Source organism: Ranitomeya variabilis, chromosome 6 (genome assembly GCF_051348905.1).
Source record: "Ranitomeya variabilis isolate aRanVar5 chromosome 6, aRanVar5.hap1, whole genome shotgun sequence".
Classification (NCBI taxonomy): domain Eukaryota; kingdom Metazoa; phylum Chordata; class Amphibia; order Anura; family Dendrobatidae; genus Ranitomeya; species Ranitomeya variabilis.
This window is the reverse complement of record NC_135237.1, coordinates 168,478,411-168,766,768: the sequence shown is the minus strand read 5'-3', so window position 1 is coordinate 168,766,768 and position 288,358 is coordinate 168,478,411. Positions and strand designations below refer to the sequence as shown.

General features: G+C 45.2%; 3 protein-coding genes and 1 long non-coding RNA gene across 8 annotated transcripts; 2 read left to right on the top strand and 2 right to left on the bottom strand.

Moving 5' to 3' along the window:
• Positions 1-116,177: 116,177 nt before the first annotated feature.
• Positions 116,178-118,804, bottom strand: LOC143783238 (uncharacterized). The gene is made up of 2 exons (XM_077271656.1): positions 118,263-118,804; positions 116,178-116,232 (listed from the first exon to the last, which is right to left on the bottom strand). Exons 1-2 carry the CDS (start codon positions 118,802-118,804, stop codon positions 116,178-116,180), a joined length of 597 nt encoding a protein of 198 aa, XP_077127771.1.
• Positions 118,805-130,762: 11,958 nt separating this feature from the next.
• On the bottom strand, positions 130,763-194,249 carry LOC143782106 (uncharacterized). 2 transcript variants are annotated; one of them, XR_013216871.1, is made up of 4 exons: positions 194,165-194,249; positions 186,070-186,240; positions 180,437-180,582; positions 177,522-178,383 (listed from the first exon to the last, which is right to left on the bottom strand). It is a non-coding gene; the product is annotated as an uncharacterized LOC143782106 (long non-coding RNA). The 2 variants fall into 2 exon arrangements; XR_013216870.1 differs by lacking the exons at positions 177,522-178,383; positions 194,165-194,249 and adding an exon at positions 130,763-132,945 and having other exon boundaries at positions 186,070-186,730.
• An 88-nt stretch (positions 194,250-194,337) lies between these two features.
• On the top strand, positions 194,338-265,107 carry HERPUD2 (HERPUD family member 2). 4 transcript variants are annotated; one of them, XM_077269220.1, is made up of 9 exons: positions 194,338-194,479; positions 201,818-202,170; positions 213,946-214,023; positions 215,250-215,360; positions 215,785-215,945; positions 221,236-221,355; positions 223,584-223,895; positions 233,691-233,802; positions 264,658-265,107. In XM_077269220.1, exons 2-9 carry the CDS (start codon positions 202,024-202,026, stop codon positions 264,817-264,819), a joined length of 1,203 nt encoding a protein of 400 aa, XP_077125335.1. In that variant the 5' UTR covers positions 194,338-194,479; positions 201,818-202,023; the 3' UTR covers positions 264,820-265,107. The 4 variants fall into 4 exon arrangements, with proteins under 4 accessions (XP_077125335.1, XP_077125336.1, XP_077125334.1 ...); XM_077269219.1 differs by having other exon boundaries at positions 194,339-194,479; positions 215,247-215,360; XM_077269221.1 differs by lacking the exon at positions 213,946-214,023 and having other exon boundaries at positions 215,247-215,360.
• Positions 265,108-276,975: 11,868 nt separating this feature from the next.
• LOC143783237 (uncharacterized) lies at positions 276,976-287,439 on the top strand. The gene is made up of 3 exons (XM_077271655.1): positions 276,976-278,401; positions 278,496-278,948; positions 287,297-287,439. Exons 1-3 carry the CDS (start codon positions 277,504-277,506, stop codon positions 287,437-287,439), a joined length of 1,494 nt encoding a protein of 497 aa, XP_077127770.1. The 5' UTR covers positions 276,976-277,503.
• The last annotated feature ends 919 nt before the right edge of the window (positions 287,440-288,358 follow it).

Sequence of the window (288,358 nt, the reverse complement as noted above, 5' to 3'; positions counted from 1 at the left end):
CGTTATAATTTGTGGAGGGTTGTGATGGGGCTATTATACTGCATGGAGGGCTGTGTTGGAGTTACAGTTAGAGCATCTTGCTGTGTTGGGGGTCACCATACTTTGCCTTGGGAGTGGTATACACAGTAGGGTCATTATACTATGTGTGGAGGAATTGACTGTGGGGGTATCATACTGTGTTTGGGAGTATTTTTGTTGGCATCATACTTTATGGGAACAATGAACTTATGAACCTCAATAGTAGGAAAATTACTTTGTAAGGGCTACAAAGTTGTGAGGTATGCTCTTCTGGGACCCCGACAAATATTTTTTTTTTTTGGGGGGTGGGCCAATTAGAACTTTTGCTATGGGGCCCATTATTTCTATGTATACCCCTGCCTGTGCTGCATGTTAACAGGCATTGTCCTGATCAATGGGTGTGTCCGGAGAGTGGTCAGTGCCTTCTCTGTACCTGCAATCGATGTGGCTAATGTCATACCCACAGTCTGTTCCCTAGTACAGCGATTTTCAACCTTTTTTGAGCCGCGGCACACTTTTTATACTTAAAGAATCCCGGGGCACACCACCAACCAAAATGGCACAAAATGACTCTAAAACAGTACATATTCTACATATAGTTAATAATATAGATTCTAAATGTATTTATACTCACTCAGTGTGAAACCTGGGCCTGTTTCGATAAACACAAAAGGGATATCCTGGCAGGAATGGTGGAAAGACACACACGAAGCTCTTCCTCAACAGTTCTCAGTCTTTCCCTGTTTTTAGGTTTTTTTTGTGCACATGCCCTAACCCTAACCCTACCCCTAACCCTAGTTCTAACCCTAACCCTAGTGGAAAAAGAAAAAAAAATATTTTCTTTTTTTTATTATTGTCCCTACCTATGGGGGTGATAAGGGGGGGGGGGTCATTTACTATTTTTTTTATTTTGATCACTGTGATATATTTTGATCACTGAGATATAACCTACCTGGAACGAATCTGCCAGCCGGCAGATTCGGCGGGCGCACTGTGCATGCGCCCGCCATTTTGGAAGATGGCGGCGCCCATGTAGAAGACGGACGGACACCGGGAGGCCCGGTAAGTAGGGGGGGGTCTGAGCATGGGGGGTGGATCGGAGGACAGGGGGTGGCATCGGAGCACGGGGGGAGCGGGCAGGAGGATGGGGGAGCGGAGCACTGGACCGGAGAGGAGATCGGTGGTGGTGGGGGGAGGGTACATAAGTGTTTCCAGCCATGGCCGATGATATTGCAGCATCGGCCATGGCTGGATTGTAATATTTCACCAGTTTTTTAGGTGAAATATTACAAATCGCTCTGATTGGCAGTTTCACTTTCAACAGCCAATCAGAGCGATCGTAGCCACAAGGGGGTGAAGCCACCCCCCCTTGGGTGAAGTACCACTCCCCCTGTCCCTGCAGATCGGGTGAAATTGGAGTTAACCCTTTCACCCGATCTGCAGGGACGCGATCATTCCATGACACCACATAGGCGTCATGGGTCGGATTGGCACCGACTTTCATGACGCCTACGTGGCGTCAAAGGTTGGGAAGAGGTTAATGAGCTGTTGCTGACTTAATGATTATACACAGCATTGGCGGGCATTACCTTGGCGGCGGGCAAATGCGAGAGTCTCCGCTCTCAGGATGACGCGCCGGCCTCGGTGACGTCATTAAGTCGTGCGAGCGTTCAAAGCTCGCGCATGTGTTATTCCGTGACTGCGCATCGCTGCGCATTGCCGGGGAACAAAACAAAGGGGGCACCATAGTTTGGGGAACTTTCCCCGCGGCACACCCGACCATGTGTCGCGGAACACTGGTTGAAAATCACTGCCCTAGTATTCTGATGTGAGAGTTGACCAGACCACGTGGCTGATGTAGGAGCGAGGACAGAGGAAGAACTCAGCACGGTTGGGAGACACCCATTTGACCAGATGGCGCTGATTTGTATGTAATGCAGGACTATTATAAAAGATATTTTCTTAGGTATGCGGGGGGTGGGGAGGGTAGCTAGACTCTCAGAAAGCTGTTGCAACAGTTCTTTTATAAATGACTAAAAGGTAGTGAATATCGTTAGTATAGGAAAAACATGGTGACATGTTCTCTTTTAGGCCGGCATCACACTCAGCATAGGGAAATACGGTATGTATTTTACAGCCGTAATACGCAGTAATTTTCCCAAAACACTGTTCCGTATTCAATGCGAGGATGCGATTTTTACAGACAAATGTATCCGTGTGTCATCAGTATGGCATCCGTATGGCTTCCGTACGGTGATTTTTTTGCGCAGGCTTGCAAAATGGACAAATCATGGATCCATCGGCTAAAATATTCCTAAAAACATATATACAGTCTATATATATATATATATGTCAGTGAGACACATATATATATATATATATATATATATATATATATATATATATATATATATATATATATATATATATATATATATTATATATATATATATTTAATTCAGCGCAAGATAGCATAAAAGCCGGTAATTCAATTGCCGGCTTTTGCTATCTCCTTCCCAAACCTGACATGATATGAGACATGGTTTACATGCAGTAAACCATCTCATATCCCTTTTTTTATGACATATTCCTCTTTAGTAATGTAACAAGTGTGTGTGTAAAATTTTGAAGCTCTAGCTATTAAATTAAAGGGTTAAATCCCAGAAAAAATTGGCGTGGGCTCCCGCGCCATTTTCTCCGCCAGAGTGGGAAAGCCAGTGACTGAGGGCAGATATTAATAGCCTAGGGAGGTACCATGGTTATAGGAACCCCCCGGCTACAAATATCTGCCCCCAGCCACCCCAGAAAAGGCACATCTGGAAGATGCGCCTATTCTGGCACTTAGCCTCTCTCTTCCCACTCCCCTGTAGCGGTGGGATATGGGGTAATGAAGGGTTAATGTCACCTTGCTATTGTAAGGTGACATTAAGCCAGGTTAATAATGGAGAGGTGTCAATTATGACACCTATCCATTATTAATCCAATAGTATGAAATGGTTAATAAAACACACACACATTATTAAAAAGTATTTTAATGAAATAAAGACACGGTGTTTTAATATTTTATTATACTCTCAATCCACCTGAAGACCCATGTCATCTGAAATAAAGTTAAACAAAACAAACAACAATATTCCATACCTTCCGTCGATCAGTCTTGTCCCACGCTGTAAATCCATCTGAAGAGGTTAAATCATTTTACACCCAGGAGCTGTGCTAATGCAGCTGTGCTCCTGTCTGTAAAATTTGGTGAATGAATGGAATGCAGGGGAATGTCCTATAGTTACCTCGAGTCGTGGTGATGCGCCCTCTACTGGATGAACTCATATGAACTCGACCGTGGGAACTTTTCTGAAAATGGCAGAGAATCCCCAAATCCAGGTGTGAAAAACTTGTTGCATCATTCCCAAGAAGACTCATGCGTCTACTCAATACTGAGCAAAGGATCTACATTTCTGTTTTTTTTTCAGTCAAGATGCGGTGCGGAGTGTACATTGCTGAGAAAAAAAATCACTTTTTTGAATTTACCATATGGCTGCAATGAAATAACGAGTGAAAAATTTAACCCCTTCCCGACCTTTGACGCCATGTAGGCGTCATGAAAGTCAGTGCCAATCCGACCCATGACGCCTATGTGGCGTCATGGAATGATCGCGTCCCTGCAGATCGGGTGAAAGGGTTAACTCCTATTTCACCCGATCTGCAGGGAGAGGGGGAGTTGTACTTCAGCCCAGGGGGGGTGGCTTTGCCCCCACGTGGCTACGATCGCTCTGATTGGCTGTTGAAAGTGCAACAGCCAATCAGCAATTTGCAATATTTCACCTATGAAAATGGTGAAATATTGCAATCCAGCCATGGCCGATGCTGCAATAGCATCTGCCATGGCTGGAAATCATGTTCTGCCCCCCCCCCCACCACCCCCGATCTCCTCCCCAGTCGTCCGTTCTGTCCGGTACCCCCCTCCGTCCCCCTGTCCGCTCCCCCGTGCTCCGATCCCCCTCCCTGTGCTCCGATCCACCCCCCCACCACCCCCTCATACTTACCGAGCCTCCCGAAGTCGGTCCGTCTTCTCCCTGGGCGCCGCCATCTTCCAAAATGGCGGGCGCATGCGCAGTGCGCCCGCCGAATCTGCCGGCCGGCAGATTCATTACAAAGTACATTTTGATCGCTGTGGTACGTTCTATCACAGCGATCAAAATAAAAAAATAATAAATAAACCCCCCCCTTTATCACCCCCATAGGTAGGGACAATAATAAAATAAAGCAAATATTTTTTTTTTCTTTTTCCACTAGGGTTAGGGTTAGAACTAGGGTTAGAACTAGGGGTAGGGGTAGGGTTAGGGGTAGGGTTAGGGTAGGGTTAGGGTTATGGCATGTGCACACAGTGCGGATTTGGCCGCGGATCCGCAGCGGATTGGCCGCGGATCCGCAGCGGATTGGCCGCGGATCCGCAGCGGATTGGCCGCTGCGAATTCGTAGCAGTTTTCCATCAGGTTTACAGTACCATGTACACCTATGGAAAACCAAATCCACTGTGCCCGTGGTGCGGAAAATTCCATGCAGAAACGCTGCGTTGTATTTTCCGCAGCATGTCAATTCTTTGTGAGGATTCCGCAGTGTTTTACACCTGTTCCTCAATAGGAATCCGCAGGTGAAATCCGCACAAAAAAATACTGGAAATCTGCTGTAAATCCGCAGGTAAAACGCAGTGCCTTTTACCTGCAGATTTTTCTAAAATCGTGCGGAAAAATCTCACACGAATCCGCAACGTGGGCACATAGCCTTAGGGCTAGGGTTGGAATTAGAGTTAGGGTTGGAATTAGGGCTAGGGTTGGAAATAGGGTTAAGATTAGGCTTGTGGTTAGGGTTACGGATAGGGTTAGGGGTGTGTTGGGGTTACAGTTGTGGTTAGGGTTGGGATTAGCGTTAGGGTTGGGATTAGGGTTAGGATTAGGGTTAGGGTTGGAATTAGGGTTATGGGTGTGTTGGGGTTAGGGTTGTGGTTAGGGGTGTGTTGGGGTTAGGGTTGTGATTAGGGTTATGGCTACAGTTGGGATTAGGAGTGTGTTGGGGTTAGTGTTGAAGTTAGAATTGAGGGGTTTCCACTGTTTAGGCACATCAGGGGTCTCCAAACGCAACATGGCACCACCATTGATTCCAGCCAATCTTGCGTTCAAAAAGTCAAATGGTGCTCCCTCCCTTCCAAGCCCCGACGTGCGCCCAAACAGTGGTGTACTCCCACATTTGGGGTACCAGCGTACTCAGGACAAACTGGGCAACAACTATTGGGGTCCAATTTCTCCTGTTACCCTTGCAAAAATAAAAAATTACTTGCTAAAACATAATTTTTGAGGAAAGAACAATTATTTTTTATTTTCACGGCTCTGCGTTATTAACTTCTGTGAAGCACTTGGGGGTTGAAAGTGCTCACCACACATCTAGATAAGTTCCTTCGGGGGTCTAGTTTCCAAAATGCGGTCACTTGTGGGGTGTTTCTACTATTTAGGCACATCAGGGGCTCTGCAAATGCAACGTGATGCCCGCAGACCATTCCATCAAAGTCTGCATTTCAAATGTCACTACTTCCCTTCCGAGTCCTGACGTGCGCCCAAACAGTGGTTTACCCCCACATATGGGGTACCAGCATACTCACAACAAATATTGGGGCCCAATTTCTCCTGTTACCCTTGTGAAAATAAAAAATTGCTTGCTAAAACATAATTTTTGAGGAAAGAAAAATGATTTTTTATTTTCACGGCTCTGCGTTGTAAACTTCTGTGAAGCACTTGGGGGTTGAATGTGCTCATCACACATCTAGGTAAGTTCCTTGGGGGGTCTAGTTTCCAAAATGGGGTCACTTGTGGGGTGTTTCTACTGTTTAGGCACATCAGGGGCTCTGCAAATGCAATGTGACGCCCGCAGACCATTCCATCAAAGTCTGCATTTCAAATGTCACTACTTCCCTTCCGAGCCCTGACGTGTGCCCAAACAGTGGTTTACCCCCACATATGGGGTATCAGCGTACTCACAACAAACTGGGCAACAAATACTGGGGTCCAATTTCTCCTGTTACCCTTGTGAAAATAAAAAATTGCTTGCTAAAACATCTTTTTTGAGGAAAGAAAAATGATTTTTTATTTTCACGGCTCTGCGTTGTAAACTTCTGTGAAGCTCTTGGGGGTTGATCGTGCTCACCACACATCTAGATAAGTTCCTTGGGGGGTCTAGTTTCCAAAATGGGGTCACTTTTGGGGGGTTTCTACTGTTTAAGCATATCAGGGGCTCTGCAAACGTAACATGATGCCCGCAGACCATTCCATCAAAGTCTGCATTCCAAAACGTCACTACTTCCCTTCCGAGCCCCGGCATGTGCCCAAACAGTGGTTTACCCCCACATATGGGGTATCAGCGTACTCAGGAGAAACTGGACAACAATTTTTGGGGTCAAATTTCTCCTGTTACCCTTGCAAAAATAAAAAATTCTGGGCTAAAAAAATATTTTTGAGGAAAGGAAACACATTTATTATTTTCACGGCTCTGCGTTATAAACTTCTGTGAAGCACTTGTGGGTTCAAAGTGCTCACCACACATCTAGATAAGTTCCCTTGGGGGTCTAGTTTCCAAAATGGAGTCACTTGTGGGGAGTTCCTACTGTTTAGGCACATCAGGGGCTCTGCAAACGTAACCTGACAAGCGCAGAGCATTCCATCAAAGTCTGCATTACAAAACGTCACTACTTCCCTTCCAAACCCCGACGTGTGCCAAAACAGTGGTTTACCCCCACATTTGGGGTATCAGCGTACTCAGGAGAAACTGGACAACAACTTTTGGGGTCCAATTTCTCCTGTTACCCTTGGGAAAATAAAAAATTGTGGGCTAAAAAAATCATTTTTGAGAAAAGAAAAATTATTTTTTATTTTCATGGCTCTGCGTTATAAACGTCTGTGAAGCACTTGGGGGTTCAAAGTGCTCACCACACATCTAGATTAGTTCCTTGGGAGGTCTAGTTTCCAAAATGGGGTCACTTGTGTGGGAGCTCCAATGTTTAGGCACACAGGGGCTCTCCAAACGCGACATGGTGTCCGCTAATGATTGGAGCTAATTTTCCATTCAAAAAGCCAAATGGCGTGCCTTCCCTTCCGAGCCCTGCGGCAGGGCCGGCGTTAGGGGCAGGCAGACCAGGCAGCTGCCTGGGGCCCCCACTCCCCCAGGGGCCCCCCACTCCCTCAGGGGCCCCCAGCTAGCGGCAAATCACGCAGCCGCTATGGGGCCCCTGTGAGGCAGGGGGCCCGCCTGCCGCCAGCGCTGACTCCCCCGCCGCATTGAACTGTACCGGCGTCTGCCGGTACAGTTCAAAGCAATGATGGAGGAGAGAGCGTCACCTGACGCCCCCTCTCCCATCATTCCCCGCTCTGCCTCTGACACAGCGGGTGCGCGCGCACTCACTGTGTCCCAGGCAGAGCAGCTGCAGCCGCCGACACAGGAGCAGCGCGGGCACGTGTGGAGAGGTGAGGAGCTTGTGTTTTTTTTTTTTTCTTTTCTTTTTACTGGACGGGGAGAGGAGAGGGGAGGGGAGGAGAGGAGAGGAGAGGGGGGGATGTGAGCTGTGGTGTACACCACTGGGGGCTGTGCTGTATTCTACTGGGGGCTCTGCTGTATACCCCTGGGGGCACTGCTGTACACCACTGGGGGCTGTGCTGTATACTACTGGGGGCTCTGCTGTATATCCCTGGGGGCACTGCTGTACACCACTGGGGGCTGTGCTGTATACTACTGGGGGCTCTGCTGTATACCCCTGGGGGCACTGCTGTACACCACTGGGGGCTGTGCTGTATACTACTGGGGGCTCTGCTGTATATCCCTGGGGGCACTGCTGTACACCACTGGGGGCTGTGCTGTATACTACTGGGGGCTCTGCTGTATACCCCTGGGGGCACTGCTGTACACCACTGGGGGCTGTGCTGTATACTACTGGGGGCTCTGCTGTATACCCCTGGGGGCACTGCTGTACACCACTGGGGGCTGTGCTGTATACTACTGGGGGCTCTGCTGTATATCCCTGGGGGCTCTGCTGTATACCCCTGGGGGCTCTGCTGTATACCCCTGGGGGCTGTGCTGTATACCCCTGGGGGCTGTGCTGTATATTACTGGGGGCTGTGCTGTATACCCCTGGGGGCTGTGCTGTATATTACTGGGGGCTGTGCTGTATATTACTGGGCGCTGTGCTGTATACTACTGGGGGCTCTGCTGTATACCCCTGGGGGCACTGCTGTACACCACTGGGGGCTCTGCTGTATATCCCTGGGGGCACTGCTGTACACCACTGGGGGCTGTGCTGTATACTACTGGGGGCTCTGCTGTATATCCCTGGGGGCACTGCTGTATACCACTGGGGGCTGTGCTGTATACTACTGGGGGCTCTGCTGTATACCCCTGGGGGCTCTGCTGTATACCCCTGGGGGCTCTGCTGTATACCCCTGGGGGCTGTGCTGTATACCCCTGGGGGCTCTGCTGTATACCCCTGGGGGCTCTGCTGTATACCCCTGGGGGCTCTGCTGTATACCCCTGGGGGCTCTGCTGTATACCCCTGGGGGCTCTGCTGTATATTACTGGGGGCTGTGCTGTATATTACTGGGGGCTGTGCTGTATACCCCTGGGGGCTCTGCTGTATACCCCTGTGGGCTCTGCTGTATACCACTGTGGGCTCTGCTGTATACCACTGTGGGCTCTGCTGTATACCACTGTGGGCTCTGCTGTATACTACTGGGGGCTCTGCTGTATATTACTGGGGGCTCTGCTGTATACCCCTGGGGGCTCTGCTGTATACCCCTGGGGGCTCTGCTGTATACCCCTGGGGGCTCTGCTGTATACCACTGGGGGCTCTGCTGTATACCACTGGGGGCTCTGCTGTATACCACTGGGGGCTCTGCTGTATACTACTGTGGGCTCTGCTGTATACTATATGGAGGACTATGGCGTGTGCATTTTACAATATGGAGGACTGTGGTGCACATTATAATATATGGAGGACTATGGGGTGTATTATACTAAACAAGCAAAATGCTGCATATTCATTGGGTGATTGGATTGTTTATGCCGGAATAAAAATCATTGTTCTCAGCAGCACATCGCCGATGTAAACTGTAGATGTGCTGCTGATAACATGATACTGTATGGTGATCTGTTAGTGATCTATTAGTGATGGTTCTGTCCCATCATTCTTTCTCAGATGGTGGAAAGAGGCCGGGAAACAAGCGTCCAACGACTTCAGTATTGTCGATCACACTCGTTTAGCGGCCTGAGATCAGCGCAGGTAAATACAACCGAAATGCTTCCGTGTGATGTGCAATATGTTAGCATTTGGGGCCCCATTTTAAACTTTGCCTAGGGCCCCACTTTGCCTAAAACCGGCCCTGCCCTGCGGTGCGCCCAAACAGTGGTTTACCCCCACATATGGGGTATCATCGTACTCAGGACAAACTGGACAACAACATTTGGGGTCCAATTTCTCCTATTACCCTTGGGAAAATAAAAAATTCTGGGCTAAAAATCATTTTTGAGGAAAGAAAAATAATTTTTTATTTTGACGGCTCTGCGTTATAAACTTCTGTGAAGCACCTGGGGGTTATAAGTGCTCACTATGCATCTAGATAAGTTCCTTGGGGGGTCTAGTTTCCAAAATGGGGTCACTTGTAGGGGAGCTCCAATGTTTAGGCACACAGGGGCTCTCCAAACGCGACATGGTGTCCGCTAACGATTGGAGCTAATTTTCCATTCAAAAAGTCAAATGGCACGCCTCCCCTTCCGAGCCTTGCCGTGCACCCAAACAGTGGTTTACCCCCACATATGAGGTATCGGCGTACTCAGGAGAAATTGCCCAACAAATTTTAGGATCCATTTTATCCTGTTGCCCATGTGAAAATGAAAAAATTGAGGCTAAAAGAAATTTTATGTGAAAAAAAGTACTTTTTCATTTTTACGGATCAATTTGTGAAGCACCTGAGAGTTTAAATTGCTCACTATGCTTCTAGATAAGTTCCTTGGGGGGTCTAGTTTCCAAAATGGGGTCACTTGTGGGGGAGCTCCAATGTTTAGGCACACAGGGGCTCTCCAAACGTGACATGGTGTCTGCTAGCGATGGAGATAATTTTTCATTCAAAAAGTCAAATGGCGCTCCTTCCCTTCCGAGCCTTACCATGTGCACAAACAGTGGTTTACCCCCACATGTGAGGTATCGGTGTACTCAGGAGAAATTGTCCAACAAACTTTAGGATCCATTTTATCCTGTTGCCCATGTGAAAATAAAAAAACTGAGGCTAAAATAATTTTTTTGTGAAAAAAAAGTACTGTTTCATTTTTACGGATCAATTTGTGAAGCACCTGGGGGTTTAAAGTGCTCACTATGCTTCTAGATAAGTTCCTTGGGGGGTCTAGTTTCCAAAATGGGGTCACTTGTGGGGGAGCTCCAATGTTTAGGCACACGGGGGCTCTCCAAACGCGACATGGTGTCCGCTAAAGATTGGAGCCAATTTTTCATTGAAAAAGTCAAATGGCGCTCCTTCCCTTCCGAGCTCTGCCGTGCGCCCAAACAGTGGTTTACCCCCACATATGAGGTATCAGCGTACTCAGGACAAATTGGACAACAACGATCGTGGTCCAGTTTCTCCTTTTACCCTTGGGAAAATAAAAAAAATTTCGCTAAAAGATCATTTTTGTGACTAAAAAGTTAAATGTTCATTTTTTACTTCCATGTTGCTTCTGCTGCTGTGAAACACCTGAAGGGTTAATAAACTTCTTGAATGTGGTTTTGAGCACCTTGAGGGGTGCAGTTTTTAGAATGGTGTCACTTTTGAGTATTTTCAGCCATATAGAACCCTCAAACTGACTTCAAATGTGAGGTGGTCCCTAAAAAAAATGGTTTTGTAAATTTTGTTGTAAAAATGAGAAATCACTGGTCAAATTTTAACCCTTATAACTTCCTAGCAAAAAACAAATTTGTTTCCAAAACTGTGCTGATGTAAAGTAGACATGTGGGAAATGTTATTTATTAACTATTTTGTGTCACATAACTCTCTGGTTTAACAGAATAAAAATTCAAAATGTGAAAATTGCGAAATTTTCAAAATTTTTGCCAAATTTCCGTTTTTTTCACAAATAAACTCAGAAATGATCGACCTAAATTTACCACTAACATGAAGCCCAATACGTCACGAAAAAACAATCTCAGAATCGCTAGGATCTGTTGAAGCGTTCCTGAGTTATTACCTCATAAAGGGACACTGGTCAGAATTGCAAAAAACGGCAAGGTCATTAAGGCCAAAATAGGCTGGGTCATGAAGGGGTTAAAGGGGTCTGAATACTTTCCATACCCACTGTATAGTGCTATCTTTTTCTGCAGCGCTTTACATACATTATCATCACTGTCCCCAATGGGGCTCACAATCTAAATTCCCTATCAGTATGTCTCTGTAGTGTTGTGGGAAACCGGAGGAAACTCACACAATCATGGGGAGATCATACAAACTCCTTGAAGATGTTGTTGTCCTTGGTGGGATTTGAACCCAGGACCCCAGCGCTGCAATACTACAATGCTCAAAGGAAATAGATTTCCTTTCAAATCCAAGCTGCTTCTGATGTCATAATTTGTCATTGGGTAGGAAGGGGTTAAGTGCTGAATACAGTTTGGTTGGCATTGATTTGGTCAGGTACTTGTACCTAGGTTTTGATATAGTATTGCAAATAAAGTTTGTTTCTAGTTTTTAATATGGGGTCTTTTTTCTTAGTACATGGCAACTATTGCAATACAAATAAAGTGCATATGAGGTTGTCCAGCCCTTAGGAGAAGGTCAGCAAGCACTGCAGCTTGTGATGTAAGCACTGGTAGGATTTGGCTCTGCTTACCGGTTTGAGTGTGCATCACTTGACTGCCCACATGTATGCAGTTTGTTAACTTGCAGTCACCTGACATAGGGTTTGTCCATCACTTTTTTCATTTTAAAAACGGGCCCAGCCTGCTGTTGATTCTGCACTGCTCTTATTCTTCTGGCATAGATGGTGCATGATTGCTGCTGCCAATCACTGGTCACAGGAGTGATGGAGGGGTAATCCCTCTTGCCATTGTTTGGCTGCAGAAGAGATGCACCAACTCCATGGTGAGAGAAAGCGAGAAGTCGATGAGGGACCCAGGCAGCATACTAAATGGACGATGGAGCAGTAGGTGAGTATATATTTTTTATTTATTTTTTATTTATTTTATTTATTTTCAAACTACAGTGGGCCTGTTTGTAATATGAAGGGATTGACAACCCTTCTAAACTTTTCATCAAGGACAATGCATTATATATTTCATGTGGCACTCTCGTCACACATGTGGAAAAGTATGGAAATTCACAACATAACAAAAGTCCAATAACTCATTGTGGGAACATATCCTTAGGGTAAATCCACACCCTGAAGATTTTTTTTATTCATCTGAAATACAATTCCAATAAATGGAATGGATTTTCAGGGACAGAAATTTCTGCAACAAAATCTACAGCATGTGATTTCAGCCTTACAGTGCAGTTTTATTTATTGATGATTTTTGTTCTGTCATGCTGGTTTATCTCTCTGAAAGATAACTTTGCATGTGCAGTCAATATTTATTTACTTATTATGCTTTGCTTATATAGCGCTGTTTTACTCTGCAGCGATTTACATACATTGTCCCCAATGGAGTTCACAATCTAAATTCCCTATCAGTATGTCTTTGGACCGAGGGAGGAAACTGGAGAGCCTGGAGGAAACCCATGCAAACATGGGGAGAACATACAAATTCCTCAGACAAATCAGATCATAAATATACTTAGATATATCATATCCGAAGCTCCAGGGGACAACAGTGTACAGGAATTCTGTTAATAACAACTTGTAGTGGATTACACACCAGATAAAAGCAGGTATTCTTTACTTGCCCCAGACTCTTGAATACATTTACTGAAATTTTAGCAAATATGTGTAAACATTTACATGCAGGAAATACATTCAGTTTAAGTATTGAAACCAACAAACATTCAAGTTCTAATATTTAAATCATTAAAGGATAATTCTCATCTTAGTCTTTCATGTCTGAGATGGGGATAATAGTACCCAAATGCCAATCACGGGAGGTACAATCTTGTAATTGATAAAATGGTCAATAAACATGTTCTAAATAGTGACTTTTGTAAAAATTTTAGGAAAATTATGCTCTTACAGACTGCTGCCCTCCTGGATTTTTGCGCAGGTGGCATATTTGCTATCCTTTTCTTCAGGGCAGAAGCACACATTTTCTACTAGCTGGACAGTGTGGTGTTCACTATACTGTGAAATATTAAAACCTACATTATACATATAAGAAAAAGGAAAAACATATTTTTGACAAAAAATAAAAGACTTTTATGTTAGCCAGTGCAGAAATGGTATTGAAGAGTCAAGCTATCTACACTATGTTCCAAATTATTATGCAAATTACATTTTTATCAGATTTTCCTAAATGGTTGGTGCAAATGACAGTCAGTCTAATAAAAGTCATCACCTGTTAGGTTATACATCGAATTTTATTGAAGAAACCTCCCAATGATAACAGTATAATCTCCAAAATCAATAAAAACTCAAAATGCACTGTTCCAAATTAGGCACAGTAGAATGTTTATACATTTGATATGTTTTAAAGAACTGAAAATGCTCATTTGTGGAATTTGCAGCATTAGGAGGTCACATTCACTGAACAAAAAAGCTATTTAACGCCAAAACATCCCAACAGGCCAAGTTACATGTTAACATAGGACCCTTCTTTGATGTCACCTTTACAATTCTTGCATCCATTGAACTTGTGAGTTTTTGGAGAGTTTCTGCTTGTATTTCTTTGCATGAAGTTGGAATAGCCTCCCAGAGCTGTTGTTTGGTTGTGAACTGCCCCCCACCCTCATAGATCTTTTGCTTGATGATCCTCTAAAGGTTCTCTATAGGGTTGAGGTCAGGGGAAGATGGTGGCCACACCATGAGTTTATCTCCTTTTCTGCCCATAGCAGCCAATGACTCAGAGGTATTCTTTGCAGCATGAGATGGTGCATTGTCATGCATGAAGATGATTTTGCTCCTGAAGGCACGTTTCTGCTTTTTAGACCATAGAAGAAAGTTGTCAGTCAGAAACTCTATATACTTTGCAGAGGTCATTTTCACACCTTCAGGAACCTTAAAGGGCCTTACCAGCTGTTTCCCATGATTCTGGCCCAAAACATGACTCCTTCACCTCCTTGCTGACGTTGCAGCCTTGTTGGGACATGGTGGCCATCCACCAACCATCCACTGCTCCATCCATCTGGACCATCCAGGGTTGCTCAATGCTTATCAGTAAACAAGACTGTTTGGAAATTAGTCTTCATGTATGTGGGGGCCCAATACAACCATTTCTGCTTGTGATCACTGTTTAAGGGTGGCCGAATAGTAGGTTTATGCACCACAGCAAGCCTTTGAAGGAGCCTACACCTTGAGGTTCGAGGGACTCCAAAGGCACCAGCAGCTTCAAATATCGGTTTGCTGCTTTGTAATGGCTTTTTAGCAGCTGCTCTCTTAATCCGATGAACTTGCCTGGCAGAAATCTTCCTCATTATGCCTTTATCAGCACAAACACATTTGTGCTCAGATACAGCCACAAATCTCTTAACAGTACGATGATCACGCTTATGTTTATGGAAAATTTCGAATGTTTTCATCCCTTCACCAAGGCATTGCACTATTTGATGCTTTTCAGCAGCAGAGAGATCCTTTTTCTTTCCCATGTTACTTGAAAACTGTGACCTGCTTAATAATGTGGAACATCATTTACAAGTAGTTTTCCTTTAATTAGAATCACCTGGAAAACCAATTATCACATGTGTTTAAGATTGATTTCAGTGATCCATTGAGCCCTGAGACACAATACCATCCACGAGTTTATTTGAAAAACAAAACAATTAAATCTTTATGACACTTAAATCCAATTTGCATAATAATTTGGAACACAGTGTATAGTTCATGCAATTATTTAATCTATGGCTGTGTCCATTTTAGCATTGTTATTTCTATATTTCTCTTCATATTAGGATCCAGCTCCTGCATCATTTTTCCGCCTGGTTTCCAAACTTTCTATCCTGTGACATCCCCACTCATCATGGGCACTTTAACATCCCCATTGGTGATCCCCACTCCCCATCTGCCTCCCTCCATTTTTCAACTTCCTCCTTTGGCCTTTCATAGCTTACTAATTCTTTTACGCATTAAGATGGAAATACGCTGGGCCTGGTCTGCCGGCTCTGCACAGTGTATAACTTTACTAACTCCCTTCTTCCACTCTCTGACCATAACCTTTCATTATCTGTCAGTAACTGTCACCAAGCTCAGGACACCACCACTTTCACACATAGGCTGGGATCACACTTGCGAGTGCAATGTGAGAAACTCGCGCGAGTCTCTCGCATCAATACCCAGCACTGCCACCATCACTCGGGACCGGAGTGTGCGGCTGCATGTATTTCTAGGCAGCCACATGCTCCTGTCCTGAGTGCCGGGTATTGATGCAAGAGACTCGCTCGAGTTTCTCGCATTGCACTCGCAAGTGTGACCCTGGCCATTTAGAAATATACGTGCTATTAACACCTAGAAACTTATGAAGAATTTGCAGTCATCATTGGCACCAATCTCTTCCCTTTCATGTCTGACTCTGCACTGAAACAATATAATTAAACACTTCAATGTTCCCTGGATGAAGCTGTGCCTCCTACATTTAGTACACTTCAACATTGACACCAACAACCCGGGTACAAGCTGCAAATACATTTTCTCCAGCAGTGCTCCATGTGCACCAAACGTCTGTGGAGAAAATCCAATCTGGTCAAAGATTTCATCCATTATAAGTTAATGCTTAAACATATAACTCCGCCCTTCACTTCCCCAAACAAGCCTACTTCAACACCCTAATCACCTCACTAACCTATATGACTATTTGATACTTTTCACGCTCTCCTCAATTCAAGAGTGCAGACCCCATCACAGACCTCAGCTCTGATGATCTGGCCAATTATTTCAAAGAAAAAATTGGCTATATTCGACAGGAAATTTTCTCCCAATCCCCTAATGTTATGCATTTTCCTCCTCCCGCATGGCATCTAGCTCACTTTCTGTCTTTGAACCAGTCACGGAAGAAGTGGCCAGGCTCCTTGCATCTCCCCATCCTACTCCAGTGACCCTATTCCCTCACATCTCCTCTAGTACCTTTCCCCAGCTGTCACCACTCACATAACTAAATATTTAATCCTTCCTTCTCATCTGGTATTTTTCCCTCATTTAAATACGCCAGCATACATCCATAACTTTAAAAAAATCCTTCTATCAGAACTGCACTGCTAACTACAGACCTGTCTCCAATCTTCTCTTCATCTCTGAACTCCTGGAATGCTTGTTCCACTCCTGTCCAATCTGCTATTTCTCAGATTACTCTCTTCTTGACTCTTTACAATCTGGTTTCCGCTCTTTTCACTCTACTGAAACTGCCCTGACTTAAGGCCCCGTCTCACATAGCGAGATCGCAAGCGAGATCGCTGCTGAGTCACAAGTTTTGTGACGCAACAGCGACCTCCATAGCGATCTCGCTATGTGTGACACGTACCAGCGATCAGGCCCCTGCTGCGAGATCGCTGGTCGTGTCGGAATGGCCTGGACCTTTTTTTGGTCGTTGAGGCCCCGCTGACATCACTGAATCGGTGTGTGTGACACCGATCCAGCGATGTCTTCACTGGTAACCAGGGTAAACATCGGGTTACTAAGCGCAGGGCCGCGCTTAGTAACCCGATGTTTACCCTGGTTACCAGCGTAAATGTAAAAAAAAACAAACAATACATACTCGCCTTCTGATGTCCGTCAGGTCCCTTGCCGTCTGCTTCCTGCTTTCACTGACTGCCGGCCGTACAGTGAGAAGTGAGAGCACAGCAGTGACGTCACCGCTGCGCTCTGCTCTCGCTGTACGGCGGCACTCAGTCAGAGCAGGAAGCAGACGGCAAGGGACCTGGACACCGAAAGGCGAGTATGTACTGTTTGTTTTTTTTTACATTTACGCTGGTAACCAGGGTAAACATCGGGTTACTAAGCGCGGCCCTGCGCTTAGTAACCCGATGTTTACCCTGGTTACCCGGGTGCTGCAGGGGGACTTCGGCATCGTTGAAGACAGTTTCAACGATGCCGAAGTCGTTCCCCTGATCGTTGGTCGCTGGAGAGAGCTGTCTGTGTGACAGCTCCCCAGCGACCACACAGCGACTTACCAACGATCACGGCCAGGTCATATCGCTGGTCGTGATCGTTGGTAAATCGCTTAGTGAGACGGGGCCTTAAAGTTTCTAATGATCTACAAACACTACTCCCTGCTGATTCTTTTAGCTCTCTCCACAGGATTTGACACTGTGGATCACCAGGTCCTCCTTACTATGCTCCACTCAATGGGGCTCAAAGGCACTGGTCTCTCCTGTTTCTCCTATCTCTCCAACAGCTCCTTCACTGTATTCTTTACTGGCTCCTCTTCCTCTCCTCTTCCCCTTACTGTCGGGTTCCTCAAGGATCGGTCCTAGGCCCACTCCTCTTCTCCTTATACACTACTCCTTTTGGACAAACCATCAGTACCATCTCTATGCTGATGACACTCAATTATACATATCGTCTACTGACATCACCCTTGCATTACTACAATATACCTGTGATTGTCTTTCTGCTGTCTCTAGCATTATGTCTTTCCTCTATCTAAAACTATATCTGTCTAAAACTGAACTCCTTGTGTTTCCTTCCTCCACTAACCAACCTACCTATGCCTGATATTGCCATTTCCATGTGTGGTTCCATCATTACTCCCCAGCAACATGCCGGCTGTCTTGGCGTCATACTTGATTCAGATCTTTCCTTTACTCCCCACATCACTCGCCCACTCATGTCATCTACACCTCAAAAACATCTCTAGAATTCAACCTTTTCTTACCTTTGACTCTGCAAAAACTGTTACTGTTACTTATTCATTCTGGTTTGAACTATTGCAACTATTTACTAATCGGTCTCCCTCTTAAGAAACCCTCGCCTCTCCAATCCGTCCTGAATTCAGAAGCCAGGATCCTATCCCTTTCCAACCGCTACACTGATACCTCTGCTCTGTGCCAGTCATTGCACTGGTTACCAATCTAATACAGAGTTCAATATAAATGTTTCACTCTCACCGACAAAGTGATCCACGATTCAGCACCCTCTTACATCTCCTCCCTCTTCTCAGTCTATCACCGTAACCGTGCCCTCCGTTCTTCTAATGACTTCAAACTAAAATCCTCAATAATATGAACCTCTCATTTCTGTCTCCAAGACTACCTGCATGCTGCGCCAATTCTATGGAATGCACTACCCAGGACAATTCAAATAATTCCCAATACCCACAGTTTTAAGTGTGACTTAAAAATGCATTTCTTTAGACTCGCCCATCATCCCACCTCACTTACCTAACTATCCCCACTTTTTTGCCCATACAAAATTTTCTTCAAAATCATGACCCTCATAGCATCTGTTCACACACCATATATGTACTTAATAGCCCTCTGTGTCTGTACTGCACACATACTGGCTGGTGACCGGTTCATGCAACGTTATGTGCAGACCCCATTTATTATATTGATGGCTGAACCATATAATACAAGCACTTTTTACCATTTACCTTTTGTGTCACCCCTAATTTCCTTATAAATTTTAAGCTTGCAAGCAGGGCCCTCACTATTTTTGGTATCTGAGTTATGTTTGTTCTCTACTGTTTGTATTGTCTATACAAGTCCCATCTAAAATTGTCAAGAGCTGTGGAATATGTTGGTGCTATAAAAATAAAAACATATTATTATTACAAATGTAGGACCTCCACACTGATAATAGGAATAAGTTACATTACGATTATAGGGCTACAATAAAATATTTTGGTATTAAATCCTGCTTTTCCTGCTCTTCCCTTAAAATACCTCACACTCCTGCTTAGAGTGTTAAAGGGAACCTGTCACCACGTTTTTGGAAGATGGGATAAAAATAGCGTTAAATAGGGGCAGAGGTGGGCGTTACATTAGTGTGTGTGTTATGCGTTTATTACCCACCTAAGTTGCCGAAATAACTTTGCAAAGTCTCCGTTTTCGCCTGTCAATCAGGCTGGTCAGGTCGCATGGGCGTTGTCTTCCCCCAGATTTGGCGTAGTTTTCCGTTGGTGGCGTAGTGGTGTGCGCATGCCCAAAGTCCGGAATCCTCTTCCAGGGGATTTAAAATAGCGCGGTGTTCGTTATTGCATTGGTGATCGGTGGGCGCGGCCATCTTCCTTTGGCCGCGCGTGCGCAGAAGCGGCGCTCTGCTGGCCGCGGCTTCAGGAAAATGGCCGCCGCGATCTCCATCTGCGCACGCGCGGCATCCCGCGGCCATTTTCCTGAAGCCGCGGCCAGCAGAGCGCCGCTTCTGCGCATGCGCGGCCAAAGGAAGATGGCCGCGCCCACCGATCACCAATGCAATAACGAACACCGCGCTATTTTAAATCCCCTGGAAGAGGATTCCGGACTTTGGGCATGCGCACACCACTACGCCACCAACGGAAAACTACGCCAAATCTGGGTGAAGACACCACGCCCATGTGACCTGACCAGCCTGATTGACAGGCGAAAACGGAGACTTTGCAAAGTTATTTCGGCAACTTAGGTGGGTAATAAACGCATAACACACACACTAATGTAACGCCCACCTCTGCCCCTATTTAACGCTATTTTTATCCCATCTTCCAAAAACGTGGTGACAGGTTCCCTTTAAGAGCTATGAGCATCAGATGTTATGTCCAATTACTCACCATCTGGACATTGAAGTCCTGAAATTGTACAGACAAAGAAGGGTCTGAAAAACAACCACATTTACATATCAATAGCAGCTTCAGTTAACGGTCATGATTTCGTTTTTCATTGTAAGGAAAGAATATACCGTAATAAAGAAGACAGTCTAATTAACCAGAAGACCAAGTAAAATGAACGCCCCTTAAAAATATAAAAAAGAAGTGTCTTCATTTGTTAACAGTGGTATAGCCTTAGATTTATAGACACAGATGCCAAATCTAGAACTGGGACCGTTGATATAACATACAGTTTAAAGAATTGATCTCCACCTATGAAGCAAATATACAGTCTGGCCATCTGAGACACCAGATCCCATGTGCAACTGCAACTTATGTACTGTACATACCGCCGTAGAGGTTCACAATGACATCGGTGCACAAAATCATTATTAAAGTCATGTCAATATACAATAAAATGGATTTAGAAATTCAATGCTGTCAAAGTTCAGGTATAACAAATTAAATTATGTCACAATGCTGACATAATGATCAGTAATGTATCTGCACAGAGAATATTAAAATAGTAACATGGCGGCATAATGAGAACCAAATAAGTAACAGTGCAAAAATAGTTACGGTACAATTGTAACAAACACATTCATGTGCCAATAAATGGAAAATAAACTGTAAATGAAAACACTGCTAAAAAAAATTAAGGGAACACTTAAATCACACATCAGATCTCAATGAACAAAAGAATTAAGTTGAAAATCTGTACTGATATAAATTGTGTAGTTTGTTGAGAGCAAAATGAAATGAATATCAAAGTAAAAACTTGAAATTACAAGTGGATCCAATATGTGTCAATCACATCATGACAATATCACGTTACTCGTTCGTGTGGATATGGCGCCCACATGTCCTTATGAGGTTCCAATAACATCTGGGCGTGCTCCTGACGGCACTGTGGATTATGTTCTGCGTGATAACCTCCTACACCTGTATCAGGGCAGCAGTGACCTCTCGGGCAGCCTGTGGTGTTACTTCGTGGCATTAGATGCTCTGATGCATAATGTCCCTGATATTCTCAATTGGATTTAAGTCTGGGGAACTTGAAAGCCAGTAAAAAGCATCAATGCATCCATCATCCAGGAAATGCCTAGACATTCTGCCCAAATGCAGCCAAGCATTGTCTTGCACCAGAGGAAAATCATGGTTCGCTTTACTAGCATGAGATTTGACACTGGCTCTGAAGATTTAATCCTAGTAATTAACAGTAGGGTACTGTTGACTACATATTGAGGTTTGTGTGACCCTGACTATCCCCGACCCACTGCCAAACTGCTCATGCTGAATAATGGTGTGGACAGCTTAACATTCATCACAGCCTCTCCACACTTTTCATGTTTGTCACGTGCTCAATGTGAACCTGTTCTCATCTGTGAAGTACGAGTGGTGCCAATGGCTCACCTGCCAATTCTGGTGTTTTCTTGTGAACTCCAAATACACACTGATAGGGAATTTAGATTGTGAGCCCAAATGGGGACAGTGTAAATAATGTCTGCAAAGCACTGTGGAATTAATGGCACTATATAAGTGAGTAAAATAAATCAATTAATAGAATGCGAAAGAAGCTGCACCGTGCTGGGCTGTGAGCTCAGGTCCTACTACTGGATGCCAGGCCTTCAAGCCATCCTCATCCTTGGAGTCTGCTTCTGGCAGTTTGGTCAGAAAAATGCATGCCAATTGTCCACTGGAGGCCATTTTGTATGGCTCTGGTAGTGCTCCTCCTGTTCATTTTTGAAAACAGCAGATATCAGTCCTTATGCTAGGTTGATGCTCTTCTATGGCCCTATCTAGTTCTTTATGTCTCTGTAGTCTATGGTTACCATTAATAGTCCATTTTGGATGGTAATCTAGATGTTGCCTCTAAACAGTTGTCATGCTCACGCCCTGACTGATGGGCCTGAGCCAAGGAGGTTTGTGGCCCCACTGTGCAACAAACCAGACTACCCTGGAAGGGGCGTGACTATGACAGCTGCCTGGGTTTTTGCTGGAGGCTCTGATGGTGAGGTCAGGCTTGTGCAGCAGGCAGCTGACAGGTGCTACTCCAGGGTGGTGTCTGGCTGTGGCTGCTGATCCCACTTGAAAGACAGGAACACTAGGATTGGTGCGGGCATCAGGCAGGACTAGCAAATGAGCATGGATGAGATTCAGACGAGTAGGTTGGCATGGCTGAGACACAGAGCTGGCAGAGACACAGGACTGGCAGGAACGACAGAGACACAGGGCTGGCACGTACCGCAGAGACACAGGGCTGGCAGGTACGGCAGAGACACAGGGCTGGCAGGTATGGCAGAGACACAGGGCTGGCAGGTACAGCAGAGACACAAGGCTGGCAGGCACGGCAGAGAACACAGGGCTGGCAGGCACGGCAGAGAACACAGGGCTGGCAGGCATGGCAGAGAACACAGGGCGGGCAGACACAGCAGAGAACACAGGGCTGGTAGGCATGGCAGAGAACACAGGGCGGGCAGACACGGCAGAGAACACAGGGCTGGTAGGCATGGCAGAGAACACAGGGCTGGCAGGCATGGCAGAGAACTCAGGGCTGGCAGGAACGGCGTATGAAGGTGTGGTGTATGAAAGAACAGGTAGGGACCTGTTCACACAGGAGGTTCAGGTAAGGAGACAAGCAGAAAGGAATGAAGTATGAAGGAACAGGTTGGGACCTGTTCATACAGGAGATGCAGGTACAGCAACAAGCAGGAAGCAATGGAGTGTGAAGAAACAGGTTAAGACCTGTTCACACAGGAAGAGAAGTGCAAGGCTGTGTATAGGAATGGTAGAGCAGCAGGAGATGGAGCAGCAACAGAAGCTAAGCAGAGCGGAACCGCAAGGAATGCAAAGCGGAGCTGCAGCAAGAGGTTTCTGCAGCAGCAAAGCAGAGAAGAACCACAAGGAATGCGGAGAGGAGCTGCAGCAAGAGATTACTGCAGCAGCAGAAGCTAAGCAGAGCGGAACCACAAGGAATGCGGAGAGGAGCTGCAGCAAGAGGTTTCTACAGCAGCAAAGCAGAGCAGAACCGCAAGGAATGTGGAGAGGAGCTGCAGCAAGAGATTACTGCAGCAGAAGCTAAGCAGAGCGGAAAAACAAGGAATGTGGAGAGGAGCTGCAGCAAGAGATTCCTGCAGCAACAGGAGCAGAGCAGAGTGGAACAGAGCAGAACCGCAGGAGTGCGGAGCAGAGGTAAAGCCACAAAGGTACAGAGCAGGCAGAGCCGCAAGAGTGCGGAGCATAAGCAGACTGAGAACACAAGGAAAGACACAACAGGGAAGGAAGCCACAGACAAGGAGACCGAGATAAGACTAAGTTCAAAAAAGGAACAAGAACAAAAACACAGGGACCAGGATATTCTGCCTCCTGGACGGCGGACAACAAGATCAAGGCAAGAACACTGAGAAAAGCCTCTAGAGAGGGAGAAACACGGAGCAAGGTGTGACAAACTCATAAGCTAAACACAAACTGAGCTAACACATTGCACAGGCCCAGTCCACTGGGTGGAGCTGCACTAAATACTGGAGGCCTCTTGGTAATTGGTCAGGAACAGATTAGACAGGTGCACCTGATTCCCATAAGAACCAGAGAGTTCAGGCGCCGCCCCCCTGTGCACACAGCCAGGAAGCATGCAGAGAGCAGAGGCACAGAATATGGAGCTGGCAAGAAACAGAAACCGCAACATGACCTGGAGCAGTGGGTAACATAGTCTGAGAGATGAGAGGCCATGTCGTGGTGCCAGCAGAGTTGTTATAGTACCCCCCTTTACGGCCCCTCTTCTTCAAGCCCGCCAGAATAACTTGAAGAAGAAGGATAGGAGCACACATAGTCAGAACCATCACAACATTCCTCTGGTAGAATGAGGTAGATGAGACATTAGAGATCTCAGGTTGCCCAGTCTCTTTGAGTCCAGCAAGATCAGCTTCCCACACAGAAGATACAAGGGGCAGGACTTTCACCTGGTTGACTGAAAGCAGGGACTTGGAAGCTTCTGATTTAACCTCAGTATAATCCGATTCTTTGGAAACTGAAGACACCTTCACTGGATCCAACTTAAGCCCATCATCACAAGAAAATTGAACCTCCTTCTTTGACTGGTGGAAAGCAGAGATGAGAACACTTCTGTCTTGGGATCTTGACCCAATAGCCAGATGGAAGCTGGAGGCATACATACAGGAAACATTTTCAGCCTGGAACCTTGAAAAAACTGGACCTCCTCTTCCGGATTAGAGGATGAGTAAGTCTCTGTTTAAGTATCAAGTAGCCACTTGGAAGCAGAAGCATAAATTCAGGAAGCCCCATCAGCCTGTTACTCTGACAAAACTGGACCATCTCTTCCTCCAGATTGGTGAAGAACAGAGATACAAGAGCTTCTGCTTCAACATCTTCATCTACCTGCCACATGGTGTCTGAAGGCGTCTTTACAGGAAGCATTTTCTGCCCATAGTTCAGAGAAAAAATTTTAAGCAACAGGGATGTTCCTGGGAACTGGTCACTGGTATTGTCACTGGAGGTGTGCGGAGAGGGCGCAACTGCTTCCTTTACTTCAGTAAGGTCAGCACACTATGACTCAATAGCCAACTGATTAGGTTGAGAGAATGTCAAAACTGTAGATTGACCTTGCAGTTCAGGAACAAGAAAACTCTGGAGACTTGACAGTTCCAAAAGCAGAACCACGCTGGGTCTTCGGACTGGAATGGGCAGCAGAGTATCCGGCTCAGAACGACCGACGGGGGGGGGGCTGGTCAACAAGTGGAAAAGAAATTTCTTCGAGTATAATGCTCCAATTTGAAGCTGTAGTTGTCCCTTCGACACTGGACTGTTCATAAGTAGGGCTCGGCAATCACCAAACACCTTCACAGGATTCTGGAGCAGTGGAACAGGAACCACACTTAGACTCTGTCTGGTTAGCAGCTTGAATACATCTGCAGGGCTGAAGCTCCCACAAGGCACCGGAACAGACACAGACTTGAACGGAAGGGAGTTATTCTCACCAAAGGCAGCCACTCCTACTGACCCAAGGTTTTGGAGCTTTAGATCCCCTGGACAGAGGCCGTCCAGGTGTTCCTCACAAATGCAGCAACACCATATGCCCTTCTTATGGCTGATTTCAGGCTGCTGCTTTGCCAGCCCACTCTCATGAACCTTTTTAGGCTTCACTCGGGTAGCTGCTTTAACGAGTCGAGGAACTGGAGGATCACAGACGATTATGGCTTGACATGGAGGTTTCTTCACTGGTTTTGCCTGTCTGGAGCACCTCTCGGATCTAGATGGGGAAGACTTCACAGGAGCAGCAGGACCAGGTATGTCAAAGACTCTACGGAAGGCCACCAGGAAGGCCCCTAGGTTTATGACGATAGGATCCCCTGCTTCCTAGAGGGGAGTGATCCATATTAAAGCATCTTCGGCCAGGTAGGACATGATGTAACCCTCCTTGACCCAGTCAAAGGGGAAACAAGCTGCATTCTGCAGGATGTAGTGCCAGCACTGTTTCAGGAACCCTTGACATTCTTCAGGACTCCCATAGAACATAGGTGGGTCAGCTGGGTCGTGCTCCTCCACATAGGCCTGAAGTTGCTTGAAAAGAGCATTAGAGACAATGATTGGGTCAGAAGTCTCCACAATCTGAACCACCCTTGGTGGAACAAATTTTTCAGGTTGTTCATACGGGTAGAGAGAAAGTTCATCATGCTGTGCGAGCGGTAGGACATGGGATACAGCGGAGGCCATGGCATGTGCAAACTGTCATGCTCACGCCCTGACTGATGGGCTTGAGCCAAGGGGGTTTGTGGCCCCACTGTGCCACAAACCAGACTACCCTGGAAGGGGTGTGACTATGACAGCTGCCTGGGTTTTCGCTGGTGCCTCTGATGGTGAGGTCAGGCTTGTGCAGCAGGCAGCTGCCAGGTGCTACTCCAGGGTGGTGTCTGGCTGTGGCTGCTGATCCCACTTGGGAAACAGGTTTCTGCAGCAGCAAAGCAGAGCAGAACCGCAAGGAATGTGGAGAGGAGCTTCAGCAAGAGGTTTCTGCAGCAGCAAAGCAGCGCAGAACCGCAAGGAATGCGGAGAGAAGCTGCAGCAAGAGATTACTGCAGTAGCAGAAGATAAGCAGAGCGGAACCACAAGGAATGCAGAGAGGAGCTGCAGCAAGAGGTTTCTACAGCAGCAAAGCAGAGCAGAACCGCAAGGAATGCGGAGAGGAGCTGCAGCAAGAGATTACTGCGCAGCAGAAACTAAGCAGAGCAGAACCACAAGAAATGCGGAGAGGAGCTGCAGCAAGAGGTTTCTGCAGCAGCAAAGCAGAGCAGAACCGCAAGGAATGTGGAGAGGAGCTGCAGCAAGAGATTACTGCAGCAGCAGAAACTAAGCATAGCGGAAATACAAGGATTGCAGAGAGGATTTGCAGCAAGAGATTCCTGCAGCAACAGGAGCGGAGCAGAGTAGAACGGAGCAGAACCGCAGGAGTGCGGAGCAGAGGTAAAGCCACAAAGGTACAGAGCAGGCAGAACCGCAAGAGTGAGGAGCATAGGCAGACTGAGAACACAAGGAAAGACAAAACAGGGAAGGAAGCCACAGACAATGAGACCGAGATAAGACTAAGTTCAAACAAGGAGCAAGAACAAAGACACAGGGACCAGGATATTCTGCCTCCTGGAGGGCGGACAACAAGATCAAGGCAAGAACACCGAGAAAAGCCTCTAGAGAGGGAGAAACACAGAGCAAGGCCTGGCAAACTCATAAGCTAAAAAACAAACTGAGCTAACACATTGTACAGGCCCAGTCCACTGGGTGGAGCTTCACTAAATACTGGAGGCCTCTTAGTAATTGGTCAGGAACAGATTAGACAGGTGCACCTGATTCATATAAGAACCAGAGAGTTCAGGCGCCGCCACCCTATGCACACAGCCAGGAGGCATGCAGAGAGCAGAGGCACAGAATATTGAGCTGGCACGAAGCAGAAACCACATCATGACCTGGAGCAGTGTGTAAGATAGTGTGAGAGATGAGAGGCCATGTCGTGATGCCAGCAGAGTTGTTACAACAGTATTTTGCTTCCTTAAATAAAACTAGTTTTTGAACAGCTTGTGAAAAAGCTATTGCTTTTTTTCATTTATCAAAGAAAAAGGGTCTTGATACTCCCTAAACAGGAATAGTTTTTGATCTAGTGTGTGTGAAAATGATACAGCATCTCTCCTTTGCATTGCCTCTGTAAGGCATGTAGCTGCACCCACAAAGGGATGATTTTTGGAGTGTTTAAAAAAATGTAAGTATCCTAAAGAGTCTGAATCTATAATATTTGGTTAAATAGGCTGTTGGTTACCACCGCTTTCCATCCGCTTACATATACAGTGCGTATGGAAAGTGTTCAGACCTCTTTACATTTTTCACACTTTGTTTCACTGCAGCCATTTGGTAAATTAAAAAAAGTTCATTTTTTTCTCATTAAAGTACAATCTGCACCCCATCTTGACTGAAAAAAATGGAAATGTAGACATTTTTGTAAATTTACAAAAAAAAAAAAAGGAAAAATTTCATGGTCATAAGTATTCAGATCCTTTGCTCAGACACTCATATTTACAGTGGGGCAAAAAAGTATTTAGTCAGTCAGCAATAGTGCAAGTTCCACAACTTAAAAAGATGAGAGGCGTCTGTAATTTACATCATAGGTAGACCTCAACTATGGGAGACAAACTGAGAAAAAAAAATCCAGAAAATCACATTGTCTGTTTTTTTATCATTTTATTTGCATATTATGGTGGAAAATAAGTATTTGGTCAGAAACAAACAATCAAGATTTCTGGCTCTCACAGACCTGTAACTTCTTCTTTAAGAGTCTCCTCTTTCCTCCACTCATTACCTGTAGTAATGGCACCTGTTTAAACTTGTTATCAGTATAAAAAGACACCTGTGCACACCCTCAAACAGTCTGACTCCAAACTCCACTATGGTGAAGACCAAAGAGCTGTCAAAGGACACCAGAAACAAAATTGTAGCCCTGCACCAGGCTGGGAAGACTGAATCTGCAATAGCCAACCAGCTTGGAGTGAAGAAATCAACAGTGGGAGCAATAATTAGAAAATGGAAGACATTCAAGACCACTGATAATCTCCCTCGATCTGGGGCTCCACGCAAAATCCCACCCGGTGGGGTCAGAATGATCACAAGAACGGTGAGCAAAAATCCCAGAACCACGCGGGGGGACCTAGTGAATGAACTGCAGAGAGCTGGGACCAATGTAACAAGGCCTACCATAAGTAACACACTACGCCACCATGGACTCAGATCCTGCAGTGCCAGACATGTCCCACTGCTTAAGCCAGTACATGTCCGGGCCTGTCTGAAGTTTGCTAGAGAGCATTTGGATGATCCAGAGGAGTTTTGGGAGAATGTCCTATGGTCTGATGAAACCAAACTGGAACTGTTTGGTAGAAACACAACTTGTCGTGTTTGGAGGAAAAAGAATACTGAGTTGCATCCATCCAACACCATACCTACTGTAAAGCATGGTGGTGGAAACATCATACTTTGGGGCTGTTTCTCTGCAAAGGGGCCAGGACGACTGATCCGGGTACATGAAAGAATGAATGGGGCCATGTATCGTGAGATTTTGAGTGCAAACCTCCTTCCATCAGCAAGGGCATTGAAGATGAAACGTGGCTGGGTCTTTCAACATGACAATGATCCAAAGCACACCGCCAGGGCAACGAAGGAGTGGCTTCGTAAGAAGCATTTCAAGGTCCTGGAGTGGCCTAGCCAGTCTCCAGATCTCAACCCTATAGAAAACCTTTGGAGGGAGTTGAAAGTCCGTGTTACCAAGCGAAAAGCCAAAAACATCACTGCTCTAGAGGAGATCTGCATGGAGGAATGGGCCAACATACCAACAACAGTGTGTGGCAACCTTGTGAAGACTTACAGAAAACGTTTGACCTCTGTCATTGCCAACAAAGGATATATTACAAAGTATTGAGATGAAATTTTGTTTCTGACCAAATACTTATTTTCCACCATAATATGCAAATAAAATGATAAAAAAACAGACAATGTGATTTTCTGGATTTTTTTTTCTCAGTTTGTCTCCCATAGTTGAGGTCTACCTATGATGTAAATTACAGACGCCTCTCATCTTTTTAAGTGGTGGAACTTGCACTATTGCTGACTGACTAAATACTTTTTTGCCCCACTGTAAGTCATACGCTGTCCATTTCCTTGTGATCCTGCTTGAGATGGTTCTACTCCTTCATTGGAGTCCAGCTGTGTTTAATTAAACTGATAGGACTTGATTTGGAAGGGCACACACCTGTCTATATAAGACCTCACAGTGCATGTCAGACCAAATGAATCGTGAATCGTGAGGTAAAAGGAACTGGCCAAGGAGCTCAGAGACAGAATTGTGGCAAGGCACAGATCTGGCCAAGGTTACAACAGAATTTCTGCAGTACTCAAGGTTCCTAAGAGCACAGTGGCCTCCATAATCCTTAAATGGAAGAAGTTTGGGACCACCAGAAGTTTTCCTAGACCTGGCCTTCCAGCCAAACTGAGGAATCGTGGGAGAAGAGCCTTGGTGAGAGAGCTAAAGAAGAACCCCAAGATCACTGTGGCTGAGCTCCAGAGATTCAGTAGGGAGATGGGAAGAAGTTCCACAAAGTCAACTATCACTGCAGCCCTCCACCAGCCAGGCATTTATGGCAGAGTGGCCCGACAGAAGCCTCTCATCAGTGCAAGACATATGAAAGCCTGCAAATAGATTGCTAAAAAACACATGAAGGACTCCCAGACTATGAGAAATAAGATTCTCTGGTCTGATGAGACAAAGATAAACCTTTTTGGAGATAATTCTAAGCGGTATGTGTGGAGAAAACCAGGCATTGCTCATCACCTGCCCAATACAATCCCAACAGTGAAACATGGTGGTGGCAGCATCATGCTATGGGGGTGTTTTTCAGCTTCAGGGACAGGATGACTGGTTGTCATTGAAGGAAACATGAATGCGGCCAAGTACAGAGATATCCTGGATGAAAACCTCTTCCAGAGTGCTCTGGACCTCAGACTTAGCCGAAAGTTCACCTTCCAACAAGACAATGACCCTAAGCACACAGCTAAAATAACAAAGGAGTAGATTCAGAACAACTCTGTGACCACTCTTGACTGGCCCAGCCAGAGCCCTGACCTAAACCCAATTGAGCATCTCTGGAGAGACCTGAAAATGGCTGTCCACCAACGTTCACCATCCAACCTCATGGAACTGGAGAGGATCTGCAAGGAAGAATAGCAGAGGATCCCCAAATCCAGGTGTGAAAAACTTGTTGCATCATTCCCAGGAAGACTCATGGCTGTACTAGTTCAAAAGGGTGCTTCTACTCAATACTGAGCAAAGGGTCTGAAAACTTATGACCATGTGATATTTCAGTTTTTCTTTTTTAATAAATTTGCAAAAATTACTACATTCCTGATTTTTTCAGTCAAGATGGGGTGCAGAGTGTACATAAAAAGATGAACTTTTTTGAGTTGGGGACCCATTGGGGGGGGGGGGGGTTTGGGGACCCATTGGGGGGGGGGGGTTTGGGGACCCATTAGCACACGCACTTGGTCCAGTGGTCATTAAAGGAGTACTCACGGTGGCAGCGACCCGGTCCGTGGCCCTGGACGTCCAAGCTAAAGGGAAGGTCTCTAAAGGGGTTGTTTTGAATAAAGAATGTTCGTGACGCCACCTGTGGTATTTGGTCAGAGATGACCACTGCTGCATAAAGGGGTCCACTGGGAATGATGGCACTGCAGCAGGGTTGGAATGGCTTCCCACAGGTGAAGCTTGATCCCCAGGGCTCCCGGTGTAGTGGGTAAAGATTAAACAATAATCAATAGCCCCAAAGTACATACGGAGGACCGCATGTGAATCAACAAGACGTAAGAGCTAACAAAATCCTCCAACACCAATAATCTCAAATATAAAATAATTTTATTCAAGCACAACATTTTAAGAACAATTAAAAAGTTAGGAAATCCAAGTACACTGTACAAGTGATGGCAAAACACAAACACTGGACGTGAAATTTATGAGTTTAAACCATAGACAGGGTAATATAGAATATGACACATCCTAAGGTAATCATTGGTGTGCACATTACTATTGTTTCTATTTCCCTTTGAAGGTTATATACCATAATGACTTCATTGTGTTATGTTTTTTTGCTGTTTCTTACCTTCAGCGTTTTGCCACTTGTACGGTCTACTTGCATTTCCTAACTTTTTAATTGTTCTTAAAGTTTTGTATTTGAATAAAATTATTTTATATTTGAGATTATTGGTGTTGGAGGATTTTGTTAGCTCTTTCACCTTGTAGTGGGTAAAGATGACAGATGGTGTAGTGCCAGAAAGAATTAGAGGACATTAGGTTGCAGTCTCTTTACCTTTTACTGGTGGTATACAGCCACAGTCCAGGTACGGAGCACAGGTGATGGTGAGGTCCAGGCAGCCTGGAAACGATTAGGAATCCTCTTAGCCAGGTGGGATTTGGAGCCTTCCTTATTGCGCTGTAATGTGTGTCCCTTGTTGCCTAAGGCTTCTCACAAGGTCCTCTCTCTCTCTCTGTCCTAGGACAGTACCCGCATGGCAGGTAGCACAAGCCTTTTTACAGGTGCCCATTTTACAGGTGACTCTGGGCTCTGTATGCTGCTGTGCCTTCGGATGTAGTTGTGGACTAGCGACTTTTAATCTCCTGCCCTCCGGTTTCTCCTGTGGGGCATACAGTCCCACACAGCCTCGGATTCCCGGTGTCCAGTTCCTGCGCTTCAGCATGGAGGGAGCTCAGTCGCAGCTCCCCTCTAGCTCCTCACTTCTCCTGTGCTCCTTCCTCCTTCACACTCTCTACAGACTAAACTCACTCCTCCAAGCCAGAACATATATAGGGAAGTTCCCCTAAAACCAGGTCTAGAGCTCCCCCTTCTGGCCTGGAGTAAGAACATGTTGCACACTGTCTCTTTAAGTTCCCACACATGCGCCCTAAGCATGCAGCCAGGAAACATGTACAGCCAGCAGAGAACAAGAGCTCACTGCATGTCCTGGGGTGGTGAGTACGTTAGTGTCCCTGCATAGTGGGGGATTGGAAGCAATGCAAGGATGCTGGCAGTGGTATTGCAAAGACCAAGTCCAGTGTTTTTTTCTCTTCATGTGTAGGATTGTTAGCAAGCTGTGAAGATACTAGAGAGGAAGTTAAAGACAGCAGATGAGTGGCAGATTGGGAGAGTGGCTTATCAATGGGGATGTTAAAGTTCCCTATGATGAGAGTGGGAATGTCACAGGATAGAAAGCATGAAATCCAGGTTGCAAGTGATTCAGGAAATTGTGGGGTTGGTTCGGATTGTGGTACGCTATCACCACTCACAGGCAGAAGGGATGGAAAAGTTTGACAATATGAATCTCAAAAGAGAGACACGTAAGTGAGGGTAATGGGGTGATGGCCTGAAAAACACATTTTGGTGAAAGAATCAAACCAATGCCTCCACCCTCTGTTCTCAGGTGTGAGGGTATGAGAAAAATGTAGGCCACAATACAAGAAAGCTACAGTGGAGGCAATGTCAGACTGCTGCACCAGGTTTCAGTGAGAGCCAGAAGGTTAATGGAATTTGAAATGAAGATTTTATGAAAGTAAAAGAGTTTGCTACATTCTGACTAGGAATTCCGGATTGTGCAGTTGAAGGAAAGAGGAGGCTTGCATTGAATGTTAATGAGATTAGCAGGGGTTCTGTGTAATTCATTCATCAATCAATCAACTGACTTAAAAGGGTTGTCCAGTCTAAACTGATAAGTCTGAAGTCACTCTGTGAATTCAGACTTATGAATCCCACCAGCACACTCATTCCGTGGACTCGCTGGTTTCTGAGCCGGGAATGGCAGTGATGTATGTGTAAGCAGCAGGACTGGGCTGGGGGTACCTTTTTTGCTTCGGGTCCAGAACTGTCGGGGCTGTCTCCTCTGTTGTCCGGGGGAAAGCTTAAGCAACCGGACCGACTTTTGCACTCAACAGCAGGGGGTGTAGTTAGCTCAGGAAGAGCGGCGTGTGTGCAAAAGCGATCAGACTTGGCGGGAAGGGACAGCGCGCAGCAGTCAGGGGTGAGCTCTCCTGCCCTCGAGTACCAGGACTACCCAGGTCTTCACCAGAACTTCCCCTCTGCTGCCAGCAGAACTTGTAAGAAAAGACGTGCAGTGCTACATGGTGATACATGGACTAAGGGTTCAGTGGAAGGTACCGGAGACCAACCGCTGCCGCCAGAAGACGGTCCACCATTATTTTCAGGACCTCTGTGGACAAGTGTCGCATCAGCCGTTGTTGGCGCCATCACCACTTCACAACACCCTCGGCCTGTGGATCAGCGGAAAGGATAAGTTGACCCCACAAGAACTGTCCTTACTGTCTTTCCTGTTCTTTAACCCTACCCACAATTTCACCATTGAACTGTTGTATTCCTTGTTTAACCCTTTACCTCCTTGCATGGAGTATCCCACTGTTGATTAAAACCCAGTTAACCCTTGCTCTGTTTCCTGCCTGTCACTGCATCCCGCAACCTGCTCACATATGCATGATGCATACTCCCAGACAGAACCTGACTAGTGGGTACAGCCTCGCTGCATACACTGGAATTGAGCCAGGCCGCACCGTCTAGTCATGCAGCTGTTCAGTGGGCTCGGCCCTCTAGTAGTCGTGGCCCCATTCTCTACAAGTGAATGGAACGAGGCCACGCCCTCTAGACAGGTTCTGCCCTGGAGTATGCATAACACATTACATCACCGCCATTCTTGGCTGAGAAACCGGCGAACACCCGTAGCGCATAGTGCAGGCCAGCTCGTACCATAAAATTTTGTGTTGAATTAGATTTACTATCTACTGGCTAACACAGTACAAAGATATATTTTTCCTGTATCACAGTGATATCTGAGCACTTTGGTAGTTGTCATTTCTACTGTACTAGATACATGCTTTCCCTTAAAAAAAATGGTCTTCTTATCTTGCACACCATTAAGGTACCTTCACACGAAACGACTTTGTAACGATATCGCTAGCGATCCGTGACGTTGCAGCATCCTCGCTAGCGATATCGTTTAGTTTGACACGCAGCAGCGATCAGGATCCTACTGTGATGTCGCTGGTCGCTGAATAAAGTCCAGAACTTTATTTGGTCGTCCGATCGCCGTGTATCGTTGTGTTTGAAAGCAAAAGCAACGATACCAGTGATGTTTTACACTGGTAACCAGGGTAAACATCGGGTTACCAAGCGCAGGGCCGCGCTTAGTAACCCGATGTTTACCCTGGTTACCAGCGTAAAAGTAAAAATAACAAACAGTACATGCTCACCTGCGCGTCCCCCAGCGTCTGCTTCCTGACACTTACTGAGCGCCGGCCCTAAAGTGAAAGTGAAAGCAGAGCGGTGACGTCACCGCTGTGCTGTTAGGGCCGGAGCTCAGTCAGTGTCAGGAAGCAGACGCTGGGGGACGCGCAGGTGAGCATGTACTGTTTGTTATTTTTACTTTTATGCTGGTAACCAGGGTAAACATCGGGTTACTAAGCGCGGCCCTGCGCTTAGCAACCCGATGTTTACCCTGGTTACCCGGGGACCTCGGCATCGTTGGTCGCTGGAGAGCGGTCTGTGTGACAGCTCCCCAGCGATCAAACGGTGACGCTGCAGCGATCGACATCGTTGTCGCTATCGCTGCAGCGTCGCTTCGTGTGAAGGTACCTTTAGTTTTTCTGAAATAGACTTATTCTTGTTTTAGCATGTCATTACTGAACTATTCCTGTGTGTTTTAAGCAGATCAATGACCTTAGCAGGAAATAGATAAAGGAGGAGATTAATTGGCATGTTAAACTTAATAATGTAAACATTCAAAAGGAAATGGGTCAGTGTGAAGAAGGAAATACAGCATGGCTTACAAAGGAAATGACTTATATGAGCCAGACAACATTTCACTGACAATACACTGGGCATTGATCACATGAAGGGATGAATTTGGGACATCACTGCAGAAGAAAAATCAGGACGAAATACGGGAAATTAACTAAATTGAAGCGTACAAATTTAAATGTTGCTCAACTCTGACATACTCTTCATATAAAGTAAAAAAACTACACAATGCAAATCAAATAGATTTTGGCCGTTTAATTATATTCTATATTTTGGAAGGTTATTTTATGTATGTTTTAAATAACTGTAAAAGAACGTTGATTTCAAATATCAATAATAATTGTGCTTAATTATACAGAATCATGTTATATTATATTGTAATGGGCCACAGAGTGGCGCTCATAGATATCTGGCAATGACAACCACAGGGGTCTCCTGCAGACCCTAGGTTGTCATGCCAACCCATCGGCGACCCCAGGTCATGTGACATGGGTGCCTATGGGCGGGATTAGTGACACGCTTCCGGGGCCTGCATGTTAAATGCTGCTGTCAGAGACAGGATCATTTAACATGTTAACAGCCATGGGTGGAACGTGATTCCACCTGTGGCTGTTAGGGGCACATGTCAGCTGATGTGACAATTATAGCAGTCATGAGTTCACACTCCTGTCATCACGGCTCACTGCAGACACTGAACACTTGTAGAGAAAGAGGTGTATATCTCATTTGGTCCATCCCGTACATTTCAGCAGCACAATGCTGCCACTACAGTGAGCAAACTAAAAACTAGATATACAGCAAGTACTGACTTCATTGACATAGTAATCACAAATACCCCGGTGATGGCGGGGTCCTTTGCTCCTCCAATTGGTCGAAATAGCTGCGGGCTTTCTCCCCCTCCTCCGGGTGACCTCCACTCGCCATCTTGCCAACCAGGGTTGCTTTGGCGCCTTCCTGTTCTGGGCGGTCTCTGTTCCGTCCCCCTCCATCCCAGACTAGGAGGCGAATATCTTTTGTTGATGGGCATATCTTGCGGATCCGACTCGTCTTGCCCACATTGTGACTACAGCCTGTGTCTTTTGTATGTGCACCATTCTGGACCTTGTTTTGTTAGTCTGTATTTATTCAGTTATATATAATAAAATGTATTGTTACTATTTTTACACGTTTGTATGGGACTATTTACTCCATTTCCTGCTGTAGGATAGGAATTTTGCATAGTGTCCTTGTGACAGTGATATTGTCCAGATGTATAGGATATTATATCCTGGTACTTATTTTTAGGAGATGCATCAATGGTATTTGTTCTCCATATCTTGTGGACATGACAGTATCTGTGGGGGGCAGCTACTACTTTTGCACCGTTTTTCCAAGCTCCGCCCATGACAACACGCCCCACTCCTCCTGCTCGCCACATGGTGCTGTAATGGCGGCAATTTTGGAGGCAATTTTTGGTGGCAAATCACAGTAAACAGTCTCTCAATAAAGCACGGTTCAGGCACAGTCTTTTAGGCGCACATGACCCGATTTGGGATAGTCCATCCTGTTCGTGACGCCAAGAATGAGTCACCCCGCCAGGGCCGTGGGGTACTCGGTATCGGGTCCTGCTGTTTCACAGGGGGATGTCATGGTGGCGACCCAGTCCGTGGCCCTGGGTGCCCATGTAAAAGGGAAAGGTCTTTAAAGTGAATAAAGTTTATGTTCGTGATGCCACCTGTGGTATTTGGTCAGTGGGGCCCAACGCTGCTTTAAGGGGTCCTCTGGGGTGATGTTATGGCAGCTAGATGGTATACCTTCCCACAGATGAAGTATATACCCAGGGCTCCCGGTGTGTGGATGGTAGATGGTGAATGGCGCAGTAAAGAATGAGGACACCAGGTTGCAGTCTCTTTACCTTGTTTACTGTCGAGTTCAGGCAGCCACAGTCCAGGGCACCAGATCACAGGGCAGGCAGGGTCCGGCTGGCTTGGAGGCAAGTTAGGAGTCCCCTTATCCAGGTGGAAATCAAAGCCTTCCTCTAGCGCCGTGGTGGTGTAGTCCCTTACTGCCTATGGCTTCACATAAGGTCCTCACAGATGTTATCTCCCTCTCTGTCCCCTGGATAGGATAGGACATAACCCATATGACTGGTGACTTGAGGCGGTTTATAGGGACTCTAGCACGCCCCAGCCTCTAAGGGTGTCACTGTGCCTCCTGGGTATTAGGTCGAACAGGTAACTTGGAGTTCAGCTGTCCTGCCGGTCTCTGATGTAAGTCATAGAGGTCCTTACAACCTCGGTATTCCAGCTACCGGTCTCTGCGCCTCAGAAGGAGGCAGCCTGCCCAGGGCTGGTCTCCCCCTGATATCCTCACCTGTGCTTTGCTCTCCTGCACGTTCACTTCAATCGATTCGGCTTTCTGTATAATCTCTTTCCTGGAACTACTGCACTGCGACTACACAGACTGATCCAGTCTGTCTCCTGGCAAAAACTGACTAACTTTCCCTACAGACTACTATATATATATATATATATATATATATATATATATATATATATACAGTCACCTAGTAAATAGGATCAAAAGCTCCCCCTGGTGGCCTGGAGTGTGAATGTGTTGCATGTTTGTGGTACCTGGTTACAGTTATCCCTTCTTGCCCTCAAGCGTAACATCACTCTCCCCATGAGGAAAGCAGTGCTACTGTGATGACCAGGACTTTGGGGCGCCACACCAGACACTGCCGCCGACACTCTGACTGGAGCATTCAGCTGCATAGAAATACATGCAGCCAGAAACTACGGTCCAGAGTGCTGGTGGCAGTGCCGGGTATTGATGCGAGAGACTCGCTCGAGTTTCTCACCTCACACTCGCAAGTGTGACCCAGGCCTTATTAACATTTTCTTCATTAGCTTCCTCGAGATGACTAGGGCCTTCCATGTCCTACATGACTAAATTTGCATCAGGGTTTTGCTTCTTGCATTGTTAATTTTTTCAGGACCATTTTTTTTTTACTAACTTCCATTTTTAAAGGTCTCTCTTGGTAGCCATGGATGCGGACGAACAACAGAGCACTCATTTTTATGCATAGCTTGCTGCCTATGGTTGATGAGGCATCTGGTGCTTCTGGCTGATGTTTGGCTTTGGCAGCCTATTTAATGGGGAACCAACTTCGGCATCTTGCTTGTTGATTGAGGTACATTGTTGTGGTTCTTATTCTTGAATGCAATATCTAAGCCTCATCCTGATGTAAATTGGCCTTATTTCTTTGACTATTCTCCCGTTTTCCCCTTTGGAATGGTTGATTGGTACTTGTAGTTATCATCATCTTCTTTCACCTGTCTTCAAGTTCTGACTATGATTTTCTCTTGCTGCCTCCTTCCTGGTGGCTGCATTCCTGCCTACAAGCTTTTTGCTACAGTAGAGCCTGCGTTTCCTACTGTATATAGACGTGTTATCTTGGATTGTAATTTTTTTTGTTCTATAAGGAGGAAGACCAGGCTGCAGGTGCCTGCATCATGCTGGGTCTGGAATTGCTGAGGCTGCGTTCCATGTTGCCTGGGGGAAAGAATAGGGGACAGAACAGGCCCCATGACCCAGGAAGAGAGGGTGTGACTAAGCCAGGCAGACAGGAGAAAGCGTGCGAAGAAAGAGTGAGTTCCCCGCCGGCAGTGAGAGCGGACGCAGTTGTGCCGCGGGCTCCGCAGCGAGAGAGGCAGCGCGGAGCCGTGCTCCAGCAGAACTTCAGCAGGCACTCTGGTCAGACAGTGTGTGCAGAGCACCGTGTGCCCGGCTGTGCAGAGTGCGGTGCTCGCATGGAGGAATGGAGGCCGGGTGCAGGATCCTGAGGTGTGCTCCCCAAGGCTGATAGATGTGCAGTGGCACCCGTGTTGGTTAGAGTACTCCAAGCGAGACTTGGTTGGGAAAAGCTCCTGGCCACAGAGCAGAGATTTGGGACAGCTGTATGAGAGACTTACTGTGTGAGAGATTTACTGGTATCGGTGGACGTGCAGAGCAGCACAAACCGGGCAGAGCCGTGCAGAGCAGCCATTCAGGTGACGGCAGCTGCTCAGAGAGAGACACGTGCACTCCATGACTGTGAGTACAGCGCACGTGCTGCATAGAGAACACCGAGTACTGGACAGACATTTGCGGCCTACCTTGCCAGTTGACACTTGCCAGTCCACGTTGGACTCTGTCAGTGCTGTGACCCTGTTTGCTTTGGCCGCACCAACTTATGGACTAGGGGCTCAGCGGAAGGTGCCGGAGACTGACCGCTGCGGCTAGAAGACGGACCGTTGTTTGCAGGACCCCACTGGAACAGCATGGCACCAGCCGTTGTTGGCGCCACTGCCTTCAAAGCTCCAGTTGTGAACTGGGAAGCCTCTGACACGATAAGTGATTTGAAGAACTGCCGTTATCTTGTTTATTGCTCGTTAACTTTGCCTATTGCTTGCCATTGAACTGTGTAACCTCATTTAACCATTTATCTCACTGCGAGGATTTAACCCCCTGTTAAATTAAAACTGTCAAATTTGTTAACCCTTGCTCTGCCTTCTGTCTGTCACTGCATCCCGCAACCTGCTTACACTATCACTTCACATCTCATAGACACTAATGTTTTTCATTAACATTTTGTTACAAAACATTAGTAAAAAAAATACTTATTGTCCACATGGTCAAATAATGATAATTTATGCCTGTTTTATACATACGGAATAACGGTTGGATGAGATACACAGTGCTGTGGTAGTTTTACATTTTAGAATTTTGTCTTATACAATAAAGCTGAGCAATCTGTCAAAATAGAACTTTCAATTCTTTGCACTTTCTATTTTTGCTAAAGTCGTTTTCCATTTTAATTAGTGACAGCTCCAGAATCTTAAAATCTAGTCCTTGGAGTCTTAAAACGCATTAAAGTACTACAAATAGTTACATGTCTAGATGCTAATAATGAAGTTGTAATATCATAAAATCCTTAGGCTAGGTTCACATTGCGTTAATGGGTTAACGCTAACGGACTGCATTGCATGACGAAATTGTCGCAATTAACGCCATGCAACGGGTCCGTTAGCGCACCCATTGACGGCAATGTGATTCTGATCTCTAGCGCATCGCTAGCACATGCCATTTTCGGCACGCGCTAGCGATGTGCCGTTATTTTCTGACGGACCTCGGACGCTGCTTGCTAAGGCTATAGATACATTGTGTTAGCGCAATCTGCTAGCGCTATGCGCTTAACGGATTGCCCTAACGCAATGTGAACCTAGCCTTAGTAATATGATATTTAAAGGGAATATGTCACCAGGTTTTTGCCACCTAATCTTGGAGCAGGATAATGGAGCAATGGAGACTCGGATTCCTGCGATGTATCAATTACTGGGCTGCTTACTGTAGTTTTGGTAAAATCACTTTTATTAGCAGAAGTTTACAGTGGGGCAAATAAGTATTTGATTTCTTGCTGATTTTGTAAGTTTGCCCATTGACAAAGACATGAACATGAGCAGTCTATAATTTTAAAGGGAGGTTAATTTTAACATTGAGAGATAGAATATCAAAAATAAAATCCAGAAAATCACATTGTATAAATTATACAAATTTATTTGCATTTATTTGCGTTTTGCAGTGAAAAATGAGTATTTGATCCCCTACCAACCATTAATAGTTCTGGCTCCTACAGACCAGCTAGACGCTCCTAATCAACTCGTTACCTGCTCTAAAGACAGCTATCTTACATAGTCACCTTTATAAAAGACTCCTGTCCACAGACTCAATTAATCAGTCAGACTTTAACCTCTACAGCATGGGCAAGACCAAAGAGCTTTATAAGGATGTCACGGAAAAGATCATAGACCTGCACAAAGCTGGAATGAGCTACAAAACCATAAGTAAGACGCTTGGTGAGAATGAGTCAACTGTTGGTGCAATAGATAATGAAATAAATTAAAGAACATGGAGCACAAGAACACTAACAAATTTCAAAAATAAAAGGAATAATTTTATTGATACATTATAAAATATACAAAATACAAAGACAGCCCAAACAATGGGCAATCTACAAGTAAGAGGAAAAGGTAAGGAACCTGCTAGCACAGCAGGCAAAAACGGACCAAAAAGGTAAATATTGCAAGGGCTAGTCTGGCAGAACCAAAAGAGGGGGGAGGGGAAAATAAATTCCCAATGAGTCCTAAGTAAGACCACGGACCAGGCTCTGTACATAAGGCCCTGTGGATATCACCACCAATGAAACCCCTCAAAACCCCCTACACATATCAATAGGTTGCCAACACTCACCCATAGTTACAGATATCCTCAGTCACGCCTGCTGTGACCCCTTGACGCGCGTTTCGCGTAAGTGCTTCTTCAAGAAGGGGAGTAGCGTGTGTTGTGTCCCCTTAGTTTAAATAGAAATACCTCATATTGCCAAACAGGTGCGGCGCATGAGCCCCGAGGAGCGCAAACCGGAAGTGTCCATCTCATACTGTGGCCGTCAGTACGGTGCGCGGCTGCAGGCAAAAAAGCTTGCCGAGTGACGTCATGGAGCAGGCGCACATCGTATGAGGAGATAGCCACAGGAATGGCTTAGTAATGCGCTGATCGAATGGCGCATGCGCACTAGGGCATAAAGGGATATATGGGTTTAAGTCAAGGACAAAGCATAAATAGAAGCAGAGTATTAGTGTCCGAATAGGTGCGCCCACTGAAAGAAAAAGGGGGGAAAGGGGAACTGTGAAGGAATGTGCACAACTCTAAATAAATCACCCCATACCACAATTGGATAAATAAGTAAATAATGTGCAGATTAAGCTGCGCGTGCGCGCCTTGGTATCCATATTAGTGAAGCCCTAGACAACAGTCGTGTTGTTAGAGTGCTAGGGAGTGATGACAAGAAAAAAGGGGGGGGGGAAAAAATTTTTAAAAGGTGAAACGGACACTTTCATGGTGCAAAATTACATAAGTGAAACCTAAAACCCTCTGTACGAAAAACCTTTATAAAAGGTATAAGATAACAACACATACATCGTGGACAATATACCACTGATCAAAATCGATAAAAACTATGATCCTATATAGCATAAAGTGCAAAGCCAGTGAACAAACACCTATATATATCATGGGCATAATACTCCATATTGCCCGCCTAACGACTCATTTTACTCATAAAGTGACACCATGCATAATAAGGTTACAATAAATGATACATAATGATAACATCAACCATGTTTATATAACACAGGTCAACAAAAAAAATTTTTTTTTCTGGTGTCCAAAATATTTTAATGAATTTGGGGTATTTTTGGGGTGTAGATTCTGAATATGCTATCAGTTTTGCCAGATTGGCTCAAGTTTTTGACATTTTTGGTATCTTATTTATAGCACTTGTTGGTAAATGCGACGCATCATCTCATTAATTTCTTTGGATTAGTACTTGAACTGAGCAGTTCTCAATATAGTTTTGTGTTAATTAGTGCTCCCACGTCTCCTTCCCAGCGCCCCGACGCGCGTTTCGCCCTGGCTTCTTCCGGGGGCGTGTCTCTCCACACCATTGGAACACCAAATTTGAAGCTTTTTCTTTGTCCTTTGCTCCATTTTCGTAATAATTCGATACATGCTTTGCACACTATGTGTGGTGCCCAAAACTTGCCTTGGTCCCCAAGCATAACCCCAAAATAGGCAAAATACACTTTTTTTTACGAAGTCTGTTATGTTTCTTCTATGTTTTGGCAGTGTGTATTCACCACAAATGTAACAGAATGAGTCTGGATCGTTAAGACAACTTCTTCTTGATGAGTTCATGCTTTTCACTGGAAAACAGACAACAACATAAAGTTAGTGCAAAAATCAAGCTATGAACAAACTTTTAGAACACTAATTAACACAAAACTATATTGAGAACTGCTCAGTTCAAGTACTAATCCAAAGAAATTAATGAGATGATGCGTCGCATTTACCAACAAGTGCTATAAATAAGATACCAAAAATCTCAAAAACTTGAGCCAATCTGGCAAAACTGATGACATATTCAGAATCAGCACCCCAAAAATACCCTAAATTCGATGAAATATCTTTGGCATTAAAAATGCTGTTGACCAGTGTAATCATAGTAAACATAATATACATATAATCTAAAATGGTCCCCCTGCGGTCTGATCATCCAAGATGCCCAATCAGTCTCTGATAGAATCAAATACAAAATCCCCATATATAAAAGAAGTCCTAGGCAGCATATCTTCATCCAGGAAAATACATCCAGCACGCAAGTTTGAAGGGTAAGTGGGCATTCAGGCATTTCCAGTATCCTGCTCTTGTAAGAAGTCCTTCAAGGTATTGAAGATTTTTCGTTCCACTGGACCCATAAAATTCATACCGGACCTCATTTCTTGGTGTAATCCATTAAGGACAAATTTGCAACAAAGGAAGTGCGGATCACAATGTGCAGGAAATCTGGAATAGTCCCGCTAAGATGTAAAGCGTGGGCGTAATACAGAATGCACACTCAATCCCCATTAGGATCAGATGCCACTGTACGATCACCATGTGCAGAAACCGTGGACAGCACAAGTTCACCGGGGAGCATGCGTATAGCACCTGAGGCAAAAAGGTAGATGAACACTAAAAACTAAAAACAAAAATAGAAATAGAAATAGACACAACGTTAATAAGACGCTAATTTAAAAATAGGGTGGAAAAAACATCTACATGAGATATATATGTATATATGCACAATAAGGCATCTGCGGCACAGTAAACAGAGACAAAGGTGGATACAGGTATCGCTAAAGGTCAGTGGAAAAAGGTGGTAACAATTATGAAGATTATAAAAAGGAAGCAAAGGACAACGTCTCGTTAAGTCCCTTTGGAGCCATGGTGTCCAAAGTGGCTATCAAACGACACTCATGTTGTGCTAAGATTTGACTTAGATTACCACCTCTAATCCCACCATGGATCCGGTCAATACCCCGCACCTTCAGGCCGCTGGGGTCAGATCCATGAAAAGATCTGAAATGTTTGGGAAGTGTTTTAAGAGACGCTAAAGCCTCAGCGTCTACTATATCTCGTGCTGCCCTAATGTCCCGCACATGCTCACGTGTTCTGACTTTCAACTCCCTTGAAGTCAGACCGATGTAAATAAGGGAGCAGGGGCAGGTAGCATAATAGATCACATGGGTTGTGCTACAAGATATGTATTCACGAATTTTATGCTCCCTGCTCCCATCGGATGATTTAAACGTGCCACAGCGCAGGACATTAGGGCAGGCAACGCAGGACCCACATGGGAAACAACCAACTCTCCTGGTGCCAGAGCCACAAACTGAGGGTTGTTTGGTGATATAGTGACTATGAACAAGATAGTCACGTAGATTTTTCCCCCTACGCTGTGTCATCTGTGGACCAGACGATAGATGTGCCGCAAGAGCACTATCGGTACACAAAACGGATCAATGTTTAGATAGAATGCCGCGGATCTGCTCCCACCGGCAATTTGAGGTGGAAATAAATCTAGTCTTACCTAAGTTCTCACGGGGCATCACTCTCGGAATCAGAAGGTCCTCTCTATTCGTATGTTTAGCTCGTCTGTACCCTCTCCTGATACTGCGACCGCTATATCCCCTGTCCTTGAATCGATCACTTAATATGGCTGATTGTTGTTTGAAGCGTGTCTCCGTGGAGCACACCCGCCTGTTCCTCAGGAATTGACCAACTGGGATGGCCTTGATGGTAGAATAACTATGTGCGGAGGAGGCATGTAGCAAAGAATTAACCGCGGTATCCTTGCGGTATAAATCCGTCTCGATGCTCCCATCCTCCCCCACAAACAAAGTAATATCAAGAAAATCAATATGACGTGCATGGAATTTATACGTAAATTTCAAATTAAATGGGTTATCATTAAGAAACCGCATAAATTGAGAAAGGCTGGTTTCGTCACCCCTCCAAATCATGAGAACATCATCTATGTAACGAAACCAGCCTTCCACTGGGTCTGCGGCGTGCGCTCCGTCTACCTGGAATACCTGGCGCTCCCAGTACCCAAGAAATAGATTAGCATAGGACGGAGCGCACGCCGCACCTATGGCCGTACCCTGAGTTTGTAAATAAAAACGATCTTTGAAAACGAAAAAATTGTGTGTCAAAATAAACTCAAGTAAATCCAAAATAAATTCCAAAAAATGGCCATCCCAGTTAGTAGTCCCGAGGAAGAAGCGGGCCGCCCGGAGACCATCGCTATGCCTGATGGACGTGTAGAGTGACTCGATGTCAATCGTAACTAGAAGTGTCCCAGGCTCAAGAGAAAGGCCATTCACCCGGGTCAATACATCCGTCGTGTCTCTGACATAGGAGGGCAGCGTTTCCACTAAGGGTTTCAAATGATGGTCTATATATTTACACACATTATCGCATAGCCCTCCTATGCCAGAGACAATGGGTCGACCCGGGGGATTCCGGAGGTCCTTATGTACTTTCGGTAACATATAAAAAGTTGGTACCTTAGGATATTTAGGCAATAAACCATTCAAAACTTTCCTCGGGGCCAGGCCTATCTCATCGGCATTGGAGATAATAATTGTTGGTGCAATAGTAAGAAAATGGAAGAAATTCAAAATAACTGTCAATCGACATCGATCTGGGGCACCATGCAAAATCTCACCTCGTGGGGTATCCTTGATCATGAGGAACTTGTTAGTGAGCTCAAGGCAGCTGGGACCACAGTCACAAAGAAAACCATTGGTAACACATTACACCTTAAAGGTTTAAAATCCTTCAGTGCCCGCAAGGTCCCCCTGCTCAAGAAGGCACATGTGCAGACCTGTCTAAGGTTTGCCAATGAACGCCTGGATGATTCTGTGAGTGATTGGGTGAAGGTGCTGTGGTCAGATGAGACAAAAATTGAGGTATTTGGAATTAACTCAACTTAAAGTATTTGGAGGAATAGAAATGCTGCCTATGACCCAAAGAACATCATCCCCACTGTCAAGCATGGAGTTGGAAACATTATGTTTTGGGGATGTTTCTCTGCTAAGGGCACAGGACTACTTCACTGCATCAATGGGAGAATAGATGGAGCCATGTACCATAAAATCCTGAGTGACAACCTCCTTCCCTCCACCAGGACATTAAAAATGGGTCGTGACTGGGTCTTCCAGCGAGACAATGACCTAAAACATACAGCCAAGGCAACAAAGGAGTGGCTCAAAAAGAAGCACATTAACGTCATGGAGTGGCCAAGCCAGTCTCCAGACCTTAAACCTCATAATCATCTACAAAAAACGTCTGACTGCTGAGCTTGCCAACAAGGGTTTTGCCACCAAGTATTAAGTCTTGTTTGCCAGAGGGATCAAGTACTTATATCTCACTGCAAAATGCAAATAAATGTATATAATTTATTCAATGTGATTTTCTGGATTGTATTTTTGATATTCTATCTCTCTATGTTAAAATGAACCTACCCTTTTAATTATAGACTGTTCATGTATTTGTCAGTGGGCAAACTTACAAAATCAGCAAGGGTTCAAATACTTATTTCCCAAACTGTATCAGTAGAGGTCTAGTAAACCTAGAGGTCTAGTAAACCTGCTGCCATGTGGTCCTCCATATTCACGAGCTCTGTATAACGCCGCCCCACCACTGACTGGCAGCTTTCTGCCTATGTATAGTATACACAGAAAGCAGCCAATCAGAGGTGTAGGCGGGGTTATACAGAGCTCAGCATTTAGAGAGCTGGTAGATCTGCAACAGATAAAACTGATTCGATCAAATCTGCAGCAAGAAGCCCAGTAAGTGATACATTGTTGGAATCAGGGTCTCTGCCATTATATCATGCTGCACTGAGATGGGGGTAGAAAAAAGCTGGTGGCAGATTCCCTTTAAAAGGCTATTTTTTTTATTTATTTATGGAACACTTGGGAAATACTGGAAATCTGGTTTATATCTAGTGCTGTACTAGCGGAGACTGGATCAGACAGGAATTAATACAAATTGTAAAGTGAGAGCACCAGTGCCATTCATCACCCCATAGGCTCTCCACCAGCCATAACATCGTATATTAGTTTTGCCCAAAGAGTTCTTAATGCACCACTCTAGCCTCTCTTTTTATTTCTCTGCTATAATGGTGTCACTTAGGTAGGTTCCCTGGCCCTGGTGATATACTTACCAGCTGCTGTCTTCTGCACCTCTCAGCGCCACTTTTGTGACCACAGCTTCTGTCTGACCGGAAGTCAGAGGTAACGGTCACAAGCTCTCAATGTAAGTCTATGAACGCCTCGTTCTGGCCTCGTTCTGGCTGTCTTAGGCTAGTTTCACATTTGCGTTAGAATCCGCAGCGTTTAAACCGCATCCGCAAGTGCAGGAAAAACGCATATAAACACGTACAAACGCTGCATTTTTTAGACGCATGCGGGAACGCATGCGGTTAAAAAAACGCCGTGTTTGCACGCTTTTCCATGCGTTTTTTCCTGCGTTTGCGTTTTTGGTGCGCATGGTGACAAATTTTACAGGAGAAAAATCTAGATAACCAGACACCGCCAATGTGACTACAGAGGGCGTGTATTATGGGATCTCTATATATAGACCCTAGGACTGCTGAAATCTTAACAGTGTGCTACTGTATACTGTGTCATGATGGATCTTCGCATGGAGAGCTTTTATTTCAACCTGGATTTAAGCATCAAGCTGTTTCTTGCCTGTGCGTTTGCTTGAAAGCAAGACAGAAATCGCGAAAGATGGAAAAGGAGACGGCGTAGGCGTTTTTGGAGACACTCCATTATCGAACTACGTGAGAGTCGTGGAGCCTATCACACGCTGTATGGCGAGCTTAATGCCAACCCGGACAAATTCCCGGAATATACAAGGATGTCACAAGACTCGTTCCGGGATTTGCTTGCTCGTGTCCAAGGAGCCATCCGGAGACAGGACACCCAGCTCCGTAGAGCGATTCCAGCAAAGGAACGTCTGCTGGTTATATTAAGGTACGTAACAAATCTAAACAAATGCCAGTGCTAATTTTGGGTGTTCTGACATGTATTTTTTTGTATTTTCCTTTATGTCTTTAGCATAACAACACCATAAATAGAATTGATTGTAATTTTTTATTTTTTTTTCTTCCAGATTTCTGGCAACCGGAGATAGTTTATCATCCCTCCACTTCCAATATCGGCTTGGAATTTCCACCCTGTCTGGAATAGTTGCGGACACCTGCCGGGCTTTGTGGAATGTTCTCCGGGATGAGTTTATAACCCTACCCACCCCGTACATGTGGATGGCAATTGCTGAAAAATTCTTGAGTGTGTGTGATTTCCCCAACTGTTTGGGAGCAGTGGATGGAAAGCACATCCACATTATCAAACCAGCCAGAACAGGATCGGAGTACTTCAATTATAAAAAATATTTTTCTGTTGTGCTCATGGCAATAGCCGATGCGGACTGTCGCATCATCGCCGTGGACATTGGAGCTTTTGGTCGTGGCAACGATTCCCAGACTTTTAAAAACTCAGATATGGGCCGCCGTTTGTGTGGCAAAAATTTTAATTTTCCACGGCCACGACCTCTCCCCAACACACAAGGTCCACCGATGCCATTTGTTATGGTTGGGGATGAGGCCTTTCAGATGTGTGAAAACCTACTGAAGCCATATTCCAGTCAGGACTTGAACCACACTAAAAGGATCTTTAACTACAGACTGACCAGGGCCCGAAGAACTGTAGAGTGTAAGTTTGGGATTCTAGTCTCAAAATGGCGCATTCTTGCATCAGCCATTAATCTAAAAATAGAGACAGTCGACGAGGTGGTCAAAGCCTGTGTGGTTCTGCACAATTACATTATGGCTAAGGAGCGACCCAACATTGAACTGGATGAACCAGTTGCACACCCACTGCCCGATTATCAGCATCACCCGCTGCGGTCAACTGCCGAAGTTGGCCACATGCGGAACCAATTTGCTGCCTTTTTTTAATCAGATATTGGACGTGTGTCATGGCAGGACAATGTTGTGTAAATGTCCTGTTGGGATTTTGTCTGTACCAGTTATTTTCTTAAATGTTACTAATATTTCTTGTTAATAAACTTTATTTTTTGGTATCTTGACCGTGTCTCCTATGTATTTCCTCTACAAACCAAGGCTGCCCTCACACTAGCAGTATTTGGTCAGTATTTTATATCAGTATTTGTAAGCCAAAACCAGGAGTGGGTGATAAATGCTGAGGTGCTAAATATGTTAATATTATACTTTTCCTCTAATTGTTCCACTCCTGGTTTAGGTTTACAAATACTGATGTAAAATACTGACCACATACTGCTAGTGTGACGGCAGCCATGTTGTTTTAGTGGTAAGGTTGTTGACGTCATTGCGTCCTGATTCTGTTCTGCAGTATCCATTGGACGCAGACTGAAGAGACAATGGCTGTAATACAAAACAGATCTATACTCATCAAGTCAGGTGTGAGAAATAATGAATTTATGATGCACATATAACAGCCTCATGAATTCACTATTTCTGACACATGTCCAGGTGAGCATAGATATGCCTTTTATGACTGCTATTGTCCCTTCACTTTGTGTGAAATAGATTATGTACAAAAAAAAAAAAGAAAAAGGAGGTTATACAAAGCACTTCTCTACTCACCAGGTCAGGTGTCCTAACTAATGAGTTTTTGGACACATGACCTGTTGAGTATAGTTCTGCATTGTATTGCCGCCATTTTCTCTTCAGTCTGCAACACTAGTCACAGACTAAGCAGAAGGAAGAGATTATGGATAAAATACAAGTATAAATTTTTGGCCCACCTCATATCTCTATACTAAAGACACACAAAACTGCAGTGTTGTACTTGCTAACAACTGGAGCTATGAAGTGGGCCAAAAAATACAGTGTGCGGCACTGTTTTTTATTTGGCGCACGGTGTGTGTTGCCGGTAGCGAAATACACAATGAACCAAACCTTTTGGGGGGCAAAAAACATTATTATTTATTTTTTTAACAAATAAAAGAAAAATTAACTGCGCCGGCTTGGGGTAGAGTGCTGGAAACAGGGGGTATGTAGCTGTGAAGCTTGACTGACTGTGGACGACGCAGGGGTGGCAGGAGAAGGGGCAATTAAATTACTGGGGTCTGGCAGATCGGGGATGGGGCTCGACGCATGAGAGGGCTGAGATACACTGGAAAGGTGAGACAAACCTGACATTACAGATACATTGGGAGGTGAGGGGGGAAGAATTGAAATAGTCCGCTGTTTTTTTTCCCTTTTTGGGATCGGCGCTGCGGTCTGGGGAGCCTCGGCGGGCTCATTTCTTGCGGCCTGGTCGTGGTGGCCGACCTGTCAGGGTCCGTGTGCCGCTGCATCATTGTGGTGGTGGGGAAGGCCATGCCAGGGTCCGGATGCTGCTGCTGCATCCTGGTGGTGGTGAAAGCCATTCCAGGGTCCGGGTGCTGCTGCATGCTGGTGCTGAAAAGCATGCCAGCATCCGGGTGCTGCTGCTGCTGCATGCTGGTGCTGAAAAGCATTCCAGGATCCGGGTGCTGCTGCTGCTGCTGCAGCTGGGACCTGGTGATGGTGGCCGACCTGTCCTGATCTGGGGGCTGCTGCTGCATGGTGGTGGCAGTGGAGGAGGTCCAAGCAGGAGCAGCGGTTGTCATGGTGGTGGCGGTGGGCTGTCCTACAGCACTCAGCATGGTGGTGGTGCTGTACTGGTGTCCGGCAGTGCTAGGAATGGAGGAGGCCGTGCAGTGGTATGCAGCAGAGGTCGGCATTGAGGTCAATCGTGACAGTGTAGGCACTGGTGGATTTGCCGCCATTGTCTACTGAAAATACAGACTCTGCTGCATAGCCTGCACGTAAGCAGCATTGCAGGCCTGCATGACACTAAGCTGGAGATCAGGAGTAAGGTGTTCCGACATGCCCTGTTCAATTTGGTTAAAAAAATGATGTGCTGGCCTCTGGAGGTCGGCTTTTACTTGGTCAAGGCTTTTGGTGACCTCCTGGATACGTGTATTCATATGGCTAATGGCAGTATCCAGTCGATCACCCAAAGCCTTGAGTCCATCATGAAAAACTGAGCTCAAGTGCAAAAATTCAGGCATGAGTGACCTGTCCGATTCCCTCTGCCGCTACCGGGAGGAGCCCCAAAAAATGGGGCAGAGGCAGAGGACTGGGAAAGGGGAACACCTGATGGACCAGCTTCCTGGTCTCCAGTTAGTGTGGCAGGCCCACTTGCTGCAGCGCTGCTGGATGGCTGGGACGGGTCCGTGGCTGTCTGATGAAGGACCGCTCCAGAACCTGGGTCAACAGTGCTGCTCCATGTGCTGTGAACAAAGGAAAAAAAAATAATACCAAAAACTGAATAAACGCCAACTCCTGTTGAATAGAAACATACAGATTATAGCAATGCAACACAACCTAATGCAGAGGAGAAATACTTACGTTCTCTGGGCAAGGACCAGTCTTAAAAATGCCAGAATGCGATGGTATTTATACTTTCGGATCCTTGCTCCAGAACCACTGGGAACACGGCTCTCTTGACGCAGGTCCTTGTTGAAGCGGTCCTTCATCGAACGCCAATGTGTTTTGACTTTGAGCACTGTTGAAAAAAAAAAACATAATGGTTAGACAATGTACTTTTGGCCGTGCTCACACAACTGTGTGTGATGAGAAACTCCTGAGAGTTTCTCTCATCACAAACAGTTGTGTGAGCATGGCCAAGGTCTCTGCTGCTTCACACTGCATTGCAATACTTACAAAATGCAGTTCGGACCCGAGTCGGGGCATTGTCCCAGCCATCCCACATCGCTTTGGCCACCTCATTCCATAGGCGCCGGATCGTCACGTTGTCCGATTGCTGTGGAACCCGGGTGTCCCACAACGGGACTCGCTCATGGACCAGGGAGATGAGGATATCGTTGTCAATGAGGTCCTCATCCCGTTCTGGAACCTAAAACATAAATGAAGACGTTAAATGTTGCATACATTAACATAAGGAAAAGAAAGAAAACAGAGGCTGAGAAATGGCATGAATAAGGAAAGTCAAGATAAAAAAGGAGTCCAGAAGAAAAATGTAAAGAAAGAGGAAAGTAAAGAAAGGAAGATTCAAGAATACTAAAGTGAGGATACAGTAAACAGTCAGCCAGGTATACTTACACGCTGCTGCCTTGACACTCGACCATGACCCCGCTGCTCCTGTTCAGCCTCTGCCGCAGTAGAAGAAGTGCTCTAAAAAAATGAAAAACAAAAAATTGTCATACGTGTAGATGTGACAGTGAATACTTACCAATCTGTGGAGGTGAGTACTCACTTCACTGACATGTTCTACTTCAGAAGGCCCAGGATGTTGCTCCTCATCAGAAGAAGAAGACATTCTGATGCATGCAGAAAGAAAGAAATGGCAGAAATTAGGACATGTAGAGACACAAAATAGAAAATAAAGGCATTGGCTAGGATATACTCACATTGTTCAGACTCTTGTTTCCTCCAAGGTGCTTTTGTCTGTCTGCTCTGCTTCTCTGTCTGCTGAGTAGTGACCTGCAACTGTCCACTCCCTCCCTTTATCACCTTGTATGTGGGGGGTGGCTAATCAGTGTCTAGACATTGTAAGATTGCTTTTACTGAGTGTATTGGGGGACACTCGCTTGGCAGCGATATGACACACACGGGCACGGTTTCTTCAAACAAAGCAGTCCATATGGTTTATTAAGCCTCATAAACCATATCATGAACAGTCCATTTACACACTGAACCAGGACATCCCATTAAGTTTCAGATCCTTAGTCTGTGGCAACTAAACACGCTGGTCCTCTCTGACCAGTTGCCGTGGGTTACCACACAGTTCATATTACCAGCACCAACAGTTTATGGAGGTACCTTACGGGAGCTCCTGCTCCACCTTCTGACTCCTTGTCAGTCGTCTTTTTCCGGGTAAGCTGCCTCACGGGGATCACCAACTTGCCTGGGCGGCATATCTTAGTCAGTCCAGACCCACCGGAGGACTGTAGCTTCCCCACACAGTAGCTGTGCGCTGCTAAGGGATCCGGTCCTATCCCAGGACCTCCCACGCTGCTCAGGGATCCAGTCCTACTCCCAGGACCTCCCAACACCAGCATGTGCTTTCAGGAAGCCTCCTCCCAGGTCTTCCAACACAGGAACTTACGCAGGGCCATGTGACCCACACCCTGGTCACATTATGTACCTTAACCACACCCCATAGGTGAGGTACATCACATGGGCTGATCACGTGATCATGAAATCACTGCAGGTCCTCATACTCCTACAGGGAAAAAGGTACAGTGAGTGCCCTCACCCAGTGGTGAGGTATGTGGGTAGCCAGACCCTCCCATCTCTCATAGCTACCCGCAACACGGACCCAGGTGCACTAAATGACATCTTCAGTGCTTACGTGCTCTAATGACAAGATACTTCGGGTTGCATCGCAGGGAGCATCCATCCCTGTGACACATACCTCCCATTAACCACAATGCCGGACACTGTCTCACTACCACATCCATGCATACCCATGGCCTCAATATGCCTCCGTGCGTATACTGGAGAGACCATGCAGCGCCCCCTACCTGTTACAGGGGTCACTGCATCACAACATGTTTTTCTCTGGTGCAACGCATGCGTTCACGAAAGCAAGCAAACGCATGTGCTTGCAGCCGCATGCGTTCACATAGACAGCAATGCGTTTTTTTGTCGCATTTCTTCCGCTAACAACCACATACGTTTCTAGGCGGCAAATTGACGCCTCTAAAATTACTACATGTAGCGTTTACTGCGCCAAACCGCAGACGACGAAACGATGCATGCGTCGTCAAACGCAGCAAACCGCAATCAAACGCATACACTTTCGTCCCTAATGTTAAATATAGAAATACACAACGCATGCGGAGTATTGCGGAAGAAACGCTGCAGACACAACCGCAAATGTGAAACCGGCCTTAGACTTAGGCCAGGGACACACACAACGTATAAAAAAACGGTCCGTTTTTCACGGACGAGAATCGCACAAATGTTTCCTAAACAGTGATCCGTGTGCAGTGCGAGTATGCGATTTCCTCGCATCAAATGATCCTTTTGACATCCGTGTGACATCCGTATGGCATCCGTACTGCGATATTTTGTCGCAGGCTTGCAAAACCGACATCTAATGACTTTATGTGCTCAAATGTTCGTTAAAACATATATACAGTATGTATATATATATATATATATATATATATCATTGAGACACACACATATATATATATATACTGTATTTATATTTAATTCAGCGCGAGATATGTGAAAAGCCGGTAATTCAATTGCCGGCTTTTCAATTCTCCTTCCGAAACCCGACATGATATGAGACATGGTTTACATACAGTAAACCATCTCATATCTTTTTTTTTTTGCATATTCCACACTACTAATGTTAGTAGTGTGTATGTGCAAAATTTGGGCGCTGTAGCTTGTAAAATAAAGGGTTAAATGGCAGAAAAAATTGGCGTGGGCTCCCGTACAATTTTCTCCGCCAGAGTGGTAAAGCCAGTGACTGAGGGCAGATATTAATAGCCTAGGCTACAAACATCTGCCCCCAGCCACCCCAGAAAAGGCACATCTGGAAGATGTGCCTATTCTGGCACTTGGCCACTCTCTTCCCACTCCCGTGTAGCGGTGGGATATGGGGTAATGAAGGGTTAATGTCACCTTGCTATTGTAAGGTGACATTAAGCCAGATTAATAATGGAGAGGCGTCAATTATGACACCTATCCATTATTAATCCAATAGTACGAAATGGTTAATAAAACACACACATTTTTAAAAAGTATTTTAATTAAATAAAGACACAGGGTGTTGTAATATTTTAATAGACTCTTAATCCACCTGAAGACCCTTGTCACCTGAAACAAAGTTTAAAAAAAACAAACAACAATATTCCATACCTTCCGTCGTTCTGTCCCACGTTGTAAATCCATCTGAAAGGGTTAACTAATTTTACAAGCAGAAGCCTGTTAATGCAGCCGTTTCTGCCTGTAAAACCCCGGGGAATGAATGGAAAGCAGGGTGACCTGTAGTTACCTTGAGTTGCGGTGATGCATCCTCTGCTGGATGTCCTCATGAACTGGAGCCTTGGAATTTTTCCCACGCTCAAGTTCATATGAGGACATCCAGCAGGGGGCGCATCACTGCAACTCAAGGTAACTACAGGTCATTCCCCTGCAATCCATTAATTCCCCGGGGGTTTTACAGGCACGAGCACTGCTTTAGCAGAGCTCCTGGCTGTAAAATGATTTAACCCCTTCAGATGGATATACTTCGTGGGGCTTGACCTGAGCAACGGAAGGTATGAGATATTGTTGTTTTTTTATTTTTCCTTTGTTACAGAACGAGGGTCTTCAGGTGGATTACCAGTATAATAAAAAACTATACACAATAGTACGAAATGATTAATAAAACACACACACATTATTAAAAAGTATTTTAATGAAATAAAGACACAGGGTGTTGTAATAATAAAATATTACAACACCCTGTGTCTTTATTTCATTAAAATACTTTTTAATATGTGTGTGTTTTATATACTATTGGATTAATAATGGATAGGTGTCATAATTGACGCCTCTCCATTATTAATCTGGCTTAATGTCACCGTACAATAGCAAGGTGACATTAACCCTTCATTACCCCATATCCCACCGCTACACGGAAGTGGGAAGACAGTGGCCAAGTGCCAGAATAGGCGCATCTTCCAGATGTGCCTTTTCTGGGGTGGCTGGGGGCAGATGTTTGTAGCCAGGGGGGGCCAATAACCCTCTCTAGGCTATTAATATCTGCCCTCAGTCACTGGCTTTACCACTCTGGCGGAGAAAATTGCGCGGGAACCCATGCCATTTTTTTCCGCCATTTAACCCTTTATTTTACAAGCTACAGCGCCCAAATTTTGCACATACACACTACTAACATTAGTAGTGTGGAATATGCAAAAAAAAAAGGGATATGAGATGGTTTACTGTATGTAAACCATGTCTCATATCATGTCGGGTTTCGGAAGGAGAAATGAAAAGCCGGCAATTGAATTACCGGCTTTTCTCTAACACCGGTGCGTATTTCTCGCAATGCACACGCATGGTCCGTGTGTAATCCGATTTTTTCTCGCACCGATAGACTTGCATTGGCGAGTCTCAGCTGAGATATGCTGACAATCGCAGCATGCTGCGATTTTACTCGGATCCTGAATACGGCGGAGAAAATATCGGATGATGGGAGCTGCACCATAGATTAACATTGGGCCTAGTGCTGTGCGATTTTTTATCGCATAGAACTCGTCCGTATTATGGTCTAGTGTGACCCCGGCCTTACACTGAGAAGTGACCTCTGGCTCACCCACCAAACACTGGTGCTATCCGCAAGTCACAAGCTGCAGAAGACGGTTGGACCAGCACTGAATATTAGAACAGAAGAAGACGGCGGCTTGTAAGTATAATACTAGGGTCGGGGAACTTAGATTCGTGACACCACTCCAGTGCAATAAAAAAAAAACGCTGAAGTTGTGCTTTAAGGTATAACTTTGTAGAGAATTATTTCATTCAGGCCTACAACAGTACCTAATTACTCATAGGTCTGCAAATGTACGTTATGATAAGGGCCTTTATTATATACACTTGCAGTAATTAGAGCTGTTTATTTTAGGCCAGCATGAATGAAAAATAGTACCAAAGACTATATTATTATGGAATTTCATAATGTTCAGGATTTCTTATTTAAGCTGTAAAGATCACTGAGTTTCAAAAACAAACAATCAGTTGAAAACTTACTCATTGAGTACCATCTGTTGCGTGAGAGTGTAGTTTCCCAAAATGCTGCATGTTCGATGTTTTCTGTGATATATAGGGCTTTGTGTTCAATGGAATTGGTTCCATCCTTTACACCTTGAGAGCGGTCTAATATCATTAAATTTAGATATTTAAAACCTTCTAGCCTTTTTCAGATAGATAAATGAAATAACATAAGTTAGTGATTAGAGACACATTAACTGAGGGACTGGGGTTAAAGAGGCTTATATACTTTATATAATCAATGTGACAAAGTCACTGGTAAAGGGCTGGAGGGGAGATATGTTTCACTGTGCCTAATGGCGTCAGTGATCTAAAACCCAGAGTTTTTCCTCCAAGACACTAAAGGCCCCGTCACACACAGCGACGCTGCAGCGATACAGACAACGATGCTGATCGCTGCAGCGTCGCTGTTTTGTCGCTGGGGAGCTGTCACACAGACAGCTCTCTCCAGCGACCAACGATCAGGGGAACGACTTCGGCATCGTTGAAACTGTCTTCAACGATGCCGAAGTCCCCCTGCAGCACCCGGGTAACCAGGGTAAACATCGGGTTACTAAGTGCAGGGCCGCGCTTAGTAACCCGATGTTTACCCTGGTTACCAAAAAAAACAAACAGTACATACTGACCATCTGATGTCCGTCAGGTCCCTTGCCGTCTGCTTCCTGCTCTGACTGAGATCCGGCCGTACAGTGAGAGCAGAGCGCAGCGGTGACGTCACTGCTGTGCTGTACTTTCACTTTCACTTTGCGGCGCTCAGTCAGTGTGGGTAACCACACTGCGCTTAGTAACCCGATGTTTACCCTGGTTACCAGTGAAGACATCGCTGGATCGGTGTCACACACACCGATTCAGCGATGTCAGCGGGACCTCAACGATCAAAAAACGGCCCAGGCCATTCCGACACGACCAGCGATCTCGCAGCAGGGGCCTGATCGCTGGTACGTGTCACACATAGCGAGATCGCTACTGAGGTCGCTGTTGCGTCACAAAACTTGTGACTCAGCAGCGATCTCGCTAGCGATCTCGCTATGTGAGACGGGGCCTTAAGTGCGGTAAGGGGTTAAGCTAATTTGTACCCATTGGCTGGCTTTTGTGTGGACATCCATAGAGCAGGTGGGAGGATATCCACCTTATCTTCACCCCAGGGTGTAGTCTGGGGCTTAAATAGGTGGCTTCCCGAGCCAGTCAGAGTTCGAAAGGCCTGAAGAGTGGAGCTCCAGTGCGTTGTGTCGTGTGAAGGAAAGCTGAACCTTTGGATGCTGATTTCTATTGAGCAGACAGATTTTCCGCACATGAATTGACTGTGTTATACTATTTTTGTTTTATTTTCCTGTTTCGTCCTGAGAAACCAGTGAAAGAACTTAAAGAGACAGTGTTCGTATGCCTACATCTGTGTCAGCTGAATGAGCCACTCTTCCACAAGTGTTCAAGAATACAGGCAATGTTCCAGGAGCACAGGTAGCAGCAGTGGACAAATCATATGTTCTGAGTGAAGGCGGCTACAGGGATGCAACAATGGTCAGTCAAAATGGAGGAGCTAATCAAGCATCTGATCCTGAGCCAACAACAAGAACAACCACAACATCAAAAGCAGCAGCGCCAGGAGCAACAGCAACAGACAGAGCAGGAGACAAATAAACTCCTGATGTAACAGATACCGCAGCAGAAAAAGTACCCCTCCTCCATATCATGGTGATGACTCGTACATCCCGAAAGCGGTAAGATGAGCCATGCAAAAGATGACCCCAGGTGATGATATAGAGGCATTTTTAACTGTTTTTGAGTGGGTCACAAAGTAGGAGAGACTGCCCCCGGGGCAGTGGGCAGAGATGCTGGCCCACAATCTGACTAACGAACCCCAGAAAGCTTATTTTGAATTGGCCTTGCAGGATGCACGGGAATATGCCAATTTAAAAACGGAGATATTGGCACGCTCAGGGGTCACTATGTTTGTAAGAGGCCAAAGGGTTCATCACTGGGTGTACTATGGTGACAAAACTCCCTGCTCTTAGATGTTTCACTTTTTGCATTTAGTCCAGAAATGGTTGCAGCCGGAGTCCTCCACTGCAGCCCAGATGGTCGAGTGGGTGGTCATGGACAGATTTATTCACTCCCTCCCCAGGCAGGTGTAAACCTGGTTGTCAATGATGTCCCCTGGAATGCCGACGACCAGGTGGGCCTCATAGAAAGGTACCAGCTGGTCGAGAAGTCCCTAAGGAAGTCAGGGACAGGGGCATCTCTATACTAAGGTACTCAGCGGGAGCGCAAGTCCCAAAAGAAGGGTAGTAGAGCCACCACTGGGGGGAAGTCCGAGTTCCCAAAGAGTCGCTAAGAGGTTTCCAAAGGCTGCTGGTAAAAAGATCTGATCTGCTGGAGATGCTACGGGCCTAGACACATAGCCGCCCGTTGTCCTATGTCCTCTGAGTAGATTATTATTATTATTTATTTATATTTATAGCACCATTAATTCCATGGTGCTGTACATGTGAAAAGGGGTTACATACAGGGTTATAGATATCGTTAACAGTAAACAAATTTACAATGACAGACTGGTACAGAGGGGAGAGGACCCAGTCCTTGAGATGGACTGCAGCCTAGAGAGGTGCTCTTCACACTATGCCTATTCCGCCTGCAGTGTGGTCTATCAGCCCGGAGAGGGGCTGCAGTCATGTCTCGTCACAATAAATGGAATCCTAATGTCAGGACTCTTGGGTTCAGGGAGGTTGGTGACCATGATAAGAGTCACACTCCCCCACCAATTTATCCCAGGGAAACATGTGGGTGTCCGCTGTATCCACGGGGACGCCAAGTGTTATGACCTGGTGGTTAGGAGCACCCGAAGTGACCTGATGGTTAAAATAGAAAATCTGGGACAAGCTCTGAGGAAGTGGTAACTCTACTGACCGCAATCCCTAATCCTATCACACACACTAGAAATAGCCGTGGAGCGTACCTAACTCTCCCTAGACGCCTCTTCACAGCCTAAGAGCTAACTACCCCTAAAGATAGAAATAGTAGCCTACCTTGCCTCAGAGAAATTCCCCAAAGTAAAGGTAGCCCCCCACAAATATTAACTGTGAGTTAAGAGGGAAGTGACAAACACAGGAATGAAACAGATTTTAGCAAAGGAGGCCGAATCTTCTCTAGAAAGACAGAGGATAGGAAAGGGAACTATGCGGTCAGTATAAAAAACTACAAAAACCACGCAGAGTGTGCAAAAAGACCTCCACACCGACTCACGGTGTGGAGGTGCAGCTCTGCACCCCCAGAGCTTCCAGCTAGCAAGGAAATATCATAATAGCAGGCTGGACTGAAACATAGCATGTACTGAAAAATATATTCAAAAACCAATGAACAGCAAATGACTAGCAAGGACTTAGCTTCTGCTGGAGTAGTCAGGTCATCTGAGAATTCCAAGAGAGATCTGTTGTAAATTGGATTTTGGGCTTCCCCGGTGGCCACTGGTGGAATTGAACTTGTGTGCATCATCCCCTCTGTTCACCTGTTCCCATCAGGATGTGGGAGTCGCTATTTAACCTTGCTCCTCTGTCACTTCCATGCCGGTCAACATTGTAATCAGAAGCCTTTCTGTGCATGTTCCTGCTACCAGACAACTTCCAGCTAAGTCGGACTTTTGTCCTTGTTTGTTTTTTGCATTTTGTTCCAGTTCACAGCTGCAGTTTCGTTTCTGTGTCTGGAAAGCTCTTGTGATCTGAAATTGCCACTCTGATGTTATGAGTTAATACTAGAGTCTTAAAGTAATTTCAGGATGGTGTATTGATAGGGTTTTCAGCTGACCATGAAAGTACCCTTTCTGTCTTCCCGCTATCTAGTAAGCGGACCTCGATTTTGCTAAACCTATTTTCATACTACGTTTGTCATTTTCATCTTAAATCACCGCCAATATATGTGGGGGCCTCTGTCTGCCTTTCGGGGAAATTTCTCTAGAGGTGAGCCAGGACTATATTTTCCTCTGCCAGGATTAGTTAGTCCTCCGGCCGGCGCTGGGCGTCTAGGGATAAAACGCAGGCTACGCTACCCGGCTACTGTTAGTTGTGCGGCAGGTTTAGTTCATGGTCAGTTTAAGTTTCCATCCTTCCAAGAGCTAGTTCCTATGTATGCTGGGCTATGTTCTCTTGCCATTGAGAACCATAACAGTTTGACCGGCCCACAAAGGGTTAAATTAATTGGCAGAGAAAGGAGAGAAAAAAGAAGTCTGCTGAAAATTTTTTTTTTTTTTTTTTTTCCCTTCAGTTCTGAGTGTGCTTTCAATTGAATCACTTGCAAGTCTGCCTATATTGCAGCCTTCCTCTCTCTCTCTCCTTCTAATCCTGGAATGGCTCTGTGTTCACCTGTTTAAAATGGATATTCAGAGTTTAGCTGCAGGTTTGAATAATCTCACCACGAAAGTTCAAAACTTACAAGATTTTGTTGTTCATGTTCCTATATCTGAACCTAGAATTCCTTTGCCTGAATTTTTCTCGGGGAATAGATCTTGCTTTCAAAATTTCAAAAATAATTGCAAGTTGTTTTTGTCCCTGAAATCTCGCTCTGCTGGAGATCCTGCTCAGCAGGTCAGGATTGTGATTTCCTTGCTCTGGGGCGACCCTCAAGATTGGGCTTTTGCATTGGCTCCAGGGGATCCTGCGTTGCTCAATGTGGATGCGTTTTTTCTGGCCTTGGGGTTGCTTTATGAGGAACCTCATTTAGAGCTTCAGGCGGAAAAAGCCTTGATGTCCCTATCTCAGGGGCAAGATGAAGTTGAAATATACTGCCAAAAATTCCGTAAATGGTCTGTGCTTACTCAGTGGAATGAGTGCGCCCTGGCGGCGAATTTCAGAGAGGGTCTCTCTGATGCCGTTAAGGATGTTATGGTGGGGTTCCCTGTGCCTGCGGGTCTGAATGAGTCCATGACAATGGCTATCCAGATCGATAGACGTCTGCGGGAGCGCAAACCTGTGCACCATTTGGCGGTGTCTACTGAGAAGACGCCAGAGAATATGCAATGTGATAGAATTCTGTCCAGAAGCGAACGGCAGAATTTTAGACGAAAAAATGGGTTGTGCTTTTATTGTGGTGATTCAACTCATGTTATATCAGCATGCTCTAAGCGTACTAAGAAGCTTGATAAGTCAGTTTCAATTGGCACTTTTCAGTCTAAGTTTATTCTATCTGTGACCCTGATTTGTTCTTTATCATCTATTACCGCGGATGCCTATGTCGACTCTGGCGCCGCTTTGAGTCTTATGGATTGGTCCTTTGCCAAACGCTGTGGGTATGATTTAGAGCCTCTTGAAACTCCTATACCTCTGAAGGGGATTGACTCCACCCCATTGGCTAGTAATAAACCACAATACTGGACACAAGTAACTATGCGAATTAATCCGGATCATCAGGAGATTATTCGCTTTCTTGTGCTGTATAATCTACATGATGTGTTGGTGCTTGGATTGCCATGGCTGCAATCTCATAACCCAGTCCTCGACTGGAACGCTATGTCTGTGTTAAGCTGGGGATGTAAGGGGATGCATGGGGACGTACCTTTGGTTTCCATTTCGTCATCTATTCCCTCTGAGATTCCTGAATTCTTGTCTGACTATCGTGACGTTTTTGAAGAACCTAAGCTTGGTTCATTACCTCCGCACCGGGAGTGCGATTGTGCCATAGATTTGATTCCGGGTAGTAAATACCCTAAGGGTCGTTTATTTAATCTGTCTGTGCCTGAACATGCTGCTATGCGAGAATATATAAAGGAGTCCTTGGAAAAGGGACATATTCGTCCTTCGTCATCTCCCTTAGGAGCCGGTTTTTTCTTTGTGTCTAAGAAAGATGGCTCTTTGAGGCCGTGTATTGATTATCGGCTTTTGAATAAAATCACGGTTAAATATCAATATCCGTTGCCACTGCTGACTGATTTGTTTGCTCGCATAAAGGGGGCCAAGTGGTTCTCTAAGATAGATCTCCGTGGGGCGTATAATTTGGTGCGAATTAAGCAGGGGGATGAGTGGAAAACCGCATTTAATACGCCCGAGGGCCACTTTGAGTATTTGGTGATGCCTTTTGGCCTTTCAAATGCCCCTTCAGTCTTTCAGTCCTTTATGCATGACATTTTCCGTGATTATTTGGATAAATTTATGATCGTGTATCTGGATGATATTCTGATTTTTTCGGATGACTGGGACTCTCATGTCCAGCAGGTCAGGAGGGTTTTTCAGGTTTTGCGGTCTAATTCCTTGTGTGTGAAGGGTTCTAAGTGCGTTTTTGGGGTTCAAAAGATTTCCTTCTTGGGATACATTTTTTCCCCCTCTTCCATCGAGATGGATCCTGTCAAGGTTCGGGCTATTTGTGATTGGACGCAACCCTCTTCTCTTAAGAGTCTTCAGAAATTTTTGGGCTTTGCTAACTTTTATCGTCGATTTATTGCTGGTTTTTCTGATGTTGTTAAACCATTGACTGATTTGACTAAGAAGGGTGCTGATGTTGCTGATTGGTCCCCTCCTGCTGTGGAGGCCTTTCGGGAGCTTAAGCGCCGCTTTTCTTCCGCCCCTGTGTTGCGTCAGCCTGATGTTGCTCTTCCTTTTCAGGTTGAGGTCGACGCTTCTGAAATCGGAGCTGGGGCGGTTTTGTCGCAAAGAAGTTCCGACTGCTCCGTGATGAAACCTTGTGCTTTTTTTTCTCGTAAATTTTCGCCCGCCGAGCGGAATTATGATATTGGGAATCGAGAGCTTTTGGCCATGAAGTGGGCTTTTGAGGAGTGGCGTCATTGGCTTGAGGGGGCTAGACATCAGGTGGTGGTATTGACCGACCACAAAAATTTAATTTATCTTGAGTCCGCCAGACGCCTGAATCCTAGACAGGCGCGCTGGTCGTTGTTTTTCTCTCGGTTTAATTTTGTGGTGTCATACCTACCGGGTTCTAAGAATGTTAAGGCGGATGCCCTTTCTAGGAGTTTTGAGCCTGACTCCCCTGGTAATTCTGAACCTACAGGTATCCTTAAGGATGGAGTGATATTGTCTGCCGTTTCTCCAGACCTGCGGCGGGCCTTGCAGGATTTTCAGGCGGATAGACCTGATCGTTGCCCACCTGGTAGACTGTTTGTTCCTGATGATTGGACCAGTAAAGTCATTTCTGAGGTTCATTCTTCTGCGTTGGCAGGTCATCCTGGAATCTTTGGTACCAGGGATTTGGTGGCAAGGTCCTTCTGGTGGCCTTCCCTGTCACGAGATGTACGAGGCTTTGTGCAGTCTTGTGACGTTTGTGCTCGGGCCAAGCCTTGTTGTTCTCGGGCTAGTGGATTGTTTTTGCCCTTGCCTATCCCGAAGAGGCCTTGGATGCACATCTCGATGGATTTTATTTCGGATCTTCCTGTTTCTCAGAAGATGTCTGTCATCTGGGTGGTGTGTGACCGTTTCTCTAAGATGGTCCATTTGGTTCCCCTGCCTAAGTTGCCTTCTTCTTCCGAGTTGGTTCCTCTGTTTTTTCAAAATGTGGTTCGTTTGCATGGTATTCCGGAGAATATCGTTTCTGACAGAGGAACCCAATTCGTGTCTAGATTTTGGCGGGCATTCTGTGCTAGGATGGGCATAGATTTGTCTTTCTCGTCTGCTTTCCATCCTCAGACTAATGGCCAGACCGAGCGGACGAATCAGACTTTGGAGACATATTTGAGGTGTTTTGTGTCTGCAGATCAGGATGATTGGGTTGCTTTTTTGCCTTTAGCGGAGTTTGCCCTCAATAATCGGGCCAGCTCTGCCACCTTGGTGTCTCCTTTTTTCTGTAATTCGGGGTTTCATCCTCGATTTTCCTCCGGTCAGGTGGAATCTTCGGATTGTCCTGGAGTGGATGCTGTGGTGGAGAGGTTGCATCAGATTTGGGGGCAGGTGGTGGACAATTTGAAGTTGTCCCAGGAGAAGACTCAGCTTTTTGCCAACCGCCGGCGTCGGGTTGGTCCTCGGCTTTGTGTCGGGGACTTGGTGTGGTTGTCTTCTCGTTTTGTCCCTATGAGGGTTTCTTCTCCTAAGTTTAAGCCTCGGTTCATCGGCCCGTACAAGATATTGGAGATTCTTAACCCTGTGTCCTTCCATTTGGACCTCCCTGCATCTTTTTCTATTCATAATGTTTTTCATCGGTCATTGTTGCGCAGGTATGAGGTACCGGTTGTGCCTTCCGTTGAGCCTCCTGCTCCGGTGTTGGTTGAGGGCGAGTTGGAGTACGTTGTGGAAAAAATCTTGGACTCCCGTGTTTCCAGACGGAAACTCCAGTATCTGGTCAAATGGAAGGGATACGGTCAGGAGGATAATTCTTGGGTGACTGCCTCTGATGTTCATGCCTCCGATCTGGTCCGTGCCTTTCATAGGGCTCATCCTGATCGCCCTGGTGGTTCTGGTGAGGGTTCGGTGCCCCCTCCTTGAGGGGGGGGTACTGTTGTAAATTGGATTTTGGGCTTCCCCGGTGGCCACTGGTGGAATTGAACTTGTGTGCATCATCCCCTCTGTTCACCTGTTCCCATCAGGATGTGGGAGTCGCTATTTAACCTTGCTCCTCTGTCACTTCCATGCCGGTCAACATTGTAATCAGAAGCCTTTCTGTGCATGTTCCTGCTACCAGACAACTTCCAGCTAAGTCGGACTTTTGTCCTTGTTTGTTTTTTGCATTTTGTTCCAGTTCACAGCTGCAGTTTCGTTTCTGTGTCTGGAAAGCTCTTGTGATCTGAAATTGCCACTCTAATGTTATGAGTTAATACTAGAGTCTTAAAGTAATTTCAGGATGGTGTATTGATAGGGTTTTCAGCTGACCATGAAAGTACCCTTTCTGTCTTCCCGCTATCTAGTAAGCGGACCTCGATTTTGCTAAACCTATTTTCATACTACGTTTGTCATTTTCATCTTAAATCACCGCCAATATATGTGGGGGCCTCTGTCTGCCTTTCGGGGAAATTTCTCTAGAGGTGAGCCAGGACTATATTTTCCTCTGCCAGGATTAGTTAGTCCTCCGGCCGGCGCTGGGCGTCTAGGGATAAAACGCAGGCTACGCTACCCGGCTACTGTTAGTTGTGCGGCAGGTTTAGTTCATGGTCAGTTTAAGTTTCCATCCTTCCAAGAGCTAGTTCCTATGTATGCTGGGCTATGTTCTCTTGCCATTGAGAACCATAACAGAGATCTGAACCAGTACTGAGACATTGACAGCTGGCATGAACTAACGACCTGGGCAGAGTTAAATAGGGAAGCGAGCAGAAGCAATAAACGAGGGCAGCTCAGAAAGCCAACCTCAAAGATCAGCAGTTCCACTCAAAGCCACCAGAGGGTGTCCAAGGACAGAACTCACCAAAGTACCATTCACGACCACAGGAGGGAGCCCGAGAACGGAATTCACAACAGTACCCCCCCCTTGAGGAGGGGTCACCGAACCCTCACCAGAGCCCCCAGGCCGATCAGGACGAGCCAAATGAAAGGCACGAACCAAATCAGCAGCATGGACATCGGAGGCAACAACCCAGGAATTATCCTCCTGACCATAGCCCTTCCATTTAACCAGGTACTGAAGCTTCCGTCTCGAAATACGAGAATCTAAAATCTTCTCCACCACATACTCCAACTCCCCCTCAACCAACACCGGAGCAGGAGGATCAACGGAAGGAACCATAGGCGCCACATATCTCCGCAACAACGACCTATGGAACACATTATGGATGGCAAAAGAAGTTGGAAGGGCCAAACGAAACGACACAGGATTGATAATTTCAGAAATCTTATAAGGACCAATGAAACGAGGCTTGAACTTAGGAGAAGAAACCTTCATAGGAACATAACGAGAAGACAACCAAACCAAATCCCCAACACGAAGTCGGGGACCAACACAGCGACGGCGGTTAGCCAAACGTTGCGCCTTCTCCTGAGACAACGTCAAATTGTCCACCACGTGAGCCCAAATTTGTTGCAACCTGTCCACCACAGAATCCACACCAGGACAGTCAGAAGACTCAACCTGCCCTGAAGAAAAACGAGGATGAAAACCAGAATTACAAAAAAAGGCGAAACCAAAGTAGCAGAACTAGCCCGATTATTAAGGGCGAACTCGGCCAATGGCAAGAAGGTCACCCAATCATCCTGATCAGCAGAAACAAAGCATCTCAGATAGGTTTCCAAGGTCTGATTGGTTTGTTCGGTTTGGCCATTTGTCTGAGGATGGAACGCTGAAGAAAAAGACAAATCAATGCCCATCTTAGCACAAAAGGACCGCCAAAACCTAGAAACAAATTGGGAACCTCTGTCCGACACAATGTTCTCTGGAATGCCATGCAAACGAAACACATGCTGAAAAAATAATGGAACCAAATCAGAGGAGGAAGGCAATTTAGGCAAGGGTACCAAATGGACCATCTTAGAAAACCGATCACAAACCACCCAGATGATAGACATCCTTTGAGAGACAGGAAGATCAGAAATAAAATCCATGGAAATATGTGTCCAGGGCCTCTTCGGGACAGGCAAAGGCAAAAGCAACCCACTAGCACGAGAATAGCAAGGTTTGGCCCGAGCACAAGTCCCACAGGACTGCACAAAAGAACGCACATCGCGTGACAAGGAAGGCCACCAAAAGGACCTGGCAACCAAATCTCTGGTACCAAAAATCCCAGGATGACCAGCCAACACTGAACAATGAACCTCAGAAACAACCCTACTAGTCCATCTATCAGGGACAAACAGTTTCTCCACTGGGCAGCGGTCAGGTCTATCAGCCTGAAACTCCTGCAGCACCCGCCGCAAATCAGGGGAGATGGCAGACAGAATCACCCCCTCTTTAAGAATACCAGCCGGCTCAGGAACTCCCGGAGAATCAGGCAAAAAACTCCTAGAAAGGGCATCAGCCTTCACATTCTTAGATCCCGGAAGGTATGAGACCACAAAATCGAAACGGGAGAAAAACAGTGACCATCGAGCCTGTCTAGGGTTCAACCGCTTGGCGGACTCGAGGTAAGTCAGATTCTTGTGATCAGTCAGGACCACCATGCGATGTTTGGCTCCCTCAAGCCAATGTCGCAACTCCTCAAATGCCCACTTCATAGCCAACAACTCCCGATTGCCGACATCATAATTACGCTTGGCAGGCAAAAACTTTCTAGAAAAGAAAGCACACGGCTTCATCAAGGAGCCATCAGAACTTCTCTGAGACAAAACAGCCCCTGCCCCAATCTCAGAAGCATCAACCTCGACCTGAAAAGGGAGCAAAACATCTGGCTGACGCAACACAGGGGCCGAAGTAAAATGACGTTTAAGCTCCTGAAAGGCCTCAACGGCCGCAGGGGACCAATTCACCACATCAGCACCTTTCTTCGTCAAATCAGTCAAAGGTTTAACCACACTAGAAAAATTAGCGATGAAGCGACGGTAAAAATTAGCAAAGCCCAGGAACTTCTGAAGACTCTTCACAGATGTAGGTTGAGTCCAATCATAAATGGCCTGAACTTTGACAGGATCCATCTCGATAGTGGAAGGGGAAAAAATGAAGCCCAAAATGGAAACCTTCTGAACTCCAGAGAGGCATTTAGAGCCCTTCACAAACAACGCATTAGCACGAAGGACCTGGAACACCATCCTGACCTGCCTTACATGAGACTCCCAATCATCCGAAAAGACCAAAATATCATCCAAATATACGATCATGAACCTATCCAGATACTTCCGGAAGATGTCGTGCATAAAGGACTGAAACACAGATGGAGCATTAGAAAGCCCGAATGGCATCACCAGGTACTCAAAATGGCCCTCGGGTGTATTAAATGCTGTTTTCCATTCATCGCCCTGTTTAATACGCACAAGATTATACGCCCCTCGAAGGTCAATCTTGGTGAACCAACTAGCCCCCTTAATCCGAGCAAACAAATCTGACAACAGAAGCAAAGGGTACTGAAATTTGACCGTGATTTTATTGAGAAGGCGGTAATCTATACAGGGTCTCAGAGAGCCATCCTTCTTGGCCACAAAAAAGAACCCTGCTCCCAACGGCGACGAAGACTGGCGAATATGCCCTTTCTCCAAGGACTCCTTTACATAACTCCGCATAGCGGCATGTTCTGGCACAGATAAATTGAACAGTCGGCCCTTAGGGAACTTACTACCAGGAATCAAGTAGGGCACTGGACTTGGGCTCATCAAATACATCCTGGTAATCCAACAAAAACTCAGGGACTTCAGAAGGAGTGGAAGAAGAAATTGACATCAAAGGAACATCACCATGTATCCCTTGACAACCCCAACTAGACACAGACATTGATTTCCAATCCAGTACTGGATTATGAACCTGTAACCATGGCAAACCCAACACGACAACATCATGCAAATTATGCAACACCAAAAAGCGGATATTTTCCTGATGTGCGGGAGCCATGTACATGGTCAGCTGAGTCCAGTACTGAGGTTTATTCTTGGCCAATGGCGTAGCATCAATCCCCCTTAAGGGAATAGGACTCTGCAAAGGCTCCAAGGAAAAACCACAGCGCCTGGCAAACTCCAAGTCCATCAAGTTCAGGGCAGCGCCTGAATCCACAAATGCCATAACAGAGTAGGACGACAGTGAGCAAATCAGAGTAACAGATAACAGAAATTTAGGCTTCAAAGTACTAATGGTGACAGACCTAGCGAACCTCTTAGTGCGCTTAGGACAATCAGAGATAGCATGAGAGGCGTCACCACAGTAAAAACACAGCCCATTCTGACGTCTGTGTTCTTGCCGTTCAGCTCTGGTCAAAGTCCTATCACATTGCATAGGCTCAGGCCTCCGCTCAGAGGACACCGCCAAATGGTGCACAACTTTGCGCTCGCGCAAACGCCGATCAATCTGAATGGCCAAAGACATTGACTCATTCAGACCAGCAGGCGTGGGGAACCCCACCATAACATCCTTAAGGGCTTCAGAAAGACCCTTTCTGAAAATTGCTGCCAGGGCACACTCATTCCATTGAGTAAGCACAGACCACTTTCTAAACTTCTGGCAATATACTTCTGCCTCATCCTGACCCTGACATAGAGTCAGCAAGATCTTTTCTGCCTGATCCACAGAATTAGGTTCGTCATAAAGCAATCCAAGCGCTAGAAAAAATGCATCCACATTAAGCAATGCAGGATTTCCTGGCTCAAGGGAGAATGCCCAGTCTTGCGGGTCACCACGCAACAAAGAAATAATAATCTTTACTTGCTGAATGGGATCACCAGAGGAGCGGTGTTTCAGAGCAAGAAACAGTCTGCAATTATTTTTGAAATTCAAAAACTTAGATCTATCCCCAGAAAACAAATCAGGAATTGGAATTCTAGGCTCTAACATCGGATTCTGAACTACATAATCTTGAATACTCTGTACCCTAGCAGTGAGTTGATCCACACAAGAGGACAAACCTTGAATATCCATATCTACACCTGAGTCCTGAACCACCCAGAGGTTAAGGGGAAAAGAAAGACAAAACAAGCTGCAAAGAAAAAAAAATTGACTCAGAACTTCTCTTATCCCTCTTTTGAGATGCATCAACACTTTGTAGGCCAGCTGTACTGTTATGACCTGGTGGTTAGGAGCACCCAAAGTGACCTGATGGTTAAAATAGAAAACCTGGGACAAGCTCTGAGGAAGTGGTAACTCTACTGACCGCAATCCCTAATCCTATCACACACACTAGAAATAGCCGTGGAGCGTACCTAACTCTCCCTAGACGCCTCTTCACAGCCTAAGAGCTAACTACCCCTAAAGATAGAAATAGTAGCCTACCTTGCCTCAGAGAAATTCCCCAAAGTAAAGGTAGCCCCCCACAAATATTAACTGTGAGTTAAGAGGGAAGTGACAAACACAGGAATGAAACAGATTTTAGCAAAGGAGGCCGAATCTTCTCTAGAAAGACAGAGGATAGGAAAGGGAACTATGCGGTCAGTATAAAAAACTACAAAAACCACGCAGAGTGTGCAAAAAGACCTCCACACCGACTCACGGTGTGGAGGTGCAGCTCTGCACCCCCAGAGCTTCCAGCTAGCAAGGAAATATCATAATAGCAGGCTGGACTGAAACATAGCATGTACTGAAAAATATATTCAAAAACCAATGAACAGCAAATGACTAGCAAGGACCTAAGTCTTCTGCTGGAGTAGTCAGGTCATCTGAGAATTCCAAGAGAGATCTGAACCAGTACTGAGACATTGACAGCTGGCATGAACTAACGACCTGGGCAGAGTTAAATAGGGAAGCGAGCAGAAGCAAAAAACGAGGGCAGCTGAGAAAGCCAACCTCAAAGATCAGCAGTTCCACTCAAAGCCACCAGAGGGTGTCCAAGGACAGAACTCACCAAAGTACCATTCACGACCACAGGAGGGAGCCCGAGAATGGAATTCACAACAGCCAAGGACTATTCTGTTGTTAGAGTGACTATAAACCTAACTGTTGGGTTGAATCGCATGAGGTCGGGGTGGTTAAGGACTTGCTATACCTGATGATGATCGGGCTGGACTTTAACCTGTTCTGAGACTTATGGGGGAAGGCTGGGATACTAAGTGCCTCAGACAGCAGACAGCTCAACCCTGATGATACCACATCGCAGTCAGAGGTGGACGAGTTCCCCTTGTGTGTCCGGGCTGGTGACAATTACGAGACTTTGACCAGTGAGGCTGAGATTCCTGAACTGGGGGTTTCTGGTGGAAATTTGGGGACTGCTCAAATGTGGGATCTTACCCTAAAAGGGGCATTGGAAAATGTGACTGTGATAAATGGGGTTGCCTAAGAGTTTGGTGGCTGACACCAGGTTTACACATTTTGCTTTAAATGGAGAACTGCTGTATCGGGTCACTAAGCTGAGAAAGGAAGTGGTAGAGCAGTTGTTAACACCGGATCCCTGTAGTTGTAGGGTATTAGACCTGGCCCATTCTCATGTCTTGGGTGGACATCTGGGAGTAGACAAACCACAAGAACGGGTCCTGATAAGGTTCTACTGGCCTGGGTGTCATAGAGAGGTTGTTAACTACTGCTGGTCTTGTCCTACTTGTCAGCTTACTGCTCCAGTGTCCCATTTCCAAAGTCCCCTAGTGCAATTGCCCATTATAGATGTCCCATTTTACCAGATTGACATGCACCTTGTAGGACCCCTGATTAAGTCCACCAGAGGGCACCAATACATTCTAGTCATGATGGACTATGCAACACAATACCCCCAAGTAACTCCTCCGCAAGGAGCATAGCCCAAGAGTTAGTCCATATTTATTCTCGGACGGCCTGCCAAAGGAAATTCTGATGGACCAAGGCACACTGTTTATGTCCAAAGTGATGAGGGAGCTGTGTAAGACTTTCCAGGTTACACAACTCCACATGTCGGTGTACCATCCGAAGTCGGATGGCCTGGTGGAGAGATTCCACAAATATTGAAGTCCATACTTAAAAAGGTCATGGAGAGGGATGGCCAAGAATGGGATTGTCTACTGTCATACCTGTTGTTCTCTATCATGGAAATCCCCCAGGCCTCTACGGCGTTCTCACAGTTCAAGCTGTTATATAGACGACACCCTGGGTTACTTCTAAATGTTTCAAAGGAGACCTGGGAAGCAGAAGTTACACACCCACCGGAGCATCATTGAGCATGTGGTCCCAATGCAGGACTGGATCACAAGGATGATGCCAATTGTGAAGAAGAGCCTCCTTCATGCACAAGAATGCCAGGTTAAGGTCTACAATCGAGCCACGAGTCTAAAACAGTTTAGCCCTGGAGACTGGGTGTTGGTATTGATCCCCACAGTGGAAAGTAAGTTCCTGGTCATGTGGCAAGGGCCATACGAAGTGGTCAAAAAGTTGAATGACATCAGCTACCAGGGAGAAGGATGCCATACCAAGTGCACCACATCAACCTGCTCAAACTTTGGCGAGATTGGGAACCGGTAGAAGCTACATGCCTGGGAGCCAGTCCAGAAGCCAAGGTCAAGGATGTCACAGTGACATAGACACTGTCACTGGCCCAGAAAAAACAGTACCGTGAGCTGCTTCAGCGAAACCGGGACTTATTTACAGGGTTACCAAGTTGTACGCAGATTGTGGAGCATGAAATCCTGACAAAACCGCATGTAAGAGTGAATCAAAAGCCATATCGTTTTCCTGAGGTGATCTCCAAGGAGGTGAAGAGAATGTTGAGTCTGGTCATCATTGAGGAGTCAAAGAGCGGTTGGTCCAGCCCTACTGTCCTTGTGCCAATGCCAGATGCAGAGTAGCGCTTCTGTAACGATTACAGAAAGCTAAATGAAGTGGCCAAGTTTGACGCATATCCAATGCCCCGGGTTGATGAGCTCATTGAGAGGCTACGGTGAGCCAGATATATCACCACCTTGGGCGTAACGAAAGGGTTCTGGCAGATTCTCCTGTCCCGAAGTGCCAAGGAGATGATGGCTTTCTCTACACCTGATGGATGCTTCCAGTATAGCAGAATGCTGTTCAGATTACAAGGAGCCCCAGCTACCTTCCAGAGGGCCGTGGACCGAATCATAGCCTCTCACAAAAAGTATTCCACCGCTTATTTGGATGACATCGTGATCTTCAGCGCGAATTGGGTGAAGTCACCTGCAGAAGGTTCAGGCGGTACTGGATGTACTGAGGAAGACAGGGCTTACTATAAACCCAAAGAAGTGTGCCCTCGGGAAAGAAGAGGCAAAATACTTCGGCTATGTCATCGGAAGGGACGAGATAAAGCCACAAATAGACAAGGTGGAGGCAATCCAAAAGTGGCCTCAGTCGGTCTCCAAAAAGCAGGTTAGGGCATTTCTGGGAATTGTGGGATATTATCAGCGATTTGCCCTGAATTTAGCCATGATAGCCATCCCCATAACTGATCTTCTCAACGGCACAAGGATGTCGATGGCCAAATGATTCTCTAAAGCAGAGATGACATTCCAGGAGTTGAAGCTTACCCTGTGCAGACAGCTAGTTTTGGTTGCACCGGATTACTCTAAGGAGTTTGTGCTCCAGACGGACGCCTCCAATGTCGGAGTGGGAGCCGTGTTATAGATGGGAGATAGATGGGTATGAACATCCAGTCCTATTCCTAAGTAGGAAGTTCTCTTCCTATGAGAAAAACTATGTTATTTGTTGTGGATTCTGTTTTTGGGCTCCCTCTGGTGGTTACAACTGGTACTGGGTGACTTTGGTGGGTTGCGGTCTCTGGTTTCCACCTGTCCATCAGAGGCTGGGTGTTTCCTATTTAACCTGGCTTTCCTGTCATTCCCTTGCCGGCTATCAATGTATCAGTGTGTCTCTGTTACCTTTGCTACCTGCTCCTAGGCCTTCAAGACAAGCTAAGTCTGGATTTCCCTGTTTCATGTTTGCTTTCATGTTTTTAGTCCAGCTTGCAGATATGTAATTCTCTGCTGCTGGTTGCTCTAGTGGGCTGAAATTACCACTCATGTACCATGAGTTGGCACATGAGTTCAAGTAATTTCAGGATGGTATTTTGAAGGGTTTTAAGCTGACCGCGCAGTTCACCTTTTGTATCCTCTGCTATCTAGCTTAAGCGGGCCTCATTTTGCTGAATCTGTTTTCATAACTACGTTTGTGCCTTCCTCTCATTTCACCGTCATTATATGTGGGGGGGCTGCTATTTCTGTGGGAATATTTCTCTGGAGGCAAGATAGGTCTGTGATTCTTCTGATAGGGGTAGCTAGATCTCCGGCTGGCGCGAGACGTCTAGAGTCCCCCCAGGAACGTTCCCCGGCTGCTGTTAGTTGAGTGTTGAGGTTCAGGATCGCGGTCAGCTCAGGTTCCATCACCCTAGAGCTCGTCCTGTTTTTGCCCGTGTTATGTGTTTAATTCCCTGCCATTGGGAACATGACAGTATAGCCGGCCCACAAAGTGTTAATTGTTTGGGCTGAAGCAGGAGAAAAAGAAGTGTTGAAGGGAATTTTTTTTTTTTTTTTTTCCCCTCAGTTTTGCTGCCTAGCCCTTAATTGCTGTCTAGCTGCTTCTTACCTCCTCTTAACCCTTGAATGGCTCTGACCTTGGCTGTTTAACATGGATGTCCAGAGTTTGGCTTCCAGCCTGAATAATCTTGCTGCAAAAGTTCAAAACATACAGGATTTTGTTGTTCACACTCCTATGTCTGAACCTAGAATTCCTATTCCAGAGTTTTTTTCTGGAGATAGATCTACCTTCCTGAATTTCAGGAACAATTGCAAATTGTTTCTTTCTTTGAAATCTCGCTCCTCTGGAGACCCTGTTCAGCAGGTCAAGATTGTAATATCTTTCCTGCGGGGCGACCCTCAGAATTGGGCATTTGCATTGGCACCAGGGGATCCTGCATTGCTCAGTGTGGATGCGTTTTTTCTGGCACTGGGATTGCTCTATGAGGAACCTAACCTGGAGATTCAGGCTGAAAAGGCTTTATTAGCCCTCTCTCAGGGGCATGATGAAGCGGAAGTATATTGTCAAAAATTTCGGAAATGGTCGATGCTTACTCAGTGGAATGAGTGCGCCCTGGCTGCAAACTTCAGAGATGGTCTTTCTGAGGCCATTAAGGATATTATGGTGGGGTTCCCTGCGCCTACAGGTCTGAATGAGTCTATGGCTATGGCCATTCAGATTGATCGGCGTTTATGGGAGCGCAAACCTGTGCACCAGTTGGCGGTGTCTTCTGAACAGGCACCTGAGACTATGCAATGTGATAGAATTCAGTCCAGAAGTGAACGGCAAAATTATAGGCGGAAAAATGGATTGTGTTTTTATTGTGGTGATTCAGCTCATGTTATATCAGCATGCTCTAAACGCACAAAAAAGGTTGATAAATCTTTTGCCATTAGTACTCTGCAGTCTAAGTTCATTTTGTCTGTAACTCTGATTTGTTCACTGTCATCCATTTCCGTCGATGCCTATGTGGATTCGGGCGCTGCCCTGAGTCTTATGGATTGGTCATTTGCCAAACGCTGCGGTTTTAGTCTGGAGCCTCTGGAAGTTCCTATTCCTTTGAAGGGAATTGACTCTACACCATTGGCTATGAATAAACCGCAGTACTGGACACAAGTGACCATGCGCATGACTCCCGTTCATCAGGAGGTGATTCGCTTCCTTGTACTGTATAATTTACATGATGTACTAGTGCTTGGTCTGCCATGGTTACAAACTCATAATCCAGTCCTGGATTGGAAAACAATGTCTGTGTTAAGCTGGGGATGTCAGGGGGTTCATGATGATGCACCTCTGATTTCAATCGCTTCATCTACTCCTTCTGAGGTCCCTGCGTTTTTGTCTGACTATCGAGATGTTTTTGAGGAGCCTAAGCTCAATTCGCTCCCTCCTCATAGGGATTGTGACTGTGCTATAGAATTAATTCCTGGCAGTAAGTTCCCTAAGGGTCGTTTATTTAATCTGTCAGTGCCAGAGCATACTGCTATGCGGAATTATATTAAGGAGTCCTTGGAAAAGGGACATATTCGTCCATCTTCGTCCCCTCTGGGAGCAGGTTTTTTTTTCGTGGCAAAAAAAGATGGTTCCCTGAGGCCTTGTATAGATTATCGCCTTCTGAATAAGATTACAGTCAAATATCAGTATCCATTGCCATTATTGACTGATTTGTTTGCTCGCATTAAGGGGGCTAGGTGGTTCACTAAGATAGATCTTCGCGGTGCGTATAATCTTGTGCGGATAAAGCAGGGTGATGAGTGGAAAACTGCATTTAATACGCCTGAGGGCCATTTTGAGTATTTGGTAATGCCTTTTGGACTTTCTAATGCTCCTTCAGTCTTTCAGTCCTTTATGCACAATATTTTCCGTGAATATCTGGATAAGTTTATGATTGTCTATTTGGATGATATTTTGGTGTTTTCTGATGACTGGGAGTCTCATGTTCTACAGGTCAGGAAGGTGTTTCAAGTCCTGCGGGCCAATTCTCTGTTTGTGAAGGGCTCAAAATGTCTCTTCGGAGTCCAGAAGATTTCTTTTTTGGGGTACATTTTTTCTCCTTCTACTATTGAGATGGATCCCGTCAAGGTTCAGGCGATTTGTGACTGGACACAACCTACATCTGTTAAGAGTCTTCAGAAGTTCTTGGGTTTTGCTAATTTTTATCGTCGGTTCATTACTAATTTTTCCAGTGTTGTTAAACCTTTGACTGATTTGACTAAAAAGGGTGCTGATGTTGGTAATTGGTCTCCTACGGCTGTGGAGGCCTTTCAGGAACTTAAGCGCCGGTTTTCTTCTGCTCCTGTGTTATGTCAACCAGATGTTTCACTTCCTTTTCAGGTTGAGGTTGATGCTTCCGAGATTGGAGCGGGGGCGGTTTTGTCACAGAGAAGTTCCGATGGCTCGGTGATGAAGCCATGTGCGTTCTTTTCTAGAAAATTCTCGCCCGCCGAGCGCAATTATGATGTGGGTAATCGGGAGCTTTTGGCCATGAAGTGGGCATTTGAGGAGTGGCGTCATTGGCTTGAGGGTGCTAGACATCGTGTGGTGGTCTTGACTGATCACAAAAATCTGATTTACCTTGAGTCTGCCAGGCGTCTGAATCCTAGACAGGCTCGTTGGTCGTTGTTTTTTTCTCGTTTCAATTTTGTGGTTTCATACCTGCCAGGTTCAAAGAATGTGAAGGCAGATGCTCTTTCCAGGAGTTTTGTGCCTGACTCTCCTGGAGACTCTGGGCCTACTGGTATCCTTAGGGATGGGGTAATATTGTCCGCCGTCTCCCCAGACTTGCGACGTGCATTGCAGGAGTTTCAGGCGGATAAACCTGATCGTTGTCCACCAGAAAGACTGTTTGTTCCGGATGATTGGACCAGTAGAGTCATCTCCGAGGTCCATTCTTCTGTGTTGGCTGGTCATCCTGGAATATTTGGTACTAGAGACTTGGTGGCCAGGTCTTTTTGGTGGCCTTCCTTGTCAAGGGATGTGCGCACCTTTGTGCAGTCTTGTGAAGTGTGTGCTCAGGCTAAGCCTTGCTGTTCTCGGGCCAGTGGGTTGTTGTTATCCTTGCCTATCCCGAAGAGGCCTTGGACGCACATTTCCATGGATTTTATTTCAGATCTCCCTGTCTCACAGAAAATGTCCGTTATCTGGGTTGTGTGTGACCGCTTTTCTAAGATGGTTCATTTGGTACCCTTGCCTAAGTTGCCTTCCTCCTCTGAGTTGGTCCCTTTATTTTTTCAGAACGTGGTTCGTTTGCATGGGATTCCGGAGAATATCGTTTCTGACAGGGGATCCCAGTTTGTGTCTAGATTTTGGCGGACGTTTTGTGCTAAGATGGGCATTGATTTGTCTTTCTCGTCTGCATTCCATCCTCAGACGAATGGCCAGACGGAGCGAACTAATCAGACCTTGGAAACTTATTTAAGGTGTTTTGTTTCTGCTGATCAAGATGACTGGGTTGCCTTTTTGCCACTGGCCGAATTTGCCCTTAATAATCGGGCTAGTTCTGCTACTTTGGTTTCTCCTTTCTTTTGTAATTCGGGGGTTTCATCCTCGTTTTTCCTCTGGTCAGGTGGAGCCTTCGGATTGTCCTGGAGTGGACGTGGTGGTGGACAGGCTACATCAGATTTGGAATCAGGTGGTGGACAATTTGAAGTTGTCTCAGGAGAAGACTCAGCAGTTTGCTAATCGCCGTTGCCGCGTGGGTCCCCGACTTCTTGTTGGGGACTTGGTGTGGTTGTCTTCTCGTTTGGCCCTATGAAGGTCTCTTCTCCTAAGTTCAAGCCTCGGTTCATCGGTCCTTATAAGATCTTGGAGATTCTTAACCCTGTATCTTTTCGTTTGGATCTCCCAGCATCGTTTGCTATTCATAATGTGTTCCATCGGTCGTTATTGCGGAGGTATGAGGTGCCCGTTGTTCCTTCGGTTGAGCCTCCTGCTCCGGTGCTGGTGGAGGGAGAATTGGAGTATGTTGTTGAGAAGATCTTGGATTCTCGTGTTTCCAGACGTAAACTCCAGTATTTGGTTAAGTGGAAGGGTTATGGTCAGGAGGATAATTCCTTGGTGGTCGCCTCTGATGTTCATGCGACTGATTTGGTCCGCGCCTTTCATAGAGCTCATCCTGATCGCCCTGGGGGTTCTCGTGAGGGTTCGGTGACCCCTTCTCAAGGGGGGGGTACTGTTGTGGATTCTGTTTTTGGGCTCCCTCTGGTGGTTACAACTGGTACTGGGTGACTTTGGTGGGTTGCGGTCTCTGGTTTCCACCTGTCCATCAGAGGCTGGGTGTTTCCTATTTAACCTGGCTTTCCTGTCATTCCCTTGCCGGCTATCAATGTATCAGTGTGTCTCTGTTACCTTTGCTACCTGCTCCTAGGCCTTCAAGACAAGCTAAGTCTGGATTTCCCTGTTTCATGTTTGCTTTCATGTTTTTAGTCCAGCTTGCAGATATGTAATTCTCTGCTGCTGGTTGCTCTAGTGGGCTGAAATTACCACTCATGTACCATGAGTTGGCACATGAGTTCAAGTAATTTCAGGATGGTATTTTGAAGGGTTTTAAGCTGACCGCGCAGTTCACCTTTTGTATCCTCTGCTATCTAGCTTAAGCGGGCCTCATTTTGCTGAATCTGTTTTCATAACTACGTTTGTGCCTTCCTCTCATTTCACCGTCATTATATGTGGGGGGCTGCTATTTCTGTGGGAATATTTCTCTGGAGGCAAGATAGGTCTGTGATTCTTCTGATAGGGGTAGCTAGATCTCCGGCTGGCGCGAGACGTCTAGAGTCCCCCCAGGAACGTTCCCCGGCTGCTGTTAGTTGAGTGTTGAGGTTCAGGATCGCGGTCAGCTCAGGTTCCATCACCCTAGAGCTCGTCCTGTTTTTGCCCGTGTTATGTGTTTAATTCCTTGCCATTGGGAACATGACAGTTATTGTAGAAAGAGTGCTTGGCCATCAAATGGGCAATTGACACCATGAAATACTACCTGCAAGGCCGTAAGTTCAAGCTAGTGTCAGATCATGCGTCCCTGAGATGGATGAGGGAAAGGAATGGGAATAATGCCCGGGTGACTGGATGGTTTTTAGTGCTCCAGGATTTAAATTTTTATGTTGAGCACAGGCCATGGAGGTTGCATGGGAGCGCAGATGCTTTGTCTAGATTCCCCGCTTAGTGAGTGAAGGTGCCAAAACCCCCATCTTTGGGCAAAGGAGGGGAATATGTGACAAAGTCACTGGTAATGTGCTGGAGGGGAGATACGTTTCACTATGCCTAGTAGCATCAGTAATATAAAACCCAGAGTTTTTCCTCGAGAACACTAAGTGCGGTGGGGGGTTAAGCTAATTTGTATAATGGGCTGGCTGTTATGTGGACATCCATAGAGCGGGTGGGAGGATATCCACCTTATCTTCACCCCAGGGTGTGGTCTGGGGCTTAAATAATTCCACCATGGACAACATCTGCAAGGCGTTTGTATGTTCTCCCTGTGTTTGCGTGGGTTTCCTCCGGGTACTCCGATTTCCTCCCACATTCCAAAGACATACTGATAGAGAATTTAGATTGTGAGCCCCAATGTCTGTAAAGCGCTGTGGAATATGTTAGCGCTATATAGGCCCCTAAAGTGCAGAGTGGAGCTCGAGTGCGTTGTTTTCTGTGAAGAAAAGCTGAACCTTTGGATGCTTTCTGCTGAGCGTGTGGATTTCCCGCACATAAATGGACTGTGTTATATTATTTTTGTTTTATTTTCCTGTTTTGCTCTGAGGGGCCGTGTTTACTTTGTCCTCATCGTTGTTTATGCCGTATATACAGCTCTGGCAAAAATTAAGAGACCACCACATCAAAACCCTGTCATGGGCAACCCAATCTCCAGGCTTGAACCCCATTGAAAACCTCTGGAATGTAATCAAGAGGATGATGGATAGTTACAAGCCATCAAACAAAGAACTGCTTACATTTTTGCACCAGAAGCAGTGTGAAAGACTGGTGGAAAGCATGCCAAGACGCATGAAAGCTGTGATTAAAAATCATGGTTATTCCACAAAATATTGATTTCGATTTCTGAACTCTTCCTGAGTAGGGTTGGACGACTTTTACTTTTTCAGGATCGAGTCGGGTTTCGCGAAACCCGACTTTGTCAAAAGTTGGGTCGGGTGAAATCGGACGATCATTGCGAAAAGTCGGGGGCCGACTGAAACACGAAACCCAATGCAAGTGTTATGGTTCTCAATGGCAAGAGAACATAGCCCAGCAAACATACGAACTAGCTCTTGGAAGGATGGAAACTAAACTGACCATGAACTAAACCTGCCGCACAACTAACAGTAGCCGGGTAGCGTAGCCTGCGTTTTATCATTAGACGCCCAGCGCCGGCCGGAGGACTAACTAATCCTGGCAGAGGAAAATATAGTCCTGGCTCACCTCTAGAGAAATTTCCCCGAAAGGCAGACAGAGGCCCCCACAAATATTGGCGGTGATTTTAGATGAAATGACAAACGTAGTATGAAAATAGGTTTAGCAAAATTGAGGTCCGCTTACTAGATAGCAGGAAGACAGAAAGGGCACTTTCATGGTCAGCTGAAAACCCTATAAAAATACCATCCTGAAATTACTTTAAGACTCTAGTATTAACTCATAACATCAGAGTGGCAATTTCAGATCACAAGAGCTTTCCAGACACAGAAACGAAACTACAGCTGTGAACTGGAACAAAATGCAAAAACAAACAAGGACTAAGTCCAACTTAGCTGGGAGTTGTCTAGCAGCAGGAACATGCACAGAAAGGCTTCTGATTACAATGTTGACCGGCATGGAAGTGACAGAGGAGCAAGGCTAAATAGCGACTCCCACATCCTGATGGAAACAGGTGAACAGAGAGGATGATGCACACCAGTTCAATTCCACCAGTGGCAACCGGGGGAGCCCAAAATCCAATTTCACAACAGTACCCCCCCCTCAAGGAGGGGGCACCGAACCCTCACCAGAACCACCAGGGCGATCAGGATGAGCCCTATGAAAGGCACGGACCAAATCGGAGGCATGAACATCAGAGGCAGTCACCCAAGAATTATCCTCCTGACCGTATCCCTTCCATTTGACCAGATACTGGAGTTTCCGTCTGGAAACACGGGAGTCCAAGATTTTTTCCACAACGTACTCCAACTCGCCCTCAACCAACACCGGAGCAGGAGGCTCAACGGAAGGCACAACCGGTACCTCATACCTGCGCAATAATGACCGATGAAAAACATTATGAATAGAAAAAGATGCAGGGAGGTCCAAACGGAAGGACACAGGGTTAAGAATCTCCAATATCTTGTACGGGCCGATGAACCGAGGCTTAAACTTGGGAGAAGAAACCCTCATAGGGACAAAACGAGAAGACAACCACACCAAGTCCCCAACACAAAGCCGAGGACCAACCCGACGCCGGCGGTTGGCAAAAAGCTGAGTCTTCTCCTGGGACAACTTCAAATTGTCCACTACCTGCCCCCAAATCTGATGCAACCTCTCCACCACAGCATCCACTCCAGGACAATCCGAAGATTCCACCTGACCAGAAGAAAATCGAGGATGAAACCCCGAATTACAGAAAAAGGGAGACACCAAGGTGGCAGAACTGGCCCGATTATTGAGGGCAAAGTCCGCTAAAGGCAAAAAAGCAACCCAATCATCCTGATCTGCAGACACAAAACACCTCAAATATGTCTCCAAGGTCTGATTCGTCCGCTCGGTCTGGCCATTAGTTTGAGGATGGAAAGCAGACGAAAAAGACAAATCTATGCCCATCCTAGCACAGAATGCTCGCCAAAATCTAGACACGAATTGGGTACCTCTGTCAGAAACGATATTCTCCGGAATACCATGCAAACGGACCACATTTTGAAAAAACAGAGGAACCAACTCGGAAGAAGAAGGCAACTTAGGCAGGGGAACCAAATGGACCATCTTAGAGAAACGATCACACACCACCCAGATGACAGACATCTTCTGAGAAACAGGAAGATCCGAAATAAAATCCATCGAGATGTGCGTCCAGGGTCTCTTCGGGATAGGCAAGGGCAACAACAATCCACTAGCCCGAGAACAACATGGCTTGGCCCGAGCACAAACGTCACAAGACTGCACGAAGCCTCGCACATCTCGAGACAGGGAAGGCCACCAGAAGGACCTTGCCACCAAATCCCTGGTACCAAAGATTCCAGGATGACCTGCCAACGCAGAAGAATGAACCTCAGAAATGACTCTACTGGTCCAATCATCAGGAACAAACAGTCTACCAGGTGGGCAACGATCAGGTCTATCCGCCTGAAACTCCTGCAAGGCCCGCCGCAGGTCTGGAGAAACGGCAGACAATATCACTCCATCCTTAAGGATACCTGTAGGTTCAGAATTACCAGGGGAGTCAGGCTCAAAACTCCTAGAAAGGGCATCCGCCTTAACATTCTTAGAACCCGGCAGGTAGGACACCACAAAATTAAACCGAGAGAAAAACAACGACCAGCGCGCCTGTCTAGGATTCAGGCGTCTGGCGGACTCAAGATAAATTAGATTTTTGTGGTCAGTCAATACCACCACCTGATGTCTAGCCCCCTCAAGCCAATGACGCCACTCCTCAAAAGCCCACTTCATGGCCAAAAGCTCCCGATTCCCAACATCATAATTCCGCTCGGCGGGCGAAAATTTACGCGAGAAAAAAGCACAAGGTCTCATCACGGAGCAATCGGAACTTCTCTGCGACAAAACCGCCCCAGCTCCGATTTCAGAAGCGTCGACCTCAACCTGAAAAGGAAGAGCAACATCAGGCTGACGCAACACAGGGGCGGAAGAAAAGCGGCGCTTAAGCTCCCGAAAGGCCTCCACAGCAGCAGGGGACCAATCAGCAACATCAGCACCCTTCTTAGTCAAATCAGTCAATGGTTTAACAACATCAGAAAAACCAGCAATAAATCGACGATAAAAGTTAGCAAAGCCCAAAAATTTCTGAAGACTCTTAAGAGAAGAGGGTTGCGTCCAATCACAAATAGCCTGAACCTTGACAGGATCCATCTCGATGGAAGAGGGGGAAAAAATATATCCCAAAAAGGAAATCTTTTGAACCCCAAAAACGCACTTAGAACCCTTCACACACAAGGAATTAGACCGCAAAACCTGAAAAACCCTCCTGACCTGCTGGACATGAGAGTCCCAGTCATCCGAAAAAATCAAAATATCATCCAGATACACAATCATAAATTTATCCAAATAATCACGGAAAATGTCATGCATAAAGGACTGAAAGACTGAAGGGGCATTTGAAAGACCAAAAGGCATCACCAAATACTCAAAGTGGCCCTCGGGCGTATTAAATGCGGTTTTCCACTCATCCCCCTGCTTAATTCGCACCAAATTATACGCCCCACGAAGATCTATCTTAGAGAACCACTTGGCCCCCTTTATGTGAGCAAACAAATCAGTCAGCAGTGGCAACGGATACTGATATTTAACCGTGATTTTATTCAAAAGCCGATAATCAATGCACGGCCTCAAAGAGCCATCTTTCTTAGCCACAAAGAAAAAACCGGCTCCTAAGGGAGATGACGAAGGACGAATATGTCCCTTTTCCAAGGACTCCTTTATATATTCTCGCATAGCAGCATGTTCAGGCACAGACAGATTAAATAAACGACCCTTAGGGTATTTACTACCCGGAATCAAATCTATGGCACAATCGCACTCCCGGTGCGGAGGTAATGAACCAAGCTTAGGTTCTTCAAAAACGTCACGATATTCAGTCAAGAATTCAGGAATCTCAGAGGGAATAGATGATAAAATGGAAACCACAGGTACGTCCCCATGCGTCCCCTTACATCCCCAGCTTAACACAGACATAGCTTTCCAGTCAAGGACTGGGTTATGAGATTGCAGCCATGGTAATCCAAGCACCAACACATCATGTAGTTTATACAGCACAAGAAAGCGAATAATCTCCTGGTGATCCGGATTAATCCGCATAGTTACTTGTGTCCAGTATTGTGGTTTATTGCTAGCCAATGGGGTGGAGTCAATCCCCTTCAGGGGTATAGGAGTTTCAAGAGGCTCCAAATCATACCCACAGCGTTTGGCAAAGGACCAATCCATAAGACTCAAAGCGGCACCAGAGTCGACATAGGCATCCGCGGTAATAGATGATAAAGAACAAATCAGGGTCACAGATAGAATAAACTTAGACTGTAAAGTGCCAATTGAAACAGACTTATCAAGCTTCTTAGTACGCTTAGAGCATGCTGATATAACATGAGTTGAATCACCGCAATAGAAGCACAACCCATTTTTTCGTCTAAAATTCTGCCGTTCACTTCTGGACAGAACTCTATCACATTGCATATTCTCTGGCGTCTTCTCAGTAGACACCGCCAAATGGTGCACAGGTTTGCGCTCCCGCAGACGCCTATCGATCTGGATAGCCATTGTCATGGACTCATTCAGACCCGCAGGCACAGGGAACCCCACCATAACATCCTTAATGGCATCAGAGAGACCCTCTCTGAAATTCGCCGCCAGGGCGCACTCATTCCACTGAGTAAGCACAGCCCATTTACGGAATTTCTGGCAGTATATTTCAGCTTCGTCTTGCCCCTGAGATAGGGACATCAAGGCCTTTTCCGCCTGAAGTTCTAACTGAGGTTCCTCATAAAGCAACCCCAAGTCCAGAAAAAACGCATCCACATTGAGCAACGCAGGATCCCCTGGAGCCAACGCAAAAGCCCAATCCTGAGGGTCGCCCCGGAGCAAAGAAATCACAATCCTGACCTGCTGAGCAGGATCTCCAGCAGAGCGAGATTTCAGGGACAAAAACAACTTGCAATTATTTTTGAAATTTTGAAAGCAAGATCTATTCCCCGAGAAAAATTCAGGCAAAGGAATTCTAGGTTCAGATATAGGAACATGAACAACAAAATCTTGTAAGTTTTGAACTTTCGTGGTGAGATTATTCAAACCTGCAGCTAAACTCTGAATATCCATTTTAAACAGGTGAACACAGAGCCATTCCAGGATTAGAAGGAGAGAGAGAAAGGCTGCAACATAGGCAGACTTGCAAGAGATTCAATTACAAGCACACTCAGAACTGAGAAAAAAAAAAAATCTTCAGCAGACTTCTCTTTTCTCTCCTTTCTCTGTCAATTAATTGAACCCTTTTTGTCCGGTCAAACTGTTATGGTTCTCAATGGCAAGAGAACATAGCCCAGCAAACATACGAACTAGCTCTTGGAAGGATGGAAACTAAACTGACCATGAACTAAACCTGCCGCACAACTAACAGTAGCCGGGTAGCGTAGCCTGCGTTTTATCCCTAGACGCCCAGCGCCGGCCGGAGGACTAACTAATCCTGGCAGAGGAAAATATAGTCCTGGCTCACCTCTAGAGAAATTTCCCCGAAAGGCAGACAGAGGCCCCCACAAATATTGGCGGTGATTTTAGATGAAATGACAAACGTAGTATGAAAATAGGTTTAGCAAAATTGAGGTCCGCTTACTAGATAGCAGGAAGACAGAAAGGGCACTTTCATGGTCAGCTGAAAACCCTATCAAAATACCATCCTGAAATTACTTTAAGACTCTAGTATTAACTCATAACATCAGAGTGGCAATTTCAGATCACAAGAGCTTTCCAGACACAGAAACGAAACTACAGCTGTGAACTGGAACAAAATGCAAAAACAAACAAGGACTAAGTCCAACTTAGCTGGGAGTTGTCTAGCAGCAGGAACATGCACAGAAAGGCTTCTGATTACAATGTTGACCGGCATGGAAGTGACAGAGGAGCAAGGCTAAATAGCGACTCCCACATCCTGATGGAAACAGGTGAACAGAGAGGATGATGCACACCAGTTCAATTCCACCAGTGGCCACCGGGGGAGCCCAAAATCCAATTTCACAACAGCAAGTCAATGGGGAATAAAAGTCGGCAGTGAGTGGAGGACAGGAAAACACCTACCGAGCCCATTTTAATGTCAAAAACATCAATTATTGTTACTTAAGCTTGTCAATCTTAATTTACCTTATAATAATAGTTAGCCATTGAAAATTTGGGGGTAATTTGGCAACAGTTGTGGGGGGAGTAGGGCTGGCTCAAGTTTTTCGTGGGCCCAGGAAACGCGGACTACGTCACGGCGGTGGAGCAGGGAGAGGTAAGTATTTCAAGTTTGCAAGTGCTGTGATCATGAGCAAGCAGGGGGGGGCACACTCGTTCGCATTGCCACTGGCACAGGGCCCCTCAAAGTACGGCGTTGTGTTTGACGGCGGGGGCGCCTCCCACCGGCAGTGACACTTTTGCGTACTATGACGGGCCCTGTGACAGTGACGTCGCCAACGAGTATGCCCCCGACACCTCATGAAGGAACCTGCACTTTCATATGCACCTTCCTCTTTGTCCCCGTGTAAGGTGGTATAGTAGCGGGAAGGGGGACCTGACTTTCAGCAGGGTCAGATTCTGGCTGTGTAGAGTGCAAGGGGAATGTAGTGGTCTGGGTCAATGTACCAGCAGACCCATCAAGCAGTGGCTGGGTAATAGGCAGGATGAGGAGGAAACACAGATATAGGCCCAAAATAAAAAAGGAGGCTAAAAGCTGGAAAAAATTGGTTACAGAAGTAAACAGGCAGCATTGCTTTGTTCAGTGGAGGACAACAACAAGCAGCAGCAGACACCGTTAGTAGAGCCCAACCAAACTAGTAGGCCAAATACAGTTTCAAATTCTAAATATAGGCCGAAAGCCTGTAGATTGAAACTCAGTTTTGTTTCTTTGAGGAAAACAAGAGGCAGCAGCAGACATAACTAGACCCAAACCAAGAACCAGGCCAAATGCAGTTTCATATTGTTGATAGAGGCTGAAAGCCTGTAGATTCAAACGCAGCTTTGTTTCTTTGAGGAAACCAAGAGGCAGCAGCAGACATAACTAGGCCCAAACCAAGCACCAGGGCAAATGCAGTTTCATATTGTTGATAGAGGCCGAAAGCCTGTAGATTCAAACTCAGCTTTGTTTCTTTGAGGAAAGCAAGAGGCAGCAGCAGATGTAACTAGGCCCAAACCAAGCACCAGGGCAAATGCAGTTTCATATTGTTGATAGAGGCTGAAAGCCTGTAGATTCAAATGCAGCTTTGTTTCTTTGAGGAAACCAAGAGGCAGCAGCAGACATAACTAGGCCCAAACCAAGAACCAGGCCAAATGCAGTTTCATATTGTTGATAGAGGCTGAAAGCCTGTAGATTCAAACGCAGCTTTGTTTCTTTGAGGAAACCAAGAGGCAGCAGCAGACATAACTAGGCCCAAACCAAGCACCAGGGCAAATGCAGTTTCATATTGTTGATAGAGGCCGAAAGCCTGTAGATTCAAACTCAGCTTTGTTTCTTTGAGGAAAGCAAGAGGCAGCAGCAGATGTAACTAGGCCCAAACCAAGAACCAGGCCAAATGCAGTTTCATATTGTTGATAGAGGCTGAAAGCCTGTAGATTCAAACGCAGCTTTGTTTCTTTGAGGAAACCAAGAGGCAGCAGCAGACATAACTAGGCCCAAACCAAGCACCAGGGCTAATGCAGTTTCATATTGTTGATAGAGGCCGAAAGCCTGTAGATTCAAACGCTTTGTTTAGTAAAGGTAGAGTGGGCGCACCCACCTGTCCAGGCAAACGGCACTTGCACGGGTGCTTGCGCCAAGTGGTGACCACGGTCCTGTGGGGGGAATCAGCCCATTTAGGGAGGTATAAAAATGGCCTATGATTGACATTCAGCAGCTGCAAATGGAGGAATTGGCAAAGTCAGTAAGAGGTGGGCAAAAGCGAGTCATTTATCACCCAAGCTAGGTGTCAGCAGGGGAAGGTGGGGCAAAAGAATTGCCAATCCATGATTGGTTCATTTTAATGAAGGTTAGATCATCTACATTTTGGGTAGCCAAACGTGTCCTTTTTTCGGTCAGTATTGAACCAGCAGCACTGAAGACTCTTTCTGAAAGCACACTGGCAGCAGGGCAAGCGAGCTCCTGTAAAGCATATTCTGCCAATTCGGGCCAGGTGTCTAGTTTAGATGCCCAGTAATCAAAGAGGAATGAGCTGTGAGGGAGAACATCGATAAGGGATGAAAAATAGTTTGTAACCATATTGGACAAATGCTGTCTCCTGTCACTTTGAATAGATGCAGCAGTCCCTGTTGTGTAAGCGGTCATTGAAAAATCACTCCACAACCTTGTCAGAAAACCCCTCTGTCCAACGCCAATTCGGATTTCGGCACCTCTAGCACCTCTGTCATGTTGCCCCCTATGGCAAGTGTGAGGACCATCACCGCCTCTGTGTGCTGGGAATGCCTGAACCAAATGGTCTACAAGAGTGGCTTGTGTGGTAGCCAATATTTGCTCAAGGTTCTCATGTGGCATGATGTTTTGCATTTTCCCTTTATAGCGTGGATCCAGGAGGCAGGCCAACCAGTAATCGTCATCGGTCATCATTTTGACAATGTGGGGGTCCCTTTTTAAAATACGCAAGGCATACTCAGCCATGTGGGCCAATGTTCCTGGTGTCAATTCACTGGTCCTGCTGGGTTGAGGAGCACTTTCTTGGAAATCCACATCACAAGTGTCCCGCAAGAAACCTGTACCTGACCTTGCAACGCCACCAGTTTCAAGTGGCCCCTGAGAAGCATCCTCCTCCCATACATACTCATCCCCATCATCCTCCTCCTCATCCTCTTCGACCGCCACCTCGTCCTGGACAGTTCCCTGACCAGACAATGGCTGACTGTCATCAAGGATTCCCTCCTCCTCGGCTGCAGATGCCAGCTCCTTGATGTGCGTCAAACTTTGCATCAGCAGACGCATAAGTAGGATGCTCATGCTTATGATGGCGTTGTCTGCACTTGCCAGCTGTGTGCATTGCTCGAAACACTGAAGGACTTGACAGAGGTCTTGTAGCTTGGACCACTGCACACCAGACAACTCCATGTCAGCCATCCAACTGCCTGCCCGTGTATGCGTATCCTCCCACAAATACATGACAGCACGCCTCTGTTCACACAGCTTCTGAACCATGTGCAGTGTGGAGTTCCACCTTGTTGCAACGTCGATAATTAGGCGGTGCTGTGGAAGATTGAGCGATCGCTGATGGTTCAGCATACGGCTGGAGTGTACGGGCGACCGGCGGATGTGCGAGCAAAGTCTTCGCACCTTCAAGAGCAGGGCTGGTAACTCCGGATAATTTTTAAGAAAGCACTGCACCACCAGGTTCAAAGTGTGAGCCAAGCAAGGTATGTGTTTGAGTTGTGAAAAGGCTATGGCAGCCATAAAATTCCTTCCATTATCACTGACTACCTTGCCTGCCTCAAGATGTACACTGCCCAGCCATGACTGAGTTTCTTGCTGCAAGAACTCGGCCAGAACTTCCGCGGTGTGTCTGTTGTCGCCCAAACACTTCATTTCAAACACAGCCTGCTGACGCTTCCCACTAGCTGTTCCGTAATGGGACACCTCATGTGCAACACTGGCAGCTGCAGATGGAGTGGTTGTGTGACAGCGCTCTGTTGACGAGCTTTCGCTTCTGGAGGAGGAGGAGGTGGGGTGGTGAACATCTACAGCCAACTGTTTCCTAGATCGTGGGCTAGGCAGAACTGTCCCACTATTGCTGTCCCCTGTGGACCCTGCATCCACGACATTAACCCAGTGCGCCGTGATGGACACGTAACGTCCCTGGCCATGCCTACTGGTCCATGCATCTGTTGTGAGGTACACCTTCCCACTGACAGACTGCCTCAGTGCATGGACAATGCGGTCTTTGACATGCTGGTGGAGGGCTGGGATGGCTTTTCTCGCAAAGAAGTGGCGACTGGGTAGGTCATAGCGTGGTACTGCGTAGGCCATTAGGGCTTCGAAAGCTTCGCTTTCAACCAACCGGTAGGGCATCATCTCTAACGAGATAAGTCTGGCAATGTGGGCGTTCAAACCCTGTGTACGCGGATGACAGGATGAGTACTTTCATTTCCTAACAAGAGTCTCTTCTAGGGTGAGCTGGACTGGAGAGCTGCCTATGGTGGAACTAGCGGTGGTGGTGGTTGTGGACATGGCAGATTGAGAGTGAGTTGGTGATGTTGGCCTACATACGGTGCTTCCTACCAATAACCTTCTGACTCCCTGACTGCTTTGGCCTAGCGACGATCCCTCCACATTTGCTGCTGCTGGTGTCCTAATCGGTGGGCTTACAGTGAGGGAAGCAATGTTGCGGTGCTGACTACCTTCATTCAGACCTGGTGCACCAACGGTACGGGACGTTACGTAGTTAGTCCAGGCTTGCAAGTGCATGCTGTTTAAATGTCTACGCATGCACGTTGTATTTAAATTGTTAAGAATCTTCCCTCTGCTAAAGGTTTTTGAGCATTTTTTACAGATCACTTTTGACTGATCATTGGGATCTTGGTCAAAAAAATGCCACACTGCACTCTTCCTACTATGGAATTCCTTTTCAGGCATTGCACGCTGTGCAACTTTCACAGGATGGCCACGCTGTCCTAAAACTGGTTTTGTCAATTGTTTTTTGCCTGATACGGGCCTGCCAGATGACAGCTGTTGCGATGTAGATTGGTGCTGCTGCAGATAACCCTCCTCCGCTTCTGAGCTACTGGCAGCGCCACCCTCTTCCCCCAATGGCTGCCAATCTGGGTCAACAACTGTGTCATCTATCACCTCCTCTTCCTCAATGTCATGTGCACCTTCCTCAGTGTCACCGTGTAAGGTGCTAAATGTTCGGGACAGGGCACCATAGTCTCATCAGGGTCAGATTGTGGCTCAGCAAACTGTGAGGGCAATGTAGTGATCTGACTCAATGGAACAGCATCATAATCTAGCTGTGGCTGTGCATCAGTGCACTCCATGTCCGATTCTTCTTGTAATGAGCAGGGTACAATTTCCCTTTCTAACCCAGGCACGGTATGTTTAAAGAGTTCCATGGAGTAACCTGTTGTGTCGCCTGACGCATCCTTCACTTTTGGTTTGGGAGAAGGACACAAGGAAACGTCTTGTTCCTGACCGGGAGCATCCACTGACGACTGGATGCTGTTACATTTCGAACTTTGGGAAGAGGAGGCCAAAGAGCTAGAGGCTGAGTCAGCAAGGAAAGCCAAAACTTTTTCCTGCTGCTCTGGCTTTAAAAGCTGTTGTAACAACTCTGCTGGCATCACGGCATGGCCTCACATCTCTCACACTATCTTACCCACTGCTCCAGGCCATGATGTGGTTTCTGTTTTATGCCAGCTCCATGTTCTGTGTCTCTGCTCTCTGCATGCTTCATGGCTTTGTGTATAGGGGGGCGGCGCCTGAACTCTCTGGTTCTTATAGCAATCAGGTGCATCTGTCTAATCTGTTCCTGACCAATTACCAAGAGGCCTCCAGTATATAGTGCAGCTCCACCCAGTGTTCTGGGCCTGTGCAATGTGTTAGCTCAGTTAGTGTTTAGCTTCTGAGTTTGCCAGGCCTTGCTGTGAGTTACTCCCTCTCTGGAGGCTTTTCTCTGTATTTTTGCCTTGGTCTTGTTGTCCGCCCTCCAGGAGGCAGAATATCCTGGTCCCTGTGTCTTTGTCCTTGTGTCTTGTTCCATTGCCTTGTCTGTACTTAGTCTTATCTCTGTCTCCTTGTCTGTGGCTTCCTTCCCTGCTGTGTCTTTCCTTGTGTTCTCAGTCTGCTTACACTCTGCACTCTTGCAGCTCTGCCTGCTCTGTACCTTTGTGGCTTTTACCTCTGATCCGCACTCCTGCGGTTCTGCTCCGTTCTTCTCTGCTCCGCTCCCGTTGCTGTAAGAATCTCTTTCTGCAGCTCCCCTCCGCATTCCTTGCGGTTCTGCTCCGTTCATCTCTGCTCCTCTCCCGTTGCTGTAAGAATCTCTTTCTGCAGCTCCTCTCCGCATTCCTTGCGGTTCTGCTCCGTTCATCTCTGCTCCGCTCCCGTTGCTGTAAGAATCTCTTTCTGCAGCTCCTCTCCGCATTCCTTGCGGTTCTGCTCCGTTCATCTCTGCTCCGCTCCCGTTGCTGTAAGAAGCTCTTGCTGCAGCTCTTCTCCACATTCCTTGTGGTTCTGCTCTCCTTTGCTTTTATTGCTGCGCTATCTCTTGCTGCTCTACCTTTCCTATCCGCAGCCTTGCGGTTCTCTTCCTGTGTGAACAGGTCTCAACCTGTTCCTTCATTCTCCCTTCCTTCTGGTTTATTTCTATACCTACATCTCCTGTGTGAACAGGTCCTACCTGTTCCTCCTAACTACATATCCGTACCTGCACCTCTAGTGTGAACAGGTCCTTACCTGTTCCTTCTTACACCACATCAACCAGTCCTGTGTTCTCTGCCGTGCCTGCCAATCCAGTGTTCCTGCCAATCCCGTGTTCCTGCCAGTCCTATCGTTCCTGCCGTGCCTTCCAGTCCTGTGTTTCCTGCCGTCCTAGCCAGTCCGGTGTTTCCTGCCGTCCCTGCCAGTCCTGTGTTCCTGCCAGCCCTGTGTTCTCTGCCGTGTCTCTGCCAGCCCTGTGTTCTCTGCCGTGTCTCTGCCAGCCCTGTGATCTCTGCTGTGTCTCTGCCAGCCCTGTCTCAGCCGTGCCAGCCTACTCGTCTGAGTTTCAGCCGTGCTCTTCTGCCAGTCCTGCCTGATGCCTGCACCAATCCTGGTATTCCTGTCTCCCAAGTGGGATCAGCAGCCACAGCCAGACACCGCCCTGGAGTAGCACCTGGCAGCTGCCTGCTGCACAAGCCTGACCTCACCATCAGGGGCTCCAGTGAAAACCCAGGCAGCTGTCATAGTCACGCCCCTTCCAGGGTAGTCTGGTTTGTGGCACAGTGGGGCCACAAACCCCCCGAGCTCACGCCTACCAGTCAGGGCGTGAGCGTGACAGCTGTTTTCCTACTCCCAGGTAAGGGAGCCTTCGAGGCCTTGTGTAGCCAGATGATGACACAGGCTCAACACCTCCAGCCTTAGGTGCTACTGTGCTTTTGCCACTACCACCAGATGCAGCACCACCATCAGTACCAGCTGACAACCCCCGCCCACGGCCTCTTCCACCAGACTCCCTCATTTTTTGGGGGGAGACACAGAACCACAACTGTGGCCCACCGGTATAACTGTAAACTATGAACGTGGCAGAAAGTGGCTGCCTGATATATACGACACACTAGCAGTACAGCAGAATATACACTGTGCAAATTTTAATCTCCCTTTTTTTGGGGGGGAGACACAGAACCACAACTCTGGCCCAGTGGTATAACAGTAAACTATGAACGTGGCAGAAAGTGGCTGCCTGATATATACGACACACTAGCAGTACAGCAGAATATACACTGTGTGCGATTTTTAATCTCCCTTTTTTTTGGGGGGAGACACAGAACCACAACTCTGGCCCAGTGGTATAACTGTAAACTATGAACGTGGCAGAAAGTGGCTGCCTGATATATACGACACACTAGCAGGACAGCAGAATATACACTGTGTGCGAATTTTAATCTCCCTTTTTTTTGGGGGGGAGACACAGAACCACAACTCTGGCCCAGTGGTATAACTGTAAACTATGAACGTGGCAGAAAGTAGCTGCCTGATATATACGACACACTAGCAGTACAGCAGAATATACACTGTGTGCGAATTTTAATCTCCCTTTTTTTGGGGGGGAGACACAGAACCACAACTGTGGCCCAGTGGTATAACTGTAAACTATGAACGTGGCAGAAAGTGGCTGCCTGATACATACGACACACTAGCAGTACAGCAGAATATATACTGTGTGCGAATTTTAATCTCCCTTTTTTTCGGGGGGAGACACAGAACCACAACTGTGGCCCAGTGGTATAACTGTAAACTATGAACGTGGCAGAAAGTGGCTGCCTGATATATACGACACACTAGCAGTACAGCAGAATATACACTGTGTGCGAATTTTAATCTCCCTTTTTTTTGGGGGGAGACACAGAACCACAACTCTGGCCCAGTGGTATAACACAACACTATGAACGTGCCAGAAAGTGGCTGGAATTATTGTTTAATACAAAAAAAAAAAAAAAAAAAAAGGAAGCTCCCTACAATGAGCTCAGGACAAGTATGGCAGCAATAAAAAGGACTGCTGAACACAAAAATGTGGACAAATAAACAAGATAGGTAACTGCAGAAAGGAGCAACAGGAATTTTGCTTTTACAAAAGCAGTTGCTTTGCACAGCACCGTGCACACAGCTATGCAGCTGCTGCACTAAAATATGACCTCCACTGTCCCTGCACAAAAAGGTGGTGTGGGACAGTGAAAATCGCTCCAGCACAAGCGGTTTTGGGGTTAATGTTCCCTCCCTAACTCTGTCCCTGCTTCTGACTAACTGCAGCAACACCTCTCCCTATGCTCAGATCGGCAGAAGTAAGATGGCGGTCGGCGGGAACGCCCCTTTATAGCCCCTGTGACGCCGCAGAAAGCAAGCCAATCACTGCCATGCCCTTCTCTAAGATGGTGGGGACCGAGACCTATGTCATCACGCTGCCCACACTCTGCGTCCTCCTTCATTGGATGAAAAACGGCGGTGACAGCGTCATATGAAACGCGACTTTGGCGCTCTGATCGTGTACCGCATGGCCGATCCCACACTAGGATCGGTTCGGGTTTCATGAAACCCGACTTTGCCTAAAAGTCGTCGATTTCTGAAAATGACCGATCCGTTTCGCTCAACCCTATTCCTGAGTTAAAACATTAGTATTATTGTTTCTAAATGATTCTGAACTTGTTTTCTTTGCATTATTTGAGGTCTGAAAGCACTGTCTTTTTCTCCTTTTCAAAAAAAAAATATACAAAATGTATTGCTTGGAAATTCTGTGACATGTCAGAAGTTTATAGACTAAATGAACAATTTACATTTTACTCAAAAATATACCTATAAAGAGAAAAATCAGACAAACTGAACATTTTGCAGTGGTCTCTTAATTTTTGCCAGAGCTGTATACAGAAGTTTCTCACAAAATTAGAATATCATCAACAAGTTAATTTATTTCAGTACTTCAATACAAAAATATAAACTCATATATTAGATAGTCATTATAAACAGAACGATCTATTTCAAGTGTTTATTTCTATTAATGTTGATGATTATGGCTTACAGCTAGTGATGGGTGAGCACTAAAATGCTCGGGTGCTCGTTGCTTGGGTCGAGCACCGAGCCCAATGTGGGTCTATGGGAAACACAAGCATTTTTACCGCCATCCCCCCCGGGGGTCCTTTTAAGGTTTAAAAAGTCTGAAAATGATGGAAACACTGCTCAAATGACACAGAAACATCATGGGGATCGCCCCTGGAAGCATTCCTGACTCCTAGGTCACAGCTGTAAACAATGTTGTCAGAGTTTGACGCCATTTTTACAGGTGCACCAAAAACATACAAAAGCGAAAGCAAAATGGATTTAGCTGGGAAATATTATAAGGAACATCTTTTCCAGGGTAATGAATTATATAAGGCAAAATAACTAACCCCAACCAAATTGTTCCTCCACCACTTGGGCTATGTTCAAACGCAGCATTTTTGATGCGTTTTTCAACTTTAGCATTGCTTTCAACCAATAGAAATGCATTTGCGGCGCCCCAGTGTCCTGGTCGTCGCAGTGATGTCATTATCCTTTCAGGGGAGAAGTGATGTCATGTCTGAAGGCAATGAAAGACAACCACATTCAGGTATCACACACATGCAACATGTTCACACTCCAGACCAGAAGGGGGAGCTCGAAGCCTGTTTAGGGTGAACTCCCCTATTTGCATCCTGATTTGGAGAAAAAGAGTTCAGTTCCTGTCAGGCAGAGAGAAGGAGAGGAGCTCTGCTGGCACGATGTGCTGCAACTCCTGGGAAAAGACACTACAAGGTGGACGTACAGCGGAGAGTGTGCAGGAAAGCAGAGCACAGGAGAGGAATATCAGAGGGAGATCAGCCAGGAACAAGCTGCTCCTTTCTGAGGTGCAGAAGCCGGTAGCCAGGAACACCGAGGCAGCAACTGTCTCTAAGCCTTGCTCCAGAGACCGGCAGGACAGTCAATTCCAAGTTGGCTGTCCGACCTTAATACCTAAGAAGACTCAGTGGCAACTGTGGGGGCCGGGGCGTCTCTAGGGTCCCTACAAAAAGCCTCAGGCCATCAGTCATACGAGTTTGTCCTATCCACACCATCTGGGGGACAGAGAGAGGAAGACATACCACTAAGAACATCTACAAGAGTTGTGAGGACCTTACCGGGAAGCTCAGCAGGGAGGTACTACAACACCCAGGCGCTAGTAGGAAGGCTACTGATTTCCACCTGGATAGGGGGGCTCTGGAATTGCCTTCAGACCGACCGGACTCTGCCTGCCCTGTCATCTGGCGCTCCGGGCTGAGGATACCATCTGAAGTCTTCAGTAAACAAGGTAAAAGACTGCAAACCTGTCTCCTCGTTCTTTACTGAACGCCCCTGAGGGCCACGGACCGGGTCAGCCACCGTGATACCCCCCGAATCACAGGACCCGGTACCGAGTACCCCATTGCCCTACTCTGGGGGCGATCCATTTTGGCGTCACGAACAGGATCTACTTAAGCCTGAAAAAACAGGTCATGTGCGCCTAAGAACTGTGCCAGAACTGTATGTGAACTGCGCTTTGCTTAAAGACTGTGTATTGCAAATTGCCACCAAAATCCGCCATTGCCGCGCCGTGTGGAGCGCGAGGGGAGGAGCCATAGCCTCGTGGGCGGAGCCAGCCAAAAGGAGCGCGAAGCAAGAAGACAGGTACCGTGCTGCTGCCTGGGAAAGCCGGAAGTGGAGACGCCGTGCAGCAGAGCCGCTAGAAGAGACACTGCAAAGTGCCGATTCCGGAGAGGAGCCCCGACTTCTACCAGGTTAGCAGAGGGGAGGAGCGGCCATGTCCGATCCAGAGAGGGAAGTAGCGGCGGTCGCAGCCGCAGACCTGGAAGCGCCTCCAGACCCCGCAATAGGCGCAGCCGCAGGCCTTGTACTGCCACCGGGTTCCGCAGAGCTTACCGCTTCCATCAGCCAGCCGGACCCGCCATGGCTACAGCGGCTATAATGCCCTTCTCCATGCCATACATACCTGGAGCAGCCTGGCTCCCACGATGCTCTGGAGAATCGTATACATTAACTGACTTTAAAGAAGGGATCTGCAGCCTGCTCGAGTTTTATCCCTTGACAGAGCCTCAGAAAGTTCACATGGTAACTGGCCAACTGTTTGGAGTGGCTCTGAGAGAAGTGAAGTCCTGGCCCGCTGCAGATAAGAGAACTGCGCAGCAGGTCTTTGCAAAGCTTAAAACCACCTTTGACACCCGCACCGCTACAGAAATTAAATTGACGTTCTATGGGTGCAAGCAGAGGCCGCAGGATAGCTTACGGGACTATGCCCTTAATCTCCAGGAGGCACTGCGGGCAATCAAGCAGGATGATCCAAACAGCATGCAAGATGAGGATAAACTCTTAAAGGAGCGGTTCATCGAGGGGCTCCTGTGCAGTCACTAAAGGGCCCAACTGCACCTCCTGGCCATGCAGAATCCTGACCTGACCTTTGCGCAATTTAAAGACAAGGCCATCCAAGTGCTACAGGAGCGACTGCCCAGCTGTGCAGTACCTCCCAGGCGTCAAGCCCTCACGTACCCCCAGGAGGTGGCGCCAGATGCTCAAGTTTCTGCCGAGGCCGATGCCCAGATCCTGGAAGACGATTCCCCTGCAGGACTACGCCTCCAGATGCAGATTGGGATACAGAAAGGCAGCAAAGGTACCGCAAAGTACAGGAATGTGTAGAAAGAAGTCTAGCCCAAGCCAGACAAAAACAAGAAAGGGACTACAACCAGCATGCTCCTGCAATTCCCTTGTCGCCAGGTGAACAAGTACTCAAACGGAAGAGGAGACTACACAAACTTGACGACCAATGGGAAGCGGAACCATATACCATCCTGCCATCCGACTTTGACAATACGAAGGTCTGTCTCATCAGCAAAGATGGAGGATAAACTTCGACAGCCGTATCCAGAGACCACCTCAAAATATGCCCTGATAAGTTGAGAGATAGGGAAACAGATCCAGGAACATCTCCACCCGTAGAAGAGGAGAAGATGATACACACTGTTCTTGGCGATTTTCCCCAGTCTTGGACTCAAATAAATCAGGCCATCGTGGTACCTGTTTTAACGTTTCGTCAGCCGAAGCCGCTGGAACCAAATGTGATGCCAGATCATCTGGAGCCAAAAGAGACTCTGCACCAACAGGCTCCCATAGGCAACGCGATCCCGACTTTTACTCAACCACAGCAGACTCCAACAGAGGATGCCATGCCAACAGTTGAATCGGCAAGTCCTCCCTCTGCTGTCGGTGAATCTGCCATGCCCACAATTAGTAGCAGCAGTCCTGTGAGTTCCAGCATGCCAGTGCTACCTAGACTCACTAGAAGTGTGGCCAGAAGACAGTGCACCACACCAGCGATAGCGAGCACAGTGGACCCTGTTAGGTCACTAGCAACCCCTGCATTGCGGAGGTCTACATGTAGCACTAAAAATCAGACCCCAATTCGCTACAAAACATGGAAATATTAACGGGTGCTGCTGTTTGGTTGGAAATGTTTGTATATATATCTTTGTTACAGATTTAAAATGGACAATGGAGTAATGGACAGTGAATTGCTCCAAAACGTTCATTATACTTTTAAAAGGGATCCCTTTGTTTACCCGGGGTCCCTGCTGTTTCAAGTTTGCACTTACTGAACTGGGAGTCATGAACTGTGCATGACCGAGACTTTCGCAACGTTCAAGTGTCCTCACCTCCCATAAAGGGAAGCACTACTTTTGTATAAGTTGTTCATAGCATTTCAAAATTGTATGTCTTTTGCTAATATGTATTGTTGTTCTTCTTTTCCCAGTCCGGAGTACTGGATTTAACAGGGGGGGAGTGCGGCGCCCCAGTGTCCTGGTCGTCGCAGTGATGTCATTATCCTTTCAGGGGAGAAGTGATGTCATGTCTGAAGGCAATGAAAGACAACCACATTCAGGTATCACACACATGCAACATGTTCACACTCCAGACCAGAAGGGGGAGCTCTAAGCCTGTTTAGGGTGAGCTCCCCTAATTACATCCTGATTTGGAGGGAAAAGAGTTCAGTTCCTGTCAGGCAGAGAGAAGGAGAGGAGCTCTGCTGGCATGATGTGCTGCAACTCCTGGGAAAAGACACTAAAAGGTGGACGTACAGCGGAGAGTGTGCAGGAAAGCAGAGCACAGGAGAGGAATATCAGAGGGAGATCAGCCAGGAACAAGCTGCTCCTTTCTGAGGCGCAGAAGCCGGTAGCCAGGAACACCGAGGGAGCAACTGTCTCTAAGCCTTGCTCCAGAGACCGTCAGGACAGTTGTGAGGAGTTGTGAGGACCTTACCGGGAAGCTCAGCAGGGAGGTACTACAACACCCAGGCGCTAGTAGGAAGGCTACTGATTTCCACCTGGATAGGGGGGCTATGGAATTGCCTTCAGACCGACCGGACTCTGCCTGCCCTGTCATCTGGCGCTCCGGGCTGAGGATACCATCTGAAGTCTTCAGGTAAACAAGGTAAAAGACTGCAAACCTGTCTCCTCATTCTTTACTGGACGCCCCTGAGGGCCACGGACCGGGTCAGCCACCGTGATACCCCCCGAATCGCAGGACCCGGTACCGAGTACCCCATTGCCCTACTCTGGGGGCGATCCACATTCACTGGGAAATGTCATTGTAACATTTAACAACCCTAGCTGGCAATGTGGTGTGTGACACATAAGCAGACACATTTTGTTTCATTTATGAAGGAGGGACTCTTAAAGTCACAGAGACTATTTTTCAAGGGGCATCAGATAGCATTAATGTTCTTAAAGGGCCATTAAACAGTGGGTCTCCTATACTGTTATTGCCTATGCAGCGAGTGGATGGGCTGCCAAAAATTATGACGCACTCCAATACCCCTTTCACAAGACGTACAGGAGGACCTCCGGAAAAAATGTTGCACTGAATGCAAGGCCTGGCCTGCCCCAAAGTTACATGCAGTTCAATAACTGTTTCAGCAGACGTACTTGAGTGCCTCATGGCAAAATTGTTCCCATTAGAAGAAAGTGTGTTTCCCATATTGTTTTCTTTTTTTTTTTTAAACTGTTTATTTTTGAAAGATTTTCCTTTTTCTCGTACAAATAACATCATAAACATAAATATAAATATAGTTGTAGCAAAATTATGCAAAACATTTTAGATGTTTCTTCCAGTGGCACAGTGCGCAGCACTGCTGCTCCTACTAAAATTAGGGCAAACATCTAATGCATCCCATACTGTTTTCTTATGCATTGAATTCAAGGCCTGGCCTGGCCTGTCCCAAAGTTACATGCACCCCAATAACCCTTTCAGAAGACGCACTTTACGGCCTTATGAAAAAATTGTTCCCATTAGAAGAAAGTTTGTCTCCCATACTGTTTTCTTATGCATTGAATGCAAGGCCTGACCTGTCACAAAGTTACATGCACCCCAATAAGTCTTTCAGCAGATGTACTTTACCGCCTCATGACAAAATTGTTCCCATCGGAAGAAAGTGTGTCTCCCATACTGTTTTCTTATGCATTGAATGCAAGGCCTGGCCAGTCCCAAAGTTACATGCACCCCAATAAGCCTTTCAGCAGACGTACTTTACCACCTCATGACAAAATTGTTCCCATTAGATAGTGTGTCTCCCATACTGTTTTCTCATGCATTGAATGCAAGGCCTTCCCTGCACCAATGTTACATGCACCCCAATAACCGTTTCAGCAGACGTACTTTACCACCTCATGACAAAATTTTCCTATTAGAAGAAAGTGTGTCTCTCATACTGTTTTCTTATGCACTGAATGCGAGGCCTAGCCTGCCCCAAAGTTACATGCACCCCAATAAGCCTTTCAGCAGACATACTTTACCGCATCATGACCAAATTGTTCCCATTAGAAGAAAGTATGTCACCCATACTGTTTTCTTATGCATTGAATGCAAGGCTTGGCCTGTCCCAAAGTTACATGCACCGCAATAAGCCTTTCAGCAGACGTACATTACGGCCTCATGACAAAATTGTTCCTATTAGAAGAAAGTGTGTCTCCCATACTGTTTACTTATGCACCGAATGCAAGGCCTGCCCTGCACCAATGTTACATGCATGCCAATAACCCTTTGAAACCACGTACTAGATGGCCACATGAAAGAAAAGTTCACATTATTATTATTTTTTTTTAAAAACCATACATTTTGTCCATGAAGTGAATGCAATGCCTGACCATAATTTGCATGCACCACAATCCCCCTTGGAAGAAACCTGGAGGAGGGTTTCATAAAAAATTTGTCACATTAAAAAGGAGTGCTTCACCTATACTTGGAATGCCCATACACTAAGTGAATGGGCTAAAATACATTTCCCCCTGGGGAGTACACCTTTTTTTTTGTTTTAATTATTTACGGGCATTATAAACACCCTTTCCAAAAAATAGAGTGACTGTTGCATCACGGAATCCGTTCATCCTCATGTTCTAGTGGTGGTACCTAAAGAGACGTGGAGGATGTCCTCATATGTCTCTATTCCCAATTTAAAGGAGCGGGTCTCCTACATTTTGAATGCCCATACACTAAGTGTATGGGCTGACAAACATTTCCCCCTGGGGGGTACAGATTTTTTTTTTGTAAGTATTTATGGGCATCATAACAACACCCTTGCCTAAAAATTGAGTGACTGTTGCATCACGGAATACCTTCACCCTTGTGTTCTAGTGGTGGTGCCTGAAGAGACGAGGAGGATGTCCTCATATGTTTCTATTCCCAATTTAAAGGAACGGGTCTCCAACATTTTGAATGCCCATACGCTAAGTATATGGGCTTATAAACATTTCCCCCTGGGGGAGTAAAATTTTTTTGGTTCCAAATTAGTAACGGGCATCATAAAAACACCCTTGCACAAATATTGAGTGACTTTTGCATCACGAATACATTCAATCTGGTGATATAGTGGTTGTGGATGATGAGGATGAGGATAAGGAGGAGGATAACACCAAATAGACAAAATCAGGAAGCGTATACCCATGTGTAGTTGTGAAGAGGTGCATGAGAATACACTTCCCCAAAAAAGACAATGTATTTTAGGTTATGTTTCGCTGTTTTCATTCGGTGGTGTATAGAAGTCTTGCCCAATCCAGCCCTTGTTCATTTTTATAAGAGTCAGCCTGTCAGCATTTTCAGTTGACAGGCGGATGCGCTTATCAGTTATAATTCCACCAGCGGCACTAAAAACCCACTCTGACAGAACGCTAGCAGCAATGCAGGCCAGAACCTCCAAGGTGTAGAGAGCCAGTTCATGCCATGTGTCCAGCTTGGACACCCAATAATTAAAAGGCACAGAGGAATCACAGAGGATGTTTGTACAATCAGCAAGGTGCTCCGTCAGCATCTTCCGAAACATTGCACTTCTTGTGACAGCACCCCTTGCCTCTGTGCCGGCGGAATGGGAGGGTCTGAGAAAACTGTCCCAGAACTTTGCCATTGTTCCCCTGCCTGTGCTGGATTGTACTTCTGTCTCTCTCGCCTGTACTCCTTGATTGTAAAACAAACTCTGACGTCTGCTGCCAGCGTTCTCACATGGGAATTTTTTTAGTAATTCTGCTACAAGGGCCCTCTGGTACTGCACCATTTTAGTACACCTGTCTGCCTCTGGAAGAAGAGATTGAAAGTTCTCCTTGTAGCATGGGTCTAGAAGTGTCACCAACCAGTAATGAGTGTCACCAAAAATGTTAATAATGCGAGGGTCACGGGAAATGCAGCGCAACATAAAGTCAGCCATGCGTGCCAGACCACTAACAGGCAAGACTTCTGTGTCCTCACGAACAGGAAAACTGACCATGCTGTCCTCTTCCTCATCCTCCTCCTCCCTGTCCTCAGGCCATCCACGCTTAATGGACGGTATGACAGTTGTGTTTGTAGTACGGTCTATAGCACATGAAAGTAGCTCCTGTTTTTCCTCCTCCTCTTCCTTCCTCATTGTCTACCAATCCACGTTGGGACGACATGAGGCTGGGCTGTGTGTAATCACCCTTTATGGTTCCTGCTCCATGTCCTCGTGCTTTGCCTGCAATGCATCCTCTTTAATTGTGAGCAGAGCGGTTTTCAGAATGCAGAGAAATGGGATGGTGACATTAATTATGGCATCATCGCTCACCATCTTGGTGCAGTCCTCAAAGTTTTGGAGGATGATACACATGTCTGACATCCATGTCCACTCCTGAGGTCTTATGTGTGGAGTCTGAACTGAATAACAACAGCCTTGTTGATGCTGGTAGTCAACAACTGCCCTCTTCTGCTCACAAATCCTTTCCAACATATGCAATGTAGAGTTCCAACGCGTGAGGACATCACACACCAGTCAGTGAGCCGGAAGCTGCAAACTCTGCTGAAGCACGGCAAGGGCAGCGGAAGCTGTAGCTGACTTTCTAAAATGGGCAGACAGGCGGCATCCTTTCACTAGCAGATCCGGCAGCTCCGGGTAGAGCTTTTGATAAAAAGTTGAATGACGAGGTTAAGCACATGGGCCAGGCAAGGTACGTGTGTGAGCTCACCTTGCCTCAGAGCCGCCACCAGGTTCCGGCCATTGTCACACACGACCATGCCTAGCTGTAGGTTAAGCGTTAAGAGTTGTGGACTGCTCTTTCAGCGCTGTCCACAACTCTTCAGCATTGTGCGGTTTGCCACCTAAGCAGATTAGCTTCAGCACAGCCTGTTGCCACTTGGCTGGCGCATTGCTGCAGTGCTTCCAGCTTCTTACTGATATGCTCATTTCAGAGATGGAGGCTGAAGAGGAGGAGGTGCAGGAGCTGTAGACTGGAGGCAACCCTGATTGACGTAGGGCCCCCAATCCTCTGCGTCAGGAGGATATGTTCCATCCCAAGGTCTGACTGGATCCTGGCTTTCACTATGTTAACCCATTGTGCCATCAGTGAGATGTACCGTCCCTGCCCACAAGCACTTGTCCACGTGTCCATGGTTAGGTGGACTTTCCCAGTAACAGCATTGTTGAGGGCACGGTTTTTGTTGGGGGACATGTGCTGTTGTAATGCCGCTATGGCATACCAGGAGAAATAGTGGCGACTAGGGACCAAGAACCTTGTGATGGCCGCCATCATCCGGTTGCGGAAAGCTCCTGTCTCAACGAGCCTAAAAGGCAACATTTCGAGTGAAAGCAGATGAGATATGGGAGAATTTAGTACTGTGGCCTGTGGGGCATTGGCTGCGTATTTCCGCTTGCGTTCCAATGACTGGGGTATAGAAAACAGAAGGCTGCGCTGGGACAAGGATTTGGACGGGCTTGATGATGGTGCTAGTTGACTGTGAGCAACAACAGGTGCAGGGCACGAGGCATCTTCGCATGCACCGTGGACTGGAGATTGGCTTGTATGCAAAACAGTGAAAGAAGTAGTGGTGTCACCTGCAGATAGTGTTCCTGGAGCCTGGGGTTCGGTCCACAAAGTCAGGTACTTTGCTGCCATGTGCCTGATCATGCTGGTGGTGGTCAGGCTGGTAGTTTTGCTGCCCTGCTGATGCAGGCATGTCAGGTGCTGCAAATGGCCTGTTTGGGGTTCTTGCCAGAATCTTTAAAAAATAACCAGACTCGGGAAGATCTAACAGTTGGAATGGCAACTTCACTCATGTTGGTGTTACGGGGAATAAATGCATGCCTTCTGTCTGAGTCCACCACTCTGCTTCTTCCTGCCTGTTGGGGTGCTATGCCTCCTTCCCCATGTGTGCTGCTGTCCTCACTCTGCATGTCCTCCTGCCAGGTTGGGTCAGTTACTATGTCATCCACCACCTCGTCTTCCACATCCACACCCTGCTCATCCTCCTGACTTTCTGGCAATTGTGTCTCATCATCGTCCACCTCTTATGACACTTTCCCACCATTGCCTTCATGTGACCATGGCTGCTCAAATCTTTGGGCATCGCTACATGCGATCTCATCTTGCCCCACTTCAAGTTGACCGGCCGAGAGTCCAGAATCTTTAAAAGGAAAAGTCAACAGCTCTTTGGAGTGTCCAAGTGTGGGATCAATTGTCTCAGGGCACTAGGCATGATGGGAGGAAGGAGGATCAGGGTGAGTACTATGCGATCCAGACTCACGGCTACTCAAACTTGACCATGTGGAAGACGTGGTGGTAGTGGTGGCAAAGTGACTGGAAGCATTATCCGCTATCCAACCAACAACCGTTTCACACTGCTCTGGCTTCAATAGTGGTGTGGCGGTCCCCTAGAAACTGGGACAGGAAGGCCGAGCGAGAAGATGTGGGTCTTTCAGCTTGGCCACGGCCTCGTCCTCTGCATGCACCATCACGTCCACTTCCCCATCCCTTGCACCTTGCCTTGCCCATTTTAAATGGACTACAGAAATATTTTAAAAGTTCAATACAAATGGATTAATTTTGAGAAAACTTATATGCGATCAGTGTGCCGAAAAAAACACACTTTTAATTCAATGGAATGTTGGTAATTTTTTTAATTTTGTTATTAACAAATTGTTTTAATAACTAGGGTAAGACATACCAAAAAACAGTTCAAAGGAGCACTCAAATGTAACAAATTTTAACCCACAGATAGAGCAAGCGTCTGACAGAGAAATCACAATGTTCAATATGTGGCCTTTTTTTTTTAAAGAAAATTACTGTCATGACGTAGGCTAACACAATGCCAAAAAAGTGGAATGTATGCCTGAAAAGCAAGTATTTGGAGACCATTTGGAGATATACCGGGCATCTGACCGAGATAACAGACTGTTTCAATATGTGGCCTGGAGTTTTAAAAATTTTTTTAACCCCAAAATAATGTATAGACCAAGGGTATCAGACAGACAAAAGAGTGGAATGTATGCCTGAAAAGCAAGTATTTGGAGACCACAGATAGATCGGGCGTCTGACTGAGATAACAGACTGTTTCAATATATGGCCTGGAGGTTTTTTTTACTTTTTTTAACCACAAAATAATGTATAGACCTAGAGTAGCAGGCAAACAAAAAAGTGGAATGTATGCCTGAAAAGCAAGTATTTGTAGACCACAGATAGACCAGGTGTCTGATGGAGATAACAGACTGATCAAATTATGGCCTTGATTTTTTTGGACCCACCAAAATTGTGTCAATAAGTAGGCTATGACACTAAAAAAAATTAAAGTATTAAAATTGTAAAATATTTAGCGCAATGATATGTGATGCATGTGGAGTGTCCCTCTAGGGCCTAGGGGTACTCGGTACCAGGTCCGGTCATCATGAAAGGGGTGGTCACGGTGGCAGTGACCCAGTCCGTGGCCCTGGGCATCCAAATTAAAGGAAAAGTCTTTAAAGGAGTTATTTGAATAAAGAGTGTTCATGATGCCACCTGTGGTATTCGGCCAGTGATGGCCGACACTGCTCAAAGGGGTCCACTGGGGTGATGTTATGGCAGCAGGGATGGTATGGCTTCCCAAAGGTGAAGCTGGGTTCCCAGGGTTCCCGATGTAGTAGATAAAGATGCTGTAGTGCCAGAAAGGACTAGAGGACACAACGTTGCAGTCTCTTTATCTTTTTACTGGTGTAAGGCAGCCACAGTCCAGGGTATGGATTACAGATGCTGCTGTGGTCCAGCAGGATTGGAAGTGATTCAGGAATCCCCCTAGCCAGGTGGGGTTGGAAGCCTTCCTCTCTGCACTGTGTTGTAGTCCCTTGCTGCCTTAGGCCTCACACAAGGTCCTCACGTTCTCTCTGTCCCTTTTGGTAGGATAATACCCACATGACAGGCAGCACGAGCCTTTTTACATGGATCTCTCAGGATGACTCCAGGCTCTATGTGCTGCTGTGCCTTCGGGTGTTATGGTGGGCAGGCAACCTGCAATCTCCTGTCTGCCGGTTTCTACTGTGGGGCATAGAGTTATCCCCACAACCTCGGTCTTCCGGCTACCGGTATTCTGTGCTTTAGCGTGGAGGAAGCTCAGTCACAGCTTCCCTCCAGCTCTTTACTTCTCCTTTGCTCCTTCCTCCTTCACACTCTTTACAAACTGTTCTGTTCCTTTCTTTCCTTTCCAGGAGCTGCAGAAGCACGGGTCTGCATGGCCCCAGCTTTCCTCACAAGAGCTGCAGCACCTCACATCTGCACGGCTCCAGCTCTCTTCCTGACTCTCTCCTCTCACAGACTACTGTTATGATCTGGTGGCCCAGGAGCAGCATTGGACGTACTCTGGAGAAGGTGGTATCTATACTGACCGCGGACCCTGAACTTAACACCGCAACTAGAAGTAGCCGTGGGATGTACCTACTGATCCTAGACACCTCGACACAGCCGGAGGACTAATTAACCCTATAGATAGAAAAGGGAAAACCATCTCGCCTCAGAGAAAATTCCCAAAGGATAGGCAGCCCCCCACAAATATTGACTGTGAGAGGAGAGGAAAAAACATACACAGGCTGAAAACAGGATTTAGCAAAGGAGGCCAATCTAGCTAAATAGGAAAGATAGGACAGAGAACTATGCGGTCAGTATTAAAATACTAGAAAATATCCACCACAGAAAATACAAAAATCTAACTAAAGATATGGAGGGTATATCTGCCTCTCCAGAGATTCCAGCTTGACTGCATAAATCCTTACACAGATTAAGCTGGACAAGAAAAAACATGAAATGCACTGAACAATGAGGCCCATAACATGTGGGCTGCAAACCAGCAGAACTTATCTTGGTGAAAAGACCAGGAAGCAGGAGAAACCATGAAGGGATGTGAATCCTCCAGAATACAATGGACAACTGGCACTGACCAAAGGGTGAGGCCAGACTAAATAGCCCAGTCCAGAGTGGACACACCTGATAACTGCTGTGAAGGACAGACAGCAGCGCTACCACTTATAACCACCGGAGGGAGCCCAAGAACAGAATTCACAACAGACTACCTCACTCCTCCTCCAGCCAGAATATATATAAGGGAGCCACCCACAAACCAGGTCAGAGCTCCCCCTTCTGGCCTGGAGCCAGAACATGTTGCATGTATGTGCTACCTGGTAAAGGGATCCTTCCTTGCTTCCAAGCAGGGCATCACCCTCCCTGAAAGGAAAGCAATGCCATTGTAACAACCGGTTACCTGGGATTTTACATATGTGGCGTAAAAATCACAGTAATAAATATAAGAACTGTAGCTAAATATTTTTGGGCCAGCTAAAGTTTTTTTGGTCAGCAAAATGGTGTTCAAAAATGTTGCAAGACATTGACATGACGTGTCTGTAGTGTGACCAAGCAAATAAATGTAGAAAAAGGGGGCTATGGATTGCTTTGTAATAAAATTAGCAGGTATAAGGTGCAAAAAAAATAAATATCCTAGCCACGGATACCTGCAGCCAGGTATATATAAAATACGCAGCAGCAGACAGTAATGGAGCCTTTTGATGTATGCAGTGAGATCTATATACTCACATACAGACTCCCCTGCCTACCTAGCACTGCAATCTATATACCCCTGAATTAGTCCTAAAAAGGACTGTTGGTTTATCAGGATTTGTGGATTGAACAATAGTAGATCCACACTAACTAATAAAAGAATGAATCTGACCCTATCTCAGCAGCAGCTCTCTACACTAGCTGAGTCCGGAGCAGAATGCGCCGAGCAGGGCGGCGTCAGGTCTGTTATAGACCTGATGACGCTGTGTGGCCAGCCAATCACTGTAATACCACAACAAAGATGGCTGCGGTATTACAGTGCATGGCAGACCATCCCTGCATGTTCATTGGTGCTCTAAAAAGCGCCAAAATTTAAAGGCGGAGAACCGGGCTCCCGACGAATAATCCCGGAAATGCTCGGTGCTCGCCAAGTACACTGAGTACCGTGATACTCGGGTCAGTGCCGAGTAGTGGTGGACATGATCGCTCATCACTACTTACAGCCAATGAAAATCCAGAAGTCATTATCTCAGTAAATTAGAATACTTTATAACACCAGCTTGAAAAATTATTTTAAAATCCGAAATGTTGATCTACTAAAATGTACGTTCAGTAAATACATTCAATACTTGGTCGGGGCTTCTTTTGCATCAATTACTGCATCAATGCGCCATGGCATGGATTTGATCAGCCTGTGGCACTCCTGAGGTGTTATGGAAGCCCAGGCTGCTTTGATAGCAGCCTTCAGCTTGTCTGCATTGTTGGGTCTGGTGTCTCTCATCTCCCTCTTGACAATACCCCATAGATTCCCTGTTAAGGACAGGCAAGTTTTCTGGCCAATCAAGCACAGTGATACTGTTGTTTTTAAACCAGGTATTGGTACTTTTGGCAGTGTGGACAGGTGCTAAGTCCTGCTTCAGAATGATATTTCCATCTCCAAAAAGCTTGATGGCAGAGGGAAGCATGAAGTGTTCTAAAACTTCTTAGTTGACAGCTGCACTGACTTTGGTCTTGATAAAACACAGTGGACTTACACCAGCAGATGACATGGCTCCCCAAACCATCACCTCAAGCAGCTTGGATTGTGTGCCTCTCCACTCTTCCTCCAGACTCTGGGACCTTGATTTCCAAATGAAATGCAAAATTTACTTTCCTTGTAGAGTGTGTCAATGACTACCTTCTGGACATCTGTCAAGTCAGAAGTCTTCCCCATGATTGTGGAGCCTACTGAAACAGACTAAGGGACCTTTAAATGCTTAGGAAGCCTCTGAAGGTGTTTTTTGTTATTCTAACTTACTGAGAAATAGACTTCTGGGTTTTCATTGGCTGTAAGCCATAATCATCAACATTAACGGAAATAAAAACTTGAAATAGATTATTCTGTTTGTAAAGACTCTATATAATATATGAGTTTGTTTCAATATTTGTATTGAAGAACTGAATGAAATAAATTAACTTTTTGATGATATTCTAATTTTGTGAGAAGCACTTGTGTGTATATATACAGCTCTGGCAAAAATTAAAGAGACCACCACATCAAAACCCTGTCATGGGCAGCCCAATCTCCAGACCTGAACCCCATTGAAAACCTCTGGAATATAATCAAGAGGATGATAGATAGTCACAAGCCATCAAGCAAAGAAGAACTGCTTAAATTTTTGCGCCAGTAGCAATGTGAAAAACTGATGCGAAGACGCATGAGAGCTGTGATTAAAAATCATGATTATTCCACAAAATATTGATTTTTGAACTCTTTCTGAGTTAAAAAAAATAGTAGTGTTGTTTCTAAATGATTATGAACTTGTTTTCTTTGCATTATTTGAGGTCTGAAAGCAGCGTTGTTTTTTTTGTAGTTTTGACCATTTCTTCTTTTCAGAAAAAAACCCAAAATGTATTGCTTGGAAATTTGGAAACATATTGTCAGTAGTTTATAGAATAAATGAAAAACTTACATTTAACTACAAAATAAACCTATAAAGTGAAAAATCAGACAAACTGAACATTTTGCAGTGGTCTTTTATTTTTTACCAGAGCTGTATATATAATAAACCCATGAAAGGACTTAAAGATACAATGTTCCAGTGCCTACCCCAGTGTCAGCTGACTGAGCAGCTCTTCCACATCACCTATAGATCTCCCCGTTTTCTTCCATCTAGGTGTCTCATCTATTTCCTTCTTCTGCTGGTATGGCACTTGAACTCTACAGCTATGGACTGGCTGCGGTGAAGTTACCACTGATGAGCTGAACTTCCTGTGCCCAGTTTTTTAAAGGGTTGGACAAACCCTATAAACAAAACTAATAACTTACTAATATAGTTCAATTATGACCTCTGCGTGTGCTTCAGCTGCTATGACGCACTGCTCTGATCAAATGCCGACATAGAAATGCTGCCATGGGTCAAGCTCAGGATGGTAGTGAAGTTCCTGGGACCCAGGACGGAGTTCTTAATTCAGGATGCGGAAAAGCTGGCCTAATTGAGCTATATTAGTCATTTATTTAACTGACTATTTAAAGCTAATTTTTTTAAATAAAAAAACTTTGAAGAACCTTTTTCAGAAATAGTTATTACGGTCCAAAATAGATGATAATAAAAGTAATTGAAGTGGTTTTGAATAGTGATGAGCGAACACGTGGATGTTCGGGTTCATCGGGTTCGGCTGGACTTTTCAAAAAGTCAGGTTTGGGACCTGAACTTGACCTCAGACACCGAACCCTATATAAGTCAATGGGGACCTGCACTTCAGAGCTGTAAAATGGCTGTAAAATGGTTGGAGTAAGGACTAGGGGGCTGTAAAAGGAGCAGGACAGTTGCCCTGTAAACAAATGTGGATAGGGAAATGACTTAAACTGGTTCTGTAACCATAACAATCATGGTAAAATAGGAAGTAAATAACATCAAAATATTCACAGTGCCCTCACAGAGATAAGGCTTGCCACTGCCAGTCCAGATAAAAATTTCACACACAGAGCATGGGGCACAATATCCCTACAGAAGCAAATTACAAATTTCACCCACAGAGCATGGGACACAGTACACCCACATGTTATGATCCGGTGACCTTGGAGCCGCATGAAAACTTTCTCTGGAGTCGGTGGAACCTGTACTGACCGCAAATCCTGAACTAACACCGCAACTAGAAGTAGCCGTGGGGTGTGCCTAACAAACCCTAGACACCTCGACACAGCCGGAGGACTAAATACCCCTATAGATGGAAATAGGAATGCTATCTTGCCTCAGAGCAGACCCCCAAAGGATAGGAAGCCCCCCACGAATAATGACTGTGAGTAGGAGAAGAATAGACACACGCAGGTAGAAAACAGGATTTAGCAAAAGAGGCCACTCTAGCTAAATAGGAAAGGATAGGACATCTTACTAGGCGGTCAGTATTAAAACCCTTCCAAAAATATCCACAACAGATAATACAAAAAGTTCCACAATCTAACTAAAGACATGGAATGTATATCTGCCACTCCAGAGAATCCAGCAAGACTGAGAAAATACTGACACAATCTAAGCTGGACAAGAAAACACAAAGAATAGCACTGAATTGTGAAGCACACAGCATGTGTGCCACAGGAAAAAAAAAACAGACACTTATCTTTGCTGATTTGGCAGAAAGACAGGAGGAACCAGGGAGAGGTCCAACACCTCCCAACAACAATTGACAACTGGCAAGGACTAATGAATCCTGCACACCTAAATACCCCAGTCAGAACTGCAATCAGCAGACACACCTGACCAGGACTGCAACCCAGGGACAACTGCATAACCACCTACTACCACCGGAGGGAACCCAAAAGCAGAATTCACAACAGTACCCTCCCCTTGAGGAGGGGTCACCGAACCCTCACCAGCGCCCACAGGCCGATCAGGACGAGCCAGATGAAAGGCACGAACCAGATCAGCAGCATGGACATCAGAAGCAAAAACCCAAGAATTATCCTCCTGGCCATAACCCTTCCATTTGACAAGGTACTGAAGCCTCCGCCTCGAAAAACGAGAATCCAAAATCTTCTCAACCACATACTCCAACTCCCCATCAACGAAAACAGGGGCCGGAGGATCAACAGAGGGAACAACGGGCACCACATATTTCCGCAATAAAGATCTATGGAAGACATTATGGATAGCAAAAGAGGCCGGAAGCACCAATCGAAAAGACACCGGATTAATAATCTCAGAAATCCTATAAGGACCAATAAACCGAGGCTTAAACTTAGGGGAAGAGACCTTCATAGGAACATGACGGGAAGACAACCAAACCAAATCCCCAACCCGAAGCCGGGAACCAACACACCGACGACGGTTAGCAAAACGTTGAGCCTCCTCCTGAGACAACACCAAATTGTCCACCACATGAGCCCAAATCTGCTGCAACCTGTCAACCACAGAATCCACAACAGGACAGTCAGAAGGCTCAACCTGCCCAGAAGAAAAACGAGGATGAAAACCGAAATTACAAAAAAAAGGCGAAACCAAAGTAGCCGAACTAGCCCGATTATTAAGGGCAAACTCGGCCAATGGCAAAAAGGCCACCCAATCATCCTGATCGGCAGACACAAAGCATCTCAAATAAGTCTCCAAAGTCTGATTAGTTCGCTCGGTCTGGCCATTTGTCTAAGGATGAAATGCAGAAGAAAAAGACAAATCAATGCCCAGCCTAGCACAAAAGGCCCGCCAAAACCTAGAAACAAACTGGGATCCTCTGTCGGACACAATATTCTCCGGAATACCATGCAAACGAACCACATGCTGAAAAAACAACGGAACCAACTCTGAAGAGGAAGGCAATTTAGGCAAAGGCACCAAATGAACCATCTTAGAAAACCGGTCACAAACAACCCAGATAACCGACATCCTCTGGGAAACCGGAAGATCAGAAATAAAATCCATAGAAATATGCGTCCAGGGCCTCTCAGGGACCGGCAATGGCAAAAGTAACCCACTAGCACGGGAACAACAAGGCTTGGCCCGCGCACAAGTCCCACAGGACTGCACAAAAGAACGCACATCACGTGACAACGAAGGCCACCAAAAGGACCTACCAACCAAATCTCAGGTACCAAAAATACCAGGATGACCAGCCAACACAGAACAGTGAACCTCAGAAATCACTCTACTAGTCCATCTGTCAGGAACAAACAATTTCCCCACAGGACAGCAGTCAGGTCTATCAGCCTGAAATTCCTGAAGAACCCGCCGTAAATCAGGGGAAATGGCAGAAAGGACCACCCCTTCTTTCAGAATGCCGACCGGTTCAAGGACCTCAGGAGAATCAGGCAAAAAACTCCTAGAAAGGGCATCAGCCTTAATATTCTTAGAACCCGGAAGATACGAAACCACAAAATCAAAACGGGAAAAAAACAAGGACCATCGAGCCTGTCTAGGACTCAGCCGTTTGGCAGACTCGAGGTAAATCAAATTCTTATGATCGGTCAGGACCACAATACGGTGCTTAGCTCCCTCAAGCCAATGTCGCCACTCCTCAAACGCCCACTTCATAGCCAACAACTCCCGATTGCCGACATCATAATTGCGTTCAGCAGGCGAAAACTTGCGGGAGAAGAAGGCACACGGTTTCATCAAAGAACCAACAGAATCCCTCTGAGGCAAAACGGCTCTTGCCCCAATCTCAGAAGCATCAATCTCAACCTGAAACGGAAGAGAAACATCTGGTTGGCGCAACACCGGAGCAGAAGTAAATCGGTGTTTAAGCTCCTGAAAGGCAGAGACAGCCGCAGAGGACCAATTCGCCACATCAGCGCCTTTTTTCGTCAAATCAGTCAAGGGTTTAACCACGCTGGAGAAGTTAGCAATGAACCGGCGATAAAAATTTGCAAAACCCAAAAATTTCGGAAGGCTCTTCACGGATGTGGGTTGAATCCAATCATGAATGGCCTGAACCTTAACCGGATCCATCTCCATAGATGAGGGAGAAAAAATAAAGCCCAAAAAAGAAACCTTCTGCACCCCAAAGAGACACTTAGACCCCTTCACAAACAAAGCATTGTCACGAAGGATCTGAAATACCATCCTGACCTGTTCCACATGAGACTTCCAATCATCGGAAAAAATCAAAATATCGTCCAAATATACAATCAAGAATTTATCAATATAAATCCGGAAGATATCATGCATGAAGGATTGAAAAACAGATGAAGCGTTAGTGAGCCTGAATGGCATCACAAGGTATTCAAAATGGCCTTCGGGCGTATTGAACGCAGTTTTCCATTCATCACCCTGCTTAATATGAACAAGATTATATGCCCCCCGAAGGTCAATCTTTCGTAAACCAACTAGCCCCCTTAATCCTAGCAAACAAATCGGAAAGCAAAGGTAAAGGGTATTGAAACTTGACCGTGATCTTATTCAAGAGGCGATAATCAATACAAGGTCTCAAGGAGCCATCCTTCTTAGCAACAAAAAAAAACCTGCTCCCAACGGTGAAGAAGATGGCCGAATATGCCCTTTCTCCAAAGACTCCTTAACATAACTCCGCATGGCTGTATGTTCAGGCACAGACAGGTTGAAAAGTCGGCCCTTAGGAAACTTACTGCCTGGAATCAAGTCAATCGCACAATCACAGTCCCTGTGCGGTGGAAGGGAACTGGACTTGGGCTCCTCGAATACATCCTGAAAATCAGACAAAAACTCTGGAATTTCAGAAGAGGAAGAAGAGGAGATTGACATCAAAGGAACATCATTATGAACCCCCTGACAACCCCAACTAGTCACAGACATAGATTTCTAATCCAACACAGGATTATGTACCTGCAACCACGGGAAACCCAGCACGATAACATCATGCAAATTATGCAACACCAGAAATCGACAATCTTCCTGATGGGCTGGCGCCATGTGCATGGTCACCTGTGTCCAAAACTGGGGCTTATTTTTAGCCAAAGGTGTAGCATCAATCCCCCTTGAAGGAATAGGGTTCTGCAAAGGCTGCAAGGGAAAACCACAACTCCTGGCAAACTCAAAATCCATTAAGTTCAAGGCGGCGCCTGAATCCACAAACGCCATGACAGAAAATGATGACAATGAGCAGATCAAAGACACCGATAACAGAAATTTAGGTTGTATAGTACTGATAGTAAATGAACTAGCGATCCTTTTTGTCCGCTTAGGGCAGACTGAAATGACATGAGAAGCGTCGCCACAATAATAACACAACCTATTCTGACGTCTGAATCCTTGTCGTTCCGTTCTAGACAAAATCCTATCACACTGCATTGGCTCAGGACTTTGCTCTAAGGACGACGCCACAGCGCGTACAGTTTGACGCTTCCGCAAACGCCGATCAATCTGAATGGCCAGAGACATAGAATCACTCAGACCGGAAGGCGTGGGAAACCCCACCATAACATCTTTAACGAATTCAGAAAGACCCTTTCTGAAAATTGCCGCCAAAGCATCATCATTCCATTTAGTCAACACAGACCATTTTCTAAATTTCTGACAATACAATTCTGCCGCCTCTTGACCCTGAGACAGGGCCAACAAGGTTTTCTCCGCTTGATCCACAGAATTCGGTTCATCATATAATAATCCTAAAGCCTGAAAAAAGGAATCTACATTAAGCAAGGCCGGATTCCCAGATTCCAGGGAAAATGCCCAATCCTGTGGATCGCCACGCAGCAGGGAGATGACAATTTTAACCTGCTGAATGGAATCACCGGAGGATCGCGGTCTCAGAGCAAAAAACAGTTTACAATTGTTTTTAAAACCCCAAAACTTGGACCTATCACCAAAAAACAAATCAGGAGGAGGAATCTTTGGCTCTAAAGCAGGAGTCTGAACAATATAATCAGAAATATCCTGTACCCTAGCAGCAAGCTGGTCTACACAAGAAGCTAATTCCTGAACATCCATGCTGGCACAAGACTCCTCAGCAACCCATAAATAAAGAGGGAAGAGAAGACAAAACAGACTGCAGAAAAAAAATGTCTCAACACCTTTCTTCCCTTCTTCTGAGATGCATTTAACTCATTATTGGCCAGTTGTACTGTTATGATCCGGTGACCTTGGAGCCGCATGAAAACTTTCTCTGGAGTCGGTGGAACCTGTACTGACCGCAAATCCTGAACTAACACCACAACTAGAAGTAGCCGTGGGGTGTGCCTAACAAACCCTAGACACCTCGACACAGCCGGAGGACTAAATACCCCTATAGATGGAAATAGGAATGCTATTTTGCCTCAGAGCAGACCCCCAAAGGATAGGCAGCCCCCCACGAATAATGACTGTGAGTAGGAGAAGAATAGACACACGCAGGTAGAAAACAGGATTTAGCAAAAGAGGCCACTCTAGCTAAATAGGAAAGGATAGGACAGATTACTAGGCGGTCAGTATTAAAACCCTTCCAAAAATATCCACAACAGATAATACAAAAAGTTCCACAATCTAACTAAAGACATGGAATGTATATCTGCCTCTCCAGGGAATCCAGCAAGACTGAGAAAATACTGACACAATCTAAGCTGGACAAGAAAACACAAAGAATAGCACTGAATTGTGAAGCACACAGCATGTGTGCCACAGGAAAAAAAAACCAGACACTTATCTTTGCTGATTTGGCAGAAAGACAGGAGGAACCAGGGAGAGGTCCAACACCTCCCAACAACAATTGACAACTGGCAAGGACTAATGAATCCTGCACACCTAAATACCCCAGTCAGAACTGCAATCAGCAGACACACCTGACCAGGACTGCAACCCAGGGACAACTGCATTACCACCTACTACCACCGGAGGGAACCCAAAAGCAGAATTCACAACACCCACAGCTCCAAACTGTCACCTCCAGTAGCTTATATTACAAATGCTGCCTATGAAAAGTTGGTAGCTCTTGGATCGAGCTGGCAGTCTGCCATGAAGCTTGCTACCGACCTTCATATTTCTCCCACAGAGCATGTTTTCACATTTCCCCCACAAAAGCTGATAACAAAGTTCACAAACAGAGCATGTTTTCACATTTCCCCCACAGAAACTGATAACAAATTTCACCCACAGAGCATGATTTCACATTTTCTCGACAGAAACTGATAACAAATTTTTATGCCCCGCCCGGTATTTGATGGTAAACTTGTAGTTGGACAGCCGAGCCATCCATCGCTGCTCCAACGCACCTAGCTTCGCCATTTCAAGGTGAGTCAGTGGATTATTATCTGTACAATTGGTAACTTTGCTGAAGCCAGGTATTGCTTGAAGTGCTCTGTTACCGCCCAGACTATGGCGAGAAACTCCAGTTTAGAGGAACTATAGTTGTCGGGTTCCTTTCCATGGTACGAAGCTTCCTTCTGGCGTAGGAAATCACTCTCTCTGCCTTGCTGTACCTGGGACAGCACTGCTCCCAATCCCACATTGCTGGCGTCCGTATATAGCCATAGTCGGGGTAGGCCAGGACTTCGTCTCCCGTAAGAGCCATCTTCAACCGAGTGAAGGATTCTTCTGCTCTTTTACTCCACTCGAACGGAGGACTCGGGTTCTTGGCCTTCTTGGACTGGCCTATTAAGAGATCCTGCATGGGTGCCACTATCCTGGTGAAGCCCTTTATGAATCTCCTGTAGTAACCTACCAGCCTGAGGAATTGCTGCACTTCCTTGAATGTGGAGGGTCTTGGCCAGTCCTTGATCACAGTGACTTTTTCAGGATCTGGTGCCACACCTCTGGCACTTACCACATGACCCAGGTACTGCACCTTCGACTTCAACAGGTGGCACTTGGACGGCTTTACTTTCAGGCCAAAAACGGATAAGGCCTCAAACACCTCGGCCAGGTGCTCCAGGTGGTCTTCGTACATATTTGAGTAGACGATGACATCGTCCAGATACAACAAAACGGTTTCAAATTTTTTATGTCCTCGGTAGCATTCCATTAACCTGTGGAATGTTCCCGATGCATTGCAGAGCCCGAATGGCATGCAGCTGAACTCACAGAGGCCCATTGGTGTCATAAATGCTGTCTTCTCTTCATCTGCTTCTGCCACAGGAACCTGCCAATACCCACTGGTGAGATCTAAAGTGGAGAAATAGTTAGCGGATCTCAGTGCAGCTAATGATTCCTCAATTCGTGGTAACGGATAGGCATCTTTTTGTGTAATGTGGTTAATCTGCCTGTAGTCAACACACATCCTCATTGTACCATCTTTTGTTCTAACGATAACTAGCGGAGCTGCCCAGGGGCTACAACTATCTCTGATTACCCCAGCCTGCTTCATCTCCCGTAACATACCCTTGGCACATTGATAGTGAGCTGGGGGTACAGGCCGGTATGTCTCTTTAATGGGTGGATGATCTCCAGTGGGGATATTGTGTTGGACCCCTTTTACCTGCCCAAAGTCTACCCCATGCTTTTGGTGCGAAGGGGTGGAGTCAGTACCTATGTGTAGCCTCTGACACCAATCCTCCAGCTGCCCCTCAGAGCCATTGTCCTCCGCCTGGTCGGACGGAAGCAAGGATTCCACGCCCTTTATTGCATTATTACTGACAGTGAACAGCTTAGCAAGGGTGGCATACTGGGGTAAATGGACCTCTTTCTCCCCACAATTCAGGATGCATATTGGGGACACCGACTACCCCTCTGACAGTCAGGATGGTGGGTCTACTATCAGATTACAACGGTTCTACAAGAGCCTGGTAATCTTGACATCTGAGGCCTATTGCTGCCCAACACCAAATCAACATTTCACTCCTAGGGGGTATTGCAATGGGGAATGGATCACTCACTCTGACACTGCCGACTTCTCCACCAGACAGCTCTACCTGTTGTCTATGCATCAGGGCTCTGATTTCCTTTAGTAGGACACGCTACTGACTGGAACTGGTGGTCTCGGCTACCTGTTGCAACAAAACAATAATCTCTCCAAAACAATTCTCTATTACATTGGTGCCTAGAGGAATCATAGGTTGGCATTCTTGTCTGTCAATATCAGCTATAATGAAACCTTGCTGGTCACCTCCTTATACCCCACCTGAGGCAAGGGTTGACCATTGCTGGCAAAGATGTTAAAGTGTTCATCTGGGCTATGAGTAATGTCTGAATCAGCCCAATACCGTTTAAAAAGGATATATGGCATCGTTCTCACCTGGGAGCCAGTGTCCAATAAAGCATTCATCGTGATGCCATCAAGCATGACCGGCCGTCCTCCCACGTACTTGTCTTGCCAGCTTTGTGGGCTCGGTCATCTTACTCCTGAGGATTGGCCCTCTGCCCCAGGAGTTGCTTGCTTAAATTACAGAATCTTGCAATGTGCCCTGCCTTGTTGCAGAGGCGACAGATGGATTGTCTGTCCTGGTCGTAGCAATCGTTGTCTCTCCCTCTGGTCAGTGGGATTCTCCTCTGCCGTCGCCACGGGACATCATCTGGACTGGAGGCCAGCTGGATCTTCTCCTTTGGGGACACTTTCATGGACTGCAGTTTTGGTTAGTGCAGCCACACTTTTGGTCAGCTCCTGGACCTGGAGACGTAAGCCTGCAGAGGAGTAATTATCTAGGGTCTGCGCATCTGCCTTCACTGGTGCCCTGGAAAAGGATGCCTCCTCCTGGTGGTATGAGATGGCTTGGTGCTGGAGGGGTGCAGTGCCACTTGGGGTTGGTTCTCGCAGCACCCGGATGGCCCGGTATTTAAATTGTGTGAAGTCGAGGTCAGGGTTTTGCAGGTCCAAAATGCGCAGCTGTGTCCAGTGAGCGGTAGACAGTAGCCCCTCAGTAAACTGCTCAGTTAGCTATCTGTCTTCATCTCGAGCACTGTCGGGATCTACCTGTTTAATAGCCTGCAGCACCTCTTGCAGGTTTAGGGCATAGTCCCGTGCACTGTCCTACGCCCTTTGTATGCACCCGTAGAATTTCATTTTAATCTCAAGTGTGTCAAAAGTATCCTTTAGCCGGGCCAGGATTTGCCTAGCAGTTCTTTTGTCGGTGTCCGGCCAGGACTTCACCTCCCCCTGGGCCGCAACGGTTAGCTGGCCAATAAGGATGCTGACTTTTTGGCTCTCTGACAGGGGACACTTCGAATAAACTATGCAGTCTCTCCTTAAAGTCACTCAGAGTGTACAACTCACCTGAGTACTGAGGTAGCCAGGCCGCCCCTGGGATATATGGCATGGATAAAGGCATTAGAGTGGCTGCAGCCGTGCCTGCCGTTGGATCCTCTCCTAGATGGGGCATCTCCTTCCCTCCTAGTGAACCTCAGCCAGGCTCTGGGTATCGTTACCGTAGTAAGCGGCTGCTCTGCAGGCAGGATGTATTGAGCTCCCAGGGGTTTCCAAGTCGGGGCCTCCAGTTTCCTGCATGCCATGTGGTGCAGTAATCACAGCTATTATACAGTTCAATAAAGTCTATGGCACACACTACCCGGTAATACTGGGCTACGCCATCCTGTTCCTGACGCCAAAATGACACGCCCACCAGTGCCGTGGGGTGCTCGGAACCGGGTTGGACAGTTCTTTGGGGAAGTCACGGCGCTGTGACTCGACTCCATGGCCCTGGCTGTGCCGTAAAATAGGGAATATGTATATGGGATTTAACATCAGGGCTACTAGTCCCGTTCTTGTCAGGCTTCGTGTACCTTGTGATGCAGGACTTGGTGCAAGAGATCACTGAATGACACATGGGCTGTAGTTTTATTTTCCTTTACTCGACGGTTGATAGTACAGACCAAGGTACTGGTAACAGATCATAATGGAGAGCTGGGCAGCAATTTTTGGATACACATGGCCAGGTAGGTACAGAGGCCTTCCTTCTGTGCTGTCCTCCCTTTTTCCTTGCTGCCTAACAGCTCACCCTTCTGCTGCTAACTGTCTCTGTTTTTAAAAACTAACCATTGTCTGCATGGAAAGCTGCTTGAGCCTATCACAGGTGCCGCTCCTTTGTGTCAGCTCCAGACTCTGGTATGCTACTGTGCCTCCGGATATTAGATCGGGCCAGGAGACCTGCAGTCCCCTGCTTTCCGGATTAAACTGCCGAGACTTCAATACCCACGCAACCACGGACTCCGGTATCCGGTTCCTAGCGCTCAGCTCTGGGGCGTTTTTAATCACAGCTCCACTCCCCAGGTTCTGCTCTACTTCTCTCCTACTGACACCTGGTAAGGGGACCCCTCCTTGCTTCCAGGCATGACATTACTCCATGGGAGTGAGGCATTGCCACTGTGACAACCGGATTCCTGGGGTGACACATATCCATATCACCCTTTAGAGGGAATCATTAGTTCAAATAGTAACGAAGCTCAAAATGAAAAGCCACCGCACCGCCAGCTGCCGTCTCTACGTCCCTGCTATTAGCTGCTGTGAACAACGTTAATATCCCATGTCTCCTACATATTACCTGGGTCTGCATCCGCCACACCAGTACAGTGTTCAGTGACACGCTGCACCTCCAAACCCCGATGCGTGTTTCGTGAGTGCTTCTTCCAGGGAGAATGTCTATGGATTGGCGTCATAAGAATTATACCGTCAAATGGCCAATAGATTTTTCATGGAAGGAGTTAACTCCTGTGCGTCATGTGGAAACTACGCATGCGGCTGTTTCTTAGCGGTGGCTATGAAAACCAGCGCCAAAGGACCACAAAAAAGAAAAACATGCAAGAGGAGATTCTTTATGTGAACACTACACATGATGCAGTATCGTATCTTGCAAATCGCAAAAAACATAGAATGGAAACGTATCCAATATCACACCCAATTAAAATAGAAAATAATAGAATAATAATAAATAATTAAATGCAAATCAATTTTTTTTGTTACCAAGGAACCAAATGCATTAGAATATTTTTGCGCCCTTCATGGCTACACATGGCTCAACAATATAAATCTATGCTAAAAAAAAGACAATATTTATATGTACTAAACATATGTCAAAATTGAAAGTGACAAATTAGACAGCAACTACAAATACCCATGAAAACAGATATTCAATAAATGCATCAGTGAAGTGAAACATAAATACTTAAAGTGAAAAATAGTGCTTATAAGAGAAATTAAATACATATGGAGCGCCCCCAAGGGCAGCGGGGTACTCGGTACCGGGTCCTTCGGTTCACAGGGGGGATGTCACGGTGGCTGACCCGGTCCGTGGCCCTAGGGACGTCCGTATTAAAGGAAAAGTAAAGGGGAAATGTTCGTGACGCCACCTGTGGTATTCGGTCAGGGTGACCGACGCTGCTTTAAGGGGTCTGCTGGGGTGATGTTATGGCAGCTAGATGGTATACCTTCCCACAGGTGAAGTGTATCCCCAGGGCTTCCCAGTAGGCACCTTGTGGGTGCCAACTATGTGCAAGGGAAAGTTGGTGGACCATTTACTGTCCATGATCCAAATGTCTTTGAAGTCGAACGAAACTCTGTAAGCAGAGGATCCCTTTAAGTGAGGGACCCCTTTAAGAAATAACCCTGGTCGGGTTCAATAAACTTTAGTAGCAAAAAGGCAAACAGTTAACTATTTACAGTCAGTGTTCAAGTTTGTTCTGTTCCATTATAGCAGTAGGCAGGGCATCAGCCGGTAACGAACACTTCCTGGCCTGGGAAGGTTTGTATCCGAGTCCTCATCTGATGCTACATCAACGTCATTGGTTTGCCTCTCAGGTGTGGTCAAGTCATTAGCTGCCTCAGTGTGGATGTCAGTCATAGCATTTGCCACAGCGGCAGTTTCAGTGGTGGTGATTATGCACCCAGTAGTAGTAGAGTTGGTTTGGGGATTTGCTGTTTCAGAGGCTGGAGGGATAGCGCTGGTGATCTTACTTTTGGCACTAGGTGGCGATACTGCAGGTGCACATCGTTCAACGTTCTTGGCGTACCAACCTTTCTCGCTCCAGTGACGCTTGTAGGTCACGTGATCCCCTCGACGCAAGTCTCGGTCAGGATGTCTGTCCCGGAGATGGGATTCCACGTTACAGCTGGTGACATAGACTTCTGTCTGCAGTCCCGGCTCCTGAATGAAGCCCCAACCCCTTTTTGGGTGAAAGGCTACTACTATCTCCCGCATCACTGGACGCCGGTTACATCGTTTGGTTTTGTGGGTCTGCGCTTTACGTTGGGCTTCCTGTTCTTTTCTGTCTCTCCAGTGTAAGAGCAGGCATTGTATATACTCCTCCCTGGTGAGGACTGCAATATAGGACCCGTTCAACCCATCTCTCGGAGCGTCCCATCGGAAGATCACCCCCTCAGGGCTCACGTCCAGCGGTATGCCCTCGGTGGCTAGGCGTGGGAATGGTGTCTCGTCAGTGGAGTGGGGAGTCATGAGAGCTGGAGCGACGGCTGGTGTTCGGACGCAGTCTGGAGGAAGAACTGTCACTGAAGCGGGATTAGTAGCTGGGGGAAGAGCAGTCACTGGAGCAGGATCAGTCACCGGGGCAGGGGCGTTTTCTGTACCTGCGTCTGATGTGGTTCCACCAATGTCAGTTTGCACCGCTGATGAGGACGCTGGAGTCCGCTGCTGCACAGACTGCGACTCCTTCAGCGCGATCTTCCAGCACAGGGCCGACTTCCATTTCTTTATCACGGTCAGCTCTGTGTCCAGGAGCTGGTGGCTCAGCTCCTCCGCCTGCGGTTCCAGGATGTCAGGATCCTCCTGCAGCGATGAGTCCAGGTTCGCCTCCGGTTGCCTGGGATGGTCCTGGATTGCTACGTCGTCATTCAGGTACCAGCTGGTCGCCATCCCTGCTCCTGGATCTGCGGCCGCACATGCACGCTGCTCCTCCATCTTCTGGGGCGGGACTCCATCTCCTTCTTCCTGCCGTTGCACATCAGGGGGCCGACCTCTCTGGCTGATGGGCAAGTCCCCATCACGTAGCAGCAGTCGGAGGGGGCGTTCATCACTTTTGGCGCCGCTTTGGTAGTCTCCTCCCATGTTGGCACGCCCTTCTTCTCCAGCACTCCTCGTGGCACGGTAATGGCGGCGGTTTTGGCGGGAATTTTTTGGCGGCAAATGGCAACAACAGTCTTTTATCTTAAATCACAGTTCAAGCACAATTCTGGCACAGTCTCTAGGCACACACGACCTGATTTTCAGGCTTAAGTAGATCCTGTTCATGACGTCAAAACTGGAGCGCCCCTAAGGGCAGCGGGGTACTCGGTACCAGGTCCTTCGGTTCACAGGGGGGATGTCACGGTGGCTGACCCGGTCCATGGCCCTAGGGACGTCCGTATTAAAGGGAAAGTAAAGGGGAAATGTTAGTGACGCCACCTGTGGTATTCGGTCAGGGTGACCGATGCTGCTTTAACCCCTTCCCGACCTTTGAAGCATACGCTGCGTCATGAAAGTCTGTGCCTTCCCGACCTATGACGCAGCGTATGCGTCATGGAGGGATCGCGTCCCTGCAGATCGGGTGAAGGGGTTAACTCCCATTTTACCCGATCTGCAGAGACAGGGGGAGTGGTGCTTCAGCCCAGGGGGGGTGGCTTCACCCCCCCGTGGCTACGATCGCTCTGATTGGCTGTTGAAAGTGAAACTGCCAATCAGAGCGATTTGTAATATTTCACCTAAAAAACTGGTGAAATATTACAATCCAGTCATGGCCGATGCTGCAATAACATCGGCCATGGCTGGAAAACCTAATATGTCCCCCCCCCACACCCACCGATCGCCCCCCCAGTGCTCCGTTATGGGGTCCGGTCCCCTCCGTCCGCCTGCCGGCTCCCCCGTCCTCCTGCCCGCTCCCTCCTTGTTTGAATAAACCCCCCCTGTGGTCCGATCACCCCCCCTGTGCTCCAATCCACCCCCCCACCACCCCTTCATACTTACCGATCCTCCCGGTGTCCGTACGTCTCCTCGCTGGGCGCCGCCATCTTGGAAAATGGCGGGCGCATGCTCAGTGCGCCCGCCGAATCTGCCAGCCGGCAGATTCCTTACAGGTACATTTTGATCGCTGTGGTAGGTTCTAACACAGCGATCAAAATAAAAAAAATAATAAATACCCCCCCCCTTTATCACCCCCATAGGTAGGGAGAATAATAAAATAAAGAAAATATATATATATATTTTTTTTTTCGTTTTCCACTAGGGTTAGGGTTAGAACTAGGGTTAGGGTTAGAACTAGGGGTAGGGTTAGGGGTAGGGTTAGGGTTACGGGTAGGGGTAGGGTTAGGGTTATGGCATGTGCGGATTTGGCTGCGGATCCGCAGCGGATTGGCCGCGGATCCGCAGCGGATTGGCCACGGATCCGCAGCGGATTTGGCTGCGGATCCGCAGCGGATTGGCCGCTGCGAATTCGTTGCAGTTTTCCATCAGGTTTACAGTACCATGTACACCTATGGAAAACCAAATCCACTGTGCCCATGGTGCGGAAAATTCCGTGCAGAAACGCTGCGTTGTATTTTCTGCAGCATGTCAATTTTTTGTGCGGATTCCGCAGCGTTTTACACCTGTTCCTCAATAGGAATCCGCAGGTGAAATCCGCACAAAAAAACACTGGAAATCTGCTGTAAATCTGCAGGTAAAACGCAGTGCCTTTTACCTGCAGATTTTTAAAAAATCGTGCGGAAAAATCTCACACGAATCCGCAACGTGGGCACATAGCCTTAGGGTTAGGGTTGGAATTAGAGTTAGGGTACCGTCTCACAGTGGCACTTTGATCGCTACGACGGTACGATCCGTGACGTTCCAGCGATATCCATACGATATCGCTGTGTCTGACATGCAGCAGCGATCAGGGACCCTGCTGAGAATCGTACGTCGTAGCAGATCGTTTGGAACTTTCTTTCGTCGCTGGATCTCCTGCTGTCATCGCTGGATCGTTGTGACAGCGATCCAGCGATGCGTTCGCTTGTAACCAGGGTAAACATCGGGTTACTAAGCGCAGGGCCGCGCTTAGTAACCCGATGTTTACCGTGGTTACCAGCATAAAAGTGAAAAAAAACAAAACGTACATACTCACATTTCGGTGTCCTTCAGGTCCCTTGCCGTCTGCTTCCCGCTCTGACTGTCTGCCGGCCGGAAAGTGAGAGCACAGCACAGCAGTGACATCACCGCTGCGCTCTGCTCTCACTGTACGGCGGCACTCAGTCAGAGCGGGAAGCAGACGGCAAGGGACCTGAAGGACACCGAAATGTGAGTATGTACGGTTTTTTTTTTAATTACTTTTACGCTGGTAACCACGGTAAACATCGAGTTACTAAGCGCGGCCCTGCGCTTAGTAACCCGATGTTTACCCTGGTTACCCGGGACCTTGGCATCGTTGGTCGCTGGAGAGCGGTCTGTGTGACAGCTCCCCAGCGACCACACAACGACTTTCCAACGATCACGGCCAGGTCGTATCGCTGGTCGTGATCGTTGGTAAATCGTTATGTGAGACGGTACCCTTAGGGTTGGAATTAGGACTAGGGTTGGAAATAGGGTTAAGATTAGGCTTGTGGTTAGGGTTAAGGATAGGGTTAGGGTTGTGTTGGGGTTACAGTTGTGGGTAGGGTTGGGATTAGGGTTAGGATTAGGGTTAGGGTTGGATTTAGGGTTACGGGTGTGTTGGGGTTAGGGTTGTGGTTAGGGGTGTGTTGGGGTTAGGGTTGTGATTAGGGTTATGGCTACAGTTGGGATTAGGGTTAGGGGTGTGTTGGGGTTAGTGTTGAAGTTAGAATTGAGGGGTTTCCACTGTTTAGGCACATCAGGGGTCTCCAAACGCAACATGGCGCCACCATTGATTCCAGCCAATCTTGCGTTCAAAAAGTCAAATGGTGCGCCCTCCCTTCCAAGCCCCGACGTGCGCCCAAACAGTGGTTTACCCCCACATATGGGAAACCAGCGTACTCAGGACAAACTGGGCAACAACTATTGGGGTCCAATTTCTCCTGTTACCCTTGCAAAAATAAAAAATTACTTGCTAGAACATAATTTTTGAGGAAAGAACAATTATTTTTTATTTTCATGGCTCTACGTTGTAAACTTCTGTGAAGCACTTGGGGGTTGAACGTGCTCACCACACATCTAGATAAGTTCTTTGGGGGGTCTAGTTTCCAATATGGGGTCACTTAGGGGGGGTTTCTACTGTTTAGGCACATCAGGGGCTCTGCAAATGCAACGTGATGCCCGCAGACCATTCCATCAAAGTCTGCATTTCAAATGTCACTACTTCCCTTCCGAGCCCTGACGTGCGCCCAAACAGTGGTTTACCCCCACATATGAGGTATCAGCGTACTCACAGCAAACTGGGCAACAAATATTGGGGTCCAATTTCTCCTGTTACCCTTGTGAAAATAAACAATTGCTTGCTAAAACATCTTTTTTGAGGAAAGAAAAATGATTTTTTATTTTCACGGCTCTGCGTTGTAAACTTCTGTGAAGCACTTGGGGGTTGAACGTGCTCACCACACATCTAGATAAGTTCCTTGGGGGGTCTAGTTTCCAAAATGGGGTCACTTGTGGGGGGTTTCTACTGTTTAGGCACATCAGGGGCTCTGCAAACGTAACATGATTCCCGCAGACCATTCCATCAAAGTCTGCATTCCAAATCGTCACTACTTCCCTTCCGAGCCCCGGCATGTGCCCAAACAGTGGTTTACCCCCACATATGGGGTATCAGCGTACTCAGGAGAAACTGCACAACAATTTTTGGGGTCCAATTTCTCCTGTTACCCTTGGGAAAATAAAAAATTGTGGGTTAAAAAATCATTTTTGAGGAAAGAAAAATAATTTTTTATTTTCATGGCTCTGCGTTATAAACTTCTGTGAAGCACTTGGGGGTTCAAAGTGCTCACCACACATCTAGATTAGTTCCTTGGGAGGTCTAGTTTCCAAAATGGGGTCACTTGTGTGGGAGCTCCAATGTTTAGGCACACAGGGGCTCTCCAAACCCGACATGGTGTCCGCTAATGATTGAAGCTAATTTTCCATTCAAAAAGCCAAATGGCGTGCCTTCCCTTCCGAGCCCTGCCGTGCGCCCAAACAGTGGTTTACCCCCACATATGGGGTATCATCGTACTCAGGACAAACTGGACAACAACATTTGGGGTCCAATTTCTCCTATTATCCTTGGGAAAATAAAAAACTCCGGGCTAAAAATCATTTTTGAGGAAAGAAAAATAATTTTTTTATTTTCATGGCTCTGCGTTATAAACTTCTGTGAAGCACCTGGGGGTTTTAAGTGCTCACTATGCGTCTAGATTAGTTTCTTGGGGGGTCTAGTTTCCAAAATGGGGTCAATTGTAGGGGAGCTCCAATGTTTAGGCACACAGGGGCTCTCCAAACGCGACATGGTGTCCACTAACGATTGGAGCTAATTTTCCATTCAAAAAGTCAAATGGCGCGCCTTCCCTTCTGAGCCTTGCCGTGCACCCAAACAGTGGTTTACCCCCACATATGAGGTATCGGCGTACTCAGGAGAAATTGCCCAACAAATTTTAGGATCCATTTTATCCTGTTGCCCATGTGAAAATGAAAAAATTGAGGCTAAACGAAATTTTGTGTGAAAAAAAGTACTTTTTCATTTTTACGGCTCAATTTGTGAAGCACCTGAGGGTTTAAAGTGCTCACTATGCATCTAGATAAGTTCCTTGGGGGGTCTAGTTTCCAAAATGGGGTCACTTGTGGGGGAGCTCCAATGTTTAGGCACACAGGGCCTCTCCAAACCTGACATGGTGTCCGCTAACTATGGAGATAATTTTTCATTCAAAAAGTCAAATGGCGCTCCTTCCCTTCCGAGCCTTACCATGTGCCCAAACAGTAGTTTACCCCCACATATGAGGTATTGGCGTACTCAGGAGAAATTGCCCAACCAATTTTAGGATCCATTTTATCCTGTTGCCCATGTGAAAATGAAAAAATTAAGGCTAAAAGAAATTTTGTGTGAAAAAAAAGTACTTTTTCATTTTTACGGATTAATTTGTGAAGCACCTGGGGGTTTAAAGTGCTCACTATGCTTCTAGATAAGTTCCTTGGGGGGTCTACTTTCCAAAATGGGGTCACTTGTGGGGGAGCTCCAATGTTTAGGCACACGGGGGCTCTCCAAACGCGACATGGTGTCCGCTAAAGATTGGAGCCAATTTTTCATTCAAAAAGTCAAATGGCGCTCCTTCCCTTCCGAGCCCTGCCATGCGCCCAAACAGTGGTTTACCCCCACATATGAGGTATCAGCGTACTCAGGACAAATTGGACAACAACATTCGTGGTCCAGTTTCTCCTTTTACCCTTGGGAAAATAAAAAAATTGTTGCGAAAAGATCATTTTTGTGACTAAAAAGTTAAATGTTAATTTTTCCCCTCCATGTTGCTTCTGCTGCTGTGAAACACCTGAAGGGTTAATAAACTTCTTGAATGTGGTTTTGAGCACCTTGAGGGGTGCAGTTTTTAGAATGGTGTCACTTTTGGGTATTTTCAGCCATATAGAACCCTCAAACTGACTTCAAATGTGAGGTGGTCCCTAAAAAAAATGGTTTTGTAAATTTTGTTGTAAAAATGAGAAATCACTGGTCAAATTTTAACCCTTATAACTTCCTAGCAAAAAAAAAATTTGTTTCCAAAATTGTGCTGATGTAAAGTAGACATGTGGGAAATGTTATTTATTAACTATTTTGTGTCACATAACTCTCTGGTTTAACAGAATAAAAATTCAAAATGTGAAAATTGTAAAATTTTCAAATTTTTCGCCAAATTTCCGTTTTTTTCACAAATAAACTCAGAAATTATTGACCTAAATTTACCACTAACATGAAGCCCAATATGTCACGAAAAAACAATCTCTGAACCGCAAGGATCCGTTGAAGCGTTCCTGAGTTATTACCTCATAAAGGGACACTGGTCAGAATTGCAAAAAATGGCAAGGTCATTAAGGCCAAAATAGGCTGGGTCATGAAGGGGTTAAGGGGTCTGCTGGGGTGATGTTATGGCAGCTAGATGGTATACCTTCCCACAGGTGAAGTGTATCCCCAGGGCTTCCCAGTATGTAGATGGTGGATGGTGAGTGGCGCAGTGAAGAACGAGGACACAAGGTTGCAGTCTCTTTACCTTTACTGAGGGCTTCAGCATCCACAGTCCAGAGCACCGAATCACAGGGCAGACAGAGTCCGGCCGGTTTGGAGGCAAGTCCAGAGTCCCCTTGTCCAGGTGGAAATCAGTAACCTTCCTCTAGCGCCGTGGTGTTGTAGTCCCTTACTGCTAAGCTTCTCATAAGGTCCTCACAGATGTTGTAGATGTTATGTCTCTCTTACTCTGTCCCCCGGATAGGATAGGACAAACCCGTATGACCGGTGGCTTGAGGCTTTTTACAGGGACTCTATCATGCCCCAGCCTCTAAGGGGTGCCACCTTGCCTCCTGGGTATAGGGCGGACAGGTAACGTGAAATTAGCTGTCCTGCCGGTCTCTGGAGCAAGGCATAAAGGATCGTTGCTCCCTCGGTGTTCCGGTTACCAGGATCCTGCACCTCAGAAGGAGGCAGCCTGTGTAGGGCTGAACCCCTCCTGGAATCCACTCCTTTGCTACGACTTCTTTTCACCCTCTCTGCAATTCAGTTCTCCTTCAGTTTCTCTTTCTAGAAGCTGCCGCACTTAGGGCAGGCACAGCTCCGTGTCCCTCTGTCTCGCTCTGACAGGATCCCACACCTGTCGGGAACCAACTACCTGAGTGAAGCTAGCAACTGTCTAACTTCCTCCCCAGGCAACCAGTTTTACCTAAGTGTGAGGAATGCCCTAATAAATAGGAGCATAGCTCCCCTTGGTGGCCTGGAGTATGAAATGTGTTGCATGTTTGTGATACCTGGATGCAGTTGACCTTCTTTGCCTCCAAACGTAACATCACTCCCCCTAGAGGAAAATGATATTACTGCAACGACCAGGACCCTGGGGCGCTGCACATACATAGTAATATGTTTAATATGTTTAAAAGTGCATAAAAATTTTTGGTGCTAAGTGTAAGAACAGGAGTGTAAGGAGCAGGAACATAGCCAAAAACTAAGGGGTCATCACTTGCTCAATGAGACTTGTGATAGTGACATATATAATAAAATAAAATAATAACTGTGCAAATATAGATGAATATATAATAATTAGTGCCAACAAAGATAAAGAAAATATGATATACAAGTGACCCAGTGAAAGTTGATCAATTGTATTCATAATGCAGATGCCAGATCAGAGGCTGAAAGTGAGGAGCAACTGCCACCTCCCCTGCAGGACAGAGGTAGGCCAATCACTCCCATCACCCAGCATAAGATCCAACATCACACACATTCATTGATCCTTGATAGTACACATATGTGACACATACAACACTAGAGAACTAAATAGTAAGTAAAGCCAAAAGGTGAAGTAAAATCCTTTAACGTAAAAGGGACGGAAGTAACAAAAACAAATACAGCGAAAAACAGAAAAACGTATTTGCACCTGATAAAAAAGCTACTATTTACCATTCATAATTAAAAACAAGTGTGTGAGCACCTCTAATAGTGTTATGTACAATTATGTATGATGTCCATCCTGCTATTCATCATGAAGCTAAAGTTTAGAACACATAATAGTGCATTTAACGACATAAATACAAAAAACAACTGGTTCAAGTTATACAAATATAGATATTGTAACAGGAAGCATTACTACAATATTGGGCGTAAAATATAAATTTGAGCAAGAATTGCCCTATTTTTACTATTCAGGATATAGATCACAACTTGAATATCTAAAATCCCTAAATGGCTGCCTCGATGTTATTATATGTACGGTATATTAAATTCCATAGAAACGCTTCAAAACAATATTCTAGCATTCAAGATGTGCACTATAACTAGAATAACTACAAAATAAATATAGATGGATCCCAACATAAGATAAGAACCTTGGACACCTAAAAAATTATACAACCAGTACATCAAAAGGTCTCAAAGGGGTTTCACAAAATCACAGAATATCCTCTTGAGAACTACCGAATATGTCCAATACAATCTCCTTGATTTCTGTAAGGATTCCAGCCGTTATTAGTATAGGTGTAGTCCATATGGGTTCCACCTCAATACCTATTCAGCTGCATAAGTTCCAGTCATTTTAGTAAGCAGATGAAAGTTCCTTCCAATGGCCAATAATTGTGAGAATTTTAACGATACAAATTCCTATGAAGAACAAAAAATACAATTAAAATAGGAAAACATAAAAACAATATGAAGTTAAAAACAACAGTAGGAAGACACACCACAAACAAAACACATTAAAAACGGGATATTTTTCATGCCTAATTGAATAAATACATTAGAAAATGTATAGGTGTGGTGGGAAATAACTTTCTTTAGAGCTTGTAGTCTGGGCAGTTAAATTACAATTGTACGTACTTTGATAGGAGGATCACAGGATATCCTGCTACTGGGACCCTCAACAATCAGTTGTCTCCGTGGCAGAACATTGCAGAAAGTATTTCGTTCTTCTGCTCTTAGTAGATAGTCTCACAATTCACTAAAAAGGAAACCTGCAGTAAATTGGTGTGTGGTTTAGATATGATCTGGCTAAAGATGACATTTTGGACAGGGAACCACCTTCTATTAACTCACAATTCCATAATACTGTACTTGAAAATGGGTTTGCTAAACTGGAGAACCATTAGGATTTATAAGTTGTAAAAAAATCAAAAGGTTTAAATTTTATTCAGCTTTTATTTACTAGGAAGTATGTTAGACACTCTTTGGTGTAATGCTACAGAGAAAACATGTGTTATTTAACTGAAATACTCATAGTAGTAAGGGTATGTGCACACGTTCAGGATTTCTTGCAGAAATTTCCTGAAGAAAACCGGAAATTTTCTGCAAGAAATCCGCATTTTTTTTTTTGCGTTTTTTTTCCGTTTTTTTTGCGTTTTTTTAACATTCTGCAAGCGTAATTAGCTTGCAGAATGCTAAAGTTTTCCAAGCGATCTGTAGCATCGCTTGGAAAACTGACTGACAAGTTGGTCACACTTGTCAAACATACTGTTTGACAAGTGTGACCAACTTGTTACTATAGATGCTGCTTTTGCAGCATCTATAGTAAAAGATAGAACGTTTAAAAATAATAAAAAAAATGGTTATACTCACCCGCAGACATCAGATCTCCTCACCGGCGTCCATTCCTATAGCTGATGTGTGCGCGCAGGGCCTTCCATGACGTCACGGTCACGTGAGCGGTCTCGACCAATCACAGGACAGTGACGTCATTCGGCAAGGTCCTTCTCCGCACACCAGCTACAGGAACCAGCCAGCGTGCAGCACAGAGGCGGGAACACTGCGCTGGACATCGAGGGTGAGTATAGGACTGTTTTTTATTTTATTTCTTATTTTTTGACCACTTATATGGTGCCCAGTGCGTGGAGGAGAGTTTCCTCTCCTCCACCCTGGGTACCAACCGCACATAATCTGCTTACTTCCCGCATGGTGTGCACAGCCCCGTGCGGGAAGTAAGCAGATCAATGCACTCCTAGGTGTGCGGAATCCCCGCAATTCCGCATTTTTAATTAACATGTTGCTTTTTTTTCCGCTATGCGATTTTTTCGCGGAAAAAATCGCAACATTTGCACAAAAAATGCGGAATACCTTGTAAATAATAGGAGGCATATGTTAGCGTTTTTTTCACGTTTTTATCACGTTTTTATAGCGAAAAAACGCGAAAAAAACGCTAAAAATCCTGAACGTGTGCACATGGCCTAAGACTACAATGCTGACCATGATGCAGGCAGCTACACTTGCTTGAGAATGCCAAGTGAATTCTATTTATTTGCTCAAAGCAAGACTATCTGGTTCTTGGGCACTTAACTTAAAATCACATTTCAAGCTTCAGAAGTCTTTTCATTTGAATAAAAAAAAATTATGTTGCCAAAGTCTGCAGCCCCAGTATGTCACTCTATTCACAGTATGCAATTGTGCTCTAGTTTCAAAATATGCTTTTAGGGCAATCCTGGCATACGAATACTTGTTCGGGCACAGGAGCCTACTTTCTTCTCCTATGGCCAGCACCCTCTGCTGTAGTCCACATCACGTTTGTCAAGTAACCTGGCAAACTCCTTTGACATCATCACCTAAGGCCTTTAAGGTGCACTCAAATAGCTTTGTGCTGTCTGAATATTTACTATGCCTTCAATATGCATTCATTTGCCACAGGTACTTCTGGAGGTTCCCCCATTCTGTCCATTCCTCTAAGCTTGCTAATTAGTTCTTCTGCACAATCCTACTTGCATATCATCTTTCTGTATTTACGTCCTGGCTCAGACTTGCAGTTAACAAGTCATCTGCTGTAAGCATAACAAACTCTTTTCTGCTAATACTGGCGCTTTCACACTACCGCGCTTTACAATAGTATCTTCTTTGCAAGCAAGTATTCAGTGGCCTATTCGCTGCTGTTTGTGGTTTTCGTATTTGTTTCCTAATTTCCTAAGTCTCAGCCATTGACAATCTGTCTTCTAATAGAATATACTGTATTTGTCATTAACCATTTGTAGGCTGCAAGTCCTGGACTGTATATACTTCAACATTTCCTGTGTATATCCTCACTTCTGATTCTAAGTTTGCTAGCGCTTCTTGCTCCATTTGTCTGCATTCCATCCTGGTCCTTGCTGATCCACATAGCATCCAGCAAGTCCTGCCCACTGTGCCATTGCCATCAGTCCATTAGTATAATATATATTATAAATACATACAAAGTACACCCAATTTCATAAAAAATCCTGTTGACCTAAGCATGTCTTTAAGCATTAGTGCAAAATGAAGAGGGGTCTACTGAAAATATCTGATTTTATCTTCTAACTGGATCTTATTGTTCACTTTTTTTCTAATCTTATCATTGAAAATCCCACTTAAGTGCCATGATAACCCTCTACAGCTACCCTTGTGAGGAATGTCTTAAAGCTCATATTCTCACCAGTAAGTTCTTTATCTCATACAGTTGACTGATTTACTAGACATCAATTTTTAATTGTCTTGCACTAAAAAATCTTGGAAAGCAGATATGATTATGATGATAATAAAGATCCAAATCATATAATCTGACTAATTTTTCAGACAATTAATTTTTGCACTTTAAATACATGTCTTTCATGATTATTGACAACTAAAAGTCGAAGTTCAGATTTAAAAAAGTATGTGTGAGCAGGGCTTATAAAGAAGACCAAGTGGCACCAATAATGCAAGGAGAACTGACTGACTTACTTCTCCCACATATATTTAAGAGGTACTTTAATTCTGTTTACATAACACACTTCTTGAATGTTAGCTGCTATTTCAGCTATGCATGACGGAGGTGCAATAAATATGTTACACATTTTGTAGTCATCGTTTCTGTAGCAGCTGCTCTGTAAGGTTTGGTTGTTGGTGGCATGTAGGCATGGAATGTTCTCTAATTGTGTATGACCATCTACATATGAAAAGTATTTGTATACAATCCTCAACATTGAAATTGCAAAACCAAGAAGAAAAAGTTGTGGAATTGCAGATACATATTGATAAATATGTTAATGATATGCAAAAGATAAACAAATGGAAACAACATTTTCAAAACATCTCAGTTTATACCGTATCGAGTATAAGGGCCAAATGGAAAAATAAACGCACTTTTACATGCCTTGGCTGTTTTCAGTGGGGTTATTAATGGTTGTCTGAGGGATTTTCTGCCACGTGGAATGCACTTTGGCACAATTCATCAAGATCCACTGCTGGCAGTTCCCTTTGCAATTGATGACCAATGGCGTGCCTGATGTGATAGATGGGAGTCTAGTCGGTAGATACTGCAGAGAATAACAGCATGCTCTCTGCTCACAGTTGAACAAGCAACAAATAGCTTTGCATTGTTGTGTTTAACAGCTCCTGGGATGCTTTGGACTAATTTCCATACCACTGGTTCCACCACCAAATCAATATAGTGCCGAGCTGTTAGTGTGCCTGGAATGAAGACTAGAGAGGTGTCACGTCCTCCGATACTTACCTCAGCCGGCACGCCCCTGACTGTCCCTCGCTATATTCCGCCCGGCTTCTCAGGCTCACGGCACTTCGGCGGTTCGCGCATGCGCAGTTGCGCTTCTTCTGCCACCAGGGTTTCTGGGAGGTCATGACCCGGTGGCTCCGCCCCAACATGGCGGCGCCCACCGGGTATTTCTGTTCGGAGTCTACTCAGGTAAGATGCCTGTGTATCGGCATCGTTGCGGCGCCTGCTTTGTCCTGGTGTCCCTCTTCATCCTCAGGTCCCATGTCTCTGCTGCTCATTTGCTAGTCCTGTGCCTTTTTCCCCTTCTTGCCAGCCTGATATATTTTCCTATTCCCTGGTTGTCCTTTTTCCCTCCACACCTATTGTTCTGTCCTCATCCTGTCCTATTGTCTGCTCTGTGTCTCAGTAGTCCTTTCGCGGATCCACTGTTGCTATTTGTTTTTCCCTTCCTTTTCAGCTCCCAGCTTCCAGCCACTCTCAGTTCCTGATTCTCCTTTCCCTTTTGGTTTCCCGTGTCCGATTATCTTCGTTTTATCCCAGTCGTCCCTTTGGCTCCGGTAGTTGTGGTTATATCCCCCTTGGGCCTGCTCCTAACACTCCCTGTATAGGGGTGGATCCATCTGGTCCGCTCGTCCTCGGGGGTTCTGGAACCGCGACCCAGAGGGTCCACTTTCAGGTTTCTTCCCTTAGTATCCAATCCGTGATAGTATACACAGGCGATGGATCCCGCTGGAGCCTTGGCCGCCCAGAAGGAACTTGTCTTTTTGTGGGAGAATCAGACCTGCATGATGTCTTTTATGAAGTCCATGGACTCTCGTCTCTCTGCTCTTCAGACCTCCGATCCTGGGAATGCTTCCCAGCTGGCCGGCCTGCAACAGGAACTGGCACAGCAGCGAGACACCCAAGCCCATATCCTTAGTTACATGGCATCTGTTGACACTCGGCTACTCTCCTTGCAGCCCGTCGCGTCAGCTCCTGTCCCAGTCTCGGCTCCTCACTCTCCTCCTGTCTGGCTAAACCACCGTGGTATAATGGAGACCCCAAATTATCTTGGGGTTTCTTAAATCAATGTCGCCTCCATTTTGAGCTTTTGCCACTGGAATACCCTACCGATCGGGCCAAAGTAGCCTTCATAATTTCCCACTTGGAGGGAGACACGTTGGCATGGGTAAACCCCCTTTGGGAGCGTGGCGACCCTGTGGCCTCGCAACTATCTTTTTTTGGAGACTTTTCGTCGAGTTTTCCATGAGCCAGGTCATCTGGCCTCTACACTGAGTCTTTATTTAATCTTCACAAAGGGTCCCTAACTGTAGGTCAGTACGCTATTCAGTTCCGTACCTTGTCTTCCGATTTGGGTTGGAATAATGAAGCTCTGGTGGGAGCTTTCTGGCGAGGTTTATCCGGGCATATAAAGGATGAATTAGCTGGTCGCGATACCCCAACCATTTTGGAGGATCTGATTGCTTTGGCCGCTCGTATTCACCTTTGCTTTCTGGAGTGAGCCCGTGAGAGAAGGTTTCCTCATCCTCCACCGTCTACTTGCAGACCACCCAGTCCATGTCTCAGGGTGACCACCTCTGTATCAGCGCCGGAGCCAATGCAAGTCAATTGGCTCAAAATGTCTGAACAACGTCGCCAGGACTGACACAACCAAGGTTTTTCTTTCTACTCTGGGAGTGCTTCCCATCTTCTTCGTGTCTGTCCGGAACGGCCGGAAAACTCCTCCACCTAGGTCAAGTAAGAGAGGCCTCCCTAGGTGCATGTGATACCTCTCTACCCCTCACTCTGTTTGTCTTGTTGCATGTTTCTGGTAAACGCTTTTCCTTACTACCCTATGTTGATTCGGGTGCCATGGGGAATTTTATTAGGTTAGAGGAGGTCATTAAATTTTCTGTCCCTGTTAGGACCTTAGAAAATCCCCTTTTCCTCACTTCTGTGGATGGCAAGCCCCTGCAAGAGACTATAACTCAGGTTATGCAGGTGGAAGAGCTTCAGGTAGGTGTCCTACATAAAGAAAAAATTGTGTTTTATTAATTATGTTTTAGCCAGTATTTCTCATTCAGTTCTTCTCGGTCTTCCTTGGTTGCGTATCCACGAGCCCACCTTGGATCGGCATAATGGTAATATTCTTCGTTGGGGGATTCCTGTCGGGCTCGGTGTCTGCTGCTGGTGCATCCTGTTGGTGTTCCTTCTTCCCCCTCTATTCCTTCTGGATTGCCCTCTGTTTACAGTTCCTTCTTGGATGTCTTCGACAAGGAGGCGGAGAATCTTCCCCCGCATCGACCCTACGACTGCCCTATTGCTCTTGTTTCTGGTACCGCTCCTCCTAGAGAAAGAATCTATCCTCTCTCTCCCGCAGAGACTCAAGCCATGTCGGAGTATGTTCAAGAGAATCTCACCAGAGGCTTCATTCAGAAATATTCTTCTCCTGCCGGAGCAGGCTTCTTTCTGGTTAAGAAAAAGGATGGCTCTCTTCGCCCATGCATTGATTATAGAGGCTTAAACAACATTACGGTGAAAAACATACCCGTTGTCACAATTGAACTGGCGAGTAAACTGGGACCAGGGGCACCTTTCCTGGCCCTAGCTCTAGGGGGCGCCCTAACTCGCCCTGTTCCCCGGGATACCTCAGATGGCGAGGATGCCGGGGCCTCCGCCCTTGCCCTGTCTCCAGACTGCCACCCTGCATCTGTCCCCCTCCCCACCCGGGGAAGAGAGGCGCTACCGTGTACAAAAGTACACCAACCCGACAAACGGGAACGAAGACAAGGGTAAAAAGAAAACTCCACTCACACAAAATATGCTCTCACAAATAACAGAGGTAACCATCAGGGTGTGAAGAACGGGGAGAGTAAATAAGGCAGGTAAAGGTACCTTTACACTAAGCGACGCTGCAGCGATACAGACAACGATGCCGATCGCTGCAGCGTCGCTGTTTAGTCGCTGTGTGGTCGCTGGAGAGCTGTCACACAGACGGCTCTCCAGCGACCAACGATGCCGAAGTCCCCTGGTAACCAGGGTAAACATCAGGTTACTAAGCGCAGGGCCGCGCTTAGTAACCCGATGTTTACCCTGGTTACCAGCGTAAATGTAAAAAAAACCAGACACATGCTCGCATTTCGGTGCCCGGCGTCCGCTTCCCTGCACTCCTCCTGCATCCTGTGTCTGCACTGTGTGAGCGCCGGCAGTACAGAGCACAGCGGTGATGTCACCTCTGTGCTCTGCTTTTACTTTCCGTCCGGCACTCACAGTCAGTGCGGGAAGCAGACGGCGAGGGACGTGTGACAGACAGCAGAAGGTGAGTATGTACTGTTTGTTTTTTTTACTTTTACAATGGTAACCAGGGTAAATATCGGGTTACTAAGTGCGGCCCTGCGCTTAGTAACCCGATATTTACCCTGGTTACCATTGTAAAACATCGCTGGCATCGTTGCTTTTGCTGTCAAACACAACGATACACGCCGATCTGACGACCAAATAAAGTTCTGAACTTTCAGCAACGACCAGCGATATCACAGCAGGATCCAGATCGCTGCTGCGTGTCAAACACAACGATATCGCTATCCAGGACGCAGCAACGTCACGGATCGCTATCGTTATCGTTGCAAAGTCGCTTAATGTGAAGGTACCTTAAGGATGAGGAATTTTCCAAGCGTACAAACCATACAATTGTCGCACAATAAATTCCTCCAGCTCTCCAAACACCAGCTCCTCACTACTCCAGGTCTATCAAGCAAGTGCTATCTCAGACAAAGGTCTGACCAGAAGGCCTAGCTTTTATAGGAGAGAGGAGTGGCTAACCGAACACAGCTGAAAGCAGGAATTTCCACATGGCCTATTAACCCCTGTCCTGCTGAAAGAAAACAAAACATCATTAATACACAGGAGAAGTGCTTCTTCTCAGAGATGAAGCAGAAGCCATCAGACGCCGTGGTCTTCTAGTACTGCTCTGTCACGGTAACTCCGTGACACCCATTGCCACTTATCCCAGAGCTCTTTGATCGCCTGAGGGGAGCACGAATATTTACCATGCTTGATCTTCGAGGAGCCTATAACCTGGTTTGTATTCAAGCAGGGGATGAGTGGAAGACCGCATTCAACACCCGTGATGGTCACTATGAATATTTAGTCATGCTTTTTGGCCTCTGTAATGCTCCTGCAGTATTCCAAAAATTTGAAAACGATGTCTTCCGAGATCACCTCTATTCCAGTGTCGTAGTCTACCTAGACGACATTTTCATCTCCTCTCCTGATCTATCTACTCATCGACGTGACGTTCGTCTGGTTTTACAACGACTAAGGGAGAATCATCTTTTCGCTAAGATTGAGAAGTGTGTCTTTGAGCAGTCTTCCGTACCCTTCCTTGGCTTTATTGTCTCGAAGTCTGGCCTGAAGATGGATCCAGCAAAGGTGTCTGCCGTTTTCAACTGGCTACGTCCCCTTGGAGTGAAGGCCATTCAGCGTTTTCTTGGCTTTGCCAATTATTATAGGCAATTTATTCCTCATTTCTCCTTCTTAACTAGACCAATCTCTGCTCTTACCCGCCCAAAGGCTAAAACCTTGGCAAGCCAGATGGTCTTTGTTCTTTAGATGCTTTGAATTCGAGCTCCACTTTCGTCCAGGTGATAAGAACATCAAAGCCGATGCCCTTTCAAGGTCCTTCCAACCTCTGGATGAAGTGGAGAGTCCGGCGCATATTATTGATCCAGCTAGGATCATCTCCGTGGCTCCTTTGGACATAATCACTCCTCCTCCTGGAAAAACCTTTGTGTCGGATTGTGACGAGGTGAGAGTCCTGCGTTGGGGTCATTCTTCCAAGTTTGCCGGACACACTGGAAGCAGGAAGACTCTCTCTCTTATTTCTCGTCATTATTGGTGGCCGTCACTTTGCCAAGAAGTCATTGATTTCATCGCTTCTTGCTCTTCTTGCACCAGAAACAAAGTTCCTCTGCAGCTACCTTCTGGACTCCTGCATCCGCTTCCTGTGCCTTCAGTTCCTTGGAGCCATATTGCTATGGACTTTGTCACTGATTTGCCTTGTTCTTCGAATTGCTCCATTATCTTGGTAGTAGTGGATAGATTTTCCAAGATGGCCCACTTTGTTTCTTTGCCAGGACTGCCTTCTGCCCCCGAGTTGGCGAAGATCTTCATACACCATGTCTTCCGACTTCACGGCTTCCCACGGCATATCGTGTCTGACCGAGGAGTCCAATTCACCTCCCGTTTCTGGAGGGCTCTTTGCGGTTTAATGAAAGTGACTCTGGATTTCTCCTCCGCCTATCATCCTCAGTCCAATGGTCAAGTTAAACATGTTAATTAAGTTCTCACATCTTATCTTCGGCATTTCTCCAATGCTCACCAGAATGATTGGGTTTCTCTTCTCCCATGGGTAGAGTTCGCCTACAACAATCACCCTAGTGAATCCTTGTCTAAATCTCCTTCTTTTAATAAAAATAAGGAGAACTAAGGAGTATAAAGGGTATCAAAATTTATTTAAATATACAAAAAAGTGAATGCACATAAACTCTATAAATATAGAACATATATCAAATACATATAAAAATGCATAAGGACAGAGGATGGAAACAGAGTCCACCCCGGTGGACGGCGCCCAAATAGTGCTTTAGTAAACAATCACTGACAGATTGTATAACATACAACCGCGGGACACACTCTGATACATGTAATGTGATGGAGCGACCTAAAGTCGCTAGTAATAGACCATGCAGGGTGTGCTTACCGCGATATAGGGTGGGCGAACCAGGGCACCGGGCTGGAACCAGGATAAAAGAGCCCCCGACGTGCGTTTCACTTGAAAAGTAACCTGCTTTATCAAGGGGATGAGTGTGGAGGCCGAGAAGGACCTTAATATGGGCCGGACTCGGAGCACGTGACGTCTCACATGCTGCGAGGCGGCCAATGAGAGGCGGCAATGCCGGCGCGTGCGCAGATAGAACTGCAGGTCCTGAAACCAAGAATGGCGTCTAGCGTCACAGCACGTGGGCGGGGGAGGCCCCGGTCACGTGTGGGAGGCCGGACTGACGCCGTCCTGGAGCAGGAACCAGCAAGCCGGATCGGCGCACGCGCACTGCCACCGATGTAAAAGGAATGATAACAATAGATAAAGAGGGAAAGCAACCCGGGAGGACAAAAAAATGTATATGGCCACTAATGCATGGAACAAGCGATATATAAGATGGCAACTAGGCACCCCACATAAATAGACAATAGATAATAACATAATGTCAAGTCATAAATCTGATGCAGTCATGTATGGCAAGTACAGCAAGTCGATATGATGTCATAGGGTGCCTTCAATATTTCCTTAAGGGCATTAGTGCCGGGTCCTCCACAGAAGAAGATGAATGAAAACAATATAAAATGTAGATCTCGGCACCAGAAATATACGAAAACTAAAGAACAAAATAAAGAAAATACCAAATTAATAACATAAATAGAAACACAAACAAATTAAAAACAGAATAAAAATACGGCCCAGCAAGGGGACCCTGTACCAATAGGATGGGGGTGAGGACGGAACAAAAAAATCATCAAAGCATGAGGGAGAGGAGGAACAGGAAAAACTCCAAACAAAAGTTGACCCTGACCAAAACAAAATAAGAAATAGTGAACTCCTAGGCGTACATCTAGGAGACTAAAGAAAAGAGGCAAAGCTTAGCGATTCATTTAGACCGCTAGGTGCGACCGTATTCAATCTAACAATCCAGGCCGCCTCACGTTGTGCCAATATCTTCTTATAGTTTCCCCCACGGGTGCCCAGGTGGACGCAGTCGATGCCCCTGACCTGAAGCGACTCCGCGTCACACCCATGGCACATCTTAAAGTGACGCGGTATCGTCTTTAGGAGAGAGGCATCGACCACGCCCCTAGCCGCTTGAATGTCACGTACGTGCTCTCTAGTGCGTATGCGAAGTTCCCTCGACGTTAAGCCCACATAAATTAAGGGGCAACTGCACGTCGCGTAATATACCACATTCTTTGTGCTACACGATATATGATGTCTGATGGAATATGTCCTAGTGCCGTCAGATGATGCAAAGGTAGTCGTCCGGACAATATTGGCACAGGCCATACAATGACCACACTGGAAACAGCCCAGAGTGGGGCCCCTGGAGCCAAATGGATTGGTAGCAGGGGGAACGTAGTGACTCCGCACAAGCATGTTATTAAGATTCGGGGATCTCCTTGCTGTCATCGAGGGAAAGTCACCCAGGGCGGGGCCCAGGGATGGTTCGGTGCCTAAAATAGGCCAATGCCGGGTCAGGATCTCCCTTATATTGTGCCATTCGTGATTGAATGTCGTTATACATCTTATTTTGGTGTCCCCTGGGCCGGCATTGGTTCTACGGCCTGTGTTATAAAGAAGATCCCTACGTGGTGTCCTCCTAGCTCTATCATAGCCACGCCTGACGCATCTGCGGCTGTAGCCGCGTGCCTCAAAGCGAGCTTTAAGAGCCACAGCCTGGGCCTGAAACTTGTCCTCTGTGGAACAGATCCGCCTCATCCTTAAGAACTGTCCGACCGGGACGGCCCTCACTGTTGCTGGATTATGTGCCGAATCGGCGTGCAATAGAGCATTGACGGCCGTCGGCTTTCTAAAGATGTCAGTCTGGACGCGACGGGTGTGGTCGACCTCCAGGCTGACGTCAAGGAAGTCGACATGCTTAGTATCGTACTGATAAGTTAATGTGATGTTATAAGGATTGTCATTAAGTTGACACATAAAATCCTCGAGCTGCTGCGCCGAGCCCCCCCACAGGAATAGAATATCATCTATATACCTGAGCCAGCACAGCACATGGTCAGCGGCCTGGGCCCCCCCGTCACCAAACAAGGATCTCTCCCAGTGGCCCAGGAAGAGATTGGCGTACGAAGGGTCACAGGCCGTGCCCATGGCTGTGCCGCGCTTCTGAAGGTAATAGAAATCCTTAAGTACAAAGAAGTTATGTGTGAGGACAAAGCGCAGCAGCTCGAGGATAAAATCACATAGAGGGCCGTCCAGGTCGGAGGATCCAAGGAAGAGGCGGACGGCCTCCAGGCCATGCTCATGGTCAATGCAGGTGTACAGTGTCTGCACATCTGCAGTGACAAGGAGGACACCGGGGTCCACAAGAATACCGTCCACCCTAGTAAGAACGTCCGTCGTGTCCCTGACATACGATGGGAGGACCTCGACCAATGGTTTAAGGTAAAAATCTATACATTTACAGATCGGGTCACAAAGGCCGTCGATGCCGGACACGATCGGACGCCCCGGGGGGTTGACGGCATCCTTGTGGACCTTTGGTAAAAGGTAAAAAGTAGGAATCTTAGGGCACCTGACAGACAATCCCTCCCACACCTTTTTGCTAATGATGCCTTCATCTAAAGCATAAGTGAGTATAACTTGCAACTGAGACGTGAAAGAGAGCAATGGGTTATGGGTGAGTTTGGTATATGTGACAGTGTCCTTTAGTTGGCGATACACCTCTTTTTCATATTTGTCACATGGCCAGATCACGATGTTTCCCCCCTTGTCAGCTGGTTTATAGACCACGTCGGTATAGGATTGTAACTCTTTGATGGCAGAGCGCTGACTATGTGTCAAATTGTCAAAACGACGCTTAGATGAAAGCTTTTTTAAGTCAGCGCTTACCACCTTGGTAAACAAATCAACCGCTGGACAGAGTGACAAGGGGGGAAACCTCATTGATCTGGGCATGATGACAGGTGGAAACCTACCCTGAGGTGTCGAAGACTGCTCATCCAATAACTCCTCCAAAATCCGCAGTGTTTCTCTTTCAGTCTCAGTCAAGGGATCATTCGGATCTTGGCTCTTGTGGTGTAGTTTCCGCAGGATCAATTTCCTTGAAAAAAGATGAAGGTCTTTCAATGCTGTAAAAAAATCAAAGGGGTGGGTGGGAGAAAAAGTCAGGCCCCTACTTAACACCGCAATTTGTGCAGTAGTAAATGATCTCCCAGACAAATTCAGTACCTGGAGACCCCCCTGGGCACCCGTCCCTTGGCGCATAGCAGCTGAGTTTTTGTTCTTAGCGGTCTGTCTGGTGGTAATTCTATTCTGTGAAGTCATAGGTTCAAGTGGGTCTTCTGATGCCTGAGTATATTGCGCGTCCCGAGGGACGTTAGACGCCACGGATCGCGATCTAGATCTTGAGCTCGACACGTCTCTATAACGCGGTCACCCTGGCCGCGCCACTTGTAGACGTTCCCGGTCTGCTTGTCCCGTACATCATGTCTAAATTTTCTCGCTTTATTTGTCTGTATCTCAGTTACCCACTTCTGTAAGTCAACATCAATGGTGTCATTCAATTTCTTAAGTGCCTCTGCCGACATCTCCCTTTTGAGTATTAGTACAATTTCAATGCTATTCAATGTACGTGAGTCCATATCTTTAAGGAGCGTAATATAGCCTAGAGAACATGTCCTTCTTTTGTAGTTTTTGGGCAACCCCTCGGCATTCTGCTTCCCATTTTTCCCACCTCAGGCATACCAGAGGTGGACTCTCTGTCCTTTGAATTTTCTAAAGTTTGGCAAGAGACTAAAGAGGCTCTTGAGAGGGCTAGTAGCAGGATGAAAAGGTACACCGACAAGAGAAGTCTGGACGCTCCTCCATATCAACCGGGTGATAAAGTCTGGCTCTCTTCTCGCTACATCCGACTTAACATTCCCTCTCAGAAGTTAGGTCCATTTCTAGTCGTATTAATGTTGTGGCCTACAAGTTAAAGTTGTCTCTTTCGTTGTGAATCCCCAATGTTTTTCATGTGTCGCTCCTCAAACCTGCAGTCTTTAATCACTTCCATTCTTCTCAGTCTCATTCCCCTCTACCCAGCACTTCTGATGGTATATTTGAGGTTGAGGATATTCTAGCCAAAAAGATAGTTAGGGGGAGAACTTTTTTAATTGATTGGAAAGGATTCGGTCCTGAGGAAAGATTGTGGAAACCCCGAGAGAATATCAATGCTCCTCATATCTTGAGGAGGTTCCTCTCCAGCATTAAAAAGAGGGGGAGTAAGAGAGGGTACTGTCACGTTCTCCGATACTTACCTCAGCCAGCATGCCTCGACATGGTCCCTTGCTGTATTCTGCCCGGCTTCTCGGGCTCACGGCGGTTCGTGCATGCGCAGTTGCGCTTCTTCCGCCGCCAGGGTTTATGGGAGGTCTTGACCTGGTGGCTCCGCCCCAACATTGCGACGCCCACTGGGTATTTCTGTTCGGCGTCTACTCAGGTAAGACGCCTGTGTATCGTCGTCGTAGCGGCACCTCCTTTGTCCTGGTGTCCCTCTTCGTCCACAGGTCCCGTGTCTCTGTTGCTCATTAGCTAGTCCTGTGCCTTTTTCCCCTTCTTGCCAGCCTGATAGATTTTCCTATTCTCTGGTTGTCTTTTTTCCCTCCATACCTATTGTCCCATCCTCCTCCTGTCCTATTGTCTGCTGCTAACACTCCCTGTATAGGGGGGTGGATCCATCTGGTCCGCTCGTCCTCAGGGGCTCTGGAACCGCGACCCAGAGGGTCCACTTTCGGGTTTCTTCCCTTAGTATCCAATCCGTTGTAAGAGGTCTAGATACTTTACATTATACCACTCCACACCATAATCCTGGAAGTAAGACTGATGTGATGTTCCCTTATGAAGGTATCTTCATGGAATTGCCCACATGGTCTCCAAACTGTTACGCTCATGCCCAAACTGGCTAGCATGAACTTGGATCTAGAGGTCGTTAGACTTAGAATGTTAAAAAAATAGAATGCTTTTGTTCACAAAGATTGTGATCAACAGAAATTGCACACATTTTTGTAACTGGAAATCTGTCCTTTAAATCTGAGTAAGGTTGTGTCTGCATAAGGCCTCTTTCACATTTCCGTTTTTTGCCATCCGTCGCAATCCGTCGTTTTGGCAAAAAAAGGATCCTGCAAATGTGCCCACAGGATGCGTTTTTTTCCCATAGACTGTTATTGCCGACGGATTGAGACGGATTGGAAACACTTTGCATACATCGTGCAACGGATGCGTTGTTTTTGCGGTCCGTCGTGATGAAAAAACGTTCAAGGGAATGTATTTTCTCCCGTCGGATCTGCCATTGCCGACCGCGCATGCGCGGCTGGAACTCTGCCCCCTCCTCCCCGGACTTCATAACGGGCAGCGGATGCGTCGGAAAACTGCATCCGCTGCCCACGTTGTGCACTATTTTGCACAACGTCCGTCGGTACGTAGGGCCGACGGTTTGCGACGGCTCCATACCGACGAAAATGTGAAAGAGGCCTTAGATGCATGGCATTTACAAACCCTATTTAGATGTGTGGGACTATCACTAAAATGTCTGTAATAGCTCTGAGACAACTGAAAATACCCATTAGATTAAAAACTCATTAAATTTAATTGAAACATTATTGTTTTAAAGAAAGCTTGTTTATGAGTTAGCTTGAAAAAATAGCTTGTTGTATGCATGGATGGTATGTCCTTGGATGTAGGTGGTCCAATATTATCGACTTCTCCAGCTGCTTTTTACCTTTAATGTAAAGCTACAATATAGAAAAAACCATAACTCCCATCATTATATTGTATCCATAAATGCTTATCTTCACTGACACGTTTTTCTTCAGAAAGAGATTTTAAGATGAAAGAGATTCTTTCCAACTGTAGCTGAAAACATCTGTTCTTTTTATCATAGGCTTTACCACACATTCGCTGTGCTGCTTGCTCATAGCATTTCACAACAGCTGAACATACCTGCTTTCAATCAGGCCATAAAAATACCACATTGTTGACTAGTGATCTACAGGGAGGAAAAAACAAATGATGCTTGAGAATTTCAGAAGGGACGACGTGGCTCAGAGACATCGTATTCCATGTCCAGCTGGATGAGGGTCTTAAAGATCAACCCTGATGTTTACTGAATCTGAAAGAATGTCAGGGTTGTCCATGGGAGGATCTTTTGCAGACACACACTAATTCACAAAAGCCTATATGTTGTGTATAACCACAGTCCTGCTGATGACTGACAAAGTCACACAATGTACTGCAATAGAAGGTTCATGGGACACCAGATCCACAGGGTTTTCTTCCGTTCTAGAATATATCCACTTATTTCATATTCGATGACACAAGCCACTATTTTGTTATGTTGAATTCCTTTGTAGGTGTCAGGTACAGTAAAAGCTGTACAGTTGTGCTCAAATGTTTACAAAGCCCGGCAGAATTTTTGCTTTCTTGGCCTTTTTTCACAGAATAGGAATGATAACCCCAAAACTTTTTCTCCACTCATGATTAGTGGTAGAGTGAAGCCATTTATTATCAAACTACTGTGTTTTCTCTTATTTTAAATCATAATGACAACCCAAAACATCCAAGTGACCCTGATCAAAAGTTTATATACCCTAGTGATTTTGGCCTGATAACATGCACATAAGTTGACACAAATGTGTTTGAATGGCTACAAAACGTAACATCTTCACCTGTTGCCTGTTTGCTTGTAATCAGTGTGTGTGTGCATAAATGCTGAGTGAGTTTCTGGGATCCAAACAGACTCTTGCATCTTTCATCCAGCCACTGACATTTCTGGATTTTAAGTCATGGGGAAAGCAAAAGAATTGTCAACCGATCTATGGGAACAGTTAGTTGAACTGTATAAAACAGGAAAGGGATACAAAAAGATATCCAAGGAATTCATAGTGCCAGTAAGCGTTCAAACAGTGATTAACTCCTTTCTGACATCAAACGTACTATCCTGTCGAGGTGACCTGGGCACGTATGACCATCGACGGGATAGTACATCATATGCAATCAGCTGTGCTCATGGGGGGAGCATGGCCGATCGCAGCCGGGTGTCAGCTGATTATAACAGCTGAAATCCGGCACTACATGCTAGGAGCGGTCACGGACTGCTCCTGGCACTTTAACCCTCGTAACACTGCGAGCAAACAAGATCGCAGCGTTCCAGTGGCATAGGGAAGCATCGTGCAGGGAGGGGGCTCCCTGCGTTCTTCCCTGAGACCCTCAGAAAAACGCGATTGTTCCGAGAGTCTCCTCCTGTCTCCTCCCTGCAGGCCCCCGGGATCCAAGATGGCCACGGGGTCCTTCCGGGTTTTGCAGGGAGGTGGCTTGTCAGTGCCCAAACAATGGTTTACCCCCACATATGGGGTATCAGCATACTCAGACAATAAAAATTTGGGGACTAAAAAATCATTTTTGTGGGAAAAAATGATTTTTTATTTTCACGGCCTTGCGTTATAAACTTTAGTGAAATACTTGGGGGTTCAAAGTTCTCACAACACATCTAGATAAGCTCCTTGGGGGGTGTAGTTTCCAAAATGATGTCACTTGTGGGGGATTTCTACTGTTTAGGCACATCAGTGGCTCTGCGAACGCAACATGACGCCCGCAGACCATTCCATCAAAGTCTGCATTCCAAAACGTTACTACTTCCCTTCCGAGCCCCGACGTGTGCCCAAACAGTAGTTTTCTCCCACATATGGGGTATCAGAGTACTCAGGACAAATTGCACAACAACTTTTGAAGTCCAATTTCTTCTGCTACCCTTGTGAAAATACAAAATTGGGGCTAAAAAATCATTTTTGTGAAAAAAATGATTTTTTTTTTTCATGGCTCTGCGTTATAAACTTTATTGAAACACTTGTGGGTTCAAAGTTCTCATAACACATGTAGATAAATTCCTTGGGGAGTCTAGTTTCCAATATGAATCAAAGTCAGTATATGGCGGTCATGTAGGAGCTCTGAGGAGGCAGCCCAAGGGATGAAAAAAGTGTTGAGTACTGCCGCAGCTCCAGCCGAACACCTCCAAGGGAGGAAGGAAGCAGGATCTAGTGATAGGAATCAGTCACAGGAGCGCTGAAAGGAAACTCTGACACAGGATAGAGTTTAGTCACAAAGAGTTTCAACGGACGTGCCGTCTTCATCAGGTGAGATGAAGACGGCACGTCCGTCGAAACGCATTGTGGCTAAACTCTATCCTGTGTCAGAGTTTCCTTTCAGCGCTCATGTGATTGATTCCCATCACCAGATCCTAGTTTCCAATATGGGGTCACTTGTGGGGGGTTTCTACTGTTTAGGCACATCAGGGGCTCTGCAAACGCAACGTGATGCCCGCAGACCATTCCATCAAAGTCTGCATTCCAAAACAGTGCTCCTTCCCTTCCGAGCTCTGCCATGCGCCCAAACAGTGGTTTACCCCATATGTGGGGTATCAGCGTACTCATGATAAATTGCACAACAACTTTTGGGGTCCAATTTCTTCTGTTAACCTTGGAAAAATAAAAAATTGGGGGCAAAAATATAATTTTTGTGAAAAAAATATGATTTTTTATTTTTACGGCTCTACATTATAAACTTCTGTAAAGCACTTGGGGGTTCAAAATGCTCACCACACATATAGATAAGTTCCTTAGGGGATATACATTCCAAAATGGTGTCATTTGTGGAGGGTTTTCACTGTTTAGGCACATCAGGGGCTCTCCAAACGCAACATGGCGTCCGATCTCAATTCCAGCCAATTTTGCATTGAAAAGTCAAATGGCACTCCTTCCCTTCCGAGCTCTGCCATGCGCCCAAACAGTGGTGTACCCCCATATATGGGGTATCAGGGTACTCATGACAAATTGCACAACAACGTTTGGGGTTCAGTTTCTCCTGTTACCCTTGGTAAAATAAAACAAATTGGATCTGAAGTGAATTTTTTGTGAAAAAAAGTTAAATATTCATTTTTTTAAAACATTCCAAATATTCCTGTGAAGCACCTGAAAGGTTAATAAACTTCTTGAATGTGGTTTTGAGCATCTTGAGGGATGCAGTTTTTAGAATGGTGTCACCTTTGGATATTTTCTATCAAATAGACCCCTCAAAGTGACTTCAAATGTAATGTGGTTCCTAAAAAAAAAAATGGTGTTGTAAAAATGAGAAATCGCTGGTCAAGTTTTATCCCTTATAACTCCCTAACAAAAAAAAATTTGGTTCCAAAATTGTGTTGATGTAAAGTAGACATGTGGGAAATGTTACTTATTATGCATTTGGTGTGACATATCTGTGTGATTTAAGGGCATGAAAATTCTAAGTTGGAAAATTGCAAAATTTTCAACATTTTCGCCAAATTTCCATTTTTCTCACAAATAAACGCAAGTCATATCAAAGAAATTCTAGCACTGTCATGAAGTACAATATGTCACGAGAAAACAATGTCAGAATCACCAGGATCCGTTGAAGCGTTCCAAAGTTATAACCTCATAAAGGGACAATGGTCAGAATTGTAAAAATTGGCCCTGTTATTAACATGCAAACCACACTCGGGGTAAAGGGGTTAACAAATGGAAAATTAGGGGCTCTATAAAAACAAAACCAACCACGGTCAGGTAGACCAACAAAAATTTTGTCCACAACTGCCAGGAAAATTGTTTGGGATGTAAAGAAAAACCCACAATTAACATCACCTGAAATACTGGACTCTCTGAAAACTAGTGGTGTGACTGTTTCAAGATGTACAATAAGGAGGCATTTGAAGAAAAATGGGCTGCATGGTCGAGTCGCCAGAAGAAAGCCATTACTGCACAAATGCCACAAAATATCTCACCTACAATACATAAAACAGCACAGAGACAAGCCTCAAATCTTCTGGAAGAAGGTAATTTGGAGAGAAGAGACCAAAATCAAACTTTTTAGCCACAACCATAAACGTTACATTTGGAGAGGGGTCAAAAAGACCAATGATGAAAGGAACACCATTCCTACTGTAAAGCACAGAGGTGGATTGCTGAAGTTTTGGGGATGTGTGAGCTACAAAGGCACAGGAAACTTTGTCAAAGTGGAAGAAAAGATGAATGCAGTACGTTATCAGCAAATACTGGAGGCAAATTTGCAATTATCAGCCCTGACGCTGTGCATGGGATGTTCTTGGACGTTCCAACATGACAACGATCCAAAACACAAGGCGAAGTTGACCTGTCATTGGCTACAGCAGAAGTAAAGATTTTGGAGTGACCATCTCAGTCTCCTGACCTCAATATCATTGAGCCACTCTGGGGAGATCTCAAGTGCGCAGTTCATGCTAGACAGCCCAGGAATTTACAGGAACTGGAGGCTTTTTGCCAAGAAGAGTGGGCAGCTTTACCATCTGAGAAAATAAAGAACGTCATCCACAACTACCACAAAAGACTTCAAGCTGTCATTGATGTTAGAGGGGCAATACACGGTATTAAGAAATGGGATATGTAAACTTTTGATCAGGGTCATTTGGATGTTTTGGGTTGTCATTATGATTTAAAAAGAGAAAACACAGTAGTTTGACAATAAATGGCTTCACCCAACCACTAACCATGAGTGGAGAAAAAGGTTTGGTGTTATCATTCATATTTTCTGAACAAAAGGCCAAGAAAGTAAAAATTCTACCTGGGTATGTAAACTTTTGAACACAACTGTACATACTACTCCTATCATTAAACAGCACATGTGAATGAGATCCTTGGAAAGAGAGGATGCAAACAAGGGTGATCCTTCCACTGGCATGATGCCCGTCTATAATAACATGGAGGTGATTTTCCTTTACCAGATAAAAATTCGTCCATATGGATATTGTGAATAAGGATGTTTAAGGGCGCTTCCTACAGAGGACCCTTGACCCAATTTGGAATAAGAGGGTTACAGTGGGTACGGAAAGTATTCTGACCCATTTAAATTTTTCACTTTTTGTTTCATTGCAGCCATTTAGTAAATTCAAAAAAGTTCATTTTTTTCTCATTAACGTACACTCTGCACCCCATCTTGACTGAAAAAAAACAGAAATGTTGAAATTTTTGCATATGTATTTAAAAAGAAAAACTGAAATATCACATAGTCATAAGTATTCAGACCCTTTGCTCAGACACTCATATTTAAGTCACATGCTGTCCATTTCCTTGTGAGCCAGGGAAGTGTCTATTACAGTAAAGTGGGAAATCGGAGTGCAGGGCAGGGCAGGACAGACAACTTCTGATAAAGGGGGACTCCATTATTACGGGAACAGGCAGGACAATCTGTCACAAAGACAGGGATCGACGAAAAGCATGTTGTCTTCCTAGCACTCCAGTTCGACACATCGTGGATCAGGTTGACAGATTCCTGGGAGGAGCTGAGGATAACCCAGCAGTCATGGTGCACATCAACACCAATATCAAAGTTAGGTGTAGGTTGCAGGTCCTTAAAAATGACTTCAGGGTATAATGCTGTAAGCTTAAATGGAATTTAGGTGTTTGATACAGTGCTATATAAAAGGTTGGTACATACAGTGGGTACAAAAAGTATTCAGTCCCCTTTAAATTTTTACTCTTTCCTTCATTGCAGTCATTTGGTAAATTCAAAAAAGTTCATTTTTTTTCTCATTAATGTACACTCTGCACCCCATCTTGACTGAAAACCCCCCAGAAATGTTGACATTTTTGCAAATTTATTAAAAAAGAAAAACTGAAATATCACATGGTCATTAGTAATCAGACCCTTTACTCATACACTCATATTTAAGTCACATGCTGTCCATTTCCTTGTGATCCTCCTTGAGATGGTTCTACTCCTTCATTGAAGTCCAGCTGTGTTTAATTAAACAGATAGGACTTGATTTGGAAAGGCACACACCTGTCTATATAAGACTTCACAGCTCACAGTTCATGTCAGACCAAATGAGAATCATGAGGTCAAATGAACTGGCGAAGGAACTCAGAAACAGAATTGTGGCAAGACACAGATCTGGCCAAGGTTACAACAGATTTTCTGCAGTACTTAAGGTTCCTATGAGCACAGTGGCCTCCATAATCCTTAAATGGAAAAAGTTTGGGACCACCAGAAGTCTTAAAGGGAACCTGTCACCACGTTTTTGGAAGATGGGATAAAAATAGCGTTAAATAGGGGCAGAGGTGGGCATTACATTAGTGTGTGTGTTATGCGTTTATTACCCACCTAAGTTGCCGAAATAACTTTGCAAAGTCTCCGTTTTCGCCTGTCAATCAGGCTGGTCAGGTCGCATGGGCGTTGTCTTCCCCCAGATTTGGCGTAGTTTTCCGTTGGTGGCGTAGTGGTGTGCGCATGCCCAAAGTCCGGAATCCTCTTCCAGGGGATTTAAAATAGCGCGGTGTTCGTTATTGCATTGGTGATCGGTGGGCGCGGCCATCTTCCTTTGGCCGCGCGTGCGCAGAAGCGGCGCTCTGCTGGCCGCGGCTTCAGGAAAATGGCCGCCGCGATATCCATCTGCGCACGCGCGGCATCCCGCGGCCATTTTCCTGAAGCCGCGGCCAGCAGAGCGCCGCTTCTGCGCACGCGCGGCCAAAGGAAGATGGCCGCGCCCACCGATCACCAATGCAATAACGAACACCGCGCTATTTTAAATCCCCTGGAAGAGGATTCCGGACTTTGGGCATGCGCACACCACTACGCCACCAACGGAAAACTACGCCAAATCTGGGTGAAGACACCACGCCCATGTGACCAGACCAGCCTGATTGACAGGCGAAAACGGAGACTTTGCAAAGTTATTTCGGCAACTTAGGTGGGTAATAAACGCATAACACACACACTAATGTAACGCCCACCTCTGCCCCTATTTAACGCTATTTTTATCCCATCTTCCAAAAACGTGGTGACAGGTTCCCTTTAATAGAGCCTTGGTGAGAGAGGTAAAGAATAACCCCAAGATCACTGTGGCTGAGCTCCAGAGATGCAGTAGGGAGATGGGAGAAAGTTCCACAAAGTCAACTATCACTGCAGCTCTCCACAAGTAAGGCCTTTATGGCAGAGTGGCCCGAAGGAAGCCTCTCCTCAGTGCAAGAAATATGAAAGCCCGCATAGTTTGCTAAAAAACACATGAAGGACTCCCAGACTATGAGAAATAAGATTCTCTTGTCTGATGAGATGAACGATATCTGCACACTTATGGAGGCGCATTAACTGAACGATGAGTATCCTGTCCTTGCTTGCTGTTTAGCCTAATTATTACATGTACACGTTGATAGACTATTGTTGATAAGTGTGCAGATATCGTTTGGCTATAGGTCAGTTGTGGCAATAGTCATGAATGGGACTTTTAATTCTATGCAAAATTGAAGCATTTTACCCATTGAGGCACACTATGATATTCTTTGTACGTTATATGATATATATACTTCTTTGTTGATATACATTGAGTGTACATGGTTAAATAGTTTGTGAATCTATTACTATACCTGTTGTCCTGTGAGCAATTTGATATATTTATTCGGCAATAAGCTATTTACCCTGTCTATCTCCATAGTTATCTGTAGGGAATCCAAGGGATAGCCGACGCCGAGTGGGGGCGCCATTTCCACTGCACAGTAGGGTGCCAACCCCTGCAGATAGGCAGTTATTGACAATATAGGGAGCAGTATAGCAAGGATATATTTTTAATTTTTTGTTCACGATAGCACCTTATTTTTGCACTGTTATGCACTTTGTATGTCTGTGTCTCTCACCCTATCAATTTTTTGTGCCTGGTTTATAATGGGCAATGTCGGCTAAAATTTATCTTTACCCATTTATTTCCTGTTGAGCAATTGTGAGCCCAAATGTGACACGTTTATAGGGCATTATCACGAGATTTAGGGTTAGCCGACGTTGAGTGGGGGCGCCAATCTCGACTGTGTATAGGGTGCCAACCTCCGCTGTTAGGTAGTGGGCATCGAGGGCCCCTTGATAGGATTACTATATATAGAGAGCACGGTTGTTTGTTGTGTTATGTTTGTGGTTGTGTTTTATGGATTCAATCAATAAAAAAGGTATTGTTATATATTTCTTACGAGTATAGGTATAGGTAGTTTTGTACACTATGCTGTTTGCCTTTTTCCAAAATGACGTCTGCTGCCTCGCTTCTGCCCATGTGATCCGCCTTCCCTGTCTTTATAACCCTGGCTCACATCCCACTCCTTGCTTGTGTATTCTGCTAGTATTCCTGGCTTGTGCTGCAAGAGACTTTCCTGCTTCAGATACTCCGGCTTCATCTCCTCAGCAAACCTTTCCAGCTCTGAGGTGTTTGTGCTGCAAGCTGTTTTGCCTGTGTTACTCTGCATCCTCCTGCCTACGTGGACATGTAAGCTCTGCCTGCTGCAGCTATCTAGTTTGGTATCGGTTGCCAGTTTATTTGACTGTTTCTGGACTCGAAGCTCTGTTCTGCTTCAGGACTCTTTTCTAGTGACTGCGAACCCTGGTATGAACTGTGTTCTAAGATCTGCTTTACTCCAGAGAGTGCTGCGCCCATAAGACTTTGACCGCAGCGGAGCTGCAAATGAACTACTCCTAAGAAGGACTTGGTTTACCATTCACTTGAACTTATGTGCACATGCTGCACCCACGTTTGTGCATATAAACACTGACTCTGCCTGCAACAGAGCTGCAAAGTATCTTCTCCTGATATCACCTTGTTTGCTGTGTTTTGTAGTTGCTCACGCCTTGCACCTGTGTTTATTGAATTATACAGACTTTACACTTTACTTTGGTTCTGCTGCCTTATTTGTCTCAAGCCAAGAGATTCCTGAGTGTTCCACTATTATTGTTGAGACAATGGCTACTGAACCTAAGATTGAGCAACTGTTTTCTATGATGAGATCTCTGCAAAAAGAAATAGGCAGTCTGCAGAGTAAAGGTACCGTCACACTTAGCGACGCTGCAGCGATACAGACAATGATGCCGATAAACTGCAGCGTCGCTGTTTGGTCGCTGGGGAGCTGTCACACAGACCGCTCTCCAGCGACCAACGATGCCGAGGTCCCCGGGTAACCAGGGTAAACATCGGGTTGCTAAGCGCAGGGCCGCGCATAGTAACCCGATGTTTACCCTGGTTACCAGCGTAAAATGTAAAAAAACCAAACAGTACATACTTACATTCGCGTCCCCCGACGTCTGCTTCCCTGCACTGACTGAGCCCGGCCCTAACAGCAGAGCGGTGACGTGTCCGCTGTGCTGTACTTTCACTTTGCGGCCGGCGCTCAGTCAGTGTGGGAAGCGGACGCCGGGGGATGCGAAGGTGAGCATGTACTGTTTGTTTTTTTACATTTTACACTGGTAACCAGGGTAAACATCGGGTTACTAAGCGCGGCCCTGCGCTTAGCAACCCGATGTTTACCCTGGTTACCAGTGTAAAACATCGCTGGTATCGTTGCGTTTGGTGTCAAATACGACGATACACGCCGGTCTGACGACCAAATAAAGTTCTGAACTTTCTTCAACGACCAGCGATATCACAGCAGGATCCTGATCGCTGCTGCCTGTCACACTCAATGATATCGCTAGCCAGGACGCTGCAACGTCACGGATCGCTAGCGATATCGTTTAGTGTAATGGTACCTTAAGGTTGGAGGCTTGGAACATAATCAGCAGTTGTTTGGACAGACTCTGCAGGATCTGAGTTCTCGAATGGACGCTCAGGAAAATAAATTTAAAAGCATGGAGTCCCAGTATGGACAGGCTTTTCAGGATTTAAGTGCTCAGATGGCCACACAAGTGGTCTTACCCCCTAGACAGTCGCAGGAAGCCAGTCCCCCTAAGCTGCCGCCACTCAGATACAATGGTGATCGTGATAAATTTAGTGGCTTTGTAAATCAATGTTTGTTATATTTTGATGTGCATGCTGACCGTTTTCACACCAATCGATCTAAGGTGTTATGCATTATTATGCTATTGACATCATGGGCACTCGCCTGGGCGAATCCGATGATCGAGTCTCGTGATCCACGTTTAAATGTATTGGAATATTTTTGGCTGCCATGGCATTAATGTTTGATGACCCTAACCGCCGTGCCTCTGCTGAGACTGCCTTACTGTCTTTACGCCAGGGTAAACGTTCAGCTATTGAATATGCCACTGATTTTAGAAGGTTAGCTGTGAATACTAATTGGGATTGTTATGCACAATTGCCTATTTTCAGAAGAGGTCTGTCTAGTGTTATAAAGGATGAGCTAGCTCATTCTGAGTTACTGCAAGAACTAGAAACATTTATTCAACATTGTGTACGCATTGATATTCACCTTACTGAGCATAGACAGGAGAAAATGGCAGTATTTAATCGCATGTCTAACTATTCCCTTTCTCCTAAGGAATCTGCAGGTAAAGCCACTCGGGAGACTGAGGTGGTGCCTATGCAAATTGACTCAGTACAGAGGCGTGAGAGTAATGAACGCTGAGAGCACCGCCTCCGGGAGAGTCTGTGCTTCTATTGCGGCCAATCTGACCACTTCCTGATCAACTGTCCCAAGCGGCCTAACAAGGTGTTAGCAGCGGTAGGGGAATATGATGACTGTGATGCTGAGTCAGATGTCTCTGAATTTAGTTTACCAGTGAATGCTGTTTTCCATGCACTCTCAATGACTACTTCTTCCACTGAGCAGGAGAGGAGTTCTCACTGTTCACTCCCTAGAAAGGACTTATGCTCTGGACAGTGGATCTCTGTTGCTGCCATGATCGACTCTGGCGCAGGGGTAATTTCATGGACATTGCTTTTGCCAAGGAACACGGTATAGATATTCTGCATAGAGCTTCCCCAATTGCCATGGAGACTGTAGATGACTCACCATTAATCTCTGGCCCTGTAGATCAGGAGACTGTACCTCTTACCATTGTATTGGAGCCAGATCATCAGGAGCAGCTCTCCTTCCTATTAATCTCTTCTTCTCATTTTCCTGTGATTCTAGGCATTCCATGGCTGTGTTCACAGAATCCAACGATCAACTGGGAGACCAGAGAAATTACATTTCCAACAAGGAGTGATTCAACATTACTGGAAACTGTACCGAAGTCCCTTGATTCAGAACCTCTGGAACCGGTATTCACATTACCTTCTGTGTATAAGGAATTCTCTGATATCTGTGATAAGAAGAAGGCAGATCAGCTTCCACCACATAGGTCTTATGATTGTCCTATTGAACTGCTTCCAGGGGCTGGCATTCCTTTCAGTAATGTATATCCATTAGCAGCTCCTGAACTACAAGCTTTGAAGGAGTATATTGATGAAAATTTGGCCAAGGGCTTTATACGTCCTTCTTCCTCACCAGCAGGGGCACCTATTTTTTTGTGAAGACGAAGGATGGGACTCTGAGACCTTGTATCGATTATCGGGAACTCAACAAGGTGACCATTCGAAATAGATATCCCTTGCCTTTGATTCCTGAACTATTGGAAAGAATCCGTCATGCCAAGGTATTTTCTAAATTAGATCTTCGCAGGGCATATAATCTGGTATGTATTCATCCTGGTGATGAATGTGGACGGCTTTCAGATGTCGGTATGGACATTTTGAATACTTGGTGATGCCTTTTGGGCTGTGCAATGCCCCTGCAACCTTTCAACATCTTGCCAATTATATCTTTAGAGATTTACTGGACCAGTTTGTCGCAATCTACAGTATATGGACGACATCCTAATATTTTCTGACTCCCTACAGGAACATCAAGAACATGTCAAAGTGGTTTTGAGACGCTTGCAAGAAAACCATCATTATATCAAGCCAGAGAAATGTGACTTCCATCATTCTGAAATACAATTCTTGGGGTATGTCATCTCTCCTCAAGGGATAAACATGGAATCTGGTAAGATTCAAGCAATCCTGGATTGGCCGGGACCTAAAAACGTTAAGGAAGTTCAATGCTTTATCGGCTTTGCAAATTTTTACAGATGTTTTATCCGTAATTTTTAAGAGATTGTCAGTTCCATCACTTCTCTGGCTAAGAAGGAGAAATCCTTTAAGTGGTCTTCACAGGCTTAAAAAGCCTTTGATTGGCTTAAGTCATGTTTCACTTCAGCTCCGCTCTTGATTCACCCGGACCCAACACTTCCTTTCATCGTGGAGGTGGACGCTGCTGATTGGGCATTGGGGGCCATTCTCTCTCAAAGAACTGGAGAGAAGGCTCTTTTACATCCTTGTGCTTTCTTTTCCCGTAGGCTTACCCCTGCAGAGAGGAACTACGACGTGGGAGATAAGGAACTTCTAGTGATTATTGCAGCCTTTAAGGAATATAGGCACCATCTGCAAGGGGCTGCACAACAGATCATAGTGCTGACCGATCATCACAATTTAGAGTTCCTCAGATCTGCTAAGTGTCTGTCTCCACATCAGGCTAGGTGGAATTTATTTTTAAATCAATTTAATTTTGTTATTTCGTACCGTCCAGGTTCACGTAATGGGAAGGCTGATGCTTTGTCCCGAATCCATTCTGCTGATTCCGTACCTGGATCCCCACCCAAGACCATTTTATCAGATGCCAACTTCATCGGAGTAATCCATGATCCAGACCTGTGTACGGAGATCAAGGAGGCCTATGATGGTGATGTATGTCTTGCTAACCCACCTGTGGATCTCAATCTTGTCCTTAAGGGAGGCTTGTGGTTCCATGACCGACGTATCTACATCCCTGAGGCCGTACGTCTGCAGATTCTCAAGTTGGTACATGACTTCAAGTTGGCTGGTCATAGGGGGGTACAGAAGACACAAGAATTAGCCGATTCTTCTGGTGGCCAACTTGCCTGAAGGATACTAAGGACTATGTTCTCTCTTGCAAGGTATGTGCTCGTTATAAGACTCCTCGTGCTTCTCCTACGGGTCTACTTCAACCACTACCAGTTCCATCTTGCCCATGGGGCTCAATTTCTATGGACTTCATTGTGGATCTTCCTACTTCTGGTGGTATGAATACAATCCTAGCGGTGGTTGATTGTCTGACTAAGGCTGCTCATTTTGTTCCTTGTGTTGGCCTCCCCTCGGCAAAAGAGACTGTGAACTTGGTGATTCAGTATATTTTTTGGCTGCATGGGGTCCCAGATGAAGTGATCTCTGATCGTGGAGTCCAATTCACCTCAAGATTCTGGAAGGGGTTTTGTGCTGCACTTAATATTAATATTCGTCTTTCTTCTGCATATCACCCTCAGATGAATGGTCAGACAGAGCGAACAAATCAGACTTTAGAGCAATATCTATGATGCTACATCTGTCATCTTCAGGATGATTGGTTGGAGCTACTTCCTCTAGCGGAATTCTCTTACAACAATTCTCAGAATGCCTCCACTATGGTAACGCCCTTCTTCGCTAATCTAGGTTATCATCCGAGCATCATTCCTAGGTCTCCGATGGATGTTCCAGTTCCGGCAGTGGAGGAGAGGTTGACTGCTATGAGGGAGAATCTAGAAGTCCTTAAGGAATCTTTAACCTCAGCCCAAGAACGCTACAAGAAATCGGCTGATAGATTCCAGAAGCCAGCACCCATGTTTAAGGTAGGAGACTCTGTGTGGTTATCCATTAAGAATCTAAGGCTGAACGTTCCCTTACAGAAACTGGGGCAGAAGTTCATCGGTCCTTTCAAGATCAGCGGTATCATGAATTCTGTGGCCTGCCGTCTAAAGCTGCAAAGGACTATGAAGGTACACCCAATTTTTCATGTCTCTCTATTGAAACCTGTCTCTCCTAATAAATTCCAGGGACGCAGTGTGCCCCCTCCACAACCCGTACTGGTAGACGGGCAGAAACAATTCTTGGTGGAAGAGATCAATGATTCCAGGGTCTGCAGGAATCGTCTTCAGTATCTAATAAGATAGCAGGGGTATCCACCTGAGGTCTCTTGGGAACCCGTGGCTAACATCTGTGCCCCTCAGAAGATTGCTCAGTTCCTTCAAAGATACCCTGAGAAACCAGGTCCTGGATCGTCCTGAGGCCGCTGTTGAGGGAGTAATGTCAGGACTCTGGATTCCCTGTTTCATTTGTGGTGCTGTTTGCCTTTTTCCAAGATGGCGTCTGCTGCCTCTCTTCTGCCCATGTGATCTGCCTTCCCTGTCTTTATAACCCTGGCTCACATCCCACTCCTTGCTTGTGTATTCTGCTAGTATTCCTGGCTTGTGCTGCAAGAGACTTTCCTGCTTCAGATACTCCGACTCCATCTCCTCAGCAAACCTTTCCAGCTCTGAGGTGTTTGTGCTGCAAGCTGTTTTGCCTGTTACTCTGCATCCTCCTTCTGCCTGCGTGGACATGTAAGCTCTGCCTGCTGCAGCTATATAGATTGGTATCGGTTGCAGTTTATTTGACTGTTTCTGGACTCGAAGCTCTCCTCTGCTTCAGGACTCTTTTCTAGTGACTGTGAACCCTGGTATGAACTGTGTTCTAAGATCTGCTTTACTCCAGAGAGTGCTGCGCCCATAAGACTTTGCCCACAGCGGACCTGCAAATGAACTACTCCTAAGAAGGACTTGGTTTACCATTCACTTGAACTTATGTGCACATGCTGCACCCACGTTTGTGCATATAAACACTGACTCTGCCTGCAGCAGAGCTGCAAAGTATCTTCTCCTGATATCACCTTGTTTGCTGTGTTTTGTACTTGCTCACGCCTTGCACCTTTGTTTATTGAATTATACAGATTTGACACTTTACTTTGGTTCTGCTGCCTTATTTGTCTCAAGCCAAGAGATTCCTGAGTGTTCCACTATAATTGTTACAGGGGTGTTTTTCAGCTGCAGGGACCAGACGACTGGCTGCCATTGAAGGAAACATGAACGCGGCCAAGTACCGAGATATCCTGAATGAAAACCTCTTCCAGAGTGCTCTGGACCTCAGACTTGTCCGAAGGTTCACCTTTCAAAAAGACAATGACCCTAAGCACACAGCTAAAATAACAAAGGAGTGACTTCAGAACAACTCTGTGACCATTCTTGACTGGCCCAGCCAGAGCCCTGACCTCTGGAGACACATGAAAATGGCTGTCCACCAACATTCACCATCCTTCCTGACGGAACTGGAGAGTATCTGCAAGGAAGAATGGAAGAAGATCCTCAAATCCAGGTGTGAAAAACTTGTTTCATCATTCACAAGAAGACTCATGGCTGTACTAGCTCAAAAGGGTGCTTCTACTCAATAATGAGCAAAGGTTCTGAATACTTCTGACCATGTAATATTTCAGTTTTTCTTTTTTAATAAACACAGGTCTGCAAAAAAATTTTTTTCAAAGCTGTTTTGGTTATTCCACGTAATTTTTATGTTTTTAAGTGCGCTGAATCCGAAAATGACCTCCGTTTTGTCATAGGACATCACGTTTTCTGACAATTTAAGTAACTATGTTAAATAAGACAATACCTCAAAATAAATGAAAATAGACTCATAAAATTATTTTTTTATTACAAATGTTTCATGAAAATCATTTTTTAACTGCAATGAGCTCACTAACACACACTAAAATCGATTCTTCTTCCCTGTGAGGCTTCTCTTGGTACATTTACGCTTGTGAGTAGCATCTGGAATGTCTCTCTGAAGCATCCAACAGTAGTCTGCCATCATTGTAATGCTCCATCTTCCCTGGTATCTTATTTCCATCTCTTTAAAGGGAACCTATCACCCCGTTTTTTTCGGTATGAGATAAAAATACTGTTAAATATGGCCTGAGCTGTGCATTACAATAGTGTAGTTTGTGGACCCCGATTCCCCACCTATGCTGCCGAAATACGTTACCAAAGTAGTCATTTTCGCCTGTCAATCAGGCTGGTCAGGTCGGATGGGCATGGCTTCTTCCCCCAGATATTGCGTAGTTTTCCGTTGGTGGCGTAGTGGTGTGCGCATGTCCAACGTCCCCAATCCTGCACGGGGGGGTGAAAATAGCAGCGATGTCCGTTATTCCATTGGTGGTCGGTGGGCGCGGCCATCTTCCTTTGGCCGCGCGTGCGCAGAAGCGGCGCTCTGCTGGCCGCGGCTTCAGGAAAATGGCCGCCGCGATCTCCATCTGCGCACGCGCGGCATCCCGCGGCCATTTTCCTGAAGCCGCGGCCAGCAGAGCGCCGCTTCTGCGCACGCGCGGCCAAAGGAAGATGGCCGCGCCCACCGACCACCAATGGAATAACGGACATCGCTGCTATTTTCACCCCCCCGTGCAGGATTGGGGACCTTGGACATGCGCACACCACTACGCCACCAACGGAAAACTACGCAATATCTGGGGGAAGAAGCCACGCCCATCCGACCTGACCAGCCTGATTGACAGGCGAAAATGACTACTTTGGTAACGTATTTCGGCAGCATAGGTGGGGAATCGGGGTCCACAAACTACACTATTGTAATGCACAGCTCAGGCCCTATTTAACAGTATTTTTATCTCATACCGAAAAAAACGGGGTGATAGGTTCCCTTTAATGTCCTGGTGGAATTGTTCACCTTGCTCTTCACTCACAGCTCCCAAATTTTCAGGAAAGTTGTCAAGGTGGGAATCGAGGAAATGCACTTTCAAACTCATCAGGCAACCTAAAGCTTGAAATGCTTTCAGCATTCGTCCAACTATTTTTTTGGAGTCAGGGTCTTTGTTATTGCCTAAAAATTTCTCGACGACCTCTTTAAATGCAAACCACCCTTCTTTTTGAGGATGCGTTATGGTATTGATAAACTCTTGATCAGCTATAAGCCTTCTAATGTCTGGTCCGACGAACACACCTTCCTTCAACTTGAATATGATGAGCTAACACGAACAGAGATGAAAAAGTGTGAACAGGCGAGAACCAAGATAAAACAATTGAATCAAGCCCGGGCATGTCAGAGCCTGCTCGTTCAGCTTGCAACATGTTGATGCTGGTTTCGTTAGCTCACTGTGAAAGTTCTTTTCTTTGAAAGTTATATTTTTTTGACATTGTATATCTTCAATGCATTGATGTGAATTAATTAATAGTAATTTTGACTTTCAAAACCCTAAGATAAAAAAATACCAAAAATTTAGAAAAATATACAAAATTTGAAGAGAATTTTGGATTTTGTGGCAAATCCTGACGTCCAGGATTTTTTTCAATATTTTTTTCGTTTTCAGCACACCAAAATACATGGAAATTAGATGAAAATAATCAAACAGCTTTTTAGTCGCAGACCTGTGAAATTTGCAAAAATGTCTATATTTCTGGGTTTTTTTCAGTCAAGATGGGGTGCAGAGCAGGGCCGGACTGGGACTAAAATTCAGCCCTGGCATTTGAAGTTACACAGGCCCACTTGTCACATGGTGACTGTATAATATCTTTGTACACTTGTAGGCAGGGCCGGTTTTAGGCAAAGTGGGGCCCTAGGCAAAGTTTAAAATGGGTCCCCAAATGCTAACATATTGCACATCACACAGAAGCCTTTCTGTTGTATTTACGTGCGCTGAGTTCAGGCCGCTAAACGAGTTTGATCGACAATACTGAAGTTGTTCAACGCTTGTTTCCCGGCCTCTTTCCACCAGCTGAGGAATAATGATGAGACAGAACGATCACTAATAGATCACTAACAGATCACCATACAGTATCATGTTTTCAGCAGCACATCTACAGTTTACACTGGCAATGTGCTGCTGACAACAAGGCTTTTTGTTCCAGCAAAAACAATCCGAATATGCAGCATTTTACTTGTTTAGTAAAATACACCCCATAGTCCTCCATATATTATAATGTGCTCCATAGTCCTCCATATAGTATAATACACTCCCTATAGTCCTCCATATATTAAAATACACTGCTCAGTCCTCCACATAGTATAATACACTCCTCATAGTCCTCCATATAGCATAATACAATCCTCATAGTCCTCCATATAGCATAATACAATCCTCATAGTGCTCCATATAGTATAATGCACCGCCACAGTCATCCATGTAGTACAATTCACTTCCCATAGTATAATGCACCCCATAGTTCTTCATATAGTATAACGTATTCCCCATAGTCCTCGATACAGTATAATGCAGCCCACATATAGTATAATGCAGCCACCCCAGAGTATAATGCAGCCACCCCAGAGTATAATGCAGCCACCCCAGAGTATAATGCAGCCACCCCACAGAGTATAATGCAGCCACCCCAGAGTATGTAACCCCCATAGAATATAATACAGCCCACCTCCCCATAATATATAATGTAGCCCCCCATAGAATATAATGCAGCCCCCCATAGTATATAACGCAGCCTCCCCCATAGAATATAATATACCCCCACAATAGTATATAACACAGCCACATAGTACATAACATGGCCTCCCCCATAGAATATAATATACTCCCCATAGTATATAGCAAAGCCCGCATATTATATAGCACAAACCGCATAGTATACAGCACAGCCTGCATACTATAGCACAGCTCGCGTAGTAGATAACACAGCCCACACAGCAGTATTCAGCACAGACCACACAGTAGTATACAGCACAGACCACACAGTAGTATACAGCACAGCCCACGTAGAAGTATACAGCACAGTCCACACAGTAGTATACAGCACAGCCCACAGAGTAATATATACAGCACAGCCCACAAAGTAATATATACAGCACAGCCCACAAAGTAATATATACAGCACAGCCCACAGAGAACTATATACAGCACAGCCCACAGAGAACTATATACAGCACAGCCCACAGAGAACTATATAAAGCACAGCCCACAGAGAACTATATAAAGCACAGCCCACAGAGAACTATATACAGCACAGCCCAGAGAGTACTATATACAGCACAGCCCAGAGAGTACTATATACAGCACAGCCCAGAGAGTACTATATACAGCACAGCCCAGAGAGTACTATATACAGCACAGCCCACAGAGTACTATATACAGCACAGCCCACAGAGTACTATATACAGCACAGCCCACAGAGAACTATATACAGCACACAGTAGTATACAGCACAGAGCACAGCCCACAGAGAACTATATACAGCCCACAGTAGTATACAGCACAGAGCACAGCCCACAGAGAACTATATACAGCCCACAGTAGTATACAGCACAGAGCACAGCCCACAGAGAACTATATACAGCACAGAGCACAGCCCACAGAGAACTATATACAGCCCACAGTAGCATACAGCACAGAGCACAGCCCACAGATAACTATATACAGCCCACAGTAGTATACAGCACAGAGCACAGCCCACAGAGTACTATATACAGCCCACAGTAGTATACAGCACAGCCCACAGAGTACTATATACAGCCCACAGTAGTATACAGCACAGAGCACAGCCCAGAGAACTATATATAGCACACAGTAGTATACAGCACAGAGCACAGCCCACAGAGTACTATATATAGCACAGAGCACACAGTAGTATACAGCACAGAGCACAGCCCACAGAGAGCTATATACAGCCCACAGTAGTATACAGCACAGAGCACAGCCCACAGAGAGCTATATACAGCCCACAGCAGTATACAGCACAGAGCACAGCCCACAGAGTACTATATACAGCCCACAGTAGTATACAGCACAGAGCACAGCCCACAGAGTACTATATACAGCCCACAGTAGTATACAGCACAGAGCACAGCCCAGAGTACTATATACAGCCCACAGCAGTATACAGCACAGAGCACAGCCCACAGAGAACTATATACAGCCCACAGTAGTATACAGCACAGAGCACAGCCCAGAGTACTATATACAGCCCACAGTAGTATACAGCACAGAGCACAGCCCACAGAGTACTATATACAGCCCACAGTAGTATACAGCACAGAGCACAGCCCACAGAGTACTATATATAGCACACAGCCCACGGTAGTATACAGCACAGAGCACAGCCCACAGAGAACTATATACAGCACAGAGCACAGCCCACAGAGAACTATATACAGCCCACAGTAGCATACAGCACAGAGCACAGCCCACAGATAACTATATACAGCCCACAGTAGTATACAGCACAGAGCACAGCCCACAGAGTACTATATACAGCCCACAGTAGTATACAGCACAGCCCACAGAGTACTATATACAGCCCACAGTAGTATACAGCACAGAGCACAGCCCAGAGAACTATATATAGCACACAGTAGTATACAGCACAGAGCACAGCCCACAGAGTACTATATATAGCACAGAGCACACAGTAGTATACAGCACAGAGCACAGCCCACAGAGAGCTATATACAGCCCACAGTAGTATACAGCACAGAGCACAGCCCACAGAGAGCTATATACAGCCCACAGCAGTATACAGCACAGAGCACAGCCCACAGAGTACTATATACAGCCCACAGTAGTATACAGCACAGAGCACAGCCCACAGAGTACTATATACAGCCCACAGTAGTATACAGCACAGAGCACAGCCCAGAGTACTATATACAGCCCACAGCAGTATACAGCACAGAGCACAGCCCACAGAGAACTATATACAGCCCACAGTAGTATACAGCACAGAGCACAGCCCACAGAGTACTATATACAGCCCACAGTAGTATACAGCACAGAGCACAGCCCACTATATACAGCCCACAGTAGTATACAGCACAGAGCACAGCCCACAGAGTACTATATATAGCACACAGCCCACGGTAGTATACAGCACAGAGCACAGCCCACAGAGTACACAGTAGTATACAGCACAGAGCACAGCCCACAGAGAGCTATATACAGCCCACAGTAGTATACAGCACAGAGCACAGCCCACAGAGAGCTATATACAGCCCACAGCAGTATACAGCACAGAGCACAGCCCACAGAGAACTATATACAGCCCACAGCAGTATACAGCACAGAGCACAGCCCACAGAGTACTATATACAGCCCACAGCAGTATACAGCACAGAGCACAGCCCACAGAGAACTATATACAGCCCACAGCAGTATACAGCACAGAGCACAGCCCACAGAGAACTATATACAGCCCACAGCAGTATACAGCACAGAGCACAGCCCACAGAGTACTATATACAGCCCACAGCAGTATACAGCACAGAGCACAGCCCACAGAGTACTATATATAGCACAGAGCACACAGTAGTATACAGCACAGAGCACAGCCCACAGAGAGCTATATACAGCCCACAGTAGTATACAGCACAGAGCACAGCCCACAGAGAGCTATATACAGCCCACAGTAGTATACAGCACAGAGCACAGCCCACAGAGAGCTATATACAGCCCACAGTAGTATAGAGCACAGCCCACAGAGAGCTATATACAGCCCACAGTAGTATACAGCACAGAGCACAGCCCACAGAGAACTATATACAGCCCACAGCAGTATACAGCACAGAGCACAGCCCACAGAGTACTATATACAGCCCACATCTCTTCTCTTCCTCCCCTCCCCTCCTCCGAGAATGGCCCCACAGTCCAGAAAAAAAAAAAACTCTCCTCACCTCTCCTCGTGCCCAGCGTTGCTTCCTGGTTCCTGCTCCTGTCTCAGCAGCTGCAGTCTGCCCGGGACACAGCAGGTGCGCGATGATATGACATCATCGCGCACCCGCAGTGTCAGAGGCAGAGCGGGGAATGATGGGAGAGGAGCGTCTGTAGACGCTCTCTCCTCCATCATTGCATTCAACTGTACCGGCGTCTATACGCCGGTATAGTTGAATGCGACGGCGGGGGCGGCGGATTGAGCGGCCCACCACTGGCACCGGCCCTTCTGGCATTTGCCAGAAGTGCCCTATGGCCAGTCCGGCCCTGGTGCAGAGTATACATTAATGAGAAAAAAATGAACTTATTATTATTTACCAAATGGCTGCAATGAAAGAAAGAGTGAAAAATTTAAAGGGATCTGAATACTATCCACAACGACTTTATATAGCCAAAGAATCAAGTATCTCTGATGTTGAATCAGATGATATTTTATTGACTATTTGCAGCAAATAAAAAGCTTTATACAGTGGGGAAAATAAGTATTTGATGCACTGCCGATTTTGCAAATTTTCCAGCCTACAAAGAATGGGGAGGTTTGTAATTTTTATAGTAGGTACACTTCACCTGTGAGAGGCAGAATCCAAAAATAAAATCCAGAAAATCACATTGTGATTTTTACATAATTTGCATTTTATTGCATGAAATAAATATTTGATACAATAGAAAAATAGAACTTAATATTTGGTACAAAAACCTTTGTTTGCAATTACAGAGGTCAGACGTTTCCTGTAGTTCTTCACCAAGTTTGCACACACTGCAGCAGAGATTTTGGCCCACTCCTCCATACAGATGTTCTCCAGTTCTTTCAGGTTTTGGGGCTGTCACTGGGCAACATTGAGTTTCAGCTCCATCCAAAGATTTTTTATTAAGTTCAGGTCTGGAGACTGGCTAGGCCACTCCATAACCTTGATATTCTTCTTACGGAGCCACTCCTTAGTTGCCCTGGCTGTGTGTTTCTGGTCATTCTCATGCTGGAAGACCCAGCCATGACCTATCTTCAATGCTCTTACTGAGGGAAGGAGGTTGTTAGCAAAAATATTGCGATACATGACCCCATCCATCCTTCCTTCAATATGGTGCAGTCTTCCTTTCCCATTTACAGAATAGCATCCCATACATTATGATGTTTCCCCCACCATGCTTTACGGTTGGGACAGTGTTCTTGGGGTTGTACTCATTCTTCTTCCTCCAAGCACAGTGAGTGGTGTTAATATCAAAAAGTTTTATCTTGGTCTCTTCTAAGCACATGACCTTCTCCAATACCTCCTCTGGATCATCCAGATGGTCATTGGTGAACTTCAAACGGTCCTGGACATGTGGTGGTGTGAGCAGGGGGACATTGCGTGTCCTGCAGGATTTTAATCCATGACAGCGTAGTGTGTTGCTAACGGTAATGTTTGAGATTGTGGTCCCAGCTCTCTTTAGGTCATTGACCAGGTCCTCCCGTGTAGTTCTGGGCTGATTCCTGACTTTCCTCAGAATCACCCTTACCCCACGAAGCGAGTCCTTGCATGGAGCCCCAGACTGAGGAAAATTGACAGTCAACTTGTGTTTCTTCCATATTCTACTAATTGTGGCAACAGTTGTTTCCTTCTCACCACACTGCTTTCCCATTGTCCTGTAGCCTATCCCAGCCTTGTGCAAGTCTACAATTTTTTGTCCCAGGTATCCTTAGACAGCTTTTTGGTCTTGGCCATTGCGGAGAGGTTGGAGTGTGATTGACTGAGTGTGCGGACATGTGTACATGTGTATTTTATACAGGTAATGAGTTCAAACAGGTGCAATTAATACAGGTAAGGCTACTTTCACACTAGCGTCGTACGACGCATGTCGCAATGCGACGTGGCGACGCATACTGTGAAAGCGCCGCACAACGGGGCAGAGGATGCAGTTTTGAAACTCATCCGCTGCCCCATTGTGAGCTCCGGGAGGGGGCGGAGTTCCGGCCGCGCATGCGCGGTTGGAAATGCTGGAAACGACGCACCAAAAAACGTTACATGCAACATTTTTTTGTGCCGACGGTCCAACGCAACACGACGCAACCGTTGCACAACGGTTGCGACATGTGGCAATGCGTCGCTAATGTTAGTCTATGGAGAAAAAACGCATCCTGCAAGCAATTTTGCAGGATGCGTTTTTCTCCAAAACGATGCATTGCGACGTGCGTCGTATGACGCTAGTGTGAAAGTAGCCTAATGAGTACAGAGTAGGAGGACTTCTTAAAGTAAAACTAATAGTTCCGTGAGAGCCAGAATTCTTGCTGGTTGGTAGGTGATCAAATACTTATTTCATGCAATAAATTGTAATGTAATTATGTAAAAAGTCATACAATGTGATTTTCTGTTTTTTATTTTTAGTTTCTGTCTCTCACAGGTGAAGTGTACCTATGATAAAAATTACAGACCTCTCCATTCTCTGTAGGTGGGAAAACTTGTAAAATCGTCAGAGTATCAAATACTTATTTTCCCTATTGTAAAAGATAATAAAAACATATTAAGAAAAACAATGCATTTTGGTCATGTAGGCCTTTGTCAGGTGTACAATAAAATTATTTTGTTAGAAGCTATTTATACCCCATTTTCATTACTAATGGGTGTGGTTGTACTAACTGAGGAACCAATCAGTATAAAACTGTTTAGCAATTAGAATACGTATATTATAACTTCATCCCCAAGAAAAGAACATTGTACACATATTATATAACATCATTTTTTTTTTGTCTCCCTTTCCTTATCTCTTTTTTCCCCCTTTTTTTTTTCTTTCCCTTTTTTTCCCATTCCTTTTATTCTTATATCTAGGTATATCAAATGCCACATATACATCAATTATGATTTGAATGTGAAATTCAACTATCTAATCGGGTAACACATCCAATAGGTTAGCGAATAACACTTGTGTACAGGGATGATCTTTATCCTGTGTGCGCTCTTACTGCAAGTAGCCAACAAATGAGGCACACATAGAATGACCTGCAACCCTCAGCCACGTGAGGAGGTCCACTACATCCATCATCCTGTGGATATCCCCCTCCAGCAGGCAACCGAACCCGAATGTTATCCCAGCGTGCCTATCAGGAGAGGTAGATGACTTATAAGTAATGGACGCGGACTGCAGGCCATTCATAGAACAGTGGCAGAATCCCTGGTGAACGACTATTCCTGTTACCATCCACACTGTGCATCTACAAAACAAGGGCTCTATTGATTGATTTTTACGAGATCAGAGATCTCATTTAGTCCATTAGGGTACTGACTGCAAAGCCTGTAAATCAAACAGGACTCTTTGGCATTAAGAACTGTTTTTCTGTTTCTTGTGGATGAAGGAATTTGTTCTATTGGTGTGACTTTTATACATTCAAAGTATATTTATTTTTCGGGTATATACAGTATATATGTATTTTTTCTTTTTAATTTCTTTGTTTTAAATGGGGAAAAGCGTGATTCAAATTTTCATGTTTTTTTAATTACTTTATTATTTAAAGGGAATCTGTCACCTCAAAAATGGCCTATAAACTAATGCCACCGGGATCAGGGGCTTATCTACAGCATTCTGGTAGTTATCCTCACTCTTCCCACTTGCCCTGTAGTGGTGGCAAGTTGGGTGATAGTTGGGGGGTTGATGTCACCTTTGTATTGTCAGGTGACAGGTGAATCTTCGAGATACGCCTTTTCTTTGGCATCTGAGATCTGATGTTTTTAGCCTGGGGGCAGTATCCATGGCCCCTTCCTAGGCTATTAATATCAGCCCGCAGCTGTCTGCATAGCCTTTGCTAGTTATTAATTATAGGGGGACCCTACATCATTTCATTTTAGGGTCACCATTTTAATAGCCAGTGAAGGCTAATTATACGGCTGTGAGCTGATATGAATAGCCTGGGAAGATCTATGGGTACTACCCCCTTCCCAGGCTATAAACATCGGCCCCCAGCTGTCAGCTTTCCCTCTGCTGGTTACAAAAATTGCACGGGAGCCTATGATACTTTTTCAGAAAAATTATCTTTTATTAATTAAGTATAAGTCCAGTAATTTGCACACACACCGTACTAATTTTATTTGTCACTGACATCTATATATCTACCTATTCCAGCTGCATTTACTGTATGTAATCCATCTCTTCTATCCTATCGGCTTCTGCAGTGATTTTATAGAACACGGCAGATGAATTACCGGCTTTTCTTCTTCCTCTCAGATGTTCATTGATTCTAGCTTTTAGTTATCTAATTGTACAGCCTATATACATACCAGTTTGCAACTAGTCTACTTAATGGCATGTACTACAAAAGTCGCATTGCCATTAATAAATTGCTTAACAATATGAGACTTTAGTTCTACTGCATCAATAAAATTGTTTTGTATTCAGATTTGCAAAAGTACACTTCTTATTGCTGCAGCAGAAGAAAATTTTAATTTTAAGCCACATTTCAGATTTTTGTTATTTAATTAGGCTATAGTAAGATAGACAAAGTGTGTGGATTGTGTGTAGGAAATCTGCACCCCTGACTCCATATTTGCATTGTATGTTCTAATCTGTCATTATTACATAACATTTACCAGCAGTAGACCAGGAATTAGCTATCTTGGGCAGCCCTTTAATGCAAATATTGCCCCAATTATAGTGAAATTAATGTTTCTTGAAGACAAATATAGACATTTTGGAAATTCTTGAGATTGAAGGTGTATGTTTATATCTGTGACTGGTCTCACTCAAAATCGACTTCTGAAAATTTCATAGTACAACATTGTTTTTTTAAGAAAACTAGAATATTTTAATAGCACCAGATAAATAATTCCACTGGCACTACTTCTCTAATAAGTGGAAAATATCTGCTAAGTTTGAGATCCAGCGGCCAACGTCATAAAAAAATACCATGGAAACGTTTCTTCTATTAAAGCTAACAAAAAAATCAGTTAAATAGAGCATAGAAAATCTATGCAAACATTATGTGGCTTTATGAGGTTCTGTTTTATAAATATAAGCATTGCAAGGTCACATTTTAGGGCCACGTTGTTTGGAATGAGTACAATATACCCCATTTTATTACACGAGACTAGGGTAAAACCAATTTGTGCCACTGACTATAGACTACCAACACAAAAGGCAATGCAGACAGTCTCCATTCTCATTGACACGTACAGTATAAACATATTTTTACCATGCAAACTAGGTAGGAGGTATTGATATGGGTAGTTATCTGGACGAGAAAGGAGAGCTAGGACACTATTTCTTCTGGTTTTGATGGAATGTCTGCTTTAAGTGGTCACTAATTTGCAGATGAAGATAGAGGAACGACAGAGACTAATAGGGAAAGAAATAAGCCGGTGGTCGGCACTCATAGCAAGTGAGCAATTCTGCTCCATATGGGCGATTCCGTCTCTGAGTCCTTGGCCAGTTCCTTTGACCTCATGATTCCCATTTGGTCTGACATGCACTGTGAGCTGTGAGGTCTTATATAGACAGGTGTGTGCCTTTCCAAATCAAGTGCTATCAGTTTAATTAAACACAGCTGGACTCCAATGAAGGAGTAGAACCATCTCAAGGAGGATCACAAGGAAATGGACAGCACGTGACTTAAATATGAGTGTCTGAGCAAAGGGTCTGAATATGACTATGTGATATTTCAGTTTTTCTTTTTAAATAGATATGCAAAAATTTCTACAATTTCTGTTTTTTTCAGTCAAGATGGGGTGCAGAGTGTACATTAATGAGAAAAAAATGAACTTTTTTTAATTTACCAAATGACTGCAATGAAACAAAGAGTGGAAAATTTAAAGGGGACTGAATACTTTCTATACCCACTGTATGTACAAACCTTTTATATAGCCCTGTATCAAACACATAAATTCCATTTAAGCTTACAGCCTTATACCCTGTCATTTTTAAGGACCTGCAACCTAACACTTACACCTAACTTTGATATTGGTGTTGATGTGCACCATGACTGCTGGGTTATCCTCAGCTCCTCCCAGGAATCTGTCAACCTGATCCACGATGTGTCAAACTGGAGTGCTAGGAAGACAACATGCTTTTCGTCGATCCCTGTATTTCTGACAGATTGTCCTGCCTGTTCCCCTAATAATGGAGTCCCCCACTATCAGCAGTTGTCTGTCCTGCCCTGCACTCCGATTTCCCACTTTACTGTAATAGACACTTCCCTGGCTTTAAGAGGATGTGTTTTGATGCAGCAATGCTACACGTGTACTAACATCACCCAACTTAGCAAAATTGTTGGGGTGTGCCATATCAGGAGTAGCCTTCCTTACACTCTTCACTCTATCTCGCCTTTTCACTGTCACCCAGCTGGCTGCCGCATTGTCCTGCAGCTCCATACTACGATCCTCCGCAGTCAGTGCTACTCAGCAAACTCCTTTCCATATTGTCAATAGATCTCAGTGTTGTCAGTCGTTCTTTTCTATCCTGTACCTGGAATTCAAAAAGTAGAGCAAGCACACATCTAACACAGCAGCACGCACCCTCACATGTCTGGTCAAGGATTGCATATGGGCGACCAGATGTTCGCTAGTTGGGATTGTCAATAACGGAGAGCATTTTCCTAATGGGGAAAGCATAAAACAGGAATATATACAAGTAAATGCAAACAGTGAATAAGTACAAGTCATTCCTTTCCAAACTCCCTGAATACAAAGCCACTGAATCTAAAGCAGGGGCTGGCTGGCAAATTTTAGCCTGGGGGGCAAGCACACAGCAGTGGTCCATGAGTAGCGGCCCATCATTAAAAAGGTTGTCCGATCTTAAAGGGAACCTGTCACCACGTTTTTGGAAGATGGGATAAAAATAGCGTTAAATAGGGGCAGAGGTGGGCGTTACATTAGTGTGTGTGTTATGCGTTTATTACCCACCTAAGTTGCCGAAATAACTTTGCAAAGTCTCCGTTTTCGCCTGTCAATCAGGCTGGTCAGGTCGCATGGGCGTTGTCTTCCCCCAGATTTGGCGTAGTTTTCCGTTGGTGGCGTAGTGGTGTGCGCATGCCCAAAGTCCGGAATCCTCTTCCAGGGGATTTAAAATAGCGCGGTGTTCGTTATTGCATTGGTGATCGGTGGGCGCGGCCATCTTCCTTTGGCCGCGCGTGCGCAGAAGCGGCGCTCTGCTGGCCGCGGCTTCAGGAAAATGGCCGCCGCGATATCCATCTGCGCACGCGCGGCATCCCGCGGCCATTTTCCTGAAGCCGCGGCCAGCAGAGCGCCGCTTCTGCGCACGCGCGGCCAAAGGAAGATGGCCGCGCCCACCGATCACCAATGCAATAACGAACACCGCGCTATTTTAAATCCCCTGGAAGAGGATTCCGGACTTTGGGCATGCGCACACCACTACGCCACCAACGGAAAACTACGCCAAATCTGGGTGAAGACACCACGCCCATGTGACCTGACCAGCCTGATTGACAGGCGAAAACGGAGACTTTGCAAAGTTATTTCGGCAACTTAGGTGGGTAATAAACGCATAACACACACACTAATGTAACGCCCACCTCTGCCCCTATTTAACGCTATTTTTATCCCATCTTCCAAAAACGTGGTGACAGGTTCCCTTTAAGCTACAAATCTAAAGTCACTCACTATATGTGAATAATGGCATCATGTGCACTGTGAGGATTCTCTGGTGCTGGTGGTGGGATCGGGCAGTTATGTCATCAAGTATGTGATATGTATATTCCCAGCCACATTACAACTAGACTGTTTCTGGCCTTGCTCTACACAGCTGTATTAAGTGAGGCCGAGCAAGGCTAGTTGTTATGTATGCAAATCACATACCTGAAGTCACACGCCCGCCGAATCACCACAGCACTGTGAGCAATGTGGGGATTCACGAGTCTGCAGTCACAGAGTGATTTTTAACTTAAAACTGGGCAACCTCTTTAACATGTTTACCCCCGGGGCTGGTGTCTCCACACATTTACCACGGCTGACATGGGTGAGGTCCAGGCATAGATTGTATAGTTAATTTTCTCTATTACCTTTGCACTATTTGGAGCTCCATGCAGAGTAATTTATGCTGTACTATTGGCATACTTACTGTTTGGCATCTGTGACCTCAAGTCGTTTAATGTAGGTTTTATGTGTGGGTTTTTTTGTTACTTGTTTCCTTAGTAACCCTTTAATTATTGGTTGTATTGTACTAGCCGTTTATTGGAATTTTTAAAACCTTGTTATCTAATAAATGTTACTTTTTTATACCACACTGGCAGCTCTTTGACTCCATTTTCATATTATATATATATTGCTGGGGAGTTTTTCCTGTCTTTTATTAGACCCATATATGGCTCTGTGCTAATTTGTTATACATCAATAGATAAATGCAGCGCCAGAACCACCATCAGTAGATAAATGCAGCTCCAGAACCACCATCAGTAGATAAATTCAGCGCCAAAACCACCATCAGTAGATAAATGCAGTGAAAGATCCGCCATCAGTAGATAATTTCAGCGCCAGAACCACCATCTGTAGATAAATGCAGCGCCAGAACCACCATCAGTAGATAAATTCAGCGCCAGAACCACCATCAGTAGATGAATTCAGCGAGAAAACCACCATCAGTAGGTGAATGCAGTGAAAGATCCGCCATCAGTAGATAATTTCAGCGCTAGAACCACCATCAGTAGATGAATGCAAGGACAGAATCACCATCAGTAGATAAATGCAGCGAGAGAACCACCATCAGTAGGTGAATGCAGGCACAGAATCACCATCAGTAGATAAATGCAGCGACAGAACCACCATCAGTAGATGAATGCAGGGACAGAACCACCATCAGTAGGTGAATGCAGCGACAGAACCACCATCAGTAGACAAATGCAGCGACAGAACCACCGTCAGTAGATGAATGCAGGCAAAGAACCATCATCAGTAGGTGAATGCAGTGACAGAACCACCATCAGTAGGTGAATGCAGGGACAGAACCACCATCAGTAGATGAATGCAGCGACAGAACCACCATCAGTAGGTGAATGCAGCGACAGAACCACCATCAGTAGACAAATGCAGCGACAGAACCACCGTCAGTAGATGAATGCAGGGACAGAACCACCATCAGTAGGTGAATGCAGTGACAGAACCACCATCAGTAGGTGAATGCACAAACAGAACCATCATCAGTAGGTGAATGCAGCGACAGAACCACCATGAGTAGATGAATGCAGCGACAGAACCACCATCAGTAGGTGAATGCATCGAGAGAACCACCATCAGTAGATGAATGCAGGGACAGAACCACCATCAGTAGATGAATGCAGCGACAGAACCACCATCAGTAGGTGAATGCAGCGACAGAACCACTATCAGTAGACAAATGCAGCGACAGAACCACCGTCAGTAGATGAATGCAGGCAAAGAACCATCATCAGTAGGTGAATGCAGTGACAGAACCACCATCAGTAGGTGAATGCATCGAGAGAACCACCATCAGTAGATGAATGCAGGGACAGAACCACCATCAGTAGATGAATGCAGCGACAGAACCACCATCAGTAGGTGAATGCAGTGACAGAACCACCATCAGTAGGTGAATGCACAAACAGAACCATCATCAGTAGGTGAATGCAGCAACAGAACCACCATCAGTAGATGAATGCAGCGACAGAACCACCATCAGTAGGTGAATGCAGCGACAGAACCACCATCAGTAGATGAATGCAGCGACAGAACCACCATCAGTAGATGAATGCAGCGACAGAACCACCATCAGTAGATGAATGCAGGGACAGAACCACCATCAGTAGGTGAATGCAGGGACAGAATCACCATCAGTAAATAAATGCAGCAAGAGAACCACCATCAGTAGGTGAATGCAGTGACAGAATCACCATCAGTAGGTGAATGCAGCGACAGAACCACCATCAGTAGATGAATGCAGCGACAGAACCACCATCAGTAGATGAATGCAGGGACAGAACCACCATCAGTAGGTGAATGCAGGGACAGAATCACCATCAGTAAATAAATGCAGCAAGAGAACCACCATCAGTAGGTGAATGCAGTGACAGAATCACCATCAGTAGGTGAATGCAGGGACAGAATCACCATCAGTAAATAAATGCAGCAAGAGAACCACCATCAGTAGGTGAATGCAGTGACAGAATCACCATCAGTAGGTGAATGCAGCGACAGAACCACCATCAGTAGGTGAATGCAGGGACAGAACCACCATCAGTAGGAGAATGCAGGCACAGAATCACCATCAGTAGACAAATGCAGCGACAGAACCACCGTCAGTAGATGAATGCAGGAACAGAACCATCATCAGTAGGTGAATGCAGCGACAGAACCACCATCAGTAGGTGAATGCAGGGACAGAACCACCATCAGTAGGTGAATGCAGGGACAGAACCACCATCAGTAGGTGAATGCAGGCACAGAATCACCATCAGTAGATAAATGCAGCGACAGAACCACCATCAGTAGGTGAATGCAGAGACAGAACCACCATCAGTAGATGAATGCATGAATGCAGCAACAGAACCAACATCAAGTATTACAAACATTTACATCCTGGTACCTTACAGATGACATCATACTTGATTGGCGTCATTCCTGTCCCTTGTCTTCATGTAGTACAGGAGCCATGATGAGATTTCATGCCCACAGCTATTGTCTGCAAATTCCCTCTTTTCCATCTTCAGCAGCATTTGCTGACACTGTGCCCTTAAAAATAAAAAGTATCATTATACTGCCAACAAAATATAAATATTTACCATGCTGCATGCCTGACTAAATAATTGCCCGTCAATGTGCTTCCTGCACAAAAAATCCCACCAGACTGTCTCTCTCCATAATATCCCTCCCACACCACCCTTCTCCATAATATACCCCCTACAACACACCTCCCCATAATATACCCATTACACCACCCCTCCCCATAATATACCCCCTATACTGCCCCTCTCCATAATATACCCCTCTCCATAATATACCCCCACACGCAACCACTCCCCATAATATACCCCCCACACCACCCCTCTCCGTAATATACCCCCTATACCACAGCTCCCCATAATATACCCTTTACACCACCTCTCCCCATAATATACCCCCTATACCGCCCCTCTCCATGATATACCCCCAAACACGCCACCACTCTCCATATATACCCCCCCACACCACCCCTCTCTATAATATACTCCCTACACCACTCCTCTCCCTAATATCCCCTTCACTGCCCCTCCCTATAATATACCCCCACACACGCCGCCCCTCCCCATAATGTACCCCCCACATACGCTGCCCCTCCCCATAATACATGTCCCTCTCCATAATATCCCTTTCGCTGACTCTCCCTATAATATACACCACCCCTCCCCAAAACATACCTCTTCTCCCCATAATATCCCGCTACTGTCCCTCTCCATAATGTTCGTCTCCATAATGTCCCCCACATACTGTGCCTAGTCTCTATAATGTCCTCCCTCCACACTGCCCGTCTGAGAACACACACTCTCATGCACACACACTAATGCACGCACACACGCATACACACACTCATGCACGCACACACTCATACACACACACACACTCATGCACGCATACTCACACTTATGCACACTCACACTCATGCACACACACACTCATACACACACATACACACTCATACACACACACACACACTCATACACGCACTCACTCATACACTCACAAACACACGCATATACACACTCACACTCATACACTCACACACACACACTCATACACACACACACTCATACATATATATACATACTAGAAATAGGCCCAATGCTATCGCATCGGGAGTGCAGTGCCATTAACATGTGTGTGGAACTGTGGAGAAGTTTGTGTTGCGTGAGGTATTAAAAAATCGTAAGTAAGCATGCGAGGGTACACCACGCAGTTATGGCTGTTACTGGGAATAGTGGTGACATATATCTGTCACTTGCGCAGGCGCAGTTCGTGGCCGTAAGGCTGTTAATGCGGCTGCACAAGTAAAACATAGACGTAACCGCTATTCCTCACACAGGTGCAGTAACAGCCACGATATTACCACGCATGCGTGGGTAGAACGGCGCAGTTGTGGCTGTTACTGCGCCTGCGTGGGAATAGCGGAGACGTGTATGTCACTTGCGCAGACACAGTTTGTTACCTTGCGGCCACAAACTGCGCCTGCGCAACTGACACTGCTGCGGTGCCTTATGGGATTCGGGGACAGCGGCCGGAAGTCCCAACTGGCGATTATATATATAGATATAGCGGAGACCTGTGTGGTAGATACTGTGCTGTACCCAATCAATCCTGTGTGATACTGTGCTGTACCCAATCCATCCCGTGTGACACTGTGCTGTACCTAATCCATCCCGTGTGACACTGTGCTGTACCCAATCCATCCCATGTGACACTGCTGTACCTAATCCATCCCGTGTGACTGTGCTGTATCTAATCCATCCTGTGTGACACTGTGCTGTACCTAATCCATCCCGTGTGACACTGTGGTACCTAATCCATCCCGTGTGACACTGTGCTGTACCCAATCCATCCCATGAAACACTGCTGTACCCAATCCATCCTGTGTGACACTGTGCTGTACCTAATCCACCCTGTGGGCGGTGGGGGGTACTGATGTCGGGGCCGGTGAGGAACGGTGAGGTTGGAGCCGGGGGCTGATGACAGGGGTGGTGGGGGGTACTGATGTCGGGGCTGGTGAGGGGTGCTGAGGTCGGGGCCGGTGGGGGCGCTGTGGTCAGAGACGGGGGCTGGTGGGCCTGCACAAGTGAAATACATGTCACCACTATTCCCGGGCATGCGTAGTAACAATGCCTAGTTTGTGGCGAATATATATATATATATATATATATATATATATATATATATATATATATATATATATACTAGATTGTGGCCCGATTCTAACGCATCGGGTATTCTAGAATATACATGTCCCCGTAGTATATGGACAATGATGATTCCAGAATTCGCGGCAGACTGTGCCCGTCGCTGATTGGTCGAGGCAACCTTTATGACATCATCGTCGCCATGGCAACCATTATGACATCTACGTCGATACTGTGCCCGTCGCTGATTGGTCGAGGCCTGGCGGCCTCGACCAATCAGAGACGCGGGATTTCCAGGACAGACAGACAGAAAGACAGACAGACAGACAGACGGAAAAACCCTTAGACAATTATATATATAGATATATATATATATATATACACATGCATACACACACTCATACACTCACACACACTCATACACAAACACTCACACATATATATATATATACACATACTCATACACACACTCACAATGCTGTGCAGCTGCCCTCGTGGACTACTAACACCATGGATCCATGCCCCATACCCTGTGCACAGCAAATGACATCTCTAATCTTCAGCAGCTCAGCTCCTGCTCCGCATCGAAGCGCTGCTCACCATTCTTCCCACTGGCCGCCGTGTCCCCGCCTCTTCTGCCCCGCTCTGCGTCGCCAGCAGCGGCAGTGTGACGAGGTCACAGCATGATGACCTCATCACTGCTGCACGCTAGGCAGTGGAGCGGGAAAAAACACGATGCTCTGTGTAGGATATTGCGGCCGCAATCAAAAGTACAGTGCCGGCTCTCTGGCGGCCCTGAACAGCCACCTGGGGAGCGGCCCAGGAGGAAAATGCATCCCTGCCACCCGGCCCAGCCCGCCACTGCTTTTGGGGAGGGTGATATCATGCTTGGAGGCAAGGAGGATTTTCTTTACCAGGTAAGCATCTACATTCAACACATTCTGACTCCAGGCCAGAAGGAAACTCTGAACCCGGATTCAGGGGAGCTTCCCCAACTTTATGTATTCTGGTCTGGAGGAGGAGGTAGTTAGTCTACTGGAGGGAGAGATAGCAGAAGGACGTCTGGAACAGATAGTAGGCTGAGCAGCCACGTGGGAGCTGCAGCCCCTGAAAAAGGAAGAGATAACCCGAAGGGTTGTATTGTAGTGGAGCTTCAGAGGAAAGGAGCACAGTGGAAGAGGAAAGGGCTCAGAGGGGAACGGCGACCGGACACCCTCAGAGCCAGAGTGCAGAAACCGGGCATCGGGAGCCCGAGGTCGTGTTGTTCTCCAGGACGCAAGGCAGAACCGGAGGGCATATGACTGTATGTTAATTGCCCACACCAAGTCTAAGGTGAAGCAGTAACCTGAAGAGCCCGGGTCATGATAGAGACTCTATAAAACAGCTCACACTGCCCACCGTACAGACATCTGTCTCAGGACAGGAGAGAGGGGACTTTGCCAGCAAGCTACAAGCAGCAGGGACCTCACAAACTAATGCAAATAGGAAAGGCTGACGGACCTCACCTGGGAGAGGGACCCTCTATTGCCTCCAAGCCGGCCGGACCACAGCTACTCCTGCACTTGGTACCCTGGACTGAGGCTGACTGCTACCATCAGCAAACCAGGTAAAGACTTGAAACCTGTGTCCTGGTTCTTTACTATACCTTCCACCACACCATCTGTGCCATATACCTTGGGAGCCCTGGGAACCCCGCTTCACCTGTGGGAAGTGTCACCATCTTGCTGCATAACATCACCCCAGAGGACCCCTTTAAGCAGCGTCGGTCCCTAGTGACCGAATACCACAGGTGGCATCACGAATAAACTATATTCACCAATCCCCTTAAAGACCTTTCCCTTTTATTGGGCGCCCAGGGCCACGGACCGGGTCACAGCCACCGTGACATCCCCTTTAATAACCCCTTCATGACCTTGGGATTTTTCGTTTTTCCGTGTTCGTTTTTCACTCCCCTCCTTTCCTGAGCCATAACTTTTTTATTTTTCCTTCAATTTGGCCATGTGAGGGCTTATTTTTTGCGGAACGAGTTGTACTTTTGAACGACATCATTAGTTTTAGCATGTCGTGTACTAGAAAACGGGAAAAAAATTCCAAGTGCAGTGAAATTGCAAAAAAAGTGCAGTCCCACATTTGTTTTTTGTTTGGCTTTTTTGCTGGGTTCAATAAATGCTAAAACTGACCTGCCATTATGATTCTTCAGGTCAGTAAGAGTTCATAGACACCTAACATGACTAGGTTATTTTTTACCTAAGTGGTGAAAAAAAATTCCAAACTTTGCTAAAAAAAAAAAAAAAAAAAAAAAATTGCGCCATTTTCCGATACTCGTAGCGTCTCCATTTTTCATGCTCTGGGGTCGGATGAAAGCTTATTTTTTGCGTGCCGAGCTTGCGTTTTTAATGATAGCATTTTGGTGCAGATACGTTCTTTTGATCGCCCACTATTGCATTTTAATGCAATGTCACGGCGACCAAAAAAAACGTAATTCTGGAGTTTTAATTTTTTTTCTCGCTACGCTGATTAGCGATCAGGTTAATGCTTTTTTTTTATTGATAGATCGGGCGATTCTGAACGCGGTGATACCAAATATGTGTAGGTTTGATTTTTTTTTTATTGATTTATTTTGATTGGGGCGAAAGGGGGGTTATTTAAACTTTTATATTTTTTTTATTTTGTTCACATTTTTTTAAACTTTTTTTTTTACTTTTGCCATGCTTCAATAGCCTCCATGGGAGGCTAGAAGCAGGCACAGCACTATCGCCTCTGCTACATAGCAGCGATCTACTGTTCGCTGCTATGCAGCAGAAAATCAGGTGTGCTGTGAGCGCCGACCACAGGGTGGCGCTCACAGCTGCCGGGGATCTGTAACCATAGAGGTCTCAAGGACCTCTATGGTTACCATTCAGAAGCATCGCCGACCTCCGATCATGTGACGGGGGTTGGCGATGCCGTCATTTCCGGCCGCCCGGCCGGATGCGGTAGTTAAATGCCGCTGTCTGCGTTTGACAGCGGTATTTAACTAGTTAATAGGCGCGGGCAGATCGCGATTCTGCCCGCGCCTATTGCGGGCACATGTCAGCTGTTCAAAACAGCTGACATGTCCCGGCTTTGATGCGGGCTCACCGCCGGAGCCCGCATCAAAGAGGGGCTTCTGACCTCGGACGTACTATCCCGTCCGAGGTCAGAAAGGGGTTAAGTACCAGACCCCGTACCGAGTACCCCACGGCCCTGGCGGGCGACTCACTAGCACATGCATCTTTGATGGTTTTTAAATGTTTTTAATACTGTTGTTGCCGCATCCTATTCAAAATTGTTTGAATTGTGAATTTTTTAGATAATAAAGTATGTGTTTTACCTGTTACGGTGTTCCCATTCTGTGGGCATGTTCTGTTCTCTTTTTCTTCTATAGTATATTTCACATGCTTATGGAGAACCCCGAGTACATTGTTTAGTGGTGCCCTCCAACCTTTCTTTATTCTATAAAGATAGGAAATCAAGACGCATGCGGATGTATGCGTCCAAAACGCTGCGGACAGAACCACAAATGTGAAACCAGCCTAAATCAATTGTGCACATGCAAATAAGAAACTTTGTAATATGTTATCAGAGAAATCAGCTTCTTTCTCCACCCGGACTGTTCACTTTCAATTCAGGGGGGAAATCTGAAAAATCTGTATTAAGTGAAGATAGATTACAGTTGGTTCAGTTCTCTACAGTTACAGCTCTACATAGAAACTTACGAGCACCAACTGTCATCTCCTCTCTCAGTAATGGGACACTGTATCCACCGCGGACACATTGTACCTGTGATTTGAGAATTTTGAGAATGAAAGATCAGTCCAGGAGGAGAAAGAAGCAGATCACCCTGAGATATAATCACACCATTCCTTATTTTCCTGTGTACTATAGATTTCTGAAAAAAAGCATTGTTTTTATAGGAAAACCCCTTTAGGCCGGCGTCACACTAGCGAGTTTTACGGACGTAAGAGCGCAGAAAATACGTCCATAAAACTCGCCAAACAAACGGCACAATTATTCTCAATGGGTCTGGTCCTATCAGCCGTATATTACGGATCCGTATTCTACGGCTTTCTACGGCCGTACAAAATCGCAGCATGCTGCGTTTGTCAGCGTATTGCGCAAATAATACGCCAATGAAAGTCTATGGGGGCGAGAAAAATACGGATTCCACACGGACCAGCAGTGTGACTTGTGAGAAATACGCAGCGGTGTTAGTGAAAAGCCGGTAATTCAATTGCCGGCTTTTCATTTCTCCTTCCCAAACCCGACATGATATGAGACATGGTTTACATACAGTAAACCATCTCATATCCCCTTTTTTTTTTGCATATTCCACACTACTAATGTTAGCAGTGTGTATGTGCAAAATTTGTTTGCTGTAGCTGCTAAAATAAAGGGTTAAATGGCGGAAAAAATTGGCGTGGGCTCCCGCGCAATTTTCTCCGCCAGAATGGTAAAGCCAGTGACTGAGGGCAGATATTAATAGCCAGGAGAGGGTCCATGGTTATTGGCCCCCCTGGCTACAAACATCTGCCCCCAGCCACCCCAGAAAAGGCACATCTGGAAGATGCGCCTATTCTGGCACTTGGCCACTCTCTTCCCACTCCCGTGTAGCGGTGGGATATGGGGTAATGAAGGGTTAATGCCACCTTGCTATTGTAAGGTGACATTAAGCCAGGTTAATAATGGAGAGGCGTCAATTATGTCACCTATCCATTATTAATCCAATTGTATGAAAGGCTTGAAAAACACACACACACACACATTATTAAAAATTATTTTAATGAAATAAACACACAGGTTGTTTTAGCATTTTATTGCTCTCTCAATCCACCTGAAGACCCTCGCTTGGCAAAATAATAAACCCACAATATACTTACCATCCGAGGATCTGTCAGGTCCCACGAAGTAAATCCTTCTGAAAGGGTTAAATCAATTTACAGGCAGGAGCTGCGCTAAAGCACTCGCTCGTGCCTGTAATCCCCGGGTGCTGAAAGGAAAGCTGGGTGATCTGTACTTACATTGAGTCGCGGTGAGGCGCCCTCTGCTGGATGTCCTCATGAACTGGAGCCTTGGAAAAGTTCCCACGTTCGAGTTCATATGAGTTCATCCACCAGAGGGCGCCTCACCGCAACTCAATGTAAGTACAGATCACCCAGCTTTCCTTTCAGCACCCGGGGATTACAGGCACGAGCGAGTGCTTTAGTGCAGCTCCTGCCTGTAAATTGATTTAACCCCTTCAGAAGGATTTACATCGTGGGACCTGACAGATCCTCGGATGGTATGTATATTGTGGGTTTATTATTTTACCAAGCGAGGGTCTTCAGGTGGATTGAGAGAGCAATAAAATACTAAAACAACCTGTGTGTTTATTTCATTAAAATAATTTTTAATAATGTGTTTTTTAACCCTTTCATACAATTGGATTTATAATGGATAGGTGACATAATTGACGCCTCCCCATTATTAATCTGGCTTAATGTCACCTTACAATAGCAAGGTGGCATTAACCCTTCATTACCCCATATCCCACCGCTACACGGGAGTGGGAAGAGAGTGGCCAAGTGCCAGAATTGGCGCATCTTCCAGATGTGCCTTTTCTGGGGTGGCTGGAGGCAGATGTTTGTAGCCAGGGGGGGGGGCAATAACCATGGACCCTCTCTAGGCTATTAATATCTGCCCTCAGTCACTGGCTTTACCATTCTGGCGGAGAAAATTGCGCGGGAGCCCACGCCAATTCTTTCCGCCATTTAACCCTTTATTTTAGCAGCTACAGCAAACAAATTTTGCACATACACACTACTAACATTAGTAGTGTGGAATATGCAAAAAAAAAGGGGATATGAGATGGTTTACTGTATGTAAACCATGTCTCATATCCTGTCGGGTTTGTGAAGGAGAAATGAAAAGCCGGCAATTGAATTACTGGCTTTTCACATATCTCGCGCTGAATTAAATATAAATACAGAATATATATATGTGTCTCAATGACATATATATATATATATATATATATATATATACAGTGGGGCAAAAAAGTATTTAGTCATTCAGCAATAGTGCAAGTTCCACCACTTAAAAAGATGAGAGGCGTCTGTAATTTACATCATAGGTAGACCTCAACTATGGGAGACAAACTGAGACAAAAAAATCCAGAAAATCACATTGTCTGTTTTTTTTATCATTTTATTTGCATATTATGGTGGAAAATAAGTATTTGGTCAGAAACAAAATTTCATCTCAATACTTTGTAATATATCCTTTGTTGGCAATGACAGAGGTCAAACGTTTTCTGTAAGTCTTTACAAGGTTGCCACACACTGTTGTTGGTATGTTGGCCCATTCCTCCATGCAGATCTCCTCTAGAGCAGTGATGTTTTTGGCTTTTCGCTTGGCAACACGGACTTTCAACTCCCTCCAAAGGTTTTCTATAGGGTTGAGATCTGGAGAATGGCTAGGCCACTCCAGGACCTTGAAATGCTTCTTACGAAGCCACTCCTTCGTTGCCCTGGCGGTGTGCTTTGGATCATTGTCATGTTGAAAGACCCAGCCACGTTTCATCTTCAATGCCCTTGCTGATGGAAGGAGGTTTGCACTCAAAATCTCACGATACATGGCCCCATTCATTCTTTCATGTACCCGGATCAGTCGTCCTGGCACCTTTGCAGAGAAACAGCCCCAAAGCATGATGTTTCCACCACCATGCTTTACAGTAGGTATGGTGTTTGATGGATGCAACTCAGTATTCTTTTGCCTCCAAACACGACAAGTTGTGTTTCTACCAAACAGTTCCAGTTTGGTTTCATCAGACCATAGGACATTCTCCCAAAACTCCTCTGGATCATCCAAATGCTCTCTAGCAAACTTCAGACGGGCCCGGACATGTACTGGCTTAAGCAGTGGGACACGTCTGGCACTGCAGGATCTGAGTCCATGGTGGCGTAGTGTGTTACTTATGGTAGGCCTTATTACATTGGTCCCAGCTCTCTGCAGTTCATTCACTAGGTCCCCCCGCGTGGTTCTGGGATTTTTGCTCACCGTTCTTGTGATCATTCTGACCCCACGGGGTGGGATTTTGCGTGGAGCCCCAGATCGAGGGAGATTATCAGTGGTCTTGAATGTCTTCCATTTTCTAATTATTGCTCCCACTGTTGATTTCTTCACTCCAAGCTGGTTGGCTATTGCAGATTCAGTCTTCCCAGCCTGGTGCAGGGCTACAATTTTGTTTCTGGTGTCCTTTGACAGCTCTTTGGTCTTCACCATAGTGGAGTTTGGAGTCAGACTGTTTGAGGGTGTGCACAGGTGTCTTTTTATACTGATAACAAGTTTAAACAGGTGCCATTACTACAGGTAATGAGTGGAGGAAAGAGGAGACTCTTAAAGAAGAAGTTACAGGTCTGTGAGAGCCAGAAATCTTGATTGTTTGTTTCTGACCAAATACTTATTTTCCACCATAATATGCAAATAAAATGATAAAAAAACAGACAATGTGATTTTCAGGATTTTTTTTTCTCAGTTTGTCTCCCATAGTTGAGGTCTACCTATGATGTAAATTACAGACGCCTCTCATCTTTTTAAGTGGTGGAACTTTCACTATTGCTGACTGACTAAATACTTTTCTGCCCCACTGTATATATACTGTATATATGTTTTAACGGACATTTGAGCACATAAATCCATTAGATGTCGGTTTTGCAAGCCTGCGAGAAAATATCGCAGTACGGATGCCATACGGAGGATGCCATGCGCAAAATACGCTGACACACCCTGCCTACGGATGACATACGGACCACTATTTTGGGAACATTTCTCCGTATTACGGCCGTAAAAAACAGACCGTATTGTCTTACGCTGAGTGTGACGCCGGCCTTAAACTTCACCTAGTTTACCAAGCAATATAAGTATGATAAATATTAGCCCCACTGAGAATAATAAATATTGTGACAATATATTATAGAAGTTACTAATAATTACAGACCAGGAAAACCACTGCGAGAAGAGGCAGGTGTCCTAAACTAAAACAAGACAACCCCCCTCTTTCTGTACCTCTGGAGGTAATGTCAGCTGCGGTGCCTGATGGTGTGCCCACAGCTCATACTCTGCCCCTCTGCTCATACTCTGCCCCCACAGCTCATACTCTGCCCCCCACAGCACATACTCTGCCCCCCACAGCTCATACTCTGCCCCCCCCACAGCACTCTGCCCCTCTGCTCATACTCTGCCCCCCCACAGCACACTCTGCCCCCCACAGCTCATACTCTGCCCCTCTGCTCATACTCTGCCCCCCCACAGCTCATACTCTGCCCCCCCACAGCTCATACTCTGCCCCCCCACAGCACACTCTGCCCCCCACAGCTCATACTCTGCCCCACAGCACATAATGTGCCCCCTCTGTCACCTACAGCACATACTCTGCCCCCTCTGCTGCTCACAGCTCATACTCTGCCCCCTCTGTTCATACTCTGCCCCCACAGCACATACTCTGCTCCAGGGCCGGACTGGCCATCTGGCAAATGCCAGAAGGGCCTGTCTGGTCGGGGGCCGCCTTGTCTGCTACATTATTAACAGAATCGTTGTTCTCAAGACACCCACACTGTTAGGGTATGTTCACACGTTCCTGATTTCAATCCTTTTTTTTGAGGACTAAAACCGCAGCTCTTGGCAGAAAACGCAGGTGCGTTTTTGGTGCGTTTTTTGATGCTTTTTTTATGCAGTTTTCTCTGCAGATTGTCTGTGTTTGACACAAATAAAGCTTTAACTGCAGTGGGGGAAAAAAAAAAAAGAAATGATGTCATTTCCTTGTCCAACCCTTTTCTTCTTCCATCCTCCATTTTGGGACTAAACACCAAAATGAGTGGACGTGTTTTGAATTACAGCGCTCCGCAGAGTGCTGAGCGTAGGCCAGATCACAGCCTGCGGATCCAGCTCTATCCAGCTATTTAAGTCTACGTTCACATTTGCGGTCTGTGCCGCAGCGTCGGGCGCCGCCGCATGCGTCATGCGCCCCTATATTTAACATGGGGGCGCATGGACACGCGTCGCACTTGCGTTTTGCGCCGCATGCGTCACTGCAGCGCACGCATCCGGGCGCAGAGGACGCAAGTTGCATTTTTGCTGCGTCCAAAATCAATCAAAAAAAGGACGCATGCGGCGCAAAACGCAGCGTTGTGCATGCGTTTTGCTGCGTTTTTGTTTGCGTTGTGTTGCGGCGCCGACACTGCGGCGCACAACGCAAATGTGAACATAGCCTAAGTGCCACGTATTTAAGTGCCACATATTTCAGTGCCACGTATTTCAGTGCCACGTATTTAAGTGCCACGTATTTAAGTGCCACGTATTTAAGTGCCACGTATCACGTTTTTAAGTGCCACGTATTTCAGTGCCACGTATTTAACTGCCACGTATTTAAGTGCCACGTATCACGTATTTAAGTGCCACGTATTTAAGTGCCACGTATTTAAGTGCCACGTATCACGTATTTAAGTGCCACGTATTTCAGTGCCACGTATCACGTATTTAAGTGCCACGTATTTAACTGCCACGTATTTAAGTGCCAGGTATCACGTATTTAAGTGCCACGTATTTCAGTGCCACGTATTTCAGTACCACGTATTTAACTGCTACTTATTTAAGTGCCACGTATCACGTATTTAAGTGCCACGTATCACGTATTTAAGTGCCACGTATTAAAGTGCCACGTATCACGTATTTAAGTGCCACGTATTTCAGTGCCACGTATTTAACTGCCACGTATTTCAGTGCCACGTATCACGTATTTAAGTGCCACGTATTTAAGTGCCACGTATCACGTATTTAAGTGCCACGTATCACGTATTTCAGTGCCACGTATCACGTATTTAAGTGCCACGTATTTAAGTGCCACGTATCACGTATTTCAGTGCCACGTATCACATATTTAAGTGCCACGTATTTAAGTGCCACGTATCACGTATTTAAGTGCCACGTATCACGTATTTCAGTGCCACGTATCACACATATATATAACGTATAACACACTGACAGGAGCCATAGTTCCTGTCGGTGTGTCGCTGCGCATGCGCGAGCGAGTTTACAGGCGGTTATTGACCCCGGCACTCTCGCTTAACGGCAGTGCTGCGTGGGAAAGTTCAACGCACCTGCACTGCCGTTAACCGAGACGCCGGAGCCATTGAACTCCGGAACAGTACGCGATACACTGCTAGGAGCTTCGCTCCTGGCAGTGTATCGCCGGAGAGCAGGGGATCGGCGTGGGACACTCGTTTTATGGATTCTGCGGACAGGGAGTATGGATTTGATTTTTTATTTGGGGATTTTATCTAGGGGATCGAGGGCTTCGCCTACCAGTGTGCTGTTGGTGAGTATATACTCTGTGTTATATGTTGTATGTACTGTGTGTCATGTATGTGTATTGTGTGTGTTTTGTGTAACTTTACAACTGTGCTAAGTCGCCGGACACAGGGACAACTCTCCCATCCTAATACCGGATGGGAGTAGTAGTCCCATATGGCGACTTAGCACAGTGGTGGCACTAGCGTCGCATGGGGACACACACACACACACACACACACACACACGCACATACCAAATCAATCAAACGGCCTACACGATCCCCATGCGACGGTATGCCTCCATGTCTCTCCGCCCAAGCACTTCCGCCCACGCACTTCCGGCCGCTTCCCCGCACTTCCTGCTGCAGCGGTTCTGCACCACAAACCGCAATAAAACCCGCAGCTATATTTTTGATCTGCGGGTTTTACTGCGGGTTTGACCTCACAATAGAGGTCTATGGGTGCAGAACTGCTGCTGTTTCGGACAAAGAAGTGACATGCTCCTTCTTTTTTCCCGCAGCTATTCAGTGCGGCTTTTTTTGGGAAATTCAGGATCGTGTGCACAGTGGTTCCTGTTTTCCATAGGGTACAATGTACTGTACCCTGCATGGAAAAAAGCTGCGGAACCGCAGCGGCAAAACCGCTGCGGTTCCGCGGTAAAAAACGCACTGTGTGAACATGGCCTTAAGAGTTGTGAGGGAGCACAAAGTTGATGACTCCGTCACTTACCCCAGCTGGCAATTGGTATCATTTAAAACTATTGGTCTTGTAGTAAATCTTCCTTTCCTCCATCCAGGGTAATATTAGTAATATATCCCATCTGGTTCATGAGGACAAGGACAACATGGGCCTATGAGATTTCAAATGCCAGGGCTGAATTCATCCCCAGTCCGTACCTGCTCTGCCCCACAGCACATATTCTCCCCCCTCTGCCGCCCACAGGACATACTCTGCCCCCTACAGCACATACGCTGCCCCCTCTGCAGCCCACAGCACATACTCTGCCCCCTCAGCTGCCCACAGCTCATACTATGCCCCCTCTGCTCATACTCTGCCCCCCACAGCTCATACTCTGCCCCCTCAGCAACCCACAGCACATACGCTGCCTTCTCTGCCCAGGCTCCGTGCCCCCTGTAGCTGGAGATCAGAAAATGATGCGCCGCCGCCCTCTAGTGGTCGCTCTCTGTACAGCACCGCAGCGCTGCCACTCGCGCTGTTTACGGCTGACGGCGAGCTGGGGGAGGCGGCCCGGCTTATAGGACGTCCCGCTCTGCCGGGTGGAGCCTGTGACGCCATTCCGTCAGACGCCCGGCCATAGTCCCTCCCTGTTTGTGCAGCTGTGTCCGGGGAAGGGACACAAGGACCCGGAGGAGGTGTCTGGGGAGACGGCGTCAGGAGACAACAAGGAGCTTCCAGGTAATGCGGCAGTCAGCGCCCCGCAGGCAGCCACGCACCGCCCTGATGGTGGGCAGACAGGTCCCCATAGGGATATGGTGGAGTGATGCCAACACTGCCGTGACCTGGCCACTGAGCAGACCCAGTCCATCGCCAGCAGTGTGCCATGGCCCTGCGCTCACTACCTGGTGCATGTAGGGAGATGGCTTCACTTTTGAAGTTTTTGATGCCATATTACTTGCCATTATTTAGTGGCATTTGTCTTAAGGGCTTCTATGTGGCAAACCCCTTTAGGTAGGGGCAGAAATAATAAACTTTGTACGAGCCGCTGAGCCCAGTGATTGTCTGCAGCGGTCACGTATACTTGTGATGTCACCATTGCAGCCTGTATGAGCAGCGGCACATATGGGAACGTTCAGCTTTTCTGTCACTGAAGCAGAGCAAGGAATGAATCAGTGTGGCAGATCTGTGACCGGTCAGAGAGCAGCGGCGCCTGGTGACCCAGAGCGTCATCGTGGCATCCATCGGGTTCAGCTTTATTCCTGGGTGAAATGGCGTGGCACTCTGCACCTTTTATGCATCCTCGCCTCTCTGGCTCTACTACTGTACTAGCTGCAGCGGTGACCTCACAACTACGCCACACATCACTGCTGCAGCCAATCACTGCTGCAGCCAATCACTGCTGCAGCCAATCACTGCTGCAGCCAATCACTGCTGCAGCCAATCACTGAGCTCATGGGTTCTGCCGATGTAGTCGGACAAAATAATGTAACATGGCCGATCCACAATTGGTTAAAGGTGTCATCCACTATGGAACAACCCTTTATTAATGGACTTGTGGTGCTGCATTAAAAAAATAAAATCTATACTTACGTCATTGACCTCTGATCTCGGCCCTGTGTCCCCGAACGGTCTCCTGACAGTCACATGACCGCTGCATCCAATCAGCACCTCCTAAACAGCTGCAGCATCCATAATTACATCCAAGTGGCAGAAACACTGTGGGACACGTAAGGCCGGCGTACGTTACACAGGTGTGAATAAAAACCCTGCAAGATATATTAGGAGGCCATGACCCTGAATACATCTGGTGCTCTGCCTGCAGCATATAGTAATCAAAGCTATGAGAGCAGTAGCCACAGAAGTGGACAACCGGCTCGCTCACATTACCGTATAAACCATTGAAGTGCGAGAAAACCCAGCAGTGCTCTCTGACCAATGAATGAATCCCGCTACAAGGACCATACCCGTGCCATCTGATTTTTTTTTTGCACTTCTCTTATGAAACCTGAAATTTCCTCAGCCAAATACAGTAAATTCACAGTGTGAACCATCAGAATAGAGAGATGGAAAGGTGTCAGTGAGATATGATTATTGCTTTGTGTGTGTAGTTTTCTGTACATGTCTTTAATAAATAAAAGAAAAAAAAATGGCGTGGGCCCCCTTTATTGTTTAATAACCAGCTGAGGGAAAGCAGACAGCTGTGAGCTGGTGTTGTTCTAGAAAGTGGGCAGCAAACATGGAGCTTCCCAGCCTATTAATGTCAGCTCATGGCTGTCTACTTGGCCTTTACTGGTTATTTAAAAAGAGAGGACCCCCCAAAAAATGACTTGGGGACCCCTCTATTTTTAATATTCAACAAATGACAAGCGGACCACTGCAGGCTGATATTAGTAGGCTGGGAAGGGGCCATGGATATTGTCTCCCTCCCAAACTAATAACACCAGCCCTCAGTCGTCCCTGAAATGGCGCATCCATGTGTTATGATCACCATTAATGTTTGTGTAGCATATGGTTCTACTCAGTGCCTTCCCTCTAGTTGTGGACTCTAATTGTCTTGCCATTCTTTTTATTACCTATAACTGAGGTGACATTAATGCACTGGCTGTGTGCACACACTACATATAGTGGTTAGTTATGCGCGAGTGTACTCGTTGCTTGGGTGGTCTCCGAGTATTTGTCAGTGCTCGGAGATTTAGTTTTCCTTGCCGCAGCTGCATGATTTACAGCTGATAGACATGTGGGGATTCCCTAGCAACCAGACAACCCCCACATGTACTCAGGCTGGCTAACAGATGTAAATCATGCAGCTGAGGCAACGAAAACTAAATCTCCGAGCACTAACAAATACTCGGAGACCACCCGAGCAACAAGTATACTCGCTCATTACTAATAGTAGTGACTGTACTTTCATGGATATTATGTCTGCAGAAAGCACGTTATGCACTTATATGACTACAATCCTGATTATTTGGCGATAGAGCGGCCCATAGCTTCCCCACCCTGACACATTGTTGATGACTTGCTGTCCTAGACACCTGAGCCTTTTCTGTTTTGACTTTTTATGACTTTTTTTGTTATGTAGTATGCCTTGTATTGTTATAATAAACTTTTTTTGATATTATACGTTTGTGGACATGACTTCATGTTTTGTGTAGGAATAAAGCCTGATATTATTAGGCTGGGAAGGGGCCATGGATATTGTCTCCCTGCCAAACTAATAACACCAGCCCTCAGCCGTCCCTGAAATGGCGCATCCATTAGTTGCGCCATTCTGGCGCTTAGCCTCGGTTCTTCCCGGTTGCCGCCCTGGTGCGTTGGCAATCGGGGTAATGGTTTTAGGGTTGTCGGCTAGTTTATGTCCGCTGACATCAAGCCTAGACGTTAGTAAAGGAAAAACGCACACAGAGATAAGTCCTTTAATTGTACAAAACAATCCCCGACCCTCTTTTACCCCTTTATTACTATTCAAAAATAAAATCCAAATGTGTCAGCTGTAAATCCATAATGGGAATGTCCCAGGACGGTCCCAGGCTACATTTGCAGGCTGTGGTGAGCGGTGACATGAGTAATGTGACCGCTCGCCATGGCAGCTGGAGCACACAGACAGTAGCGCTGGAATCCGGCTGCTGCGGCGATCACAGACATCGGTCAGGTTATCCGAGTTCACAGCCGATGAATTGTGGTAGCCTCACTGACGTCACCGCTCGCAGCGTGAGAAATTACTGCAGGTTCTCACTATCGTATCTATCCATTTTGGGTTAGATCTTTTTGTTGCCATTTACTCCAATGTGGCGGTGACCCAAAAGTAATTCTGGCAGGTTGTTTTCTTGTTACACCGTTTATTGGATTAATTCTTTTATATTCTGATAGACCGGGTGTTTCAGAATGCAGCAATACCCAATGTGTGTTGTTTTTTAATTTATTTTATTTTGAATGGGGCAAAAAGGAGGTGATTTGAACTTTTTATATTTTCAAAAACACTTTTTTTCACTTGCTGCCTCCAATAGACTCCTTAGGAGACTTGACGCTGCGATCATCCGATCACTTGTGCTAGACATAGCAGGGCTTCAGAATTGATCATCTTTGAGCGCTGGCCACTGGGCTTCTCTTGTAGCAGAGTCGCAATGACACACAGGGGTCTACTGCAGACCCCAGGTTGTCATGCCAACCCATTGGTGCCCCTTGTTTATGTGAGAGATCGGAGATTGACAGCGGCATTTAACATGTTAACATCTGCGGGTGGATCACTATTCTACACCCATCCACCAGCTGTCATGTGCTAGAAAACGTGGGCCCAGCGCCCGAATCAAAGGAGGAGGCAACCCATGATGTATGTATGTCAGCACACTGACTGTTCAAGCTAAGTACCACTGCTTGGTGCTTCATGGCGGGAACAGTCATTTATATACACCTTCTCTCCTGCTTGGTTTCACTCTATCTTCTCCCACCCTCTTCGTTGATTGACAGCTCTGGTTTCATAGAGCCAGAGAAGAGTGGAGGTAGGTGGGAACTAAGCAGGTGGGAAGGGGTATTCAAAGGATTGGCCAACCTGAAGCACTGAGCGCCTGTACTTGTTTTGAACAGCCATTCTGTGCAGACAGAATCCCTTTAAAAAACTTAAAGGGAAATACCTGTCAGTCACTGGTAGCAAGAGAGGAGAAGCCGCCATGGACCTGCCAGTCCAACTAGTCTATAGAGCGGCTCAGTTTCTGCGCTTTTAAAGTTTGATTTTCCCTGAAAACAGTGTTTCAGGGAAAAACATATATTAGGTGAGATCCTTAGCCTGTGCCTGATAAATGCCAGCCGATCCGCAGGCAGAAGGTATCAGCTGACAGGTTAACTTTGATGTCATGGAGTTGTTTAGAGCATGCTGCTACTCAGAAATGGAGCAGTACTGTTATTAAAGGGAACCTATTGTCAGTTCTTGTGTGAACCAATGCCACCATCTTTCTGAGCGCCTGTATTGCATTACACCAATGTGTGCATCACTCCCTAACTTCCCACCATCTACCCCCTTGTATACCACCAAGAATACCTTTTTTATTTTCCCTGCGTTGTATGTAAATGCTTTTGGTCCGGTCTGATGTGCTCTGCCTGCAGTAGGGCAGAGCAAAGTGCGCCTGAGCAAGCAACATTGGTTACGTGCAGGCGCGAGATCTTTCGGGTACGCGGATTACTCCACATCACTGAAAGCCGGAGGACAGCTTTTTGGGGCAAGGAGGCAGCACACACAGTGAGATGAAGATGCCCATCTGACCGAACCAAAAGCATTTACATACAGGAAAATACAAAGGTATTTTTGGTGATATACAGGGGCTGAGTTAAAGGATGATGGCCTCATTTTAATGCAATGCAGGCGCTCAGAAAGGTGGTGGCATTGGTTCAGACACTCAACTGGTGACAGGTTCTCTTTAAACTTGTGTAGCCCCGTCCTTGTAACCCCAATAAACCTATTGGCAGAGTTAAAGAAGCTACACTCTGTAAAGTTTTTTTTTTTTTTTTCCATTTGTGCTTTTTGTGTGTGTATTAATATACTCACTGCCTTCTCTGGAATCCTCTCCCCCATTCTTCTCTTCTCGTCGATGTCGCCAATCTTCAGGCTGTCTGACGCCTTTTGCAATGTAGGGCTATGGGGGCCTTATTTTGACTCTCTAAAAGTCGCTTCCAGGTCACGCTGCTCCGTGTGACCCAGAAGAGTTTGTGGAGGGGTGAAGTCACTGAGATGAGAAGGGCTCTGGATCCTACAGAAAGCAGGGATCTGTGAGGATATTAATACTCGCACTACACTACATAGACATATACACATATTTGGGTGAAAACTTTGGGGGAATCTAAACCTGTAATGTTTTTTGTGTTCTTTTCATTCAACTTGTTTACTTGAAGACTTTTCACTGAGATTTTCTGGTCATAGCCTGGGTTTTTCATGCAGGAAAAGAAAGGATAAAAAAATCTGTGTGTGAATATTACCTCTTTTTAAATAACTCATTCCTTAGGGTTTCCACTTTCAAAATATGAAATCATTAAGAACATTTTCAGGGCATGTTCCATTTAGATCCCTGCTGGTTGCAGTATCTCCCTTCAATCCCCATAACAATTTTTTTATTTCTAGGCATGGAGCCAGCGCCCATGAGGATTCATCACAGGCCACTCAGTCTGCGCCAGCTCCAGAGGCCGTGTCTGCCACATTAGGAACTACCAGCACTGCTGTAGCCTGTAATTGGCTGCAGTAGTCAGGTGACTAGACGAGCGGCCTATCGGCTGATCTTCCGAAGACACACATTTCTAGTCACCTGACTGCAGTCTGTAATTGGCTGCCCCAGTGGTACTCTGACTTCTCGCCAGTGCTCCTGCAGACCTCCGGAGTGGCCTGATTTGCATCCAACGGGGTACTGGAGGGGGATGTGTCTCCTTTTAATCAAGGCCTTAAAAATTAATAATTTTTCTATCAGACATCTCCTTGAACTGTTGACAAAACAAGTAAATTAAAGACCTGAAGAGAAGATCATGAGAACCTTTAATATAAAACAACTTTACAGCGCTTTAAAATATTTTTCAGTTATACCAAAAAGGTTTTTCCTTTTTATGTAGTAAAATGTATATATTTTTTTTTTTTAAGGGTTTTTTTTCACTCTTTTGATAAAGACCTGTAGGTTGCCATGGGATAGGACATCAGTATCAGATTGGTGGGGTCCAACACCCTGGACATCAACACATCAGCTGTGACTGTTTCCGGCAGCTACTTGAAATTAACATTCTATTCTATTCAAGTTTCCTTCTTTAATGTGAATTTTGAAACCGATTCTGCTCCAAAATCCCAAATAGCTTCACGTCCTTTTGAAATAAGCTCCACGCTGATGTCAGTGGGGAAAACACCTATAGCGCGAAAGGTGCTGTTCTTTGTCGCCTTACGTTTTATTTTCCAGGCTAAAATAAGATGTCTGTACTTGAGACATTTCTGTATTTCTGTCTGACAAGATACGTAAAAACTATATCAACCACCCCCACAAAAAAAATCCCCCCCAAAAAACATTGTGCTGCTTCAGTTTTTTTGTTTGCAGTTTTTATCGGCTTGTTCCTTTTTAAGATATTTGCCATTGCTCCTGTCCTCTTTAGTCACATGACTACTATTCCGACACGCCGGTTCACACTGGCCTGTGTGTCTACCAGAAGACTCTTCTTCTCAATTTCAGTAACACTAAGTTCACAAAAGTATTGAGTCGCTAAGAGAGACTGTAGTTGTCTTGTGATTACTCTCTATTCTTGTAGTGAAGCCATTGAGATGACCACACCACTGGCATAAATAGTGTCTATAAGGTGCCAATAACAGTGATAGTGCCATGTTGTTGATGTGACTTGGGCAGTCTGCCAGTGAGGACATATGGAAGTTGGGGTCCTGGGTTCAAATCCCACCAAGGACAACATTTGCAAGGATTTTGAATGTTCTCCCCATGTTTGTGTGGGTATGTTCCCACGGTCAGTAAATGCTGGGGGTTGGACGCTGCGTACATCCACAGCGTCCAGATGTTACAGCATAGTGGATGGGATTTCAAGAAATGCCATGCCCACTATGCGTGCACCGACACGCACACGGAGACGGACATGTGGAGCGTCTTTTCAGACCGCAGCATGTCAATTTATCTTGCGGAGTTGCCGCAAGATAAATATCACCCGTAGAATGTATTGGACGCTGTGATTCCGCACAGTTCAGTGAACACATGTGGATTCACCTGTGTTCAAAAGCCGGCAGCGCTCTGGACATAGCAGACGTGTTGCATCCAAAGCGGTGCCGATTACGGACCGTGGGAACGTACCCTGTGGGCTTCCTCCGGTTTCATCTCGCACTCCAAAGACATACTGATAAGGAATTTTGATTGAGCCCCAATGGGGACAGTGATGATTATGTATGTAAGCAAAGCATAATAATAAGCATGGTGTGTGTCGATTTCACTTTTCACCGGTTTTGTAATATAATATGGTATTGAGTATATCTATCAATTATGTTGATCTTACTGTATTTCACTCCAAACTACACTTTACAATATATCATTTAATGTCTTTATTTTTTATTCTTTGTAGGTCTCTATGGAGAAACCGCTTCTAAAGATCTCCTAATGGGCAGTCATATTGCTCGGTGTGCTCTACGCTTCTTCATTGCTGCCACTTGTGAAGTCTGTGACGCTACAGTGATGTGACAAAACACGGGGGGAGTTTACAATGGCGCTGGCTTTTTGAAATACTGGGGTTTTTGTAAAAGGACTGGCCTGGAAAGTTTATCAATTACCATGGAACAAGCAGTGATGGATAACCCTGTGACTTTGGTAATTAAGGCTCCTAATCAGAAATATGATGACCAAACCATTAACTGCTTCCTAGACTGGACAGTGGAAAAACTAAAAACTCATCTCTCTAAGGTTTACCCCAGCAAACCGGTAGGTATTGTAGTCCTCTAAACGCAGCACCTTGCAAATGCTCGGACCACTGCTGACAGTACAGGTCAGCATTGATTAGTAGCCTTTTAAAGGACAGGGCATCCTATATGCAAATGAGGGGATATTTTAAATATAAGCCATTGTAATAATGTGTCAGCAAAGCTTTTGAGATGTCTGATTCGTAACAAAACCTAAAAGTGGTTCTGGCAACACTCAGTAGACTGGTCATGCTTGTTAGATGCCACCAGAGTCCAATCCCATGAAAAGTACACAAGCAGGATGGTTACGTTTTCCAAATTGCAGATGAATTGATCAGTTTTATACAAAAGGTTGCAAGAGTAAAGTGTGCCTAATTCAAGCGTCTGAGAAATAATCCAAGATGGCTGCTGTCGCCTATTTCAGGCTGCAACCCGTCCTCCACACGATGGGTGCAGCCTGAAGAAACGCTTAACATGCCTGGACTGTCTGGCTAAGGAGAATAGGAGGATCTACTGTATGTACTAACAAAACCAAAATTTGAAACTTTCTGATAAAGGAGTTAACTTTGTAATCGTGGACCGAAATACTGTAAATATGAAGAGATGGTAATAACCCTTCTAGATGATAATACTTGGTGGTATTTTTTTTCCGTTTTTGAGTGACTTCCCGTCACAGCATTATGTTTACACTCTCGTGGCTTGTTCAGATGAGCGTATATCATGGACGGTGCTGTCAGAGTTGTAATGTAAGTAGATGAACAGTGTATTGTGTGAGACAGTGACCCAGGCAAGGTAAGTAAGCGTCCTTTATTGTCCAAATACTACATACATGAAGTCGCTCACCTCCGGATTGCAGCCGGGAATACATAAAGTCCAGGGCCGCTGGCACGTGCACCTCCGTAAGGTTCTCTGATGTTACCGTGTTCATCCACGTCGCTGGCTCTGGCCTCTGTTGGCTTCACACAGCCAGGCATACAACCACAGCACCTTCACCTTTGCTACTTGTCACATCCAAACACAAACTGACACACCCAATCCATAACTGCAGGTTTAAATGAAAACTGTGGCCTTAGGCCACTCTAAGACCCGGACTGGAGGGAGAGATCCTTCCCATTACCATCCTACAGATCTCTCCAAGAATTAAAGCCCAAGACAGGTTTTCCGAAACTGACTTGGACAAATAATTTAACCCAGTCCACGCTTTAATTTTGCATGGCAACCACAGCTGTGGATGTGATTACGATACACTACAGCAGTTCAGTATGCTTCTAGGCACATTCTGGGAGATGCAGAACAGCCCTCGCAAATGATTCCCCTCGCTTTCTCACAACAGTAGTATGAAAGGAAAAGCATGAGCCTTCATACATCGTTTGGCAGACGGAATATAACGACTTAGAAGCAAACTTTTTTTTATCTCCAAACATTTTACATATTATACTAAAACTATAAATTTAGCATTGCCTTAGACATACTGATCTACAGAATCAGGTTAACTTTTTATTCGTGCAGCACTTGAGTAGCGCAAATTCTTGAATGTTAAAGTGGTTTTCCCGAGACTTTTTAAATATTTCATATGGTGCTATGAACCAACCGGCAGGTAGTTGGTGCCTATCTCTTCTGGCTCAGAGCTGTCACAGACCGTTCCTGCTGGTGATTTGTAACTTCTGCTGACGTCACGTCAACATAGCAGCACCTTCTCATCTGCTCTGTTGATGGGGCCTTTCTGCCAATGTTCTCCTGATGGGCAGTGGGGAGCCAGCTGTTAATCAGATGTCTGCAGTTGCTAAGGAGGCTGGAAGAGGAGGATCTGCGCGGTTGACGAGGGATGAAATGAAGCAGGTGGATTGCAGGCTGAGCCGGCAGAGATGTCCCTCTACAGAACAGGCAGGTAGTTGGTTCTTAGCACTATAAGAAACAGTATTAAAAGTCCTGGACAGCCCCTTTAAAAAGCAGCAGAATTGCTGTTTTTTTTTTTTTTTTTTTTTTTTTCTTCTCTCCATAAAGCATTAACAAGTTGGGTATTAAAGGGTAACGATCATGTCAGATGGCACCATTAATCTGTGCCTTAATAGCGTTACAAAGATGTATGGCTTCCTTAGGAGCTGCATTTTGGTAGTAGACTTGTGCCGGTGCAGCTACAGTCACCACTCAAACTTTACCAGCCGGCTCTACAGTGCATCAGTGCAGAGCGAGCTGTCACTCAGTCGGGCTTACAGTTATGGCTGGTAGATGGCACATGAGTTGTGCTATCGGCAGCAAGAGCCAGCTGCAATACATAGCTGAGCTCCTGCAGCATGTACGGAGACCAGATAGCGGCATGTGATGAGTTTGACAAACAGAGATCCGTCTGTCTGTCAGTCCATCAGCACCTCCACAATGCGATCACTGGGCACCAACAGGTTGCTTTTGTTACAGCAGGCATGACAATGGCCTTTGGCAGAGGGTTATAACAGACACAAACAAATCTCAGGTAATGCACTGTGCAGCAAAGTTTGTGACTGTTCACATGTTTAAGGGCTCATTTCCACTTGCGAGAGCATAAACGGTAATCAGTAATCTGTACCGAAAAAAAGGGATGAAAAGTGTGCGATTGTCATGCGAGTTCAATGCGATTTTTTTTTTTTTTTTTTTTTTTTTTTTTTTATAATCGCAACTTCCGTTTTACATCCGTATGCAATCCAATTTTTTCTCTGCAACTATTTTTATACAGTCATTTACAGTGTTCTATGCCACAGAATGGTAAGGTATCCGTAAAAAACGGACGGAATACAGAAGGTCCGTATTCCATGTTTTTTTTCTCGCACCCAATGACTTGCATTGGCGAGTCTCCGAGAATCGCAGCAATATGCAGCATGCTGCGTTTTTTTTTTTTCTCAGTCCGATTTCGGCTGAGAAAAAAAATCGCAAATGAAAAGACACCTATTGAATAACATTGGTCCGAGTGCAATCCGATATTTTTTTTTTTTTTTTTATAAATCGGATTGCACTCGTCCATTTTCCTCGCAAGTGGAAATGAGCCCTTAGTCCCTTTTTAGGGACTAGTGCTTATTTTAAGAAAGGGGGGGAAAAAAAACGTTTTTAGTTTATTTGTTAAACCCAACCCCTTTAGAAAAACTGCACATTTGATATTGTTATATTCGTAGCGATACTATAAAACTAGAGTATGGGATAAAAACATATATAAACAGTTATAAAATGTGAACCTATAAAATAGTCATTTGGAGAACCTTGTCTTAAAAACAAAAAATAAATTTGATCAAAAAGTTATTTCAAATCGGTATCAAAGACTAGAATGTTTTATGTGTAATGAAATCAGAAAACATTGAAGTTCTCAAAATATGGCTACCAACATTTTTTTTTTTTAAGTGATTTTTATTGTGAAAAAGTAACATTACTTGACACGTTTGGGGTCAAAATGATTACTACACATCTCGAGGGGTAAGTTTCCAACAGGGGTCACTTCTGTACTAATACCTGTACAACATAAGGTTTCAGCTGTGCTCCTACCTTAGAGGCTCTGCATTTGCAACATCACAACATGAAAACAGTCTAGCAAATTTTGTACTCCAAAAGCCAAATGGAGCTCCTTACCTTCTGAACCCAGCAATGTACCCAAACAGTAGTGTACCGCCACATATAGGGTATTGCCGTACTCGGGAGAGATTGGTACTCCTGTGTGTGTTCTAGACTAGAGATCAGCGAATATTTTAATATTCGGTTCAGATTATGATGGCCCTATTTGCTGAACGTAGCCAAAGGCCATTAGTCAATGGGAGTACAGATGAGCGAATATGTTCGTAAATGATCGTCAAACATAAATTCAGCATGAATATGGCAAATTTGGATTCAGCAATCGTTTCCTGAACATATTCGATCACCTCATCTCTGTTCTAAGCAGTTAATATAAGCTAATAGAGATGAGCAAACTGACTAGATACAAATCCAGTTTGTGTTGGGTTTTCAGGAACTCGCAGAACCTGGTGAATTTGAACAATTTGTGATTTACATTGTGTGCGTTACCTAAAATGACTACTGCTATTATACACATTGCAAAATTTGTAAGTTTGTATCAACCAGAAATGGCTCCTATGACCTTTGGTACAGCCAAGCAAACTTCACCATAATGCACTATATGCAGCTACCACGTGGTGCATGACAGTCTGTATAATAGCTGAAGCAGGAAATGCAGTAGCCATTTTGTGGTGAATTTGGATAGTGACAGCTGGGATAGGGAGATAAAGGCATAAGATTAGAAAAAAAAACTGTACAGATAGCGTTTTAAAGGGTTGTCCGATCTAAATTTAGAGGGCACTGCCTCGCTCCAATCAAGTGTATGGAACGAGGCCGTGCCCACTTGCTGGGATGATGTAAGACTCATACATGCCCTCCGGTCCTGTGTCAGAAACGGTGAAATTTCTGCAGTGCGTGTGCTGATGGGAATTTATCAATCTGCAGTCAGAGAAACTGTAGATTTATCGATTTGGACTGGACAGCCCATTTAACACTTCTGAAGATGGTTGTGTGGTTATGATTGTTTATCTGTTAACCCATTGTCAGATTTGGTGTAGCCAGGGCCCCAGGCAGTTTATAGTGTGCCCAGCCCCATCCAGCACCTGAAGCATCATGTGACATGTCAGAAAACATTTTGGAAGGTATCGTGGTGAACACAGGTGTTCTGGAGTACACTTGTTGGCGTTAGGAAATAGAGGGAGTGGTGTATCACCATATTTTTTTCCCTGTGTATTGCGTGATACATACCTAAATATTATATGGGGTCTAAGGGGTATAGTTTCTCCTTATGGAGAGTGACACACCGTGTCTGCGAATTGAGATACTGATTTGGCTTTTATCCTAAGTCATACTGCACGACTCGTTAGAGGGTTGATTGTGACTTGTAGGATCGCTACTTCCAACAGGTGGCGCTATAGAGTTAAGTCCTCTTTTTCTCAGAAGAGGCAATTTGCATATAAATATTATATGGTAAGGGAGAATGCTATGCATAATGAGAAGGTTTGCTATATAGTATGGGACAGTGTTATTCAAACCAAGATGGGATGCTATGTAATGAGCGCTAGAGTTGGGTCAGTAGTGTCTGGCTGCTGCATGGGAGTCTCACGATTCTCCTTCCTTCTGGGATCCCTGTCGTGGCCTTTGTATAGCTGTGATGTCATTGCAGCATGATACACGCCAATCAAGCCATGCCAAGTATCTTGGAAGATGAGACTTGCGAGCCACCTGTCGTGGCCAGAAACCACTGACCTTGGCCAATGGACCCGTGGTCACCTTAGTCAGTCCACCCAACTATAGACCGCACTATACAAAACAAGAGGGGATGCTATGTATAAGGGAGTTTATTTTTACAACCAAGAGTATTTGCTTCCATTATACAGTATAGACTTAGAATAAAAATTTACATCCAATAACTCGCTACTGATGTTTGTCTTGTCTGATTTGAGCCATTTTCTTTTCTTCTCAAAATTGACAAACCATGTCAACAGCTTAAAGCTGTGACTCGGTCACTGTGTGTGTGTGTGTGTGTGTGAAAATTTTTATCCTTCTACCCTGCGCTGCTGAATAAAAATATGCACCACACAAATAATATGTAATTAGCCACTGTTCAACCCACTATTCAAAATATAATCTGAGAAGCAAGCACTGTGCCCCCGTTAACTATATTTAGTCACTCCCCCTTAAAAGTATAAATTAGCCACTGTACTTTTTCCCTCAATACATTACTAGTCCCCACCCCCCATTTCACTATATGTCCTCTTCCACCCTATTTCTTATACCTTCATGTCCTCTCCCTCCCATTTCATTAAAATGCATAAACCGCTTACCTCTCCTGATGATCCCCCACCTTCCCCAGTGGCTCTGCTTTCCTCAGTGGTATAGGCCTAGTGGTATAAGCCAGCAGGTATGAGCTGCATGATGCAGCCAGTGCGAAGACTTCAACATCAGGAGAGTCCAAGAGAGAGCCTTGGGCGAGAAGTCAAGAATGGCTTCTTTCAGCTACAATAAGGTTCTCTCTTCCTGCTTGAGGAGCTACAGGATTGCTCTTTGCCCAGCAAAGTTTGCTGCCTATGGTGGCAAAGAAAAAAAAAAAAATTACTATGAGGATGAGGGGATACTCTGGCCATGAGACCCACCGGAGCCTTGGACCTCATGCAGCACCTCATATTGCCTACATTATAATCCGCTCCTGAATTTACCAGTATCCATGTTTGTTGTCACTTTAGCACTATTAAGGCTTTGTTAGCGATTGATGGGGAATGATACGACGCTAGGAGATTTCAGAGAGCGTCGCATACATCTTTTCAAGGTACTTGAAGTTTTGCTGTTCTTTTTTTCATTGTCAATACGGGAACTAGCAAAAGATTCATCTATCTACGGTAAATAATGGAGACCGCACTCTGAAATTTAGGGGAATATGCTAAATAAAATTGGGACCAAGATGTGGCAATTTGTATAAAAGACTTTTATAAAAAGCAGAGCTGTGGAGTCAGTAAACCAAACCACCAAATCTGACTCCCAACTCCACAGAGCTGCCTCACTACTGAGCATGTACCTAAAGTGCAGCAGCACAGATTCATCTCCACTAAAAACCCAAATCTTTAGGTTAGTAACAGAACAGACATTTATAGGACATTTCATAACTGTCACAAATTCTTATGAAAATATTTACAGCACGTCGTACATTGTACCCAATTTATTATATATTGTCAATCAGTAGCATAGCTACCCAGGGGGCCATCGTCCTGTGCTCTGAGGGGACCTACTCACAGCACGCCGATACAGTTACATTCTGCGGCAGAGCAGGGAGAATCAATCTCCCTGCTCTGTTGCCCGGCCGCTATGCGGCCCCTGAGTAGGCTGCCGGGGGCCCGGTGCCAGCAGTGCGCTCCCTGCCCATCACCGCAAGTTCAGCTATAACGGCATCTAGCCGATACAGCTGACCGCATTGATGAGAGAACGAGCATTATGCGCCTTCTCCCATCATCCCCCTGTCAGAGTCTGACGTCACAGACACCGACCGGGGGTTGCGATGATGTCACTACTTGGCGCCCGCGGTCCGGAGACGTGCAGGCGCTCAGAGCAGCAGAGGAACCAGGAGGAAGAGAAGTGGGTATTGTGGTTTTTTTTTTGTTTGTTTTTTTATGGTGGTGCATCATGTTAGTCTGCCTATGGAGGGTTTATTATACTGTAAGAGATGCCTATAGGGATGCAATATAGTATACAGGCTGCCTATGGGGATGCAAAATAGTATATTGCACCCCCATAGGCAGCCTGTATCATATATTGCATCCCCATAGGTAGCCTATATAGTGTAATGCATCCTCATAGGCAGCCTGTATAGTATATTCAATATACTATACAGGCTGCCTATGGGAATGCTATATAGTATACAGGCTGCCTATGGGGATGTATTATACTATACAGGCTGCCTATGGGGGGTGCATTATATTAGGGGCTGCATTATACTATTGAGTCTGCCTATGGGGAGTGCATTATACTATACTGGCTGCCTATGGAGGGTACGTTATACTATATTGAGGCCTATGGGGAATGCATTATACTATATTGAGGATTGTCTGGTGCGTTATACTATATGGAGGCTATTTAGGGGGCCATCCTATAGTGTGGAGATTAGTGTTAGAGCTATCAAACTGTTTGAGGGATACTACGGGGTCAGTATAATAGTGAGGGGTCATCATATTGTGTAGGGGGGAGACTCGAGACATTGTTAAATGTAAAGTGGACACTTATTTTTATAGGGGAACTCAGGTTGCTGTGACTGTCAAAGGGGCATACAGGGTATTATTACTTTTTAGGGGACAAAATATGGGCACTGTTTTCTAGGGCACTTGCATCCGGCATTACTATATTCTGGGGGGGGGGGGGTGCTTTAGAATTTAGAGGGTACAGAGAACCACACAGCAGGTACACTAATGGGGTCACCTGCAGCGGCTCAGCATTGGAGTATCCGCAGGATGAAGAGTTTGTGCAGGTTGGAGATAGATGGGGGACGGGGCTGAAAATATAAGTGAAATGTGTCTTTGTTGTATTCTCTGCAGCCGAGTCCTGGGTGGAAGAAGCTGTCCTGTCGGCCGGGGCCAGATGGGAAAAGACGTGAAAAGTGAACGATTCCGATTCCATCAGAAAGGACGTCAGTGCTACCGACATCAACCGCTGTCCCCATATGGCGGTAATATCAATATTGGTCTTTATATAGAGATTATCTTCAGTAACAGCACGGTAATCTGCTGAGGTTCTCCTCCACTGTTAAGGTGCTTCACCCAGTTGTAATCAAGGATACCTAGTTAGTCAGAATTGGACCATTTCATAACAACTCTAATTCTGACTCCACCAAAATGGACACTGACTCCACAGCCCTGATAAAAAGAAGCATGGTGGATATGATATGTAGACTAAAGCCAAAAGGCCTGAATGAAGGCGTCTCTTAGGCTTCTTTCACACTAGCGTCGGGCTCGGCCCGTCGCTGTGCGTCGGGCCGACGTTCCCGTCGCTAGCGTTGTCTCCGCCGCACAACGGGGGCAGCAGATGCATTTTTCCAGCGCATCCGCTGCCCCATTGTGAGGTGCGGAGAAGCGTGGGGAGGTGGGGGCGGAGTTCCGGCCGCGCATGCGCGGTCGGGAAAAGCAGACCGTCGTGAGCAAAAACGTTACATGTAGCGTTTTTTGCTCCCGACGGTCCGCCACTGCACGACGCATCCGTCGCACGACGGGTGCGACGTGTGGCAATCCGTCACAATGCGTCGCTTCATGTTAATGGCGAAAAAACGCATCCTGCAAGCACTTTTGCAGGATGTGTTTTTTCGGCAAAACGACGCATTGTGACGGAATGCAGTTAACGCTAGTGTGAAAGTAGCCTTATTCAGCCCTATTATTAAATCTAGAATGAAATGGCAACCTGTCATTACCGTACTAATATTAGCTGTAAACACAGCCCTATAGTGGAATGTAAATGTGGAAGTATCAACTCAAAGAGAATCCGGAGGGAAGACTTTACTTTATTCTGGGGCGGACTGGTTCTTGCACTTTGGTTGTACATATACCCCATTCCATTTTATCATTTCTTTTCTCTTGGTTGAACTTGATGCAATTTTGTCTTATTTCAACTGTATGAACTATGTATTCTATGCAATGGAGGTACACTAATATTTCACTTGGCTAACATGATGCACTGTAGAAGCTTCTGTGCAGAAAAATGATTTATCCAAAAAGTGCTGATAACCAATCATCCATGTCTTGATGTAAGAATAAAAAAAAGTGATAACAGATCATGTGATCATATTAAATATTAACAAGGAATGCATTTAGTTATGGAATCAAAGTTGCCATTCAAAAAACCCACACATCTAAGGGTTCAGTTGGATATTGACTAATTTATAATGTATCGAACAAAATCTCATTTATGACTTGTTCCAAAAAAATACTTGTAGGAATATGAAAATAAATCCTATACCCATAAATCAGTTTGTGAATAATTATATTGTGAGCATAAAATGCATACAGTTCCTTTTGAAAATGTGCTCTCCTGTTCTGTATAGATCTTGGTCATTCGATAAGCTTATAAAGAAAAATTTAGATGCCCGACAAAGATACCAAATATCTCCATTACTTAATAAAATAAGTTATTTTCCGCTTTAACTGACTTAAATTTGGATCCAATCTCTGGCAGCAACACCCACCCTGGTTTCCTAAAGGGGTATCTGTTGTGAATTCTGCTCTTGGGTTCCCTCCGGTGGTTGTTGGTGGTAATGCAGTTATCCTGGGGTGCAATCCTGGGCAGGTGTCTCTGCTGATTGCAGCTCTGACTGGGCTATTTAGGTGTGCAGGATTCATTAGTCATTGCCAGTTGTCCATTGTTCTTGGAGGTTTTGCATCTCTGTCTGGTTCCTCCTGCCCTGCTGCCAAAATCAGCAAAGATAAGTGTCTGGTTTTTGTTTCTTCAGCACACATGCAGTGTGCTTTGCAATTCAGTGCTATTCATTGTTTTTCTTAGTCCAGCTTTGACTGTGTTTGGATTTATTCAGTCAAGTTGGATTCTCAGGAGATGCAGATATACATTCCATGTCTTTAGTTAGATGGTGGAATTTTTGTATTATGTGCTGTGGATATTTTTAGGGTTTTAATACTGACCGCTTAGTATTCTGTCCTATCCTTTTCTATTTAGCTAGAGTGGCCTCTTTTGCTAAATCCTGTTTTCTGCCTGTGTGTCTTTCCTCTTATACTCACAGTCAATATTTGTGGGGGGCTGCCTATCCTTTGGGGTTCTGCTCTGAGGCAAGATAGAATTCCCATTTCCATCTATAGGGGTATTTAGTCCTCCGGCTGTGTCAAGGTGTCTAGGATGTGTTAGGTACACCCCACGGCTACTTCTAGTTGTGGTGTCAGTTTAGGGATTGCGGTCAGTACAGGTTCCACCTACTCCAGAGAAAGTCCATGCGGCTCCAAGGTCACCAGATCATAACAGGTATCCTCTCTTTGCCCTTATTTATTCTTGCATCAATATTGGGAAGAGTGATCCTATGTTCACTATGACAGAGTATTTGGAAATGAAAGACTTTGTGCGAGTGCCACTCCTCGCTAGGAAGCAGCCTTAAGAGACAGATGACGAAGTATCAACTAATGGCGTAGTAGACTTGCCAATAATGCTGTGGGAGTGTCTCGATCCTGTTAAGGATTGGTTGAGAGCAGATAAAGTCGTCTATGACATCAGAAACCTTGGAATTAAAGGTCCTGCTGTCGGAACCACTGTGTCGGTTCCTCCACTACCCCTGAAGACTCAAGTGGTGAGACATGTAATTTGGGGCAATGTCTTTAAGTATTTAACAGCTTGTTGAGCTCAGTCAAACATTATAGAAACAAGGAGGTTGCAGTGCAGACACCTCATCATTATATTCTTAAGTAGCAGAACTGAAGTGGTGGTACTCTCCGATAAAGAATCATTGTGTCATAGAATACTGCTCCTCATATACTTCAGTTTCAAAACACTCTCGGTGATTGATCATTGTTACAATATAAACTATTTTTTTTTTTCATTTGTAAGTTGCTCCAGTACAAGCACTTTATAACCGAGCAAGAAAGAGGGATTTTAGCTCAAGCACCTATGGACAGCTGAAATTGTAAAATTAAATTGCTTTAAGGTGCTCCTTCCACCTTCTGGGGTTCAAATTTGTCCGTTATAGATTTGGTTGACCTTTAAACAATCTAATAATTTATGGCAGCTATGTTCTCTAGTAGATTTCTATCATAATTTAGACCCATTTCTGTAAATCTGTGAGACTGCAGTTTGCCCCACTCTTTACTCTAAGCCCACGCACTCTTTTTGAAAAGTGACCATGGCATAATACTGGAAAGTCTCAGTAAGCTACTACTGCTGTCGAGCCTGATGAAGGGCTGATCCTGAACTATTTCTGCAAATTGTATCATACAAAATTGACGTACCTCAGTGGTGTTTAAAGCGACGACCTGGAATGATTTAGATTAAATTCACCTGCAGTTTGGAATGATAATCTATAATTTGTGTTTTCTTTAAGTCTGGCAAATTGGGCATCACCATGCAATTAAAGTGGCTTTTGCATTAATTCAGACCTGTGATAAAGGGTCCATCTCATTGATATGGGCTTTGCTAGCAAACGACACATTTTCCTTCTATATACTCGGATCATTGTGACTAGTGAAACTATTATATTGTTAAATAATTATACCTTGTGTTATGTTTCCAAAGAATCCGGCTTAGTATACTACAGTCTCATTTATTATGTTCCCTATAGCTAACCAAGGATCAACGGCTTGTATATTCTGGCAAACTCCTCCTTGATCACTTGTGTTTGAAAGATGTTCTCAGGAAAGTAAGTATTCAGAATATTGCTGGGCATCCACCCCCCCTTCATCCTTAACCAGTGTGTTGTCTGCAAGATGTATAACCCAGAGCGTTAAAGCATGCCAGCCAAAATACCATTATGTTGCAGGCTTGGCTGATTTCTGAGTTGAACCTGTGTTTGTGACCATTATCTCTGACTTCTGGTGAGTCAGAAGTTGGGGTTACAAGGTGGCGGCGCAAAACTAGAGCTGAACCATGGACGGCTGAAGATGGTGGTTGGTAAGTATAATTCTAGGGTTTGGGAACTTGGATAAGTTGTACCACTCTAGCTCTGAAATAAAAGCTGGAGTGGAGCTTTAAATACATGTAACTTAAAAACCTGATTTTATACAATAGGTCATTTATTGGCTTCCCTAGCTATAATGTTAATTCATGTTAAGTTCTAAGATCCCCCATCGATCACTTAAAAGCATTGCACTGATGCACTAATTTATGCACTCAGCAGCTCAGCTTACTCCGAGAGATATTCATATCTATATTTTATATCTATCTCAGAGTGAGCGGAGCACTGCTGATTGTTTATCTAATGAAGACTACTTGGATGTCTCTGCACATGACCCACCATGCACTCCAGGGTGAAGGCTTTACTAGCAAAGTAGAGAAAATCTACACTGATCTGACGTGGCATATAACGTGGTTTCCAAAATATTTGTGAAATAAACTTAGATGCCGGTTGATGAAAACAATTTTGCGAGAATTCTAGAATAAACTGCTTTGAAAAGTTGCAGAATTGGATGCAGATGGTGCTGGATGTAGGTGCAGTGGGACACGATGACACATCTAGTCTAATTTATGACCCGCTATGGCGCACACCACTCGTTAGATGCACCTGATTCATTAAGAGGCACGAGTCTCCTACACATCACCTCATCAAAACTGGCAAGAAAATCTCCGGTCTTCATGAATTGGGGCCATAACGTTTTTAATCTTTGCACAATCCTATTTAATACCATTGTCTTGCATCTTTCGTTCGCGCTTCTTTTTTCCAGTTTTCCATCATCATCCATGTTTACAGGTACACTATGCCCACCTCTGCATGCAGTATTGTACCTGCCCATATTCTGAGTAAATTGAAGAACCTAGAATTCATCCCCCCCAGACACCATCATGATTTTAGTTAACCCAGACACTGGTTCCAGATATTTTGCCTGTTACTATGCTGATTTGGACTTTTATTCTTTCTCTTTTCAGCAGGATGAATATCACATGGTTCATTTAGTATGTGCCTCCAGGACCCCACCAAATTCCCCAAAACCAAGCACCAGCAGAGAGAGCACTAGAGCTGAAAAGGCCAGCAGTAGATCAGTAAGTTTATGGAGAGGCTTCTCCTTTTCCTTCTCCTTCCCTCCCAAGTGCAGACATGAAATGAACTTTGGTCTTTTTTTAATTATTGTAAGAGGCAATTGTCTATGAAACTCTCTGCTAGCGGATAGTGTAATAGTTGATTTAAAAAATGTTAAATGGTGTTTCTGGATGCCTTTCTAGAAATAGAATAACATGTTATGGGTACGATGTCACTTCTGATGGGTGATTAATCCAGAAAATGAGTGTTTTTTTCCATATTTAAGGTCATGGTTTATTTTCCCCTTAATATGATGAATACCTTTATTGTATGTTACCTTTTTTATGTCCTACTTGCGTTAGTTTATTTAATGTCCATTTATTATTTGTGCCACAGTTAACTTTTTTTTTTACTGCTAGACAGTTTATCTGTACTTTTTTATTTCAGAATTCACAACACTCAGGATCATCTCCATCAGTATCTACAAGCCGCGATATGTCATCCACGGCATCAAATTCTAGAAATGAGGAAAACTTAAGACATCGCCATAATCCTCCTACGTATACAGATGCCACGCACAACCATTCATTTCAATTCAACAGACAACAGTAAGTCTGATTTAGTGATGTGAATGGTCTTTCACTAACTTTATTTGGGGGAAAACATATATATATATATATATATTGTTTCATTTTTCCGAAGTTATGATTTTCATATGACTTTCCTTGAATCCTTGGTCTAAGTCATGTAAAAGATCCATGTAACTAATTTTAGCGAAATAAATTAATATTTAGAGGTTGCACACTTTGATCACTTTTATCTGAAAGTACCGAAATTCATGAAAATGTATCATCGACATCACACTAATGTGTATGTTGCGTTTCGATTATGTTTTGCGGGTAGTTTAACTGAAAAAGAGTACTAGAAAGGGAATTTGGTTACTTGAAAAGGTGCCTGATGGTGAATTTTTGGGAGCTCAACTCCCTTCCAAGGAACACGTGCTTTTAGTTTTTATTTACCATCACAAGGAAATGAAAAACACTCTCGTGTGCTGCTAAATCCGCAAGTATTAAACTAAAGGAAGTGTGGAAGAAAGCAAGTATCCCTGTCATGACAGAGGAGAATATCCGAACTCGTATACAGAAGTTATACAAGGAATATCAACATCTGGGTAAAGAGAAATCAAGAAACATTGACAAAGTACATATGAAGCGGCAGATTTGGAAAGGTGAATTTGTTGAGCTATTTGATATTGCCAGGCAAAATGTGATCTCCATGAATAGTGTACTAGAAGACGATAAAGCATTCCTTATGTCACAAAGAGAGGATTATATGAGTTTATCAATGAGTGGTGTAGATAAGGTTCTTGCCTCACAAATTAAAAAGAAGAAAATAAATGCAGAAAAAAAGGAGGCATACAAGGAGAAACATTATAAAGAAATCGCCAAAATGAACAGTGGAACACTAAGTCTCATCTCCATCATCATCAATTCACGAAGAGGACAAATTTTCTGCACCACCAGTGAAAAAAATCTTGTGCAGGGCGTAGATTAAAACCTCTTGATCACACACTCACGGCTACATGGGATCGAGAACAGCTCTCCATTCGACAAGCAAGTACTTCATTTATTGCAACTGCAAAAAGCCTTGGTTACGATGTTTCATGCATTTCCATATCTCCATCTACCGTTTTCCGAGCTCGGGCAATTAACAGAAGACATATGGCTGAGAACATGGAAAAGTCACTGTTTGAAAATCCTCCTCATTTAATCTTACATTGGGATAGTGAATTGTTGCCTGAGGGAGTGTCAAAACTCTAGAAGATAGAGCTGCTGTTCTTGAAACTGGAAAAGATTTTGAGCATTTGCTTGCCGTACCAGTTGCCCAGAAAGGTACTGATGAGCTAATGGCTGAAGTTGTTATTCAGGAGGTGGACCAATTCGCGCTACGTGACCTTATCATTGGTATATCTTTCGATACAACTGCATCTAATACAGGAATGATCCAAGGAGCATGCATCAGAATTGAAACTGAACTTGGGAGACCATTGTTGTGGTTGGCTTGCCGCCACCACACCCACAAATTAATCTTGAAAGGAGTGTTTGGTAACTGTTGTAACATCCCATCAAGTTGTCCTGACATCCAGATTTTCCGAAAGTTCCAAAATCAGTCAAATTCAGTTGATAAGAAGTCCTATTTCACGATGTTAGAGGAAGAAAATCCCATTCAAGGTTTTCTAAAAGAACAACGTGTGAAAATAGTGGACTACCTCAACAATGTCTTGCAAGATGGCAGTCATCCAAGAGAAGATTACAAAGAGCTATTAGAACTCAGTTCTATATCTTGGAGGCTGGGATGAAAACTATTTTGAAATTAGGGCTCCAGGGGCTCTGACTGAAGCAAGGTGGATGACAAAGGCCATATATGTACTCAAAATTGTGCTATTCACTAAACAATTGCATATTTCTAATACCGAATTGAAAGGAATAAGAAAGTAGCGCGTTTTGTTTGTCTAATATATGTCCGCTTTTGGCACGAGGCAGTTGTAAGTCGATGGGCTCCAAAGAAAGATTTGGAGATGCTACAGCTTTTGCAATATTATCCAGATAAAGATGTCAGAGAAAGTGTCCTCACAGTGGCTAAGAGACACATTTGGTATCTGTCAGAAACTAACATAGGATTGGCATTTTTGGATGAACGTATCAGTCAGGCTGAGAAGGATAAGATGTTTGAAAATTTAAGAATGAAACCTGCAAAGAAAAAGGAGCTGAAACAGTTGGAAGGTAAAAAAACTAGTTTTTGAAGGAAAAGACCTCAGCGATTACAAGTAAAACAAAGACATTCTTTGAATTGAATTTTGGGATCCACGATGTAGAAGAATATTGCAGTGATACACTAAGAAGCTCCATCAATGCTCTTAAGGTGGTGAATGACACCACAGAAAGGGGCATTGCTCTGATAAAGAAGTTTAATAATTCAATCAGAGATGAACAACCGAAACAGTTCTTGTTAAGAGTTGTCGAGTATCATAGAAAAGCCGTCACCAAGCGAACAAAAGGAGTTGCATCTTTCACAGCACATTAGTGTAAATCATTTAATACGTATGATACTGCCTATCAATGTTACTGTTTATTGTGACTATTATTCTAAGTTTTTAATTGTTTGAACTTCTAATAAAAAATACTTATCAATGAAAATCTGTTTTTTTGCGTGCTTTCATTAAACTGATAAAAGTGTGCAACCTCTAAACATAGTTCGATCATCTTGAAAATTGGCATATATACTTTTTACATTAGTGAGACTCGGGGCGTAAGCAAAGTCTGCAAAAATGTGACATTTTAGTTTTTACCATATATATATATATATAGGCCCTTCTCAAAAAATTAGCATATAGTGTTAAATTTCATTATTTACCATAATGTAATGATTACAATTAAACTTTCATATATTATAGATTCATTATCCACCAACTGAAATTTGTCAGGTCTTTTATTGTTTTAATACTGATGATTTTGGCCTACAACTCCTGATAACCCCAAAAACCTGTCTCAATAAATTAGCATATCAAGAAAAGGTTCTCTAAACGACCTATTACCCTAATCTTCTGAATCAACTAATTAACTCTAAACACATGCAAAAGATACCTGAGGCTTTTAAAAACTCCCTGCCTGGTTCATTACTCAAAACCCCCATCATGGGTAAGACTAGCGACCTGACAGATGTCAAGAAGGCCATCATTGACACCCTCAAGCAAGAGGGTAAGACCCAGAAAGAAATTTCTCAACAAATAGGCTGTTCCCAGAGTGCTGTATCAAGGCACCTCAATGGTAAGTCTGTTGGAAGGAAACAATGTGGCAGAAAACGCTGTACAACGAGAAGAGGTGACCGGACCCTGAGGAAGATTGTGGAGATGGACCGATTCCAGACCTTGGGGAACCTGAGGAAGCAGTGGACTGAGTCTGGTGTGGAAACATCCAGAGCCACCGTGCACAGGCGTGTGCAGGAAATGGGCTACAGGTGCCGCATTCCCCAGGTAAAGCCACTTTTGAACCATAAACAGCGGCAGAAGCGCCTGACCTGGGCTACAGAGAAGCAGCACTGGACTGTTGCTAAGTGGTCCCAAGTACTTTTTTCTGATGAAAGCAAATTTTGCATGTCATTCGGAAATCAAGGTGCCAGAGTCTGGAGGAAGACTGGGGAGAAGGAAATGCCAAAATGCATGAAGTCCAGTGTCAAGTACCCAGTCAGTGATGGTGTGGGGTGCCATGTCAGCTGCTGGTGTTGGTCCACTGTGTTTCATCAAGGGCAGGGTCAATGCAGCTAGCTATCAGGAGATTTTGGAGCACTTCATGCTTCCTGGCACCTGCTCACAGTGCCAAAACCACTGGTAAATGGTTTACTGACCATGGTATTACTGTGCTCAATTGGCCTGCCAACTCTCCTGACCTGAACCCCATAGAGAATCTGTGGGATATTGTGAAGAGAAAGTTGAGAGACGCAAGACCCAACACTCTGGATGAGCTTAAGGCCGCTATTGAAGCATCCTGGGCCTCCATAACATCTCAGCAGTGTCACAGGCTGATTGCCTCCATGCCACGCCGCATTGAAGCAGTCATTTCTGCCAAAGGATTCCCGACCAAGTATTGAGTGCATAACTGAACATTATTATTTGATGGTTTTTTTGTTTGTTATTAAAAAACACTTTTATTTGATTGGACGGTTGAAATATGCTAATTTATTGAGACAGGTTTTTTGGGTTATCAGGAGTTGTAGGCCAAAATCATCAGTATTAAAACAATAAAAGACCTGACAAATTTCAGTTGGTGGATAATGAATCTATAATATATGAAAGTTTAATTGTAATCATTACATTATGGTAAATAATGAAATTTAACACTATATGCTAATTTTTTGAGAAGGACCTGTATTTTATATTATCTATATTAAAAATTGTGTTATACCTACCTATACCGTTAAGAAGAATTTGGATTTGGCACCATAATTCACCAATACACTTTTTTTTTTTTTTTTTTTTTTTTTTTTACTTAAAGGGAACCTGTCACCACGTTTTTGGAAGATGGGATAAAAATAGCGTTAAATAGTGGCAGAGGTGGGCGTTACATTAGTGTGTGTGTTATGCGTTTATTACCCACCTAAGTTGCCGAAATAACTTTGCAAAGTCTCCGTTTTCGCCTGTCAATCAGGCTGGTCAGGTCGCATGGGCGTTGTCTTCCCCCAGATTTGGCGTAGTTTTCCGTTGGTGGCGTAGTGGTGTGCGCATGCCCAAAGTCCGGAATCCTCTTCCAGGGGATTTAAAATAGCGCGGTGTTCGTTATTGCATTGGTGATCGGTGGGCGCGGCCATCTTCCTTTGGCCGCGCGTGCGCAGAAGCGGCGCTCTGCTGGCCGCGGCTTCAGGAAAATGGCCGCCGCGATATCCATCTGCGCACGCGCGGCATCCCGCGGCCATTTTCCTGAAGCCGCGGCCAGCAGAGCGCCGCTTCTGCGCACGCGCGGCCAAAGGAAGATGGCCGCGCCCACCGATCACCAATGCAATAACGAACACCGCGCTATTTTAAATCCCCTGGCAGAGGATTCCGGACTTTGGGCATGCGCACACCACTACGCCACCAACGGAAAACTACGCCAAATCTGGGTGAAGACACCACGCCCATGTGACCTGACCAGCCTGATTGACAGGCGAAAACGGAGACTTTGCAAAGTTATTTCGGCAACTTAGGTGGGTAATAAACGCATAACACACACACTAATGTAACGCCCACCTCTGCCCCTATTTAACGCTATTTTTATCCCATCTTCCAAAAACGTGGTGACAGGTTCCCTTTAAATGTCATAACTTCATCTTTTTTTTTTTTTTTTTTTTTTTTTTTTCTTCTAGAGCTGTAGAGAATCTCCCTGCGCAAGCAGCACCAGCTGGAATTCCTGTTTATTCGGCCTTCACCCCCTTGCAGATGATGTGGTGGCAACAGATATATGCACGACAATACTATATGCAGTAGTAGGTTCATATCCTCCTTTTGTTTTGTTTTTTTTATATATATTAAAGATCAGCTTGTATGGTAAAGTAACACATTATTTCATATTTTTCTCTGCCTACAGTCATGTGCAAGTATATTTTCTTTTCAGCTTTGAAATGCACAGGGGACTTAATGGGAGATGTGAATAATAATTGTGGTAATGATAAAAATAAAAGGTGTGATTAGGGGGGTGATTATGCTGCCAGCTAGAGCAGCACTCTCCAGAAACTTTTGTGACCCCTGAGGTCTTGGTTCCTGAGACCCTTCTCTTGGTACCTGTGCATGATAGGTGTATTGTGAGTCTGGCTGTCCTTCATATAAAGTAGGCTTTCATTGTAATAGAGGAATTGAGCACAAGAAAGGGACTCCTGTTGATGCTAGCCAAAAGGTTAGTGCTTCCTTTAAATCTGACATTAACAGTAAATATATGCTTTTAGGCTTCTGCGCAATGTTTTTATGATAGAGTGAGGTTTTAATAGGTCATCTTTATGATTAAAAGATGTTTCTCATTTTTAATAATCTATGCAGCCATATAAGATTAGGATCTACTAGGCTTGGTTTATGGCTCGTGGCTTGGTCGCTTGCCCTCTCTGTGCCGCTGTGGCGTTACAAATGACAGTCTAATTCTCACTTTGGTGTTCACGGTTACTCGGACACCAGTACTCGGACAACCCTTCTCAATCGGCTTATTCCTGCATGTAAACGGTCAGCCTGCGCTCGCCTCTAGTGCCGATGTTCTTCCAGTGATGTCCCCACTGGACCTCCTGGGGCTTGTCTGGCTGCAGGTTTCTCATGACCTAATGTGAATCACCGGTTTACAAAGGACTACTTTACGCTCCCTTCCATTAGGACGAAACCGGCATTCATTAGAAGTCAGCGCTGCTGCTGCTCTCACTCCTTTCAGGTGTCAATTGTGTCCAAAGGAAACAAGCGTGGAGCAGTCCATAACGTCACGTGAGCCCTCGCGCTGGCACCTGAGGTGAGTATGTTATGTGGAGGAATCTGATTGAGAAGGGGTTGTCAGCCGTTTACATGGACATGCAGGTCTTAGGCTGGTTTGACATTTGCGGTTGTGTCCGCAGCATATCGTCCGCAACCACATGCAAAAACGCATGATAATGCAGCGTTTTTTATCTGCATCAGCTTACGCATGATGGCAACAAAAACGCAGCACTTGTATGCATTTTTACATGTGTTTGCGTTTTATGCGCATGCGTTTGACATTTCCAGGAGGCCGTGCCTATATCAGTTCCTGGACATGCGCAGTCCAAAGTACGCAAGCACATCGAACGCATGCGTACGCAAAGACAGTAATCCGTTTTTTTAAACGCACTCATCCGCATGCCTGCGCATATTTGACTGAAATTTGCCACCTCAAAAATTCCAACATGGTGCTTTGTCCGTGCCTTGCAGCACACCAAAAAAATGCATGCGTAAGCAAACGCAGGCGATCGCATGCACCTGCATCTACAATGTTAAAGATAGGAAATCAAGACGCATGCTGATGTATGCGTCAGAAACGCTGCGGACACAACCGCAAATGTAAAACCAGCCTTAGAAAGTTGATAAAAATGATTCCTTGATATCTTCAATTCTATAGCTTATTTCAGAGAAATCCACTGACTTCTTGTATGTAAATGAGTTGTTGCAGGCTGTGGGTAGGACACTGGCCTGCAGGAGAATCCGCCTCCAGAGATGATTATAAAGGAAAGGGAGCATCACAAGTGTAACATGTAATGGCTTCTCTCCTGATCTCACTGCAGAGCTGTGTGTGATTATACCTCCATCTCTCAGGCAGCCAGAGCTGTGAGAACTGCAGCCGCTGATATGTGTGTTATGAGACACAGTTCAGTTCTACCGTTCTGTCTTAGTTGAATGTCTCATACAGAGTTCCTCCTTTCATTTAAAATATGGTCTGGAGGCAGATTCACATGCACAAATGACACCTCACTTACATATAAGAAAAACGTGGAGTTCTATGGAATTGAACTGGATTGTAGATATCATGGTATCATTTTATTCACTTCCGATGACCTACACACCTATATAAATGGCTTAGGACGGCTGACCCTACTGACAGATTCCCTTTAAGCTAGTTTTAGTTTTGTGTAGTTTGTTCATACAACAGGAGTTGTTGTTTTTTCACTATCGTTATAGCACGCATATTAATTTTATAACATAATCTCAAATTTTCTTTCCTTGATCACAGTCAGGCAGCTGCCTCCAGCCAAGGGACTCCTGGTAATGCAGTAGCACAGCCACCAGCCACTCCTACAGCAAATTCTGATCATCCGCCGCCTAACCCTCCAAGAGCAGCTCCAAACGTTGCACCTGAAGTGAATCAGAATGTTCAAATGAATGCTCAAGGAGGTCCAGTAATGAATGAAGAAGATATTAACCGCGATTGGCTTGACTGGCTGTATACAGTATCCCGAGCTGCTATACTTCTCAGTATAGTGTACTTCTACTCTTCATTTAGCCGCTTTGTCATGGTTATGGGAGCTATGATACTTGTGTACATGTAAGTATAATCTCCATAGTTGGCTATGTATGTCCTACTATACAGCAGATGAAATAAGTATAGGACATGTCACCAATTTTCTCAGTCTATATTTCTAAACGTGCTATTGACATGAAATTCTCACCAGATGTCCTTTACAAAACATCCGATCCACACAGGCAAAGAAATCAAATAATACATATCCATAACCCCTTCATGACCTTGGGATTTTTCGTTTTTCCGTTTTCGTTTTTCACTCCCCTCCTTCACAGAGCCATGACTTTTTTATTTTTCCGTCAATTTGGCCATGTGAGGGCTTATTTTTTGCGGGACGAGTTGTACTTTTGAACGACATCATTGGTTTTACCATGTCGTGTACTAGAAAACGGGAAAAAAATTCCAAGTGCAGTGAAATTGCAAAAAAAGTGCAATCCCACACTTGTTTTTTGCTTGCCTATTTTGCTAGGTTCACTAAATGCTAAAACTGACCTGCCATTATGATTCTCCAGGTCAGTACGAGTTCATAGACACCTCACATGTCTAGGTTATGTTTTACCTAAGTGGTGAAAAAAAATTCCAAACTTTGCAAAAAAAAAAAAAAATTTGCGCCATTTTCCGATACTCGTAGCGTCTCCATTTTTCGTGATCTGGGGTCAGGTGAGGGCTTATTTTTTGCGTGCCGAGCTGGCGTTTTTAATTATAACATTTTGGTGCAGATACGTTCTTTTGATCGCCCGTTATTGCATTTTAATGCAATGTCGCGGCGACCAAAAAAACGTATTTCTGGCGTTTCGATTTTTTTTTCTCATTACGCCATTTAGCGATCAGGTTAATGCTTTTTTTTTATTGATAGATCGGGCGATTCTGAACGCGGCGATACCAAATATGTGTAGGTTTGATTTTTTTTTTTTATTGATTTATTTTGATTGGGGCGAAAGGGGGGTGATTTAAACTTTTATTTGTTTTTTATTTTTTTCACATTTTTAAACTTTTTTTTTTCACTTTTGCCATGCTTCTATAGCCTCCATGGGAGGCTAGAAGCAGGCACAGCCCGATCGGCTCTGCTACATAACAGCGATCATCAGATCGCTGTTATGTAGGAGAATTGCAGGTGTGCTGTGAGCGCCGACCACAGGGTGGCGCTCACAGCCACCGGCGATCAGTAACCATAGAGGTCTCAAGGACCTCTATGGTTACCATTCAGAAGCATCGCCGACCCCCGATCATGTGACGGGGGTCGGCGATGACATCATATCCGGCCGCACGGCCGGATGCGGTAGTTAAATGCCGCTGTCTGCGTTTGACAGCGGCATTTAACTAGTTAATAGGCGTGGGCAGATCGCGATTCTGCCCGCGCCTATTGCGGGCACATGTCAGCTGTTCAAAACAGCTGACATGTCCCGGCTTTGATGCGGGCTCACCGCGGAGCCCTGCATCAAAGCAGGGGAGCTGACCTCGGACGGTATAGTACGTCCGAGGTCAGTAAGGGGATAAATTATATGTAATAATGAGAAATGATACAGAGAAAAAAGTATTGAGTGCTCATACGGAAATGTAATTATTACTTCGTACAAAAACCTTTATTGGTGATGACATTGGGACAAAATCACAGCCGAGCATTCTAAAACACAAACAGTCTTCAAATCCTGAATGTTCCTTCTATGAACTCTGAGCTTTAGTTCCTTCCATACATTTTCTATTGGATTCAGGTCAGGTGATTGAATGGGCCATTCTAGCAGCTTTATTTTTTTTTTCTGAAACAAATTGTTTCCTTGGCTGTGTCTTATGGGATTATTGTCCTGCTGAAATGTCCATCTTCATTTCATCTTCATCATCTTGGTAGATGGCAGCAGATTTTTATCAAGAATGTTTCAGTACATTTGTCCATTCATCCTTCAATTCTATGAAGTTTGCCAGTGCTATATGGTGAGAAACAGCCCCACTTCATGATATTCCCACCTCCTTACTTCACTATTCATTATTGGTATAGTGTTTTGAGGATGAAATGCAGTGCCTTTTAGCCTCCAAACATGGTGGCATCCAAAGAGTTCAGTTTTAGTCTTCTCCAACCAGACTATATTATCCCAGTATTTCACAAGTTTGCACCATGATTTGCATCAATAAATATGTGACGGTCACGAGATGTTTCTTGTGTGGCATCTTGCTAATGAGACACCTTTTTATAAGCCATCAGTTGAACCATCTGTTATTTTTCATGAAGTGTCAGGATTACTTTCTAATTACTGATAGATTTCAGGTGGTGTCATCACTTCCCATGGCTTTTTGCATCTTTTTCTTCATATGCTTTTTCCTTGTCATTTCTCATTATTACACATAACTTAATTTAGGGACATCTATGGGTTGACTTTTTTTTGCCTGTGTTGATTGGATGGGCTTTTACCAACATGTGCTGAGAATTTCATGTTAATGGCACCTTTAGAAATGTATTTACTTAAGTCTTGAACACCTCACCAATTTTGTATTCCACCTGCTGTATATAAATTATAATTTACATGCACTATATGGACAGAAGTATTCGGCTACACCTCTTAATCATTCAGTTCATTTTTTTTTCTTCAGTCCCATTACCACAGATGTATAAAATCTAATTCTGTGCCATGCCATGACATGCACCTTTAAAGATATTTGTGAAAGAATAGGTCATGCTAAAGAGCTCACTGAATGTGTGTGGTATTGTAATATGATGTCAAAGTTGTAACTAGTCAGTTTGTGAAATGTGGGCAACTTTGTGGTAAAAGTTTGGAGAAGGTCCTTTTTCTGTTCCAGCATATCTGTGTGCCAGGGTTCACAGCAAGGTCCATGAAGGCATGATTGGTGAGTTTGGTGTAGAAGAACTTGATTGGCTGCACCCTTGGGATGGACTGGAATGAACATTGCGAGCCAGGCTCTTTCTTCCAATATCAGTATCTGACCTCATAAATGCTCTTCTGGTTGAATGGGCAAAAATTCTCAGGTGCACTCCAAATCTTTATAGAATGGGATGTCCTAAAAGCTCCCGTAGGTGTAATGTGTCGGCACCCCAATACTTTTGTCCATATAGTGTACAATGTACATTAAATTTACATACAAATTAGGACACCCACAATGAAATGCAACCTTTTGACTATGGTAATAAAGGGTTAGATGAGAAAGTACTTGCAACACCTAAATTACAACTATTTGTTCTGTCTAGCTAGAATATCGGCATCTAAAAGAAAACCTGCCAGAATTATTAAAATACTGTATTATTTTATGCTGCACATTAAACATGTGAAAACCGCATATTAATATGTCCTATGCCAAGCAGTTGGTGCTTATTTCACAGAAAGTTCAAACTTGTCATTTTCTACAAAGTGATTCATAAACTTTATCTAATTTCATATATGTGAAATGTATAGTGCTTTGAACTGTCCGATAGTGTATGTCTGCTAAGTCCAGGGGTACAGATTTGGGCAAAAAATAAAAGGGCTCATGCTCTAATAACTTCTACTTAGTCCAAATTTACAGTGGGTATGGAAAGTATTCAGACCCCTTTAAATTTGTCACTTTGTTTCATTGCAGCCTTTGGTAAATTAAAAAATGTTAATTTTTTCTCATTAATGTACACTCTCCACCCCATCTGGACTGAAAAAAAAATAGGAATGTAGTAATTTTTGCAAATTTATTAAAGAAAAACTTAAATATCACATGGTTATAAGTATTCAGACTTTTTGCTCAGTGTTGGGTAGAAGCATTCTTTTGAGCTAGTACAGCAATGAGTCTTGGGAATGATGCAACAAGTTTTTTCACACCTGGATTTGGGGATTCCTTGGCCATTCTTCCTTGCAGATCCTCTCCAGTTCCGTGAGGTTGGATGGTGAACGTTGGTAGACAGCCATTTTCAGGTCTCTCCAGAGATGCTCAATTGGGTTTAGGTCAGGGCTCTGGCTGGAACAGTCAAGAATGGTCATAGAGTTGTTCTGAAGCCACTCCTTTATTTTAGCTGGGTGCTTAGGGTCATTGTCTTGGTGGAAGGTGAACCTTCGGCCTGTCTGAGGTCCAGAGCACTCTGGAAGAGGTTTTCATCCAGGATATCTCTGTACTTGGCCGCATTCATGTTTCCTTCAGTGACAACCAGTCGTCCTGTCCCTGCAGCTGAAAAACACTCCCAACGCTGCCACCACCATGTTTCCCTGTTGGGATTGTTTTGGGCAGGTGATGAGCAGTGCTTGGTTTTCTCAACACGTACCTCTTAGGCTGGAGTCACACACAACGTATAAAAATACGGTCCGTTTTTTACAGACCAAATACGCAGAAATGTTCCCTGAACAGTGATCCGTATGTCATCCGTAGGCAAGGTGTGGCTGCGTATTTTGCGCATGTAAACCTCCGTATGGCATCGGTACGGCGGTAAAATAAACATAGAATGGATCCATGGGCTCAAATATTCATGGAAACCTATATACAGTGTATGTGTGTGTGTGTGTGTGTGTATATGTATGTGTATGTGTATATATATGTATATATGTATATATATATATATATATATATATATATATATATATATATATATATATATATATATATATATATATATATATATATATATATATATATATATATATATATATATATATAATTTCCTAGCTGAAGAGCCCGGCATTGCCTGGGCATAGTAAATATCTGTGGTTAGTTATAGCACCTCACTTTTCTTATTTTCCCATCACGCCTTTCATTTTCTCCCTCACACCTCTCATTTTCCCCCTCACTCCTCTCATTCCCCCCTAACACTTGTCATTTCGACCTCACATCTGTCATTTTCCGATCACTCCACTATTTTCCCTCACTCCTCTCATTTTCACCTCAGTATATACAGTCATGGCCAAAAGTATTCACACCCCTGCAATTCTGTCAGATAATACTCAGTTTCTTCCTGAAAATGATTGCAAACACAAATTCTTTGGTATTAGTATCTTCATTTAATTTGTCTTAAATGAAAAAAAACACAAAAAGAAATGTTCTAAAGCCAAATTGGATATAATTCCACACCAAACATAAAAAAGGGGTGGACAAAAGTATTGGCACTGTTCGATAAATCATGTAATGCTTCTCTAATTTGTGTAATTAACAGCACCTGTAACTTACCTGTGGCACCTAACAGGTGTTGGCAATAACTAAATCACACTTGCAGCCAGTTGACATGGATTAAAGTTGACTCAACCTCTGTCCTGTGTCCTTGTGTGTACCACATTCAGCATGGAGAAAAGAAAGAAGACCAAAGAACTGTCTGAGGACTTGAGAAACCAAATTGTGAGGAAGCATGAGCAATCTCAAGGCTACAAGTCCATCTCCAAAGACCTGAATGTTCCTGTGTCCACCGTGCACAGTGTCATCAAGAAGTTTAAAGCCCATGGCACTGTGGCTAACCTCCCTAGATGTGGACGGAATAGAAAAATTGACAAGAGATTTCAACGCAAGATTGTGCGGATGTTGGATAAAGAACCTCGACTAACATCCAAACAAGTTCAAGCTGCCCTGCAGTCCGAGGGTACAACAGTGTCAACCCTTACTATCCGTCGGCGTGTGAATGAAAAGGGACTGTATGGTAGGAGACCCAGGAAGACCCCACTTCATACCCCAAGACATAAAAAAAGCCAGGCTGGAGTTTGCCAAAACTTACCTGAAAAAGCCTAAAACGTTTTGGAAGAATGTTCTCTGGTCAGATGAGACAAAAGTAGAGCTTTTTGGGCAAAGGCATCAACATAGAGTTTACAGGAGAAAAAAAGAGGCATTCAAAGAAAAGAACACGGTCCCTACAGTCAAACATGGCGGATGTTCCCTGATGTTTTGGGGTTGCTTTGCTGCCTCTGGCACTGGACTGCTTGACCTTGTGCATGGCATTATGAAATCTGAAGACTACCAACAAATTTTGCAGCATAATGTAGGGCCCAGTATGAGAAAGCTGGGTCTCCCCCAGAGGTCATGGGTCTTCCAGCAGGACAATGACCCAAAACACACTTCAAAAAGCACTAGAAAATGGTTTGAGAGAAAGCACTAGAGACTTCTAAGGTGGCCAGCAATGAATCCAGACCTGAATCCCATAGAACACCTGTGGAGAGATCTAAAAATGGTAGTTTGGAGAAGGCTCCCTTCAAATATCAGGGACCTGGAGCAGTTTGCCAAAGAAGAATGGTCTAAAATTCCAGCAGAGCATTGTAAGAAACTCATTGATGGTTACCGGAAGCGGTTGGTCGCAGTTATTTTGGCTAAAGGTTGTGCAACCAAGTATTAGGCTGAGGGTGCCAATACTTTTGCCTGGCCCATTTTTGGAGTTGTGTGAAATGATCAATGTTTTGCTTCATTCTCTTTTGTGGTTTTTCATTTAAGACAAATTAAATGAAGATAATAATACCAAAGAATTTGTGATTGCAATCATTTTCAGGAAGAAACTGAGTATTATCTGACAGAATTGCAGGGGTGTGAATACTTTTGGCCATGACTGTACATGTTTGTCATCTCCCTTATATTTAGTATACACCTGTATGTCATCTCCTGTATATAGTATATACCTGTATGTCATCTCCCCTGTATATAGTATATACCTGCTGTGTCATGTCCCCTGTATATAGTATATACCTGTATGTCATCTCCTCCTATATATAGTATATACCTGTATGTAATCTCCTCCTGTATATAGTATATACCTGTCATCTCACCTATATATAGTATATATCTGTGTCATCTCCTCCTATACATAGCATATACCTGTATGTCATCTCCTCCTATACATAGCATATACCTGTATGTCATCTCCTCCTGTATATACCTGTAGGTAATCTGCTCCTGTATATAGTATATACCTTTGTGTCATCTCCTCCTGTATATAGTATATACCTGTATGTCGTCATCTGCTGTATGTAGTATGTACCTGTATGTCATCTCCTCCTCTATATAGTATATACCTGTGTGTCATCTCCTCCTGTACATAGTATATATCTGTATGTCATCTCCTCCTGTATTAGACCTCGTTCACACGTTATTTGGTCAGTATTTTTACCTCAGTATTTGTAAGCTAAATTGGCAGCCTGATAAATCCCCAGCCAACAGTAAGCCCACCCCCTGACACTATATATTAGCTCACACATACATATAATAGACTGGTCATGTGACTGACAGCTGCCGGATTCCTATATGGTACATTTGTTGCTCTTGTAGTTTATCTGCTTATTAATCAGATTTTTATTTTTGAAGGATAATACCAGACTTGTGTGTGTTTTAGGGCGAGTTTCGTGTGTCAAGTTGTGTGTGTTGAGTTGCGTGTGGCGACATGCATGTAGCGACTTTTGTGAGATGAGTTTTGTGTGGCGACATGCGTGTAGCAACTTTTTGTGTGTCGAGTTGCATGTGACAGGTTAGTGTAGCAAGTTGTGTGCAGCGAGTTTTGCGCGTGGCGAGTTTTATGTGTGGTGCCTTTTGAGTATGTGCAAGTTTTGTGTGAGGCAACTTTTGCATGTGTTGCAACTTTTGTGCATGTGGCAATTTTTCCGCGTGTGCAAGTTTTGCGTGTGGCGAGTTTTCCATGAGGTGAGTTTTGCACGTGTGGCGAGTTTTGCATGTGGAGAGTTTTGCGCGTGGCGAGTTTTGAGCGGCAACTTTTGTGTTTCCACTTTTATGTGGCGAGGTTGGTGTATGTGTGGTGAAATGTGCGCTGAGGGTGGTATATGTGTTCGAGCACGTGGTAGTGTGTGGCGCATTTTGTGTGTGTTCATATCCCCGTAGTGGTGTGGTGATTATCCCATGTCGGGGCCCCACCTTAGCAACTGTACAGTATATACTCTTTGGCGCCATCGCTCTCATTCTTTAAGTCCCCCTTGTTCACATCTGGCAGCTGTTAATTTGCTTCCAACACTTTTCCTTTCATTTTTTTCCCATTATGTAGATAGGGGCAAAATTGTTTGGTGAATTGGAAAGCGCGGGGTTAAAATTTCACCTCACAACATAGCTTTGACGCTCTCGGGGTCCAGACGTGTGACTGTGCAAAATTTTGTGCCTGTAGCTGCGACGGTTCAGATGCCAATCCCGGACATACACACATACACACATTCAGATATATATATATTATTTAATACAGAGCTAGATAGCAGAAAAGCCAGTAATTCAATTGCCGGCTTTTGCTATATCCTTATCAAACCCGACAGGATATGAGACATGGTTTACATACAGTAAACCATTTCCTATCCCTTTTTACTTATTCCTCACTACTAATGTTAGAAGTGTCTGTGCAAAATTTGGGAGCTCTAGGTGTTAAAATAAAGGGTTAAATCACGGAACAAACTGGCGTGGGATCCCGCTCAATTTTCTCCGCCAGTGGGGAAAGCCAGTGACTGAGGGCAGATATTAATAGCCTAGAGAGGGACCATGGTTATTGCCCCCCCCCCCTGGCTAAAAACCTCTGCCCCCAGCCACCCCAGAAAAGGCACATCTGTAAGATGTGCCTTTTCTGGCACTTAGCCTCTCTCTTCCCACTCCTGAGTAGCGGTGGGATATGGGGTAAAAGGGGGTTAATGTCACCTTGCTAATGTAAGGTGACATTAAGCCTGGTTAATAATGGAGAGGGGTCAATAAGACGCCTATAGCAATAAAGGGTTAAAAACACACACACACACACACACACACACACACACACACACACACTCACTATGAATAAAGTATTTTAATGAAATAAATACACATGGGGTTTTAATATCTTTATTGTACGCTTAGTCCAAATGACGACCCTTGTCTTCTGGGGAAAAAAAAGGAAAACTAAAAAAAACAATATCCCATACCTGTTCGCCTTACAGTCATGTCCCACGATGTAAATCCATCTGAAGGGGTTAAATCATTTTACAACCAGGAGCCTGCTAATGCAGCTGCCTCTGGCTGTAAAAACTGGAGAATGAATGGAATGCAGGGGAACCTAGCTTCGTAGACTTGCGATGATGTGCCCCCTGGTGGCATAAACTCATATGAGCTCTAGCGTGGGAATTTTTCTGAATAGACAGGTGTGTGCCTTTCCAAATCAAGTCCTATCAGTTTAATTAAACACAGCTGGGCTCCAGTGAAGGAGTAGAACTATCTCAAGGATTATCACAAGGAAATGGACAGCATGTGACTTAAATATGAGTGTCTGACCAAAGGGTCTGAATACTTATGACCATGTGATATTTCAGTTTTTCTTTTTTATTAAATTTGCAAAAATTTCTACATTTCTTTTTTCAGTCAAGATGGGGTGCAGAGTGTACATTAATGATAAAAAATAAACTTTTTGGATTAACCAAATGGCTGCAATGAAACAAAGAGTGACAAATTTAAAGGAGTCTGAATACTTTCAGTACCCATTGTATGTTTGTCTTTAATCTTTGTGCCCCATGGAGTGAAAGCTAGTGATATTTCACTGTTATGGCCACACAAAATTGCCTAGATTCAAGCCAGTTAGGATAAATATTAATTCCTATCCACATGTGACTCTGGGTTTCTAACTTCAGATATTGAACACTTCCCTGATTATAGGAAACTTTACTTTTTCCTCTAAGCTAGAATGTCTCCTTTATTTTATATAAACTATGTTACTATAATGCCAAAAAGTTACCAAAGCACAGGATAGTATTTGCAGGGCTTTATTTGCAGGTTGGACAGTTTGCATGAGTCTTGTTTGTGCACATGGGGTATATCCATCTATATGTAGTGTGTGTGTACAGGCATGGAGTGCTGTAAATAGCCTTATGTAATTGTATTCTGTTTTAAAACTATATTCTGCGTTCGGATTGTGAAATTTGCACACCTTTTTATTCACAGGCACCAGGCTGGCTGGTTTCCATTCAGACAAGAGGATGGTCAACTGCAGGCTAGAGATGATGCAGGAGATGTCAATCCTGACCGGGTAAACAACAATGATCTTCTGGAGATGGTATGTGGCTGCTCTGCTTTGGGGTTTTAGCGCTTACAGCCATGAAACATGTGTAAAAACGAGTGCAAAGAATAGAGCTTTTAAAGCCAACCACATTTGCATTGGATGATTGCACCCCTATATAACATTTTAGATAGTGTGGCCTAATATCCCATTTTAGCATAAACCTTCTTTTTGAGGTACAGTTTAATGTTCGGCTGACAGCTATCTAATTTATTTGAGGAGCTTAGGGGACTCCCAACTTCTCCCTCCCAACAGATGATATTTGGGTTAAAAAAGGGAATGAATCAGACACGTTAAATTTCCCTACCTCATGTAGTTCTCTGGTAAACAAGATGTCGCCAGAATGGTTTGACCAGGGGCGGACCTACCGCTGGTTCAACCGGTGCAGGTGCACCGGGGCCCGGAGGTGGAGGGGGGCCCTTGCAGGCAGGGGCATACAGGGCCCCGGCTTTCTGCTGCTGCTGTAGATCGGTGCAGGCCCCGCACTGTATTAGCAGTTTACAAGTGCCGACCGGCATCCTCCTATTGCAGACACAGCAGGGTGTGTCTGCTGATCTGACGTCACCTGCGCGCCTGTTTCACTCTGCCGGAGGCCTGGAGAGGAGAGATGAAGTTAGTAGAGAGAGCCATGGGGTCCCGGGGCAGGAGGTATGGGACGGGCTTCATCTCATTCCTGCTTTCTTATCTGCTTTCTGTAGCTCTATCTGTACTGTGAGATTTATTGCACCATCTTAAACTTACAGACAGATAAGGTCCCGGGCTCCAGCTTCACCCGATCTGCATGTAAGTTGAAGCTGCAGCAATAAGTCACAGTGATCCTCACCCTGCACTGTGTGACCCTGAGCCCGGCTTCAGGACATCCCACATTATATATCAGATATATATTATAATGTGAGTTCCTGCAGCCTGGTCAGTGCTCAGTGCATGTAACACTATATATGTGCACAAAGTACAGTACAGTGGTGCCAATATACAGTATGGAGCATCATGTGCCATCATTATACAGTATGGAGCATCATGTGCAGTCATTATACGGTATGGAGCATCATGTGCGGTCATTATACATTATGGAGCATCATGTGCGGTCAATATACAGTATGGAGCATCATGTGCAGCCATTATACAGTATGGAGCATCATGTGCAGTCATTATACAGTATTGAGCATCATATGGGGCCATTATACAGTATGGAGCACTGTGTGGCCATATTTTTTTGTTTATAATTATTCTTTATGAAACAGTGTGATCAGCAGTGCTAAATGGGTGTGGTTGGGACGTGGATATGGGTGTGACTAGTTATGAATAGGTGTGGCCAGAGGCGTGGCCTAAAATTTGCCGCGGCGCACGTTGCGCGCCGCAAACTTTGTCCCTCTTTCCCATCTTCAAAAGTTGGGAGGTATGATGCTGGGCAGGGAGGGGGGCCCAGACACATTTCTTACACAAGGGCCCAAAGCTGTCAGTGTCCGCCACTGGGTTTGACAGTAGTTTGCTCCCTTTTCCCGCCTCACATGCTCCTTTCACTTCACTCCCCCGTGCCGTGAAGATGTTGTATTTTACACCGCAATAAAGAAGATTTCGACCACGGGGCCGGTGAGTGCTGCGTTTATTCTTCTTTGCTCCCTTTTCCTATTGAGAATGGATGCTTACTTGGCTGAGCTTGCATGTGTGTGGAGGGACTGGTTAAGTAGGTTTAGTTTGGGGCCAAAACTAAACTTTAGTTTTGGGTTCATCCCAAAGTTATCTATGGTGCTTAACCACTTACACTTGCTGATGATCAATTAGAAGTACAGTAATTCTATAAGCAAAGGTATAGTTATTTGCACAAAAAGTATCCCTATACCAGCGAAAATTTAAACCCTTAATGTTAATTGCCATTCAAAACAATATGTATAGATCCTGCCAAAAGATATGCTTTAAAGGTGAGCAAGTATCCGGTAATTTACCTTAACGGTGAATGACCCAAAGATCTGAAGTCACTTCATGAGTGGCGTATTAGTTGTAGTGGGGGGGAAAAGACGATTTGTTGCAATCCTCGGGCTTATGTGAGTAAATCTTCCATAGGGCTGTCCCGGGCGGTGACAGACGCTCCACCGCCCTGGTTCCCACGTTGCGCTAGCGTGCAGTTGGGTGGTACAGACCCGGCAGTCTGCAAAAGTTGCAGGACCTTCCATGACATCAGCGGTCACGTGGTATACCTGGGGAGTGTATCGGACCAATACCTTCCAACTAGTTTAGGAAAAAACACGGTTTTCTTCATCAGGGATCTCTTGAGATCACGGAAGGTCCTGCAACTTTTGCAGACTGAGCGGGTCTGTACCGCGCAACTGCACGCTAGCGCAACATGGCAACCAAGAGAGGTGGAGGGTCAGTCACCGACCAGGACAGTGCACCAGAAGATTTACTCACACAAATCCACATCTGCAAATTTTTGCATTACAATGTAGCATGGTGTCTTCCCAGAGACAATCCCAACTTTGACCGACTTTTCAGAGTTCAGACAGTCATTGACTACTTCAGCAACAAGTTTGCTGAGGTGTACGTTCCCCTAAGGGACATCTGCGTGGATGAGTCCCTAATACATTTCAAGGGAAGGGTCAAATTCCAGCAATACTTGCCCATTAAGAGGGCAAAGTATAGAATTTTAAACTGTTCATGCTGTTCGAGTACTTCAGGGTACACCAACAGGGTTTAGAGTTTATGAAGGGAAGAACATTCAGATTCAACCCCTTGAATGTCCCCCTTTCCTGGGATTGAGTGGGAAAATTGTGTGGGATTTGGTGCACCCACTGCTGGATCATGGTTATCACATCTACATAGATAACATTTACACCAGAATCCCTCTCTTCAAGTCCTCCTCTGCCAGAACTACCGCAACATGCGGTACTGTCTGCCAAAATCAGAGCGGCCTCCCTAAGATGCTAATCGAGTAGCTGCTCAGAAAGGGTTAAAGCAGAGACCATATAGCGACAACATGCTAGTGGTCAAGTACAACGACAAGAGGGATGTTCTTTTCTTGACCACCATACATGGTACCCCCACTGCTGTATGAGGTTCCTCTACACAGGTCAACAAACCAGTTTGTGTTCTGGGGTACAACAAGAACATGGGGGTGTTGGTGGGGGGAGTTGATATTTCTGATCAAGTCTTCCAGCCCTACAATGCCATGCGTAAAGCTACATTGTGGCCGTGCATGTCGTACAGATGGCAATATATAACGCCTACATGTTATCACGATGTGCAGGCCAGAACGGAACGAGCCATTAGTTCCAGGGGGTAGTGATAAAGGCCCTAATCTTTGGAGATCAAGAAGAAGCAGGCACCAGTACTTCCAGAACTGAAGGTGTTTGTATCGTACCATGGCGACATTTTCCCAGTGAGGCCCCTCAATCCACAAAGAAAGGAAGGTTGCAAAAGTGATGCCAAGTGTCTTAGGCTACTTTCACACTAGCGTTTTTTGCAATCCGTCGCAATGCGTCGTTTTGCAGAAAAAACGCATCCTGCAAAAGTGCTTGCAGGATGCGCTTTTTCCCCATTGACTAACATTAAGCGACGCATTGCGATGGATTGACACACGTCGCAACCGTCGTGCCGTGTTGTGGCGGACCGTCGGCCGCAAAAATCGTTGCTTGCAACGTTTTTTGCAGCGTTGTCCGCCATTTCCGACCGAGCATGCGCGGCCGGAACTCCGCCCCCACCTCCCCGCACCTCACAATGGGGCAGCGGATGCGTGGAAAAACAGCATCCGCTGCCCCCGTTGCACCGGCACTTGCACAGTATGCGTCGGTACGTCGGGCTGACGCAGCGCGACGGCCCCATACCGACGCTAGTGTGAAAGTAGCCTTAGAGGGGGAATAACAAAGGACAGACCTTATCAATGCAACATCTGCCCCTACAATCTTGACCTCTGTATAAAAGTGCATCAAACTGTACCTCTCATCCATGGACTACTAAATTCATGTCTGACTTGCACAACTCACGTATGCCAACCTGATGCACACTACATAACTCTCGTATGCCAACCTGACGTATACTACACAACTCACATGCCAACCTGACGCATTTTACAAAACTGACACATGCCAACCTGATGTATACTACACTATTCACGTATGCCCACCTGATGCACTCTACACAACATTATAGAATTCACATACCCGGACACACTATATAGGGTCACTTGTGGGGGTTTCCACTGTGTAGGCACATCAGGGGCTCTCCAAATGCAACAAGACGTTCGCAGACCTCTCCATCAAAGTCTGCATTCCAAACGTCTTACGTCTTCCTAGCAGAGCGCAGCCCAAACGGTAGTTTTCCTCTACATATGGGGTATTGATGCACTCGACAAATTGCATAAAAAATTTTGGGGTCCATTTTCTCAATCACACATCTAGATAATTTCCTTGGGGCTAGTTTCCAAAATGGGGTCACTTTTGGGAGGTTTCCACTGTTTAGGCACATCAGGGGCTATCCAAACACAAAATGGCATCCGGGTCTCTATTCCAGACAATTTTGTCTTAAAAAAAAAATCGAACTGTGCTTCTTCCCTTCCATGCCCTGTCATGTGCTCAAACAGTAGTTTTCCCCCCACATATGGGGATAACTGTGTACTCAGAAAAAATTGCTCAACAAATTTTGAGATCCATTTTCTCCTGTTACCCTTGCGAAAATAAAAAAGAAAATTGGAGTCTAAAATAAAATTTATGAAAAAATGTTAAATGTTCGTTTTTTGAAGCACCTGAAAGGGGTTGTCCACTACTTTCAGTTAACCCCCCCAATGTATCCCCCCGGGGCTCTTAATGAATTGTGTAAATACCTTCTGTTGCTGTTTTCGCCTGTGAGTGGCGCTATGCTGGTGGCTGAGTCCGGGTCATGTGACCCCCAGGCTGCAGTCGCTGCTTATTTCTGCCGACGTCACGTCAATTTCCAGACTCTGGAAATTGACGTGACGTCAGCAACAGGCGTGACCCAGCCGCACAGTCAGCAGTCACTCAAGAGTGACTGGGCTGTGGGCTGCCTGCGGGGCTGTGCTGGGGGCGGGCGGGGCTGTGTTGGGGTCTGTGCTGGTATCTGCTCGCCGGCCTCGCTCATGTCCCAAGATGTGCCGCCGGTGCGGTGGTGGTGGCCGGTGCGACGGCGGGGGTCTGCGTGGTGAATGCTGGAGTGTGGGGGGGGGGGGGTCTGCGGGGCTGTGCGGTGGTGGTGGCGGCGTCTCTGTGTGTAGGCATCGTCCGATGGGACTACAAGTCCCATCGGGCTCTGCCTGCTACAGTGACAGTGAGTAACACATTAGCCAATGATGGGACAGTAGTAGTCCCATCATCCAGCTAATGTGTTGAATGTAAAAAACAAACAAACAAAAAAAAACATACAGTACATACATACATAGAACACACATATAGAACATGCACCATGTGGCGACATGCAACATGTGACATGCAGCATGCGACATGTGACATGTACCATGCGACGACATGCGCCATGCGACGACATGCGCCATTGCGACGACATGCAGCATGCAACATGTGGCAACATGTACCATGCGACAATATGCAACATGTGGCGACGTGACAACATGCGAAATGCACCATGCGACGACATGCAGCATGCGACATGTACCATGCGACGACATGCACCGCGCGACGACATGCAACATGTGACATCATGCGACATGCACCATGCGACATGTGACGACATGCACCATGCGATGACATGCAGCATGCGGCATGCAACATGTGACATCATGCGACATGCCACATACAGTACATACATACAGTACATATAACATAGAGTACATACTCACCATCACTTGTCACCTTGATTCCCGAAGCCAGTGTCACCTGTAAAAAAATATTAAAATAATAAACAAACAATATACTCCCTGATCCGCAGAAATCCAATTAAAACGAGTGTTCCTCGACGATCTCCCGTGGAGAGCAGGAGCATCAGCTGATGCGACCACTCTCCAGGGGCTCCAGGAATACAATGATGGAAGGTATCCTTCCACAATGTATTCCCCACAATGTATTCCTACGCCCCTGTGAGAAAATAGTCCCTAGTCTCACTTTTGGCATTGCTGTGTGAGAAGGTTCCCACGCAGCTTTTTGCCGTAAAGTGTGACCATTGAACTATAGTAACCTCTCAGTGATGCACTGCAGGAGCCATTGTCTCCTCTCAGTGTGTCACTGAAGGTCCTACAGAGCAGTGACATCACCCGATCACACTGTTATATAGGAGAGATCGTCGTGGGACACTCGTTATTAATTACGACGGACAGGTAGTATACGGTTTATTTTACGTTTTTTGCAGGTGCTGAAGTATGGTAAGTATGGTGAAATGAAGAGTATTAAAATACTTTTTTCCTAATGTGTGTGTGTTTTATTAACCCTATATTACTATTGGATTAATAAGGGATAGACGTCTGACGCCTCTCCGTTATTAACCCGGCTTAATGTCACCTTAAATTAGCAAGGTGACACTAACCCCTAATTACCCCATATCCCACCGCTACACGGGAGTGGGAAGAGCGGGGCTAAGTGCCGGAATGGGCGCATCTTACAGATGCGCCATTTCTGGGGCAGCTGTGGGCTGGTATTTGTAGCCGGGGGGGGGGCAATATCCATGGCCCCTCTCTAGGCTATGAATATCAGCCCGCAGCTGTCTGCGTAGCCTTTCTGGCTATGAAATATAGGGGGACCCACGTCATATTTTTTTTGGGGGGTCCCCCTATTTTAATAGCCAGTAAAGGCTACGTAGACAGCTGTGGGCTGTTATTCATAGCAGGCTACAAATATTGGCCCCTGGCCGTCGGCTTTCCCCCTCTGGCGCAGAAAATTTTGCGGGAGCCCACGCCATTTTATTTATTTTTTTAATGAAACACATTGTTCATTAACCCCTTTCTGCCAGCTGACGGAATAGTACGTCAGCTGGCAGTATCCCCACACTTTGAGGTGGACTTCGGCGGTGAGCCCACTTCAAAGCCGCAACATGTCAGCTGTTTTCAATACAACCAAAAAAATGTACATGATCGCTAAACGGCGTAGCGAGAAAAAAAAATCAAAAGCCAAAATTGTTTTTTTGATCACCGCGACATTGCATTAAAATGCAATAATGTGCGATCAAAAGAACGTATCTGCACAAAAGTGGTATCATTAAAAACGTCAGCACGGTACGCAAAAAATTAGTCCTCACCCGATACAATATCTCAGAAATTATAGACGCTACGGGTATCGGAAAATGGCGCAATTTTTTTTCTTTTTAGCAAAGTTTTGAAATTTTTTTTTACCACTTAGATAAAAAATAACCTATGAACTTGTAATGACCTGTAGAATCATAATGGCAGGTCAGTTTTATGCTGTGTCCACACGTTGCAGATTTGGGTGCAGAATTTTCTGCACAAAATCTGCATCTCCTTGCAGAAAATGCAGCTGCGTTTTGGATGCATTTTTTTCACTCTTTTTTTGCGCGGTTTTGATGCGGGTTTTTTGTGTGGTTTTGATGCAGTTCTTGGTGCGGTTTTTGCGCGATTTTGATTCAGTTTTTCCAGGACGTCCCCCTGACAGCACAATGGAGGACGTCCTCCTCCTCCTTGCAGGGACAGGAAACACAACACGAGAGGTTAAAAGGTCCCACTCCTCCCCCTTTCCCTCAGTGTTTTTCCTGTCCCTGCATGGAGGGACACACGAGAGGAACAGCGCTATACAGCGTGAAGACTCACCAGACCGGAGGGCTCGGGGGATCGTGCGGCTAGGCCAATATCCTTCCCCCGCCGTATTAAGCCCCAGGCAAGAAACTCCCCGGTGGGGAGTCCCTCTGCCCAGAGACCAGTCGAGCGGACGAGCTCCTGGGTTGAACCGCTTCCTTCCGGGGGGAGGCTCTCGGTTCAGGCGCCAGGAGAAGAGGCGCCGCATGGAGAATTATCCGGCGCCAGCAGCAGGCGTGACGGGCGTTCCACAGCGTGGAACGCGGCAATAGGAATCATATACCGGACAGTGCTTCCGGTATCAGCACAGGTAAGGTGACGTCACATCCGGGGCGCGCTTGACGCCCTCTCCTCCTGGCATCTCAGCGTGCGTTCCACTTGGTGGAACGCGGAAGTGAGCGTCCTTAAGGGCGCCGAGCACAGAGCGCCGCAGCGTTTCATTCAGCGTTCCTTCTGGAGTAAGGAGCGCCAGATTTGAAGTGTGGAGGAGCGTTTGAGCTACAGGACACGAGGTGGTCTGTGCTAGCCAGACGGTCGGAAAGAATGCCGGAGACTAAGGGTGAGTGCGGCAGATGCTGCTATATCCCGCATTTGGTTGCTTATATTTAAAAAAAAGCTTATTTTATATACGGGGCATTTCTCAACAGAGAATGCGGAGGACAGAAATGAGGAGACTGGGGTAAGTGCGCAGTGCGCATATTACTTACATAAGACCGCATGCAGTCTGAGCCATTCTTATTCTTATTATAGGATAAAGAGGCCACTCAAACTCCCCTTTCTCAGGCAAAAAAGTCGGGCAAAGCGGGAGCAAAATCTAGGAGATGCTCCATGTGCAACATGAAGCTTTCAGAAGCATACAAGAAAGCTCTCTGCAGTTCTTGTATCACTAAGGTTGTCAGGGATGAACAACCAGCAATGTTGTCGGAGATGAGGAGTCTAATCCGAGAAGAAATCCAAAACTCGCTGGCCTCTATGTCCCAACGGAATAGGAGCAGTCCAAGTCCGGCTCGTAAGAGACCAAGAAGGGATCCAGAACAGGAAGACCAGGAGGTTTCTTCAGAAGCAGAGTCGGAATACGGAGAGTTTGACCAGGAAGAAGGAGAATTGCCATTGGAACAGGAACAAGGCAGAAGGTATTACTTTCCGGTAGAAGATACCGGAAGAAGAAGAGTTGGTTCAAGCGGTCAGGAATACCATGCAGATAAAGGAAGATCCACGTCCAAGATCTAGACAGGATCAGATGTTCGGAGGTCTCACGCATCAAGAACAAACAGTGTTCCCGGTGAGCGACCATATTCGCCGTATGATATCTCAGGAATGGAGAGATGCGGAACGTAGGTTGGTGATGTCTAGAGAATTTAAGAACCGTCTTCCATTTAATCCAGATGAGATCAAGACATGGGAAGAAATTCCTAAGGTAGATGTTCCCATAGCCAAAGTGGCAAAGAAGACTTCCATACCTTTCGAAGATTCATCTAGCCTCAAGGATGCCATGGACCGTAAGGCGGATATTCTGTTACGCCGAACCTGGGAGACTTCTGCAGCTCTGATAAAGACTAATATCGCAGCCACGTCGGTGGCAAGATCCATGTTCCTGTGGGTGGAACAATTGGAAGAACATTTAATTAATAAGACTCCAAGGGCTGATATAATTTCTTCCCTGCCTATCATAAAGTCAGCCACGGCTTTCATGGCAGACACCTCAGCCGAATCTGTTAGATTTGCGGCCAGAAATAGCTCTTTGTCAAACGCAACCCGTAGGGCCATTTGGCTTAGATCTTGGTCGGGGGATAATGCATCCAAAAACAAATTGTGTGCCATTCCATTCACAGGTTCTAGGATATTTGGTCAGGCTCTAGACGACATACTAGAATCGGCAGCTGATAGTAAAAAAGGGTTCCCTGAGGATAAAGCTAGGAGATTTCAGCCCTTTCGGAGGAGGCCACTTCCCCCCCCCCCCCCTCCCCCCCGCAGACAACCGGAGTATAGAGAGCAGTGGAGATCAGGCAGAGGAACATTTAGGAACTCTTACACCCAGAACAAAAGGGGAAGATCCTCCCTTTTTGGTTCAAGTTATAGACCAAGAAAGCAATGACGCCATGGGAATAGGCGGGAGACTAAGATTCTTTTTAAGTCACTGGAGTCAGATCTCAGTCAACAGTTATGTCCTCAAAATAATCTCAGACGGTTACAGAATAGAACTGGTCTCCCATGTACCGCAGAGGGTTATAGCACCAACAGTGGTAGCTACAAATTCCCCTATGTTCTCAGACCTGCAAGATCTGTACAAGTCCCAGGTCATAGTTCAAGTTCCCTTTCCAGAATTAAACACAGGTCATTATTCCTCCCTATTCTCGATTCCAAAGGCGTCGGGAGAATCCCGTACAATAATAAATTTGAAACCTCTGAACGTATACGTCAGGTACAAAAAATTCAGAATGGAATCAATCAGGTCAACCATTCATCTGATAAACAAGGATTCGATGATGTGCACTCTCGACCTGAAGAGTGCGTATTATCAGGTTCCGATTCACCCCTCTTCTCAGGAGCTTCTGAGATTCTCGGTGAGTTTTCCGGACCAAACCTGCCACTTCCAATTTCAATGCCTCCCATTCGGTCTAGCATCTGCTCCAAGAATCTTCACAAAATTAGTAGCAGAAGTAGTGGCGTTCCTAAGAAACCAAGGAATAACAATAATTCCGTACTTGGACGATTTTCTCATCGTAGCACAGTCCGAGATCATTCTGCGGCAACACACAGATCGGGTCATAGCAGTATTGGAACAACTAGGATGGGTCGTAAACCGAAGAAAGTCCCATCTAAGACCAGAGACCCGAAAAAATTTTTTGGGAGTACTTTTGGATTCTGCAACCAGACAATCCTTCTTGCCAAGGGACAAACGAAGCCCATTAATAAAGATGGTGCTACAGTTTCAAAGAAAGCCAGTTACGATAAGAATGGCCATGGAAATCTTGGGGAAGATGACAGCGTGCATCCCTTGTGTCAGATGGGCTCAAGCGCACTCAAGACCCTTACAAGAACAAGTACTCTCGGTATGGGATCGTTCCCGGTCATCATTAGACAAGAAGATGCTTCTATCAAGGAAGGTAAGAAGTTCACTGCGATGGTGGACCCGGGACGACAATCTAAGAAGTGGAGTTCCTTGGATATCTTCCCCTTGTGTGGTAATCACCACAGACGCAAGTCAGTGGGGATGGGGAGCACACCTAGGAGGAAAATTCTTTCAGGGCAAGTGGCCCAAAGAAATCAGTCAGATGTCGTCGAATTACAGAGAACTATACGCAGTTTGGGAAGCTCTCAGAAGAAACTATTCATGCCTAAAAGGCAAGCACGTAAAAATCCTGTCAGACAACGTGACAGCAGTATCCTTTTTAAGACATCAAGGAGGTTCCAGACACAGGGCGCTTCAAATTCTAGCGCAAACAATATTCACATGGGCAGAAAACGTGGTCCTGTCGATAACAGCGGTTCATCTAGAAGGTTCCCAAAACATTCTAGCCGACTATTTAAGCAGAAAGAAGGTTTGTCCGACCGAATGGGAACTAAATCAAGAGATGTTCCAGATACTATGCCACCGTTGGGGAACGCCCAGGATAGATTTATTCGCCACAAGGAAAAATTCAAAGGTGTCCAGGTTTTACTCTCTCAACCCTTCAGACATACCAGAAGCAGTCGATGCCTTAAGCCAAACATGGAACGAACCTCTTTCTTACGCATTTCCCCCAATAGCACTTATTCCAATAGTGCTGAGGAAGATTCAAGAGGACTGGGCAACGGTGCTCACGATTGTACCATTCTGGCCAAAGAGAAGTTGGTTCCCGTTATTGGGGGCCATGTCAGTGGAAGACCCTATCAAACTCCCGTTATGGAGGGATATCATTCACCAAGGACCAGTATTGCACCAGGATCCGGAGAGGCTACACCTGTCAGCGTGGATCCTGAAAGGGACATCTTGAAATCCAGAGGTCTTTCGGACGAAGTAATCACAACCATACAGGCTAGTAGGAAGCCTGTGACCACAGCCATCTACCACAAAATCTGGAGGAAATTTTGTTTGGAAAGTGGCAGGTCGGCCGTGATACCGGGGGCTTTGGATGTTCCTAGAGTCTTAAATTTTTTACAGACTGGGTTTAACTTGGGGCTCAGGCCGAGTACAATTAAAGTCCAGATCTCGGCCCTTAGTACCTTTTTAGATTATCCATTGGCCTCCCACCCCTGGATAATTAGATTTGTGAGGGCTATCCAAAGATTACGGCCTACGTTAAGACAACTAGCTCCTACATGGGACTTAAATCTGGTCCTCAGGGCGCTGTGTAAAGATCCTTATACTCTTGAGGAAGACATGCCCATTTCAATACGTACCTGGAAGACTGCCTTTTTAGTTGCAATTACAACTGCTAAACGCATAGGGGAAATTCAAGCCCTATCTATTAAGGATCCATATCTTCAGGTTCGAGAAGACCATATTATTCTAAAACTAGATCCAGCATTTATCCCTAAAATAGCCTCAGTTAAAAACCGGGACCAGGAGATAATTTTACCGTCCTTTTGTGAGAACCCGGATAATGAAAAAGAACAAGCTTTACACTCCCTTGATGTTAGGCAGGCGGTATTAAGCTATCTAGAGGCCACTAGCTCCTGGAGAAAGGACCCTAATCTTTTTATTCTGTTTGGGGGTAAGAATAGGGGTAAAAAAGCGTCCAAGCCTTCAATAGCCAGATGGATCACAACTATAATTTCGAAAGCCTACTCATCAGAGGGGATAGCTTGCCCAACAGGGATAAAAGCGCACTCTACTAGAGCGGTCTCAGCATCATGGGCTGAGCGAGCAGGAGCGTCTCTAGATCAGATTTGCAAGGCCGCAACTTGGGCCAGAGTAAACACATTTTGTAAGCATTATAAATTAGATGTTATGGCAGCCCAGCAGACATCATATGGGAGAAAGGTTCTCCAGGCAGTTGTCCCACCCTAAGGGAGTTTTCTTTGGTATTCTCCATTGTGCTGTCAGGGGGACGTCCTGGAAAATGGGTATTATACCTACCGATAATTCGGTTTCCAGGAGTCCATCCTGACAGCACTGTTATTTCCCCCCCTATGCATGCCAGTTCATATGCTGTAATATGTTTGGTTAATAAAGTTTTCAAAGTATATCTATCCATAGTGTGGTACTTGTCAAAACACTGAGGGAAAGGGGGAGGAGTGGGACCTTTTAACCCCTTCATGACCTTGGCGTTTTTTGCAATTCTGACCAGTGTCCCTTTATGAGGTAATAACTCAGGAACGCTTCAACGGATCCTAGCGATTCTGAGATTGTTTTTTCGTGACATATTGGGCTTCATGTTAGTGGTAAATTTAGGTCGATAATTTCTGAGTTTATTTGTGAAAAAAATGGAAATTTGGCAAAAATTTTGAAAATTTCGCAATTTTCACATTTTGAATTTTTATTCTGTTAAACCAGAGAGTTATGTGACACAAAATAGTTAATAAATAACATTTCCCACATGTCTACTTTACATCAGCACAATTTTGGAAACAAATTTTTTTTTTGCTAGGAAGTTATAAGGGTTAAAATTTGACCAGTGATTTCTCATTTTTACAACAAAATTTACAAAACCATTTTTTTTAGGGACCACCTCACATTTGAAGTCAGTTTGAGGGTTCTATATGGCTGAAAATACCCAAAAGTGACACCATTCTAAAAACTGCACCCCTCAAGGTGCTCAAAACCACATTCAAGAAGTTTATTAACCCTTCAGGTGTTTCACAGCAGCAGAAGCAACATGGAAGTAAAAAATGAACATTTAACTTTTTAGTCACAAAAATGATATTTTAGCAAAATTTTTTTTTATTTTCCCAAGGGTAAAAGGAGAAACTGGACCACGGACATTGTTGTCCAATTTGTCCTGAGTACGCTGATACCTCATATGTGGGGGTAAACCACTGTTTGGGCGCACGGCAGGGCTCGGAAGGGAAGGAGCGCCATTTGACTTTTTCAATGAAAAATTCGCTCCAATCTTTAGCGGACACCATGTCGCGTTTGGAGAGCCCCCGTGTGCCTAAACATTGGAGCTCCCCCACAAGTGACCCCATTTTGGAAACTAGACCCCCCAAGGAACTTATCTAGAAGCATAGTGAGCACTTTAAACCCCCAGGTGCTTCACAAATTGATCCGTAAAAATGAAAAAGTACTTTTTTTTCACAAAAAAATTATTTTAGCCTCAATTTTTTCATTTTCACATGGGCAACAGGATAAAATGGATCCTAAATTTTGTTGGGCAATTTCTCCTGAGTACACCAATACCTCACATGTGGGGGTAAACCACTGTTTGGGCACATGGTAAGGCTCGGAAGGGAAGGAGCGCCATTTGACTTTTTGAATGAAAAATTATTTCCATCGTTAGCGGACACCATGTCGCGTTTGGAAAGCCCCTGTGTGCCTAAACATTGGAGCTCCTCCACAAGTGACCCCATTTTGGAAACTAGACCCCCCAAGGAACTCATCTAGAGGCATAGTGAGCACTTTAAACCCCCAGGTGCTTCACAAATTGATCCGCAAAAATGAAAAAGTACTTTTTTTTCACACAAAATTTCTTTTAGCCTCAATTCTTTCATTTTCACATGGGCAACAGGATAAAATGGACCCTAAAATTTGTTGGGCAATTTCTCCTGAGTATGCCGATACCTCATATGTGGGGGTAAACCACTGTTTGGGTGCACGGCAAGGCTCGGAAGGGGAGGCGTGCCATTTGACTTTTTGAATGGAAAATTAGCTCCAATCGTTAGCGGACACCATGTCGCGTTTGGAGAGCCCCTGTGTGCCTAAACATTCGATCTCCCCTACAAGTGACCCCATTTTGGAAACTAGACCCCCCAAGGAACTTATTTAGATGCATAGTGAGCACTTATAACCCCCAGGTGCTTCACAGAAGTTTATAACGCAGAGCCGTGAAAATAAAAAAATAATTTTTCTTTCCTCAAAAATGATTTTTAGCCCAGAATTTTTTATTTTCCCAAGGGTAATAGGAGAAATTGGACCCCAAATGTTGTTGTCCAGTTTGTCCTGAGTACGATGATACCCCATATGTGGGGGTAAACCACTGTTTGGGCGCACGGCAGGGCTCAGAAGGGAAGGCACGCCATTTGGCTTTTTGAATGGAAAATTAGCTCCAATCATTAGCGGACACCATGTCGCGTTTGGAGAGCCCCTGTGTGCCTAAACATTGGAGCTCCCGCACAAGTGACCCCATTTTGGAAACTAGACCTCCCAAGGAACTAATCTAGATGTGTGGTGAGCACTTTGAACCCCCAAGTGCTTCACAGAAGTTTATAACGCAGAGCCATGAAAATAAAAAATAATTTTTCTTTTCTCAAAAATGATTTTTTAGCCCAGAATTTTTTATTTTCACAAGGGTAACAGGAGAATTTGGACCCCAATATTTGTTGCCCAGTTTGTTGTGAGTACGCTGATACCCCATATGTGGGGGTAAACCACTGTTTGGGCACACGTCAGGGCTCGGAAGGGAAGTAGTGACATTTGAAATGCAGACTTTGATGGAATGGTCTGCGGGCGTCACATTGCATTTGCAGAGCCCCTGATGTGCCTAAACAGTAGAAACACCCCACAAGTGACCCCATTTTGGAAACTAGACCCCCGAAGGAACTTATCTAGATGTGTGGTGAGCACTTTCAACCCCCAAGTGCTTCACAGAAGTTTATAACGCAGAGCCGTGAAAATAAAAAATAATTGTTCTTTCCTCAAAAATTATGTTTTAGCAAGTAATTTTTTATTTTTGCAAGGGTAACAGGAGAAATTGGACCCCAACAGTTGTTGCCCAGTTTGTCCTGAGTACGCTGGTACCCCAAATGTGGGGGTAAACTACTGTTTGGGCGCACGTCGGGGCTTGGAAGGGCGGGAGCACCATTTGACTTTTTGAACGCAAGATTGGCTGGAATCAATGGTGGCGCCATGTTGCGTTTGGAGACCCCTGATGTGCCTAAACAGTGGAAACCCCTCAATTCTAACTTCAACACTAACCCCAACACACCTCTAATCCTAATCCCAACTGTAGCCATAACCCTAATCACAACCCTAACCCCAACACACCCCTAACCCTATCCGTAACCCTAACCACAAGCCTAATCTTAACCCTATTTCAAACCCTAGCCCTAATTCCAACCCTAACTCTAATTCCAACCCTAACCCTAAGGCTATGTGCCCACATTGCGGATTCGTGTGAGATTTTTCCGCACGATTTTTGAAAAATCTGCAGGTAAAAGGCACTGCGTTTTGCCTGCGGATTTACAGCAGATTTCCAGTGTTTTTTTGTGCGGATTTCACCTGCGGATTCCTATTGAGGAACAGGTGTAAAACGCTGCGGAATCCGCACAAAGAATTGACATGCTGCGGAAAATACAATGCAGCGTTTCTGCACGGAATTTTCCGCACCATGGGCACAGCGGATTTGGTTTTCCTTAGGTGTACATGGTACTGTAAACCTGATGGAAAACTGCTTCGAATTCGCAGCGGCCAATCCGCTGCGGATCCGCGGCCAATCCGCTGCGGATCCGCGGCCAATCCGCTGCCGATCCGCTGCGGATCCGCGGCCAATCCGCTGCGGATCCGCGGCCAATCCGCTGCCAATCCGCTGCAGATCCGCGGCCAATCCACTGCGGATCCGCTGCCGATCCGCTGCGGATCCGCGGCCCATCCGCTGCCAATCCGCTGCAGATCCGCGGCCAATCCGCTGCCGATCCGCTGCGGATCCGCGGCCGATCCGCGGCCGATCCGCTGCGGATCCGTGGCCGATACGCTCTGTGTGCACATGCCATAACCCTACCCCTAACCCTACCCGTAACCCTAACCCTACCCCTAACCCTACCCCTAGTTCTAACCCTAGTTCTAACCCTAACACTAGTGGAAAAAGAAAAAAAAATATTTTCTTTATTTTATTATTGTCCCTACCTATGGGGGTGATAAAGGGGGGGGTTTATTTATTATTTTTTTATTTTGATCGCTGTGGTAGAACCTACCACAGCGATCAAAATGTACCTGTAACGAATCTGCCAGCCTGCAGATTCGGCGGGCGTACTGAGCATGCGCCCGCCATCTTGGAAGATGGCGGCGCCCAGGGAGAAGACGGACCGACTTCGGGAGGATCGGTAAGTATGAGGGGGTGGTGGGGGGGTGGATCGGAGCACAGGGGGGGGGATCGGAGGACAGGGGGAGCGGACAGGAGCACGGGGGAGCGGACAGGAGCACGGGGGAGCGAACAGGGGGACGGAGGGGGGTACCGGACAGAATGGAGGACTGGGGAGGAGATCGGGGGCGGTGGGGGGGGCCAGAACATGATTTCCAGCCATGGCAGATGCTATTGCAGCATCGGCCATGGCTGGATTGCAATATTTCACCATTTTCATAGGTGAAATATTGCAAATTGCTCTGATTGGCTGTTGCACTTTCAACAGCCAATCAGAGCGATCGTAGCCACGTGGGGGCAAAGCCACCCCCCCTAGGCTGAAGTACAACTCCCCCTCTCCCTGCAGATCGGGTAAAATAGGAATTAACCCTTTCACCCGATCTGCAGGGATGCGATCATTCCATGACGCCGCATAGGCGTCATGGGTCGGGAAGGGGTTAACCTCTCGTGTTGTGTTTCCTGTCCCTGCAAGGAGGAGGAGGACGTCCTCCATTGTGCTGTCAGGATGGACTCCTGGAAACCGAATTATCGGTAGGTATAATACCCATTTTGCTGCAGTATTTGGTGAGGTTTTTTGCGTGGTTTTGATTCAGGTTTTTGATGCTTTTTGATGCAGTTTTTGGTGCGGTTTTGATGCAGTTTTTGGTGCGGTTTTGATGTAGTTTTTGGTACAGTTTTGATGCTGCTGTTGGTGCGGTTTTGCTGCAGTTTTTGCGCGCTTTTGATCTTTTTTATTTTTTTGGTGCGGTTTTTGCATGCGTTTTTGAAAGCTAAATAAAGATGTATTATTGAACAAAAAAAAGATTTGTGATGTCATTATTGTCCAACCTCCTCTTTTTTACATTTGTCCAACCCACACTCAATTACACACAGACATATAGATGATAGATGAAATGGATAGACAGATCTACATATAGATAGATCTATAGATGCATACATATATTCCTATATCTATCTATAGATATATCTGGATAGATATATCTATTGATAGATGTATGGATAGTGTAGGGTGCGTGTCCACTGTCCGGATTACATCCGAATTAGCTGCAGATTGGATGCAGCATACTTGTAGTCCCATCAGATGATGCCTGCACACACCCCAAAAGACCCCCTGCACAGTTCCGCGCACACCCAAACAGTTCCGCGCACACCCCTCCTCCCGAACTGCAGCGTTTCTCGGACCCACATCCGCAGCAAAACTGCAGATCTTTTTTACATCTGCGGTTTTGCTGCAGATGTGCCCGACTGAATGAAAGTCTATGGGTGCAGAAACGCTGCAGTTCGGCACAAAAGAAGTGACATGCTGCGGAAAAAAAAAGCTGCGTTTCGGTGCGGCTTATTCCGCAGCATGTGCACAACAAGTCTGCGGCTCCCATAGACTTACATTAGTTGTTCACTACACTGCGGATTTGATACAATTCTGTGCAGCAAAAAACCCTGCGGATCTGCAATCAAATCCGCAACGTGTGCACGCAGCCTTAGCATTTAGTGAACCTAGCAAAAAAGCCAAGCAAAAAACAAGTGTGGGATTTGCACTTTTTTTGCAATTTCATCGCACTTTGACTTTTTTTCACATTTTCTGTTACACGACATGGTAAAACCAATGGTGTCGTTCAAAAGTAGAACTTGTCCCACAAAAGACAAGCCCACACATGGCCATATTGACGGAAAAATTATGGCTCTGGAAAGAAGGGGAGCGATAAACGAAAAAAAGCTCCAGGGGTGAAGGGGTTTAGAAACATGGATATGGACATATCTATGGAAATAGGCATAGATATATCTGTATGTATTCATCTATCTATTTGTTATCTATCTATCTATCATCTATCTATCTGTGTGTAATGGAGTGTGCGTTGGACAAATGTAAAAGAGGAGGTTGGACAGAAATTACATCACAAATCTTTTTGAAGATAGAGGGGGGAGAGGAGGGAGGAGTTGGGGTGTGTTTTGGTGTGGTAGGTTCGGGCTTAGTGGCAGTGCAATGCATCATGGAACTTGTAGTATTAGAGCACAATTACTCAGGAGAAAGGAAGTTTCCGATTAACCCCATGAGAGCTGGATCCAGCACTGAAGATTTGCTGCTACAGCATGATAAAAGGTAATATTGCTAAAATAAAGACAGTGGATCTTTTCAGTGGCACATAATAGCAAGATTTATGAAAAAAAATAAAAAAAAATTTTTTTTATTGTAGTGGACAACTTCTTAAAAGGATTAATAAACTTCTTGAATATGGTTTTGAGCAGTTTGAGGGACTCAGTTTTTAGAATGGTGTCACATTTGGGTATGTTCTCTCATAGGCCCCTCAGTCACTTCAGATATGATGTGGTCCAAAACAAAAATGGTTTTGTAAATTTTGTTGGACAAAAAAAAATGCTGGTCAGCTTTTTAACCCTAACTTCCTAACAAGCAAAAAAAATTGTTTAAAAAATTGTGCTGATGTAAAGTAGACATGTGGGAAATGTCGTTATGTATTTTCTGTGACATAACTCTGTGGTTTAAGGGCTTAAAAATTAAAAGTTTAAAAATTGTGAAATTTTCATCAAATTTCGATTATTTATTAATTTTTTTCACAAATAAATGCAAGGTGCATCGAAGAAATTTTACCACTATCATGAAGTACAATGTCACGAAAAACCGTTGAAGTGTTCCAGAGTTATTACCACATAAAGTGACACTGGTCAGAATAGTAAAATTTGGTTTGGTCATGAAGGTGAAAACAAGCTTGGTGGGTGAAGAGGTTAAAAGGGTTTCCCCACAAATATATACCCTTCTGTTTATCAATACAGGACATGAACTTAAATGTTGTAATTTGGAATATTTAAGTGAATTGCGCAGTTTGTCTGCAGTCGTTTAAATACATATGGTGTTCTAGACCTATTTCTTGGTAGTGTGCATGGCCTCATAGAACCCATTCATACAATAAAAACACAAAACACTTTAATTGTGGATAAAAATGGCCGTGTAGTTTATTTAGGGTTACATAAATTAATTAATCACCAATAAATAAACTCCTCAAATTATAAAACCAAAGTTCCAAACTTTTCCAATAAACCAATCCACCCAGACATGGGTGATTTTCCCACAAGGCCAGGACTCAGCGAGACATGGCCCCCCCAAACCACACAGCCATTTTTCAATGACAGTTTGTAAGTCCAAATTAAAAATATCAACCAAATCAGGCCTATAAAGGCCCGGTAAAAAACCCTCCAAATCCGAATGCCGGAATGAAAAACCCTGAAATTAAAAGAAAAAATTTTTCCATGGATTTATTGACCCTTCTCCGGATTTTATCTAAAAAAAAAAAAAAGAAAATTGATTGTTGTGTCACAAAAGTCTGAGAATAATCTCGGAAAAAACGAAACGAAGTTTGAATCAGGAAGAATTTGCTTAATATAGATAATATCGGATCGCATGGCCGATAAGAAGTCAAGAGTCCTGATTTTTCCCGAGATCATTCCCAGCTACATGAAATATAATTGAATCAGGGGAAGGAAATTTAATTAGCTATTTCTTCACTTCAGCAACCAGGCAATGCCATTTCAAGCCGCGAACTCCATGCCACCAAACCTGAATATCAGAAGGATTAAAAGGATACATTTTCAGTATAAGATCGCTCGCTGGCCCTCTTCCTGGCCCAGAAGATAAAAGAATGTCAGACTATCCAAATGACTAGCGGACCTGAAAGAAAACCAATAATTAATAGTCATACAGATCATGTTGTACATATAATTTGAACCTATTGGAGTTCGATCTTCCCAATTCCTTTATCCCTAAATCGGAAAGCCCGGCCCTAGAGGCCTCTGTAGCTGCTCCGATTCTAAACGAATGATATGTGATTTTAAGGTGTTTTTTTACCCAAAAAGCTTAAACATTTTTTAGGATAAAATTAAATTGGAAGACAGTAACCGGAGAAAAATCCCTATGAATGAATAATGGGCCCTGTCCCATAGGTCTGACCTTAATCCAATTTGCCATGTTATCAACAGGGCAAATGATTGAGTCATGGATCGCGTTAATTTTAAACCTAGCTCCCCTGCCTAATTGATCAGTCTTCGATTTTCTTATAAATAAAATTAAAAACGACTCATGAATCTGGACATCCGAAATCATGAGTCCCGAAGGCTCCGATTTCTTAACAGAAACCACCTCACCAATGCGAAGTGCTCCAAAAAAGGACAAGGAAAAGATAGAGCTAAAATAATAAGGCTTCCTCAGAATTTACACAAACGTGTATGAGACAGGAGCACAATTCTTTCAGTAAAGATAGGGAAATAGGTCATCTCGAATCAGGTATAAAATTGGTTTTCCTAAGGCCTTTTAAAAACTGCTTTACTGGAAAAAGTTTAGTTATAGCAATACTGTCGGAAAGTTTAAGGAAAAATGAAACTCCTGCAAGGCATTTCGCTATTGCAGAGTAAGACAAACCTTTTTGTACCATAGATTCAGCAAACTTTAGTGCTGCTACCGGATTAGAAACTGCTGGGTCAAAATAATGTAGGTTACAAAAATTACTCCAATTCCGCCATGTAGCCGCGTAGTCAGCCCATGATCTCAATCTAACGATTTTTTGATAAAAAACGCTATCAGAGTGCAATCGCATCCCAAATTGAAATGGGTAAGAGGGTCGCTTCCGAATCCGCGTTGGGACCTGCAGGAAAAAATTCGACCACTGACGATTTTGTAAAGAGTCAGTTATGAAAAGAAATTTGCTCCTTCCCAACTTAGCTTTCAGCCATATATTACACTTCAGGCATTGTAAAACCATTTGTCTCAAAATTCTGGCAGCAAAAGTATTTTTAGAAGATAACGTGTTGATAGAAAAAACTACTGCCTGGTTAGAGGAAAGGAGTAAAATCCTGGAATTCTGCATTAATGATCCCCAAATAACTATTCCTGCAAAAATAGACAAAAAAAAAAAAAAAAGTTCCAACACCATTAAGTTTGAAGTTTTACTTTCTTAGACACCCAACTTATTGGTCACTGGATGGACATCCAATGAGAGTCAAATAAAATACTGAAGCCACGCTGGCTATCCAGTGCAAAAAGAAAGGGAAAAGAATCAGCAGAGACAAAAGATGACTGCTACAAAGATCTGCCATTATGCTCTGACAAAAAGGAGAGCTGAATTCTAGCGTCTTCTTTTAGGTCAGAACGGATTCTAACATGCGAATGAGGTGAAGGTACACCTTTAGTAGCATCATATAAACTTCTACAAAAAGCCCGACCTATAGGAATGACGCGAACCGCAAAATTCAATAGACCTAACAATGATTGAATTTCCTTAAGAGTGACCTTGTTCTTGGCTAAACAATTTGATAACGCAATGCGCAGTTTAAATTTATTTATTTAATTTTTTTTTTTTTTTTTTATCAGGAAGTCTAGATTCCATTTTTTGAGAATCAAGAGTGATTCCCAGAAATTCGATAGATCTAGATGGACCAACTGTTTTTTCGTGAGCAATAGGAACACCGAAGTGCTCACACATTTGGATAAATTTATTGAGGGTATCTTCACATATTGAGGAACCATAAGGACCGACAAACAAAAAATCGTCTAAATAATGGAGGATACCTGCATCCTTACAATTAGCTTTTAAAACCCAATGAAGAAAAGAAGAAAAACTTTCGAAATACGAACACGACAAAGAAAAGCCCATTGGCAGGCACTTATCTTCTGGAGGAGGAGGGACAGCGTCGGCAGGCGCTGAGATACACTGCCTCAGCCAAGTCCGCTCCATCCTCGCCGCCGGCTCTAGTCAGGAGCTGTTGAAGGAGATTCTCCATCCTGGGGTATGTGTCTTCTTTATCTTCTTCTGCTGACAGAATGACCAGATACCACAAAACCAGTGTTTATATATTCAAAAAAAGAGCGGCAAAGCTGCTAACAGCCAATAGAAAACCGTTACAATAGCTGCCAAACATACCAGAAAAAAACTGGATAAAACCAGTTTCACACTATCAGAGATGACTGACCTGAACTTTATTTGACCTTTCTTCTGACAGAAAGTCATATTAAATGACAGGGTCCATGAGGCCATGAGACCCCCGCTATATTTCTTTCAGGTTTACACGGGGGGGGGGGGGGGGGGGGGAGCGCTAACATTTTCTATCTCGCCATAATTTTCCTGACCAGAGCATATGATCATGGCCAGCCCACTTTTCACATGAACAAATCTAACTTGCTCATGTTAACTGCAAGCTTTGTGGCAGCATTCCTGACAGGCTGTGGACTCTGAGCACATAGATTATATTCAGTGATGGAACATAGCCTTGTTTTTGACCTAGGGAATAATGCAGCCAGTGCTGACACCCTGTTATGTGAAGAGTGCATCTTACCTGTTCTTGGCTTCATTACATGTAATGCATAGTCTTTACATGCCAAGGTGTCAGTGTTGGCTGTGTTATTCACTAGATCTAAAGAGGGGATATGTGCTGGCATTTGTTATATCTTTGTGCTCTCCAAGGTGTCATGAGTGCTGACTACTGGGGTCCCAGGCATCGGGGGTCTCGGGTATTGAAAATTCTGGGGGATCACTACTGTTAGCTCTGCTATGATCTGAAGACTGTTGACAAATACCTTTTTTTTTATTTTTTTTTTTTTTAATCCAATTTACAAAATTTAAACTCGTTACATGTATTATACTCGTCAGAAAACACATTTTTAAGTCTTATTTTCACACCTTTATGAAAATCAGCTGATAATAAAATATACTTTTTTTTTTACAATATATTAAAAGAAAGTAAAGCAAAGTACCTCCAAAAAAGAAGGTACACAGAACAAGAGCTAAAAAAAATCCATATGTCCACAGAAGGTAGAATTGATAACAGTATCAATAAAACCTACTAAAAAAATAGGGTGAATAAACAAAAATGCAAAGACATTATAATAATAAAATGTAAAAATGTTTGTATTGATAATATTAAAATACACATATAACATGTATAAGGGGGAAAACCAAACAGAATATGCAAAACCCCAGTGCTATAATTGGAGTGGGTATATGGACACAATCATGAACTAATATATTGTCAGAAAAAGACCTATTACATATAGCGTACATACATTTGCAAACATGCATTTAAAGAATCAGAAAGGCATAGGCAATAAAATAAGAAGAATGTACTATAATATTAGAGTCCATACCCAATAATTTCCTGTTTCCTCCAACGCACGTTTCGCCTGGTAATGGCTTTTTCAAGGAGTCAAATATCACCCCGTTATACAGTAGCTATCCTAGATATACATATGGCAATGGGCATATAGTCCATGTTTAAGGGAACCTGTCACCCCCCCCCCCCCTTCCCCCCAGTCGTTTCAAACTAAAAGAGCCACCTTGTGCAGCAGTAATGCTGCATTCTGACAAGATTGCTCTTTTAGTTCTGGGTGCTGTAACTAGAGAAATAATCAGTTTTATAATTTGTCAGAAATACCTGGTCTTCAGTCAAGGAGGCCGGCGTTTCCCCCCCTGCTTCAGACAGCACACAGCTGTCACTCACATCTTCTTGGCGCCGCCGCCTCCTCACTGCTGTTTTCAAAATAGCCGGCACCTGCGCTCTTTTCCCCTGCCTGGTGCAGGCGCAGTGAGCGCTGCCCATCTTTCCTCATATGCAGCCCAGCTGACTGCGCCTGCGCGGCCGCCCTGCTTATGATTTCCAGCCCCGCAGTGACTTATGATTTATTCACATTGCGGGGCTGTGGGCCGCGTTATATAGCGCGTGGGCCGCGTTATATAGCGCGTGGGCGCTATATACTATGTGGGCTGTGTTATGTACTGCGTGGCCTGTGCTATATATTACGTGGCCACTGTTATATACTATTTGGGCTGTGTTACATACTGCGTGGCCACTGTTATATATTGCGTGGCCTGTATTAACGCATCGGGTATTCTACAATATGTATGTATGTATAAAGCAGCCACATAGTATATAGCACAGGCCACGTAGTATTTGTCTGCTATATACTACATGGCTCCTATATACTACGTGGCCTGTGCTATATACTATGTGGCTGCTACATACATACATACATACATACATACATACATACATACATACATACATACATACATACATACATACATACATACATATTCTAGAATACCCGATGCGTTCGAATCGGGCCACCATCTAGTATTCTATTAAAATTGTATATTTTCCCTTCCCCTATGACGGCACACCTGAGAGAGGGAATCCGCCCAGCCAGGACAGGAAACCCTACTGAAAATAAAAGGGCGGTACCTCTCTGTCGCTTCAGTTGGGTTTCCTGTCCTGACAGGGACCCTCGTGCTGAACACGGCGGTGATTCCACTCACCCAGGTCCCGTCCCGGCGTGGAAGAGCAGGCAGCGCCTGTGCGTCGGTGTTCGGGAGCCTGGATGCGCCGTCCGCAGGTTCCCCGGGGTCTCTGCGTCCGAGCGGGCGTTGGTGCAGCGCGGTCGGACCCGGTTTCTTCCGTGGCTGCCACGCGGCCCTCCTCCCTCTGCCGGAGGCACGCTGGGAATGGGCGTGCCCGCGTGACGTCGGGGGCGGGCGCCGGATCCAAGATGGCGGCGCCCATGAAGAAACGCCGGCTGGTGGAAAAAGGACTCCGGCGTCACGGCAGAGGAGGGGAGGGGCCACCATTGGGCACCGGAGGAGGCGGGGAGTGCAGTGGTCCCCCATAAATGGGTGTCTGACCACAGAAGACGCGCTCATGTCCAAAAACTTCAGCATGGAAGTGGGACAACCAGAGCAGCAGCAGCAGCCGCCGCCATCACAGCAGCAGCGTCAGGAGCTCTCGCCAGATGCCTTGCCGAGCCACCAGCACAGGAGCAGTCGCTCAAGTGGTAGGAGCAGCAGCCGTCCTGTCCAGCAAGACTCTTTAGCGTCCAGAAGGGACACTGCACGTGCATCTGTCCAGCCTCCAAAACCGGTACCCTTGACTGAGTGATGAGTGGTGGTGGTGGTGGCGGTGGTGAGTGATCTTCGTGAATGTCACCCTTATGGTAACAGGGTCCATTTTTTCTGTTTGATCACTAGGGCCCGAGGAAATCTAGCGGCAAAACAAAGAACCGCGAATGTGCCCTTTGTAAAGCCCCGCTTGCAGTTCAGTGGCAGAAGGACCTCTGCTCTGACTGCATTCAAAAAACCATACATGATGAGACTCCTAATTTCGCCACTAGCCTTAAGGCCATAATTCAGGCAGAAATTAAAAACTCCCTAAAACTGGCCCTTAAAAAATCAGGGAGGAAGAGCCGTAAAGTGTCTACGGATTCGGAGGCCTCTCAGAAACAGGAGAGTCAGAAATCTCCCTCTGCCTCCTCCGCCTCTATCCAGTCCTCAGATTCCTCCTCAGATAGTGATACAGGAGGTCGCCCGTGTTTCCCAACTGAGGATGTAGAAAAATTAGTCAAAGCAGTCAGATCTGCAATGGGACTTAAAGAAGAAAAGACACCTAGGTCACTTGAGGATGTCATGTTTGGCGGTTTAGAGGAAAAAAGAAAACGGACATTTCCGGTCAATGCAAAAATTAAAGCATTGATCGAAAAAGAATGGAAAAAACCCGAAAAAATGGGTACCTTACCTTCTTCATCTAAAAGGAGATATCCTTTTGAAGAAAGACTCCGAATCCTGGGAGAAAATCCCTAAGATTGATGGTGCGGTAGCCAAATCCCTGAAAAAATCATCCCTTCCTTTAGAAGATTCAGGGATCCTAAAAGATCCACTGGACAAAAAAGCAGATGGGTTTTTGAGGCACATCTGGGAAGCAGCGGCAGGGGGCTTGAAACCGGCTATAGCTGGAACATGTACAGCTCGCGCTCTTATGGTCTGGTTACAGCAGATAGAAGACCAGCTAAGGGATAAAGTCCCTAGGAATGACATTCTTGCAAATATATCCCTAGTTCAAGGCGCAGCAGCATTTCTGGCGGATTCCTCTGTGGACTCTGCGAGATTAACAGCTAGAGCAGTGGGCTTGTCCAATGCGGCCAGAAGAGCCCTATGGCTTAAAGGTTGTCCGGGAGATTTGCCATCCAAACATAGGCTATGTTCCATCCCATGTGACGGTCAACTCCTCTTTGGGAAAAAGTTAGAGGAGATTTTGGAACAGGCAGGAGACAAAAAGAAAGCCTTTCCAACCTTTCCGAAAGATCCGAAAAAACCCTTTTTTCGGAGGAGATTTAACAGAGGCCGACCTCCAGGAGATAGGAGAAATTGGGACTTCAAAGATAAAAGGAAATCAGGCTATATGTTCAAAGGGCCCTCTACATCTGCCAAAAAGTCCCCCCAATGACATTACATCAGAGGTTGGAGGAAGGCTCTCCCTCTTCTATCCAGCCTGGATAAACATCTCCCCGAGCATCTGGGTTTTAACTATCATAAAAGAAGGCCTAAAAATAAAATTTATCCGTCCACCCAGGCACAATTTCGTAATAACTCCCCGGAGGAAAGCCTGGCAGGAACAATTAGCTCTAGAAACGGAAGTCCTCGGACTGATTCAAAAGAATGTCTTGCAAGAAGTCCCGGTTCAGGAGTTGGGAAGAGGGTTTTACTCCCCCCTCTTTCTAATACAAAAACCCGATGGCTCTTGGAGGATCATAATCAACCTAAGAGAACTCAACCTTTCAATAGACAATCACTCCTTCAAGATGGAGTCCATCAACACAACCACAAAACTTCTGTTTCCTCACTGCTTCATGGCAGTAATAGACTTAAAGGACGCATATTACCATATTCCAATACATCACAAATACTGGAGATACTTGAGAGTGGCACTCTACATACAGAACCAAGTGAAACATTACCAATACACACCACTTCAATCGGTATAATTTTATGGACTGACACCTTATCTATGCTGAGCACCACTATGTCTTCAAGCAAAGGTGAATGCGATCCCTCCACATAGAACCTCATAGCATTTAGTGTGGCTTTAACAGACTGTCAGTGCCGGTTACCATCTCTCATTAAGCACTTTTATTACCAATACACAGCCCTTCCATTCGGCCTATCTACTGCTCCCAGGATCTTCACCAAGGTGATGGCAGAGGTAATGTCATATCTCCGTTCTCGGAATATTGTAATTGTCCCATACTTGGACGATTTTCTTGTGATAGGGAAGACAGAGGCCGATTGCTCCCATCAGATAACGGCAGTAATATCAACTCTAACAGAACTCGGTTGGTTAATAAATGTCCCCAAGTCGAAGTTAGTTCCTGTAAAGGTACAATCCTTCCTGGGCCTGATACTAGATTCAGAACGTCAACTCTGCCTCCTCCCGGAGAACAAAGTAACCAAAATAATCAATTTGACCACTGCAGCGATACATCAACCAGCGATGACCCTAAGGAAAGCGATGTCCCTACTAGGCTCGTTAACGTCCTGCATTCCAGCGGTAGGATGGGCACAATTCCACCTGAGACAACTGCAGTGGGAAGTTCTGTCAGCCCAAAGACTGTTAAGAGGGCATTTGGAAGGAAGTCTATGTCTTCCTCAGGATGTAAGAAATTCCTTAAAATGGTGGACCATAGAGGAACATCTCACTATGGGAGTCCAATGGCAGAAACCGGTCGAGGACGTAATCACGACCGACGCAAGCAACATAGGTTGGGGAGCTCACTTAAGATCCCATTCAATTCAAGGAACTTGGGTCCCCCCAAGAAAAGAGCTATGCCTCAAACGTAAAAGAACTATTGGCAGTAGTAAAGTCCTTGAAACATTTTCTTCCCCGGCTCCAGGGCCACCATGCTCGAGTCATGACGGACAATCGAGCAGTAGTGGCCTATATCAATCACCAGGGGGGGACGAGGTCTTGGAACCTCATGGAGGTGTCAAACTCACTATTTCATTGGGCAGAACAACACCTATCTTCCCTAACAGCTCTACACATAAGAGGGGTAGAAAACTTACAGGCAGACTTTCTGAGTCGCAGAGTTCTGAGACAAGGGGAATGGTCCCTGAATCCCGAGATATTCCAACAAATAATACAGGCCTGGGGTACACCAGAGATAGACTTGTTTGCCACCTCACGCAACAAAAAAGTGAAAAAATTTTGCTCACTGAACCCAAACGAACATCCTTTTGCAGTAGATGCCCTACTAATACCGTGGAAATTCTCTCTGGCTTACGCATTTCCCCCAATAGTGATGATTCCAACAGTAGTCCGGAAAATCAGAGAAGACCGAGCAAAAATAATACTCATAGCTCCATTCTGGCCAAGAAGACCATGGTTCTCCCTTCTAAGGCAGATGTCGTTAACAGACCCATGGATTCTGCCAGATGTGCCGGACTTGTTAACCCAGGGACCAGTGACCTACTCTCAGGTGAAGGGCTTCCATCTGGCAGCCTGGCTTTTGAGAGGGCGCTACTAAGCCGCCAAGGATTCTCACCAGGGTTAGTCTCCACCCTATTAAAAAGCAGAAAGCCTATAACGTCTAGAATCTATGGTAGGACCTGGAAGAAATTTTTAGATTTCTTAGGTGAGCCGTTGGGGGATGTAGCTCCAGTGGGTCCCATCCTAGAATTTCTACAAGCAGGCTTGCAGCTAGGGTTAGCAACTAGCACCCTTAAGGTTCAGCCTTAGGGGCCCTATATAATTGCAACCTAGCATCTAATAGATGGGTTTCACGATTTATAAAATCCTGTGGCAGGTCTAGACCAGTTATTATTCCCAAAATCCCTCCTTGGGATCTAAATCTAGTCTTGGAGGCTTTAACCAAAGATCCTTTTGAGCCTTTACAGAAATTATCACCTAAATTACTCACCCTGAAAACGGTCCTGCTAGTAGCCCTAACATCGGCCCGTAGAGTAGGTGATTTACAAGCTCTATCAATATGCCCTCCTTACACTCAGGTTTTTGATGACAGAATAATCTTAAGACCAGATCCAGCGTATCTCCCCAAAGTAGTCCAAAAATTTCATAGGAGTCAGGAGATTACATTACCATCATTTTGTAATAATCCTAAAAATCCGGGTGAACTAAAGTTCCATATGCTAGATGTGAGGAGATCCATGTTACAATATATAACCATGAATAGTCAGTGGAGGAAAGATCAAACCCTATTTGTAGCCTTTCAAGGTAGTAAAAAGGGATGTGGGGTAGCTAAAAGTACCATTGCTAGATGGATCAGGGAGGCCATTAGTCTGTCCTATTCTGCAAGTGGCACTCCGATTCCTGACGGCATCAAGGCTCACTCCACCAGAGCTGTGGCTACCTCCTGGGCAGAGGAAGCTGAGGTATCAATTGACCAAATTTGCAAGGCCGCTACCTGGTCCTCACCCTCAACTTTTTTCAAACACTACCGGCTAGACCTTTCCTCCTCTGCTGACCTAACCTTTGGTAGAAGGGTACTCCAAGCGGTGGTCCCTCCCTAAGGGTTTTTCTTTCTACAAAAGTCTCTCAGGTGTGCCGTCATGGGGGAAGGGAAAACACCAAGGTTACTTACGGGTAGCCGGTTTTTCCGGAACCCATGACGGCACCCGTATATTCCCCCCCCCCCCTTTTTTCACCTTTTCGGTGTGCACTATCGTTTTGGGTGTTTTTAGTTAATATAATGTGGTGTTGGATTGCCATGTGTACTAACCAGGGGGGCCTCTCATGCTCTGAAAACCAACTGAAGCGACAGAGAGGTACCGCCCTTTTATTTTCAGTAGGGTTTCCTGTCCTGGCTGGGCGGATCCCCTCTCTCAGGTGTGCCGTCATGGGTTCCGGAAAAAACGGCTACCCGTAAGTAACCTTGGTGTTTTATTATCATTTGTGTGGTAGTCACTCTATTTATCCAACCAGTGGATCTTTGGTTTTGATAATTATTGATCTATATTATCTGTAAGTGTGAACCTGAGAATTATTATCCTTAATATTTATTAGGACTCCTTGTTGATGTTTTTAGGAAAATCAATCTGTCTCATAATGTTGCTGCATCAGTGTCGTATTGTAACTCCAGTTTGTTTTCTCCCAAAGGAGCGTCGCATGGATGAAGGCATCCAGGAGGATGCAGCAGAAGAGCAAGGAGATGATGCCCCAGAAGTGGGATCTCCTGGAATTGTGGCATCAGCTTGGTCTTTCATAACCACATTCTTCACATCCCTGATACCAGAGGGCCCTCCACAGATTGTAAACTAGATATTATTCTGACTGCCGTCCGGACGTAAATGCAGGAAAGGAAAAACTGTTTAAAAATTGTGCCGTCTCAAAAACTGGTTCATTTTGTTGTTTTGTTTTTTTTTAATCTTAAAAATGTCTGTGTTCCTAAACCATTATGACAGGCTATTACAAATATTTTAAGCACAATCACATTATTTTTTTTTTTACATAATTCTCCTTTATAAAGAAAATAACCACGTCTTCCTTTTTTCCAATTGCTATTTTATCAGTAAAGTTATTCTAAAGTCATGCAGATTTTTCACTCGAGGCTGATGTTGCTTTTTTGTATTTGCGCCCAAAACATCTGTGGCTCTAATGTAAGTAGATAAAGCAATCAGGTTTGGAACAGTGTAAACGCATGCAACAATATCCTTGTGCGAGGTTTATGCCTTTGATAATATTGCTTCATTTCCAAGATGATGTCAGGACACACATAAGGCTTTAGTTTTCAGACATGTAATTCTACATACTTATGTTGTATGATTTAATAGTATTAATATTAGAAGTTATCACAACTGGGCAACGCCTGACCATATGCCCTATTCGAACAGATGGACTTCATAGAGACGGGACCCACTCTTACCCCTTGCGGAGAGTATTGTGATGAAACCTCTGTTTAGGACTTGACCTGATAATGTGTACCACGGTTGCCCATTTATTACATGGCTAACCATCTTTACAAGAACAGGTAGCTTGCATTTGTAAACGGTTGTCTACTTAAGGTACCTTCCCACCTAAGCGACGCTGCAGCGATACAGACAACGATGCTGATCGCTGCAGCGTCGCTGTTTCATCGTTGTGTGGTCGCTGGAGAGCTGTCACACAGACAGCTCTCCAGCGGCCAACGATGCCGAAGTCCCCAGGTAACCAGGGTAAACATCGGGTTACTAAGCGCAGGGCTGCGCTTAGTAACCCGATATTTACCCTGGTTACCATTGTAAAACATCGCTGGCATCGTTGCTTTTGCTGTCAAACACAACGATACATGCCAATCTGACGACCAAATAAAGTTCTGAACTTTCAGCAACGACCAGCGATATTACAGCAGGATCCAGATCGCTGCTGCGTGTCAAACACAACGATATCGCTCTCCAGGACGCTGCAACGTCACGGATCGCTATCGCTGCAAAGTCGTTTAGTGTGAAGGTACCTTAAGGAGAAACCCTTTTAACAGAAGCCGATGGAATAATCAGATAACTAAAAGCATTATATGGATTAGATACTGCCATCACAACTAAGAAACAAAGTGTCTATTCACAGGTTATATATCCTGCCCCTTCCTGCTTTCTATATCTGATTAGTTTTACCTCTGTCCTTTCTCATACAAAAGTTTTATGAATGATATTTTACCAAACATATATGCAATCATGTTCACAGAAGCTGTGGTTGAGTATATTCCCCCATTTATTAGCAATGCCTTCTTTAAGTTATAAGACATTAAGAGTTTCTGAAGTCTTGCTGAAATCACTAAAGGTACCTTCACACTAAACGACTTTACAACGAGAACGACAACGATCCGTGACGTTGCAGCGTCCTGGATAGCGATATTGTGTTTGACACGCAGCTTCATCTGGATCCTGCTGTGATATCGCTGGTCGTTGCTGAAAGTCCAGAACTTTATTTCGTCGCTGGATCACCCGCTGTCATCGCTGGATCGGTGTGTGTGACACCGATCCAGCGATGTGTTCACTGGTTACCAGGGTAAACATCGGGTTACTAAGCACAGGGCCGCGCTTAGTAACCCGATGTTTACCCTGGTTACCATTGTAAATGTAAAAAAAAAAAAACACATACTCACATTCCGGTGCCCGGCGTCCGCTTCCCTGCAGTCCTCCTGCATCCCGTGTAAGTGCCGGCCGTAAAGCAGAGCGGTGACGTCACCGCTGTGCTCTGTGGGAGATGCCGGAGATGTTCGGCGCTGACACAGGATGCAGGAGGAGTGCAGGGAAGCGGACGCCGGGCACCGGAATGTGAGTATGTTTTTTTTTTTTTTTTTTTACATTTACAATGGTAACCAGGGTAAACATCGGGTTACTAAGCGCGGCCCTGCGCTTAGTAACCCGATGTTTACCCTGGTTACCTGGGGACTTCGGCATCGTTGGTCGCTGGAGAGCCGTCTGTGTGACAGCTCTCCAGCAACCACACAACGACTAAACAGCGACGCTGCAGCGATCGGCATCGTTGTCTATATCGCTGCAGCGTCGCTTAATGTGACGGTACCTTTACTGCAAGTATATGCAAATTCTTATAATGTGTCTTATCAGACAGATACTGTATGTACATTTATTGTTATATTACCCTGATCCGCGTTTATTTCCAGACATGTAAAATAGGCTGTCACTACTTTTTATTTGGTATGTGCTTGAGAACAATATAAATCAGAGAGTAATGCAATATTTGGACCGTTTTATAGATACAAAGAATAAGTAATAGCATCTTAAAATTCAGTATTATTTTTTTCTACAATTATCAGTTTCATAAACTCTAATTGTATGAACCAGATGTTTTGTATTTTGTGCATATAGCTACAAAATGTTTTAGAGAAAAAAATGTAAAATACACACACACACACACACACACACACACACACACACACACACACACACACACACACACACACACACACACACACACGTGTTTGGACATACCTTCTCATTTAAAGATTTGCCTGTATTTTCATGACTATGAAAAATGTACATTCACATTGAAGGCATCAAAACTATGAATTAACACATGTGGAATTATATACTTAACAAAAAAAAGTGAAACAACTGAAAATATGTCTAATATTCTAGGTTCTTTTGCTTTGAGGACTGCTTTGCACACTCTTGGCATTCTTTTGATGAGCTTCAAGAGGTAGTCACCGGAAATGGTTTTCACTTCACAGGTGTGCCCTGTCAGGTTTAATAAGTGGGATTTCTTACCTTATAAATGGGATTGGGACCATCAGTTGTGTTATGCCGAAGTCTGGTGGATACACAGCTGATAGTCCTACTGAATAGACTTGTAGAATAGAATTTGTATTATGGCAAGAAAAAAGCAGCTAAGTAAAGAAAAACGAGTGGCCATCATTACTTTAAGAAATGAAGGTCAGTCAGTCCGAAAAACTGGGCAAACTTTAAAGTGTTCCCAAGTACAGTGGCAAAAACCATCAAGCGCTACAAAGAAACTGGCTCACATGAGGACCGCCCCAGGAAAGGAAGACCAAGAGTCACCTCTGCTCCTGAGTGTGTGATGTGCGTGTGTGTATGAGGTATCTGTAGTGTGTGATGTGTGTGGGCGTGTGTGTATGAGGTATCTGAAGTGTATGATACGCGTGTGTGAGGTATTTGTACTGTGTATGTACATTTGTCCATGATGCATGTGCTGTGTATATGATGTGTATCTGCTGAGCATTTGTTGTAAGGCACGCGTGTACTAAGTACATGAATAATGTGTGCCTGTATGAGGTGTATGTAATGAGCTTGTGTTGTCCAGCATGTGTACTTGTATATAATGTGTGGAGGTGTAATAATTATAGGGGATAACTCAGGAGACTCTTTGCGTGGAACAAGACAACAGGACACAGTTTTATAAGTGGTAAAGTTTATATTATCACATGGTGATTCAAACAGGTGCAGAGAGAAACTCAAGTCCACAACACTTGGTGTAAGTACTATACGCAGCTTAGCATTCAATAGGAAACTTCAGAGGAAAATGCAAACAAGCGGAAAGTCTATGAAGCACAGTTATTCTTGAGGATACTTGACACGAATAAATGCTTGTCTTAGTCCAGACACAGATAGATATGCTTATAAGGAAGTTCAAATCATACCTTAGCTCAACCAGGGAGGCCTAGTTAATAGTCTCAGGTTTTGCAGAGCAGCAAACAGCTTACATGTCCAGCAAATGCAGATGGAAGTAACAGGAGCAGCAGATGAAGGAGGATTACTGAACACTGGTGTATGCAGCAGGAACTCAGAGCAGAGTGGCAGGATCTCCAACACAGGTTCACAGGAGCAGGTGCAAGGCCAGGGAGTAATCAGGAGCTGGATGCAAAGCAGAATACTCTAGCACAGACTGAAGACTGGGGTGGAGTTTTATAGCAGGAAGACAAGTGCACATGAGACCAAAGACGCCATCTTGAAAAAGGGCAGTAATGCATAAAAGGTAATAAAAAATGTTCAGAGTCCTGACATTACTCCCTCCTTAGAAGCGGCCTCAGGACGATCCTGGACCTGGTTTCTGAGGGAATCTCTGATGAAAACGAGAAATCTTCTGTTGGGCATTGATGTTTTCCACCGGTTCCCAAGAGTCTTCCTCGTGGATATCCCTGCCATCTTATCAGATATATTGGAGCCGATTCCTGCGAATCCTGGAATCAATAATTTCTTCCACCACAAATTGTTCTTGACCATCAATCACCACAGGCTGCGGAGGTGGCACAACACATCCCTGGAAGGTATTAGGAGATACAGGCTTTAGTAAAGATACATGAAAGACTGGGTGTGTACCTTCCTAGTCCTAGGGAGCTTCAGCCGGCAGGCCACAGAGCTCACAATACCGTTGATCTTGAAGGGGCCAATGAATTTCTGTCCAAGTTTTTGTAAAGGAACGTTTAACTTCAGATTCTTAGTTGCTAACCACACGGAATCTCCTACCTTGAACATGGGTGCAGGTTTACGGAATCTATCAGCCGATCTCTTGTAACGTTCTTGAGCTGTGGTCAGGGATTCTTTCAGAACCTCCAGATTTTGCCTCATCGCAGTCAGCCTTTCCTCCTCTGCCGGAACCGGAGAATTAATTGGAGACCTAGGTAAGATACACGGATGATAACCCAGATTGGCAAAGAAAGGTGTAAATTTAGTGGAGGCGCTCTGAGAATTGTTATATGAAAATTCGACTAACGGCAGCAACTCCAACCAATCATCCTGGAGATGGCTGACATAGCATCTTAGATATTGTTCCAGCGTCTGGTTGGTAAGCTCAGTCTGACCATTTGTCTGGGGATGGTAAGCGGAAGAGAGACAGACATTAATATTGAGTGCAGAGCAAAACCCCTTCCAGAATCTTGAAGTGAACTGTACTCCACGGTCAGAGATGATCTCATCCGGAACCCCATGCAACCGAAAGACATTCTGTATAACCAAGTTCACTGTATCTTTAGCTGAGGGGAGGCCGGTGCATGGAACAAAATGAGCAGCTTTAGTCAGGCGATCAACTACCACCATGATTGTATTCATGCCCCCTGATGTAGGGAGCTCCACAATAAAGTCCATCGATATATACCCCCAAGGGCGAGACGGAACAGGTAATGGTTGTAGAAGACCCGTAGGTGCCACATGAGGAGTCTTGTAACGAGCACATACCTCGCAAGAGAGAACATAGTCCTTGGTGTCCTTCAGGCAAGTTGGCCACCAGAAGAATCGGCTCAGGAACTCTTGTGTTTTCTGTACCCCCCTGTGACCAGCCAACTTGGAGTCATGTACCAACTTGAGGATCTGCAGACGGACGACCTCAGGGACGTAGATACGTCGATCTCTGACCCACATGCCACCCTTAAAGACAAGATTAATATCCACAGGTGGGTTGGCCAGAAATAATCACCTTCATAGGCCTCCCTGCACTCCTTCCACAAGTCCTGATCGTGGATAACTCCGATGAAATGCTGAGGTTAGTCTACGGGAAAAGAAAGCACAAGGATGTAGCAGACCCTACTCTCCAGTTCTTTGAGAGAGAACAGCCCCCAAAGCATTATCAGAAGCGTCCACCTCCACAATGAAAGAAAGTGTTGGATCTGGGTCTATCAACAGCGGTGCTGATGTGAAACAGATCTTAAGCCGATCAAAAGCTTCTTGAGCCTGTGATGACCACTTAAAGGGCTTTTCCTTCTTAGGTGGGCTAGCTGGTGGCGGTTGCCCAGAGGGTAAAGTCACTTGTGCAGCTATTTGCGTGCTTATGTCCTGAAAAGCCCGTCCATACTGGGGCTCTATGCCAGCAAGTTTGTTTTCCTGGGCTGCCATGCGATTGCTTAAGTCCTGCAAAGTTTGTCCAAACACTTGTGGATTAAATTTAAAGCTTCCAAACTTCTTTTGCAGACCTTCCACATCTTTCTGAAGTGATCTAATTATGGAAAACACCTGCTCTAATCTGTTCTCTGCAGTCATTGTTCCAGCAGTCTCCTTTTTTTTTTTTAGGCTAGAGTATCCTGTAATAATTATAGGGGATAACTCAGGAGACTCTTTGCGTGGAACAAGACAACAGGACACAGTTTTATAAGTGGTAAAGTTTATATTATCACGTGGTGATTCAAACAGGTGCAGAGAGAAACTCAAGTCCACAACACTTGGTGTAAGTACTAAACACAGCTTAGCAGTCAATAGGAAACTTCAGAGGAAAATGCAAACAAGCGGAAAGTCTATGAAGCACAGTTATTCTTGAGGATACTTGACACGAATAAATGCTTGTCTTAGTCCAGACACAGATAGATATGCTTATAAGGAAGTTCAAATCATAACTGAGCTCAACCAGGGAGGCCTAGTTAATAGTCTCAGGTTTTGCAGAGCAGCAAACAGCTTACATGTCCAGCAAATGCAGATGGAAGTAACACCAGCAGTAGATGAAGGAGGATTACTGAACACTGGTGTATGCAGCAGGAACTCAGAGCAGAGTGGCAGGATCTCCCAACACAGGTTCACAGGAGCAGGTGCAGGTGCAAGGCCAGGGAGTAATCAGGAGCTGGATGCAAAGCAGAATACTCTAGCATAGACTGAAGGCTGGGGTGGAGTTTTATAACAGGAAGACAAGTGCACATGAGACCAAAGACACCATCTTGAAAAAGGGCAGTAATGCATAAAAGGTATTAAAAAATGTTCAGAGTCCTTACAGGAGGTTTCTATGTTTATACATTATGTAGGATTCTATAATGTATGTAATGTAGTGGTGCAGTATATGGCGATGTTCGTGTATAGAGACATATAGGCCCAAATTCATCAAAGTCTGACTTAAAATGCTATAATATGTCGAAAAGTGTTTGCACAACTCAAGGTTGTGCAAGCATATCTTTAGGCATTTTCACACTAGTTTCATGCAGCTCTGCCAAAGTGGTCAGAACTAAGGTGAAATGGGGGTAAGGCGCTGCAGCTCATCTAATTCGTGATGAGCCTATGTGTTTGTTATGCCAGAAATCTTACTCCTGTCCACGGAGGTGCACAGCACTTTTAAGACGCATCAGTATTCGATAAGAGGCGTAATGAATCAAGCGCCTCTCACTCAAGCACATCTCCTCATCAAGCCCAGAATGAACAGCACCAGTATTGGGTCTTGATGAATCAGGCCCATAGTAGCTGCTGTCTTGTCTTAAAGGAGTTGTCCACTATTCGGTCAGCCCCTTCTGAATCCTTAAGTTTTTCCCAGTTCAATAATTTCACCTATAGTCGCCTCCAGTGCTGCACCGTTCCAGCGGTGTCGGTACTGGATCTCCTAGTTATCATGTGACATTATGTCACGTAACCACTGCAGACAATCCACGCTGGCTTTGCTTTCTTCTCCTACGGACATAATTGATATTTGGAGAAAGTGAAAGGGCAGCCGCTCTGATTGTCTGCTGGAATTACGTGACATAATGTCACATGGTACCCAGGAGATCCAGTACCAACACCGCTAGAAAGATGCAGCTTTGGTGGTGACAATAGGTGGTATTAGTTGTACGGGGGGAAACCTAGGGATTCAGACGGGTTGTCTGAGTAGTAGGCATCCCCTTCAAAAAATGCTATTAACCTGAAGATGTGGGTGTAATTTACGGGTTAATAGCATTACAAATGTGTACTGCCGCATGGAGGAAATTATCTTTATTTCAACAATTTTCAGACATAGGGGTGCGCCTTCAGTCACCGCTCAGTACATAGTGATTGGCAGCTGTAACCGTGGACCATCACTGACTGACAGCCGGCTCTGTACTAATGCTGTCACGGATTTACCATGACAGAGAGGAGCCAGAAGACTGCAGTGTCTGCACTGAAAAGAAGCACTTCCCATTCTTTTTAATCGGCCATGCTGGGAGTCTGAGCTCGGTTATCCACTCCTATCCCCTGTATAAGCTGGGTCCTGACTGACACACATCATCAGAGCTAGCTTATGCTGCATGGCTTGGAGGAGAGGTGGATGGCTATGAGGAAGTTTGGTGGATTTATCTGTGACTGTTGCTTGGGTTTGTTAGTGGTAATTCCTTTTCTGCCTCTTACATGGTTTTTCCCCACCCTCCACTCACTCCCCGATGCATTCCTCCTCTGTGAGTGAATATTTGGGGGTGTGGTGTTTTCAGTTGCCCTTGCTCATGTTGCCTTGTTTGTCTGGTTGGCGTACTGTGGTGCACTGTTGCTCCCCTCTTCCCTGAGTGGGTGAAAGGTACAGACAATGGACGGATACAGGAGATAAGGCAAAGTTGGTGGCCCTGGCATCTTCATCTTCAGAAGTCAGCTGAGGAATAGGGCGAGCTAGGGTGCCCTCTAATGTTAGGTACAGGGAAGAAGCTCCTGGTCCTGGGTCACCCGACAGATGAGTCATGACAGATGCACTGCTGGGCCGGTGGCTATGTATTGAGTGGTGACTGAAGCCGCTCCGGCTGCTCCTGTATGACTGAAAATTGTAGGCCTCTGGGACCAATAAAGTTCAAATGAACTGAATGGTCCATTATCCAATTATATTGCTTTTATAAGCATTCTGTGTGAACTGTGGACCCATGAGCTGCAGTATTTTCACTTGCATCACACAAAGTTTTTAAAAATATGTAAAAGTTAAAATATAAAAATTCTAAATCACCACTTTTCCCCCCAATAATAATTACGAAGTTAAAACAAAAAAGTAAAAATATTTGGTATTGCTGTATCTGGAAAAAAGCCTGATCAAAATATAAGATTTATAAACTAAAACAGTAAATGCCGTAATGAGAATTAAAAAAAAAAAAAAAAAAATTTGAAAAAAATGTAAAACTCAAAGAATTGCCGGGTTTTTTTGGCCACGACATCTCCTTTAAAAATTGCAATAAAAAGCGATCATTATATTATTTTAGCAAAATTAGTCAGCTTGCCACCAGTAGCGTGCCACTATTGGCATCAGGTCTCCCATCCGCTATGCGGCCCTCGAGTCGGGGGTCCAACACCAGCGGTGGCAACACCACTCTGCTTTGCATCACACTTTGAACTGTATTGGCATTCTGGATGCCAATACAGTTGAAATCAATAATGGAGGAGGCTGACCTCTCAGCGCAGCAGGCACGATTATGTCACTACAACGTGCCAGCTGTGCCAAGTAGTACAGAGTGTTGGTGATTATTTTTTATTATTATTTCTTAATCAATCGGAACATTGTGAGGCACATTATATTTTATAGAGGGCAATGTGGGGCCATTGTATTATGTGGAAGGCTATGTGGGGCCAGTATATTATATAGAAGGCTATGTGGTGGCAATTATATTCATTATATGGAAGGCTATGTGATGGCCATTTTATTATATGGAAAGGAATTTGGGGACATTATATTATATGGAGGGCTATGTGGGGCCATTTTATTATATGGAAAGCTATGTGGGGTCCAATATATTATATGGAGGGTAATGTGAATCAATTATAACATATAGAAGGCTATATGGGACCCAATATATTATATGGGAAGCTATGGGGGGGGCCATTATAATATATGGAAAGCTGTATGAGGCATTTATACTGTTTGGAGGGCTATGTTGGGGCCATTGTACTGTTTGGTAGGCTATGTGGAGGCCATTATACTGCTTGGAGGGCTATGTGGAGGCCATTATATTATATGGAGGGTTATGTGGAGGCAAATATATTCAGTATATTATATGGAGGACTATGTGGAGGCCATTAAATTATATGGAAGGCTATGTGGGACTCATTATATTATATGGAAAGCTATGGGGGGCCAGTATACTATATGGAAGGATGTATGGGGCCATTATACTGTTTTCAGAGCAATGTTGGGTTGCTCTGTGGGGGCTTTAATACTGATTAGAGGGTTAGTTGGGTTGTTATACAGTGTGGAGGTTTGTGTGGGATCCATCATACTGTTTGGGGCCATCATATTGTATGGAGGACTGTGTTGGAGTCACAGTTAGGGAATCATACTGGGTTGCGGTCATGCTGCTAGAGGGGATCTCGCCAAGGTCACGGCATTTCAGCCAGGCTGGGAACCCAGCCTCAGTGACCAGAGGTAACCTTAATGACGTCACTGATAGTCACTGAGGCTGCGCTCGCAGCAGTTCAGTCACTTGTGGTTCTCAGCCTGGACGGTTGCATCTTGGCACCGTCCAGGTTGAAAACTACACTGCTCAAAAGAATAAAGGGAACACTAAAATCCCACATCCTAGATATCACTGAATGAAATATTCCAGTTGTAAATCTTTTATTAATTACATAGTGAATGTGTTGAGTACAATAAAACCTAAAGATTATCAACGTAAATCGCAACTAATATCCCATGGAGGTCTGGAGTTGGAATGATGCTCAAAATCAAAATGGAAAATGAAGTTACAGGCTGATCCAACTTCAGTGGAAATGCCTCAAGACAAGGAAATGATGCTCAGTAGTGTGTGTGTGTGGCCTCCACGTGCCTGTATGACCTCCCTACAACACCTGGGCATGCTCCTGATGAGGCGGCGGATGGTCTCCTGATGGTCTCCCCCATATTATAAGGAACAAGGTGAGGATGATATATCCCTAAGATGCACCAGGGAATGTGTATGGTGCTCAAATAGGGCTCACTTGGGGATCCATTCTTTGATCATGTTAACCCTCGAATAGGCTATAGATTGGTCCTAAGGGACGTTAGGCCTTAAGGGAGAACCGCACACGTGGGAAATGGACGGACCTGGTTTTATTAGGACTGGTCATAAATAGTAGTTACACTCATTATAGTTGACTTAAATTTTGACTTTGTATTAAGTTATTAATAGTTCCGTCTGGTTTATGAGTATCTACTGTATTTATCGTGTGGAATGTGCACCAATTAAGCAAAGATAATATACTGTAGTCTGATCTGGTATTGACCGTATTTTGTTAGAATAAACACGAGCTACGGTTTAGTAGGTCTAAAAAGAGACCAGTGTACATTGTAGCGGGTTGAAGCTACTTCATTTGGTCTATGTGCAACCCACGATTTGTTTAGTGTTTGTCCTATGCACCTTGCACTTTGCACTTTGGTATTGTGATCACTTTTAAATTATTGTTTACCTTTTAAAGAATTATAGTAAAGGTTATGTTTTAATCCTAGACACTTATACAATCGGTTGGATTACACCACTGGCTGAGTATAATTATTGAACTTTGCATTATACTTCATGGATAACTTTGGGTTGTAAACTATATTTATGCATGATTATTTGCTTTGATATTAATAGATGATTTTTTTGCTGTGCATTATACTTTGTGTTACTATGTGGGTGCTTTTATACTTTATGGTGTGGCTACGGGCTGTGCATTATACTTTTTGGATGACCATGAGCTGTTGTTCATTATACTATATGGATGACTATAGGCTGTGCATTATACTTTATGGGTGACTATGGGGGTGCATTATACTTTATGGGTGATAATGCGGGTTCATTATACTTTATGGATGATTATGGGGGTGCATTGTTGTCAGTAATGTGATGTATTTGATTGTCTATTATCCCACACACTGAGCTCTGCTACATCCATTAGAACATATAGAGTACAGATACGCTGTGGGCTTTCCAACCCCCCTTTCTCCCAGTTCTTTTTCCCTGCTGACAATACAGCTGTAATGTAAAACTCTGGTGTGTGGCTCTGTTCCCCCTCCCTCAAGAATACGGGGGTTAGCAGAAAACTAGTTCTTTTACCCTTCGCCACGACAGCACCCCACATGAGAGAGAGGGATCCGCCCCATAGGAACAGGAAACCTACAGAATAAAAGGAGGCGGTCCCCTCTCCTCCTCAGTTTAGGTTTCCTGTTCCTACAGGGACCCGGCTTACCTACAGATGAAGAGGATCCCTGGGCCATGCACCCGCCTGCGTCTGTATCTGAGGGAACGGCAGGGGCTGCGGTTCCAGAAGCAGCGGCGGGGGAGCCCCTGCTTGCAGCCTCCCCCCTCGTCTGGCCAAGCATCCACGGTCCGGGTCCGGTCACCGTGGGTCCACCCGGCACCGTGAGGACGCGCGCGCTGCTGCGGCCGGCTTAATATCCCTAGCCGCCGCATGGTGAGTGAGAGCGGCGCGTCTAACCCGGAAGTCGCTGGAGCACTTCCGGGTTGGTCCGGGGAGGCAGGAGAATGGGCGGCAGATTCAAAAATGCAGCGCTAGCGTCGGGCCGGTGTGTGTAAGATGGCTTCACCGGCCGACGATGCGCACTTGCCCGCAGTGCAACAGCGTTCTCCTAGCAAGGAGAGAAGCGCTAGGAGCAGCACAAAGAGTGGTGGTCGACCTCCAGAGAAGGGTTCTACCACCAAACGAAATCCGCCTCCAGAACCGGTACCTGTCAGCTTCACTGGGTGAGTTTTTGAAAGAGTCTCTTCCTATATGCTGATATATGTTCCTCCTGTATCTTTCCTAGACTAAGAAAAGGACACACAAATCCAAGCACAAGGAATGTGCTTTATGTACGCAGCCCCTCCCGGATGATTATGTTAAAAAACTGTGTTCGGAGTGTATCATGCAAACCTTACGGCAGGAAAACATAATGACTCCATCAGATGTCAGAGCTATGATCCGGGAAGAAATGCAGGGGTTGGCGCAGACTAGTACTACCAGTACCCGTCAGCTTAGTAGGTCCAAATCTCCGGTCAGTTCACAGTCAGAGGACGTATGTATATCCTCAGGCGAAGCGGAATCCCAGCCGAGCTCATCCGAGACTGAAGGGGGACTTTGTCTTCCCAACAGCAGTGTGGACAATTTAATAAAATCTGTCAGAAGCACGATGGGGTGCTCAGATGAAAAAGAAAGTAAATCGGCTCAGGACATCATGTTCGCGGGGTTAGGACAGAGGAAACGTAGGTCCTTCCCCGTCATAAAAACTATTAAAGAAATAGTAAAAAAAGAGTGGGATAAGCAAAATAGAGGTTTTCTACCATCAGCCTCTAAAAGACGCTATCCCTTCAGCGACGAGGAGCTAAATACCTGGTCGAAGGTGCCAAAGGTGGATGCCGCTGTAGCCTCCACAACCAAACAGTCGGTCTTACCGGTGGAGGATTCAGGAGTCCTGACAGACCCGCTGGACCGTAAAGCGGAAGCTTTACTAAAAAGGTCGTGGGAAACCAACACGGGGGCATTCAGGCCCGCCATATCAAGCACCTGCACTGCGAGGTCACTACTAGTGTGGATGGAGCAACTGGAGGAACAGATTAGAGGTAGAACTTCGAGAGAGTCAATCCTGCCGAAATTCCCTCTAATCAAAGAAGCAGTAGCATTCCTGGCTGATGCCTCTGTGGATTCGCTACGCCTAGCAGCCAGGTCAGCCGGCCTAGTGAACACAGCCCGGCGAGCACTCTGGCTAAAGAACTGGAAAGGGGACGCACAGGCCAAAGCAAAACTTTGTGCGATCCCCTGCCAGGGTGAGTTTCTTTTCGGAAAAGCGCTGGATGAGCTCCTGAGTAAAGCAGGAGAAAGGAAAAAAGGCTTCCCTAACCAGTATCTTCCATCCTACAGGAGAGCCTTCAAAAGACGTCCCTTTACCAGGAACAAGCCGTTTGAACAAAGGGAGCGATGGGAGTCGAAGGACCCGAAGCAAAAAGGTGCCTTTTTTAGCGGGTCCCATAACCCGAAACGCAAATACCGCTAACCAGGAGGTAGGCGGCAGATTAAAATTCTTCCTCCCCAGATGGGAACAAATAACATCCAGCCAGTGGATTCTGGACATTGTACAATACGGCCTAAAATTGGATTTTGACCGAATCCCTTGGGATTCCTTTATAGTAACATCTCCAAAAGGTCAAGACCAACAAAGGGCTCTGGAATCAGAGATCCTATCTCTTCTGTCTAAAAAAGTCCTGATAGAAGTTCCCCAGGATCAAGAAGGGAAGGGGTTCTATTCCCCTTTATTCTTGATCAATAAGCCTGATGGTTCATTTAGAGACCTCAAGAGATTAAACGCCTTCCTGCGTAATCATACCTTCAAAATGGAATCCATTAGTTCAACCATAAAACTCTTGTTTCCTAGGTGTGTCATGGCCGGAATAGACTTAAAGGATGCCTATTATCATCTTCCCATACATGCCGAACATCAAAAATATCTAAGGGTAGCAGTCATCCTGGAAGGACAGGTTCGTCACTTTCAGTATGTTGCAATGCCATTTGGGCTTTCTATGGCTCCCCGCATCTTCACTAAGGTGATATTAGAAGTGATGGCTCATCTACGTCAACGAGATACCTTGATAATACCCTACCTAGATGACTTTCTAGTGGTGGGAAACTCTATGCTCCAGTGTAAAACCCGTCTATCTAATACGATCTCGTCCCTACAGGAGTTAGGTTGGATCGTCAACTTCGAAAAATCCCGGCTGAATCCAGAAACCGTCCAGACATTTCTAGGAATCCAGCTAGACTCCGTAAGTCAGAGATGCTTCCTCCCCCAGGCAAAGAAACTGACTATACAATCAAGGGTATCAGACGCAATACGCAACCCCTACATGACACTAAGGAAGGGCATGTCTTTGCTGGGGTCATTATCATCATGTATCCCTGCTGTACCATGGGCACAATTTCATACTCGTCAATTACAGTATGAGGTATTGTCGGCTCAGGGAAAAGACGGACATCTAGAAAGCAGAATAACTCTTTCCAAAGATGTCTTAGAATCACTATCCTGGTGGCTAGACATGGACCACCTCTCAGAGGGTGTGCCATGGATAATAGACCCATCTAAAATAATTACCACTGACGCCAGCCCTATTGGGTGGGGAGCACATATGAAAGACAGTCTGGCCCAAGATACTTGGGACCAGGCAGAATTGTCATGTTCCTCCAATTGGAAGGAGTTAAAAGCGGTAGAATATGCCTTAAATCACTTTCTTCCGCAGATTCAAGGAGCAAATGTAAGAATTTACTCGGACAATTCCACCACAGTGGCATATGTGAACCGTCAGGGTGGTACAAGGTCAGGAAGTCTAATGACCATAGCTGCAGACATCTTCCAGCTGGCAGAGACTCATCTAACATCCCTAACAGCCCTGCACATCAGAGGTGTAGAGAACATCAGGGCAGACTACCTCAGCCGAAATGAGTTACGTCAAGGGGAATGGACCTTAAACAGATCCATATTCAGTATGATAACAGAATCATGGGGGATACCACAAATCGACCTATTTGCCACAAGAGACAACCGGCAAGTAAGAAGGTTCGCTTCCCTGAACGCCATGGATCACCCAGATATGTTGGACTCTCTCCACCATCCTTGGAGGTTCCAGCTGGCATATGCCTTTCCTCCGATGTCTCTGATTCCACTAGTGATCAGAAAAATCAGGAGGGAACAAGCAAGAGTGATCCTCATTGCACCATTCTGGCCGAAAAGACCATGGTTCTCTTGTCTCCAGACCATGTGCCTATGCGATCCATGGATTCTCCCATCAGACAAGAAAATGCTGTCCCAAGGCCCCTTTTTCCACCCGCAAGTGAAAGGTCTTCACTTGACGGCGTGGAATTTGAGAGGCAACTACTAAGATCAAGAGGGTTCTCAGCAGAACTAGTAAACACCCTCTTATTGAGCAGGAAAAGATCTACCACCCTGATATATAGTAGGGTATGGAATAAATTCTTAGACTTTTACACGGTACCGTTCACTAAGCAAGTTCCAGTCACACCTATTCTAGAGTTCTTGCAAAAAGGCCGAGAGTTGGGGTTATCTGTAAACACCTTAAGAGTTCAGGTCTCGGCATTAGGAGCCCTATATGGATGCAATATAGCAGCTAATAGGTGGATCTCCAGATTCATAAAATCTTGTGAACGTAGTAAACCGGTCCATATTCCCCGTCTACCTCCGTGGGATTTAAATCTAGTGCTAGAGGCCTTAACCAGCTCCCCATTTGAGCCACTAGATTCAATACCTTTAAAAATCCTGACATATAAAGTAGCCCTCTTGGTAGCCCTAACCTCAGCTAGACGGGTTAGCGACATCCAGGCCCTATCAGTAGACCCACCCTTCTTACTGATATTCCATGATCGGATAGTCCTAAAACCAGACCCCTCATACCTCCCTAAGGTAGCGTCCACCTACCACAGGTCCCAAGAGATATTTCTCCCTTCCTTTTTTGATTCACCTGTAACTCCAAAACAGCATAAATTCCACACCTTAGATGTCAGAAGAGCCATCCTGACCTATATAGAAAGGTGTCAGACATGGAGGGAGAGTAGGGCTCTGTTTATCTCCTTTCAGGGCCACAAGAAAGGACATGGGGTCACGAGAGCTACCATATCTCGATGGATCAGAGATGCTATCTGCTTGGCCTATACGTCAAAAGGCGAGATTCCTCCAGCGGGTATTAAAGCGCACTCAACACGAGCCATGGCTTCCTCCTGGGCGGAACAAGCGGATGTACCGATCCATTTAATATGTAAGGCCGCAACTTGGTCTACACCTTCTACCTTTTACAACCATTATAGACTTGATCTATCTGCATCTTCTGATCTGACCTTTGGTAGAGCTGTTCTTAATACAGTAATCCCACCCAAATAATGAATCTCTGAAAATCTCTCATGTGGGGTGCTGTCGTGGCGAAGGGTAAAAAGCCGGATTACTCACCGGTAATGCTCTTTTAATGAGTCCACGACAGCACCCATTTACTACCCTCCCTAAATTATGCACAGCTCTTCCTTTTAAATTCACAAATAATGGTTGTATAGAGTTTAAGATATTTTGCTGAATAAGAATTAATACTAAAGCTTTTGCGGTTCCCTTTTTGTACTCTGTAAACTAAACTGAGGAGGAGAGGGGACCGCCTCCTTTTATTCTGTAGGTTTCCTGTTCCTATGGGGCGGATCCCTCTCTCTCATGTGGGGTGCTGTCGTGGACTCATTAAAAGAGCATTACCGGTGAGTAATCCGGCTTTTTGTTTGCAGCCATGTGCTTTGTAATTTGTGTGAAAGTTATTAATGATGATTAATTCAACCCCAGGTGGTGACAGATATGAAAGTTACATACATGGGATGTGCAACAATAGGGCTACACACCTGTGCGTTTTCTAAGCGCAGCGCATAGCAGAAACAGAGAAACGGATTACTACTTAACTGGGTCACCAAGTTACCCCATGTGTAGACTTAAAATGGAAGCTAACCTCGTGAGAAGACATGCAATGCATTCGTCGTCACTCTACAAGGTTCCCAGCGTACGCTAGGACGAATGAGTTTTAATAAAGCTCTGAGTCTTTTTGGAAAAGGGAGTGGAGTCCATAGCTCCGCCCACTCAGTGATGTCACAACCAGGGGGTATAAGTGAGTGGGAGCTCATTTTTCACAAGCTTTTTTCCCGTAAATAGACCATATAACCAAGCGCTTCAAAAGAAAGATGGGTTTGATGGGTTTAAACAAGCTTTTGTCCGAGGAACTAGCTGAGAGACACTCTGTGATGCATTGGGACATATGCTCCCCTCCTCCCAGCCGCATGGTCAGCCATGATATGAGAGAACTGTAAGTCTGTTTTCTTCCTTTAATCCCCTTTTATTTTGTAATTGTCTGTATATACATAATTGTCTCATTTTATAATAACTTTTTACACTATTGTAAACACTGCCTACCTTTGGAGTAAAATATGTAAAATTACTGGCTTCGTTTCACCTTGCTCTATAACGTACTTTCACATCCTCTGAAGTAAATTACACTACTAATTTGGTTGGCTCCTGACCCAATATTAATTAAGGAACAGGAGCTGGTGGCAGCGGAAGTGTTCTGCGCTGGTGGGTAACGGTGGGAGTGACAGAACAGGGTTTTTATAGTGTATTGCTTGGCTGCAGCTGGGAATAATTATATCACCTTCACTGCAGTGTGTGCCCCACAACCAGTACACAGCCTTTCTGGTGACTAGTTATCCTAGGTGCAGTTCCCTGACTGACCTGAGGGTAAGGGGGGCATCAGAGAGCTGCGAGTTCCAAACTGGAAGTGGGATATAAATAAATCCCCTTCAGAAAAGAACCGGGGCCAACCAAACAACCCAAGTTCCTGACATATTGGTGGCAGCAGTGGGATGATAAAAAAAATATCCCCCCTGTGATTCATGACAGATTGGTGGCAGCAGTGGGATAATAGGGCATTAGTGATCTGTTTTGAGCAATCATTCCTCTCACTAAAAACTTGCACAGTTCTTGCGAGGACTTTGCGCAAAAAAGTTTTGGAGAACGAGCATTTATAGAGGACTATGGGCTGTGCATTATACATTATGGGTAATTATTGGGCTTTGCATTATACTTCATGGATGACTTTGGGTTGTGAATTACATTTATACATGATTATTTGCTCTGATTGATATTAATAGATTATTTTTTTCTGTGCATTATACTTTGTGTTACTATATGGGTGCTTTATTCTTTATGGTGTGGCTATGGGCTGTGCATTATACTTTTTGGATGACTATGAACTGTTAATTATACTATATGGATGACTATAGGCTGTGCATCATACTGTATGGGTGACTATGGGGGTGCATTATACTTTATGGGTGATTATGGGGGTGCATTATACTTTATGGGTGATTATGTGGGTTCATTATACTATATGGATGATTATGGGAGTGCATTATACCTTATGAGCGACTCTGGGGGTGCATTATACTTTATGAATGACTTTGGACTGTGCATTATGCTTTGTAGGTGACTATGGGGGTGCATTATACTTCATGAATGTGTGACGCCTCAGGATCCTGGTCATCACAGTTGCATTGCTTTCCTCACGGGGAGAGTGATGTCACGCTTGGAAGCGATGAAAGATCTCTTTTATCAGGTAATCACATACACACAACATGCTCATACTTCAGGCCAGAAGGGGGAGCTCGAAACCTGGTTTAGGGTGAACTCCTCTATAAATACATTCTGGTCTGTAGGGAAAGTGGTCAGTTCGTGCCAAACATCAGACTGGAGCAGTCTGAGGCAGAGAGACGTGCATGGGGCCTTGCAGCCAGAGTAGCTACAGCTCCAAGAGTGAGATATACTGAAGGAAAGAACACTGTTTAGTGGACATGCAGGAGCGTGAAGCACAGGAGAGAGACAACAGGGGAGCATAGCAGTGATTTGGATACCTCCCTGGTCGAACGCAGATTCCAGTAGACGGAAGACCGAGGCCGTGTCAGACTCTTAAGAGGCATAGCAGAAAAATCGGCAGGACAGCTGGATTTTAAGTTACCTGTCCGCCTTTACACCCAGGAGACGCAGTGACGCATGGATCCCGGGTTGTGATAGAGACCCTGTAAAAGGACTCGAGTCACCTGTCATACGGGTTTGTGTCCTAACCTATATGGGGGACAGAGAGGAACTGTTGAGGACCTTATCAGAAGCCATAGGCAGTAGGGACTACAACACCACCGCGCTTTGAGGAAGGCTTTAATCTCCACCTGGTAAAGGGGACTCTGGATTTGCTTCCAAGCCGGCCGGACCCTGCCTGCACCTGTGATCTGGTGCCCTGGACTGTGGTTGCCTGAAGCTACAGTAAACCAGGCGAAGAGACTGTAAACCTGTGTCCTCCATTCTTTACTGCACCACTCACCGTCTTCCATCTATATACTGGGAGCCCTGGGGACCTACTTCACCTGTGGGAAGTTATACCATCTAGCTGCCATAACATCACCTTAGTGGACCCCTTTTAGCAGCGTCTGTCCCCACTGACTACCACAGGTGGCGTCACGAACTTTATTCACTAATCCCTTTAATGACCTTTCCCCTTTACATGGGCACCCAGGGCCACGGACCGGGTCGCAGCCACCGTAATTTCCCCCTTTAAGTACCGGACCCGGTACAGAGTACCCCACGGTCCTGGCGGGCGACTCAAATGACTATGGAATGTGCATTATACTTTATAGGTGACTATAGGCTTTTCATTTTGCTTTATGGATGTTTGTGGACTGTGCATTATACTTTATGGATGACTATGGGCTGTGCATTATACTTTATAGGTTACTATGAGCCATGCATTATACTTTATAGATGTCTGTGGGCTGTGCATTATAGTTTATGGATGGCTGTAAGTTGTATTATACTTTATGAACCTCTATGGGCTGAGCATTATACTTTATGGATGACTCTGGACTGTGCATTATAGTTTATGGATGGCTGTGAGTTGGATTATACTTTATGGATGTCGGTGTGCTGTGCATGATACTTTATGGATGACTATGGGCTGGGCATAATGCTTTATGGATGACTGAGTTTCTTTATAATTTATAGATGTCTATGAGCTATGCATTATACTTTATGGATGTCAATAGGCTGTGCATTATACTTTATGAATGTCTACGAGCTGTGCTTTTATATTTTATGGGTGACTATGGGCTGTGCATTATACTATATGGATGACTTTGGGATGTGAATTATACTTTATATTTTACGATTATTTATTAATAACACCCCTACAATTCTCATACACATATATTGTGGAGACACGGGAGGTAAGCAGGTGCCCTGGTCCACCAGCTGAGACCTCATGGACCAGAGATCATCCCACCGAACGCCTGCTCTCATTTCACCGTGGGCATAACACTACTCAGACAGCACAGGGTGATGGTAAAACAGTGTGGCAATATTTTATTGAACCACAAAATAGGCAAATAGCACATAGAACAGTCCCACAAAATTAGATCAAGGCTTTGTGATGACCCCTCCAAAACACTGACTTTGTTATTTTTAAGCCACTGTGTTACCATTTTGGCAGTATGATTAATATCCACAGGTGGGTTGGCCAGAAATAATCACCTTCATAGGCCTCCCTGCACTCCTTCCACAAGTCCTGATCGTGGATAACTCCGATGAAATGCTGAGGTTAGTCTACGGGAAAAGAAAGCACAAGGATGTAGCAGACCCTACTCTCCAGTTCCTTGAGAGAGAACAGCCCCCAAAGTATTATCAGAAGCGTCCACCTCCACAATGAAAGAAAGTGTTGGATCTGGGTCTATCAACAGCGGTGCTGATGTGAAACAGATCTTAAGCCGATCAAAAGCTTCTTGAGCCGGTGATGACCACTTAAAGGGCTTTTCCTTCTTAGGTGGGCTAGCTGGTGGCGGTTGCCCAGAGGGTAAAGTCACTTGTGCAGCCATTTGCGTGCTTATGTCCTGAAAAGCCCGTCCATACTGGGGCTCTATGCCAGTAAGTTTGTTTTCCTGGGCTGCCATGCGATTGCTTAAGTCCTGCAAAGTTTGTCCAAACACTTGTGGATTAAGTTTAAAGCTTCCAAACTTCTTTTGCAGACCTTCCACATCTTTCTGAAGTGATCTAATTATGGAAAACACCTTCTCTGCAGTCATTGTTCCAGCAGTCTCCTTTTTTTTTTTAGGCTAGGGTATCCTGTAATAATTATAGGGGATAACTCAGGAGACTCTTTGCGTGGAACAAGACAACAGGACACAGTTTTATAAGTGGTAAAGTTTATATTATCACGTGGTGATTCAAACAGGTGCAGAGAGAAACTCAAGTCCACAACACTTGGTGTAAGTACTAAACACAGCTTAGCAGTCAATAGGAAACTTCAGAGGAAAATGCAAACAAGCGGAAAGTCTATGAAGCACAGTTATTCTTGAGGATACTTGACACGAATAAATGCTTGTCTTAGTCCAGACACAGATAGATATGCTTATAAGGAAGTTCAAATCATAACTGAGCTCAACCAGGGAGGCCTAGTTAATAGTCTCAGGTTTTGCAGAGCAGCAAACAGCTTACATGTCCAGCAAATGCAGATGGAAGTAACACCAGCAGTAGATGAAGGAGGATTACTGAACACTGGTGTATGCAGCAGGAACTCAGAGCAGAGTGGCAGGATCTCCCAACACAGGTTCACAGGAGCAGGTGCAGGTGCAAGGCCAGGGAGTAATCAGGAGCTGGATGCAAAGCAGAATACTCTAGCACAGACTGAAGGCTGGGGTGGAGTTTTATAACAGGAAGACAAGTGCACATGAGACCAAAGACACCATCTTGAAAAAGGGCAGTAATGCATAAAAGGTATTAAAAAATGTTCAGAGTCCTTACAGGAGGTTTCTATGTTTATACATTATGTAGGATTCTATAATGTATGTAATGTAGTGGTGCAGTATATGGCGATGTTCGTGTATAGAGACATATAGGCCCAAATTCATCAAAGTCTGACTTAAAATGCTATAATATGTCGAAAAGTGTTTGCACAACTCAAGGTTGTGCAAGCATATCTTTAGGCATTTTCACACTAGTTTCATGCAGCTCTGCCAAAGTGGTCAGAACTAAGGTGAAATGGGGGTAAGACGCTGCAGCTCATCTAATTCGTGATGAGCCTATGTGTTTGTTATGCCAGAAATCTTACTCCTGTCCACGGAGGTGCACAGCACTTTTAAGACGCATCAGTATTCGATAAGAGGCGTAATGAATCAAGCGCCTCTCACTCAAGCACATCTCCTCATCAAGCCCAGAATGAACAGCACCAGTATTGGGTCTTGATGAATCAGGCCCATAGTAGCTGCTGTCTTGTCTTAAAGGAGTTGTCCACTATTCGGTCAGCCCCTTCTGAATCCTTAAGTTTTTCCCAGTTCAATAATTTCACCTATAGTCGCCTCCAGTGCTGCACCGTTCCAGCGGTGTCGGTACTGGATCTCCTAGTTATCATGTGACATTATGTCACGTAACCACTGCAGACAATCCACGCTGGCTTTGCTTTCTTCTCCTACGGACATAATTGATATTTGGAGAAAGTGAAAGGGCAGCCGCTCTGATTGTCTGCTGGAATTACGTGACATAATGTCACATGGTACCCAGGAGATCCAGTACCAACACCGCTAGAAAGATGCAGCTTTGGTGGTGACAATAGGTGGTATTAGTTGTACGGGGGAAAACCTAGGGATTCAGACGGGTTGTCTGAGTAGTAGGCATCCCCTTCAAAAAATGCTATTAACCTGAAGATGTGGGTGTAATTTACGGGTTAATAGCATTAAAAATGTGTACTGCCGCATGGAGGAAATTATCTTTATTTCAACAATTTTCAGACATAGGGGTGCGCCTTCAGTCACCGCTCAGTACATAGTGATTGGCAGCTGTAACCGTGGACCATCACTGACTGACAGCCGGCTCTGTACTAATGCTGTCACGGATTTACCATGACACAGAGGAGCCAGAAGACTGCAGTGTCTGCACTGAAAAGAAGCACTTCCCATTCTTTTTAATCGGCCATGTTGGGAGTGCTGGGAGTCTGAGCTCGGTTATCCACTCCTATCCCCTGTATAAGCTGGGTCCTGACTGACACACATCATCAGAGTAGCTTATGCTGCATGGCTTGGAGGAGAGGTGGATGGCTATGAGGAAGTTTGGTGGATTTATCTGTGACTGTTGCTTGGGTTTGTTAGTGGTTATTCCTTTTCTGCCT

Excerpts from the sequence above, each read along its gene's own strand:
- LOC143783238 (XM_077271656.1), bottom strand. The coding sequence starts at position 118,804 with ATGGAATGCTACCGAGGACATAAAAAATTTGAAACCGTTTTGTTGTAT. Across the intron at positions 116,233-118,262 it reads TGGGAGCAGTGCTGTCCCAG|ATTGATCGGCGTTTGCGGAA; the intron begins GTACAGCAAGGC and ends CTGGCCATTCAG.
- LOC143783237 (XM_077271655.1), top strand. The coding sequence starts at position 277,504 with ATGCAAACCTTACGGCAGGAAAACATAATGACTCCATCAGATGTCAGA. Across the intron at positions 278,402-278,495 it reads TTGTGCGATCCCCTGCCAGG|GAGAGCCTTCAAAAGACGTC; the intron begins GTGAGTTTCTTT and ends TCCATCCTACAG. Across the intron at positions 278,949-287,296 it reads GAGATTAAACGCCTTCCTGC|AAATCTTACTCCTGTCCACG; the intron begins GTAATCATACCT and ends TTGTTATGCCAG.
- HERPUD2 (XM_077269219.1), top strand. The coding sequence starts at position 202,024 with ATGGAACAAGCAGTGATGGATAACCCTGTGACTTTGGTAATTAAGGCT. Across the intron at positions 215,946-221,235 it reads TTTCAATTCAACAGACAACA|AGCTGTAGAGAATCTCCCTG; the intron begins GTAAGTCTGATT and ends TTTTTCTTCTAG. Across the intron at positions 233,803-264,657 it reads ACAATGATCTTCTGGAGATG|GAGCGTCGCATGGATGAAGG; the intron begins GTATGTGGCTGC and ends TTTCTCCCAAAG.